The sequence below is a fragment of the Mauremys reevesii genome, linkage group 8 (genome assembly GCF_016161935.1).
Source record: "Mauremys reevesii isolate NIE-2019 linkage group 8, ASM1616193v1, whole genome shotgun sequence".
Classification (NCBI taxonomy): domain Eukaryota; kingdom Metazoa; phylum Chordata; order Testudines; family Geoemydidae; genus Mauremys; species Mauremys reevesii.
This window is the reverse complement of record NC_052630.1, coordinates 34350639-34638307: the sequence shown is the minus strand read 5'-3', so window position 1 is coordinate 34638307 and position 287669 is coordinate 34350639. Positions and strand designations below refer to the sequence as shown.

At 48.3% G+C, this 287669-nt stretch overlaps 3 protein-coding genes and 2 long non-coding RNA genes across 19 annotated transcripts in view; 3 read left to right on the top strand and 2 right to left on the bottom strand.

Moving 5' to 3' along the window:
* The window catches only part of LOC120370784, a 6368-nt gene extending 5642 nt beyond the window's left edge, over positions 1-726 (bottom strand). The window contains exon 1 of one of the 3 annotated variants that reach the window (XR_005583934.1): positions 644-726. This is a non-coding gene — a long non-coding RNA (uncharacterized LOC120370784). Of the gene's footprint in view, positions 1-601 lie in introns of all 3 variants that reach the window. The other 2 variants (XR_005583935.1, XR_005583936.1) reach the window with 2 other exon arrangements.
* A 65142-nt stretch (positions 727-65868) lies between these two features.
* Positions 65869-127634, bottom strand: UBE2D2 (ubiquitin conjugating enzyme E2 D2). Of its 6 annotated transcripts, none has more exons than XR_005583690.1 (8): positions 127247-127601; positions 111539-111602; positions 103557-103588; positions 103398-103475; positions 102904-103009; positions 71790-71883; positions 70929-71075; positions 65869-69667 (listed from the first exon to the last, which is right to left on the bottom strand). XR_005583690.1 is itself a non-coding variant. In XM_039484749.1 (8 exons), exons 1-7 carry the CDS (start codon positions 127268-127270, stop codon positions 70957-70959), a joined length of 447 nt encoding a protein of 148 aa, XP_039340683.1. In that variant the 5' UTR covers positions 127271-127595; the 3' UTR covers positions 65869-69667; positions 70929-70956. The 6 variants fall into 6 exon arrangements, 5 of the variants coding, with proteins under 5 accessions (XP_039340683.1, XP_039340685.1, XP_039340684.1 ...); XM_039484749.1 differs by having other exon boundaries at positions 70929-71005; positions 127247-127595; XM_039484751.1 differs by having other exon boundaries at positions 70929-70990; positions 127247-127595.
* A 10117-nt stretch (positions 127635-137751) lies between these two features.
* LOC120371174 lies at positions 137752-155666 on the top strand. 2 transcript variants are annotated; one of them, XR_005584182.1, is made up of 6 exons: positions 137752-138220; positions 149190-149541; positions 150199-150248; positions 151641-151885; positions 153517-153752; positions 154600-155666. It is a non-coding gene; the product is annotated as an uncharacterized LOC120371174 (long non-coding RNA). The 2 variants fall into 2 exon arrangements; XR_005584181.1 differs by lacking the exon at positions 137752-138220 and adding an exon at positions 145341-145920.
* Positions 155667-172373: 16707 nt separating this feature from the next.
* On the top strand, positions 172374-195387 carry STING1 (stimulator of interferon response cGAMP interactor 1). 2 transcript variants are annotated; one of them, XM_039483250.1, is made up of 7 exons: positions 172374-172802; positions 185138-185382; positions 187450-187636; positions 190890-190998; positions 191149-191387; positions 192626-192812; positions 194051-195387. In XM_039483250.1, exons 2-7 carry the CDS (start codon positions 185138-185140, stop codon positions 194233-194235), a joined length of 1152 nt encoding a protein of 383 aa, XP_039339184.1. In that variant the 5' UTR covers positions 172374-172802; the 3' UTR covers positions 194236-195387. The 2 variants fall into 2 exon arrangements, with proteins under 2 accessions (XP_039339184.1, XP_039339185.1); XM_039483251.1 differs by lacking the exon at positions 172374-172802 and adding an exon at positions 177155-177425.
* Positions 195388-208583: 13196 nt separating this feature from the next.
* On the top strand, positions 208584-280128 carry ECSCR (endothelial cell surface expressed chemotaxis and apoptosis regulator). 6 transcript variants are annotated; one of them, XM_039483457.1, is made up of 11 exons: positions 208587-208849; positions 232683-232842; positions 266548-266592; positions 269891-269932; positions 270648-270698; positions 271465-271584; positions 275718-275831; positions 276219-276317; positions 277157-277193; positions 278514-278607; positions 279255-280128. In XM_039483457.1, exons 1-11 carry the CDS (start codon positions 208763-208765, stop codon positions 279261-279263), a joined length of 858 nt encoding a protein of 285 aa, XP_039339391.1. In that variant the 5' UTR covers positions 208587-208762; the 3' UTR covers positions 279264-280128. The 6 variants fall into 6 exon arrangements, with proteins under 6 accessions (XP_039339394.1, XP_039339391.1, XP_039339389.1 ...); XM_039483455.1 differs by having other exon boundaries at positions 208589-208849; positions 278511-278607; XM_039483459.1 differs by lacking the exon at positions 208587-208849 and adding an exon at positions 213694-213988 and having other exon boundaries at positions 278511-278607.
* The last annotated feature ends 7541 nt before the right edge of the window (positions 280129-287669 follow it).

Below are 287669 nucleotides of genomic sequence, written 5' to 3'. Positions count from 1 at the left end.
CGAGCTGCCCAGCCCCCACGAGGGGGGAACCATCCTCGGTTGCATCCGCCCCTGGAATTGCGCCCCCGGCCGAGCTCCGCGCGTGGACAGACGCGCCCCACGGGAGATCAGCCCGAGCCCACCGGCTGGCTCGCAAGGCTGAGCGAGCTCGGGGGCGGGCCCGGCGGGGCACCGTGGTTCTCCATCCCGAGGGGCTCGGCGGGGTGGGCACCTCCCAGCAGTCACTCGTTACGCACCAGACGAATTGGCTGCAGCACACTGGGAGGGGGGCGCCGCTGCTTAGCTCGGGGTTTTAATTCCTCTTCCTTGCAAGGGGGACCCGCTGGCTCCCCGGCCTTTGCCATTGCTCGCAGCCCCTGGCCCTCTGCACCGATCTCCCTCGCTGCAGCCGGGGAATGGGGGGAGACTAATGCAGAGACCAGGCCACTAACACCCCCACCCTCCCGCCGCCCCATGTGCCGCTCTCGGGTTGGGGGCCGCAGGGTCAAAGTGGTTCCAGCGTAGCTAGCCCTGGGGAACAGAAGCACAAGCCTCCCCCCCGGGAATGCATTTTCCTGCAGCTTAATGGTCCGGGGTAACCGAGCCCCGTCTAATCATTAACCTTGGGCCTGAGATCTGAAGGGTAACCAACTCCACGGGCTACCTTTCCTGCTCCGAGCCGCCTCTCCCCTGGGAGCTGCTGGGGGTGGAGGGTCAGGGAGAGGAAGCTGGGGCGTTTTTGGCAGCACGAACTCGTTTGCAGCCTGATCTGCCGCGTGGGCTGGGGAAGGACAAGCTGCTACAGGTTTGCGAGGGGATTGCAACCAGGCGGGGTCTGATTGACATTCACGTTTGTTGTGGAAGGGCCGGTTTACTTTAATAGGGGGTCTGCCTCGTCCCAGGCTGGTGCGAAACTCTCTGGTTGCAGAGGCTGGCTGCTTGGTTTGGGGTTGGTTGTCAGCTTGCTAAGAATAAATCAGATAAAAGAATGGGTCCTAGCAAAGGTCACAGGCTACAAAACTCCAGGCACAATTCTAACAACCCCTCACCTCCATTTATACCTGATTGACTAGTTGTTCCCCTTTGCTACGCATGCTTAAGAAACTGTTTTCAGCTCAAGCACTTTAAGATCCTCCTAGGGAAGATGCTAAGCAGAAAGTAATTAGTATTTTATTATTAACTCTCCTTTTAAAAAAAAACATTGGAATCTGTTCTTTTCAACTGATCTCTTTTGCATCAACATGATTCTTTTTAAAAGGGGTTCTGGCACGGCTTAGATCTCAGGGGCCAGCGCTGGTCCACAGACCACTTGTTGAGAAACACTGACTTAGACAGGGCTTTGCAACAGACAAAGCCCAGACACAGCTAAAATAATTGCAAGACCCCGATCCTGCAGTTGAAGCCGTGTTGCCATGCACTAAACTTACGCATACCAGACTTGCCAGCTCTTGCAATTGGAGCATACGTCTTGCAATACTGAGTGATTTTATTTCAGGCCCAGTCCTTGGAAACGTGATTATGGATGATTATAATTTCAGTCCTGGTTGCAGAGAAAAACTTGAAATCATGACCCCCTCAAGGCCCAGAACCCAGATGGCCAATAAAAAGGAACCCAGCATTTTCTCGTTTTTAAAATCTCATGATTTTTAAGCCCTCCACCACATGGTTTTGTGAGTACTTCATCACGCTCTTGGAGGTGTCGGTGATGGCACAACAGTCGCTGGTTATTAAAGTGACAGTGTCACACATGCAAAAAGCAATTGCTCCTGAACTACGCTGACTGCCGGAAAGCCACTTGGAGATGGATCTCTTGAGGCAGTTCTGCAGCACGGTTTGCCCATGAAATGGTTAATCTGGGCACCAAGCCCACAACTCTTAAGTAAATAAAGATAGTTACTTTTTCACAGAGCAGCCTTAATTAATGGCAGAATTTCCTGACATGCTTTTCCTTGGTGGCCGTTGTGTTTGCTGGGAACGGCTGCAGGGGTTTTAGCCTTCCAGCTCCCAAGCCCTATTGTGTTTCAGTTCCTGCTGTAGACCCATTTCCCCTGGGGGAGTCTCCCTCCCCCTTCCTGCCCCCACAAACTCATCAGTTCTGGATGCTTCCTAATCTTATGCCAATAGGTCACAGTAGGTCACAGGTTTCACTGTATTCCACTATTGTCTGATGTTGATCTTAATAACAATACTGTAGGATCCTCTTAATTGGGACCCCTCCCTGCCCCGGACAGTTTATCATCCAGATTAACAGAGGTGGCCATTTAAAATAAATGGGGCTGAAAAGACATGAAAGGAATAAAAATACTGTGCTGAATAAAGGTGCTATATACTGCATTTCAGAATTGATTCTTCTATACCCATGCCATCTCTACACTGCAGTGCCTCCAGTTGGTTCAGAGGAATTATTCCTCATCTACACCATCATAAGTGAGAAGAGAAGTGGTCCCTGTCTCTTCTTTTTAAAAACCTTTATTTGACAACTCTGGCATGAATCAAGTTAGAATTCCGCAGCTATTTAACACCTGGTTACAGCCACTCACCACTAACAATAATGGATGCATGGCGCTTATGCAGTTGCTTTTCATTTGAAGATCTCAAATAGCTTTACAAATGTGGATGGGTGGTATTCATTTCTACTGTACAGATGGGGAACGAAGGCACAGAAGCCTAGATCCTTAAAGGTATGGAATCAGACCCAAATCAAGGGGAGTTAGGTGCCTACATACAGTGGTGGCTCCAGGCACTAGCTCTCCAAGTGCATGCCTGGGGCTGCAAGCCGCGGGGGGTGGCCTGCCGGTCCCTGGGAGGGTGGCAGTCAGTCAGCCTTCGGCGGCATGCCTGCGGGAGGTCCGCTGGTCCCACGGATTCGGCAGCAATTCGGCGGTGGGTACACCGAAGCTGCGGGACCGGCAGACCTCCCACAGGCAAGCTGCCGAAGGCAGCCTGCCTGCCGTGCTTGGGGCGGCAAAAAAACTAGAGCCGCCCCTGCCTACATACCTTTGAGGGTCTTAGCCAGAGGGGTTATGTGACTTGACCAAGCTCGTATGGCAAAGCAGTGGCGGGGTGAGGGTTCCAATCTAGGGCTACTAATCTGTAGACCTGAGAGAGGATAAAAATCCGCCCAGTGACAGGGCCAGCACAAGGCCTAGATATCACGTAAGTCCCAGTCTGGCCCAGCCCAGCTCCCTTTATTTGTCAATAAGAGTCTTTGCATGGAATTCAGAGGGGACAAGATTAGGCCCTGAAATCCTAAGAGTTCACGAAAGTGCTTTGAGTATGGAAAGTACTATAAAAATGAAAAGTATTACATATTTTTGCCTAGCACTCATACAGCACTTGACATTCTGGTCAGAAGGGAGCTAAAGAATAGTCACCGAGAAGGTAACTAACCCCATTTTACAAGGAGGTAATGGATGCAAAGAAGTGACTTCCCCAAAGGCATAGCGTAATCCAGGGGCAGCTCCAGGCACCAGCACGCCAAGCGCGTGCCTGGGGCAGCAAGCCACCGGGGGCGCTCTGCCGGTCGCCGCGAGGGCAGCAGGCAGGTTGCCTTCGGCGGTATGCCTGCGGGAGGTCAGCCGGTCCTGCAGCTTCGGCGGACCTCCCGCAGGCGCGCCGCCGAATCCGTGGGACCGGGGACCTCCCGCAGGCAAGCCGCCGAAGGCAGCCTGCCTGCCGTGCTTGGGGCGGCAAAATACCTAGAGCCGCCCCTGGCGTAATCAGTGGCACAGCCAGGATTAGAAGTCAGGACTTCTGAGTCTGGACCAAATCCTCAGCTGGCGTAAATTGATGTCAAACCACTGCTGTCAATAGAGCTATGCTGATTTACTCCACCTGGGGTTCTGGTCCCTTGTGTTTATTCCTCTATGCGCCATGCTAATTAATTTGAACACTACCATCACTGCTGTTTAATGTTCTTTAAATATACATTCAGACACTGTCAAGATAAATCTGTCTAGGCCGAATGCAATTTTCCATGAGGAACTTCTGTGACTGCTGCAGCGACAGCCACTCTATAAATTAATAAAATACATGATTGAACAGGAACGTATATTGTAAGCATGATTCAAAATGAGTGAGGGCAAACCTATGTAACTGCGTACTCCATGTGGAATGAGTGTGGGTAGGTAAGTAATTGGCTGAGCAGGTGAATCACAGAATGAAAGCAGCTGGAGATGGAAAAGGCCTAATAGTTCATCTCGTCCAATCCCTTTGCCAGAGCAGGCTTGTTTTCTGCAGTATATTTTCTGGTGCTTTGGCCAGCAGTTTTAGAGGTCCCAAGCAATAAGGCTTCCTTTGCTTCTATATGCCATAGTCTATAGATCTCACTATCAGGAAGATATTCCTGGTAGTCAGGATAAGTTTTCCTTTTCTTAATTACACCCAGCGCTAAGTGTGCATGGTATCTGGGCACTGAGATGGCATGATCCTGGAGAGCCTTTTATCCCTTCTCCAAAGCCCTGATCCTGCACTGAGCTTCACAGCACCTGCATGGAACCCCATGGGTATCAGTGGTTCCCTACGTGGGCACAGGGGTCTGACTGCACAGAGCTCATGGCAGGACTGGAGCCTCGGCCTGTCTGGTCTCACATTACAATGCCGCTCTTGCTCGAGCTGAAGTCAGTGAAAAGACTCCCACTGATTTCAAGGAGGGCTGGCTTGGTTTCTCTGTTTGGTGTTGGGGGGGGCGGGAGGGGCATGTGGGGTCATGAGCCCCCCCAGATTTTCTGCTTGGCTTGTACTGTGCATGCTCAGTAACACTACTGAAGCCACCTTCATTCTGCTCCCCACTCCCATCAGCAGGCACGGGTCATCACTGAAAGCATGGCTAATAGGGTGCTTTGCTCCTATTTGAATTCCACAGCTGTTGCTTTTAGTGCCGTGCAAGTGGTACACAATTCCAGCAGATGTATTTCACGGCTGGCTGTTATTAATCCAGCCCGAAGAGCTCAACATTAGTCTTGAGGTTTTTAGCAGGATCAAATGGCCTTGCAGGAGGACTTCTGATACCTCTGCCACAGGGCTTCAGGTTAGACATCAAGAAGGTTCCAATGCTGGTCTCAGACTCATTCCCCATGCACAGGTGTCCTCCATCGCCATGGGCACTAATCGACACCTTGGAGACAAATTAGTGAGGGACTGATGGTGTCCTGTGGTCTGAGCTCCCCTCTCATGCCTACACCGGTGCTATCCAGATCTCAATGGGGTCAGAGTAGTAGTTTCGCCCCACTCAGATCTTGAATCTCCAGAGCTTACACCAGAACTAAATTCACTCATATTAAAAATAATGAAAATAGCTCATAATTACGGCAAGACTTGGGGGATCTCTATGCACAAATGGTCATCCAGATCCTGTATGCAGCTCTGAAATCTCAGACACAATCTTTAATGTTAAAATGCAGGACTTTTCCCTCAAAATGTGTATATACCTGTGTGTGATTTGCTCCATTCACTTCCAGCTTTGTTATGTTCCATTATTCCTTTTGGACGCATGGTTCAAGGATCTTAGTAAACCATTGATGGACTTAGAAAAGCTCAAAGTTGGACCCTTGGAAGCATTTGTGTTTACAGCTTAGCTAGCCTACCCCAGCATCTTCCAAGGATGATGGCTCTATTCTTTGGGGAAACAGTAGATGATTATATGAAAAAATTCCATACAGACCTCTTCCAGCAGTACTTATACAGCACCCACTCCTGGAGTAATGACGCAATCTGGGTCACAAAATATATGCCCTTCCCCTTACACCTACTGGACTTTTATCCCCTAGGCTCTTCTCCTAATGCATGTTATCTAATCTCTGTTAAACACATCCCTCCATGGTGCCTCGACAGACCTCTCCTGGTAACTTCCTTTGCCTAATTGCTCTCACGCATTGAACGTTTTTCTTTATACTTAATTGAAAACTTCACATTCCTTCGTTTGAACCCAGATTGTCTTACAATACGTCCTTGGTTCAGCCCCAGATAAGTGTCACCCTCCTTTAGATGCCTGTCTGCCAAGTATTTGCACATAACTGTCATAACCCCTCTCTCTGCACTTCAAACGCTCTCCAAGATAATCACAAGAGGCTATGGAGCGGCCTATTGATGACTGGACTCACTCCATGGGGAAAGCATTTCCTCTGCCTATGCAGATGGGAAACAACAGGATAAAGAAAGGCTCCCAGCCTCTGTGACGTGCCTTCTCCAGTATGGATGAAGGAGAAATGAGGTTCAAAAACAAGATGACATCACGGAAAACAGCCGGTGCCTGAGGAACCTCAAAGTGCTTGATGTTGACTCTCAGGATTTGGACATATTGATTTAGAGGGTTCTTCTGACTGTGGGATGTTTTCTAGATCCCAAGCCCTGGATGTTCTATCACCATTGGCATATACCACCAGTTTACACCAGTACGACCCTTTGAAGCCCAAGATCTCAACCACCATCTATTTTGCCTAGGAGAACTGACAAGAATGTCCTCTGGGGCCTGCCCTTGCTTCTGAGGATGCCAGGAAGGCTGATCCTGAGCAAAATCGAGCTCTGTCTTTCACCTAAAGGCTAAGTGTACTCTCTCACCACCGCTGCTGGCCCCTGCCAATGCAGGGACATGGGCATCACCATTACCAACAGCAGAGGTGTGTGTGCGAGGAATAGGGAGTGTCAAGAGTTATTGGGCAAGGCAGATTCCATTTCTTAGCCCACTGACTTCAACCAGAGAACCTGACTGCAGAGACAAGGCTGGTTGGTTGGCTGGCTGGCTAAGGTCCAGTGAAAGAGGAATATAACTAACACAAGTTAGTAGCACTCCCCTTTCACTAGTCATCCCTCTACCCCTCTAGTCATTTCGACCACACTCGTCACTGTTCTGTTGGAGCACCCGTTAGACGACCCAGATAAAATCATCCCATTGTTTCCGCCAGAGCTGCGCAAGCTCAGCAGTTCCGATGAGTTTGCACGTTTTCTGTGGCTGAACTGGTTCACAGGCCCTGAGGCTAGAAAGCAGTGGAGTGGAAAAAGCCAGTTTTCCAATGGTCTGATCTGGCTGCAAACTCCCAGGCGAGGTTACGGTGCACCAGGGCTGCATGGGTTTGTACTGATTCACCAGCACGGCCTCACTAGAAAATCCCACGTGGCTTTGTCCAGCGCAGGTGGTATGATATTGGGGTTCACGCCTGGAGAGCAGCCTCAGGACGCTGGGGAATAATCCTACAGAGAGAGCAACAAAAACCCAGCAGAACTCTGACTGCAGGTTCGCAGACACAGGAGCCAGCCCAGTGGGCTCCTGCTGGGCAGTGCCCATGTCTCCTATTAGCCCCTACCCCGGACTACCCTCCCAGAGCCTGCATGGTACAAGCTCACCTCGCCGCAGAACTCCCTTCCCACCTCACACCCCTCCCTCTGGCTCCCCCACCAGCCCTTGCAACACTGCCCCTTACCCCTCCTTCCCATTGCTGCCCCCTCCTTCCTGCCCCCATGCTCTCCTTGCCTCCCATTACCCCCACCCCACTCCTGCTCTTATCCAGGATGTGTTTTCCATGCCTGAATCACAAAAGAGGACGGTGGCATAGCAAGGGCCTTGTCTAGCCTGTAGCTGCTGGAACCCTGCTCCTGCCGGGCCCCATCCCTCAGGGGGCCGGGCCCTGTTTGGGGATGGGGGGAGTCTCCTCTTGCACCAGTAGCTACATGCTGTGACCCCACTGGGGCCGCTGGGGTAAGTGAGAGGAGACCCAGCCCCTCCCTTCTGTTGCAAGCTCCGTGGGGCAGGGACACGGCCGTTTGCCCGCACACCCCTGGCGCGGTGCAAACGCGCTCACATTGAGCTCTTCCTATGGGCCAGAGGGCGGGCGGCCAGCGGATCCCGGCTCCAGGCACTGCATCCGTCGCTCCCGCTGGTCCCAGCCCCGTTGGGGGAGTCTGCCCTTGGAGCTTTGGTCTGCCCTTCCGCAGTAGCTGCTCCTGGCATGGCTCCCAGCCTGCGTCTCCCGGCTGCCCTGGCTGGACTCAGATTCCCCACTTCTCTTCTGTGGGCTCCTTTGTCTCGGGGCTTTCCCTGCTGCCGCTCCTGTCCCTTGGTGCCATCTCTCTTCTCTGGGGATGGGTAACTATTCTCAGGCTTTTCCCTTTGCCCCCCCACCTCCTGCTCATAGCGACAGGAGCCCAGGGCTTTTTCAAAGCCATTTTCCCTTGTCTTCTTCCTCAGTGCAGCCTCTGTACAGGCCCACGCACCAGCTGGGCCCCCCACCGTGCTACTCCCACTGCCCCTGCTGTGCTGCTGCCGGCACAGCCTCGCTGACTGGCTGCCGCCTGCCTCCCATCACCTGGGCTCTCCAACGCGCGAGCTGATGCCTTAAAAAAGAAACGACACCCCCCACCACCACCACCTCGTCTCCCTTTTGATCCTCGTGTGGCTTTAGAGCTGGTCCCCGCCTGCCAGGACCACCCACCCCGGTGCTCGCAGGGGCCGCGTCCCAGACTCCCAACGCAAACAGATCCTTCCAGCCAAGGCCCAGGCACTTTCAATGCAGAGTTAAAGGAGCTCAGTGTTTAACAAGGGGCAGGACAGAACTGGTCGCTGCAGGAGCTGAGGGCACGGACCCTGGGGAACAGTCACCTAAATGCCCTTCCCTGTTCAGATCTGCCCTGCAGTGTCACAGGGCTCCCCATCCCGCCACCCCAGCCCCCGGGCTCTGCACAACCTTCTCTGCAGCAGCAGGCCCTTCTTACCCAGCCACCTGGCTCCAACCTGCCCTACCCCATGACAGGGGCTCTGCTCCCCCAGCCCCCTGGCTCCGACCCTGCCCTGCCCCACGACAGGGGCTCTGCTCCCCCAGCCCCCTGGCTCCGACCCTGCCCTGCCCCACGACAGGGGCTCTGCTCCCCCAGCCCCCTGACTCTGCCCCTGCCCTGCCCCACGACAAGGGCTCTGCTCCCCCAGCCCCCTGGCTCCGACCCTGCCCTGCCCCACGACAAGGGCTCTCCTGCTCCCCCAGCTCAGACCCTGCCCTGTCCCATGACAAGGGCTCTGCTCCCCCAGCTCAGACCCTGCCCTGCCCCACGACAGGGGCTCTGCTCCTCCAGCTCAGACCCTGCCCTGCCCCATGACAGGGGCTCTGATCCCTCGGCTCAGACCCTGCTCAGCAGTGTTACAGTAGCTCCCCACTTTCCTTCCCATCCCCCTCAAGCCTTGCTCCCCCACCAAAGTCATGCTGTAGCAGGGGAAGCAAGGGAGCTCCCCAATCTCCTCCATGTGCACGTCCCCCCCCCCCCCGCACCCCCCCTCCCCTACACTCATCCTTGCCCTGTAGTATCACAGGAGCTCCTGTTTGCTTGTCTACCTCCCCTCCACACTCGGCTAAGATGTGCACTGCAGCCCATAAGAGTTCAGGAATGTAACCTGGTCTCTCACGGTGCAGACCAGCGAGGCCAGGGGTTCACCTTCCATGTCTCCAGCAAATATCGCCTGCCAGTGCCAGTGTGTGCAAACATTCCTGAGACTGAGCCCTGCAAGATCCTGCTCACGGGATCCCCCCAGCCTCTCTATTCCGGCCTCATGGACGTCGGCCCAGCTTGACCAAAGCTTTGCTCCCAGGAAGGGCCAGCACTGTGCATACCCCTGTGACGACACATCCACCTTGGAATTGGCCATGCAGCCATCTTGAGAATGCTTTGAAAGGTTGGAATCATCCAATCAGAGCACACAAACAATACCACCTGACTTTAGTGACTAATCACGCAGCAGATATGCAAAGCAACTGTCCAGATGAGACTAGTTTGCAAGCACCCCATAGGCTGAAGCATGGTCACTCATTTGTCCGGTCTTTTAACATAATAATGAAATTCACAAATATCTCAGGCCTTGCCCAGAGTAACCTAATATCCTAGTAAAAATCAACCCAGTTAAACCCCTAGCAGAGATGGATTTAAATCAATGGCAGTTTAACCCTGGCTTATATTGATCTAGTTTAAGCTGGTGTCTTAAGACATCTCTGCTGACTCAACTCCATTAGATTTGGTGGGGAATCTGGCCTTGAGGTTGTTTGTAGATAATTTGCAAACAGAAAAAAAAAAAAAAGGTGGGGTGGGGGGGAACCTCCTCTGAGACTATATTGTTTTCTCTGAGTAGTTCACAAAGCTCAAGTTTTCCTCTAAGTCTCAAAATGAGATCTGTGGATCATCAAACTGGTTCCACTAAAAGCAACTGTGTGTTCTCATCTTCGCTTTTCTTGCTAAAAAGAAAAGTAAAGAAAAGAACATAGAAGGCTGTTGTCCTGTGACAGAATGTCAAAGGCTCTGAAATTGCGCTGCTTTTTTGTCCAGTGTTCTCGTGTGATTGTGCTGATTGCCTGGGTCTGAGTGGCTTTAAAAGAAAATGAAAAGCCCCCAACAAAAGCCTCTGATTGTGCGTCTAGGTATATGTTTAGGACGAATTTTATTATTGGGAATTGACATCAACTCCCTTGTTAAAACTGGCAGCAGTTTAGTTAGTTAATAGGCAGCTAGACGGAACATGGAGCCAAGAGTCTAGGATCGATTCCTAACTGCGCACCAGGCACCAGCGTGTTCCTGGAGGAGAAGATGGTTCTGACCAGGCAGTCTTTGAGACCCAGCTCTCATAGCACAAAGTCACATGCCATTGGAAGACCTTGTACTCACAGCGAACCCTGTTCAGCACCTGGAGCTGAATAAATCCTTACACATCTGTCTACACTGCAATCAGATGTGTGACTGCAGCAGCATGGGCAGAGGCCACTCGTAAGTACCCAGGGTCCCTGGCTAGCTCACACTACTGCCCTTGCCACTGTGGCATCACTGATATTGGTACTAGCTCTAGCTGGAGCCAAGCTAGCTCAGTTGTGTCCAGACGTGCTGCAATCACACCTCCCAACTGCAGTATAGACATACTGGAACTGCTAGCATAGGGTACAAGGTAAGGAGAGGAGGGATGCTTTGAAACAGATGGTGAGATGTCAGAGGGAGGAGGCTCTCCTCCCTACTGCCTAGATAGTGTAGGTTGGTTTCCTGGCCCTTGCCAGAGCAGCAGTAGGCAGTGGTGCTGGGCCCAATGGTGTACAGATCTCTGAAGCCCCGGAGTGCATAAAAATTAGGTTCTTCCTGTGGCATATTGAACACTGTGTTAAAATTACAAGCTATCCCTTGAAATATAATGGATTTCCTGATCCTGCTTGCAGGCTAAGGGCTCTGTAGGCAGGCGCGCAATTTGGGTTTTCAGCAGTCAGTCTGCAAAGAGCCACCCTAGAGCAAAACGGGGTGAGCTGTGCCTCTCTGACTAAGGGAGCAGCCTGCTTTGTCTCTCTGTGGTTTAGGTTCCAATGTGTCAGGGTCCTAGAGTCTTGAGAAATAAAGTCATGTTACGTTGCAAGCTTGCCACTTCCTCCCTTATTATGGTGGCCACAAACAGGCAGCAACAGGACATACCAGTCCCAAATAACCAAACCCCCCCCCCCCAAAGATTCTGGTTCAGTTCAAAGAGTGAGCAAAGGTTTCTGCTGCTCTTGGGTTTGACTGGAGCCTCTGGGTCCCTCGGTGTGGTGTGTACATGCATGGGGCGACTATGGAGATCCGTGTCACCACATAGACGGAGAGATGAGAGAGGGGGTTGGTGCAGTGGGACCCTTAATTGGAAGTGTCTGTCATTATTGTGTTTTAATACTCATCCTTAACTTTGCATGGCTATATTGGAGAGAGTCCCAGGGGGTCACTCATTAAGCCTGCATAGCAGGGTAATTATTGTATATAATTATCACCCGCATCTTGCTACCTCGCTTAAGATCGCTGCTGTCTCTGGTGTTTTAATCATTCGGCAGTAATTTTTCCCTCCCAATTTTTTTCCCCATGTCTGAGGCATTCCCCCACAGCTGCTCCCTCGGACAGCGCCCTCCTGGTCTCCCGCCGCAGGCATAGATGGGAGAGGCAATGCCAGCGAGAGGCTCCAGTTCTCAGGCTGCAGCATGAGCGGGGCATGCCATGGTTTCTGAGATTTCACGCCAGCGGAAGAGGCTAGACGGACAGTGGCGGAGAAGGACTCTACAGACCCCAGCCAGCATTTGCCCGCAGCGCTTTAGCTGAGGATCTCAAAGCACTGCATAAAGAAGGGTAACGCCCAGGGCTACTTTCAGCCACTGATGTCCCCGTGCGGTAGAGGGGGGTGTTAGGACCAGCCTGCCTCCCTTTCCCACTTTTCAGCCAATCTCTGTTTATTCCCATATCTGGTAGTTCCTTCCTATGACTTCAGCCAGATCATTAAGTCTCTCCCCTCAGGGCAGTAAAGAATCTAGTGAGTCAGGAGGCCAATAACCCTGGCAAAAGGTCAACAGTGTCTGGCCTCTTGGGGTTACTAATCCCTCTGCTAGGCTTGGGAGGGGAATCCAGGCCCACCCACTCCCCTGGATGCCAGCCCAGGGACCCTGTATGAAGCTGTTGGAACCAGTTTCTCCCGCCCCCTTACTGCTTTAAACTCACGCTCTGTGACTCTCTTCCTCTGGGGGTGGGATTACTGTTCTAGGCAGCTTCCTGCTAGACTGGTGCTTGAGGGACCTGCTCTCAGTGGTGCCTAGCAGCCACCCCACCCTCTCCCCTGCAGCATTTCTATCTGCCCTGCTCTTGCAGGCCTCCCAATCAGCCCAGCTGGGGAGGCAGCGCATCTCCTTGTTAACCCTTTAGCGCCTGGGACAGCATCAGGTCTGCGCACCCCATGGCAGGTAAGTATCACCATCCCCCTTTTATGATGGGGAAACTAAGATGCAGCGAGATAAAGGACTTGCCCAAGGTCACCCAGTAAGTCGCTGGCAGAGCATGGCTACAAACCCTGTCTCCTGCCCCGGCAAGCCCACTGCTCTAACCCCTGGGCCTTGTTGCCAGTCTAATATCTGCTTGTGGTCGAGGCACAAGTGGCTCAACCTGCTGCTTCCAGAGGAGAGAGCTGAGCCTGGCTGTGGAGGGAACTGCCAGACGATGTGAAGACAACCGATAAAAGAGTGCACAAATATAGGCAGGGCAAGGAGCCGAGAGCAGCTGAGGCTGCGTGGGGGCGGAAGGGCTGGCTCCTGAAGGACACACTGCTAAGGGCAGTCAGGGGAGCCCCGGTGGAGTCGCAGCGAGCTGGGGCGGAGGTTTTATCCTCGGCCTCCATGCCAGCGCTGGCAGGGGGTTAGGAATGCTAAGAAGGCAGTACACAGCCCCTGGGAGCGAGAGGAGAGAGAATGTTTTCTGTTACCCTGCAACCTCGCTGAGCTTGGCCAGGGGGACACAGCCGGCCCCACTGCGGCTGACAGAGGCGAAAGGCGGGGGAGGAAAAGCCAAGGAAAATAAGAGACCTGGAGCCTGATCCTGGGAAGTGCTGAGCACCCCACCCTCTGAAGCCAATGGGAGTTGAGGGCGCGCAGCAGCTCACAGGCCTGGGCCCCAGGAGAAGAATGTGGAAATCCAGGCCTGTGGGCCAGAGCAAGCCCCCAGAGTCACTGAAGATGGACAAAGTGGGGGACATCCGGGCTGGGCAGACACTTGGCAGCAGCAGAAGGGGGTGAGCCCAAGGGGGCAGCAGTGGGACCATGCTTTCCTCAGCAGCTGTGAAAGGCTGTGACAGGGTGGGCACTGCCCTTGAGACACAGGCAGACCCCTATGCCTCTCGCAGACCTTCATGCAAACCTGGGCAGAGGCGCGGCAGTGTGGAGAACGTTTCCATATTGACTCTTGTTCAGTGGCTCGTGGCCTCTGCAATTCTGGGCTCCAGCCAGGGCGAAGGCTGAAAATGGGCCCAAAGTGCTGGGAAAAGGCCGCAGCACCCCAGAACAGGATCTTCTTCATGTACATCCAACCTGGTCCACAGCAGGAACGCTGGGGTTCTGGCGGGGGAGATTTGAAGCCCAGCTCTGTGTCCCCAGGTCTGTGAGAGGAGGCTCTGCTGAGTGTCTGAGCGCCTGATCCCAAACAGCCCTCTGAAAATGAGGGGGTTCAGAACGTAAAAAATGTCCAACTGCCCTAACTTCAGCGCCCAGGTTATCACCTCTGAGCTGGGGCAGGTGTGTCTGCCACACCTCATCTCAATGGGCTATATTCCAGTCCCAGGGATGTCTACAGGCTTCTTGACACTGAATTCAACTGGAGTAGAATTGGGCTTGAGCCCTGCTTCCATTCATATGGGATCCAATTTAACCTATCCGTGATACTCAGGAGCATTTCACTTGCTCCAGGAGTGACTCATTTTTTAAACCAATCACTAAAACACTCCTGAAGTGGGCATTTAGGTTACCAACAGAAAAAAAAATGACAACACATTCTTTCAACCACCCCATTGTTTATGTGTAGGACCTACACTAACTGCCACATTGTTTTGTTTGACTTTTGGGGTGGGCGGGGGAGGAAAGCCTGGAAGGATCCATTAAAAATAAAAGGCTAAACTGGAATTTGAAATATGTTTCTGGCTAGGAACGTCAAGGGTTCCAGTTAGGGGCACAATGTTTGCACGAGTTGTGATTGTTTTTGTGGAATACAATTCAAAGGTTGAAGGCAGCGGCCCGGTTTCCTGGGCAGAGGCAGGCTGTTCTGCCAGTTTAACCAGGATCCAAACCATGTCTCGTTGGTTTGCATTTAGTTAGAAACATCACATTTTAATGTAACTCATTCAATCAGGCAGAGGTTTGGGGGTGGGGGGGTTGTGCTGGAGAGATCTTGTTTTCCCATTAAAAACACCTTCTGCTCTGCCAGTGCTGAATGTAAGCTGGGCATGTCTGACACTGAAATCTGCCCCATCAGATGTAGGCATGTGGCCAAGAGTTTCCCTTTAGAAGAAACAGTAGATGCCTCCAAGATGTGGTTTTATTACCCTCTTTCTCTGGTGCTTTTTGGGTTACTTTCATCTCCATGTTGCAAGCTGTGCAGAGAGAGATTTAAAAAAACCCAAAAGGTGAAGGGTGTGTGCAGTGGTCATCTCCAAAGAGCCGGGCCTTAGCTTAGCGTCTGCTGGTTTTAATTAAAAACCATTCACCGGCAAAGTCAGAGGCACTTTCCACTACCGTGTTCTGACATTCACACTACAGAATACTGCCACTTAAATTCCCTGTGAAACGTCAGTATTAATAATGACATTATAGTGGGTAGAGGCCCCATCAGCAATCAAAGCCCCAATGTGCTAGGCGCTGCACATAATCAGACGAACCCAAAACTGGGTCATGACTCAAGGTGGCAGTACAGCCAGGAAGCCAGCTGGCCTCCTTGCTATCACCCCTTTGCAAAGTTATTAGCGTCGCTATCGCAGATCCTCCCTCAGTTGGTGTTTTCAGTTGACTTTGTTTTCTTTTCCTTCTACCGTCGAGCCAGACTACAGCCCCGGCTAACGGAGACACCAGAATGCTTCTGTAAGCATTCCCAGCCCAGAACCTTGTCAGTGCCAATGACGGAGCAGCAGTCTGCCAGCCAAGATCTGCAGACTGACTTTGAATTCGCTCCCACTCCTCCCCCCACCCCTCTCCAAGGAAAACTTTTCCCATAGCCCCAGCAAACTGTCACAGCATTTCCTGATGCAGCGTCCTGGAGCACTAGAATTTAGAGACATCTGAACGCAGTGGATTTGCTTGGCTTCCCACTCAAATGCAAAGCCACAGGGGGACTTTATTTCACACGCAGGGCTTTTCCCTGCCGGTGACTTGCATGCACGGCTACCCCAGTTTATGACCATCTGCTTTTATGGCTCCTGAAAGAAAGGGGTAACCCCGATGTATTAAATAGAGGGGCTGGATTCTCCCCTCCCACCTTCCCCTCTGTTGTCCACACACGCACACAAACACTTGCAAAGCTGCACTAAATTCTCAGTGGCAGAGATTTTTGTTCTCTCAGCTTCAAAGCTCTCTGGGGACAGGCTCAGGGACCCATTTTAATAGCTGAGTATAATAAACTGTATTATATTTGCCCCAATTACTCGCACGCCCTTTGCTTTCATTCAATCTTATTTCCCGTTTTGCTAATCAGGGCTCCTGGATTATATATTCCCTTCCACCCCGCAGTGGCTGGCTTCGGTTTTTTTACACTCTCCAGCCTGACCACATTCTGCCTGTCCCTTCACAGCTTGTCTGCATTCTCGGTTTTTTCACGCGTTGACCCCAACAACCTCTCTTCTCGGAGAGCCACTGCATTCTTCCTGTTTTACACACATTCCATCTGCAGTCTCCCCCTAGAATTCCTAAATCTGATAACCAGGGGGTGTGGTTTTGCTTTGAACAGAGAAAGGTTGACCTTTGCTGGTGGAATGAAGGCTGCATGAAAAAAAAATTGGCTGAAGAGAACTCCCACTGTTGTTTTACAATCCCTAAATAACACAGAGAGGTTTGCTGCAAACACGCAGTGATTTCCCCGAACCCCCAAAGCCCCCCAAAATAAAGGAGTCCAGAAAACACCACAAACCAAAGGAAAAAAAGGCTTGTGCACAAAAACAAAAGCTCCTGAATTATTTAGCAAACAGTTACAATACAACGGCTAATACTGTTAGCAGACGCCGGCTCCCACCAGCCGCGTGTGTTATGAGACGGCTAGCTGCAAGGGCCAGCAATGCCGTGCTTGGCAGCAGTAACTCTGCCAAGCCGCCCAGTTGCAATACTATGCTGTTATAAGGCAGTGATTTTCAACCTGTGGTCCATGGACACTTGGGGATCCGCAGACTCTGGCTAAGATTTCCAAAGAGGTCCGCATCTCCGTGCGAAAAAACGTTAGTGGCCCGCACACACAAAAGAGGTTGAAACCCCCTGTGTTAAGTCATCCTCTCTGCCACCCCAGTGTGTAAATAGTTAATTCAAGGAGGGGAATCAGTGCTTGAGTGAAAGTGGCAGGTTTATAGCAAGTTTATTTGGAATCACTTTCCCCCTCACCTGAGGGGAATACACAGTACAAAGGGTTTGAAGATGAAACGTTTCTCCCTTTAAACAACAAAACTAGCCTCCTGTGCTATAAAGTTTTAACTGATTGTCACACGGACCAGTAAAAAGTAACAGTCGAAGCATTTCCTTCTCTACCTGCACATGCACAGAGAAGGACGGATGAAAAGGAGACATTTTTTCCCCAACATAAAACCATTCAGGAACAGAAATGCGCGCTGCGCAGCGCTGCAGGGCATGGGAACTCTTGGCTAAACTACATTTTTGCCGCACCTGTTTTACAAATTTTCAGAAGCGACTAACATTTTTCTCCGTGTAGCAACAGATGAGACATCCTTACAGTGCATTTATTATGCTAAATTTATTGTCTGATTTGAAATCTCCATTAGGATAATGAACGTTACTGCTGCCTTAATGTATTTCAAGCACTGGAGATTAAAAGCACTAAAAAAAACACCCTCTAGTCTGACACTATTTTGCAGGAGCATGAACTCCAGCCCATTTCCGGGTTCTTACACTAAGTTTTGCCAAATGGATAATACATTTGATATTTCCATACCAACTTTATTTTCTTGCTTCTGTCAGGGGAGGCCCTCTGCTGGCATGAGCAGAGCCAAACCAGGCAAGGAAAGCCAAGTAACTGCAAGAATGCCTGTTAGTTCGAACTTCTGAAGTCCTGCCTTTAGCAAGGAAAATACCTTCTGTGTCTAATTGCATTATTATTTGTGTCCCTGTAGCACGTTCAGGGCTCCACTGAGATCAGGGCCCCACTGTGCTGGACACATTGCAAGAGACAGTCCCTGCCCCAAAGAGGTTACAGTCTAAAGCGATGAGACACTAGAACGAAGCCTTCTCAGCCCTGCTTTACGGATGGAACACTGAGGGCAGCGGAGAAGAAATGACTTGCCCACAGTCTCACAAGGAGCCTACAGCAGAGCCGGGTTTTGAACGCAGCTCTTCTGACTCTCAGGGCTTTAATGCCGAACTCATCCTTCCTCTCTTTCTCAGAGCAAACGCAGGGTTGTTTTGAAGATAACATTCCAAAAGTGCAGGCATGTGACCAAGTGAACCTCTGGGAGCTAAGCTGGCCCAGCCCTCGGGTGGGAGACCTCCTGCATGCCCCAGGAGTTAGTGATTTAGCAGCTTGACTGCAGCTTAGTACTAAATCAAAGCCCTAGCTTGGGGGCGCTGTGCTGCTGCAGGAGCTGTTGATCAAAGGAGCCCTAAAAACTGCTGTCCCAGTCATGTGAGTTGATTAAAGAGCACATGACAATGGGGGGTTAACCCCTAAATGATGTCCCCCCCTTCAGTAAATTCTGCCTGCAAAAACTCCCCAGTCAGCGTCAGCTGGATACAGTGCTCCTTTGTGCTCTCTGCTGAGCACCAATAAACAGCTGCTGCATTTCACCCAGGAGGTAGCTGCACTTCACTGTAGCAATCCCTGCATATTACAGGGCAGGACTGGGCCATTTACCTCCTGAGCTGGGGGTGGTGAGGCACCTTCCCACCCTCATGGGAGCTCCAGGAGCCAAGATGCCTCTGGAAGATACAATGCTCTGCATGTCAAGTATCAGAGGGGTAGCCGTGTTAGTCTGGATCTGTAAAAGCAGCAAAGAGTCCTGTGGCACCTTATAGACTAACAGATGTATTGGGGCACGAGCTTTCGTGGGTGAATACCCACTTCGTCGGATGCATGTCATGCCCTTCATGGTACACAGAGAACACAGGGGACGCGACACCTCCTAAAGCTGTGCACTGTGAGTGCCTCTCTGCAGCCAGCCAGTTCTCCTAGCAGCACCTGTGCTTCACCCCGGCATGGGGCATTATGGTGGGAGGGGAGATGGCAGCTTTTCAGGGCCTCCTTGCCATACACGTTCATGCAGGACCTGAAAACACCACTTTCTGTACAGGGTTTGTCACTGCTTGCAAAGCCCTTGTGGAAGAAAGGGGCTATGAGAGACACGGCACTGGGCCCGCTCTCAGCTGGTGCAAGGCAGGGTGTCTCCACTGCAATCTGCAGAGCCAGGTCACTGGACACCAATGGGGGATCTGGCCCCAATAAGTGTCGACGAGTCTCATCATCAGCCTGTAACACCCAGGAGACGCGCCGGGCGTTGCTTGCTGGCCCCGAGCAAAGATGAAGAACGTTATGGCAGCATTGTCACAGGGCTAGGAGCAGCAAATACACGAAACTGCCACAAGTCCATGAATGATAAGCAAAGCCACACAATGAGATGAGATGCTGAGGGGGCATTGGAGGCTGAGTCTGCTCTAACTGGGACCGAATTCCTCCTAGCACAGTGCTTCTTTACTGAAGAAGGGTATGGAAATCTCCTCAGAGACTCCCTGATCTCATGAGTCACGAGTCTTGTCACGTGACTTTTAGCAAGAGCCCCTCCACTCTCAGTTTCCCCATCTGTACAGCGGGGCGGGGCACAAACCTGGTCTACACACAAAAGTTGTACCAGTTTAACAATTTTTTAAACTGCTTTATTTAAACCAGTGCCCATCCCTTTATGGGCACCTTTAAACCAGTTAAAAGGTGTCCACATTTCGGTTGGCACTAGTTTAACTAAATGAATTTAAAAAACTAGTTCAGTTAAAGCAGTGCAATGTTTGTGTGTAGACAAGGCCTGCCCTGCCCACTACACCCCTTTGTGCAGGTGGGAAAACTGAGGCACAGAGCAAGGCCATGCCCTGCTCAAAGCCATATAGCGAGAATCATGACTCCCGGGCGGGTGTAGACAAGGCCTAAGTTAGTTAATGTTTGCAATGTCCTGTAAGTGCTGAGGCTTGCAGTCAGTGGCTGTAGCCAGCTCCATTTGGGTGAGGGACCGAGGAGCAGTTTGCAGAAGGTTTGGGTAGCGCAGCAGCCATCTTGAAAGCTGAGAGCTGCCGGTCTGGGCTGAGTTACGCTAGGTTTGCTTTCCTCCATGTGCCTGAAACAACAGCTTGGTGCTGGGGGCAGCACAAATTCCCCCAGCTTTGGGCTCACGCTTCCATCCACTGTCGTCTGACCCCTCAGTGCCCTGAGAGGTGTCACCTGGCAACTCCCCGTCTGTACATGTGGTTGACACTCCACTACATTTCCTCTCGCCCAGCCTCACCCTTCCTCTGCCTGTGCACTCCCACCTGATCAGTCACCTCTGTGCTGGGCAGCACGGCCCAATGTGTGCTCCCCAGGCACGGGAGGCAGAGGATGGCAGGAAGTGGCCTCTGACCCAGAAGGCTTTGCCATAGTGCAGGTGTCTGGGCTACAGGACATACAGGAGCGGAAGCGGGCCTCTTCCCTGGAAGCAATGGCAGGACGCACACTTCCAGGACGCAGGACGTGGGGGATAGAAAGGAACCACACGCCATCTTTACAGGACATGGGCTCATCACCACCTCTGCATGCTGGCGCCACTCCCAATGTAGAGGGGCCCTTGTAGGGAGCCCCCACCGTCATCCAGTGGAGAAAGTTGATGCATCCCCAGAGTGCTCATATGTGCACCCCGGGCCAGGCTCTGCTCCCCACACTGTGTAGCAGCCCTCCAGGAAACCACAGTTCCATGGATCTTCATCCTTGTGGGATGCCAACATTCAGAGCCACTCCCCCTATTTGCTCCCTGGCTCCTTGTCCTGTCAGATCAAGGGATTCTATGTAGCTCTCAAGGTACTTACGTGGCCTTCAGCATAGGGATGTCTGAGCACCTCCAGGTGTTTTCTACCTCATCCAGGTGGCACTCAGCTGTGCTGTCTCTGGTCTGTCCTTCATGACTGGGCCTTCCACACAGCCCTCTTTCTGCTCAAGGCTTTACTTCTCCTGCTGCCATAGTCACACCTTGCACCACTTCCCCACTGCCATTCTAACCTCCCGTGTCTAGGCTTTCCATGGAGACCCCAAGAACTGATCAGCTTGGCATAGAAGAGAAATTGTTCTGCTCTTCACTGACATGTTCTGAATACAGATGTCCATGCATGGGCACAGCCTAGGGCTCTCCCCTCCTGAAATGACCTTGTCCCAGGACTGCAGAGGTCCCCTGGAACACAGCCATTGTGGGAACAGACACCTTGCAGGCTCTCCAGCCTCCTGAACTGTGCAAAGCAATCAGCTGGAAAGCCAACTCCAGCCGTGGCTCCACAAACTGGGGTGCCGGCTGTGGATCTGTGCGTTCTCCTGGATGCTGTGTTACAGGGCCCCTTGAGACATGCCGCTGAGCCAGTTCAGGGACTGGCCTTGCTGCAGACATGGCCGCTGCAGCCAAGAACTCAAGTGGAATTGGAGATGCTGCTGTCTCAGTGATGAACATGTATAGTGGGGAGGGATAGCTCAGTGGTGTGAGCATTGGCCCACTAAACCCAGGGTTGTGAGTTCAATCCTTAAGAGGGCTACTTAGGGATCTGGGGCAAAAATTGGTCCTGCTAGTGAAAGCAGGGGGCTGGACTTGATGACCTTTCAAGGTCCCTTCCAGTTCTAGGAGATTGGTATATCTCCAATTTTTTTTTTTTGAACACGGCTATTATGCCAGACAAACAGTTGTGTCTGCCTCCATCTCTCAGAACTGGGCCTCATGCATTTGTTGCCTGCAAATTCTGCTGGCTAGAGCTAAAACATCCTGCTGTGATAGGTCACAAGGGATGCCATTCAGACAGCTTCGCTCTTTACAGCTCCCAGAAGATCACCCTTGCCTTGGTCAGCTGCTGTTCCAGGCGTCTTAGCTTGTTTGGGCAACATCCCCATTGTCAGATTGCCAGCTCTTTGGGGCAGGGACCATATCTGTGTGGTGTTTGTACAGTGCCTAACGCAACGGGGCCCATAACGGGGGCTCCCAGGTGCTTCCACACCACATGTAAGAAATAAAACGACACTAACGTCCAAGATCCGGACTCCTGGCACGTGGCTAGGGCGTGATGCTGGCCCAGCTCAGATGACTGGGACCCAGATCGGTCCCACAGTGGCATCCCCACGGCTCCCACCCATACGGCAATCAGCCTCCATTGGGTACCCAGCACTGCGTGACTGAAGATGGTGCTGACGTGACACGTCCATAGCTACCCTCGTGGGTTCCCAGGTCTCCACAGCTGGGCGCCAGCCTGGACACCTTGCTTTCCAGGGGCTTCCCACTGGGCCTGCAAGCCTTCCACATTGAACCCCCAAACCAGGCCGCTGCAGTGCAAACCCAGAGCTCCCGAAGGTCTGGTGACCCTCACGGAGATTAGGTCCTTCCTCTCCCCCATCAGCCCCACCCCACCTTAGGGTATTTGGGCCAGCGCGGCCTGCAAAGCCCCTTCCCATCTCTGAGTGGCCATTGGTGGCAGGCAGCTGTCCCCGTGCCAGCTCAGCAGGGCATCTCCTGCACCACAACCCCTGTGTTTCAAGGTTGGGCACTGAGCTCAGAGCCCCCCAAATCCACAGCAGTGTTTTCAGAGAGCTCCGTCCCAGCCCCTCAGCAGCAGCATAACCAGGAGCTGGTCCTCTGGCTTACTGAGGGCACTTAACCCATTGTGCCCCGCAATGCCACATGCAGGGAGGGAATAGCCCCAGGGCGGGGGGCTGAGGTGTGGAGCCAGAACGTTACAGCCCATTGACAACCTGTGCCCAACACTCCCCTGCAAGGGACACTACGTGATAGATGGCAGGCCTGGGAGCCTGCTATTTTGCCTTCCTGTCTGTCCAGGGTGGTACAGTACCTGTAGGCATCACCATGCACCCAGCCACCCAGTTCTGCCTGCTGACATGCCCCCAGCTGCGCCATGCAGGGTGTGCATGGGTAACGCCCCCCCCCAGCATTGTGGGTGTGTTTGGAGTGGACAGTGCAGTACCCCTCACACAGGCAGCCACAGGGAACAGGGCTGAGACCAGGACATCAGATCATCCTGTGTTTGGGCCCCACACAGCTGCTGACAGCAGACCTTATCCCCCATCTATGGGGAATTGCTGCAGCCCCCACGGGCCCTTCCCCACCCCTTGTCAGTACACACACTCCTGGCCAGTGCTCACGAGTGATGCTCCATGCGGCGTGATGCCACAGCACCTGTAGACATGGAGGGGCCCCGGGGTGGTGTATGATCTGCTCCCCACAGTGTTCTCCACGACAGACTCCTTCCAGCCCACCTGTATGGCTGTATCACACTCCCAAACTTCCCAACGCTCTAGCCTGCTTCTCCACCACCACCAGGGGAGCAGGGGAGGGGAGCAGTTCAGGGCTGGGTGCTCAAGCAACCCTCAGTTCAGCTTCCATTCCCCACGCAAGCTTCCACCCCCCGTTCCTCAGCCTCCAGCACCTTCCTCTTCATCCGCTGAGGCTGGCTCGTCATCGGGCCGGTGCTCTCGCACTGTGCATTCAACACACCTCCCTGCTCTCCCCTCCCCACGCTCAGCCCTGTGCACCTCACAGCCCCCGACAAAGCCACGGTCAAAACAGCAGACGCCTCTCCTGGCCTTCGCAAATGGGGCCCAGCAACTTTCTAAGCGGTGGTGCCAAGTGCCACAGCAAGCAAACAGCTCCACGCCCAGCCCCTCAAAGGCTTCCCAGTCCTCCTGTTCCTGGGTTGAGTGAATGCCGGCCAGACCATTGGCTGCGAGAGAGCGACTGGAGCTCCCTGACACCACTTCATGCCTGGCCACAGGGCCCGGGGTGACCCGACAGGATCCAAGCGAGACCATCTTGGCTTGGGGACCAGGAAGCCACTTTTGACACTCGACTCCTGGAACAATTTGAGCTGCAGAGGGAGGGAAATGTTCTGTTTATAGTTCCCGTCAGCCGGCTCCTGTTTCAGGGCTAGCCAGTGTGGGGCCAGGGGTCACAGAACAGCTCCTGTTTCAATGCCGAACATGTGGTGGCGGGTCAGAGTTCACAGTGCTTTCTGGGAAGGGTGGGTAGCAGAGCCAGGGATCTGGCAGCTTCCACAGAGTAGTCGATTGTGCTGGTTTTACCTCCTACACCACAATGGGGAGCAGAGAGGCAAAGCTGCTATGCAAACGTGTGTGTGTGAACGAAGAGACAGCACACTGTGACGCTGACCACAAACAGCAGGACAAACTACACCCCACAGACACAATCATTGACACTACAATGTGCACACATCACAGACACAACCCCCCGCCCACCACGGAGACAGACACACACCACAAACAACACACCAGACCTCACACACATGGATACCACACACACACACCCCAGACACCCACTGCAGACACTAGAACTCACATACACATATCACACACACACACACAGATCCCACAGACACAAGAACTCACACACACACAGACACAACAATGCACATGCTCCCCAGACTCTAGAATTCACACACAGACATCACACACACAAACAACACTCAGGCAGACACTAGAACTCACACATCGCACACACACCTCAGACACACACACACACCACAGACACTGAAACTCACACACAGACACAACACACACACACTGCAGATGCACACTGCTGACACTAGCATTCATCCCCCTCCAGACCCTTCCATTCAGCAAGTGCCAACACCAAGCACAAAGGCACCTGCCCAGCAGCTCGGCTACGCCCACACACCACAAACCCACCCTCCACAGACACTCACGAGAGCACTCACAGCTCTGAACAGGATCCTCGCTCGCCCACTTGTGGCAGGGACGGGGTGAGAGAAGCCAGGCTCCGTGGCTCAGTGCTCAGATGCACCACAGCCCACTCGGTGTGCCAGAGGGGGACCCTTTGGTGCCCAGTGTAACTTAGAGCAGCCTTGGGCCTGCTGTACACTTTACCAGCCTGTAATGGTCCCTAAGGCATCATTACATTGATGGGGGATTGCACTGTGCTCTGGTCATTGTCTCTCTCTGCCCCACTCTCAGCACACTCCTTGCCCCAGTGGTATGAGGAACGCAGGGGTACCACTCAGGACAGCATCAAGGCCCCATGACACCTGCAGAGCAATACAAAGGGACTTTAACATGGGCAGGATCCGGCCCTGTGTGTTCACTTTGGAGGTGCCCAGATACTACGGTGATGGGCATCAGATTAGCTATCTAGCTAGAGAAACAGACAATATAAACACAAATGTGCACAGACAATATAATTGTGCACACAAATGTGCACAAATTCTATGGATGCAAAAGGGACACACACACACCCCTGAATCATACAGGCTCTCCAGGAGTTCTGTAAGCCGGGGTAGCAGCACAAGGACTTACAGAGTTCTCTGCTGATAAAGAATCTCTGCACTCATTAACTTCTCTTGTGAACTTTTTGTTCTCTAGAAACCCTGTAATTTTTCCCTATCCTACGTAGCTGGCTGTACCGCACTCACACACAATCCTTGTATGACAGGGTGATCGCATTCTCTCTCACACACCCATGTGTGACAGGCTGCATTGCATTCAGATACACTCTGCCCACCATGTGGCAGGCTGTATTGCGCGCGCGCACACACACACACACACACACGCGCGCACACACACACACACACACACACGGTTCCTTGGAGACAATTCACTGATGATGGTGATCTGAGGAGACATGGAAGCTGATAACCAACCAGCTGGGGCCCTGGGACCCCCCGACTCTGCTTAGGGGTGGCAGGCTGTGCCTGTGCAGTTCCAGGAGGTGGGCATGTTCCCTCTGCAGGCTCCTGTGGGCTGCCCCCTGAGTACCCAGGGCTGGACTGTGAGAGGTCCCCTGTGTGCCCTGCCTCTGCATCCCCATCACCCTCACAAGGTGCAGTCACCACTCGGCCGGGGGCCCAACATGCATTGCAGAGAAGCAACACAAAGCCTGGCTGTGCTGGGCGAATTCCACTGCCACAGACTCGTCAGGGTTGGGTTTTATCCTCACGCCACTTCGCCGACACACTTCAGACTGGAACATCTGTGCTTTCTCCAGTCCTGGCCTCGCCCGGAGCAGCGCCTGCTGCAGCCGCCGCCTAATTGCGCTGCAGTTAAGTGAAGAGGAAAAATGTCAGATAAGGGCTAGGCTGAGAGCACCAGCTCCTGTCGTTTGTAGCCTGCGCCAAATTCAAAGCAAGGCCTGGTAGAGATGAAAGGCTATTGTGCGAGCCGCCCAGCCCCTGTGGCAAGTAGGCTCCTAAAATATTAACCAGGCCCCAAGCCTGCAAGGTGCTGAGCTCTCCTGAGAGTGTTCGAGCCAGTCAGCGCAGACAGCCCCGGAATCCCACTCTGGGAGACTGAATCTCCGTGAGCTTTTTTTGCTGTTTGCTAATTTTATTCTCTAGTTTGTACCAGGAAACGCTTCCCCCCATTAATCGGTTGCAGCTTCTCACGTGGAGAGCAAAAGGTTGGGGAATTACAGCTTTGACACTAGGTTAGCATTTTAGAAAGCGCGAATCACTTCTCCTGGTGCCAGCTGGGCGAGTGGAGCCACACAACGGGGAGAAGTTGTGCGTGAGCGCTGAAAGTTAGCAGGTTTTATAGCCGGTTGCTTGGGGCTTGTCCATGAGGCAGGGCATGGGGCCAACTATTAAGATAAAATACCCCTAGCTCTGGCCTCACGTATCTGTGCACCTCACCCTCATTAATGTATTTATCTCCCTGCCCCGGGAGATGGGGTAGCGCTGTTACCCCATTTGTAAAACTACAGCACAGAGGGTCTGGCTACACTGCGGCTGAATGGATCCTTCCAGCCCCAGCACACAGATGCATGCTAGCTATGCTTGAGCTAGTGCACTGAAAACAGCAGTGGTGGCTCGGGCTAGCCCACAGAACTTGGACCCAGAGGGTCAGGCAGGTTTGGACTCAGGCATCTCCAGTCCAGGTCTAGCACCATAAGAATGGCCATGCTGGATCAGACCAGAGGTCCATCTAGCCCAATATCCTGTCTTCCGACAGTGGCTAATGCCAGGTGCTTCAGAGGGAATGAACAGAACAGGGTAATTATTGAGTGATCCCCTGTCATCCAGTCCCAGCATCTGGCTGTCAGAGATTTTGGGACACCCAGAGCATGGGATTGCCTCCCTGACCAGTTTGGCTAAGAGCCACTGATGGACCTGTCCTCCAGGAACTTATACAATTCTTTTTTGAACTCAGTTATACTTTTGGCCTTCACATCATCCCCAGGCAAGGAGTTCCACAGGTTGTCTGTGCGTTGTGGGAAGAAGTCCTTCCTTTTGTTTGTTTTTACACCAAGATCTTGGGGGCAACTGGCCCCCTTGCCCTTCAGCACATGATGGCCCTCCTGCCCCTCATCCTTTGAGAAGCACATGGGAGGGAAAGATCCTTGGCATCTGCAGACGAGCGAGCATGAGCACTCTGCTACACAGGGGCTAGGCCTGCAGGAGGTCACCCCTCGGGGCTCTGGCTCCCAGCCTGCCAGGCAAACATGCCAGATTAAGCTGGTGGCTGGATTGCCCTATGCTCGTCACCACCCATTCACTTCAGCATGAGCAGATCTGACTGGCCAAACCCCGGTCTGGTAACAAAGGCCCATCGGCAGGGAGCCTGAGCTTGCACAGTGCAGCACCTATGGCCTGGAGCCCCCCACCAGCTGGTCCCGGTTCAGGTGCCGGTGATTGGGTGCTGTGACTCTGCCAAGCCTCATGCTTCATCTCCCTGAACAGTGGCATGACAGTGGGCTCTATCCCCGAGCCACCCCGGCCATTATTAGGAGGCACAAAGATATGGTGGGGTGTATGGACTAACACAGGAGAGGGCAGGGACCCTGGGAGGTGTCTACCTCCTCTTGCCTTGTTCTCCCTGCCACCCGTGGGAGCTGCCCCCGAGGACACATTCGCAACAGGAGCTTTGTGCAAAGAAGGATTTCATGCTGCGGAAAGGTGCCGGCTTGCCAGCCCTGCAGATCATTGTCCCTGCTCTACCACCCTGCCTCCCTTCGGACCCTGAGACACCACTTCTGGGTCAGCCCTTGGGCTCTGCGCCAAGGCTACTGGCAGAGTGAGGGGTCTTGGGCTGCCAGGATGTGTGCTGAGATCCCCCAACTCGCTGCACATGGGCCACTCCACAGCTCAGCGCTAACTGCAGCAGGACCAGAAGCAGGACGTTCTGCTCCAGAGTTCAAGGGGGTGCAGACCCCACATTTGGAGCCTAGCAGCTGCTCTTAGACCAGCAGCCTGGAGGTGCAAGTCCCCTGCCCTGTCCCCACCCCCGCACCAGCCAGTCCCCTGGCCTCAGCATCTGTGCGACCCAGGCAGCCTCACTTCTCCGCGGCCTCAAGAGAGGTTTATATTTTAATGCCGCTTGGCACTTTAAATTGCCTCCCACCCCGCCCGGCGCTGCAAGAGAAAGAGCAAGATAATAACAGCTCCTGTCGCCGGGTCCGGAAGCAGGTCCACACGCAGCCGTCAAATTGGGGCATTTGCATAACCCAGATGGCAGCCCAGGAATTTCAAAGAATTCCCTCGTGATGAAACAGCTGAGCCTCTCCCCAGCTCCGCCGCGCAGCTGCTGAAGGCGAGAGAGACACGCCGCACTCGCAGCTGCAGCGGGGAAGCCCGGGAGAAGGGCGCGGAGGGGCACGGCTCTGCAGACGGCTCCATGCTGCGGGAGAGGGGGTGGGGGGAGAGGGCAAGGAAAGGGACGCGCTGCCTTTGACGGCTGGCTCCGGCGCCGGGGAGAAAACTAGAGCTGCCCTGCCCGAGGCACTGGATTCACTGCACGTGCCTCCCAATGGACCCCTCCGGGCCTGCTCCCACGGGAGGGAATCAGGCCGTGGGACGGGGCAGATCACACGGCGGGGTGGGGGGAGATGACCCCTGAGTGACTCTGCCCTCTAGCACCACTGTGGGGAGGAGAGAGATGGGGCCAGGGCACCACTTTGCCCCATCTAGAGCAAGTAGGGGTGGATGGGGGGTCACTGAATGTGGGGGTCAGGCTGCATGGTGCCTCCCCGTCTGGGCCCCCTGCAAGGGAGCAAGAGGCCAGGCCCCTGAGCAGCTGCTCGCCCGGCCAGCCCTGGTCCTGCACGTCCTGTTTGTCAGTGCAGTGTGAGGGGGCAGAGTTGCGGGGGGAGGCAGCAGCTGAGGGGTGGGGGTGGACATTCCTGCTTGGCATCACAGGCCTTTGTGTCCCATTCCCCTGCCGGGCTCTGGGGTGCTGACGACAGTGGCTGCCCCCTCCCCACGTGCCCCTGCGTGGCTGAGAGCAGGCTGGCTGCCCAGCCGACGGGAGGGCTACCGACTTGGGAGAGGGGGTGCTGCACGCTGGGCCACTCACCCAGGGAGGGGGGCTCCATACACCAGAGCTTTGGTGGCAGGCTAAGGAGAGGCACCCCCCAGCCAGCCCACCTGCTGTGCACCCCATGGCGGGCTGTGCTAGGACCCTGCAGCCTGCCCCAGGTTTGTGTGATGGGTGGGAGGGAGGACAGGCTGGCTCAGGCCCTGTCCAGCCCTGCCTAGAGCAGCAGCATAGGTCCACTGGCAGGGAAGCAGGAATGGCACCCCTGGCACACGGCTTTCTGCACAGAGGGGCGTCCCTCCCTCTTCCCGCGAGCCCTGGTCACAGCAGTGACTCCCCCGGTGGAGCAAGGCACAGCCAGGGATCCCGGGGGAGAGGAGGCCGCTCCGGGCCAGGCCTAGGCCCATGACTGCCAGCTTGGGGGGCTCAGACCGGGGCTCCAGCCGAGGGGCTAGCCCAGCGCGGGAGCGCAGCTAAGGGCCTGTCTCTGCAGTGGACCAGAGCCCTCCTGGAACCAGGCCCCCGGCTGCGGTGCAGATGGGTCTGCACAACGGCTCGCCCCCCGGGGACTGCAGGCACAGAGCTGTGTCACGCACCGGGGAGTGCGTAGGGCTCAGGGCTGATGAGGGTAAATGGCCCTGGTGTGTGAAACCTGAACCCCATCCCAGCCCCTGAGGGGCCCCTTGGGATCTGAGCCCCCCAGCTAGGGGCTCCACACACCCAGCGACACCTAGTCCCCATGCCAAAAGCTTACAGTGCAAAGAGACATGCCAGCCAAAGCGGGGAGGGGAAGCGACTCACCCCAGGTCACCAGCCGGGCCAGGAGCAGAGCCCAGCTCTCCCGCTGCCCCTCTGCAGGGGGGCTGGAATAATGTGCATAGTGGGGGTGCTGAGAGCCATTGAACCAAACTGTAAATGCTGCGTATGATGGAAACCACTTCAAATCAGGGGGTGCTGCAGCACCCCTTGTCCCAGCACCTGTGCGCCTCTGGGGAATACCCACCTCTCTGCAGAGCCGTGCCCTTCCCAGGCCTGCCCTTCTGCCACACGAGATCGGGCTCTGCCCTTCTGCACTCCCTCACTACAACCAGTCTGACGGTGAGGGGAGCAGGGCAACTCTGCCCTCCCCTGCTCCAGGCAGGGAAACTACAACAACGGATCTGAAGCCAAACCTAAGCTGCCACCCCCAGTGCATTCCCAGGTTCACCACATTTCACCAGATGCATCCCGGAGGCACCTCGGGGCTAATCACAGGGCTAGATTAATTATGTTAATCAACCTTCCCAGCCTGACACTATTAAGACTAATTAGCTGATATCTTCCTCTCCAACCCTCCCTCTCCCCTCCCCCCAGGGAGCCGTTACCTTTGGGATTTTAGACAAGTTAAAGCAGCCAAGGCCTGTTGCAGCCTTCACAGGTTAGGGGGCCCAGGCCAGTTTCCCCAGCTATCCCTGCAGCCAGCAGGATCACAGCACCGGCAACTCAGAGCCCCTCTTGCCTTCCGGGGGAGGCGCCACCCACCCAGCCTGCCAAGACCTAGTGTGCAGGGCAGGCAGCCGATCCCCTCTCTAGTGTGGCAATGCAGCCTGCAGTCTCCTTCCCACGGGCCCTGCTGTGCCATGCTCCGTGCTGTGCCCTGCAGAGGAAAGGCTGTGTCTCTGGCGGCAGGGCAGGCCACCCCACACTGAGCCTGGGGAGCCCAGGGGCTGTGTCCTAGGAGTTTGTAGGCCCCTCTTTAGCCGACCCCACAAAAGGCCCAGCCCCACTGCTATCCCCAGCCCAGCCCCCGTGGCATTCAGAGGGCAAAGGTCACCTTATGGACTTCACAGGGAGCTTCTGCCATGGCTGGGGCTGCCCCCAGGCAGCTGGAGCCGGGGAGGGGAGCCCAGTGCAGGAGGCCACAAAGACATTTACCCATGAGAAGTGGCCACTGGCTTTTGTACAGCACTGCCTATAGTCTGGCTTGACAGGACTCCCACTCCATGCCCATTGCCCTCACCCCAGCAGGCATCTCTGGGCTCCTGGTACCCAGATGTACCCAGCATGGAGGATAATATTGGGGGTGCCCGTGGTGCTGCCCAGTCCCAGGGTCTGCATGCACAACCCTGCCAGCAATGCCACGCAGCCTGGGGAACACGCATGCCCCGACACAGGGCATTGATTTCTTGCACCGGTTTTTAAAGGTACAGCTGGAGAGGGAGGATGGGCACACTGCTGGGCACCAGCCCAAGACCCATGTTTAGTGCCTGGCTCTGCCCCACACTCCCACCTGACCTGGGGCCCAGCCACAAAGGGGCTGAGATCCCTGCCCAGCCTCCCAGGGACACAGGGAGGAGAAATACCTCAGACACCGCCCCTATGGAAATGGGGCTGGGCACATAGCTAGCATAGGCGCCCAACCAGTGCACTGGGTACCTATTCTATAAGAACGGCCATACTGGGTCGGACCAAAGGTCCATTGTGATGGGTTGGATCACAGAAACCCCCTTGGGAATTGCCAACTGATGTGCCAAGACTACTTCTGCCCCTGCTTTCCCTGCCAGCCTGGGACTCCAGCATCCAGTCTTGTTGAGCCAGACATACCAGTCTGCTCCAACACAGACCCAGGGTCTGAACCACGCGTCCCAAAGCTGCAGACTTAATTGAAAGCAACTTAAGAAGTGTTCCTGTCTTTGACACTCAGATGCCCAGCTCCCAATGGGGTCCAAACCCCAAATAAATCCGGTTTACCCTGTATAAAGCTTCACCCTCTAGAACACTTATAGAGAGATATGCACAGCTGTTTGCCCCTCCCCCAGGTATTAATACATACTCTGGGTTAATTAATAAGTAAAAAGTGATTTTATTAAATACAGAAAGTAGGATTTAAGTGGTTCCAAGTAGTAACAGACACAACAAAGTGAATTAACAAGCAAAATAAAATGAAACATGCAAGTCTAAGCCTAGTACAGTAATAAAACTGAATACAGATAAAATCTCACCCTCAGAGATGTTTCAATAAGTCTCTTTCACAGACTGGACGCCTTCCTAATCTGGGCACAATCCTTTCCCTTGGTACAGCCCTTGTTCCAGCCCATTGATGGACCTATCCTCCATGAATTTATCTATTCTTTTTTGAACCCTGTTATAGTCTTGGCCTTCACAACATCCTCCGGCCAAGAGTTCCACAGGTTGACTGTGCATTGTGTGAAGAAATATTTCCTTTTGTTTGTTTTAAACCTGCTGCCTATTAATTTCATTTGGTGACCCCTAATGCTTGTGTTATGAGAAGGAGTAAATAACACTTCTTTATTTACTTTCTCCACACCAGTCATGATTTTATAGACCTCAATCATATCCCCCCTTAGTCATCTCTTTTCCAAGTTGAAAAATCCCAGTCTTATTAATCTCTCCTCATACGGAAGCTGTTCCATACCCCTAATCATTTTTGTTGCCCCAAGGGCTTCGTCTGGGCATGAGAGCTCCCTGAATACAAACCTGGGGCTCTTATTACAGTCACATCTAGAAGCACTAGCCAACCAATGGCCTCACTGCGCTGGGTGCTGGCCAAGAGATCCCCGCTGGGTGCTGGCAGCCTGAGCAGACAGAGGAAAGGTTCTTGTCCCATTTCACAGATGGAGAATGGAGGCACAGATCCACCAGCGTATTTAGGCTCCTAACTCCCCCTGACATAAATGGTTTGAGGGTCTTGGTCTCACAGGGCATCTGACGCCAAGCGGCATTGCACCCAACTCTCCTAAACCCCACGCCAGGGCCGTAACCCCAAGGCCATGCTGCCTGTACTGTTGTCATCCCACAGAGTCACAGGCTCCAGAAAGGAGTTGTGACCCCTTCACGGCAGGGTACGGTTTGAATGGTGAGTATTGGGCACTACAGCTGAGCTCTCGGCCCCGGTCCTGCTCCTCTCTTCGAGCAGTGTCCAGCCCATTCCACACAGCACACACAGCCCGCAACTCCCCTGGTGCTGAGCGTGGCACGGCAAGCTGGATCGATGCCGCATGGTCCCCTCAGCTCCGGGGCTAGGGTGAGCGGATACCGCATCTTTGGGCAGCTCCTTCCATTTCTGTGGCTCAAGGTCCCGATCCTGTTGGCCTGCACAGAGCCCTGCTAGCGGCTGCTCGTCAGCCAGCCTGTGAGGCAATGTTCTCAGTCACCCTCTTGACACGCCATAAAAACCAACTCCCCCAGTAGCAGCATCCAGAGGCCAAAAACCCATCGGACTTTGAGCGGGAGCCGGTCTGCTGAGCTCTAGAGCCATGGTACCTCTAAGGCTCAGCTCCTCCAAGGTTTTGAGGTACCTAACTCCCATTGACATCAGTGGGAGTTGGCACCTACATCCCCCTTTGAGGATCTGGGCCTGAGTGAATTGATAGAGTAAGGATACGCCTGTGCCTGTGCTGGGCACTGTACATTAGTCTGGTCAGTCAGCCAGAGCCTGCCAGCATTCGGCTCTCAATCCGGCACCTTTCACTTGTACTAAACTCACCTACGTTTTTCTCCAACATGTTTGCGTTACAGCTGGGAAGCAGCTGCCAAGTGTTTCCAGTTTTTCCCCCTCTCAATTCAGGCCATAATGCCAAAATCTCAAACATCGTCACGACCCCAGATGTTTTTGTTTGGCTTTTTTGGTTTGCGAATATTTTCAAGAGCTCAGCTCTTCATCCTAATTCGAGAAGTTCCATTTCAACGAAAAAATGATTGGTCGAAAAAGTCCCACCCAGCGCTCGTTACCCCAAACGTGCTGTGCAGAGAGGGCTTTCCACCCACAGAGCCCAGAACATGTCTGAAAGGGGAGGGACAGCTTTATTAACCCATCTTATGGTGGGGAAACTGAGGCACGGTGCAGGGCAGCTCCCATCCCAAGTCTGTGGCAGCTGTGGAACGGAAGGCAGCTGTTGTAATACCCAGGCTGGTCACACTGCCCCCTGCAAACCAGGCTTGAGCCCTGCTGGTAATGATAGCTTTTGGATGGGACACCCCCTCAAGGGCCTGCGCACTGGGCTCATTAACAATCACTTGGCACTTTTCTCACAAGAGGGATTTCAATTTGAGTAGCTACATTCGCCCAGCTAGCTTTCTACATTAATTTAATTGGGTCACTTCCTGTCCCGCACTGTCCTGGGAATGTTAAACAGCTGCTTTGTTCCACCCCAGAAGTGGCTGCATTTCAGTTAGAACTGGGAAAATATGTTTATTTTTCCAATTGCCTCCCCCCTTTCTGTTGGTGAATTGTCTGTGAACAGATTGTGAATTTCTCAGATTCGTTCAAAGTTCTCTGGCGACTTTCTTCAGCGAATCATTCTTGTTCCACACCTTGTTAGCCAGCAGCTCATGGCAAATATTCACAACTGCCACCCGGTCGGCCAGGTACGTTGGTCACTGGTATTATTTATGTTCCTGGATAGGGAGATGTATAGGACTGGCTGATGCAGGGCCGGCTCTAACATTTTTCCTGCCCCAAGCAGAAAAAAAAAAAAAAAAAGTGGCTCGGACTGCCGCGCCTGAACGTCCAAAGCACAAAAAAAAAAAAAAAAAAAAGCTGCCCAGACTCTGCCGCCCCAAGAATGGACAGAATGCCGCCCCTTAGTATGTGCTCCCCCAGGCACATGCTTGCTCCGCTGGTGCCTGGAGCAGGCCCTGGGCCAATGAGATCAGAAATGACTTAGCGGAGTGTGAAATTCTCAATTTGTGGGACATTCACACTGAAAAGGAGCTTTTTGTGAATATTCGCACTAGTAACGTTTGCCCACTAGAATATGCACGGGAAGGGAACGCACGACTGGTGTGAACAAAGGCTGGGCTGTGACTGCACTGCCGATCTGACGCATTACTCAGTGCTAGAGCCCCAGACTCAATGCTGTCCTTGCCCTCCGGCCCTACTGCCTGGGAAGGCCACAGTGAAGCCAAAGGCAAATACAAAGAAGGACAAAAAACCCCGCTGCAAGAACTAGAGAGTAAGGCATGCGAGAGACTGCGGGAGCTAAATTTACACCACCTAAGAGAGCGCCGCAGAGGAGACATGATCACAGGCTATAAATACCTGCAAGGAAACAGCCTGGCCAGAGGGAGTGAATTATTCACAGCCTCGGAAGATGACAGGCCACAGAGCTAGCCAGGCCAGCGGGAGAGAGTTTAGGAAGAGGGCAGCAAGTGGGCGGTGGGACAGACTCCCAAGGACAGGGTTCGGGAGAGGCAGCCGTCACTGCTCTCCAGGATCAGGCTTTCTGGGGCAGAGGGAATGTGGGCGTGGGCAGCGCCATGCCAGGCTCAGAGACGAGCTATAGAGGGCTTCCCAGACCCAGTCGCTCATGCTACTTCTCCCTAGAGGATGCTTTTGTGTCCTCAGCTCCATGGAGCTGCAATGAGATGCTCTGGTCAGTAGATGAGGCTGAGCCAAAAACAGGAAATCCAGTCTCACCCCCTACCTGCCGCCCTGCAGCCATCTTATAGGAGAGGCCCTAACACAGCTCAGTTTCATTGCCCTTGCTTGCAGGCCCCCCACTCTCCTTCCAGGAAGTGAGCTCTTGCCTCTTCCTTTTCCCCTCCTAAAAGGAAACAGCTAAACTGACAGAGCATGGAGGGAGGAAAGCCACAGCCCACGTACGCAATTGCCCTGCTGCAAAGGCCTGTGAGGGCGGTGGGAGAGGAACTGTCTGCCCGGAACGTCCCTGCACCAAGAGATAGACCCGCTGCACAGACTGGGAAAGAGCCAGTGATGAGCCTGGAGGGAGGACCAAGGGGCACAGAAATGAATGGCAACCTCCCCCTACTACTATCACCACTCTAGGGCAAACCACCCCCTGCCCCAGAGCCACGCCCACCCACCTCAAGTTCACACCCTTTCCGGAGCCACACCCATAAGAGGAGGAGCCAGGGAAAGCAGCATGCCAGCCAAACCTTTCGCTAGCTGGCCAGTTGTAGGCAGCCTGGTCGCATCAGTCATCATTAAAGCAGGCAGCACCATGAGCCACATAGAGAGAGGCACGTCATGAGACAACAGAGTCAGTAGTGCCAACAGGAGAGGGAGATGCGTGCACACCCCCAGGGATGGCCTGGTGGAAAATGGTTTTTGGCCCCCACCAACCGAGCAGGCCGGCCAAGCAAAAACCAACCAACCAATGAACAGCAGCTGAGGCATGCGACTCCCACCCCACCCCCAGATTCTGATCTGGTGCCCCTGGAAGCTGGTGCCCTGGTGACCCCCCTGATGGCCCACCCCGAGCCTGGCTCTGGACACACACAAAAGGCACAATGGGCCTTTGCCCTTAGCCCAAGGGTGAGGCCTGCTACTATTATGGAACATGAGTGTGAGCTTCACCCATAGGGTTGGCAGGTGTCCGGTTTTCAACCAGAACACCTGGACAAAAAGGCACCGCTGCTTCCTGTGGCACCGTGAAGCTCCTGGAAGCAGCCAGCACATCCGGCTCCTAGGTGGAGGGGCCATCAGGGAAGCTCTGCTCGCCGCCCCTGCAGCTCCCATTGGCTGGGAACTGCAGCCACTGGGAGCTGCGGGGGCAGCGGATTCGGGGGCAGTGCCTGTGGGTGTGAGCAGCACATACTGCGCAGAACCAGCTGGCCATCCTGCCGCCTAAGGTCTGGATATACCAGCCGCTTCTGGGAGCCATGCGGAGCCAGGGCAGGCAGGGAGCCTGCCTTAGCCCTGCTGCGCTGCTGACCGGGAGCCGCCTGAGGTAAGCGCCGCCTGGCCAGAGCCCACACCCCGAACGCCCTGTCCCAGGTCAGAAGCCCCTTCCGCACCCAAACACCCTCCCAGAGCCTGCACAGCAAAACCCCCTTCTGCACCCCAACCCCCTGCTCCAGCCCTGAGCCCCCTCCCAGAGCCCGCACTCCACACCCCCTCCCGCACCAACCCTCTGCTCCAGCCCAGAGCCCCCTCCTTCACTCTGAACCCCTCATTTCTAGCCCCACCCTGGAGCCCACAACCCCAGCTGGAGCCCTCGCCCCTCCTACATCCCAATCCCCTGCCCCAGCCCAGTGAAAGTGAGTGAGGGTGGGGGAGAGCAAGCAACAGAGGGAGGGGGGCTGGAGTGAGTGTGGGCGGGGCCTCAGGGAAGGGGCAGAGCAGGGCATGGGTGCTCAGTTTTGTGCAATTAGGAAGTTGGCAGCCCTACGGCAGGGAATCAATAGCACTGCCCCAACCTTCCCCAAGGCTGGCTCTGGCTTGCTGCCCTTCTGGGCAAGGGTGGCGTGAAATCAGGCCTGCTGTAACCCAGGGGAGGACAGTGTAGGGTGTCCCCTTCTCCAGTGGCCAGGCCAGCGAGGGGTCGTTGTCCATAGTGTGAGTGGTAGCGGCTCATGCCTTTGACTTCCCAGGGTGCCAGCATTCAAACCCCAGGGCTGGCCCTAGCTGGGTTGGTTTTACCTGTACCTGCCCTCAAACCAGTCTGTTCCTGCGGCTCAGGAATCTCCACTTACCATTTCCCCAGCCCATTACTTTTCATTTTCCTGCATCTCTGGCCCTTGGGTTCCCTCCCCTCTGACTCCGGGGAGAACAGCAGCATTGTTGCCCTGCTTGATGACGCCAAGTCATGCCACATTTCCTAGCAGGAGAGCTGAGTTATTATTATTCCCTGCTTCGATGCTGCATGTGCAGCTACAAATACGCCCAGAAGCCAGGCTGGGAGGCAGGCAACTCAGACAGCACAGAACCACACTGCCACTGCCCGAGCCCCCCTTTGCCCTCCTGCTGGACCGTGGGGTCAGCCAGTCCCACTACATGTCAAAGGGACCTGCCAGCTGCGCAGCAGGAATGCCAGCGGGCTGGTCCATCAGGGCCTGGAGGTGTGAGCTGGCCAGGGGCACCCACCCACTCCAGCAGGGAACCTAGTGGGTTTCAAACCCCAAAGAGGAGTCTGTTGTAAACTGCAGTGAGAGCCCTGCCCTGCCCATGGGGAATATTTCCCAGATCCCAGCCAAATGGCTCAGAAGCTGCACCCAGCCCTGTCAGCCCCATTCCTGGCTCTCTCAGGACACCAGCTAGTGCCCAGGTGTTTGGGGATTGGCCAGTTCTCAAGGACTGCAGTGGCCAGAGGAGGGCGCTGTTCTGGGAAGGAGGGAGTGTTTCTGGCCCAGGAAGGTGGGATTAGATGAGAGCTGGGTTTGGAGGACGTCCCAGCATACCCAGCGTGTCTTCCCTGTTGGAGCTACCTGGATGGGGGTGATCTTGCCCTTGAGTGGCAGGTAAGGGCCCTGGGGCTGCTAACAGGCTGTGGTTTGGGGAGTGAAGGCCCAGGGCTGCAATGCACATCCCAAATGCAATTTACAGAGGGCCCGTGTGCTGTGGCTTGGCTGCACGTGATCCATTCTATGCCATCTGTCACAAGCTTCCTCCTCCGCCAGCCTCTCTTCCTGCCTTGCCTCCTGCCACCCCCTCGAGGCAGGAGCCAGACCAGCACTGATGTCAATGGGAGCCGGCCCATTATTGGCACTAAGATGCCCCATGCAGGTGGCATTCAGGAACACTGGGTGCCTGGAACTGCTGCTTCCAAATGGGACCAAAACAGAGACCCTGCCCATCTGTGGGTATTAAACAGCTCCTGGTCATTACTGCATATGCAGGGGATTTGCTCCACTGTTCTGGGTAATGAGATTCAGCCTGACTAAATGTGCACTGCAGTCCAGGCACAACACAGTGTCCTGAATGGAGCATTGCTGGGAGCTGTTAAACAGCTGCCAGGTTCCACTGCTGAGGAGGCTGCATTTCAGTGGAAGGTCAATTGTGCATGCCACCATTTTTAAGCTGTATAGGGAGAACTGGAGCACCCCCAAGTCAGGACCGTACATGGCACCTTACCTCCTCCCCCTGGCATCTGAGTGTTATCCACCAGCGCTCGATTCCAGCATACATGCTGCACCTCATTTAACAGGAACTCACCAGTTTTAAGGCTGCGACTGAGGTGCCCCAGAGTTGGACTCCACCTGCACAATGCACAGAGCTTGCAGCTGCCTCTCTTCTGCCCTCCCAAGCCCTATAGGGTCTATGGGAGACCTTTCTGCAGGCCCGTGTCCCTGGCTGCCCTGGATGTTTCAATGCACAGCTAAGTCAGTTAGGGCTGCACAGGCAGCGGATCCAAGGGTGCAAGCTTCATAAGCCAAGGCCCACTGACCTCAGAAGAAATCTTGACCTGGACTTCAGTGGGCATTGGATCTGGCCTTTGGGAACCTCTAGCATGCAGGCTAAGCCCACAAGTTGCCAAGGTTCATCCCTCAGTCAAACAAAACCAGTTTCCTCTGGAGCGAAGCTGCAGCCTGCTCCTCACTCAGGACTAATTCAACTCCAAGTGGTACCTTTCAAACCCAGCCTGCTCAGGCAGGGCGCTGGTCACCATGGCAGGCTGCAAGCATTTCATTTGTGTAATAGGGTTAGGGTTGGGGTTTGTTTGTTGGGGTTGGTCCTGCTTTGAGCCAGGGCCGCCCAGAGGATTCAGGGAGGCTGGGGAATTCGGTGCACTTCGGCGGCAGGTCCCAAAGTGGAAGGAGCCCTGCTGCTGAATTGCCGCTGAAGACCTGGAGCAGAAGAAGCTCCTGGTCTTTGGTAGCGGGTCCTTCACCCTCATGGGGGCCCCTGAAAAATCTCATGGGGGCCTCTGCGGGGCCTGGGGCAAATTGCCCCACTTGCCCCCACACACACCTCTGGGTGGCCCTGCTTTGAGCAGGGGGTTGGGCTAGAGGACCTCCTGAGGTCTCTTCCAACCCTAATCTATGATTCTATGACTAGGCAGAATGTATTCTCCCCCCTCCCCCGTTCTTCTCCTTTGCAAAAAGAGAAAAGGCAGAGCCTGGGCCACGTCGCCCCCCAATGTGAGTGGAGCGGGGCAGGAGGAGAGCTCTAGTGTGGGAGCTCCCATGCAGTGTGTGATCAGAGGAGCGGTGCCCATGCTGGCTGGACCCTGATCCTGCCATTGGACTGCTGCTGTGGTGGGTGGCCCTGCATCCCCTGAGACACCAGGCCTAGTTGAATCATCATTGCATTTACCCCATGGGCTGGTGAACAAAGTCACACCCATCACACCGCAGCCCAGCTCCAGCGCCCACAGTGGAATCGCTCTGAATCGCCGCTGGGATAGCAGAGCCACTAACAGCCCAGCGGGCTCATAGCGCTGCATAAACATTGCTCCCAGCTATTTCGCCAGTGGACTCCTCCTGAGCAGTCTGTCAGCTGACCTTTCCAGTTCTGGCAACGTCAGCTCAGCTCTCAACCCCCCCTTGCCTTGTTTTCTGTGACTCCCTTGGCCTTTGCATCCCTCTGCTGGGAGTAAAACAAGCAGCTTTTCCCTGTGAAGCTATCAGTCCTGCAGTTGCATGTGCTGGGTAAGGGGACCGAATAAGAGGCGGATTGTACCTTCATTGTCCTATTGTCCTGATCCACTGGAGGATGTTGGAGTACAGCTCATGCGCCCACTCTCCTAGACCTCGCCTTACAGCTGGTGGATCCCACAGTCATGGGCCACATTGTCAAACAGCTGGGAGCAAAGTGTAGCCCCATGGCCAATGGAAACACTCAGCCCCACCTGAGTGCACAATTCAGGGGACACGTGCACGCCTAGCTTGAAGGCTGCCATGCAGCCACCTCTGAGCTGGCACGCAGGGGAGCTATAACAGCCGACAGGAACACAGGAAGTGAGAGGAGGTAAAAGGAAAATGCAGGTGTAGCTGAAAGTGCAGGGAGGTGGAATGTGACAACAGCTGGGCTGCCTGCGTGTGACTGACACCACGGGCTGGAAAAGGGAATCTTCAGCAAACAGGCAACATGAACATGGGAGGACTTTTCCCAGCCTTAAATAAAGAGACGCTTTTTATTTGGGGCTCTGCTGCCACCATGTGGGGCCCGTTGGAATGACACATGGGCTGAGGCCTGTCGTTTGCCATGGCTGGCTGGGCAGTCAAAGTGGTCTCAGACTCCAGGAAACTGAGACTAGCAGCATACTGGCCTCCCTGCACGCCCACTGATCCAAACTGACAGGCAGGACTGGGCTGAGGCTGAGGCCCGGGCACCTGGAAGAGCCAGCAGCCAAGTGTTTGCAGAACCCCCGTGCTCTAGCATATCCGTGCTCTGACGCTGCCAGAGCTCACCCTGCAGGCCCAGTCTGGGCCCACCCTGCATTCCAGCCCATTAGAGCCAGTCCTGGCTCCCAGAGAACAGCTGAGGCCAGCAACGCCTGTCAGCCTGAGCTCGGAGGCAAGGCCTCTCGTCGCTACCCCCATCACTCGCATGGCTTGTGAGCCGGTCCCCTCCACCCGCCCTTTGAGCCCCCTCCCTTCGGCTAGGAGCTATCAGCGCTCTCCCCCATTCCCACACAGATCTGGAGTCCCCCCCTGCATCACTGCTCCCCATCCTGCCAAAGAGGGAAAAGGCTCCTCTGCATTCATAGCTAGGTGGGTGCTTCTTTCCCCAGGGGGCCCAATCCTAGACATGGGCAAAACCAGGGCAAAACTGTCCTTGCTGGAACTGGTGCAGGAGCAGAGCCCCTACGCAAAAGGGCTGAAACACACCCTGGCAGCATGAGGCCCTCCAGGTACTCGGTGGTGTTATGGCTGCTGATGGCAGGGGAATAAAGAAGGGATGCCAACTTTCTCATTGCAGAAAACCCACTGCCACACCCCTTCCCTGAAGCCCCACCCCTTCTGCGGCCCCACCTCCACTCACTTCATCCCCCTCCCTCCATCGCTTACTCTCCTCTACCCTCGCTCACTCACTCATTTGCACCAAATTGGGGTGGAGGGGTGGGGGTGCAGGACGGGGTGAGGGCTCTGGCTGGGGATCGGGGACTGTGACTCCTAGGCACAGGGGCAGCCAGGGAGGCTCCGTGTGCAACCGTTGCTCACAGGCACCACCCCTGCAGCTCCCCTTGGTTGCTGTTCCCAGGCAATGGAAGCTATGGAGCCAGCACTCAGGATGAGGGTAGCACACAGAGTCCCCGTGGCCGCCCTTGTGCCTAGGAGCCTGACATGCCAGCTGCTTCCAGGAGCCACAGGGAGCCTGCTTTAGCCCCACTGACTGGAATTTTAGCAGTCTGGTCAGCGGTCCTGACTGGAGCCTCCAGGGTCCCTTTTCAACCTGGCATTCTGGTTGAAAACAGGACGCCTGGCAACCCTAGGACAGAGGCTAATCGGAGCATGCCACTAACCCAGCAGGGGGAGGCGGAGGGAGCACATGGAGCAGCCCAGCTCGCTGGCAGGGGCAGGGAGATTGGGCCCACTTTCAATAAGTGGTTGAATCAGAGACCCAAGGTGGGTGAGGTAATTAGTGGACCAGCTTCTGGTGTTGAGAGAGACAAGTCTTCAAGCTTATACAGAGCTCTACCGTTTCCTCAGAGTGTCCCAGCTAAATACAAGGTGGAACCAGATGGTTAGCATTAGTATGCATCCAGGTGTAGGGAAGAAAGGGGTGGGGAGGGGAAGCAGCTAGGGGGCTGTTAGTGTTAGACAGTGTTGTAGGAAGCCGTAGAGCCATTGCCTCTATTATTTATTAGTGTATGAAGCTGTGACACTGAGGAAGTTTCTCAAGCCTGGAGAAGAGCCTTGTGTGGCTTCACAGCTCCTCACAACAGAAATTGCTCCCATAAAAGCTATTACCTCACCCACCCAATTTCTCTAAGAGCCTGGGACAGCTACACCACCAGATACAATTTTTGAATCATGTCTTTTTTTAGTGCAAGTCAGCCTGCCTGCACTCGGGGAGATGGGCTGGCTTCCACTGCCTGGAGGGGAGAGCAGGGTATGAATCAAGAGAGCCAAGGAGTCAGCCGATGCGTGGCGGTGAGTACAAAACTGATTCCAAGTTATTGGCTCCTGTAGGGCCAGCCCACAATATTTTGGCACCTGAGGTGGGCAGCTCAAATGATGCCCTCAGGCCCCATCGCTTAGGCCAAAACTCTGAAAGGTCTCAATTCTGCCTTCTTCCTGTTCTACTCCTCTCATGGTACTGCTCTGCTACCTACCCCAATAAAGGAGAACTAACAACTTAAAATTTTTGAACAAGGCATTTTAAGTAACACTTAACTTTCAAACACCTGAACAGCAAATGAAACTTTTGTCTGCATAGTAAACACTGGCATTTTTATCTGTTTGAATAATCAAAGTGGTGCTTTCCGTGCCTTCTTGGTTGCAGAGATTTGAACTGCTTCCTGAAGGTCCAGAGTCTGGGCCAGCTCATGCTCTATTGAGATGGTTGCAAGGCCGACCAGCCTCTCCTGTGTCATTGTGGAGTGTAGATGTGTTTTTATTAACTTCAGCTTGGAGAAGCTGCATTCTCCACTGGCAACTGTTACAAGAAGTGTTAGAAGTATGCGCAGAGCAACAAAAGCATTTGGAAAGAGGGTGGTCATCTTATTTGTGCACATATATTCCAGAACAGCCTTTGGAGTTGATCCTGCTGAAATGTAACTTGAAAGGGCTTTCAGTTCATCTCCTAAATCACTCGCATCAATATCGCGCATGTCATCATGTGTCAACACTGTCTCTAGTGCCATGCATTGCTGGTGTAGGTCTTCTTCAGGTATAGTGAGGAGTTTTGGAATACCATACAACATGTCAAATATACTTCTGTGTTCCTTGAGCTGCATGAAATGTTCTTCAACTGACTGTATTGCACAATCTAGCACCTGGTTAAAGAATTCAACTTTGAATTGTTGTTTGGGGTCTCTTATGGGATTATCCCATGCCTCGTAATCAAAATGTCGTCTTCTTCAGTGACTCTTGTATTCTTGAATGGGTGGGAAAATAGCTTCAGTGTGAAGTTCCTCTGTCAACTTCCGTGCACTCTTCCGAACGTTTTGAAATCCCTCATCTGACTGGTAAGACTGTAGGTATGACTTTGCTTTGTCCAGTTGTTCCATTGCTCCAGATATATCAAGGTCAACACCTTGGAGTCTCTTGATTGCAACATTTATTTCAAACAGTATGTAATGCCACAAACACTAAGCCACACAGAAATTTGAAGTTATGGATATTCCATTTCCCTCTTCCACTGTTCTCCCACAAACAGTTCCTGTCATAGCATTATCCTCCATAATGGCAACTATGGCATCATCTATCTTCCCAATTTGGTGTTTGATAGGCTTTACTGCCTCCACTCGACTTTCCCATCATGTGGCACTCAGTGGTTCAGTGTCAGAGGGGATGTTCCCAGACGTTGCTTCAAAATTTGCCATCGATGACTTGATGCAGAGAAAAATACGTAGATGCTTTGAATTACATTAAAAAATTCAGCAGCCTCACTAGAAGCTGATGCTGCATCACTGACCACCAAGTTCAGTGAATGAGAACTGCATGGGACAAAAAAAGCTCAAGGGTTTAACTCCCGGATCCGTGTCTGCACTCCTCTGTTCTTTCCTCTCATGTTGGCACCATTATCGTAGCCCTGACCTCTCATGTTAGCTATCGCAATTCCCATATCTTCCAGCTTTTTTTAAGAAGCACATTTATCATGCCAGCTCCTGTAGTATCATCAGTGTCAATAAATTCTAGAAAATGTTCTCCGACAGTCACCATTGCAGGGACATTTTCACTAGGTTCTGTTGTTGTTACAAAATGCACCATTAAAGTCATTTGTTCCATATGGCTGATGTCAGGTGTGCAGTCCAGAATAACAGAGCAATATCTTTCTGACTTCAGATATGCCACAATCTTCTGTTTGACTTTTGTTGCCAGTAACTGTATGATCTCATTTTGAATTGTTTTTCCAAGGTAGTGTTGTGTGTACATTTCTTGAGTGGTGACTCTTCTTAGATGCTCCTGGAGTACAGCATCAAAGTCAGCCATCAGCTCCACAATTTTAAGGAAGTTTCCATTGTTTGGCGCATACAGCTGATCTGAAGTGCCATGCAGTGCTAGGTTTTGGGTAGCAAGCATTCTCACAATGGCAATGAGCCTTTTCAGAACATTTTGCCAGTAAAGAGACTCTGATGCAATCTTGATGCTGATCATCTATGGTGGCCTTTAACCTTAGTCTCATCTCAAGCTCTTTCCATCTATGGAATGCTCTGTGGTGATTTGCTGCCTTCTCATGGCATGCCAGATTTCTAGCCAGATTTTTCCAGTCCCCTGTTCCTGTAGAGCCCAATGTGGCTGGAACATTAGACTGGAACAAAAACAGTATGCAGCATTCTGGGTTTTTGAATACACATAAGCCATGGCCTCTCCACTTTGTCACCATTGGGGATTTCACGCCAGTAATGTGTTGGATGGAAACTTCTATTTTCATTGTCTTTGGGGAACATGAAGTTTTTCACTTGCTGTGGCCCATGCAGTACAAGGAAGTCCCTCAGGCTACTGCTCAAGTGGGTCCACAGTCCTGGATGATCTAGACTTAAGGAACTAAACTCAGCAGCAGCTGTTTCTTGCCCCTCCACCACACTCTTCTCTGATCTACACTTTTCTTCAGGAATGTGCATGGTTACATCCATTTGAGATGGAGATACGGATGCTGCAGTAGCTGCCAGGTCACCTGCACTCTGACTAACTGGAAGATCAGGCATCTCCTCACCACTCACATCCTCACTGGGGCCGGAAGGCTCACTGTGAACATGTGTGTCTATGTATCTCAGGAGAGCTCCTTCCTGCTTAGATAGAAAAGCTTCCTTTGCTTTCTTTCTTTTTCTGAATGCTGCCCTAGAGGGAAGTTTTCTTCTTTCACTCATGACTGCTGTTCTGTGCCAGTTAGAGTGGCTCTCAACACTAAGTTGAAGGGGACAAATAAGCAGGCTGGTAGCAGGGCCTGAGTGAGGGAAGATATCCATGTCTTAAGGGCCTAACTGGCCCCTACTACTTCAGTTGAACTGCCTGTTCTCCTCAATTGGGTTCAGGGAAGCAGCAGGAAACAGGAAGCTCCCTGAGAAGCTGGTGTTAATCAGTCCAGGCTCTTGGGTTGCTAGAGAGGTACATAAGAGGCTCCTCCTCTTCTCTCTCCCTGCAGCTCCTGCTGCTTTCTGTTATTCCCTCTCCCCTTTTCTCCTGCCTGCCTGTTATGTCTCTTGTGTGCTGCTTCCTCCAGCACAGCACTCCACCATCTCTGTGCATCTAGAGCAGAGAGAATACATATGCACCAGCAGCAGACATAGTTTTCTACACTCTGGGTCCTAGTGGCACCCCCCCCCCCCATCTGGCACCCGAGGCGGCCGCCTCAGTTCATCTCATGGTAAGGCCAGCCCCGGGCTCCTGTTCTCCCTCCCTATCTCCGGGGCAGATTCCTGAGCCTAAACCACAAGGACCCCAATAGCTGGAGTTCTCTCTCTCTCTCTCTTTGGATAACTATCCAAAGCAGTGCAAACCAATGAATGTTCATTTTCATCATCTGAGTCATGCTACCAGCAGATTGATTTCCTTTTTTGGTGGTTCGGGTTCTGTAGTTTGCACAGCAGAGTGTTGCTCTTTTAACTCTTCTAAAAGCATGTTCCACACCTCATCCCTCTCAGATTTTGGACAGCATTTCAGATTCTTAAACCTTCGGTCGAGTGCTGTAGCTATCTTTAGAAATCTCACATTGGTACCTTCTTTGTGTTTTGTCAGATCTACAGGGAAAGTATTCTTAAAACGAATAACGTGCTGGGTCATCATCCAAAACTGCTATAACAGGAAGTATATGGCAGAATGCGGGTAAAACTGCAGGAGAAATACAATTCTCCCCCCAAGGAGTTCAGTCACAAATTTAATTAACGCTTTTTTTTTTTTTTAAACAAGCATTATCAGCATGGATGCATGTCCCCTGGAACGGTGGCCAAAGCATGAAAGGGCATATGAACGTTCAGCACATCTGGCATGTAAATACCTTGCAAGGCCAGCTACAAAAGTGCCATGCAAATGCCTGTTCTCACTATCAGGTGACATTGTAAATAAACGGGCAGTATTGTCTCCCCTAAATGTAAACAAACTTGAAGCAGGACTGAATGAACTTGTAGGCTCTAAAGTTTTACACTGTATTGTTTTTGAATGCAGTTATGTAATTAAAAAAATCTACATTTGTAAATTACACTTTCATGATTGCACTACAGTACTTGTATGAAGTGAGTTGAAAATTATTATTTCTTTTATTTTTACAGTGCAAATATTTGTAATAAAAATATAAGGCAAGCAGTATACACTTCGTATGTAATTGAAATCAATATATTTGAAAATGTAGAAAAGCATCCAAAAATATTTAATAAATTTCAATTGGTATTCTATTGTTTAGCAGTGTGATTAATCACAATTAATTTTTTTAATTGAGATTAATTTGAGAATTAATCACGAGTTAACTGCAAGATTAATCTACAGCCCTATTTATGAGCATTAAAAATACCATCATGCAACCGTGTGGATGATATGATTGTTATTTGCATCACTACAGCACCCAGGTAGCACCAGTCTCCTGGTCACAGCCCAGTTGGATAGCTATGGGTGATCACCTTCCATCTACTTTAATGCCCCAACAGCATCAGCTGCCTGTAGTGTTCACTGGGGACGAGCCAACTTGACCAGGGAGCATGGAATGCACTTGGCCTAGTGCGTGCAGTCAAATCTCGCTTTCGTGGCTGGTCTCTGCAAGTAACTGGTTTACAAATATCGCACTGAGCCCAAGTTTGCAGCTGTTCACTGCTGTGCCTTTAGGTGCCCAGCTGAAGACCCCAACACTCAAAAACTGGGAGGCAGGCCCTCTTAAAAATCACAAGATTTAAATAATATAGCATGAGTTCACCTTCAGGTGGTTGAGTTTTTAGGGCACACACTGGCTGCAGTTTCAAGCTTTTCTCCACAATCAATTTCCTTTAATAGCGAAAGTCATGATTCCCACCTAAGCACAGCACCCTGGGAGCTGGGACTTTAAGAAAAACATCAAATATCACAAGACTTGCAATAAAAATCACAAACGTTAGCAACACTGCCCCTTGGCCTATTCATTCAGAGCTGCTGAGCGCTCCCAGGCCCCACTGACTTCCTCTAGAGCTACTGCTCTGCACCTCTAGAAACCAGCTGCTGGGTGGTATAAGGTGGGCACCCAGGCTGTGTGGGCACTTTTGAAAACATGTCTTCTGTGTCTCCCCTTTCCCCTCTATAACGTGTGGATAACATGGATTACATGAGGTTCTTCTGAGCTTTAACTGTAAATCACTTGGGGGACCTTAGATGTGAAATGTTATATACATATCCAATAGTATTTACTTGTGCGGCAGTGACCTCTTGCTTGTTGTGCTTATGAGTCCCAGTAGTTGAAGTCCACAGATGGTTGAGGCCAAGCCACGTGAAAGTAGAGACTTAGTTACCCAGCAATGCCTTATGTCTGGGTACACCCTTAGACAATGGAATGGCCAGGTGTTTGGCGATCATACGGTCTGGAGAGCCCCGGAGCTGCCAGGGGCTCTAACTCCCACTCACACCAGCAACCAATGAGAGCAATAGAGTGGTACATGTACAGCAAAAACGTTGAGCTGTCTGCCACTCCTGCTTGTCTGCGAACTCTGGGCGTTAGCCCACCTGCGGGGTAAACTCCTTCTCCTTCCTAGCAATGACTCATCCTAGCAGAAAAACTCCATGAGATCCAGACCCTAAAAAGCATTCCTTGCCTGCTGCTCATTGATCATACTACCACAGCCAAGAGGGTGTGCAGGTGTTTCAGCTCCCCCTGCTGGTGGTTACAAATCCCATTGCTTTAAAGTGACCTGAAAGGGCAGGAAAGTGTCTGTGCTGTGTACACACACACACTCTTGGTTTTGATGTATGAAGGAGGACTGCAAGTTTGGCATTCCCCTTCCTTCTTTACACCCTCCCATCCCCCCGGTTTCATTCTTTTACTGCTTGGTTTTTAATGTTTGAAAAATCAAGTCAATTTCCCAGTCTTTGCTGGAGGCTGTGGGAGACCAAGTGTGAGATTATGACATCACAAGAGATTGAAAATTTAAGAGAAGGGATTTTTAGTCATACTGCTTAAAACTCATTGAAAGTGGTTAATGAAAACAAAGAAAACAATCAGATACACACAGAGAGGAGAAAAGCTCTCTGTGAAAGACTCAGCAAGGGCTAAGGGAGCTCCCACTCCAATTCCTTTAAAAGGAGGCTTCCAGCAAGAACAGGAAAGAACAGACATAGTATTCCTGAGTTTAGGAATAAATACCAAAATAAAATTTCAGATATTCATGAAAGGGGGGGGGGGAGAGGAGAAGGTGAGGAAGGCACAAACAGATTTTGCTCTGTAGCAGGTCACCTGCTGGACAACTGATGGCTTAATTCTAGAGCTGTATTTCTCTTTGCCTGTAGCTGGATGCATCATTTTTTGCTTTGGAATGTAAGGTTCAAAATTTTGAACCCGAATCTCAAAGCACAAAAAACTGCAGAATTTCCTTTTGCTTTCCACTGAAAACCACAAGCCAGCAAAGCACATGAATGTGTGAGTATACACATGCACTCCCTCTCTGGGTTCCATTACAGAAAGGTCCTCACTTCTCTACTTGAAATAGCCTGGGAACAGCGGAAGACAGAGCTTTAGGCTTCAATTCAGCATGAAAGGGTTGAGGGGTGACTTGATCACAGTCTAGAAGCACCTGCATGTGGAAGAGAAAATTGATAAGGGGCTTTTTAAAGGTCCGGTAGGATCCAATGACTGGAAGTTGAAGCTAGACAAATACAGACCAAAAAAATTTATGTTATTTCTAAACAGTGCTGGTAATTAACCACTGGAACAGTTTACCACAGGTCTTTGCGGATTCTCCATCACTGGCAATTTTTAAATGAAGATGGGATACTTTTCTTAAATATCTGCTCTAGTTCAAACAGGAATCAATTCACGGAAGGCCTATATTATGCAGGTCAGATTAGACAATCACAATGGTCCCTTCTGGCCTTACCTGTGAATAAGATACTTAAATATGTGCCTAAATTTAAGCATGTGAGTAGTTTTCAATGGGACTTGTGCTTGGAGTTCAGCAGATTATTAAGTTTATTTGCTGAATTGGGGCCTTATTTAACAATAGATGATGGTGTGAATCCCAGGGCTGTGCTCTTAATAGCCCTGTCTTTCAAAGCTGTTTGAGATCTTGTCAGTTTCTCCTTGGGCCCATTCCTGAGCCAGTACAACTCCAGTGAGGCTAGTTGCTGCTCTTCTATTTAAGGTTCAGCTGAAATGAGCATTAATCAAATCTCTTTCACGTCCCCCTCTTGGTATTTCCCAGGGAAGATGTGAGGATTTGAGACACTTACCCTCCTAAATGTAAGATACTTCTCTCCCCTGCCAGCTGAGGGATTTGTTCCTCCCCTTCCACACAGTTTAAGTTTAGACTTTTACAGCAGGGAGAGCTGGCCCTAAACTGCTCAGGGAAACAAATGGCCCCATGCTGGCTTCTGCTCCTACCTAACCCTACCACAGCAATTCATCTGCCGAGCCTGAGCTCTCCATGCTGGTGTTGCTCCCGCTGAACCCTAAATCAGGACAGGAAGCAGCACTCCTCAGCCCCGGAAGAAATTGGGGGCACTCATGTAGAAAGAACAGTCTCCCCATTTAAATTTAAAGACATGTCCTGTACATTTATACTTAGCAGATAGGAGGGTGTCTTTTGCCCTAGCACCTGGGCAACTCCCATTCAAACACAGAGTGAACACAGGCCAGTGCTAGCTGTGATACTGAAGACGGAGTGAGTAGGAGAGCCTGAGGCTGCATCCTGAATGTAGCCATGAGGGCACAGGTGGACTGTCCAAGCACTGGGCAGTGCAACTCCAGGCATGAACAGGGCCCTCCAGCAAGCATCCATTCTTGGGATGGAGGGAGGAAGAGAAGTGCTGTCTGTTACCAGGGCTCAGAGTAGGTAGGGGCTCACAGGCTCTGGCCAATACCTTGCATCACACCCTGACATGCAGTGCCTGGAGCCCTGGCATTATGTGCTGCTTCTAGCTCACTCTGTCCCAAAGGCAAGCAGATATAGTTTGCCCATCTGCATTCCTGACACTTCAGTGGTAGCCAGAGGCGGAGCACAGTGCAGTGACCCAGCTGCAGGGGTAACAGGCATGGGTAACTGCAGCAGAGAGGAAGGAGCACTGCCTCCTTGCTACCCCTAGAGAGAAAGTAGGCACCTTGACACTGTCACTACAGAGTCCTATGGCTGAGAGCTATACCAAAAAGGGAAGCTATACAACCCACAAAGCTAGTGCAGATCCAGCTCTTGCTCATCCCTCTAGCTACTCCCCCAAACAAGTAGCATCACTTCCATCTCCTCTACGCTGGGCACCTATCATGATGCTGTGCTCCCAGTGCCCAGTCATGTCACTAGGAAAGCATAGAGACCACAGCCTATGGGTTTGGTGAAACATTTTCCCATTACAATGCCTCATACATCCCCATAACCTTACCTATATATTGGGCAGGAAGGGGTGGCAAGATCAGACCCAGTGAATATTGCACACCAAAGTCTAGGGGAACCAGCCTTCTAGGATCTCCCTGAGATGAAAGCAGGTACTGTGTTCTCCCTGAAGAGCAGCGGTGTAAGCTCAAGAGCTTGTCTCTTTTCACCAACAGCAGTTGGTCCAATAAGAGATATTACCTCACCCACCTTGTGTCTCTCTGATATCCAGGGACTAACACAGCTACAACACTGCAAACTCCTCAGCAACCTCAGGTGAGTTAACTCCCAGCTAGTCACATGACAATGGGTGGCTACTTAAACAGTGTCTCAATTGAAGCAAGACAAGCCCTGAACTTGGGTCTTGGTAGGTAGGTAAAGGAAGAAGTGACTTTTCCCCTTCTGTTGTGAAGATTCATGTATTTAGAAGCAATGCCCAATTCTATCACGCTACCTATGTACATGTTATGCTTGGGATATTAAATAGTCAATGCTGATTATTACAAGAGAGCATTGGGATAGTAACTGACCTTAGCAGTTCCAATCTTCTATCTACATGACCGGTGTGCAGCTCTCAACCCCTGGGACACTCATCTTCACATATTTCAGAGTGGTAGCCGTGTTAGTCTATATCAGCAAAAACAACAAGGAGTCCTCATGGCACCTTAGGGACTAACAAATCTATTTGGGCATAAGCTTTCGTGGGCTAAAACCCACTTCATCAGATGCATGGAGTGAAAAATACAGAAAGCAATGTTTATATATATATATCACATCACACACACGAAAAGATGGGAGTTGCCTTACCAAGTGTGAAGGGGGGTGTTAGTGCTAATGAGGCCAATTCAATTAAGGTGGAAGTGGCCTAATCTCAACAGTTGACAAGAAGGTGAGAGTAGCGGCAGAGAGAAAATTACTCTTTGTAGTGACACATCCACTCCCAGGCTTTATTCAGACCTAATTTGATAGTGTCCAGTTTGCAAATTAATTCTAGTTCCACAGTTTCTCATTGAAGTCTGTTTTTGAAGGTTTTTTTTTGTTGAAGAACTGCCACTTTTAAGTCTGTTATTGAGTGTCCAAGGAGATTGAAGTACTCTCCTACTGATTTTTTAATCTTACAATTCTTGATGTCTGATTTGTGTCCATTTATTCTTTTGCATACAGACCGTCCAGTTTGGCCAATGTACATGGCAGAGGAGCATTGCTGGCACATGATGGCATATATCACATTGGTAGATGTGCAGATGAACGAGCCCCTGATGGTGTGGCTGATGTGGTAGGTCCTATGATGCTGTCCCTTGAATAGATATGTGGACAGAGTTGGCAACACGGTTTGTTGCAGGGATTGGTTCCTGGGTTAGTGTTTTTGTTGTGTGGTGTGTAGTTGCTGATGAGTACTTGCTTCAGGTTGAGGGGCTGTCTGTAAGCGAGGACTGGCTTGTCTCCCAAGGTCTGAGAGAGTGAGGGATCGTCCTTCAGGATAGGTTGTAGATCCTTGATGATGCACTGGAGAGGTTTTAGTTGGGGGCTGAAGGTGATGGCTAGTGGTGTTCTGTTACTTTCTTTGTTGGGCCTGTCCTGTAGTAGGTGACTTCTGGGTACCCTTCTGGCTCTGTCAATCTGTTTCTTCACTTCACCAGGAGGGTCATGTAGTTTTAAGAATGCTCGATAGAGATCCTGTAGGTGTTTGTCTCTACAACAAATGTGGTTGTATCTTAGATCTTGGCTGTAGACAATTGATTGTGTGATGTGGTCTGGATGGAAGCTAGAGGCATGTAGGTAGCGGTCAGTAGATTTCCTGTATAGAGTGGTGTTTATGTGACCATCGCTTATTTGCACTGTAGTGTCCAGGAGGTGGATCTCTTGTGTGGACTTGTCCAGGCTGAGGTTGATGGTGGGGTGGAAATTGTTGAAATCCTGGTGGAATTCCTCAAAGCCCTCCTTCCTGTGGATCCAGATGATGAAGATGTCATCAATGTAGTGCAAGTAGAGTAGAGGTCCTAGGGGACAAGAGTTGAGGAAGCATTATTCTAAGTCAGTCATAAAAATGTTGTCATATTGTGGGGCCATGCGGGTACCCATAGCAGTGTCGCTGACTTGAAGAAACTGCAGAACTATAATTAATTTGCAAACTGGACACCATCAAATTAGGCCTGAATAAAGACTGGGAATAGATGGGTCACTACAAAAAGTAATTTTCCTTCTGCTGATATTCACACCTTCTTGTCAACTGTTAGAAAAGGCTGACATCCACCTTGACTGCACTGGCCTCGTTAGCACTGGCCCCCCACTTGGTAAGGCAACTCCCATCTTTCCATGTGCTGTAATATGTGTGTGTGTGTGTGTGTGTATATATATACATACATATATATATATATACATACATATATATATATATATATACATACATACATATATATATATATACATACATACATACATATATATACATACATACATATATATACATACATACATACATATATATACATACATACATACATACATATACATACATACATACATACATATACATACATACACACACACACCCCTTACCTTGTATTTTTCACTCCATGCATCTGATGAAGTGGGTTTTAGCCCACGAACGCTTATGCCCAAATAAATTTGTTAGTCTCTAAGATGCCATAAGGACTCATCGGTGTTTTATCTTCACATAGTGATTCATCCTTCCTGTACAAGTCAGAGAAGCCCCCACTGGTGCAGGGAATTCCCTAGCGACCAGATCCCCTGGCTTTATGGCTTCTTTATGCTGCCAGAGCCAGAATGAAAGTCACAGTCCAGGGATGAATTGGATCAAAAATCTTTATGTACAGAATTAAATGTTTCCCAAAAAAAGTTGTACACTGCTTCCAGCCAGGAGTCACGTCTGCTACCTTGCTGGTGACGAGGTCTGATGAGGGGATGTGGTGGATGCATGCAGATGACTTCCTCCTCTGGAATTTTTGGCACTTTGTAGAGATGGTTCATAGTGCCTATATTGTGTACAGAATGATGGCCTCTGCTGGGGTCGAGGCTTGCAGTGCTTCTGCTTTGATGCAGGAGAATAGACTCCCAGGGACCTCAGTGTCAGCTACAGTCCCCACCCTCAGAGTATAAAGCTTCATGTTTTCTCATTGAGAAAGTTCACAGCCCTCAAATGGAAGATCCCCCATTGTACCTTGTACTTCCTTACAGATCCCTTGTGACTGAAGCCAAGAGGGTCCCCTCATGGCAATTGAGGCAGCCATAGATCTGGAAGCTATGGCCACAGAATCAAGGACTGCCCTGGAGGAATGTACACCCTCCCCTTGAGAGATTAAGGGTTTAAGTTAATTTCTGCTTTCTTGAGGAAGCCTATCTATTCAACAGGTCGTTGGCCATTCTTGTTTGGAGACTCGATGTAGAATACTTTTTCTAGACAGAACCTAATTTCTTGGACCCCTTGTCTTGAGGTGTTCCTTTCTGCTGACTGTCTCTGGGTCTCTCATTAGCCACAGTGACAATGAACGATTTCAGTGAAAGGTGCATATAGAATTGCTCAAAGCGCTGGGAAGGCACTTGGTACTGCCTGCAATTCCTCCTGTGAGCCTTGACCAATCTGCTCAGCAGGCAGTGCAGCAGATTGGGCTGGTTGTAAAGCCCCCTCGTGAGGTTGTGGAGCAGGGGATCTAGCTGTAGATTGGGGTGCAGACACTGGCCTTCTAGCCTGATGCAGCCCTGTAAGGCCAAGGGTGTTGTAAGCATAAGGGGCAGGTGGATAAGGGGGACGATAATAGGGAGCAGCCTCCCTGTTCGGGCTCCTGTATCTGAGGTAAGAGAGATTAGCCCTCAGCTCCCCTCTGTACATTGGCTCCGAGTATCCTGGCCCCAGGGAATCAGTGATACCTCCCTACTATCAGAGCTGCAGGATGGGAATGACTACTCCTCTTGGAGAGGGGGAGCCGATTTAGTTGGAGTGCCACAGAGTGTGCTCGGATTGGTATCACTGATGTGGTCAGTACTGACGTAGGAGCAGTGAAGGCTGGTTCTGGAGACAGTACCTTTACTATTGCCAACAGCAGGGAGTCTGATAACAAAAGAGACAGATCTTTAGATGGCATGTAGGCTTCCGGCACAGTGTAAGTTGATGCTGTAGTCAGGCGGTTAGATGACACTGGTACCAGGATTGTCAGTACCGGGGGCCTCGGTGCTGAGAGGTGTGTGCCAGGCAAGTTTTGTAGCACCTAGGACAACAGTTTAGTAGCACAGCAACTGGTCCCTGAATGGGAACTAGAGGGACCCTTTGGGGGCCTTGTGCTACCCTTTTCAGATGAGATTGGATAGGATTTGTGGCTCCTAGAGCAAGAACCTGATGAAGGAGACCTGTTTCTCTTCCCTTTGTGGGCTCAGGGCTCTTTTCTCCCTGTCCCCTTAAGTTTCCTAAAGGAGGACGGGTCTTTAGGAGCCACAATCACAACCCCAAGACCTGAGGAGCCAGCAGGAGCACTTTCTGATACATGCTCAGGAGTTTCTGCCCCAGGCATCTCTGGGTCTGAAGAGAGATGCATTAACATCTCCAGCAGGAACATCTGTAGGAGATTCCCTAAGAGAATGCAGAGAGCTAGGGAAAGGATTTACACATGGCACAGCTATCTACAGTAACCATCTGGCATGCCCATCGTTGGGAGGCATTACTGCCTCGCACAAAAGGCAATTTTTAAAACCTGGAGATTTGAGCTCAGTTGTAGTGTTTGGTCTCAGTACTGGGGCAAACTTGCAGGCAAAACAAACAAGTTTCCTTTTAAAAGGAAGAAAAGAAAGGCTATCAGAAAAATCTAACACTACGGACAGTCTCAAGGATAAGTATCTACAGAACAACGGGTAAAACACACGGTGAGCCAAGAGACTCAGACACTGCAAGTTCCAACTCAACCATGGGTGGCAAGAAGGAACTGAGGGGCAGTTGGGGTTGCCCCACCATTTATGGCCTTGGCTAGGGGCACACGAACAGTTGGGGTGCAGGCACAGGCCCAATGGACAGCACTGGCCAAAAGAATCTGAACTCAGACAGCAATGGAATCTGGATAAGCACACAGAGGGGAAAACTTCTAAATGTAACAAATATAAACCACTATAACGCTATCTGCCTGCGGCTATAGACAGCTTGAAACAATAGTTCTGAAAGATATGAACTGCCCTTCCACCTCCCAGCAAATCTAATCAGAGTATGGCTAGGGGTGCTGATTATCTAAAGCTACATTCTGATTTGACTGGCTGGGCCTTTTGAACGATGTCACGTCATGCACCAACTCACAGCAGTGTAAAGGTAGGACCTTGTGACTCAAAACATACAAGGGCTAGTCTACACTGGTAACACAAAAGCGCTACCATAGCAGTACTTTAACGTGGCTTGGTGGTCATAGCAGAGTGTTGGGAGAGAGCTCTCCCAGCGCTCTTAAAAAAAAACCCACCTCCACAAGGGGCGTAGCTACCAGCACTGGTGCACTGTCTACATTGGCATTTTACAGCGCTGAAACTTGCTGCGCTCAGGGTTTTTTTTCCCACCCCTTGAGTGAGAAAGTTGCAGCGCCGTAAACTGCCAGTGCAGACAAGCCCTCATATTCCTACACTTATTCCCAACAATTCAGGATAGCACTTTCGCATGTGTTTAAAAGCTACCCTGAATAGGGTTTCTTGAGTCTGAGGCATTATATTTAATGAGGGAGGGAGGAATAAGGCCACAGATTTTTAAAAAGGAAAAATACTTCCCTCTGCATTAATGAATTAAACAATTAACCATTTAGCTGCTTCTGGTTTCCATGAGGGCACTTCTCATTTGGTCATTAGCATCCACTCATTTTCTCCTCTTGCAATACTGGAGACACAAAGTAACACTGAAGGAACAGACTAAACTGTTCAGTTTTTAAGCAAATGTGTGTTAACAGGGTAGATGAATTTCCCACAAATGGCATTTGGAATTTCCATTGGCAAGAGCATGAAGTCAGTGACAGGGCACAGCTGGAAAAAACAAATATTCTCACTTGTAATATCTCAGGCAGCACCCAGTGAGGATGGGGCTGAAGCGACAGGTGACAGGGCTGGAATAGTGAGCAGCTGGAAGAGGAAGATAGAGCTTTAAAATGCTCCCAAATGCCAAGTTGCAACGGCATGATCCTTGAGCCATTTCAAACTCCTTTGCTAGAGTTAAAGCCAAAACCTGAGAGATGTTCGCTGTTCTAAATTCAGGCTGAGATTTAGAAAGCAACTCAAAGGCGGTAGATTTCCAATTGGATACAGAGTGGTGGGATGGAAGGGGGTCCAAATAATACAAGAAATCCTAACAACAAAAACAAGAAGATTATAAAACAGAAAAGGACCGATATCTCCAAATTAGGAGGAAAATTATAAACAGATTTTTTCTGCAATGACTCTTCAGCATTTGATTAAGAACTACTTTTCAGAGTGGAAGTATATTGCATATGTTGCATAAAAACCATGCAAATATATACAATTAATGAACCACCTAATGACGGTATTGCAGGCTGTGCATAAATAGGCTCCTTCCGCCTTCTCTCCCTCAGCACACCAATGGCATACAACCCTATCCCACTACTTCCACACTCAGAAGGGCCTTATGGTTCTATTTAAATAGCTCACCATTGTTAACTATTGCATGGCTGTTCGTTTTAGTACCACTGGCCAGGGACCGTCCTTACTCATTGCTGCTGAATACTGTGACCTACTGGGATGGGAAACAACTGGTTGCTGGAGTGGGGAAGAGTACTCCTACACTCTTGTCTGAAAAGAGGAACCTTAAAGTCACCTCTGCCCTGGACTACAAGGTAGAGTGAACAAGGAGATGCATCCCCTCCTTAGAGCCAAAAGCTTCAATTGATTCCTGGGTACCAAAAACCAGACCACCTTCCCAGGTGCCTTCTGCCACTGCAGGTGCCTCAGGCTCTGGTGCACCTTTTGTCCTCCCTGTTCTCGGTCTAAAATACACAATAGTTTACTCTCTAGAGGACTGAAATACTTTAGTCTAATTCTGGCTTTGGGGCTTGGTGTGGGGGGTGGCCAGTTGGGGTTTGGTGGCCTGTGATCTACAGGAGGTCAGATTAGATGATCTGGTGGTCCCTTCCACCTTAAATTCTACATACAACTTTACTGTTCCCCACCCAGCTTCCACCATTCCCAAACTTCCACAATACAGTTGTACACTGTCAATATAAAATTCTGCTACACTTACAAATGTTATGTACCAATGGCACCGTCCAGTTTTCATGCTGGAGTCAACTATTACCTTGAGTTTGTTTTCCTAAATCTGTCACAATTTTTAATCTGCTGCCCCCAAGTGCAATGGGAGCCCGGGGCTCTGCGGTAGGAGCTGGGTTTATTTTGCCAAAGAGAACATGGGACTTTGAGCATAGCTTGTAAGCTAGCTGAATGACGTCTACCAAAGTATGTTACTACTGACAAGGAACAACAAAAAGCCAGTTTAAAAGAAAAAGATAGTATCAGAGGGGTAGCCGTGTTAGTCTGGATCTGTAAAAAGCAACAAAAGAGTCCCGTGGCACCTTATAGACTAACAGATGTATTGGAGTATAAGCTTTTGTGGGCGAATACCCACTTCGTCAGATGCTTACACTCCAATACATCTGTTAGTCTATAAGAAAAAGATACTGCAGCAAAAAGGAAGAGTTGGACTAAATGCACTGAAATCTGAAAGTGGATCTTGACTTAATTTTTTTAAGACACTCCTAAAGCAGAGAACTTCACATCACAAAGAGCCCGGTCAAACATGGGTTGGGAACCGTGAATAGGGGTCCAACGACAGCCCACTGAAATCAAAGGAAAGATTCTCATTAAGCACTGGATCAGGTCCATCCAGGGAATTCCACATTACCCAACTTACCCCTGGAATCCTTTCATGACATAATGGGTCAATTGCCATTAGCACTGGTGCTAGAGATGCATCGTAGGCATGGGATGGAGCTGCTCTGCAAGGTGTCAATGCAAGGACTCTGGACTTCACTCATTGCTTGCTCATCAGAGCTCATATTTGTCAGCCTTTCAGACACTGCAAAGCCCCTCTCTTCTCTAGAGGATTTGGAGTGTTTGTACTTGGGAGCAGGGGTTTGTTCCTGACATGCTTACTGTGCAGAGAGAGAGTTCTATTATGGGTGTTCATAAAAGCCAATTGTACACCCATTATATAGAGTGAGATATTTGAATATCACAAGATTAACATAGGTGAAGGCTCCACAGATTCAGAATTTAAGGCCAAAAGGGATCAGATCATGTCTGACGTCACAGGCTATTAAAATTTCACTATTACCTACAGATCCCAGTATCAGTATAGCTGTAGTCCTAACAGCCTTAGTGATGGATCAGGACCTCTCTGGCTAAAGCATATCTTCCAGAAAGGCACTCAGTCTTGGATTTGGCAACCGAACTCAGAGGCTTTACATAATGTTTATAGATCAACAATGCTAGTAACTGATACTATGAAATTAAAGTTACATTTATAGTCAAAAGCTACCAGAACTTATTAGAAAAGTAGAACCATCTATGCTAAAAACCACCTTATCCTCATAACTAGATTGACTCTCGCCTGCCTGTGTACAGTTGAGCTGTGTCCATGCCACAGGTTTAGGTTGCAAAAACCACACACACACACACACACCACAGTACAGTAGTGTCACCTGTGCTTGTGCATCTACACCAGCCACTCTGCTCAACTGTGTGCACGCATCTTGGGAAAATCTAAGCTATCCTACAGTGCCTCAGCCCAGGAAAAAGTGCCTGCAGGCTAGTGGGAGAATGCACACAAAGTAGCACCAGTAGCATATCAGGTCACACATTCTGGATGCCCTTCTTCATAGGCAGCTGGGTGGATGGGGGACCAGCCAATATGGTTACATAGACCCTCACTCCTTGAACGATGCCTATCTACACTGCAAATCAGTGAGACAACCTGTAAGATAACCAAGCTGCCCAGGAGGACAAAACTATGAGCTGCCATGATTACAAAGGCCCCTACAAAGTTATCTACATGCTTTAGTCACTCCATAGTTCTGTTGCACTCAATGGAACTATTCAAATGTATAAAATAAAGCAGGTGCAGAACTCTTTGCAAGTTTGAGGCCTCTGAGTATTATCCACATTGCATGTTGCCACATTTAAAGCTGATCACAACACTAGCTGCTCACAAATGCTGTTAAAAGCTGTAGTGTAGACAGGGTGTTAACAAAGATTCAAATGGGGGAATCCCCAAGCTATAGGAGCGCTTTGATACAATATGATTTTAAGCCACGTTAATGGAAATCTAACACCCTATACTACAGAGCTACTGTGGAATTTTCAAGCCAACCAACCTGTCCGGTTACAGACATCCCAGTTTTATTTATAACAAGCACCTCATACTCATTTCACTCTTGCCCAAGGGAAAGAGCATTAGTACTCTCCACAGCTATGAACAGCATTGCTTCACACTATTTTCTCAAAAATTACTATACTCTAAAGAATCTGAGGCATATTGGATCCCTTTTACATGCTAATTTGCTTTGTGTTTAAGACAGAACAGACCATAGTATTGTCACGTTCCCTGGTTAAGCAGCCAGTCACAAAAGCCTCTATACCACTCTCCCAACCCTAGCTCGCTTCTTTCCTGTTTCTCATCAGCCCAGCTGGATTCTGTACAGCTCAGAGAGCCCACAGCACCACACCCAATCACCCTAACAATGATCAGGCTGCTAACAATCTTTAATTAGTCTTGTGAGTCATCCTTCAGCTGATTTCAGGGGCAGGAGTGCCTGTAACCATCTGGGCTGCACCCAGAGACCAAATATGCAGTTAAGAGGGGAAATTAATTGTACAATATCTTCTCAAATCAAAGAAAGGGGAAGAAAGGTGTATGCTAATACCAGAATATGGAGAATGTATCCTGATTAAGTTTATTGGTGAACCTTTGCATTGCTCTCAGATGCAAAAATAGAGAAGCCACAGGAGATGCCCATTGATGGTCTATTGGGGCTGGAGTCCTCTGCCCGTTGCTTTCAAAAAATCTCTGCTTCTGAAGACTGAACTTTCCAGGACCCAGAGAACCTCAAGGTATTTGAGTTTGGCCTCTGCTAACCTAAACAGCAGAACTGTTTACTTCATTAAATTCCTGCCTCATGCCCCAGTGTCAACTGATAAACAACTATCATGTTGGCCAATCTCACCACAATGTCCAACTTTTAAGCAGAGATCCTTTAGGACAAGCACCAGCAGTACAATAGCATGCAGCTGCAGGTTTGAGTGACAACCCTATACAGTGTGACATGCCCCAACCCTGACAGACCAGCCCCTGAGGCAGTTCAAATCATGGTGAGGGCTTACTGAAGGTCATGGGGTTCAGCACCACATGAATGAAGTCCAAGTTCCTTTCTGGTCTGAACTCTAAGGACTAGATTTTCCTCAATGTCTCAGAGATAGCAACATAAAATGCTTAAACCCATTCATGATATGGGCCCAAAAGAAGCAGGTCTAAAAGGGAAATCAGTATGCTCCCCCACCAAGCAGGGAATGGATAACTAGCCTTGGTCTATCTTTTGGGTTAAACTGTTTCTCCAGACTTCACCTTCAATACAAAGGAGGAAAGCCTTTCAGCTGATGGCTCATAGATTCTAGGACTGGAAGGGATCTCGAGAGGTCATCGAGTCCAGTCCCCTGCCCTCATGGCAGGACCAAATACTGTCTAGACCATCCCTGATAGACATTTATCTAACCTACTCTTAAATATCTCCAGAGATGGAGATTCCATAACCTCCCTAGGCAATTTATTCCAGTGTTTAACCACCCTGACAGTTAGGAACTTTTTCCTAATGTCCAACCTAAACCTCCCTTGCTGCAGTTTAAGCCCATTGCTTCTTGGTCTATCCTTAGAGGCTAAGATGAACAAGTTTTCTCCCACCTCCTTATGACTTATATGGAGAGAGTTCCCTAAGTGTGGCTCTTAATGGCCCAACTACCCAATGGGAAATGCAGAGACCATTTCACCAAGAGCAATGTGACTATTGCCAGCCCTCTGAAGGTTCTTGCAGCTGACACAAGGCCAAATGGGAACAAATGATACAGGAAATTCAAGTGGCCCAGAGAGAACTAAAGACTTAGTTTGAGATTGCAAAATGGGGGTATGAAAGTAAGGATCCTTCTATGTAGATACAAAAAGATCACCTCTCCCAGCCTGATACTTCAGATGGTGGCACAAAGTCTGCATCCAAAGATTCCATTTGGAGAGACCCTGCACATTTCATGGGGAATAAGTAGCACTGGAACACATCCTCAGGAATTTGAGATTCACTCATTGCTCTAGTTTCCAGAAGACTAAATGATAGCTTTTTTCCCCCACCACAGATGAAGGGATTTGGGACACCAGTATTCTAGGGGTGAAGAGATGTGTGCATCATGTAAATGAGTTCTATAAAGCAACCTTGACCCATTAAGAATGCCCACTGGCCCCAAAAGAAACAGATCTCCCCCAGGGGTGGGCATGGACAGTCAAAAAGACACAGTCTAACTTAAGCAAGGGAGAGACATGCTAAATTAACTATCAGGCTATGGAATTATCTATTACGCTCATGCTAAATCTCAGACTGAGGCCAGCAAACTGACAGCAAACTTTTCTTTGAGGAAGAATGGGAACCTTCAGGCAAGAAGTCAAAAAGTGGTTGGGGGCATCATAAGGTCTGCTGCAGGCATCAGCGATGCCACAGATAGCTGTGCTCCTAGGCATGAACTTACTACAGCGAGTGAGCCTGTAAACATTGCCTTAAGCTGCCTTCTCCTTTCAGCAATCAGCTTTGGCTGCCCTGCTGCTCTCTGGAAATGGAGGGGGTGGTACTAGGGGGTGATGCTGCTCTCAACTCCACCCCCTTCCCCGGGGGAAGGAGAGCACAGAACTGGAGGGGATGCCTATAGTAATTCCCCACAGCACTGGGAGCAGGCAGAAACTAGATTTAGAGGCAGCTATCTAGTGCTACTGAATTCAGCCCTGGAAGCGCTGTTTGTCTTTGAAGGACAGCCAAGATTGGGGGAGCAAGTGGAACAAGATTAGGACTGATGGAGAGGGCAACACCACCGATGATGGATGAAAGGAAGGATGGGGTTTGTGATTAGATATAAGTGAATGGATTAGGTAGAACAATCTAGTCAGACAGAAGAAATTAAAGACCCGTTTAAAAAAGGAAAAACACCAAAGTTAAGCAAAAGAAGCAGTCAAGCCACAGTAAATTTAATGGAGAGGCGTTGCAAGACATTACAATCACATGCAGATTTATGAACATACTCTGACTCAGAGGGGCAGTGGCAGTAGGGATTCTCCCCCCCCCCCCCCAAATTCCCTCTGTGGCTGCTATTATTCATGCCCAGTTTGGCATTTGCACCTCCAGAATGCTCAAGATTGTACTAAAAATGCCAGGTTCTCTCTTTAAAATTCCCACAAGAATAACCTTAGATCCTTCAAAAAAAAACATTTCTTGCTCCTTCTTGTAGCTTTGGCAGAAGCTGTCACCTGGAACAACTTCCATCTACAACCCCAACAGTGAAAAGTGCTCAGAATTCACAAAAGGGATGGAGGGGGAGAAGAATCAAATTTGGTTAAAAGTATTAAAGACAGGGGCAATGTATGAGGTAGGGATCTATAGGCTAAGGGAATTTGAGAGCTTCAGAGTAACTAACCCGAGCAGGGGGCAGGGAGAAGACGACAGGCTTATTATCCAGTGTTTAAAAATTATGGAACCAGGATGTTAGTGAAGATAAGTTGCCATCCTTCTGCTAGGATAAGAGTCACCCACAGGCTCCAAGGCCTACATCACAGGCCTCTGCTAGCTGCAGTGTAATTACGTTCACTGTCAGCAGCAGCGAAGCTTGTGTCATGTCCTTCAAACTCTCTACAGCAAAGTGACATTTTGACAGATTCTTAACTGCTCTGAGCAAAGATTCAGACTTTTCCACCGCACCTAGGGCCGGCTCCAAGTTTTTTGCCGCCCCAAGCAAAAAAATTTTCCCATGCCCCCCTGGCCCCGTCCCAACTCTGCCCATTCCAACCCCTTCCCCAAATCCCCGGCCCCACCTCCTCCCCCGGAGCCTGGGAGGGAAGGGGGAAGAAGTGGAGCAGTGGCACACTCGGGAGGAGGCGGAGGTGAGCTGGGGGGGCAGGAGTGGTTCCTCTGCCCCTCCAGGGTTACTTCCTGTGGCCCTCCCCAACCCCCACCACCACCGCAGCTCACCTCTGCTCTGCCTGCTCCCCTGAGCGCGCTGCCGCCACTCCACTTCTCCCCACTCCCTCCCAGGTTGCCGCGTGAATCAGCTGTTTTGCGGCAAGCCTGGGAGGGAGGGGGATAAGCAGAGCAGCGGCATGCTCAGCAGAGCAGGTGGAGGTGAGCTGGGGGGGCAGATCCTCTGCACGCCCCACCCCCCAGGGTTACTTCCTGCGGCCCTCCCTGCCGCAGCTCACCTCTACTCAGGGCCAGCTCCCAGATTCTTGTGCCCCAAACAAAACAAAAAGCTGGAGTCCTGCCCCAGGCACATGCTTGGAGTGCTGGTGCCTAGAGCCGGCCCTGACTGCACCTCCCACATGCCCAGGTGCCAGAGCAGGAAGCTAGTGCTGCTCCCACAAGTGTGTGTCAGGGAATAGCAACTGGACAAAGAGGCCTATGATCCGTTCTCCACGTCATCAAAACGCCAGGTCAGCAGGGCATCACTGGAGCTGCTTAACTTCTCTAAATAGCAGGAAGATGATTCGGATCATCAAGAGAAGGCAAGCAGGGTAGAACACGTGTCTGTGATTGGCTGCTGAAGTAGCAAGGGAGAGACCGCCATTTGCTTAACACCTAGGCTAATACAGTGGTGGATATGAGGAAAGAACCTAGATGGACACTGACAAAGACATTTTATGGTACATTACTGACTAGCGCAGACAATACTTTAACAGAAAGTCTCTAAACACACACTCAAGCATGCAGCTCCTTTTAGAATATCAGCCCAGTTACTGAAGAGTTTCAGTTGTAAGTGCTAGGGCAGATTATCCTTTAGTTACTGCTTGTAAGAAGTGCAGCAGCGTCCCCCAATTCAGGAACACAGAGGATATACCGGACACATTACCTGTGTTAAAGTTTGGAACCTACCCTACAATATCTATCTAGAGACAATTTCATCCTGTTACATTAAAATCCTATCCTCTCAAGTTAAGTAACAAGGAAGATTTGAAGAGATTTAGGCTAAAATTTGTAAGTTATTTAGGCACTGCAACAGCTACACCTGATTTAGATGCCTACATCTTATTTCCAAAAGAATTTAGGACTATATCCCACTGAAGTGCCCAAGCCCCCTTTTTTAAATGATTGTAGGCTCCTAAATCAGCTAAGTGTTGCAATGCTAAATTTAGCAGTGCCTAGATACCTTTAAAAATCTGGGCTTTGGTTATTAAACATAATCCTTTAAAAGCAAATCCCAGTGTGAAGAGGTTTAAGAATCAGGATTGCTTTAAGCTATCCCACCCCCAAAAACCCTAATAAAAACCATCAAGATTCATTTAAAAACAAAGTTTTCCACATTGAAATTCAGACAATTATAGCCATTTAATACAACAGACCAAGTGAGTGGAGTTCTTCCGTAAAGCAAGTTTTCACAGTCCAACATCCAGGAGTGTATGATTTAGGTTTATACAGAAGTGACAGAATAAAGCACCAATTTGACTGAATTCTCAGGAGCTACAATTATAGAACATAACATTGTTAAAAATACAGGTAGAGCATTGGCAGATAATTTCATGAGGCTGCTGGAATTAAGATAGCTGGATGACATTTTAGTGACAGTTCACAATCTGAAACCATTTATCCTTCCATCTGCCTTACTGCAGTATATCCTAGTCTTCATAAAAACATTTAAGCGATTAGCTCTAACATCAGCTATCTTTACAGCCTGAGTTTTCAAGAAGGCTCAGACACCCACAATGCGGCCAATTTATTGATTTTTTTATAAGTAGACATAATTAGCACCCAGGAAAATGGGAACTATTAGATGCAGAGTGCTGATGAAGATACAACCCTGTAAGTCACAGTAGTAACAGTTAAAGTGAACTAGTTAACTGAAATAAACTGTAAAGTTAAGACAAGCTCTCTGTTAGCTGCTTGGTTGGGTAACATTAACACCTGTGCAAAGAACCCAGAAACTAAAGCTTCTTGCAACATGTAATGCTTCAGGATGTGTCTACATTGTAGTCAGGGATGTGAATGCAAGGTCATATAGACAGACATTCTTGGTTATCTGTATTCCAATTGCAGCAAGCTACTTTAAGTGTACATCATGGAATGGGCTTTAGTACAGGCTGCACAAGCCTGCCTGCCTCCACAAGTACATATGTAACTGCTAAGCCCTGTGCCATAGCATCCTCACTGCTATTTTTAATGAGTTAGCTAGAATACAACTAGTATGCACACATCTAGACAAGGTACTATTCACACCTGCTGTTGCATGAACTCCGGTCCCAATAAATTTAAAGCATTCACTTCACCTACAGAGGGTAGAAGTCACTTTACTACAAGTGATGACAGCCATGTGTAAGCTGGAATTATGCAGAAGATGGAACACCCCTGTCATTTTGCATTAGCTTTTAGCCTAGATCTTATCTATTCTTACCTAGAACAGACTTCTGACACCCTTTCTATCACAACTGACCATGCAAGAGCCTGATCCACAGCTTTGAAACAGGCTCCTTTTGTTTCTCCATCTCTTCTTATAACACTCCTCTCTACCCTTGCCTCTCAATCTCTCCCCCACCAAACACACTTTGGGCCTTATGAGTATGGTAATTTACTTCATGACTTCATAAAAAACAGATTAATTTAGATTATATATTCCACTCTCTGGCACTTACAGCAGACTATGGAGACTTTTTACACAATACTCAAAACAGATGTGCAGTTAAAGGCAAGTAATCGTTTAGTTATGCTTATCATTGAAGGTGGCAAGAAAGATCAAACATGGCATAGGAAGTTGCACTGGTGACTTCACAGTACCCTGTACTTTCCCCAAGTGCCACAGTAGGATACCAGCGCATTTAACACTGGAGCTTTTTTAAATTACTATTAAATATAAGGCCTGATCATAACTGTTAGAAGTTCAAATAGACTGCACAGAAGTTCCTACTAAACTACAGCTGCAAATTTAGGTACAAGTTATTAAATTCCTGTACTATGCGGCTATATCTTATTACTGGTAACAGTATGCATGGTAGGTGAATCAAACCAGTCTGTAGGCCCCCATTACGGCTCATTTTTCTATGGCCATAATATTATATGAACATAGGCAAATACAATTATGCTCTTAGAGAATGCTTCAATAATGCAAGCCTTTCCCAAGTTCATTTGTCCTTCCAGTACAAGTTACTTCACATAATTGTACTTTTTCCAAGAAGCATTCTATATTCTTAGCACATCACCTGTTCAATATATGGCCATACATTCTATAGTTCTTTGCAAGTGAAGCTCTGCTCCGTTTCAGAGCCATTTTAATCAGAAAACTTTGCTTTTCCCTCATGCAATAAGTATAAAAACCTCCAAGTGTAAACCATAGCAGTTACCATGTGTCTGCTATCAAGACTCATTTGTATATGCAAGTTTTTCCTATAGCCCGCTGCACAGAAAACTCGAGGTTGCTAACATTTACATGCAGAGATGCATAACCAAGGACATTGAGAGATGAGACAACTGGAACAAATTTAGACCAAAAGCAGTGGACATTTATTCCTCATTTGTGCAAGAGTGTAAAGATGCATTTGAAAATGGATGGGACAGACCCCTGTGGCTGGAGAGCTGGAGGCTATAGCCTCTCCTTCATTTTGATGGCTTGGTTTACAATTATACTGAAGGAGATAAAAATTGCAGACTCGCCTACTTCACATGAATGTTGCTGGCAAATACACTTGTTTACAAAGTAAAATTTCAAACTACATTTTCACTGAATTCAAGTGAAGACTTTGTTCAAATAAAAGACACATACAAGTACAATTGAAAACCATATGAACATTTGCAAATGTTTAGTGCAAAGGAAGCATGTAAAACCTACATTTTATGAACGTTTGTGCTGATGTGTGAGATAATTTTTACCCTTTTACATCCATTACTTTAGTTACATAAGGTTTCACTTACCTACATATGCCTTGTGTTAAGTCCCATGCAAGTGGGAATAATACCACTAGGCTTTGTAAAATTTTGTTGCTCAGATCCTCATTAAGTAAACTGCTTTTTTGGTTTAACAGTCAAGTTGCTGGCACACGACATATCTTGAGTTCATGTAAGTGCTTTAACCTTACGTTTGTCTTGTCCAGGCTCATAGCCTTTTCTGATGCAAACTGAATTGCTTCATGATTCTGAAATGCAACTGTTTGTGAATGCAGACATTTAAGGACAAGCCACCATTAATTTTAGCCTGTAACAAACTGGTTTTAAAATTAAAAGCCTATTCACACAAAGTTATATGTAATGACTGTAGTAATCAGTTTATTACACAGATTAATCATTCTTGAACGTACAAGCCCCAGGGGAGCAGTTGGGTCTTTAAATATACACGAGTTTTCTGTCAAATGAATTTTTACCCTTACATCCAGAAAGACCTAAGCAGTTAAAAAACTTATTTTTCTTAAGAGCTATTAGCTATGTATTAACTGAGAAACCACATACAAACCAAAAAGGTATGAGGGAGGGGAGAGAAGAGTTGAAATAAATCAACGTCACTTGATGCACTAATAGCTCCAATCCATTTAAATGTTGACCATTTAAACTTAGACCTTAAACACAGGATGTGGGTACGGGTTAATCTTGTTGGTTGTAACTTTTACTTAAGATGTAGATCCTTCAGAATAAAATGAATACAGAAACAGCTTTGAGTTCCTCACCTTGGCTTTCCATAACTGTTATGAGTTTAAAAGGATTCCAGTTAAAAAAATCCTCCCACAAGTCAGTGAACTGTCTCCAGAAAACGATGAAACCCACCACTCCTCCCTCCTCATTTTATTACCCAATTTAAATCAATAAGGAATGCTTTTAGGCTCACAACTAAGTTATGACTGAAGAACTGGCTTTTCACACACACACTTCTTTGCTAGGAGTCAATGTTGGTACGGGGAATACAGTATTTCTATTTTGTTGTTCCAAGTATGTACAACACGCAGCACTGCTGTATCAGGTAAACATGTGCACAGGGGAAGATGAGGCGTGGGCTCATAGAAAGCAGTCAAATGGAAATCAAAAGGACTTTCTCTTTCAGAGTTCCCCTATCTTTATTTGTAGAGGTTATCCAATAATTTCTTTAATTACATCGCATACTTCTGAGTCCATTCCCGAGCTATTCTGTTGTACCTGTATGTATAAAAAGAGGATTTGTTTAACATATATCATCCACTCAAATGCAAGAGATATTTTTAACTCCAGTGGAATGTTCTACACATGCCTTTAAGCTAAATTCTCTTCAGCAACATCAGAACTTTCAGTCAGGTAATTTGAAGAGCAAAATAAAGTTTCATGCAAATAAGTGACACAACTTAACCCTTTTATCAGAGCAGGGAGAGTAATCTTTGCTGTGTTTATAATTATTTAAGCAAGCAGCAGCAAAACAAAGTCTTTGGGGCAGAATTACATAAAAGCTAGTGTTTTGACATGAAGACTTAAATTTACATGTTTTCTAACCACTATCTTTGGGCAACAGTGTGTTACCGTTGTAAATTTTATCTTCATAGTAGTCTGAAAGCTCTGTATGATGCAATAACTATTTGGCAAGGTTTTGCTTCTGCTTTCTCTTCAGTCATCATCAGTTGTAAGGAAAAAGTAATAACAGTTTCCCATAGATGCTGAGCTGCAAGATATTGCCAGATTTAGAATAGTGTTACAGCATTTGTTTATTTTGGCTCCAGCTATTATGGTTGACTATTTTGACAGAGCAAAAAAGAGGGATGAAATCTGGGCCATGACAACTTTTCAACTTCTAAGGAGCAACCTGCTCCTTACAGACCCAAGCTACAGTCTTTTTGCACCCAATGGGGTCAGGAATTGTGCACACAGGACATTTTGGCTAGTCTCTCAAGTAAAAACTGCAATACCACCATAATGTTTGATGCAGTACTGATATTTGGGACATCTCCCTTTCACCTGTCACAAAAAAAAGTGAGATACATTTCTTTTGCAAAAACTTCACTCTGGAGAGTACATTCTATTAGCTAGAGGATACTTGGCCACCTTATTATACAGAATTCCAACTGGATCTTTGTTCCAATAAAGCTATCTAGTCAACTTAACCTAAGAATGGTTCTTTGCAACATAACAGCTTTTACTTAGACAACCCATTAACTTCAACATTGTCAAATCCACAGAGTTTATATATTCAGTTCTCATATATTCTGGAAAGGAGTATGCAAATATATTAGTCTTGTGCTATCAACACATTTGAACTTGGCTTTTGAAGAGTTTAAACAATTTTACAGTTGTACCTCGTGCCGAACTGCTGAATACTAATCATGCAGCTCTGATGGCAGACAAGATGTACTGACTTTCCCCAGTATCTGCTTCTGAATTACCAAACATATTATCCAGAAACTTGCTTAATTTCACCTCCCTCCCTACTCACAGGTTGCTGAAGTGCTGTCTTGACTTCATTAGATGGTCGTGTAAGGGAACTGCTGATCAGTTCTGGAGTGGGAACAGCTCAAGGTGGGGAATTAGTTTACAATCATCATCATCAAGCAATTGCTCAGACAAGAAGTTCCCTTTTAAACTGAAGCAGTTTGAGTTACATTAATTCAAAAGTTTTTCTGATTTTTGCAATATGCTCCCTAAAAGCTTACAAGTCTTCCCCACATCTCTACCACTCTTATCCTTCCCTTGCACCTGCGGTCAATGAAGCTGAATCAGAGGTATTGGTTACCTCCATGTTCATGCCCCACCATTTAGAACATTAGCGCTCCCTGTAATAGAGTTTAACTTGTTCTCCTTCTGCTGACTATATAGATTGAAGCACAGACAGTGAAGGGTTTTTAAAGTGAGTAACTCAAACTGATGCTGCAAAATCTGTATAAAATATGGTTCTTAGTACAAATTACATTTGTGAGATTTTCTCAGGTTTATCAGCAACTAAACAGATATAGATTTGCTTATAGGCTGAGAACTTGGTTCATGGATTTGGGGGCGGGGGGAGGAGGGGGAGGTAAGGCTTACTTAATAGTCCCTCGATACAGACTTCCCTATAGCAATGCCATTAGGTACTACTATATGAAGACTAGTGTCAGTGTGCACTGTATCTACAGTGCTTCTTCTAAGCAATGTCTTTAGAAGACCAAGGTTCCCAACTGATGAAGACAAATTTAACAAATTCAAAGATTAGTTTTTTATAAAGTAATCCCATTTTCTTTTTACCTCTGGTTCTGAGTACAGATTTTGCTGTTTTCACATTAACTGAAGCATTTAACAGGTTTTTGGCTTCCATACTCACTTTTCTCTATCTGTTTTGTAGATCCGTGCAATCTCAGGCACTAAGGGATCATCTGGATTGGGATCACACAACAGAGAACAGATGGACAAAAGTACTAGAGAGAAAAAAAACATTGCATTAGAATTTAAGTGCTGCTGAAAACACCTGCAGGAAATAAACCTACTCGTTGCTATTTTAACCCTTGATGTCTGGAGTCAAGCTGTGGTGACCAAAACAAAACAGAAAACATTAACACTAATGAATAGTAAATTCCAGAAATTTAGCCAAATGACTTTATATCCTAAAGTAATTACCATTTCACAGCTGAATTAAGGCTTTACAGGACCATAACACTTATTTTGAGTACACCATGCCAGTATGGAGACAGCAGGACAGAACTGTTCAATTACAAGTTGGAATCACCTTTAAAAAGGTGTCATGCAATTAAAAAAATATCAAGTATTATGTATACAATTGCCTGAAGGGTTTTAAGACCAGATTTTTTTTAAAAAAATGTTTTAATAGAAATTTAGGTCCTGACTTGCCTGGAAGATAACTGGAGAACTAATGTTATGACATAGTCAAAGAGTGAAAGAGCAACTGAGAAGGGGAAGAGATTTTAAGATCAACTGTTCACAGCTTCATTTTAATGCTTTAATATTTTGTCCATATTACTACTCGTTTAAAGTTAAGATTAGACAACTGAGGCCATGTCTAGAACAGGAAGAGAGATCACATTTGCCAACATGTTTTAAACAGTTTTAAAACACTGCTCTGCATCTAGTGTAAACAGGGAAAGTCATATTCAGAAGGTAACACAACCTTCCCTGTTTTAACTAAGTGTAAAGCCGTACTTAAAGCCATGTTAAAACTTTTTCTAAGTATTTTTAAATATGACCAGTCTTCCAAGACTAGACATAGCCTGAGACATTCAATAGGCCCTCCAGCAAAGCCAGGAAAGAACAGAGTTGACATTCCGATATTTCTGAGGTTTAAAAATAAGGGGGAAAAAAAAAAATCTTGATCTTAATACAGAGGAGCAACACTAAGCACATCTTTAAAAATACGCATCTTTACATCTTGCTGTGACCTTGTCCAGCTTATCCTTTGATGCTGCTACGGTAGTATAGACAAGGGCTCTCCCTGCCTCCCAGGTGTCCCATAATTCCTGCCACCAGCTCAGCTCCATTCATGGGAGCAACAGGAGGAGTCTTAGCACACACAAGGCCTGCTCTGGGCAAGTTTATATACATGACATTAGAGTGCTGGGAAATCTTAAATGTATCTACACTAGCAGCTCGGATTCAAAATTAAATTAAATATTTGTCTAATCATACTATTTGATGTTTGCTCTATGATGGTTTTGGAAACTCCTTGTACAAAAGGGTCTTCTACAAGACAGGACGTACTGTTGTCCCATATGCTGAATGCAAGAGTAGGATGGATCTCTCACATTCATCTTTAATTTGTCATGCTAAAAAGAACTTCAGAACTAGAGTGAAAAAAGAAATGATACCAGGTACTTGGGGCCAGGTGCTTTCACTAGCTAAGTTGTATTGGGTGGGGATGAGAGAACAAGAAGTGATCACAGATGCTTGAGTTAATGCAGTTTTCACTGTATTACAGTAGACACTTTATTAGTGGGGTATATTAGTGTCAAACTATAGTTCCAGGTTTCTAGAACTATTTTAGGGAAGAACAAAAATACTGATTGGTGTAAAATTCAGGTTCTGCATTGGATAAATTCCTGCAGATGTGAGGTCTCTGAAAAGGTCAACCCTATTTCTTGTTCTGGGTTAGATTAGTGCCTCTTTTCCTCCAACACCATGTTACTAGTCTACTAAAGGTTATAATTCCTGTGATATTCCAACAGATTAGTTGAATTTTCATTGGACAGACTATGTTCAGGAAACAAAATCCTTAAAATAGTTGTCAGTGAGAAAAAGTATGACAAAACAGTATTCTGCGTTAACAGAATTTCTGCACCCTCCATCAGTATCTGTACACACAATTTTAGAGAACTTTAAAAGTTCAGGAATGGTCACACTGTTTCAAACTAGTAATCCCAGTGGTCCAATATCCTGACAGCCCAGTCAGTACTAGATGTTTGGAGGAAGGTACAAAAAAATTCTGTAGCAGGTAGTTATGGAATAGGAAAAATACTTCCCATACAAGCAGACTAATACTTGTCAGAGGTTAGCTTGATGTGACAGTTTATCCTTTCCAAAAAACAACTTAACATCCCTATTATTGTAAGATTTGGATGTTATGCTTAAAACATCCAGTCCTTTCAGAAATCTGCTAAACTCTTTGGCCTCAATACCTTGTAGTTCCATAGACTAAATGTGCATTATGTGAAAGAATTTCCTTTTATCAATTATTCAATTTCATTCAATGTTCCCTTATTCTGCTATTCTAAGATGGTGAAAAGCAGTGCCAGTCCCATCTTCTCTATGCCATTGTTCTGAATATCAAGCCCTTTAGTCACCTCTTTTCTGAAGTAGTTTGTCTTTTCAATCTCTTCATATGAAGTTTCTGCTTGGCTGTAGTCAGTTCCTGTGTCTCAATATATTCCACTTCCCCAACACCCCCTCCCCCCCCCCTTTTTTTTTTTTAAAGTGTGACCTGAATAGAACAGCATTCCAGGTGAGATCATCTCATTGGATTTATATAGTAGCTTTATTTTCAGTGTTGTCCATCCCTTTCCCCTAAGGATTTTAACATTATCTTTTAATCCACACAACAGCAAAGGTTTGATTTGAGCTGTCCACAATGATGTTCAGATTTCCCCCTAAATACCTAAGTTGTTAGACAATTTAGAACCCAGCAAGGTTCATGAACAGTTTTTCCATTTTGCACCACTGTGCATTTGTTAAGACTTTCATCTGCCATTATGCAGTCCGTTCACATCGGTTGGTTAGGTCTTTCACAAAGATATTTGCAAGTTTTTCTCCCTTATTTCTTTGTCTTGATTTTGTAGATCATTCATTACTACAGACATTTGTCTTTGTATAGAACCTTAGGTCACCCTTGTTAACTTTTTGCTGGTCTCAATCCCAATATCGCCTGTAGACCTTTTAAAGAAAAGGCAAACCTACACATCTGCCATGCTCCAATCCTTCAGCAGAGTAGCTGTTTTAGTGAGGACATCTGGTTTGCTAGCAACTCAGCCACTGCCATTCTTAAGTGCTTTCAGAACTCTTGGATGTAGACAAACCAGTCCTGGTGATTTGTGCTCTACTTTCATAGAATCATAGAACTTAAGATCAGAAGGGACCATTATGATCATCTAGTCTGACCTCCCGCAAGATGCAGGCCACAAAAGCTGACCCACCCACTTCTGAAATAATTCTCTCCCTTGACTCAGCTGTTGAAGTCCCCAAATCCTGATTTAAAGACTTCAAGTAGCAGATAATCCTCCAGCAAGCGACCCCTGCCCCATGCTGCGGAGGAAGGCGAAAAACCTCCAGGGCCACTGCCAATCTACCCTGGAGGAAAATTCCTTCCCGACCCCAAATATGGAGATCAGCTGAACCCCGAGCATGCGGGCAAGACTCTCCAGCCAGACACTCAGGAAAAAGACTTTCAATATCCCAACATTGACCCTCAGTACTAATTACCAGTGGTCGCACGTTATTGACCTATTGACTAAATCACGTTATCCTATCAAACCATTCCCTTCATAAACTTATCCAGCTTAATCTTAAAGTCATGGAGGTCCTTCGCCCCCACTGTTTCCCTCAGTAGGCTGTTCCAGAATTTCACTCCCCTGATGGTTAAAAACCTTCGTCTAATTTCAAGCCTAAACTTCCCGACTGCCAATTTATATCCATTTCTTCTCGTGTCCACATTAGTACTGAGCTGAAATAATTCCTCTCCCTCCCTGGTATTTATCCCTCTGATATATTTAAAGAGAGCAATCATATCTCCTCTCAACCTTCTTTTGGTTAAGGAAAACAAACCGAGCTCCTCAAGTCTCCTTTCATAGGACAGGCTTTCCATTCCTCGGATCATTCTAGTGGCCCTTCTTTGTACCCGTTCCAGTTTGAATTCATCCTTCTTAAACATGGGAGACCAAAACTGCACACAGTACTCCAAATGAGGTCTCACCAACGCCTTGTATAACGGGACTAGCACCTCCTTATCTCTACTAGAAATACCTCGCCTAATGCATCCCAAGACCGCATTAGCTTTTTTAACGGCCACATCACATTGCCGACTCATAGTTATCCTGCGATCAACCAGGACTCCTAGGTCCTTCTCCTCTTACGTTACTTCCAACTGGTGCATCCCCAGCTTATAACTAAAATTCCTGTTAGTCATCCCTAAATGCATAACCTTACACTTCTCACTATTGAATTTCATCCTATTACTAATACTCCAGTTTACAAGGTCATCCAAATCTCCCTGGAGAATATCCCGATCCTTCTCCGAATTGGCAATACCTCCCAACTTCGTGTCATCTGCAAACTTTATCAGCCCACTCCTACTTTTGGTTCCGAGGTCGGTGATAAATAGATTGAATAAGATTGGACCCAAAACCGAACCTTGAGGAACTCCACTGGTAACCTCCCTCCAACCCGACAGATCACCTTTCAATACGACCCGCTGCAGTCTCCCCTTTAACCAGTTCCTTATCCACCTCTGGATTTTCATTTCGATCCCCATCTTTTCCAATTTAACCAGTAATTCTTCATGCGGTACCGTATCAAACGCCTTACTGAAATCAAGATATATTAGATCCACCGCATTTCCCTTGTCTAAAAAATCTGTTACTTTCTCAAAGAAGGAGATCAGGTTGGTTTGGCACGATCTACCTTTCGTAAAACCATGTTGTAATTTGTCCCAATTGCCATTGACCTCAAAGTCCGTAACTACTCTCTCCTTTAATATTTTTTCCATGACTTTACATACTACAGATGTTAAACTAACAGGCCTGTAGTTACCTGGGTCACTTTTTTCCCCTTCTTGAAAATAGGAACTATATTAGCTAATCTCCAGTCAAACGGTACAACCCCCGAGTTTAGAGATTCGTTAAAAAGTATCGCTAACGGGCTTGCAATTTCACTCGCCAATTCCTTTAATATTCTAGGATGAAGATTATCCGGGCCACCTGATTTACTACTGTTAAGCTGTTCAAGTTTGGCTTCTACCTCGGATACTGTAATTTCCAACCCCGCACCTTCATTCCCATCAGTCACTCTGCCACTATTCCTAAGCCCTTCATTAGCCTCATTAAAGACCGAGGCAAAATATTCGTTTAGATATTGTGCCATGCCTAGCTTATCCTTAATCTCCACTCCGTTTACAGTTTTAAGCGGTCCCACTTCTTCTTTCTTGGTTTTCTTCCTATTTATATGGCTAAAAAACCTTTTACTATTGGTTTTAATTCCCTTCGCAAGGTCCATCTCTACCCGGCTTTTGGCCTCTCACTGCATCCCTACACCCTCTGACCTCAATAAGGTAGGTTTCTTTGCTGATCCCTCCCATCTTCCACTCCTTGTACGCTTTCTGTTTTTTTCTTAATCACCCCTCTGAGACGCTTGCTCATCCAGCTCGGTCTAAAACTGCTACCTAAGGACCGTTTTCCCTTTCTCGGGATACAGGCCTCTGACAGCTCCTGCAACTTCAACCTGAAATAATCCCAGGCATCTTCCGCCTTTAGATCCCTAAATATGTTAGTCCAATCCACTTCCCTAACTAGTCGCCTTAATTTAGTAAAGTTAGCCCTTTTGAAATCGTAAACCTTAGTCTCAGATGCAATTTTGTTTATCCTTCCATTTATTTTGAACCGAATTAGCTCATGATCACTCAAGCCAAGGTTGTCCCCTACAACCACTTCCTCAACAAGGTCCTCACTACTCACCAAAACCAAATCTAAAATGGCATCCCCCCTCGTCGGTTCAGCTACTACTTGATGAAGGAATTCATCAGCTATCACGTCTAGGAAAAGCTGAGCCCTATTATTATTACTAGCATTTGTTCCCCAATCTATATCCGGGAAGTTAAAGTCTCCCATGATCATACAGTTCCTATTAGTATTTACCTCCTTAAAAACATTAAAGAGCTCTCTATCCATATCCAGGCTAGATCCCGGCGGTCTATAGCACACCCCAATCACTATCCCAGGGGAGGCTCTAGTAGTTTTCTTCCCTAATGTGACCATTGCCCAAACAGACTCCGTATTATCCATTCCATTACTAGTTATTTCATTACAGTTTACCTCACTGACATACAATGCTACCCCCCCACCTTTACCTTTGTTTCGGTCTTTCCTAAACAGCACATACCCTTCCATACCTGTACGCCAGTCGTGACTACCGTTCCACCATGTTTCGGTTATTCCTATGATATCCGGTTTCAATTCTCGGACCAGGAGCTCCAATTCCTCCATTTTGTTACCTAGGCTTCTCGCATTGGTGAGCAAACATCCAAATTTTTGCTGTTTGGCTTCTCTCACCTTTGTTACCCAATTTGGTAGGGACACAGTACCACCAGTATGACCTATTGGTCTAGTATCCACCCCCCCCCCTTCCTTATGTCCAAACCCCTCCCTCTGGCTATATCCGTTCTTATCCTGTTGTCCTCCCTCTAATCAAGTTGGTGCAGGCACTTCAGTCCTTGATAGCACCTCAATATCTGAGATGAGCAGATATCCCCGAAACCACAGTGGTATGGTTGCCAACCCTCTAGGATTGTCCTGGAGTCTCCAGAAATTAAAGATTATGACGTGATGAAACTTCCAGGAATGCAACCAGCCAAAACTGGCAACCCTACTTGGTGGTGAAGGCTGATGCAAACAAGTCATTTGGCTTCTCTACCATATCCTTATCATTCAATTGTTAAGTTTAATCTCTGGTGATCCAGGCTACCTCCTAGTTCTCTTGTAAACTTCCTGCTGCTAGTACATTCTTGTTAGGAGTTTTTACATTTAGCTATTTGCGCTTCATAGTCCATTTTAGCTTTCTTAACTTCCTTCCTATGTGCTTTGCCTACTGAAGGGAAGTGTTCTCGTCTTCACTAGGCTTGGCTTTCATTTTCTGAAAAAACAGTTTTGCTCAAGTAACCTCTTGAACATAGCTATTTATCCATATTTGTTTACTATGTGGCTTTCCACTTCCCTTCCTTCTTTTTGTTAAGTGTATGCATCTTTTATGACACTTATGGAGATTTCTTAAATGAACCATATCAGTTTCAAGGATAAGGGTTTTCCCTACTTTTTGTTTGGAGGGAATTAAACTTTTTTAATCCCCCTCGCTTCCCCTTCTAACGTTTACCATGCTAGTTTCTGTCATTTTCTTTGCTAAAGAGGAACTTAATTATGCTGCAGTCATTATTACCTAGTGCTCAACTCTAGTTACTTCCTGAACCAATTCTTGTGTATTACTTTGGACTAAGGAGCGCAGCTTCTCCTCATACTCTGGAACTAGCTGTTCTAAAAAATCATTTAAGGTATCATAACATTGCTTCTCTATACCATGTCCCATTTGACCAGCTTATATGCAAGTAGGTGAAGTCCTCCATTACTACCATTTTAGACTACTGCCTATTTAATCTCAGTATTGTGCACTCACTTTTTTCTGATTAGAAGGCCAGCAGTGTAACCTTAAGTAAATTTGTATTCTGACAGCTTTGAATTTCTATCTATAAAAGTCATCTGGTTTTTCCATTCAGAATTTCTCACTAGATTTTATGGACTCTTTAGATATAGTACTACTCCTCACCTTTACAGCCTGATCTGTCCAGTTGAGTTTATGACCAGGTGTTAATGTACCCCCTTCTCCCCTCCCCAAATGTTAGGCAGTGGTGAAATATGGTGGGATACCAATTTCAAGATAGTCTTCCATTGCCAGGCATTCTAGTTCACCTGGACTTTAGCCTTAACTTTCATGGCAACAGTGTAAAGAGGTCAAAGACCTTTCTCCCTCTAAAGTGTAATGGTTAGAAGTTAGAGAACCTTAAGAGATATGCTTCCTGGGAGGGTTTGTGGCCCTGGATACAGGGCAGTACGGCCTAATGGCCAGAGTCTGTATGGTCGCCCCGGGTTGCCAGGCAATAGGGCCTAATGGCTGGGGTCTATCCCACTCCACTGGGCCCCATCCTCCGGCCCTAACCACGGTGTAGGACCTTGCCACTAGCTCAGCGGGGGTGGGAGTGTCCTACCAAAACACGCTGAGGCTTGCTGGGGCAAGGTACCAGTCCATCACACACACCCCCGAGGTTGCTTCCTACCAGCTTGAGTGTGGAGGTCTCCCATGAGTCTCTAGGTTCCCTGCGGGCCTCCGAGTCAGTCGCCTCTCCGGGTTCCTCCCATAGCAGGGCTTCGAGCTGGCCTGGAGAGGCTTCAGTTCCCTGCGCCTCCGCGGGCGGTGGCTGGTCCTCCACAGGAGCTTCCCGGTCAGGTCCTTCCCCTGAGTCCAGCAGCCCAGACTTAGCTGGGCTCCCTGCTTTTATACTCCCAGAGCACTTGGAGCATGCCCAGTACGGACGGGGCGGGACTTCCGCCATCAGTGCTACTGGCCTGACGCTGCTGGGGCTAGTGCGGTACTGCCCCACCACACACCCTCCTCCCCCTTAAGAAGGATCCTCCGGGTTGGTCTGCCTCCTCATCCCCCTCTGTTTAGAGAAGAAATCTGCATTAGCATGGGCCTTACCCAGGCAAAGAAAAACACGGAAGTCATAGGGTTGGAGGGAGAAGTACCATCACATAATCTGGGGGGTTGTGTCCTTCATACTATGCATCCACCGTAAGGGGGCATGGTCTGTGATCAACCTCAAGTTATTCCCCAGCAGATAATAATGTAGGGCGTCAATGGCCCATCTCACCGCTAGGGTTTTTCTCTCTATTGTGGAATAATGTTGTTCTTGGGGGGAACAGTTTATGACTTAGATACAGTATTGGATGCTCTTCCCCGTCTAATTCCTGGGACGGTACGGCCCCCAAGCCTACCTCAGAGGCATCGGTTTGAAGTATAAATTCCTTTGAGAAGTCTGGGTGTTGCAGGACTGGTTCTTGCATGAGTCGTTCTTTCAGGGTTTCGAAGGCTTCCTTGCACTGTTCCAACCACTGCACTTGTCGAGGCTGCAAGTTCTTTGACAGCTCTGATGGGGGGCAGCGATAGATGCAAAATCTGCATGAAGTGGCGATAATATCCAGCTAGGCCCAAAAACTGGTGCACCTGCTTCTTCGTCTTGGGGACAGATACGTCTATGAGGGCTTGCACCTTGCTGATATGAGGCATCAATTCCTCCCCCCGCCCACCATATATCCAAGATAGTGCCACCTCGGGCAAGAAGAGGTAACCTTTGCCGAGTTAGCTGTGAGGCTGGCTGTCCTGAGGGCCTGCAACACCCCAGCCAGGTGGCGTAGGTGGTTCTCCCAGTTGTAGCTGTAGACCACGATGTCATCTATATATGCCGTTGCATACTGTTCGTGGGCTTGTAAGACCTTATTCATCAGCCGCTGGAATGTAGTGGTGGCTCCATGTAGCCCGAATGGCATGGTTATAAACTGGAAGAAGCCGAAAGGCGTTGGGAAGGTCATCTTCTCCCGGGAGTTGGGGGTAAGGGGAATCTGCTAGTATCCCTTGGTTAGGTCTATGGTTGACAAGTACCTCGCTCCCCCGAGCTGTTCTAGCAGTTCGTCCACCCGTGGCATTTTCAAAGCGGGAAATGGCACTGACCTTTCCAAAGTCGATACAAAAGCAAGTACTCCTGTCAGGCTTCGAGACTAGTACGATGGGGCTGCGCCACTCACTCGATTCCTCCACAACCCCCATCTCCAGCATTGTCTCCAGCTCCCGTCAGACCATGTCCCACATTTTCTGGGGCAAGGGTCGGTGACGGTCTCTTACCCTCTGTTTGGGGGTGGTTGTGATGTGATGGTTCATCCAGGCAATCCGCCCTGGGTGGGCGGAAAGGACGTCAGGGAAATCCTTTATCAATTGTTGTAGTTGCTCTCGCTGTACAGGGTTGAGGCCCCTCCCCCCCAGAATGCCACTGGCCTTGGGTCTAGGGGTCCCCCTCACTAGGGGCCCAAGTTCCAATTCCAGACTCAACAGGCCAATGAGCAGGGCTTCCCTGGTCTTCCAGGCCTTCAGAAGGTTCACATCATAGACATGCATCTCTCTCCGTTGCCCCGGTAGTTGGACCTCGTAGTCTACTGGCCCAACCCGCTGGATTACCTCATAGGGTCTCTGCCATCTGGCCAGAAGTTTTGATTCAACCGAAGGCAACAAAAGCAACATCCGATGCCCTGGGGCGAAACTCGGCCCTTTAGCTCCTCGGTTATAGAGGCATTCTTGGTTCGCTTGGGCCTGGGTCAGGCTCTCCTGGAAGAACGCACTTAGTGTCTGGAGCCGTTCCCGGAGCTACAACACATAAGGTGTGGACACGAGGATTCATGTCTTCTGGGCTTCCCACTCCTCCTTCAGGAGGTCCAGGATCCCCCTGGGCTGCCTGCCATACAAGAGCTCAAAGGGTGCGAACTCTGTCAATGCCTGGGGTACCTTCCCTGATGGCGAACAGCAGGGCTGGCAACAAAGTATCCCAATGCGTGGGGTCCTCCTCCATGAACTTCCATAACATAGCCTTTAGGATGCCACTGACATGTTCCACTAGGCCGTCTGTCTGGGGATGGTAAACTGATGTCCGGAGCATTCATATATGGAGGAGGCGGCACAGTTCAGCTATCAATTTAGAGGACCCACTCGTGCCCTGGTCAGTCAGGATTTCTGCCGGTATCCCAACCCTAGCAAAAATCTTCACCAGTTCGGTAGCGATCGCCGGTGCTGTCGCTGTCTGCAGGGGGACGGCTTCAGGGTAACGTGTCACGTAATCAACGACCACTAGAATGAATCAGTTCCCCATCTTGCTTCTTTCAGAGGGGCCAACTAGGTCCATCCCAATCCGTTCAAGGGTACGCCAACGACTGGCATAGGAATCAGGGGTGCCTGGGATACCCCTTTCAGTCCTGCCAGCTGGCATTCCAGGCAAGATGCGCAGTAGTCCCGAACCTCCCAGTATATGCCAGGCCAGAAGAACTGGCGAGTTATCCTGTAGAGGGTCTTTTCCCGTCCCAGGTGCCCAGCCCAGGGGTTTGCATGGGATAGTTGGAGGAGGCTTCGTCGCAGCCTCTAGGGGACCAATAGCTGACAGAACGTCTCCTGCATCTGTAGTTCCTGCACTACCCGATATAGGCAATCCTGCCATATCTCAAAGTGGGGCCCCTATGGAGGCCTCAGGGTCAGGCCTTCATCAAAGCCAGGGCTGGTGGCCTGTTTCCAAGCCCTACTTAGGGTCGGGTCTTCCCTCTGTTCTTGCACAAAGTCCACGTCCTGTTCCAGGCCCGTTTGTGTGTCCTCCACCGAAAGGGACCTTACAAGGGGATGGGGGGGGGGGGGGGTCACAGAGGCCTCCCCCTGCGCCGATCCTCCCTCCCCGGGTCGACCAGCGGTGTGCGTCTGAGCAGCCCTACTCACAGTAGCCTAGTCCCTTCTGTCTGTGAGTCGGCCGGTTGTTACCTCCGGAGGATCTCCCCAAAGCCTGGCCACTCTCATCCTAATACTACCGGGTAGGCTAACCTGGGGGCCACACCCATGCGGAGCCCCCCCTCGATGGCCGACTTCTAGCCTCACTCAGGCCGTGGGGTAGGGGTGGATGTCCCCATATACACATTGTAAGTGGATCCGGGTGCCAAGAGAGTTTAAGGTCTGGGACCAACCCCTCCTGTATGAGGATGACTGCACCCTGAGTCCACAAGGGCATTCACGAGGATCCCCTCGATCCGGACAGGGATCATGAGCTTTCCCAGTCCTCTCTTCCAGGCCTTTCATCTGGGGACCCAGGCTTCTCCGTAACTGCAGTCCATAAATGGGCAATCCCGCCGAAAATGCCCTTCTTGTCCGCACTCCCAGCACCCCTCTAGGGCCTCAGCGGGTCCAGGGCCTCCACCCAGTGGGCTCCCTCTCCCCCCGTGGGTGTTGGTCCTCAGTACCGCGGCCCTGTGTCTGGACTCGGGGCTAGGGGGCTTCAGCGGTACGGGGCGGCTGCCGGACGAGAGCTCCCAAGCCCCTGCCCCCTTGGGATTTCCTTTGCCTGGCCCACCCCTTCAACCGGAACTCCCTGCTGTCCGGGGTGGCGCCTTGGCCCCCTCGGTGGACAAGTAGTCCTCCATCAAGGCCACTGCCGCTGACAAAGTCGCCGGGCGATGTCGGCGTAACCAGGCCCTTCCTCCCGGGGGCAGGATCTGGGTGAACTGCTCCAGCGCCACCATCTCCACTACCTGGGGTCCCGGTCAAGCCCTCTGGGTTCAACCACTTGCAATAGTGGTCCTGTATCAGTTGGGCCACTGCCTGGGGTCGGGACCCCAGGGGATACTATTCTTTGCGGAGGCACTGATGATAGGTCTCCTGGCTAATGCCGGTATGGTCCAGTATGGCCACCTTCACCCGGGGATATTCCAGGGCCTCCCGGGGATTGAGACTATGGTAGGTGGCCTGGGCCTGTCCCGTCAGATAGGAGGCTAGCAGGGTGGCCCAATGCTCCGGGGGCTACCTTGTGGTCGCCACCCATTTGAACATCACTAGAAACTCCTCCGGGTCGTCTTCTAGCCCCATCTTAGTGAAGCATAGCAGTAGTTCCCCCAAGTTCTCACTGGGTCTGGCCCCAACAGGTATGGCGGCTGCGGCTCCCGCCAGGCAGAATAGAGTGGCCATCTGCTGGACCAGGCATTCTTGTTGCACCTCTTGCTGGACCGCAATTCCTGGAGGAGCTGCTGCTGGTGGTCTTGATGCTGGGTTATCAGTAGCTGCTGCTGGCTTGCCATCTGTTGCATCATCTGCACCTGCTGCTGTTGGGCCGCCTGCTCTTGCTGCCGTTCCAGCATCCACTTTAGGAGCTTCTCCATCTCCATCACAGAGGTTGATGGGGTTCCCATGGTTTAACTCCCTTCCCCGAACCTTTCAACAGGCCTGAATCGTTACCCTCACACGTGCTGGAGAATGTGGGCTTGTGCCCCGGGTTACAGGGCAGTACGGCCTAATGGCCAGGGTCTATCCCACTCCACTGGGCCCCATCCTTCGGCCCTATCCATGGCATAGGACCTTGCCACTGGCTCAGCAGGCATGGTGTCCTACTGAAACACACTGAGGTTTGCCAGGGGCAAGGTACCAGTTTGTCCACCCGCCCCCCGCCCCCCACCCCCTTGGTCACCTCCTACCAGCTTGAGCATTGAGGTCTCCCATGAGTGTCTAGGTTCCCTGCGGGCCTCCGGGTCAGTCGCCTCTCCGGGTTCCTCCCGTAGTAGGGCTTCGAGCCAGCCTGGAGAGGCTTCAGTCCCCTGCACCTCTGTGGGAGGTGGCTGGTCCTCCACAGGAGTGTCCCGTCAGGGCCTTGCCCTGCGGCCACTAGCCCAGACTGACCTGGGCTCCCTTCTTTTATACTCCCAGAGCACTTGGAGCATACCCAGTTCTGATGGGGCAGGACTTTCGTGGTCAGTGCTACCGGCCTGACGCTGCTGGGGCTGGTGTGGGGGCGGTGCTTCCCCGTCACACTTCCCTATGTACTTAGTCATTCTAGTTACAATTTCAGAGTTTATTTTACTGTTGAAATAGAATCCAGCTCTCAGATTTATCATCTCCGCAGTGCTGTCTTGAATATCAGCCACAGAATTAAGGGTGACTGCAATTTTACTAATAATGAGAATCCAATTCCTTCTACCTTGCGTATATCTCATTGTGTTTTCAGGAAGGCGCAAATTTGATACGGAAATCCATTATAGAAATATGAACTCCACCGTACTTGTTTAGCACTACTTTAATGAGCATAGAATATCAGGGTCGGAAGGCAACTCAGGAGGTCATCTAGTCCCCTGCTCAAAGCAGGACCAATCCCCCACTAAATCATCCCAGCCAGGGCTTTGTCAAGCCGAGCCTTAAAAACCTCAGGAAAGAGATTCTACCATCTCCCTAGGTAACCCATTCCACTGCTTCACTACCCTCCTAGTGAAAAAGGTTTTCCTAATATCCAACCTAAACCTCCCCCCACTGCAACTTGAGACCATTACTCCTTGTTCTGTCAACTGTCTATATCCATCCTCTTTGGAACCCCCTTTCAGGTAGTTGAAAGCAGCTATTAAATCCCCCCTCATTCTTCTCTTCTGCAGACTAAACAATCCCAGTTCCCTCAGCCTCTCCTCATAAGTCATGTGCTCCAGCCCTCTAATCATTTTTGTTGCCCTCCGCTGGACTCTTTCCAATTTTTCCACATTCTTCTTGTAGTGTGGGGCCCAAAACTGGACACAGTACTCCAGATGAGGCCTCACCAATGCCAAATAGAGGGGAATGATCATGTCCCTCGATCTGTTGGCAATGCTCCTACTTCTACAGCCCAAAATGCCGTTAGCCTTCTTGGCAACGAGGGCACACTGTCGACTCATATACAGCTTCTCATCCACTGTAACCCCTAGGTCCTTTTCTGCAGAACTGCTGCCTAGCCACTCAATCCCTAGTCTGTAGCACTGCATGGGATTCTTCCATCCTAAGTGCAGGACTCTGCACTTGTCCTTGTTGAACCTCATCAGATTTCTTTTGGCCCAATCCTCTAATTTGTCTAGGTCCCTCTGTATCCTATCCCTACCCTCCAGCAAATCTACCATTCTTCCCAGTTTAGTGTCATCTGCAAACTTGCTGAGGATGCAATCCACGCCATCCTCCAGATCATTAATGAAGATATTGAACAAAACCGACCCCAGGATCGACCTTTGGGGCACTCCTCTTGATACCAGCTGCCAACTAGACATAAAGCCATTGATCACTACCCACTGAGTCAGATTATCTAGCCAGTTTTCTAGCCATCTTATAGTCCATTCATCCAGCCCATACTACTATAACTTGCTGGCAAAAATACTGTGGGAGACTGTTTCAAAAGCTTTGCTAAAGTCAAGGAATAACATTCACTGCTTTCCCCTCATCCACAGAGCCAGTTATCTCATCACAGAAGGCAATTAGGTTAGTCAGGCATGACTTGCCCTTGGTGAATCCATGCTGACTGTTCCTGATCACTTTTCTTTCCTCCAAGTGCTTCAAAATTGATTCCTTGAGGACCTGCTCCATGATTTTTCCAGGGACTGAGGTGAGGCTGACCGGCCTGTAGTTCCCCAGATTCACCTCCTCCACTTTTCTTTTTTTATTTTATTTTATTTAAAAGATGGGCACTATATTAGCCTTTTTCCAGTCATCCGGGACCTCCCCCGATCGCCATGAGTTTTCAAAGATAATTGCCAATGTGTCTGCACTCACATCAGCCAACTCCTTTAGAACTGCACCTTCAAGTAGTTGATGAAATTGGGATAAGAGTCTTGGCTCCAGCAAGATCCCACTGCACCATTCTGTATCCTAACTGGTCAGTTGAGGGTCCTTCAGCATGGGGAAGTCCCCAGGAGTAATAAGTGCTTGAAGTGCCCAGCAACCTGGCTAGCAGACTTTACCCTTGGGGCTGTTGGCAGCTTTGAGACAGCACACTCCTGAAGCCAAAATGGCCCCGGGTCTGGGGTAGGCATACATAAAGTTACCTCTTCCCTTCACCCTTCCAGTTCTGCCTCAAGCACAGCTGTACCAGACCTAATAATCAAGCCACGCAGTACCTGAGTTAAAAATACAAAGGTAAAACTTTACATGGATTTTATGTTGGGCCCTAGCTCTCATCTCCCTTCATGAAAAGGCCAATCAACTCTTATCTACATCCCCTGTCCTGTTACAATTTGAGTTTGCCTATACATAGTCAGGATACTCAATATGCTAAAAATAGGCTGCTATTTACTAAGTCATGAATGTATTCTAAGTAGAGCTTTCAGCCTGACATCATGGGCATACCATCTCCATACACCACTGAAGCCATCACAGGTTCTTAAAGACTCTTTGTATTTTCCAGCTTGTCTTCTTACTCTAATGGGCACTGAACTATGACTTGCAAAGTTTTCAAGGCTCATGCACTAAGGAGACTAACTTTCGTAAGAGATAAGCCTATACACTGTATATAGCCTAAGGCTATGGCTACACTTAGCGCTGCACAGCGCTGCCGCGGGAGCGCTCTCACGGCAGCGCTTTGAAGCGCGAGTGTGGTCGGAGCGCCAGCGCTGGGAGAGAGCTCTCCCAGCGCTGTCCGTACTCCACCTCCCTATGGGGATTAACGTACAGCGCTGGGAGTCGTGCTCCCAGCACTGGGGCTCTGATCACACTGGCGCTTTGCAGCGCCGCAACTTGCAGCGCTGGAGGGGGTGTTTTTTCACACCCTTCTGCAGCGCTGCAAATCTGCAAGTGTAGCCATGGCCTAAGGGACAGAACTTTTACTCCTAGAAGATACTACATATCCCAACTGTCATTCCACAAATACAGGACACAGTGCCCAACAATGGGGTGATTAAGTGTCTTTATTTTCCTTTGCTAATGTGCAGAACTCTTGTTTATGCCTCCAATTTTTAGGCTACACTGTAATCAACAGGCTCTTTTTGTTCTAAAAAAGTGAGAATGGGGAATACTGCCTAATTTTCTGAAGTCTAAAACAATGGTTCAGGTTCATTCAGAAAGATAACGGGTTCCTATCAGACCAACTTCACTATATACTGGATGTAGGCTAAGACAATGACAAGTTACCTATACTCCCACCATCAGTTAAAGAGGTATTCTTGATGCACCTGGCACAATTCAGTTCAACATAAATGATTTTTTTTTTTAAACAAGGCCTAGTTGAGCACAGCAAAGAGATTGAGTGTTAAAAGTTGCAGTTTCTTAATTTGAGGGAATCAGCTCAGTTGTGAGGACAACTTAATTTTCTGACTTGAAACTTTCAAGAGTCACATTAAAAACTGGCAGCCTACAAAACTTAATTTAAATTGGAATGTAGTCTACTTTAAATTTGTTTAAAAAAAAAGCTAGGGGAAGAGTATAGTAGGCTCAACCTATAGATGAATCCAGATATTTTAGCTATGCTTACTGAGAGCAAGCTACCATCAATTGAGTTCTCATGTATAGGGATGATACACAAAACAAGTCTAGTATCAGAGGGGTAGCCGTGTTAGTCTGGTTCTGTAGAAGCAGCAAAGAATCCTGTGGCACCTTATAGACTAACAGACGTTTTGCAGCATGAGCTTTCGTGGGTCCGAAGAAGTGGGTATTCACCCACGAAAGCTCATGCTGCAAAACGTCTGTTAGTCTATAAGGTGCCACAGGATTTCTTTGCTGCTTCTACAAAACAAGTCTAATGATATTTTACTATTGTTTTCATAAGGAAAAAGAAGAGGCAAGAGCTTGTATCATCCAGAAGGATTTTGGAGCTGCTATAGTCACCAGGAAAAACCGAGATTCAAAACAACCTTCCACAAACACCAAATTTGAGTCTGAAAATATTCAGGCTTTCAAATTTAGGTTTACAAATTTAACCATTTCAGGAACAATTTCATGAGGAGATTAAAAAGAAGCCCTCTGAAATGGAATATGGCAAGATGAAATCACGGTCAACTAGGGTTGTATTTCTGCACTGTGATGAGGGATAAAATGAAACCCACATGGATATGACTCAAGATAAATTCTTTCAGCTCAAAGTGAAAGTGCTTCCATTTAAAGTACAGGAAATACTTTGTTAAGAAGGTCCTATTTCTTGGCCATGACAACCTGTTCAAGGAAGAGAATCCTTCAGCACCATAGCAATCGATCTATGGTGATGGGGAAGTTCAACTACTCAGACATCTGTTTGGAAAACAACACAGCAGGGCACAGATTATCCAACAAGTTCTTGGGATGTATTGGAGACAATTTTTTATTTCAGAAGGTGGAGAAAGCTACTAAAGGAGAGGCTGTCCAAGACTTGATTTTGACAAACAGGGAGGAACTGTTTGAGAATTTGAAAGTGATCATGAAATGATAGAGTTCATGATTCTAAGGAATGGTTGGAGGGAGAACAGCAAAATAAAGACTAGGTATTTCAAGAAGGCAGACTTTAGCAAACTCAGGGTTTTGGTAGGTAAGATCCCATGGGAAGCAAGTCTAAGGGGAAAAACAAATTGAAGACAGTTTTTCAAAGAGACATTATTAAGGGCACAAGAGCAAACTATCCCAATGCATAGGAAAGATAGGAAGTACGGCAAGAGATCGCCCTGGCTTAACCAGGAGATCTTCAATGATCTAAAAATAAAAAAAAAAGAGTCTTACAAAAAAAGTGGAAACTAGGTCAAATTACAAAGGATGAATATAAACAAATATCACAAGTACATAGGGACAAAATTAGAAAGGCCAAGGCATAAAACAAGATCAAACTAGCTAGAGAGATATAAAGGATAACAAGAAACAATGTACAAATACATTAGAAGCAAGAGGAAAACCAAGGACAGGGTAGGCCCTTTACTCAAGGGGTGTGTGTGTGTGTGTGTGTGTGGAGAGAAAACAAACAGAGAATGTGGAAATGGCAGAAGTGCTTAATAACTTCGTTTTGGTTTTCACAAAGAAGGTTGGTGGCGATTGGACATCTAACAGTGAATGCCAGGGAAAATGAGGTAGGACCAGAGGCTAAAATAGGGAAAGAACAAGTTAAAAAATTACTTAGACAAGTTAGATGTCTTCTAGTCACCAGGGCCTTATTAAATGCCTCCTAGAATACTCAAGCAGCTGACTGAGGAGATATGAGCCATTAACGATCATCTTTGAAAAGTCATGGAAGACGGGAGAGATTCCAGAAGACTAGAAAAGGGCAAATATACTGCCAATCTATAAAGAGAGAAATAAGGACAACCCAGGGAATTACAGACCAGTCAGCTTAACTTCTGTACCCGGAAAGATAATGGAGCAAATAATTAAGAAATCAATTTGCAAACAAACATCTAGAAAATAATAAGGTGATAAGTAACAGTCAGCATGCATTGGTCAAGAACAAATTGTGCCAAACCAACCTGATAACCTTTGACAGGGCAACAAGCCTTGTGGATAGGGGGGACATGGTATATCTTGACTTTAGTAAAGCTTTTGATACTGTCTCACATGACAGTCTCAAACAAACTAGAAAAATGCGACCTAGATGGAGCTACTATAAGGTGGGTGCAAAACTGGTTGAAAAACGGTTCCCAGAGAGTAGTTATCAGTGCTTTACGGTCATGCTGGAAGAGCATAAGGAGTGAGGTCCCACAGGGATCAGTTCTGCATCTGGTTCTGTTCAATAGCTTCATCAATGATTTAGATAATGGCATAGAGAGAGTACACTTATAACATTTACAGATGATACTAAGCTGGAAGGGGTTGCAAGTGCTTTGGATGATAGGATTAAAATTCAAAATGATCTGGACAAACTGGAGAAATGGTCTGAAGTAAACAGGATGAAATTCAATAAGGACAAATGCAAAGTACTCCATTTAGGAAGGAACAATCTGTTGCACACGTACAAAATGGGAAATGACTGCATAGGAAGGAGCACCATGGAAAGAGATCTAGGGGTCATAGTAGATCACAAGCTAAATGAGTGTCAACAGTGTAATGTTGCTGTAAAAAAGTGAACATCATTCTAAGATGTATTAGCAGGAGTGCTGTAAACAAGACACGAGAAGTAATTCTTCCGCTCTACTCCACGCTGAGGAGGCCTCAACTGGAGTACTGTGTCCAGTCCTGGGGGCCACATTTCAGGAACGATGGGGACAAATTAGAGAAAGTCCAGAGAAAAGTGACAAAAATGATTAAAGGTCTATAAAACCATGACCAATGAGGTAAGATTTAAAAAAATGGGTTTGTTTAGTCTGGAGAAGAGAAGACAGAGGGAACATAACAGTTTTCAAGTATATAGAAGGTTGTTACAAGGAGGAGGGAAAAGAATTGTTTTTCTTAACCTCTGAGGACAGGACAAGAAGCAATGGGCTTAAATTGCAGCAAGGGAGGTTTAGGTCGGACATTAGGAAAAACTTCCTGTCAGGGTAGTTAAGCACTGGAATAAATTGCCCAGGGAGATTGTGGAATCTTCATCATTGGAGATTTTTAAGAGCAGGTTAGACAAATACTTCTCAGGAATGGTCTAGATAATGCTTAGTCCTGCCATGAGTGCAGAGGACTGGACTAGATGACCTCTTGAGGTCCCTTCCAGTCCTGTGTGTGTTTATTTCTATTCTGGTGGCACAGAAACCTCAATCAATATTTCCCCCTTAAGTCACACCAGGTACTGTACAAACACATAGAAGTAGCAGTCCTTGCCCCCAAAGAGCTGTTAGGCCAAACAGAAAAAACGAAGGGAGTATTAGCCACATTTTACCAGACAAACTCCAGCAGAGATTAAGTCATGTGACCATAGTAACAAGTCTGACAGAAGTAGGAAATGAACACAGACCTTTCAAGTCCCAATTTAGCACTTCCAACTTGCAACACTGACCTTCCTTTCCGATTGAGGAGACTCCGGGAGAGTTTGAATTCACAGAAGACACCCTCCTGGAATCTGAAGACAACCCTAGTTGTCTAAATTGGCATGGGCTTTAATTTAGACTTTTATTCGGAAGCAGACCAAATAGCAAGTCACCTTGGCTCAAGCCCTATTTTTAGAGTTTCATGCCTTGCTAATAACTGTAGGTGTATTTAGACAAGGAAGGTGGAACAGTCTGCCAATTATATGGTATAGACAAAGTTGCTAGCAACTCCCAATGGTGGTAGTATATGGAGTGATTGTTTCCCACTCTGAGCCAGAGGAATTTCCACAATGTGCTTGCTTATTCTTGGGGCTAGGCCATCAACATTTCATCTGACGAAGTGGGTATTCACCCACGAAAGCTCATGTTCCAAAACGTCTGTTAGTCTATAAGGTGCCACAGGATTCTTTGCTGCTTTTACAGATCCAGATTAACACGGCTACCCCTCTGATACTTAACATTTCAATGAGTGCTCAAACCAATCCCAAGAGTTTAAGGATACAATCTGTCCTCCAGAGAAACTACAGAACTTTTTGGATACTTTTAACTGCTCTGGAAGTTCTGGAATTGGACACTAATTTCTTAACTGGACTAGGAAGGTACAAGGTACTGCCACTCATTCTATAATCCATATCGGAGCACTGACTTCCTGTGTAGAAACTTTTCTGAAGGTTAGCAAAGTGGGGATAATGAGTTTTGGCATAACAAACTGCACGGTGTAACCACATCAAGATCCATCAAACTGGAGATTAAATTTATGCCAGGAAAAAAATGGAGTGATAACCAAATGATCTGAGGTCCTCCAATGAATTTTCCAGGTCACTCTTTTGTAGGAACAGGTGCCAAAGCAGATACCTTTAGCATAGATGAGAACTATTTCCAGCTCCTGAAGAAATTACTCCTCAAAACAGCAGAATAACAACCTAAAATTGAACTGCTGCTTGTCAATCCAGAGTTCCATATCCAAGAATGTTTTACCAATGCTAGTCTAGCCATTCTGGCATCTGTATCATAGGCATCCTAAGAAGTGTCTTGATACCTCTTGGCCTTCCTTCATGATTACTAGGATTAATATCCTGTATTTTTTGGACTATCACCTGTCCAAGACAGTTTGGTCAGGAAAAGAGGCCTGACAGCTTTGACCTTATAAACTGAACTGACTAGCCTTTTCCAAACATTCAGTTTTTTTCGTACTTTTTGTTTCCCGGAGCTAGGAAAGAGGACTTCCCTGAACAGATTGGAAGTTTTAGCCTCCCTGAGGAACCTAAGAAGTTTTCAAGGGGCAAAGTGTTTCTGCAGTACCCCTAAAGGCTCCAAAGCCCCCCTTGGTGAGGAGATCCATGTGCCTTCTCCCTCATTTAACATACAGTAGAACCTCAGAGTTACTAACACTCAGGAATGGAGGCTGGCTGTAACTCTGACAAAACATTATGATTGTTCTTTAAAAAGTTTACAACTGAACATTTACTTAATACAGCTTTGAAAACTTACTATACAGAAGAAAAATGCTGCTTTTAACCATCTAAATTTAAATTAAACAAGCACAGAAAGTTTCCTTACCTTGTCAATTTTTGTTTTAAAAAAACTCCCCCCCTTTTTTTTTTTTAGTAGTTTACATTTAACACAGTACTGTACAGTATTTGCTCCTTGTTGTTGGTCTCTGATGCATGATTGCATACTTCTGGTTCTAAATGAAGTGTGTGGTTGACCGGTCAGTTTGTAACTCTGGTGAACTCTGAGGTTCTGCTGTATCAGTTTAAAAAACAGATGAGTCTCAAATTGTCTAAAGCGGTTTTTAAAGCTGCCATCACCCATCCTATTAAAGCCCTTTTCCTGCTGCTGTCTGCTAGAGAGACTGGAAACAAGTTTCCCCAATACAGAGAAGTATGGTGATAACGTAGCAGAGCACTCTATTACATTCATCAGCTCTTCTCAGGACAAGCTATTTTTATTCTGTCTACACTGAATTACACTTGCCAGCTATTGACAGTGTGTCAGAGCTCTGACCTTGCTCCCGTGGGTCCTGCGCTTCTAGGCAGTTTATGCTAGCCTCAGTGGCTCACTGTGACCCTCCACGTAGCCCTTCTCTCTCTCTAGGGCCAGGGTTACAGTCTACTGAGCCCTTTTCATCATAGGCCAGCAAGGAGGTTGGTGAGAGAACTCCCACAATCTCTGTTTAGCCTCCTGTCCTGACAGGGACCTGACTTCCCCTTCCAGGAGATGTTCCTGTAGTGGTGGGTTGGGGGGAACTCGGGCGCGCCCTCTACTCCGGGTTCCAGCCCAGGACCCTAATGGTAGCAGTTGTTGGCAGCCAACCTTTCACTGCCAGAGTTGCTACATTTCCCTGGGCCACTTCCCTACAGCTCTCCTGCTTCTCTCTTCTTCACCCTTACCTTAGGGCTCCTTTAACGATGGTTTGAGGGTGTCTTCAGTAACCAGCCCTTCAGCCGCACTTCCTCTCCTCTGGCTCTGACTCCCCTGCCTGACTGGAGTGAGCCCTTTTTATAGTATCAGCAGGGCCTTAATTAGAGTCAGATGGTCACATTAACTGAATGGCCTCACCTGACTCTTTACAGGTTAATTAGAGTCAAGTGTTCTCATTAGCCTGGAGCAGCCCCTCCTCTGGTCAGTCAGGGAACAGAAAACTGTTAATCCAGTGGCCAGTATATCCACCTTCTGCTATTCTGCTGTACTCAACTGGCCTGGGTCTATCACAACAGTCACTTAAAAACATCCAAGTCCTCTTGAATTTGGCTATGGTCTCTCAACATTTGTTCCACCTCCAATATCAGTCAAGCTTACAGATTCCATCCCCACATCCCAGCCAAACGGTTGCATGATATGAAGGCTTCCCTTGCAATTAGATTTTTAGCTATATTTCCAAATACTCCTACACCCAGTTAAGATACATTTGTGCCATTCTGGCCATCTCCAAGTTACATTCTGAAAGTGAACAGGTTTACCGACCATGGTATGAATTAAAAGGACTTGCAATCAAAGATAATCCTGGATTCAGGGTCTTGGAATTTAAGGGTAATAGGTTTTTTATGGTTGCTGGCATACTATGCCATTTGTCTAAGGTGAGTATCTAGCCTCTTACGTGTGTGTCCATCAAGCCTCCAGTTAGACTATTGTAATACACTCTGCCTGGGGCTAAAAGACAACATACAAGCTCCAGTTTGTACAATGCAGCAGCTTCTTCCACTTTAGAGGAGAGCTGCTAAGATTATTTTACAAGTGCTCCATACCTCCCACCTCCCCCAGAGGCTTCCCATTAGTTTCTTGATATAATTAAAAAAAACTTGATCCTATTCTTGAGGGCCTCAGTGGGCTCTGAATTTCAATGTCAGACCACCGTTACATTCATTCCCTACTGTGACAGCTGCACCTACTGCAAATGCTGTAGCAATCAGGGTACAAGGGTGAAAGTTTCAGGAGATAGTGAGAGCGTTTTCCTGAAGGCCCTCAACTTCACGGAACTCTAATTGAGAGCCTTAGCTAAATTCGTAACAGAATGATGAAACAAAACAAAACAAACCCTCATGAATTAATGCCCCCGATAACTCAAGCCAAAGAAAAAGTGAATAAAAGCTTAGACCATTACTGAAATTCTGTTATAGGTGGCGCAGATAGTAATGCCTATAGTAAAGGTTGCCCAGCACTTTCAGTATCAGAAATGGAAAACAGGGTCTTAAGTTTGTTAAACCAACTATTTAGGCTGAAGTTTTTCCATGACAGGTATCTGCCTCAAGATCTGAACGTATTTTCAGTGAGAATGTGAGATCTCCAGCTAACAGTTCAGCTATTTATGAGAATGAGATTAGGGGAAGTTTTGCCTGTGCTTAAAAACATTACAGCTACCTCACTGAGAACTGCCAGTGTCTCCATACTGAAATTTGGCAAGGGGTCACTGTAATGTCAGAGAAACACCTTTCACCATTCCTATAAAAATCTTCCCAAATTTGGCTGAATTATAAGCCTCTGAAAAATCTCAGCTCACACATGCTCAGTAGAAACTTGTTATGAGTATGGCAACTAAATTCTTCAAAGATTTATCTTCAGTGAGCATGCACATTCCCTAGATCAGCTTTTTCAAAGTTCGGGTCACGACCCAGTACTGGGTCACAGCATATAAGGCACCGGGTTGCTCTGGTCAGCACCATCGACCGGGACGTTAAAAGTCCCATTGGCAGTGCTGCCCAGCTAAGGCAGGCTAGGTACCTACCTGTTCTGACATCGCGCTGCACCCCGGAAGCGGTCAGCAGCGGGTTCGACTTCTAGGCGGGGGGCCACAGGGCTCTGTGCACTGCACCCAGCCTGAGCACCGCATTCCGGTTCCCGACCAATGGGAACTGTGGGGGGAGGGGGGGAGGGAAGAGTATCTGTGGGTGAGAGCAGAGCTGCTTGCATACCTCCGCCTAGGAGCTGGACCTGCTGCTGGCTGCTTCAGGTGCAGCGTGGGGCCAGGACTAGTGGGAAACCTGTACCCCAGCTGCACTGCCAGAGGTAAGTCTGTACCCCAACCCCGCGCCCCAATCTCCTGCCTCAGCCCTGAGCCCCCCCAATCCCCTTCCTGCACCCCAAACCCATCCCCCCAAAGCCTGCACCCCCAGCCCAGAGCCTTGACCTCCTCCCACACCCCAATGCAGAGCCCCCCCATCCCGGCCCCACCCCAGAGCCTGCACCCCCACCCCCCTTCCAGGCCCCTGCCCCAGCCATGAACACCCTCCCCCAAACCTGGAGCCCCTCCTGCACCCCCAACCCCTCTTCCCCAGCCCCACCCCAGAGCATGCATCCCCAGCCAAGAGCCCTGACCCCCTCCTGCACCCCAACCCCCTGCCCCAGCCATGAGCACCCTCCCACACCCTGAACCCCTCATTACCGGCCCCACCCTGCAGCCCTCACCCCTGCACCACAACCCTCTGCCTCAGCCCTGAGCCCCTCCCACATCCCAAACCCCTCATCCCCAGCTCCACTGGGTCGCAGGCATCAACAATTTTCTTCAACTGGGTCCCCAGAAAAAAAAAGTTTGAAAACCACTGTCCTAGAATAATTGATTATGCTTCAGCCCAGGGATGGGATACTCCCCACAACTGCTCCTCCAAACCACTAGGGGCACTGTGCACAAGAATGTGCAATGCTTTCAATGCTTAACATGCCTGCTGGTACACAGGCAGCACCTGACTCTAATACAGAGGATGATTGGGGCAGAAGGGACTCTACCTCCCACAAGAGCCCACTCCCTTCCAGAATTTGCAACCAAACCCATCACTTCCCAGTTTAAACATTCCTCTGCTGCTATCAAGCAAATAGTTGTGAAACCCACTGGCAAAGCGAGAGCACGCACACGCACAGGCTCAATGCAGAAGATAGCAGGAGAAAACTATCAGTTACTTTAATTAGCTCACATGGTAGAATGCTGTGCTGAAGAAATAAAGATCCCAACACCAATGATTACTCATGTAAAGGAGAGGTCAATAAGATTCTACGCAGTTAAAGATCAATTTTCTTTTCAAGTTAAGTTTCATACTTAGGGAATTACACACAAAAATTACAATGAAACCATTAAGGTTGCTAATCAAGCAACTCAAAAACTAAAATGCCAGAGAGTTAAAGTTGCCCGTGCAATCTTAGTTCAGCCCCCATGCACATATGCATTATGCTAGAGTCTTTATTACATGATCACAAAGTATCTCCCCCCATGACCCCTGCCTAATTCAGTGCACAGGCACTGTCCTCTGGGAATGAATCAGGGTTGTGTAGTGAAGGAGACTGTAGGACCCCCTCATTCTTTTGATGAAGAAACTGGAAGATGTGTAGTGAATTTGGCAGGATATTGAAGGCAGAGAGGATGATCTCCTGGTTAAGGCAGTTGAATGTTACCTTGAGGAATTGGTTTCTATTCCTGAATCTGCCACAGAGGTCTTGTGATGCTGGGAAAGAGAAAGTTTTGGTGCTTTACAGGTGGCCAATAATTGTGTGTTCCTCATTTTTTGGGTGCCCAATCTGAGATTTGAATTGCAAAAGTGCTGAGTGAGCACTCAATTGCAACTCCCATTGGCATCAGTGGAAGCTATGAACATATCTATATATAAAAATTCCAGGATTGGGACCCGAGGGGGGGGGGGGGTCATGAGGTTATTACATGAGAGTTGCAAGCTGTCAGCCTCCACTCCAAGCCCAACTTTGCTTCCAACATTTATAACAGTTCTAAATATATAACAAAAAGTGTTTTTAATTTATTGGGGGCGGGGGATGTCTCACACAGTGGCTTGCTACGTGAAAGGGGTCCCCAGTACAAAACTTTGAGAACCACTGAGCTACAAGCATGGCTGAAAGCTTTGTTTAGAATATCACCAGGTTCAATCAGTGGGATTCACGATCTGTTACCATCCAATTTTTAAATTCTCAGACATTTTAATTTTACAAATTATACCTGTGAGACAGCACAGGCTTTCAACTATTAGTAAAACCATGAAATGTCACGTATTCTGAAAATCCTAGGTTTCTCAAATGGAGCACCCAAAACTAGTGGGCATTAATAATTTTGGCTTTCATCTTCATGCCTCAGTTCCCCATGTTATAAAATGAGGCTGTCTCACTTCACATGGGTTGTGTGAAGATAATTCATTAAGATACTAAGACGCAGAACTTAGTATTCGGTGCAGGTTTTAAATGGTGTGAAGTAATGTGCAGAGCCACACTGAATGAGGTTAAAGAGAAATATTGAATAGCTACCCATTCAGTGGGCATAGTCCACACTGTGCACTGCATTAGGCAAGGGTCCTGTGGGACAGTATGTGATCATGGTAGTTAAAGACTAGCATAATACATACGCACAAGGGGACTGAATTAAGATCGCATGGGCAACCTTCACTGACATTTGCCTTAATAAAAAACCCATACATTAAAAGAATGTAATCTATATGTAATTTTGCAAGTGAAGTCATTGCACATACCACATGCAAGCAAAAGCCACAATCCAGAAGTATGGAAAGAATAAGTTGCATTAAATTTGTCCAAAATAAGAGGTCTTCATTCATCCTTCCCTTATATCATTTCTTATTATCAATTCCTTTCACCATAGGGGTTCACTTATACAGTAGAACCTCACAGTTACGAACTGACAGGTCAACCACACACACACAAAACCAGAAGTATGCGATCAGGCATCAGCAGAGACAAAAAGGCAAATGCAATACAGCACTGTGTTAAATGTAAACTGTGTAAAGGGAAAGTTTAAAAAAAATATATTTGACAAGGAAACTTTCCATGCTTGTTTCACTAAAATTAAGATGGTTAAGAGCAGCATTTTTCTTCTGCATAGTAAAGTTTAAGAGCTGTATTAAGTCAAACTTTTGAAAGAACCATAATGTTTGTTAAGAATCACGAACATTTCAGAGTTACTAACCTCCATTCCCAAGATTCTCGTAACTAAGGTTCTATTGTAATTGAAGTCTACATATTGTAGATGCAACATGCAATTTAAAGAACACTCAGCCTGGGTCTTCAGCTACCATTGTTACTAGACCAAATATTACAAAAATAGCTTACAGAAAGCTTCTCCATTTCAGTTTATGAAAAATTAAAGAAAGCTATACAAACAGGGAAGAGAAATTAAGACAAGCCACTGCCCTGCAAGTTGCCAAGACATCTCCAAGGGTACATCTATACTACCCACTGGATCAGCAAGTAGCATTTGATGTATCGGGGAAAATCGATTTATTGCGTCTCATCTGGACGCAATAAAAATCAATCTGCTAATCGACGCCCGTACTCCACCTCGGCAGGAGAAGTGCAGTCAATGGGGGCGTCGCGGCAGTTGACTCGCCACTGTGACGACGGCCAGGTAAGTTGAACTAAGATACTTCGACTTTAGCTATGCAAATTAGTCAAACTAATGGCTTCAGCCGATTGTTAGAGCCAAACAATCTGATGGAACAGTTCTGTCAAAAAACTGAAGATTGTGGAAGTGTCAATTTTGACAAAGGTTGAGAGAATAAAAGGCCAAACAAATTGTGTAATTATATAGTTAAGATATTTAATATTTTTGTATTCTGTTTTAAAACTTATTTTAAGGAATCAGTTTTTCCAAACAGATTTCCTTTCTTTGGTAAATGTTAACTTTGTTCCAATTTGGAACAAAACAAACTTCAAGAAATAGAAGATGTTCCATGGAAATTCCAACATTTTTGATGAACTCTACGTATTGTGTACTACGAACAAAGTTTCTCTAAGATCCCTAAACTTCTTCCAGGGAACTTAGTTGATTCCCCATTCTGCCTCTACATTGAGAGCTGGCATTCAGAGATGACATGGCAGAGCTAATATTTCCACTGCCTTCTTTTCAGTAGGCATTTGGTGGTTTGTCCTTGTATGACCATTTGGGGAATCTGTGTAAATTTATGAATTCCAGTTTGGGAGGATGAGCTCTTTATCAAACAACTCCATTTTGACTGTGAGGCTGAATGTTTTGTTGTATTGTTACTTCCATGCTAGGCTGAATTTCCAAGGGATAGTGACAGGGCTAACAAGGGAGGGCCACTAAACCTTGATGACCTCTAGTCACATGGAAGGCCTCTTGGACCAAAAAAAAAAGGCTACTACTTAGCAAACCCCAGTTTAAGTCCAGACTCCAGGAGAACATAACTAAACAATGGATTGGGGCAGGGAGAAACAGACTCATGAGACTGATCAGGAATCCTCTGACGAAGGGGACTGGAAATTATCAAAGAAAGGATCTCACTGGCAATATTGTAAGGAGATGGAAAAGAGACCAGAGAAATTCCATGTTCCAGAGAAGAAGCCATCTACAGGAGGGCAGGGGTGTAGACTTCAATTACAATAGAACCTTAGTTACGAGAATCTTGGGAACGGAGGTTAGTAACTCTGAAATGTTCGTGATTCTTAACAAACATTAGATGTTCACCTAATGCTGGTGGTTTTCCACGAAGGCAGCTCCTGCTACCTCCTCTCTTGTGCACTAAAGCTCCTAATGGGGGCAGTTAGGCTGGCTCACATCCAGATACTCTCTAATATTTAGTATGGCCTTCAAGAACCTGTACATTTGCCGAAGCAGTTGGAAACAAAAGAGCTAGACCAGGGATGACTATTCGTTCATGAAGCTGAAAGTGAAATTGTCACTGCTATGAAGTGAAGATCCAGCATCATTAGAGAAAATAAACTAGATCTTAAGTCCTTTGACTGTCATATTAAGATACCAGTTTCCTTACTTATGACCTTTGCCTACAGAAACTTTGATCACCATCTAGTTTTCTTTGTGTACTTTATCACATGGAGCTCAGTCTTCTCCAAAGCAAATACATTTTTCTCTATACAGGGCGGGTTTTAAAAGGAACAGTGAGCAAAGAGTATAAATGCATATATAAATGGCACAGGGACCCTCTGGCAGCAGCCTCTCTGTCCTCCTCTCGCCTTGTCTATCCACTTCCCTGGTCCGCCTCCCCTACGGCCCCTTGCACCCGCTAGGCCCTTCCCTTCAGGGCCTGCAGCCTGGCAGGCTACAGGCTAGAGCTCCCTTCTGCTTCCCGAGCCTGGCCAGCCCTACATTGTCCATGGTGCTAGTCTCCCAGCTCTGGAGACAGACCTTCCCCTGTCGAAGAAAGGGAGCAGTCTGTCTGTCCCAGGTCTGGGCAGCCTTTATATAGGGCCAAGCTGAGCCCTGATTGGCTGTCTCCAATCTTGGCTCCGACTGGCCCCCTGTAAGCCCTTTTCTTATTGGCTATTGGTCTATGCAGGCCCACTGGCCTGCCGCAGCCTACACTCTCAAGGAGTGGGGCAGCCGCCCCACTACACATGGGATATATTGCTTGTCCAATACTTCCCAAATTATGATCCTCTAGTTTGAGAAAAAGTAAAATGTATCCCACACAATGGCATAGAATTAGTCATAAAAACAGGACATACCAAGTTGATTTTTCAGGGCATGTAGTGCAGTAGTTGAGGATATTGCAAGACAATTTGTTTTGGAACAATGTGATCTTAGCAAATCCATGCCTCCATGGTTTTATCATTCAGTCCCACAAAAAGATATGAGTTTATACCTATGATTATTTTCCTCTGAATAAAGGAAGTCTGCTTTAAGATGTTTTACTTGTGTAAATTGACTTAGTCTGATTTTAACAGCTTGTTTTGTTATTATTATTCTAGAATAGCACCTATACACCATGAATTATTCCCTTCCAAGTACAAAACCTACCAAAACAAGACTCTCCAATGCACATGCATCTCCCCATGGAGAAAAGATGAGAAAAATCACATGCCTGATGCATAGTCACACTGCTAAGCACACTACTGGAAAGTGCTTTACTACAGTCATGAGTGTGGTATGAAAATTCATCACTACAGGCACTTTCCTACCCCATGTTCTTAAACTCCTAAAGTTCGTTGTTCAAATGCATTTGAACGAAGGTAGAGACCAGCAAGACTGGGTAATGAGATAGGAGTTACCTCTGCTTATGTCACTGGAATAAAGCAAGGACACATTGGTATAACTGGACCATAGGGACAGTGTTTAAGATTCTAGATGAAAAATATATGCAGCACTCATGGAATTAGACATTGAGCTAGAAGTTTTGACCACTGTACTGAGTAATCAGTAATAGGCAGGCAACAGTTTTTCACATTAATAAATCCAAATCTTTCTTTTGTTAAATTATTGATTACCTCCAATGCTCATTTAGTTACCTTTTGAAATAGTTAGTGCTGGAGACCACTGTGACCGTAGAATATCAAGACAAATGCTGCCATTACTGTTAATATTTGGATGATAGATTCTTGTTGTAAATGCAACCTGCAGAAGAGGGGGAAATTTCAGTTTAGGCTCATCGAGGTAGGCCAGGGGTAGGCAACCTGCGGCACAAAAGCTGATTTTCAGTGGCACTCACACTGCCCAGGTCCTGGCCACCGGTCCAGGGGGCTCTGCATTTTAATTTAATTTTAAATGAAGCTTCTTAAACGTTTTTAAAACCTTTTTTACTTTACATACAACAGTTTAGTTATATATTATAGACTTATAGAAAGAGACCTTCTAAAAAGATTAAAATGTATTACTGGCACGCAAAACCTTAAATCAGAGTGAATAAATGAAGACTTGGCACACCACTTCTGAAAGGTTGCCAACCTCTGATGTAGGTTATACAACACAACACTATGTAGATTTATACAAGCCACTCACTCACCTTAGGTGGTTTGAAGGGGTAATCTGTTGGGAAGTGAATTGTCAGGAAAAATACTCCACCCTGATAGGGACTGTCATTCTGTTAACATAAAGAATCATTATTAGAAGAGAATCAACTTCAAGGGTTCTTTACACAGAGATGTGAAATTCATATACTTACTGGTCCCATTATTGTAGCTTGCCAATGGAACACTGAAAAGAGGAAAACATAAGTTACTTACTATAATTTCCAATCTGAAAAGTCCAAAAGTATTTGCAGTTATCACCAAAGCACTAGTCAGTAAACTGTATACATATGTAAAACAACCCTTTGAAGAAGGGGTAGAGCAGGGGTGGGCAAACTTTTTGGCCCCAGGGCCACATCTGGGAATAGAAGTTGTATGGTGGGCCATGAATGCTCACAAAATTGGGGTTTGGGTGTAGAAGGGGGTATGGGCGCAGGTTCCAGGGAGGGGTCAGAAATGAGGAGTTCAGGATGCGGGAGGGGGCTCGAGAATAGAGTGTAGGGGGAGGACTCCAGCTGGGGGTGCAGGTCCTGGGTGGGGTTGGGGATGAGGCGTTTGGAGTTCAGGAGGGTGCTCAGGGCTGGTACCAAGGGGTTTGGAAGGGGAACATGGCTGGGGTAGGGGAGTTGGGGCACGGGGAGAAGCTCAGGGGTGCAGGCTTCAGGAAGCACTTGGCCGCTGCTTCCAGGGGCTGCTTAAGGCACGTCCCCACTCCGGCTCCTACGTGGAGCCGTGGCCAGGCAGCTCTGCACACTTCCCCGCAGTTCCCGGCAAATGGGAGCTGGGGAGGCAACACTTGCGGCGGGGACAGCGTGCAGAGTGGAGCCCCCTGGCTGCACCTACACATAGGAGCTGGAACAGGGCCATGCCGCTACTTCCGGGAGCGGCGTGGGATGGCCCCAGATCCTGCTCCCTCGCTGAAGCAGCAGAGCGCTGGAGCAGGGCAAGTGCCAGACCCCGCTCCCCAGTGGAAGCTCGAGAGCCGGCTTAAAGTGTCCCATGGGCCGTAGTTTGCCCACCCCGGGGTAGAGTGTAGTAAGCCAGGAAACTCCTACATGAAGGCCCAAGACTCCACACTTACATGATCTGAAATATGTAGGACCACACCAACACCACTATCCCTAGAAGCCTAAATCAAACCATTCACATACCATCTATCCATACTCCCATCCTATAAGACACCATACAGTACATTGTGGCAGTGTAGATTTGTACTGTAGCATAAATACTCAACTACATAGGGACAGTTGACAGATTTTTTTAAACTAGTTTTTAAAAACTTCTTGTAAGCTACAAGAGTTTATAATCTTTAAAAAAAAAAATCTAAGGAAACATTTGAGCAAGAAAAAAGCCTGACCAAGTATACAGGCAAAGAGTGAAACTGACTATACAAGTTATCAACTGCACAAAGTTAAAAGTTAGTGCTTTTTGCTAGCTTTTCAGTTCTAGTGATACTGAGGTATTAATTCTAGTACCACAGCATAAGTACAAGTAACAACTTAGAATACAAGATTTAGACAGATGTAATTGTGATATGAACTACCTCTCTAATTCCTACTTTGACATACTTGGATTTTTAGAAAAATTCTGACTTTCATAAATGTCTGCTTTAAACTAGGAGAGGAGAAACAAAATATATATTTTAATATGAAGCAAATAAGGCCCTAATTGTGAAATTAGACCAATTCTTGATGTGTAGGGAGGAATGTGGGAACACACTACCTGCACAGCAGCCATGGGAGTCCATGCAGGCATAAGGGTCTGCCTGCTTGGGTCTATTTGCAAGATCTAAGTTTATGTTTAGTTTTAAGACAATGGCCACAAACATGAAGAGTACAATGAGTATACAAAAGACTGATATTTCAGAGAAATTGTAAGTTGGCTGTAGATCAAATAATGTATATAGTTAGTTACGGTTATGCACTTGACAAACTGGCTGTACAGTATGTAGTGTCTAGAGCAGGGGTTCTCAGACTTTTGTACTGGTGACCCCTTTTACACAGCAAGCCTCCGAGTGCAACCTCCCCTTATACATTAAAAACACTTTATATATTTAACACCATTATAAATGCTGAAGGCAAAGCGGGGTTTGGGATGGAGGTTGACAAGCTCGTGACCACCTGAGGGGTCCCGACCCCCAGTTTGAGAACCCCTGGTCTAAAGCAAGGGTCGGCAACCTACAGCACACGTGCCAAAGGTGGCATGCGAGCTGATTTTTGATGGCACGCGGGGCGGGCTGAGCCGCTCAGCCCGCTGCCACTCTGGGGTTCCCGCTGCTGGCCCCTTGCCAGCTGGGGTGCCCCCTGCTGCAGCCCCACTCAGCACCCGCTGCTGGCCTGGGGGGAAGGAACCCCAGGCTGGAACGGGGCTGAGACCCCAGCTGGCAGGAGCCAGCGTCTGAAACCCCAGAGTGCGGCAGGCTGAGCTGCTCAGTCGCTGCTCTGGGGTTCCAGCTGCTGGTCCCTTGCCAGCCAAGGTCCCCCTGGCCGCAGCCCCACTCACCTTGTGCAGGCCCCTTGCCAGACAGGGTCCAGGCCTCCAGCCCTGCTCAGCCCTACCATCCGCCACCTCCACTCACCTCCGCTGCCGATCTGGGGTTCCAGCCACTGACCTCCTGCCAGCCGGGGTCTGGATCTCTAGCCTTGCTCAACCTGCTTTCCGGCCTGGAGTCCCAGCAGGCCACCCTGGGCTCTGCTCCTGGCCTTGGATCACTGCTCTGCAGCCTCCCCGCTGTGGCCCACTGTCCCCAGCCTGGGACAGTGAGGGTTGCACACAAGGCAAGAGGGGGTGCAGCTCAGCACCCCCATCTTAAAATTGCTTATATCAGACCACATCACGTTTGACCTTGTGCCTGCCTTCTATTGCCACTTTTTCCCCCACTGAGAGTTGAGGGGAATATTTGACAAAATGGTAGCTCCTAAGAAAGCGAAGCTAGATGTCCAATCATTTCAGCCTGCTTGGACAGACTCATTTGGATTTATTGAAAAGAAGGACTGTGCTATCTGTTATGAAAGTGTTGTTTGTCGCACATCAAGTGTTCGACGACATTTTGAAACGAAGCCTGAGGAAACTTTCCTTGACGAAGCAGACAAGACTGAATCAATCAAAAAAGGCAGTAGCAGCCTATGAGAAGCAAAGCAGTGTTTTTAAAAACTTAAGTGTAAGTAAAAATCAAGCTATAGAAGGAAGTTACAAGACTGCACAGTGCATTGCAAAACACAGAAAGCCATTTACAGATGAGGAATATATAAAAAGTTTTTCTCAGCAGTTCGGAGATTTTGTTCAATGATTTGCCATATAAAGATTCATTCTAGATATGATTGTAAGGACTGCCCATCTCTGCCAGAACAGTTGAGAGACGCATAAGTGAAATGGCAGAAAACATTAAGGAAAAGCAGACGACTGCGCTAAAAGACACAGCAGTGTTTAGTGTTGCAGTTGATGAGAGCGTGGATATAAACGACGTTCCACGTTTGGCAGTTGTCGCAAGATATTGTGCTTCCGATGAAATCCAAGAGGAACTTTGTTGCCTAAAACCCCTGCATGGCACAACAAAAGGGGAAGATATAGTGGAAAGTTTTGTAAACCATTTTGAAGAACGAGGAGTTGACATCAGAAAAATATTTTGTGTGACAACAGATGGTGCTCCTGCCATGGTCGGAAAACAGAAGGGATTTGTAAAGTTATTTGACGATCAAATTGGCCATCCGACAGTCAAATTTCACTGTATCATCCATCGAGAAAACCTGTGTGCTAAAATTTCTAATTCAGAGCTTAATAATGTGATGAATACAGTGGTGCGAATTGTGAATTTCCTTGTTGCTCGATCTGCTTTGACTCACAGACAATTTCAAGCACTGCTAGAGGAGATGGACAGTGCTTATAACGTCATCCCACTTCAAGCAACATTTGGTGGCTAAGTCGTGGCAAGGTTTTAGTGCGCTTTGTAAACTGTTTTGATGCAATCAAGGCCTTTTTGTCGGAAAAAGAACAAAGCTATCCCAAACTGGATGATAGAAACATGAGCTTACACAGCCATGTGTCAACTGATATCACTGCTCACCTAAACCAACTCAACCTCTGTCTCCAGGGTGTAGGGAAAACAGTTCTGGATCTTTATGAAGCCTGGAAAGCATTTGTTGTGAAACTAGCAGTTTTTTCCAGGGATATTCAAACTTCTACCTTCCGCTACTTCCAACTTTTAAAAGAACTATTGACACATTGCACTGTCAATGTCGATGAGATTGGAAAATACATGCAAGAACTGGAATCAGAATTTTCTGGCCGATTTCAAGATTTCCAGCAATTTGGCCCAATGCTTTCTTTTCTAATTAAACCTGAAAAGTTCAACGAAAGTGACTTGGATTTATCTATATTTCAGTGGATGGGTGTTGAAAATTTCAAGATGCAACTCATTCAGTTAAAAAGCTCAGAATTGTGGACATCAAAGTTTGTGGATTTGCGGAGTGCACTTGAGCTACTGAGAGAGATCATGGGGCCTCTATTCTGACCTGCTGGACATCCCTGCCAGTGAAATTTAACTGTTTGGAGAAAACTGCGTTTGCAATGCTTTCAGCATTTGGATCCACATACCTGTGTGAACAGGCATTTTCACACATGAAATCTGTCCTCTGTCCCTCTCGGAGCCAGTTAACAAGTGATCACTCAGAAGCCTGTGTGCAGCTGAAAGTATCCAAATACGTGCCAGACATTGAAAAACTCAGCAAGGAAAAGCAAGGGCAAGGATCACACTAAACTGATAAGATCTGCATTTTAATTTAATTTTAAATAAAGCTTCCGAAACATTTTGAAAGCCTTGTTTACTTTACATATAACAGTAGTTTGGTTATATATTACAGACCTATAGAGAGACCTTCTAAAAAACATTAAAATGTATTACTGGCACGTGAAGCCTTAAATTAGAGTGTATAAATGAAGACTTGGCACTTCACTGCTGAAAGGTTGCCAACCCTTGGTCTAGAATTACCCAGGATAAAAGACTGCTAAAAAGTCAGCAAGTCTCAACCTTTGGGCTCAAAATACATTGGTAAACCTTAATGGCTTGTCACAACCCAGAGATTTCTCCCCTGCCCATGCTTCCCCAGACCTGATTGCCCTACCCCCCTCCACACAGGGGTCCATCAGGGTGCTCAGAGCTAAGATTCCAGATGCTCTGGCCAGATGTGAACAGCTGAGGACCTCATACAGTGGCAACTGGGAGTGGCAAGCTGAGATACCCCCAAAACAGCCTCTCCCCCATAGCCGCAGGAGGCAAATGGCATTATGGGGCAGGTGAGATTTGGGGACCTGGAGGTAAAGTGGGGAGATTGTGGTATAGTGTGGAAGGAGTTGTGGGTTTGAGGAAGGAACTGGGGGCAAAGAGGTGGCAAGTCAATAGCTCCCCAAAAAATACAGCCCCCACATAAGGCCCATGGAGGGAAGAGGGTAAAGGGGTGGTACGACAGAAAGAATCATCCAACTAGGAGGGAGAACCGCCTCAGGGACTTGGGATGGGGGCAGGAAGAAAGTATGGAAGACGGCCTGGGTTGCAGGGCAGGAGTTACATTGGGGGCCACTATTTCCCAACCGCCCTCTCCTTCCTCTTGTCCAATGGGTCTGGGTGGGCTCAGCTCCCTGCTTCAGGTATCACAACCTTTGAGATCACAGCGCCACTCAGGTTTGGCCCAGACCCCCTGACAAGAGCTGGCCAGGCCTGGATTGGTGAGTGGCATTGTGACCTGGCAAAGGGGGTCAGAGCACCACTCACACAAACTTGGCCTGATTGTCATAATGATGCAGAGCCAGAGAGGCAGCTTGGCCAAACCCGAGCACTGCTGCAACTACGTGCAACAGGTCACAATGCTCAGAGTAGGGAGCCCAGCTGGTTCTGAGACCCTTTGATGCATTCTGGTGCCTCAGGTTGAAAAACCCTGCTATATAAGGAATATAAGACCTCATGCTGCAGGACAGGCAAAAAACTTTGTGGGGTTAGGAAGAAGTTTCTCCTACACAGGAGATTTAATAAAATATTCACTTTGGGGTTTCTTGCTTCCTCTGCAAGATCTGATGTTAGTCAGAGTTCAAGACAGGACACTGGACTAGACCACCACTAGTCCGATATCCTACCTTCCTATGAATGTGTACATTTGTGTGGAAAGGAATATGTCCAGGAGTCTGTCCTGCCCCCATTGCTCCTCTGCCAGAGCGGGATGAGAGGAGTCACTATATGGGGAGCTGCTCCCCCATCCACCCAACCCCTGTGCATCTGGACCCACCTCATACCCAGATTGCGCCGCCAAGCCTCACGCCCTGCACCCAGAACCACCACTGACAAACTCTCACCGCAACAAGCCTCATCCTCTGCATCTGGAGCCCCCAATCTCCACCTTCCTGCATCTGGACCTCACTCTGCACTTAAACCCCCACTCCAACAAGTCCCATCCCACATGCACCTGGACCACTATGACTAGCTCCCCACACGCAGACTCCCGCCCCACTGAACCCCACCAAGCCAGCACCCAGAGCAAGCCAGCGCCTGGACCCCCCCAGCTGAGCCCTCCACACCCAGACACCACCCCCCAACGAGCCCCAACCACCTTCACCTGGACCCTCCCGCAGCGCCCCTTTGTGTCTGCACTCAGACCCCTCCCCCCGCAAGCCCCTGTTCATCCAGATCTCCCTCACACCCAGATCCCCACCATCACCAAGCTCCCCACACAGAACCCTATCACCCCACACCTGGATCTCCCTTCACTAACCCCCTCCATACTTGGATCCTGCTGGGCTGAGCCTGCCTGCCTATATCTAGTGTGCTTGGCACAGAGGGGCAGGACCTCGGGGTGTTTCTGGGACAGTCCTGGTCCTTGCACTGTGTCAGAGTCGAGTGCAACTTTACTGTTGAGCCCATGTTGGCGGGGGAGGAGGGCAGTGCCCCAGCACACAGGGTGATCTACCTGTGTGCAGTCAGTGGCCTGTGCTCCCCACTGCCATGCTGGAGCCTCCACATTTATTTACCGACCAATAAAATTTGCTGAATTTTAAAATAGTGTGCAGAATTTTAATTTTTTTGGCGCAGAAGACCCTCAGTATATAGAGCAGTATAAACAAGTCATTGTCTATATGAAATTTTAGTTTGTACTGACTGCTAGTGCTTTTTCTGTAGCCTGTTGTAAAAGTAGGCAAATAACTAGATGAGTTGACCTTGGAGGACCTCTGCATCCCACCAGGGGTACACATACCCCTAGTTGAGAACCACTGCCCTAGAAGAAGTCAGACTCCTAGATGTTAACACCCTGTTTTGATACATATGGTGGATCCCCAATTTTTCTTCCCTACTTTAAAAACAAAGACCCACAAGTATGACCCAGATCTCCCCTTAATACAACCATACTGATGCTGAGATTGAGGATGGAGATTCTTTCGGTGTCTAAATTGTGTAAGCATAGTAAGAATGTGCCCCCATATTCTTCCTCAGAGAGGATGATATGGAGCCCTCTTCAAGGCTAAAGTAGAAATAATTGGATTGTGCAGTTTATATCAGACTACAACAATTAATTTCTGTTATTAATGCTTTAGGGGTTTTTATGTATCTTGTGCAAAGGGTATATTATTTTATGTAAGGGTTATATTTAATGTGACAACCTTATTTCAAACCTGCTCCTGTATACACTGTAGTCCTGATGGCATCCTCTGTATAAAGGCAGATAATGAATCACAAGATATGTTAAGCCTAGGTATCTTGCTGGTTTAGACAGGAACTCTGACAGCTACACCCCAGCATTTTACCTGCTGTTGTAGCAGCAAGCCATGTGTACCACTGTTCATACAAGAGAATATGAATATGTAACAGAAGGTAAAGAGAGTTTAAGGTGTCTGCAATAATTGAGAGTGACTGGAAGATCTCCACTACCAGGAGGAAAATATTAAGGTGTTGGGGTAGCATCTGGAAGTGTACATGGAGTAACATCTAGCACTTATTTAGGATCTTCCATTCAGATAAGACTTTACAAGTATTTCCTGAAGCTGGAGACTCCTGTGAGTTAGGTATTCCCATTTTAGAGATAAGAAAGTGGAGGCCAGTGCCAGTATTGCCTATGAATGTGAATGCTAGATGCCTTATTACTCAGGCAGTACTTACTGTCATCTCCAACAGGCCCTGCTGAACACTGCGCTGGGGGATCACGTGCCAGGTCATTCAACTCCTAAAAGAAAGAATGGACGGACAGTTGATGATTCACTTAATCCAAAAATCAAATCACATTTTGCCTCTCTCACAAAAGACTGACAGTAGTACTTCAGTGGCACTTTTCCCCTCAGTGGTGTATTCCTAAATCTCAAATGGAACTTCATTTATCTGGTGAGGATCATTTCTTACTATGTGAAGTTAGTTTTGAAGTTTAATCAAAACCTGCACTTATGACATCAATCTTTTGCCCCCTGTAAGCAGTGCTGAACTAGCTTCGCTTTCAGCCAACATACCCAGAAAACCCCATGTTCCATCTTAGCCTTAAATTCCTTGCACTTGCATCTTCAGTTACTTCCCTTTAGACTGTTCTCAACCATATTAATAAATTAGGGATAGGATCTCAGACAACAGAGAAACTAATCAGGTCTGAAAAGTCTATTCCCAAGTTATTTCCATTTAGCTATTTGTGCTTTTATAGTAAGGCATTATTAAATGTTCACAAAATTAAGATAGGTGACATTAAATCCCACTTTTTAAGCCTGGGCCATGTAACGAAGATGAAGTTAGGAATATAGCCTTAATCCATACCAGAACTCCCAAAAAAATCAGACCTTTACCCAAAGGTAAAAATGGCCTATGAATAGGGAAATGCAAGTTACCTGCATGCTTCTGCTGTAGTGACCAGCAGCTATTAGTTCAGTGTAGGAAGTAGCATTGGCCTGCTAAACTCAAGGTTGTGAGTTCAATCCTTGAGGGGGCAATTTGGAAACTGGTCCTGCTTTGAGCAGGGGTTGGACTAGACCTCCTGAGGTCCCTTCCAACCTTGAATATTCTATACCACCTTTTTGCTGGCCTATCCTCCTCCACTCCCACAGACTAGGGAAAGAATGTTATCAGAATTTGAACTTGTTATGCATGGAGTTGCTGAGGAGCATGTAGCACTCAAACAAAAAGAAAGTAGAGAGTGTGTACTAAGTGCCCAACCAATGGTCAAGTTAGACTGAAGAATCTCATTTTGGAAGTCTCATACTCCTATGGGCACTGGAGTCAGTGTTTCATGGTTCAGAACATTTCTGAGGAAATTTCAATCCAGTTTTAAGTAGCCACAGAATTTTGAACTTCAGTGCAGAACACACACAAAAATCCTACAAGCTTCATGCTTTATGAAGATTTCCAAAAATGACTATTAGAGATTTATATTTTATGTAAGTAATAGATTATCCCTGATAATCCAAATGTTAACAAATTGGTCCCACTAGTTTTTCCCAGACATCTTACTGTGTTTGAGACACTTTCTCTTACAGTTCAGGGTACTGGGGATTTAAGCAGGAAGCAGTGTTGCCCAGTAGACAGAGCTACTGACGAACTCAGATGTGGGTTCGATTTCTGACTCTGCCACTGACATGCTAGGTGACCTTGGGCCACTCATGCTGCCTCTGTGACTCAGCTTCCCCACCTGTGAAATGGTGATAGATACTGACTGCCTTTGTCAAGCACTCAGATCCACTGAAGAAAGGTGCTATGAGTTAAGTGTTAGGTAGACTGGAGAGGTTTAGTGCCAACAGGAGTTCTTGTTATGAGTTTCCCTGCATTTATTGAACTCCTTACTTTCAAGGTGTTATAAATTAGCTGTTTTGATGAAAGCATTAAGGTGGGTTTGAGAATTTTAGGTTAGGGTATTGGGCTTTAACTAACTTTTGGCAGCACTGATTCATTGCCTAGAATGCTACATGAACATCATGAAGTTATTTTCCATTTGGAACATCTACCACACTTGAAACTTCTGCTCCTTCTTGTACCCAAGTCTGGAAAATTCAGAGCGTCCAAGCCCCTACTCCTGAGAAAAATGCAGCATCTGACTCTCATATTGCTTTCTGGCTGAGCAACAAATTTGGGGAGAGGGACAGCGCTTCCTTTCCTCCTCACATTCAGGTTTTTATGCCTCCCCCACCAGTTCAGTTATACCTCTACTGCTTACAATTTTCCATGAAATTTACAGAATATAAATAATCTTTTGCTGAAGTATTGTTCAGGTTGTAACACCCAAGAATGAGTGGGAAAGAAGCAACGCCCAGGGAGCATTCACATGGAATCTCAGCTCTAAGAGCCTTCTACTGTTTGCAAGTTTCTGGCAAATCTATAAGCATTTTGGGTTTTTAATCTAATCCATATTTTGACACTGGATTAAATGTTTAGCTACAAATGAACTGAAACCAGTCATCTAATAAATTAATAAATATTTGCATTAAACAGTCTCAGATTTAATTACAGTAACCTGTTTATGCACGTTTTCTCTGTAAATGTCATTAGAATAGGTCTCTAAAATAAATCCTTTATGACTTAACTTCTACCTCCCATAGCACAGCATGCTAGGGTTAATACACAAGCCTTAAAAAGAGGCCTTGAATCAAAAGTGAAAGTTTTAGCGGAGCCATTCTGGTTCTTAGTAGGACTAACCCACATTTGAATATCTATAGTTAGATCACTGACAGTGTTTGAGGCTTATGGGGAAACAGTGGTATTGAAGAGCAAGGATCAAGATAGTTAGCTGTTATGGGAGGAAAGTTTGCAATGTACATCTAATTAAGGGTCAAATATACTCCTTAATAAAAGGAAGTGAAGTTTTATTTAGATTTACTTGCTGTTTCATTTCTGTACTGTGACTTTTCACCACAAGGATATCGTCTTGAGCTAGACAAAACGGACAACTAAAGGCTTTTAGATCAGATTTTGTTCTCAAGTATTCCGCAGTTTAAGTGCTTCCAAAATTGAATTAAGACAATCCTAAGCTGTATGTACATCCCTACACAGGAAGCCCCATGGCTCCACTTGTGCTTGGGGCAGAGGTAGCTTGCAAAGACGATCTTTACCATCTGCTGGGGTGCCTACAACCACTCCTCATGCCAGGCTGAGGGGTCTCCAAGATGTGCTGCTCATCAAGTGAACTTGTGCCCATTCAGGAAGAGCAATGCTTCAGCCCCAGTCCACCCCAGCAAAAGGACTTGCACACCTCATGGGGCTGAGGTCCCTTCCCTGCCCCTCTATCTCCTTGACTGGACTGAACAGGGAGCAGCAAGGGCTCCAGCCAGCCTGAAGACAAGTGGTGGAAAACCCACTGCCTGTTGTCGTGTGCAAGAGAGGCCCCCTTTATGCACCACTACAGCAGAAGAATCAATGCTTGAATGGTATAGTGTTGACAGCCCTCAAATCAAGTCCTATAAGCATTAGTGGCTGCATGCCCCTGCCACCCTAACAGCAGCAGTGTCACCCAACTCTGCCCCAGCCACTTTAACTATAACAGCAGCCCTCAGTCCCAAGTGGTTAGCTGAGTGTCTGAGCCACCCAAGCCTCCTGCACTGCAGACTGCTCTGATGCAAGCACTGGGCTCTGTCCACACCACTCAGGCTGTATGTGATGATACCCCATGATCCCAGTCCCAGAGAGGACCCTAGGGGTCAATACAATACTGACTATCTCACTTTGAAATAGATATTAACTCCAAAGACTGAGATACCTTTAAAGTGACAGGGGATCTATATCACGATGGTGTCTCTATTTGAGTGAGGTAACTAAACCAATCTAGGACTGATAGTACTCAAAATTCCAGCCCCCCAGCCTAGACCTCCCTCTTACCACTCTTCAGCCCACCCACTCCATCTTAGCTATATACTTGTATAGTTGGGCCACTACTACACTCGGGATCAAGACTACTACACCCTCCCTCACAAGCTACAATGCTTTGAGTTTTCACATACAGGACAAACTTCCGGTCCACCACCCTACTATAGGCCTAAGAACCCATTGTACAGCCTCCTCACTATAAAGCGGAGGCAATAAGTTCCACATACAAACTGTAGTTTTAGCATAAAGCCGATTCACCCAATGCATTATATATAGAGGTGCCACATTACTTTTCCAAACTATGTTATATCATCTTGCAGTGCTGCTGTCATGAGTTTCACTACAGCATTCATTAGACACCATATATAAGAGAGTCTGCTACTATGGTAGATGAGAATACAGGGTAGAGTAATGGCTGTCATTAGAAACTGAGCTGTTACCACAATGATGCTATTTCCTCTTGCCTCTAATTAATCTCACAATTAATGAAGTTGTGCATAGTAGTTTCCCTAGGAAAGCCACGATTCATCAGATCAAGTCATATGTATGTAGTCATGTTAATGATGCAACTCCTACTCTACGCTGCAAATTCAGGTTTGGTTTTATAAAGATGAACTTGATCTCCATCAGCCCTTCATCTGAGGGTTTATTACACACAGTGCAGGTAAACTGGTAGAGCCAGTAACCCTCAAGAATCATTTGTCAGGAATTAGTTTTAGAATCTGTGTCAACAAGATGGCAGTTGAGTGGAATCTGATGCATAAATTCACTGTAACTGGTAGCTGTAAGTAACCCAAGTCCTTTATTTCAGACATTGTTTCAGCAAGAAGTAGCATCACACTTCTTGACGCTTTAGAATGACAAATATGAGGAATTAACGTCCACAAAACACTCTCTTTAGAGCTCTGGTCATAGTAACTTCAGTAAGCAAATGATTGACTTTGAATCCTGAAGAGACTAAGATTACAAAATCTGCTGGCAAAGCAGAGGCACTAGTAATCTTTATGTGCCCCTGTGTTTGTACTAGCATGCTGGCAGTTTGATTTCCACTAATCATTTCCCCATGCAGTTACAATTGCAGTTACAATTTATTGTAATTGCAGTTACAATTACAATAAAATACAAATGAAACCAGTATTGGGGCAGACTCATTTCTTAAGTGTGTGCCAAAAATATGTGCACCCACCAAGTGGTTGTCTGCCTTTTGAAAACATGGTCTTGAGATGCATAAAGTACTTAGTTGGTACAAAAATTGTCACCATGTGTGCCAGAGACTTCCATGAGATACAAGATCCACTAAAGCCTCCAGCAGTTTCTAAGCTCCTTGATCCAAGATGAATGAATAATTAAGTCTGCCATCTTGCTGACACTGCTTTTAAAACTAATTCCTGAGGGTTACTAGCTCTACCGGAGTGGTAGCTGTGTTAGTCTTTAAGGTGCCACCAGACTCCTTGTTTTTGTGGATACAGACTAACAAGATTTATTTGAGCATAAGCTTTTGTGAAGAAGTGTTTTTTTACCCACGGAAGCTTATGCCCAAATAAATCTGTTAGTCTTTAAGGTGCCACTGGACACCTCGTTGTTTTAGCTCTACCAGTTTACCTGCACTATGTGTAATAAACCGTCAGATGAAGGGCTGATGGAGATCAAGTTCATCTTTATAACACCTTTTAAGAACCCTATAGCCTCCAGGAGGAATGCCAGCTCACCTACAAGAGATTCCATGAATCACTAGTCCTAAATTAAATCCTCATAGCTTCTGCAAAACATCAAGAGCATGATCAAGGTTAATGTCTATATCTAGAATGAATGTAAAAAGACTAGACGTATTCTGCAACTTAACCCACCGTCATACAGTCCTATCCCAAGCCCCAAAAATAGAACAGTGATGTTCCTCCTCAAACTAAGGTGATACGGTCCCTCACCAAAGGCTCTTAAGCAAAGTAAGCAGTCATGGGATACGAGGGAAGGTCCTCTCGTGGATCGGTAACTGGTTAAAGGATAGGAAACAAAGGTTAGGAATAAATGGTTAGTTTTCAGAACAGAGAGAGATAAATAGTGGTGTCTCCCAGGGGTCTGTACGGGGCCCAGTCCTATTCAACATATTCATAAATGATCTGGAAAAAAAAAGAGGTAAACAGTGAGGTGGCAAAATCTGGAGATGATACAAAACTACTCAAGATGGTTAAGTCCCAGGCAGACTGCAAACAGCTACAAAAGGATCTCTCAAAACTAAGTGACTGAATTTCATCTGCCATTTTGTTGCCCAATGTTGATAAATGCAAAGTAATGCGCAGTGGAAAACAATCCCAACTATACATATAAAATGATGAGGTCTAAATTAGCTGTTACTACTCAAGAAAGATCTTGGAGTCATTGTGGCTAGTTTCCCTGAAAACATCCACTCAATGTACAGTGGCAGTCAAGAAAGCGAACAAAATGTTGGGACTCATTAAGAAAGGGATAGATAGTAAGCCAGAAAATAATATATTGCCTCTATAGTAATCCACGATATGCCCACATCTTGAATACTGCATGCAGATGTGGTCACCCTATCTCAAAAGTGATATACTGGAATTGGAAAAGATTCAGAAAAGGGCAACAAAAATTATTAGGGGTATGGAACGGCTTCCATATGAGGAGAGATTAATAAAACTGGGACCTTTCAGCTTGGAAAAGAGATGACTAAGGAGGGATATGATTGAGGTCTATAAAATCATGACTGGTGTGGAGAAACTAAATAAGGAAGTGCTATTTACTCCTTCTCATAATACAAGAACTAGGAGTCACCAAATGTAATTAATAGGCAGCAGGTTTAAAAACAATAGGAAGTATTTCTTCAACACAATACACAGTCAACCTATGGAACTCTTGGCCAGAGGATGTTGTGAAGGCCACAACTATAACAAGGTTCAAAGAAGAACTAGATAGATTCATGGAGGATAGGTCCATCAATGGCTATTAACCAGGATGGGCAGGGATGGTGTCCCTAGCCTCTGTTTGCCAGAAGCTGGGAATGAGCGACAGGGAATGGATCACTTGATACCTGTTTTGTTCATTCCCTCTGGGGCACCTAGCATTGGCCACTGTCAGAAGATAGGATACTGGCCTATATAGACCTTTATTCTGACCCAATATGGCCATTTTTATGCAAGTACCAGGGTCTACCAGTTTTGCTGGTAAAACGACATATGCCATCGGCTGGAGATATGAGCTTCTTGGCTTTGCCAGCATATTATTTGTAAGAGTTATGAACCACATTTATTTCTCACAGCAGTTATAAGCTCTGCATGTGCCTAGCAGTGGTTAATCATATCTACTTCCAGGGTGGAGAAAAATCAATTTAAAAAAAAAATCAGGGTTTTTTTTTTTTTTTAAATGAAATGCTGTTGAGGACAAAAACCTATCTAAAGATGGTTTTAATTAAGATATCTTTGAGCTATAATGTATCTCATCATGGAATAGGGATTATAAATTCTAATTCTATAGTAGGAGACAATATATTCATGTAATGTTTAAGAAAAGTTTTGTAAATGAGTTCCAATAGTTCATAGACTAGGGACCCAACCTTACGGGGTTCCACAGCCTTCTGTATATATTAGGATTAATCTTTTTATTTACCCAATGGGACTCAGTGTTCAGTCTAGAACAGGGATCGGCAACCTTTGGCACGCGGCCCATCAGGGTAAGCCCCTGGTGGGCCGGGACTGCTTGTTTACCTGCAGTGTCCACAGGTTCATCTGATCGCAGCTCCCACTGGCCGCGGTTCACCATTCCAGGCCAATGGGAGCTGCGGGAAGCGGCACAGGCCGAGGTATGTGCTGGCTGCCGCTTTCCACAGCCCTCATTAGCCTGGGACAGCAAACTGCAGCCAGTGGGAGCTGTGATGGGCCAAACCTGCAGACGCTGCAGGCAAACAAACCATCCCGGCCTGCCAGGGGCTTACCCTGACGGGCCACGTGCCAAAGGTCGCCGATCCCTGGTCTAGAAGATACCATCAGAGATGCTTAGTTTTGCAGTTCTCAAACTGTAGATTTGTGTCTCCAGGGGTAACATGCTTGTTAACAGCAAAAATATTAAATAAATATAGAGAGGTGAGAAACAACAGACCTCAACTCTATTGTCCCTCTGCAAATTACAGCACTAGCTCACTACCTGTCCACACTGGCAAGGCTCATAGCGCGTGCTGACTCCGCAGCTACAGCACGGCTGGTACTCCACCTCGGCAAGAGAAATAACGTTTGCTGCGCCTTGGCATCAGTGGGAATGAGGTGTTGCATTACTGTGCTCTGATCAGCCTCCGGAAACGTCCTATAATCACTTTAAGTCAAGTGGCCACTCATCACTGTTTTGAACTCCTGTAGGAACGCAGAAATGCCCTTTCAAAGCTCCGTTTCTGAGTCAGCATGCAAGTCGTTACTGTGGAATGCGGTGTGAGAGAGAGGCAGGGGAAGGGGGAGGTCTGCTGCTGTCTGAATTTACAAGACAGCATGCTGACATGCTCTCAGCCCCCCAAAAACCCACTCTCCCCCCCCCCACATACACAGAATACACTCCCTGTCGCACTCCACCCCTCCCATTTCCAAAGCACACTGCAGTCACTTGCATGCTGGGATAGCTGCCCATAATGCACCACTCCCAATGCAGTTGCAAGTGCCGCAAATGTGGCCATGCCTATGTGCTTGAAGCTGTCTGTGTGGACAGATTGCAGCGCTTTCCCTACTGCACTCTATGAAGGCTGGTTTAACTTAAAGCACTCTACATCTGCAAGTGTAGCCATGCCCTAAAAGTACAAAGTTTCAAGAAGTTCAATGAATAGAAGAGTGCTGGGGGCAGAATAGATCTAGACAAGGAGAAGAAGTCTGGAAGATAAATGTGAGTAGCAAGGGACATATGCGTGTTTTGTTAAAATACTATACGTTTGCCATTGAAGAAAAAAATCCAGAATACTTAACGTTGTTTTAGTTAAATAAAAATGTTAATGTCTGTCTGGTGATGTTCTCCTCCTAATACAGCATGGCAACAAAATCCTCCAAATATTAATGACTGACCTGTTGAATTGGAGATCGTTCACCTCCCAATTTCATAAATATCTGTTTCAATTACCTTTGGTAAATGAAATAACCGATCATTCATTTTCTAATATAGCTGCAAAACTAAATCTGAAAAGTTTTCAAACTAAATCACTGTTTAAAAATGTATAGTGTGTACCATCTAAAAATGAAACCTGCATCTATTGCTGAGTTGTGAAGAATATGTATTAAGGTTATAACAACCAACAAGAATACACTTATCTAGAAAACCATGATTAAATCGAGCCTTCCTGACTAGTTATTTAAATCAAATCCACCCTGTCTACTTCTCAGTGTACTTTCAAATTCTAAAGTTTTGCTGGCAAAGCTAGTAAAGTATTATGTACTATAAACTTCAGGAGATTTACAGTCTAATGTCATAGCTCATAAGCACCATGAAACTTCCCTCATGGGACATAAAGCAAGTTCTCTTTTCACCCTCATCTGTAGTTTTGTCTCACTGAATTTCAGTCCTGCAGATAAACTACTGTTCACTTTAACAGAATTTAAACTAGGTCTATGAAGATAATAGGTGCAGAAGTTTAAAGTTATGCAGCCAAAAGAACTAAGGCTGTGTGGGGAACAATTTAGTAAAGAGTAGCTCTCATTAAGGATTTAATATTAGGCATGTGTGTGAAGTTTAGGCAAAGTTATGCATTAGTTATGGCAAAGTTATGGCAAACAGAATAGTGAATGACACTTGCCTGTACCTTAAAACTGGTCAGAGCAACTTCCAGAAAAACATATTCTCTGGGAAGACCAGCTATATTACTTCTACAGAAACTATATTTCATGTGCCTGACCACAGAACATTGACTATTAATTGACAGTATATGGGCATGTTCAGGACAAGCCCGACATTCTATAGGTTGAGGTTATAACAAATATCCTACCTCCTCCCACTGTCTCAAGTTACTCTACACCTGCAAATGCCTTTGGACCTGGATTCCAGAATGGAGGAGTGGGAAGAACAGATTATTTCCATACAGGCATCCTGTTTTGATGAGTACTGCTGCTTTGGTCAGTTTTTAAATTTTATCACCTGCTTGTAAGGTCTCAATATATGTCAAGAATGCCTAGAACTTTATATAGTCTCCCTTTGGTGTCAAATTTTAATAAAACTGAAGTCTAAATAACCAGTTAATGCTTAACCAGTAAAGACTAAACTGGTGTCAGTGTGGATTCAAATATGATATGGTTCACCTAGTTCTTCCACTATTGTCCCACAATACATCAGTGGCCTTCTCAAGTCTCCCAAAATGCACTGCTTCTGGAGCAGAGCTGGAGTTGTGGGATAAGTACACATAGGATATCGCAAATGAAAGTGTTTGAGTACAGTGTGAACACAGGACAAAATTTAAATTCATTCAGCATAGCTAACTCAAACATAAGCCATTCAGTTACCAGTAATTAAACTCTCTGATTATGACAAGGTCTGATGGTAGCACCTGCCAATTACTGTTGTCCACTTTGAATATGAACTGGTACTTGAGCCTTTACTTGCTTCCACATGTTGATAAGTTATCTCCAAAGCAGAGATGCCCCAAAGCTGTCCTTCAGGTGGGGTGTAGGTATTATACTCTGCAAAGAAGCTACAGATTTTGATTTCTTCAGATGTTTGCAGTGATCCAGAGTCAGGCCACAGACTACTGATCCTCTTAGGGATAAGGAAATACTAGAATAAAAGTCTTTTCCCTTTGTAAGGCTCAGGCATCACTTCTACAGTTTGTTTTCAACAGAACTAAGATCTTTTCTCAACCTTTCCCATAAGGAATCCATGAAAAAGCAGATGAGCTGGAATTTGGCATATAGCTTTGAATAGGACATAGGAGAGGAAGGAGGAGACTCTGGATCTCCTGACCGGTTTGAGGTCGTCCTGCATATCCTCAGATTTGTCTGAAGATCTGCTTCTTCCAACAGGGAAGTGCTTCACAAACTTTCTAGATATGAGAGTCAGCAGACACACAGATAAGGTCTGCTGAGATTGCCCCTTGTGCAACCTGAAGGAAAATTTTCTGCAAGGAACAGACTAACACAACCCAAGAGATCTGACAGTTTAATCTTATAGCCTTTCCATTTATCCAAGACCTCATCAGTTTTAGGACTAAAGTTTCTTCAAAGCACTCTGACTAGAGAATACAGAACTCCAAAGCAAGTCTCTCTCCTGTGGATACCTGCTGAATGAGATGTGGCCACTGTATCAGATTTCATACTTCTTACAAGACCCTCTAGGAGCATCTACAGCTCTTGACAGTCAGACTTCAAACAACTTTGCTTTGCTTCTGAAATGACCTGACTCCCAAGAGGCCATCTCAGACCATAACCCCACCAGGGTACTGTCCCTGTAAATTGATCAGTGGCTTCAACTTTTGGATCACAAACGTAAGTACTTCTGTAACTCCCATCCCCACAGTATCAGAATATATCATTAGTGAGCTAATCACCCAGCCCCCCCGCCCCCAGCCCCCTTCAAGGGGAGGACAAATTGACAAACTGACTTTCCTCAATGTCACACAGAAATTCTGTAGCAGAACTAGGAACTGAACTTTGATATCTCAAATCCCAGTTCACAGTGCCTTACCCACAATGAACATCTTCCTATAGGCCAGAGACTGATACCCCTATTTCCCTAATGTAGCTAGGGAACTTTCATCTTCCCTACCCCATTCTACAAAGTCTATTGGACTGTTGCTACCTTAGCCACTTCTCACAACTTTCTCCTCTAGTAAAGTCTGAGAGAGAGAATTTGCTATTCCAATTTCTGAGGTGTTTTTTAAGGGAGGTCTTCCTCCATGAAGAATTCTGCTGCTTCTCCAGGACTACTTCAGTGCAAAGTACAAACCTTTAAGTTAGTGTCTGCAGCATCAACACAGGAGTTACTGCACAGCACTTTAGCGCACACTGCTATTTACTCCGCATAGTCCAAACTGCAAAGCAGTATAGACGTGGCCTGTCAAAATATTTTAAAGGGCTAGAAACTTTTTCAATTAAAGCTTAAAATCTATAGAAATGTATGTCTTAGGAGCCCTTCCCACACAAAGGGATGTGGTTCTCCACCACCACCACCCTGTTTAAAGTTAGCATTTTAGAATATGACTTTCACTCTACTGGAATGCCTCCTATGTTAGAATAAAAAGGCTATATGTAGTTTTAGTTGCTATAGCACATGCCACAGCCATTTTTCAAATATTGAAATAAATTGTCTACAGCCAACATTTGGATTACGGTGATTTTAAAGTGCCCCATCCTTCTGCAAAATTATCATTATCTTTGAATATGAGACTAGCATTCAAGGGCAGCCACCATACCAACACCCTTGTGAACAGATGAAAGAACAGTTATTCAGTTTCAGTCTTCCATCTGTTACAAGGTCTGAAATTTCTTCCAAGTCTTGCATTGTTAAAACACAAAGAATTAAAGGCTGAGTGATTAAGCCATGTTATGACCTAACCACTTCAGGCTAGACTTGAGCACTGAAACAAGTGCCTAGTACAAATGGTAAAGTCCATGCTAACCATGCCCACTAGTGTTCTGCATGATATTCACACTGGTGCTGTTCTACAGTTGGCTACAACTCCCTCTGGGTACTTCTCAGTTCCTGGCACAAACCTGCAGAGGCAATGGACTCTAGGAGACTTTGAAAAGGCCACTGGGAGAGAACTGTCTGAACCACTTGTCATTTTAATGCTGTCTACAGGGGTGCTAGACTGGTGCAGAGTGAAATGATACCAACTAAACTGGAATTTAACCCAGCTGAAAGCAAAGGTAAGCCAAATGGTATTTGACATGCATATCAATTTGGTGAATGTGTGTAGACCCAGTGCTACCCTTACTATATCTGTAAAAATCACAGATATTTTCACCATGGGAAATTACCAGCTAGCTATAGTGGTTTAATTCCAGAAGAAGAGAGCCTTTTTCAAAGTTAGCTAAAGACACTTAAAAGTTTGCCAAAGTAACATAAGCTACACCAGAAAAAGGCACTCTTACTCCATAAGTACAGGTCCACATGGGGGAATTATATTGCTATAGGTAACCTGGTATAATTATGCCAATAAATTTCCCCGTGTAGACAAATCTCAAGCTTACAAGCTTTTTCAGAGTGGTATTTTTTGGCACTCCATGAGCTACTTTAAGTTGATCAATGGAAAACATTAAAAGAAAGCTTCCTGAACACTTACAAATGCCATGCAATCACAGCAGAAAAACATTAGTCTGCATGTGTGGTGCAAGTCCATTGCTGAGTGCATCAGAACAGAAATGGCCTCAAAGATCCCCACATCAGCCAGAAGCTATACATTTTATTTTATCCAAATTTTGAGTTAGAATCAAAACACGTAATCCACACTTGAAAACACACAGGAAGGTTGCACACATGGGGCTTGTACTTAAAAGTCAAAGTTCAGGGCTGGTTCTTGTTTTGGAGAAGTATGCCATTTGTTTGGCAGACTAAGCAGGGTAGCAAAAGACTCCCCAACAGTTTACTCTTGGACGGCTGTCCTTTTCAGATATGTATTAGATATTACGGGGATGACTACTTTAGAATTTCTTATAATGCTTTCCAGAGTACAAGAGAAACTGACAGTCTCCTACAAAAAGACTAGGAGACAGGAGTCTGGAGACTTTTCTGACCTACAAGAACAAGTTTTTTAGGTGTATTTTCCTTCAGATGTGTTTTAAGTAACTATGTTCTGATGAAGCTACTTGTAAATGAGCAGTAGCATACAATAAATAAAAAAAATAAAATAAAAAAATGTGTAAATGAATTGGAGACTGGCTGGTCACAGAGGTGACATGAGTGATGTGCGCTGAGTGCGGCTAATTAGTGTGTATTGTTTGCTGAGGGCACAAATAGGGGCTCCCTGCAGTTGCAGAGGTGGGCACTGGCAGGGTGGATTCGCTGGCAGATGGGGGGGGATATTGTTTGGGCTCTGACTGGTAGGCATTGGGCTGACCTGGGTGAAGCTGAGACAGGACTAAGTGAGGCACTCCCAAAATTGGAACTAAGGGCTCCCTGAAATACTTCCCACCACAGCTGGCGAGACACACAAAGTTCCCTGGATAAAATCTGCTCTCCCAAAGGATAAGCCATAAACTAGGGTCACTCTGCCTCGCATCCACCTTGAAAAACATCAATTCCACACTGATCCCCCAAGAGATTCATCAGTTCCATACTGTCCTTCCCTCCACCCCATCAGTTCCATACTCATCCACCCCCCAATCACCTGGAGTCCAGTCAACTCCATGCCATTCTGAGCATCCCTTCCTATCTGCATTCGCTCACTTGTAAATGAGCAGTAGCATACAATAAATGGCACTGTACTATTATGTCTCGCTGAATGTATTCAGCTAATCAGTTTGACAACTATGGTCACTTCACCCTCCACTAACAGACAACCAGTAGTAGTAGAGGGGATTAAAAGGGAGGAATAGATTAGGAAAAATTAGTAGGCACTACCACCTACCAAAATACAAGAATATGATACAGTGGAGCTTCCGATTAGCAAATATTAAATCTGAAACTGGGCAGAATAACAATCTATTAGATACAGCAGTTACAAAGGTCAATTAAGGCTTTCACTAGAAGGTTTAAAATGCTTACTGGGTAAATTTTCCAGCTGAGGAAAAAATACAAGCTCATACAGCAAGTACATATGCCTATTAATGTTGCCACACTCAATACTGAAGTTAAACAAAAGCAAACTTGCACCTGGGAAGGACTTTCTGAGTTTCAGGGTCTGGGGTTAGATAGCAACTCCTACAAAAAGAATTACCTCCAGCCTCAAAAGAAAACTCCTGGGCAGCACCTTACTTGTCCTCCATAGCAGAGGGAGACTTTGGAGGGGTTTGCGCAGAAAGCTTGTTAGGATCTGAGGATCTTACTCCCTGTATTAGAGTCTTATTTGTTTAACTTTGATAATCAAAATGAGTTTACCACTTTTGACTCTTGGGGATTATGCAGAGACCATATGACTAAGTGAGCAACCAGGACTCTCTTCTGCCTCAGATTTTGTCACCCAGCTTTAAAAAAAAATAGTTGATGTAGGTTCTTCAATTCATACAAGATCTAGAGGTTTTTCTGCTTGTTTACCATTACAAATTTCAGCTTCTGTGGGTGCATACTGTGAGCACTAACCCCCTAACAGGAGGCAAAGTGTTAAAGATTTAATAATGGTTTTCTTTAGTCGAGAAAAGTTATTGACCTTAAATATGTGTTGATAAAAACCCAGAAGGTTTGAGGAGTCTGGTTACAGTCCCTCACCATCAGTTTTTCAGCTTTCACTTTCTGCTCTTACAATGTCACTAATTTCTCTCTCTAGCCTACATTTCTCTCGCATGAGACTACCTGGGTCTTTGAAAGACACCTGCCAGGCCATTTTCGAGCCTCAGAACAACAAAGAGATGCAATCGCCCCAAACCGCCCCGTGCGAGGTCCCTTCAGGCCAGCTCGGCTCGCCCGGCGATGGCTGAGAAGTGACAGTCCTGGGGCGGCCAGAGCTCGCGGGGCTGACAGCGACAAGGAGCATCTCTACCTCGGCCAAGCGAGTGGGCCGGATTGAGAGCCGCCGGCGCGGAGCCCCGCTCTGGGGCTGCGGGAAGCCCCTGCCCGAGCAGGCTCCCTCTCGGCCGAGCGCACACGGGCCGGCGGGCAGCCGCTCGGGGCTCGCCTCGCAGCGGGGGAGGCCCAGCTCCTGCGCGGGGAGCCCCTGCCAGCGAGGTTACGTAAGGGGGGAGGGGCGGGTTGCCCCCACCACTAAGCCGCCCCCCACCCCCCGCCCAGTACTCGGGACCTGGGGGGCGAGGCCAGGCCCTTCGCGGGGCCTACAGCACAGCCGAGCCCGACCCCTGGCTGCGGCCTGAGCTCGGCCGGGTGCGGACACGGAGGCCGAGGTGGCGGCCAGGAACAGGAGGAAGCCGCCCGGCCGGGCCCTCCCTGCGCGCGACGCCCCGGCCCGCGAGCCCTTACCTTGTGGATTCTCTTCAGCGCCATTGTGTGTGTGAGGGGCTCGGTGCGGGGAGGGGGCGCGCGGCTCGGGCGGCGTGGGGGAGGGAGGGGAGCTCGCTCGCTCGGGATTATTTCGCGGGGGGAGGGGCGCGGCGGTGGCGGCGCTCTTGGGAGGGGGGAGGTGGAGCGGCGGGAGTATCGGTCCGGCGGAAGGGCCTCACTGTTCCCCGGCAGCCGCTGGGCTCTTGCTCGCTGCCGCAGCTGCTACCGCATCACTCCGCGGGGCCTTTATGCGCTGCTGCCGCCGAGGCCGTATCACTCCGCCACCATCCCAATAGTCACCAGCGGGGCAGCCGGGCGGAGGGGCAGCAGCACCTGGTGATGAGGCCCGCTCGGGCACAGGGACTATTTCCTCACTCTCCTTTCACACAGAACTCTCCAGAAAGGGGTTCGGGGAAGCGGAAGGATACGATCGGGGGAGAGAAGACGATGGAGTGAAGTAACTTCTCGCGAGAAGAGAAAGAAAGAGGTTCCGGACGGTGGAGGGGCAGAGTAACAGGGAAACCTGGAGCGGCTGCGCAGTGCGGGGGGGTCCGGGCCTAGAGCAGGAAGGCTCCGGCTGAAGTGCGCATCGGGATCTGGCGCTGTAGGGGAAGGGGGGAGCCTGTTTCCTTCCCACCGGGGACACGTCCCCGCCTCTCTCCGGCCTGGGCCCATGTTCCCCCCCCCGCTGTTCCCCCGCCTCCCTTTCCCCTCCAGGGGGACCGGGGCCCATTTCCCCCCCGCGCTGTTCCCCCGCCTCCCTTTCCCCTCCAGGGGGACCCCCTTCCCGCCTCTCTCTGGCCTGGGCCCATGTTCCCCTGCTGTTCCCCGCCTCCCTTTCCCCTCCAGGGGGACCCCCTTCCCGCCTCTCTCTGGCCTGGGCCCATGTTTCCCCGCTGTTCCCCCGCCTCCCTTCCCCCTTCAGGGGACCGCCTCCCCGCCTCTCTCTGGCCTGGGCCCATGTTTCCCCCCGCTGTTCCCCACCTCCCTTCCCCTCCAGGGGGACCCCCTCCCTGCCTCTCTCTGGCCTGGGCCCATGTCCCCCTGCTGCTCCCCTGCCTCCCCCCTCCAGGGGACCCCCTCCCCACCTCTCTCTCGCCTGGGCCCATGTCCCCCCCTGCTGCTCCCCTGCCTCCCTTTCCCCTCCAGGGGACCCCTCTCCCTGCCTCTCTCTGGCCTGGGCCCATGTCCCCTGCTGCTCCCCTGCCTCCCCCTCCAGGGGACCCCTCCCCACCTCTCTCTGGCCTGGGCCCATGTTCCCCCAGCTGTTCCCCGCCTCCTTTCCCCTCCAGGGGGACCCCCTCCCTGCCTCTCTCTCGCCTGGGCCCATGTCCCCCCCTGCTGCTCCCCTGCCTCCCTTCCCCCTCCAGGGGACCCCCTCCCCACCTCTCTCTCGCCTGGGCCCATGTCCCCCCCTGCCTCCCTTCCCCCTCCAGGGGACCCCCCTCCCCACCTCTCTCTGGCCTGGGCCCATGTCCCCCCCTGCCTCCAGGGGACCCCCTCCCCACCTCTCTCTGGCCTGGGCCCATGTCCCCCCCGGCTGCTCCCCTGCCCCCTCCAGGGGACCCCCTCCCCACCTCTAACCAGCCTGGGCCCATGTCCCCCCCTGCCTCCCTTTCCCCTCCAGGGGACCCCTCTCCCTGCCTCTCTCTGGCCTGGGCCCATGACTCCACCCTGTCTCCCTTTTCCCCTCCAGGGGACACCCTCCCCTGCCTCTCTCTGGGCTATGCCCATGCCCACCCATGCTGCTCCCCTGCCTCTCTTTCCCCTCCAGGGGATCCCCTCCTCTCCAGGCTAAGCCTGTGCCCACCCCACGTTCCGTGCCCTCCCCTGTGCTGCCCCCGCTCTCCTCTTCAGGGGGCCCTGTGCTCCTCATTCTTGGGTTGGAGGCCATGCCCCAGTTCTAGCTCCCTGAGCAAGTGCCTGCACACACTAGGGTTCCTTCCCCAGCTCCTGCCAGGGCTTGTGCTCAGAGGCACCTGTGCGCAAGGTCAGGTGCACTTTGGCCTACCCCTTGAGGCAGAGGTGGGAAAGCTACAGCCTGGGGGCCACATTGGTTCTCTAGATGTTTTATTCCAGGCCTCAAGCTGCCACTGGGAAGCAGAGTCTGGGGAGCGGGGTCAGGGTCTTGTCCCACTCATCCTGGCCCCCTCCTGGATGAGGTATGTTCCGCCTCCTACCTGTAGGAGCAGCCAGGGGGCTCTGTACACTGCCCCCATCCCAACTGCTGCCCCTGCAGCTCCTATTGGCTGGGAACTGCAGCCAGTGGGAGCTGTAGTGACGGTGCCTGTGGACAGGGCAGTGCCCAAGGCAGTCTGACCCTACCTCTGTGTAGGAGCTGGAGGGAGGACATGCCACTGTTTCTTGGAGCTGCTTGAGGTAAGCGTTGCCCGGAGCCTGATCCCTCTCCAACCCTCCAAACTCCTCAGTCCTAGCCCAGAGCACCCTCCTCCACCCCAGCTCCTTCATCCCCAGAGCCCACACTCCCAGCCGGAGTCCCATACCCCAACCCCCAATTTTGTGAGTATTCATGGCCTGCCATATAATTTCCGTACCCAGATGTGGTCCTCAGGCCAAAAATTTTGCCCACCCCTGCCTTAAGGGCTCAGAATGGTAAGCCTTCAGTTCTGCTTTCGTGCTTGGTACCCACAACATGATCTAAGCTTCGACAGTGACAAGGGAAAGAGCTCCTCTCATGGACTTTCTCTGAAAAGAGAAGTTGGAGGTCTCTAGGAGTAATGGGCCTCTCCACAAAGGCTGGTCCTGTGAAACTCTAGACTTTCTGCTCTACAGGCAGTACTGAAAGGACTTGAGGCATAGTTGGGAACAGGGTGGGAGGAGGTTCACTTTTAAATTTCTGTGCCAAAGAATGTAATAATACTTGTTCTTTATTCCCCATGGTTGTAGGTAACCCTGCAGTGGGAGAAGCAGGAATAGGGCATCCTGCAGCCTGTCATCATCCAGACCAGGCTGAGAAGCTACCTTTTCTTTGACATAGCATAATTTCTTGCCACTCAGCTGCAAAAATGTGAAAGTATCTGGAAGAATGCATAAGAACATAAGAAAGGCCGTACCGGGTCAGACCAAAGGTCCATCTAGCCCAGTGTCTGTCTACCGACAGTGGCCAATGCCAGGTGCCCCAGAGGGAGTGAACCTAACAGGCAATGATCAAGGGATCTCTCTCCTGCTATCCATCTCCATCCTCTGACGAACAGAGGCTAGGGACACCATTCCTTACCCATCCTGGCTAATAGCCATTTATGGACTTAGCCACCATGAATTTATCCAGTCCCCTTTTAAACATTGTTATAGTCCTAGCCTTCACAACCTCCTCAGGTAAGGAGTTCCACAAGTTGACTGTGCGCTGCGTGAAGAAGAACTTCCTTTTATTTGTTTTAAACCTGCTGCCTATTAATTTCATTTGGCGACCCCTAGTTCTTGTATTATGGGAATAAGTAAATAACTTTTCCTTATCCACTTTCTCAACATCACTCATGATTTTATATACCTCTATCATGTCCCCCCTTAGTCTTCTCTTTTCCAAGCTGAAGAGTCCTAGCCTCTTTAATCTTTCCTCATATGGGACCCTCTCTAAACCCCTAATCATTTTAGTTGCCCTTTTCTGAACCTCTTCTAGTGCTAGAATATTTATCTTTTTTGAGGTGAGGAGACCACATCTGTACACAGTATTCGAGATGTGGGCGTACCATGGATTTATATAAGGGCAATAATATATTCTCAGTCTTATTCTCTATCCCCTTTTTAATGATTCCTAACATCCTGTTTGCTTTTTTGACCGCCTCTGCACACTGCGTGGACATCTTCAGAGAACTATCCACGATGACGCCAAGATCTTTTTCCTGACTCGTTGTAGCTAAATTACCCCCCATCATGTTGTATGTATAGTTGGGGTTATTTTTTCCAATGTGCATTACTTTACATTTATCCACATTAAATTTCATTTGCCATTTTGTTGCCCAATCACTTAGTTTTGTGAGATCTTTTTGAAGTTCTTCACAGTCTGCTTTGGTCTTAACTATCTTGAGCAGTTTAGTATCATCTGCAAACTTTGCCACCTCACTGTTTACTCCTTTCTCCAGATCATTTATGAATAAATTGAATAGGATTGGTCCGAGGACTGACCCTTGGGGAACACCACTAGTTACCCATCTCCATTCTGAAAATTTACCCTTAATTCCTACCCTTTGTTCCCTGTCCTTTAACCAGTTCTCAATCCATGAAAGGACCTTCCCTTTTATCCCATGACAGCTTAATTTACGTAAGAGCCTTTGGTGAGGGACCTTGTCAAAGGCTTTCTGGAAATCTAAGTACACTATGTCCACCGGATCCCTCTTGTCCACATGTTTGTTGACCCCTTCAAAGAATTCTAATAGATTAGTAAGACACGATTTCCCTTTACAGAAACCATGTTGACTATTGCTCAAGAGTTTGTTTTTCTATGTGTCTGACAATTTTATTCTTTACTATTGTTTCAACTAATTTGCCTGGTACCGACGTTAGACTTACCGGTCTGTAATTGCCGGGATCACCCCTAGAGCCCTTTTTAAATATTGGCGTTACATTAGCTAACTTCCAGTCATTGGGTACCGAAGCCGATTTAAAGGACAGGTTACAAACCTTAGTTAATAGTTCCGCAACTTCACATTTAAGTTCTTTCAGAACTCTTGGGTGAATGCCATCTGGTCCCGGTGACTTGTTAATGTTGAGTTTATCAATTAATTCCAAAACCTCCTCTAGTGACACTTCAATCTGTGACAGTTCCTCAGATTTGCCATCTTTTGGTTGCTCCTGTTTTCTGTGCCTCTCCTTTTCCTGCCTGTCCGTTGCTTGCCCTCTTTGATGTACATTTGGTGCCTTGTTCATAGTGTGCCATGTAACATTGGAAAAATAATGCAAGTGAGTACCTGAAGGGACCAGTTCATAGCAAAGTTTGAACTGTTAAATACACAGACAAAGCCATGTGGCACACAGTCTTCTGGCAAATTGTTTTCAACCATTGTTCTTCTGTATTTCTGAACAGTAATTCATCTTGTTTATTACAGCAGTGCCTTAGGGCTGGTGGTATTGTACAAACACAGTAGTCAATTCCTGCCCCTGCAGAGTTAACAATCTAAATAGAGAAGATACACTGGGAGGGGAGGGGAGGGGTAGGACACACAGGGAGAGTGAACAAGGTGATGGCAGCAAGTGTCATGTTCTATGATTTTTGGAGGGGCATGAGTTTACTTAAGAGGGGATAAGCTAAATGAAAGGGGTATCAGGTGGGGAATGGGATAGGTGAGGGGAGGGTGGAGCTGAGGTGAAGAGTGAGGGATAGGGAGCAAATAGCCAATTAATGCAAGGCAGAGAAAGTTGCGTAGAAAGTGCTGCTATAGTTTAAATTATAGCATGGACAATTTGTCAACAGCAGCTTCAGAGAAGAATAGCTACCACTGGGCATTTTCTCAGCTTTGTCATGTGCTGTGTGGAAATAAAAACAGCAATTCCAGCTATTTAGCCAGCTGCCTAGCTGGAAGTATCTGATTTTTTTTTTTAAACTGATTGTGTAGCAACAGTTATTTTCTGTGATCCCAGCACTTCCACCACTAACAGTGGAATTCATGACTTATTACCCATTTGAAGTATAATACATATGAGTCACTACATTTGCATAAGGAAAAGAAAAAATGCTTTATTGATCTTATCACTTGATTTTGTATGATTTCTGGTTAGGAACATGCAATCCTATCACTACTTACTCTAGTGGTGTGCTTCTGTAAGGGAGCCACCATGGTGCTTCCTGAGGAAGACACTTCCCTTGTAAGGATTCTCCTCCTATGTAACAATTGCAAGCCATCTGGAGACCTAAAGCTGAGGAAATGGCTCATTAGTTCAAGTGAGCTGGTAGATGAATCATTGTCATGTAATCTACTCTTGCTGACACAAAATTGGGAGGGTTGGACAAAACAATGTGGAAACTTCCTTAGTCACATTCTGCCTAATACAATCCAGGTTAAATATTCAGCACCCTTGCAGGATGGGGTATAACAACTACAACCCACCCTAACTGTTAGCCCCCAGCCACACAGGGCCAGCCGGACTGGCCCCAACCCTCCGCCAGCTGGCTAGAGCAACCCCAGCCCCGTGCCTCAGAGTAGTCCTGGCCACGCCTGCCAGCCCCAGCCCTTCTCTTATATTGGTTAACTGATTCAATTTTAATTGCTTAAATGGTTAACTTTTTAAACAATATTTACATCCCTATCTTGAACTCCCTCTTCTGGCCTTCAAACCACCCCCTCCCTCACATCTCCAAGCTCATCAGAAGCAAGCTCCCCACAGACCCTGCCAGAACAGATGCAAAACCTGCAGATATATATATACTCTGCTAGAACAATCAACACCCCCGTCAACACACCTTTCAAAATCCATGGGTCCTACGCATGCCAATCTCAACATGTGGTGTACCTCATCCAATGCATTAAATGCCTCTATAACAACTATGTGGGTGAAACCAATCATTATGCTCTTGAATGAACTCGCACAGGAAAATTATAAAAGACAAAACCCACCATATTACATGTGGGTGAACACTTATCACAAAGTGATCATGCTGTGTCTGACCTATCAGTCCTCATCCTTAAAGGAAACCTGCACAACACTTTTAAAAGATGAGCCTGGGATCTTAAATTCATAACTTTGCTAGACACCTAAAATCATGGTCTTAATAAAGATACTGGGTTTATGGTTTATTACAACAATCTGTACCTACTAACCCCCTTTTTTGTCCTACAACTACAGGAGTGTTAGGCCACTTCACTTTGAATGGTCCCTTAGAATATGTGTATGTAGATGATGTAGGGAGGAGGGGTTTAGATTTATTGGGAACTGGGGAAACTTTTGGAAAAAGGGGGAGCCTATAGAACAAGGATGGGCTCCACCTAAATCAAAATGGATTAAATCAAAATGGATAAGTTGCTGGCACTTAAAAAGGTTATAGAGCAGTTTTTAAATTAAGGGCTGGGGGCGGGTGGAACTGACAGGTGCAGAGGAGCACATGCTTTGGACAGAGATATCCCTTAGGGGAGGATCTATTAATGGAGATTCTCTATGTTCTAGTAAGGAGGAGAGGATGGAAAATGATAAAATAGAGGTAGGATCTGATGAGAAACAGTCAAATGAAAAAAGTCCCCTTCAATTAAATCATGTAATGGCAGACAGCTAAAAAGTGACAAGTTTTTAAAATGCTTACATACCAATGCTAGAAGTCTAAATAAAGATGGGTGAACTAGAGTGTCTTGTATTAAATGAGGATATTGATATAATAGGCATCACAGAAACTTGGTGGAATGAGGATAATCAATGGAACACAGTAATACCAGGATACAACATATATCAGAAGGATAGAACTGGTCGTGCTGGTGGGGGAGTGGCACTATATGTGAAAGGAAGTCTAGAATCAAATGAAGTAAAAATCTTAAATGAACCAAACAGTACCATAGAATCTCTATGGATAGTAATTCCATGCTCTAATAATAAAAATACAGTAGTAGGGATATTTTACTGCCCAGCTGACCAGGATGTTGATAGTGACTATGAAATGCGCAGGGAGATTAGAGAGGCTATTAAAATAAAAAATAATAATGGGGGATTTCAGTATCCCCATATTGACTGGGTACATGTCACCTCAGAACGAGATGTAGTTTCTTTGACACGTGAAATGACTACTTGGAGCAACTAGTCCTGGAACCCAGAAGAGGAGAGGCAATTCTTAATTTAGTCCTAAGTGGAGCACAGGATCAGATCGAAGAGGTGAATATAGCTGGACTGCTTGGTAATAGTGACCACAATATAATTAAATTTAACATCTCTGTGGCAGGGAAAACACAGCAGCCCAACACTAGCATTTAATTTCAAAAAGGGGGACTACACAAAAATGAGGAAGTTAAAAATTAAAAGGTACAGTGAAAAAGTGAAATCCCTACAAGCTGCATGGAAATTTTTTGAAGACCTCATAATAGAGGCTCAACTTAAATGAATACCCCAAATTAAAAAAAAAGAGAACCAAAAAAGTGCCACTGTGGCTAAACAACAAAGTAAAAGAAGCAGTGAGAGGCAAAAAGGCATCCTGTAAAAAGTGGAAGTTAAATCCTTTAATGAGGAAAATAGAAAAGAGCATAAACTCTGGCAAATGAAGTGTAAAAATATAATTAGGAAGGCAAAAAAAAAGAATTTGAATAACACCTAGCCAAAGACTCAAAAAGTAACAGCAAAAAAAAATTTAAGTACATCAGAAGCAGGAACCCTGCTAACCAACCAGTGCGGCCTCTGTATGATTGAGATACTAAAGGAGCACTCAAGGACAATAAGGCCATTGCAGAGAAACTAAATGAATTCTTTGCATTGGTCTTCACAGCTGAGGATGTGAGGGAGATTTCCAAGCCTGAGCCATTCTTTTTAGGTGACAAATCTGTGGAACTGTCCCAGATTGAAGCATAGCGCCAACTTTTCTCAGTGCTGGTGGGTGCTTGACCCCCCTGCCCCTGCCCCGACTCCACCCCTGCCCCACCCCTTCATGCCCCTGCCCTGCCCCCATTCCAACCCCTTCCCCAAAGTACCCACCCCAGCCCCACCTCTTCCCCGAGCGTGCTGCGTTCCCCCTCCGGCTCCCCTCCCTCCCAGTGCTTGCTTCCACAAAACAGCTGTTTCGCAGTGACAAGCACTGGGAGCTAGGGGGAGAAGCAGGGACACAGCATGCTCAGGGGAAGGGGTGGTGAGCTGGGGCGGGGAGCTGCCGGTGGGTTTTTCCCTGTGGGTGCTCCAGCCACGGAGCACCCACAGAGTCAGCACCTATGGATTGAGGTGTCATTAGAAGAGGTTTTGGAACAAATTGATAAACTAAACAGTAATAAGTCACCAGGACCAGATGGTATTCACCCAAGAGTTCTGAAGGAACTCAAATGTTAAATTGCAGAACTACTAACTGTAGCCCATTAGCTATCATTTAAATCAGCTTCTGTACCAAATAACTGGAGGGTAGCTAATGTGATGCTGATTTTTAAAAAGGACTTTAGAGGTGATCCTGTCAATTACAGGCGGGTAAGCCTGACTTCAGTACCAGGCAAACTGGTTGAAACTATAGTAAAGAACAAAATTGTCAGACACATAGATGAACATAATTTGTTAGGGAGAAGTCAACATGTTTTTTGTAAAGGGAAATCATGCCTCACCAATCTATTAGAATTCTTTGAGGGGGTCAACAAGCATGTGGACAAAGGGGATCCAGTGGATATAGTGTACTTAGATTTTCAGAAAGCCTTTGACAAGGTCCCTCACCAAAGACTCTTAAGCAAAGTAAGCTGTTGTGGGATAACAGGGAAGGTCCTTTTATGGACTGTTAACTAGTTAAAAGATAGGAAACAGTGGGTAGGAATAAATGGTCAGTTTTCAGAATGGAGAGAGGTAAATAGTGGTGTCCCCCAGGGGTCTGTATGGGGCCCAGTTCAATATATTCATAAATGATCTGGAAGAAGGGGTAAACAGTGAGGTGGCAAAATTTGCCGATGATACAAAACTACTCAAGATAGTTAAGTCCAAAGCAGACTGCAAAGAGCTACAAAAGGATCTCTCAAAACTGGGTGACTTGGCAACAAAATGGCAGATGAAATTCAATGTTGATAAATGCAAACTAATATACATTGGAAAACATAATCCTAACTATACATATCAAACGATGGGGTCTAACTTAGCTGCTACCACTCAAGAAAGAGATCTTGGAGTCATTGTGGATAGTTCTCTGAAAACATCCAGTCAATGTGTAGCGGCACTCAAAAAAGTGAACAAAATGTTGAGAATCATTAAGAAAGGGATAGATAGTAAGACAGAAAATATCATATTGCCTCTATATAAGTCCATGGTACACCCACATCTTGAATACTACATGCAGATGTATATCTCAAAAAAGATATATAGGAATTGAAAAAGGTTCAGAAAAGGGAAACAAAAATTATTAGCTGTACGGAACGGCTGCCATATGAGGAGAGATTAATAAGAGTGGGATTTTTCAGCTTGGAAAAGGGATGACTAAGGGGAGATATGATAGAGGTCTATAAAATCATGTGGCGAAAGTAAATAAGAAAGTGTTATTTACTCCTCATAACGCAAGAATTAGGGGTCACCAAATGAAATTAATAGGCAGCAGATTTAAAAAAAAAAAGGAAGTATTTTTTCATACAGTGCACAGTCAACCTGTGGAACTCTTTGCCAGAGGATGTTGTGAAGGCCAAGACTATGCCAGGCTTAAAAAAAGAACTAGATAAGTCCATGGAGGAAGGTCTATCAATGGCAATTAGCCAGGATGGACAGGGATGGTGTCTCCTAGCTGCTGTTTGCCAGAAGCTGGGAATGGGCAACAGGGGGGGATGGATCACTTGATGGTTACCTGTTCTGTTCATTTCCTCTGGGGCACTTGGCATTGGCCACTGTCAGAAGACAAGATACTGAGCTAGATGGACCTTTTGTCTGACCCAGTGTGGCCATTCTTATGTGCTAACTACTTGTGCTAAACTGTCCATTTAATCTTCTATTTAGCTGTGATACTGTACCTTTTCCAGACCTGAAGAAGAGCTTTCTGTACATTGTGATGGATCAGTGGGAGAGTGTCCAGGGGAGATATATAAGCCCTAGGTAATTAAGGCATGGTTCCCTGTAGTCTAGGGAAGGTTACTACAGGTTAATTGGAGCACCTGTAGCCAATTAATGCCCTCTCAGGGACCTAATAAAAAACCCTGCTTCAGCTCGACAGGGTAGAGTGAGGAAAGAGAGAGGTTTGGAGGTGTGTTGCTGAGAATTGAAAGACTAGAGAGATGGAGGAAGAGAGACCCTGCCCTTGCACAGCAGGGTGATTCACTCTCAGTCCTTGACACTGGGAGAGGAATCCTACCAAGGGGGAAGAGGGTAAGAAACCCACAGAGGTTGAGAGGGGCTGGGGCTCAGAGTGAGGAGCAAACCCAGACCCTTCCCTCCTCTACCACCTTCCTGGGCTCCTAGTGGGGGTCCTTGGCAGGGCTGGCTTTAAGCCTATTCCACCAATTCCCCCAAATCGGGCCCTGCGCCTAAGAGGGCCCCACGCCCAGTGAGAATCCCTTCCCTGGCTAGAGGTGCCTTTTTAATTTTTACTCACCCAGCGGTGCTCCGGGTCTTCAGCGGCACTTCGGCGGTGGGTCCGTCACTCGCTCTGGGTCTTTGGCTGCACTTTGGCAATAGGTCCTTCAGTGCTGCCGAAGACCCGGAGCGAGTGAAGAACCTGCCGCCGAAGACCCGGAGCGAGTGAAGGACCCACCGCTGAAGTGCCGCCAAAGACTCAGAGCATCACCCGGTGAGTACAAGCCCCATGTGGTTTTTTTTACTTTTTTTTTTTTTTAAAGTTATCCTTGCCAGGGCCCTGTCAAAACTGTTCGAAATTGGGCCCCAGACTTCCTAAAGCCAGCCCTGGCCCTTGGTGCCCCAAAAGCAGAGCAAGGGGTGGTGTTCTCATCCCCCTGCCAAGAAAATCATGGGACTCCTCCCCATACCAACACTGGCCACTTTGTCACATGATCAAAAGCTTGTCCCTCTCACTCCAACAGAAGTTTGTCCAATAAAAGTTGTTAGAACCCCTGTTTCTCTAATATCCCAGGACCAATATGGCTACAACAACACTGCATACAAACACCCTGTGAGTCAAATCAAATTCAGACCACTTGGGTATGACACACCGTACAAATGTTGCCAAACTTCTCAAAAAGGACAGAACTTTAAGATCTCTGTCTGAGTCAGATACAATGCTTCAAGGATTTACCCAGGATAGGGTTTACGTTGGGTCTCTAGGGTTTAATCCCACATGTCCATTTGTGATTAATGCCCATTTCTAATCTAGTGGCAGGTTGCCAGGTAACATGCTGGAATGTTTGCTGTTTCTCCTTCCCCTCAGGCAGTGGTGAGCTGGAGCCAGTTCGCGCCGGTTCATGCAAACTGGTTGTTAAATTTTGAAGCAGTTTTAGAACTGGTTGTTAAACTGTTTCCCTGCGAGGGGGCACTGCGGCTTTGATGGGCTCTGGCTGGGAAGAGATGTAATTCCTCCTCTGGCCGCCAGGGGCGCTGCACTGCAGAATCCATGTGGGTTGCCGCCTGGCCCTGGGCACGGGCCCTGTTGCTGCTGGTGCGACCCCGACCCTGACCCTGAGGCTCCCACTGCTGCCTGGTGGGTCCCCGGCTGCTCTGCTGGGCCTGGGCTGCTGTGTCCTGCTGCTCGGGCTGCTCCAAGCTGCTCTCCCCGTGAGTACCCGCCACCCTGCCTGCAGCCACCCCCTGCCCTGCCTGTAGCCAGCCCCTGCCGCACCCCCTGCCCTGCCCGCACCAGCCCAGCACCCCCTGCCCTGCCTGCAGCCAGCCCCTGCTGCACCCCCTGCCCTGTCTCCAGCCAACCCGACACACACCCCTGCCCGCAGCCAGCCCCTGCTGCACCCCCTGCCTTGCCTACACCAGCCCCTGCCGCACCCCCTGCCCTGTCTCCAGCCAACCCCTGACACACACCCCTGCAGCCCTGCCCAAAGCCAGCCAGCCCCACACACCCGTCTCCAGCCAGCTCCGCACCCCCTGCCCTGCCTGCAGCCAGCCCCTGCCGCACCCCCTGCCCTGTCTCTAGCCAGCCCTTGACACACACCTCTGCCCGAAGCCAGCCAGCCAGCCCCACGCTCCTCTGTCTCCAGTCAACCCCTGACACACACCCCTGCAGCCCTGCCCAAAGCCAGCCAGCCCCACACACCTGTCTCCAGCCAGCCCCTGCCGCACCCCCTGCCCTGCCCAAAGCCAGCCAGCCAGCCCCACACTCCTCTGTCTCCAGTCAACCCCTGACACACACCCCTGCGGCCCTGCCCAAAACCAGCCAGCCCCACACTCCCTGCCCTGCCCTGTCAGCAGCCAGCCCTGAACCCCCTGCCTCCAGCTAGCCCTGCCCCACGCCCCTGTCTGCAGCCGGCCCCACGTCCACTGGTACCCTGCAGTTCCCAGGGCAGTAACCCTGCACACCTGCTTCAATGAAGGGGACAGGGAGCAGCTGGGACCCACACATGTGCGGACCCTACGGTGACCAGACAGCAAGTGTGAAAAATCAGCATGGGGTGGGGGGTAATAGGAGCCTATATAAGACAAAGACCCAGAAATCAGGACTGTCCCTATAAAATCAGGACATCTGGTCACCCTAGCACACCCCCAGGGAATGGCAGGGACCCACACATGTGAAATGGAGCTCATTTCTAGTTCAGGCCCATCTTTTTTAAAAAAAAAACTTTAGGTGGGGTTAACATACATCCATTTTTTCCTGGCCATGTCAGGCTTTTTAGTTCTTAAATCGCCGTCCGGGAGGAAATTTTAAAACTTAAAATTCCTGGGAAAATACGGACATATTTTTTATTGTTAAGTATGGCTCTCAATGACTCAGTGCATTGCCACTTCTTATGGAGAAAGGTACAAAAAATACCTACTGTGGCACATCCCTTAAATCAGAACTTTTTATAGGGAACCTGTTAAGATTTTGGCAGCTCATCACTGCCCTCAGGTTCAGGTTAAACTAGCAGCGGGAGGACTTGCTGATGTCCTCTTAGACTTACCACAATTACTAATTATTTGTATAGCTCTTAAAGACTTCAGTTAGGGTGGGGGGCCATATGCTAGGTGCCATACTCACATATAGAAAAACAGTGTGTCTGCCCCAAAAAGTTTACAACCTTTAACCTGAATTTGCTGCTGGTATAAGCAAGGGCAGCTCTGTCAAAAGAAATTGCTCCCATCTACCCCAGTGTTGTCTTTATCCCTTTGTCTTTGCATCACATCTTACGCATTACCGAAAAAAGAATGAGTCATGGGAAAGGACAATCTTGAGGTGTTATCACTGTTGTATTATAAATGAGCAGGAGGTTAGACTAGATGAGCATGATGTTAAAGTCAGTCTATAAACCCTGGTAGCTTGAAACAAATGCCCTTTGCTGTTTTTAACTCTCTATTATACCTGCACTATAACTTCTTGTTATAAAAAGGGTTGTTCTTGAGTGCTGATTAGTTACTTTTTGTGTGTATATGAACATAGATCCAGAGTTTTTACATTGGGTTCTACCTGCACACCTAAAAATGGGCATCGGAGTAGACAGGTGGATTTTTAAGCTGTGCAAATACACAGCTGCCCTGTCAAGGGATTTAGGGGGCTGATCCTTCACCACTGAACTCATTGGGAGTTCTGCCATTGACTTCAATGAGAGCAGGGTCAAGCCCTTATTCATCAACACTCAGAAATGGTGAGGAGTGGAGATGATACGGAACTTTGCACGAAAGGGGTGAGAGCAGCCCATAACAGAAAATGGAAATACCCCAGAAGTGTGTCAAACGACAGGAAAAATATTTCTGGCCGCTCGTTTTAACTGCTAAAATGGCTCTAACGGGCTAAATTATGCCTTTCAAGGCTCGAGGCAAAATTCTGTGATTCATAGTAGACTTGCATTTTTTAACCACAAAGTGACTAGTTTTAGATGAAAGCATACCCAGCAGATCATTTTACAGCTATTATAAAGATATCAAGCAAGCCATATTTTACCTACAGTATTAAAAAAAATCCTAATGTGTCAAGCCTCGAGCTTATTGAACTTGTCAATAAAGCATTGTTGTAGTAAGGAAAACCAATCATTAAATTATTTAAGCAAATTTAATGCTTGTGAAAAGCACTAGTCTGTTTGAGAGGCCTGGAGAATGAAGTTTTCTATACACAGAGCAGTTACAGCATATATAGCAGTAATGCAAGATTCTCCTAGAGTGTGCCCTGAAGATTACCACTTTTAGCAGTGAAAGGAAAGTTCCATTCACTTGTTGGCCTCTCCATCAAGAGCACCAATAACAGTGAAGATTAGTGGTAGTTTTGTGAGTGATATACACATGACACCTGTGCGTTTGATTTCATGTAGGCTCTCATCAAAGAGTCAGATAGTACCTTTTGATCCCTACCACTCAGGGATGGAGTCAAACCAGTAACCATGAGCTGTGTCTTTCTACCAATCTTTTGAGCCATATAATCTCTTCCTAGTTGCATAGCTACAACATCAAGGTATGAATGGATGATCATCATGAGTGAGATCAGAAACAAAAGAGCAGCCTATGCTGGACTAACTAGAAACAGAGAGAGCCAGGGCTAGAAATAGTGACATGGACACTGACTAGATAGGTATTACATTAAAAACAAAATCCTTAAACAGTTATGTCTATAGTCTCTTCAAAACCTCTAAATCTTACAAATCTCTATGCTTCTCCTTGAATCTCTGAGTTACTAAAATAGACATTTTTAAATCTCTCAGTTATAATAATCTAACATTTTCACTGTTTATAATATTTCTTTCTCCTCGGCCATCTTGGCACTGTGGAATGAGACCGTTCAGTTGCAACTCACTGTTAGATTTTCTTTTGAGTTCTTATGCTGTTGTGGTTGGGCTTCCAGCCCTGCAGGCAGGTTTTTCAATTTTTAGCTATTATTCTTTTGTTTTCTGAATGCTGAAAATGTTTCATATTAATTTTTGTAACTCTTAAGACCTCCAAAGAAGATATCCGTGTCTGTCCCATTACATGTGTGCATGGGAGGTCAAGCATGAGTGGCATTGTAACTATAAACAGTTCTAAAGAAAATAAAAGATCCTGTGAGCAAGGAGTGAAGGTCCCAATTGCATGTGCTTAACTTGAAGTCAGTGGGACTTAACATTAAGCATAGTCATGATTAGAGGGTCTAGCCAACTGAATGGATAGAACATCTCAGTCCTGTTTACTGATGTTCAGCATCACATTCTGCCCATTCATTTTTAATTTATTTTGATTTAAAGCAATATATGTTCAAACAAGCACCTATCGTACACTCTAGGTGCTTCTGCCAATATTTAAGAATGCAATCAACAAAAGCAGAGCCACAGCTGCTGTCTGCTCCCAAGCCAAAAATAACCAACCACAGCAAAATCAAGCCTGACAGTACTGTCCATCCCAAGAGCCTTTATTATGATCTCTTTCCTCCAAAGGCCTGGGCAAAGAGATGTTCCTTGCAGACGGCCATGAAGGCTAGTTTAGACCAGAAGTAGATTCTATGTTGAAGGCCCTTCACAGAGAACTCCTAGACAGCATCATTCTCTCTTATTTAGTCCAAGGGGGCTCTAGCATCTCTGCTTGTAACTGTGGCAGTAGGGCTCGGAGGGAAAGGTGGTCCCTCAAGAAGACCAGTCTCAAGTCAGTAAGGGCTTTATAGGTGAAAACCAACATATTAAATTCCATGCAGACACCAAAAAGCAACCAACACAGCTATCTATCCATCCCTGTCACAGGGCATCTCCATCACCACCTGGTGATCCACAGTGCCTGACTAGTTCAGATGGTTTCAGTCACAAATGTACCGCAGGCTGTTTATCTTTCACCAAGGTGTATATTTATTCCCCTTACATAGGAATACCAGGCAATACAGGCGTACACCAAGGATAGGCTTCATAGGTACTAGAACAATTTTTATAGTGGGGGTGCTGAAAAGCATTGAACAAAACTGTAAACCCTGTATATGATGGAAACCACTTCAGATGACAGGGTGCTGCCACACCCCCTGCACCTCTAGTTCTAGCACCTATGGTAGGCTTCCCTGCAACACTCGCTCCCCAGCCCAGGTTCACCCTGTGAGCCGCCTCCTGAGCTACGCCTTGCTTCCTGTTTCCTCCCCTTATATTCTCCCCAATCCTTGTTAGCCCGGTGGTTGTCACCCAGATACTCACAATCCCCCACCAGAAAGTGTGTAACTGCCCTCAGCTGAGCCTGCAGGCAATGTCAGTGATCAGGGTGCTGCTGGAAGCACCCCATCACAATCCCCATACACATCTCTCTCTCTCTCTCTCCATACACCCCTATCTATCTAATAAGATTCCAGTGTTGTCATTCGGTCTGTGTGTCATTCTGAAGCCTAGAATGTCTGTTGAGTCATTGTGAAGTGATGGAAACAACTACAGGCATGGTTGAGGGCTCTTTTTGTTAAGAATATCATCAGGGATCATCCCTGGGATTCGCAGTCTCTCACTATCCAATTTTTAAGTTCTCAGCCATCTTCTGCTTTTTTACACTTTATAAATTACAGCAGTATGACAGCATGGGCTTTCACTTAGTTTGACTTGGAATTGTGGAGAAGATGGGAAATGTTAAGAGGAATAAAGCATGCTAATTTACTTATATGGCCCCCCATAACCATAGTATCTCAGCACCTCACAACCTTTAATATATTTTTCCTCGCAATGACCCTTGAGGTAGCAAGTGCTATTATCCCCAATTTGCAGATGGAAAAAATTACAGATGGAAAACAGAGACACGAAGGCCCAGATGCTCAAAGGTATTTAGGTGCCTAACTACCATTGAAATCAATTAAAATCACCGAGGAAGTCTGTGACAGCATATGGAATTGAACCCAGATTTCCCAGTTTCTAGGGTAGCTCCCCAACCAGCTTTTGCCCCAGCTATAAGCACCCCAATCACTAACTCACTTTGGAGAAGCCAGGAACCAGAAAAGACCCTCCAAACTGGAGAAGGGAAATTTGAATTTTAAAACAATAAGCACCCACTGTTAACTTTAACCCCCAAACACAGGCTCTGGAATTGCATATAACCTAGGATTTGTGCAATGAGAGTTTGCTAACAATGTAGTTGTAAAATTAATCAGTTTATACCATTAACCTCTGCAACACTTCACCTTTAAAATTCTGTTAATTAACACAACAGACCAGATAAATTCCTGGAATCAATGGAGTTATTTGGGGATGAATTTGGCCCCATCTATTGGAATTGGTAAGGGCAGTAAGCTCCATAATATTGCAGGCATGGTGCCTTCAGAGATAAAATCATGTTTTTCCTTCCCAAAACAATAGATCACTTTTTTCTCACCCAGCCCTTCTGGTTATCAAGTTCAGAATGTGAAGTAATGTTCTAACGGCACTTGTCACCAATGTGACAGAAGGAGCTGCTAGTCCTGGTGGAGGTAGTGGCTAAACTGATACTGGGGCTTGGTAACTGTTACCTGAGCTGAATGCTGAACTGTAGTAGTCAGCTGTTCTCTTGCTGCCTTCAAGTCCCATCCTTCCTACAATAATGTTCTAGAAATTCTTCTCAGATGGTCAAGTTTAGGGTGAATTTCCAATTAATTCCTGTGCTTTTGTTCTGCATTTGGGTTCTCCCTATGGAAACCCTGTTCTCATTCCCTGTTTTGCCTTCCCTTACTTCCCTGATACTTGATTTAAAACAAAAAAACCCACCACCTCATAAAAAAGGTTTTTTTCCCTTTCCTGGGATGTTTCTGCTACTCTGATTCAGTTTATGGCTATTTGCTGCTATCTTTTCACCCCGTTCTCTAGCCTTTTCCTCCTCTTCATGTTGCCATTAAGGAACGGACCCTATTCCCTGCAAAAGAGAAAGATAACAGCCTCACTCAGACTTTTCCGTGTATCACACTCATCCCTAGCTTGCAGCCCCATGGGATGGCATGAGTATCTGCTCTCCTTCCCTGATGCTCCCTGCTCTCCATTGTTCCAAGAAGGAGGAGTTCAGGAGCTGGGAAAGTTCACAAGTGCCAGGTAGGAGTCTCAGATGTCCCCTGAGGGAGGGCATGATGTTCAGAACCAAACCAAAGGCTAATCCCACCCCTGGCACATCAGAGGAAGAACTCTCAAGTCATGGGCAGCAGGTGAAGCTTCCCCTGGGAGAGGCTAGCTTCCTGTCCCGCCTCTTCCACCCGCGGCCCCACCCCTGCTCTACTTCAGCCCTAGCCCCGCTTGCTGCTGCCCACCACATCCCTTCTCTTCTCCATACCCCCTTCCCCCACGAGGCCCACAAGCATGTAGCAAGTGGGGGGCACCTCACAGAGGAGGGACGTGGTGAGCAGCGGGGACCTTCACAGAGGGGGGATCGAATGGAGGAGAGGAGGGACTCAGTCAGGTGCCCGTGGGGGCCTCAAGGAAGAGGCAGAGCAGGGACAGAAAGATGCAGAGTGCAGGCAGAGCCACCATGGCCCAGGCATCTGGTGGTGGCTGCACCAGGGGAGGCCAAGCCTTCCCTAGCCTATTATACCCGCCACCAATGTCTCAAGTGCTCATTTTGTGGAGAGCTCATTCTCATTGGTTGCCCAGCCAGCCCCACAGTGGTGGCTGCAGCCTGATCCTGCCTGGTGGAAAAGTGCTTGTGAACTTCTCCTTACCAGGACCGAAGAATGGGGAGAAGGGAAGGCACAAGCTTGGGGGGAAGTTGCTAGAAGCAGCCAGACAGGAGGAGCCATTAAAGTCCCTGTGGGGAAGGACTGGGGGTAGCAGCTAGGCAGGGGGAGATAATGTTTTGAGGTGCCCAACTGTCTCCTAGAATCTCCTTGATGGACAGAGCCAAAGGCTAATCACAGCTCCAAAATCTCAGGAGGCAGGATTTTTTTGACAACTCCCCTGTCTCTAGATCAGTGGTTCTCAAACTAGGGCTGCCGCTTGTTCAGGAGCTGCGATCAGCCGAACCTGCGGACATGGCAGGTAAACAAACCGGCCCGGTAGGGGCTTTCCCTGAACAAGCGGTGGCCCTAGTTTGAGAACCACTGCTCTAGATCGCCCTCTGTCTCGGTCATCATATGGCCCCCATCTTCATAGTATCTGAGTGACTCTCAGACATTAATAAAAGTATCACCACAACACCGCTGTGGGAAGTGTGATCTACATTTCACAGGTAGGAGAGTGAGGCACAAGAGGTTTAGTGCTTGATTTTCAAAGGTACTGAGCACCCCCGGGGTGCTCAGCAAGTGACTTGATCATTTCACCTCTCACTTCGTTACATTTCACTTGCTTGGCATCTGTTCTATCATAAAACTGCTAGTTGCCCAGTTTGATTAAAGTCTTCTAGAAAAAAAAAGCATTAACAAGATTGATAAGGGATAGCTCAGTGGTTTGAACATTGGCCTGCTTAAACCCAGGGTTGTGAGTTCAATCCTTGAGGGGGCCACTTGGGGATCTGGGGCAAAAATTGGTCCTGCTAGTGAAGGCAAGGGAGCAGGACTCAGTGACCTTTCAAGGTCCCTTCCAGTTCTAGGAGATTGGTATATCTTTAATTATTAAATTTCAATTTCTGATGTAAAAACATGCCAAAAAAAAAATAAAAGCTTCAGAGCTTCTTTCCAAATCAAAATGAAGGAAAAGGGGCATACACTCATTTCTTATTTCTTTTGCAAGTCACCTTAAGCACATCTTCAACTGCGTAATTCACACGTAGTGCACATTTAACACACTGACTTAGTGTGTTTCATATCCCCCTCTAGTGGTTGGTCCACATAAGATGGCAAGATAACTGCTAGAGGAGTTATTCCTGACAGGGCTTTGTTGCAGAGCCTGGAGGCGGAGCAGCTCCGGAGCAGTGGAGATGCAGGTTTTTGCCTGGAGCTGGAGCATAGCCGGAGCATAGCTCCAAAGCCATGATTCCTGTAGCTCAAGTGGTCAAGACCCATGTTTGTAGGTCCTGGTTCAGCAAGGCGCTTAGCATATGTCTAGTTTTAAGCAAGTCCTGGTAACTTCACTGGGAGGGATCAGTCATGTGCTTCAAGTTAGACCCATGCTTAAGTACCTTGTTGAATTGGGGCCCTGGGCCTATATTTTTAAAAGGTATTTAGGCAATGCAGCCCCTAAGTGACTTAGACCATTAAGTCCCATATTCAGAAGTGATTTAGGTGTTTAGGGGGTGTCATTCACAAGAGGGACATAGGCACCTAATTTCCACATACGGCGTCTAAATTCAAATCCTCAAATCCTGTGCTCAGCTACTGCCTAATGCTGTAGGCACCTAAACTCAGTAAGGCCTAAGTTTCCACTGGAAAAGTCCCCTTGGTGCCTACCTTTGTGCTGGTGGGGATGTGCACATCCCCTTGGTCCTGACACCACCCAGCTGCTTGGCACCTATCTCCAGTGGGATTCACAAAGTAGGCATTTCCCTGCCTCTCTCTCCTGCAAGAACTAATCCAGTAGATGTGCGCAGAGGTTGTCTTGGGGCATATCTACCAAATCTGGCTGTGCACAAAACACAGCCAATGGATGATACCCAATAGCCCAGTGATTAGAGGTATCATCAAGGATCTGGAAAACCTGAGTTCAAATCTGTGTGTGTGTGTGTGTAAAAATAAAAAATAAAAAAATAAGAGGATTTGAACTCTGGTCTCCCAGCTGTAGGATGGGTCTCTCTCATTCTCTCCTGTTGAAGCTGTTCCATTTTGTATAGTATACTGTACTTAAATTGTCTGTAGAGTAGGAACTTTGGTCTCCCTCATCCCAGCTTCAGGCCCTAACCACTGGGCTATAAAGTCAGTCAATCTTTCTCTGGCCCAGTAAATATTTAATACCCCCTTTGAAGGGTGGGGCTTAGGCCTCGCCCCTCTCTTTGGTATTTCCTATTGGCTAGCTTCCACACTTAAAACAGGGCTTCACAGAAGCCAGTATATTAGGTGCCTAACTCTCTCAATGCATTGTACACCAATCCTTGTCACCTAAGTTGGAGTTGTGAATTTCATTGGGCAGTAGGGCACCAAAAGTGAGATGCTACAATGCTCAGCCTAAGTCTCTGTTCTGAATCCCACTTGTAGGAGCCTAAGTCCCATTCAAAGTCAATTAAAAGATTAAATACCTTTAAAAATCTGGTTTTTAGTGCTGAATGCTCTGAGTTCAAATGCTGATGATAACCCATGGGAGAAGGAGAGGTCATTACATGCACATGCACTGAAATTCTGTAAGAAATTTCTCTCCTGAGTTATGCATCTTACAACTTAGCAACATTTTTACTGAGCATATTCAATGTACTAATTCAAATACCCCTGCATGTCCAATTTCAGCTGTTTTTACTATAGCACAGTGTGATGGACTGTACCAGACCCTTTGAGGCCCTCCAGAGGGCCTGGCAATCTTACCACACCCCGTCCTAGAAAAAGACAGAGTGGAGTCCTCCAAGTGACCTAGAGTGGCTGCCTCCCCTGCAGCCTATCAGGGCCCAGCAGGCTAGTATAAAAAGAGCTGCAGGGCCAGAACAAGTTTAGTTCCTTGCTGGAGCTGGAGGAACATGGAAGGGGTGCCTGGCTGGCTGAAGGAGCTACAGGACCTCAGACAGAGCAGTGCTGGCAGAGACTGTTAGGAGCGAGAATGCACTCCGGGCTGGCTGCTGGGATTCAACCAGGACAAGGCCCTGAGGTAAGGGTGAAGAATGTGCTGGGGCTGTGGGGAGTGGCCTAGAGATTCATAGCAGTGAAGCAGTGTAAATAAAGAGATATGGTGGACAGATGCTATCTATAGGGTCCCTGGGCTGGGACCCAGAGTAGTGGGTTGGCCTGGGTACCTCCACTGGCCACTGGGGAAGTGACCAGGATTTTAATACACCCCAGAAGGGGAACTGAACTCTTTAGTGGCCCAGTAGGAGAGCTGGGACCAGAAAGGCCTAGAGAGGGTGAGGACATTGCCTCCAGAGAGGGCACCCTGGAGTATGGCTCAATACCAGGGGTGAGACCATATAAAGACTACGGGACTAATTAAGGACCTGAGCCCAAAGGCTACAGGGAGAGAAAGGCCGCATACACACTCCACCAAGGAGAGGTCCCAAGAGGTGAGTGCCACCCCTGTACTGGCATAATCAAAGTTGATTGCATGGCTGACAAGGGACTAGTCTCCACCATCTGGAGATCCCGTCTGTTTTGAGATGCTTCCAAAGCCAGCCCCTCTAGACTGTGAAAGAAAAACCAAATCTCGTGTCCTCATGCTGCAAAAATACTCAAGAGAAATTCTGAGCAACAAGAAAAAAATTTAACTACCTCAGAACTTCAGCCATAAATTGAACAGATCTCCCTGTTTCAGGTAGGGCCAGATCTATGGAATTAACCCTTCAAAGACAAGAAAAAATTCAGGTAAACGATCACAAATTCTCCCATTCTCTCTCAGGGCTAGGTCCACAAATCCTCAGTGTGGATACTGAGTGGTTGGTTCATGCCACACCCGGGAACTAAGTTGGTGTTGGAACTGGTGGTTGGTTGCCTCTGGGCCTGGCAAAGGCCAGACCACATGATGACCTAAGGCTTTCCTCCAGACCTTTGAGCAGGTGGCAAAGGCATCAGGATGGGAAGAGTTGACTTGGGTGGCTCGCATAGTGCCATTCCTGATGGACGAGGCACAGAGAAGGCGAAACCATTGCCTTCAGGGAAAAAGCCTTGGGGGTATGGCCCGATACTGGGACTGTTTAAAGACTGCAGACACACCTGGCTAGAAGGGGCGCTTGTGAGAAGTGGGTGCCACACCATTATATGTACCCAGAGAGAAAGGATTCCCTTAGTTGAAGGCACTACCACAGCATGCAGGACCCGCCTGCCAAAGCTTGCATTAGCCAAAGACTATCTTGTGAAACTTGGTAAATGTACGCAGGGATGACCAAATTGCAGCTTTACAGATATCATAAGGGCCCTGCCCATTCTCAGCCCAGGACGCTGCTGCCACTTGTACTGAGTGAGCTCTGGTGCCCACTGGAGGATTGAGTCCTTTTTGCTCTATACACCTCAGCAATGTGCCAGCATATCCACTGTGAGACTGATGCTGTAGATGCCTTTAGCACCTCTTTTGTCCCTCAGATGAAATAAGATCAGGAAGGCTGTTTTGCTCATGCTCTGTTCCTTTCAGATAAAGCATTCAGGCTTGTCTTGCACCCCACAAATGCCCTGGTTTCTGCTTTGGGTGAGGAGGATGCAGACAAAAAGAAGGCAATGAGCTCTCGTGCTCAGCGAAAAACTGAATTTACTTTTGGGAATAAAGGTGCAATCCATTCTCAAAACGACCTTTTCTTTGTGAAAGATGCAGTAGGATGGATCAACTGACAAAGCTTCCAACTCTGACACCCTTTTTGCCAAAGTAATAGCACTCAAAAAGGTTACTTGGATAGTCAGGTAATACAATGAAACTGATTTCATGGGTTCAAAGGGCATGTGCATGAAGGCATTGAGCACAACGTTCAAATCCCAAAACCAAGCTCTATGTACCTTTAGAATGGCGGAATAGCTGAATTGCTCTAAGGAAGCAACATATGCCCTTTTGGTAGGAAATGGAAGATTTTCTGCATATACTCAAAACTGAAAACAATGCAGAAATGTGAACTTTGAAGGTATTGGCCTGCAACCTGATATCAAACAATCTTGTAAACTCCAGAACATGAGATATTTTGGCTACATGATGCTAAATGTGTCTGTCTGGACACCAGACTTTGAATTTAGACCAGATCCTCGAGTAAGTCCTGTTTTGTTGTTCTTTCCTAGATGCTAACAAAGTTTCAATGAGACCAGAAGAGTAACCCTTTCATTCTAGAAACCTCCTTTCAAATGCCAAGCTGCTAAATTTAACTTGCTTGGATCTTTGTGAAGAACTAGCCACTGGGATAAAAAACCTGGCATTGGATTTGGAACAATAGTGGATCCACTGACATGCTCATGAGTTTGGCAGACCTCCTTTCTGATCTTCTGTATTATCCCGGTGGTGATGAGCATTGGAGGAAAAGCATAAAGTAAGCCTTCTGGCCACTTGAGCAACAGGGCATCTATGCCTAGGGCTCCCGGCTCCCTTTTTCTTGTAAAGTATTCGTGAATCTTCCAGGTTTGCCTTGGATGCAAAAAGATCTAGAATTGGAGCTCCAAAACTTTTGATGATCATTCGGAAGGATGCATCCTGAAGAGTCCATTCCACCTGATTTTTTTTTTTTTACTTTTTTTTTTTTTTGCTCAGACAGTTGGCCTTTGCATTGCCAGTACCCTTGATATGCCAGGCCCTAAATTGTAGTGGGTGGAGACATGTTGCTTCCTTTTTTTTTTTTTTAAGATCCCTTAACCACCACCTCCTCCCTTCCATCCCAAAGGTTTACATATGTCATTGCCAACATATTGTCTGTCATTATCAGAACATAACCATTTTGGCAATGCTGGGGCCAGTTGTTGGCTAGCATACTGTATTGGGTTGGTGGTGGTGGTCCCTGCTGCCCATGGTCCATGGGTGGCCACTCCGCCTTATGTGCCACCCACTGTTGGGGAATTAGCATGGCAACACACAGCCTGGGGCTCGGCCTGCAGTCAGGGCAGAGTAGCAAACACCATTAGGAGTCCAAGCCCTTAGTGGTGCAGGGTAATAAGTCTCTAGCTCGGGGCCTGTATTTAGGGTTGAGCAACAAACAGTTCGGAGTCAAAGCCCTTTGTCAGGGTGGGCAACAAGTCCTCAGGCAGGGGTGGAGCACCCAGATACAGTCAAGGAGGCTCAGGCAGGATTCACAGAGCTTAGTGTCTTAGCTTGGTAGATTGTAGCTTGATGCAGGCCTCCTGGCCTAAGGAGGGAGAGTACTGCCACCCCACAGGTCGGGTGTCTAGTGTTGTCTAGTTTCCCTGGGCTACTTCCTACCTCCCCCTCTGGGTGTAACTAGATCCCTAGAGGGTCGTCAGGGTAGAAGGCCCATGGTAGTCCCAACAACTCCTCTGTGGCTTGGTCAGCGGGTGGCTCCAGCAGATTTGACCATTTTTCAGCTCTGCAGGGGCTGCGGCAGTCTCCCAGCTCAGGAGGAGGCATCTGGCTCCTTCGGCAGCTGCAGCACAACTGAGCTCCCAGACCCGCCTTTTATACTTCCTGTCCCACCCACTGACTTCCAGTGGGAGGGATGAACGTGGCCTGGTTCCGCCTACCAGGGCTCAGTGAGTGGTCTCTCCTCCTCTGGGTCTGTGAGAGGACACTCCTCCTCACTACACATACTTTATTGCCTTCAGCTCTAGGAAAAAAAAGTCATTCTGAGAAGGACCATGTTCCTTGGGCTACCAACTTCTCAGAAAATGCTCCAGATGTTTCCCAACAGACCTCTCTGGCTCCACCATTGCCATCCCTCCCTGGAATTTCTCTGGACCCATCCACCAAACCAGAGATATCAACACAAATGATGTAACATTCACTATCCAGTATGGAAAGAAAAAAAATAATCAGAAAATGGTGGGGAAGAGACAGCAGGAAACTCTGGAAAGTCCCATATGCATTCTTGTCCAAGGCACTATCCCTATGCAGGACATGGTCATCCCTAGAATGCTCATGAAGGTGCTTATCTAATGTCCTCAGGCACCTCCTCAGGGGGGGTAATTGCTGATCTGATCTTGTCCCATTTTTCAGAACTGCTCTTGGAACTGCTCTTGGAACTAGACTGAACAGATTGCCTAGCCTTCTTTTTCATTGGTGATGTCCATGAAGACAAGGATGAACATAAATGTTATGACGAAGCAGAACCAGACACAAACCCTTTTTTAAAATGCTTTTTCTTTCCAAGTATAAAAACCTGGTCAGCAGTGCTTTTAGCTCTGGCACCTGCTGGAGAGAAGACAGAGGAACTACTATTCCCAGAAGAACAGGTCAGTTTTCTCCTAAGTTTCTGAGGTAATTTCCTGAACCCATTTTCCCTTTAATTTTACTCCTTAGGGGACATGGGGATTGGGAACCTGAGTCCTAAGAATCTCTTCTGCTAACAGGCATCTCTTTATCTTTGCTCCTTTGAGAGTGGGTACAAGGCCTTTAAGGGGACACTGCAGCTGCTGCCTGGGGCTCACAAGATGGTGGCCTCTGACATAAAGGCACTCTTCGCACCAAATCTGAGAGCTCCCTAGCCAAGAGAGAATTTCTTCCTCAGGGAAAGAGTCCCTTTTCCCCTCCATGCAGAATTCCTGACTTTCCTTGGAGCTAAGGGCAGGAGACCAACCAAATTGCCCGATGAGGGAAAGGAGAGGCAAACGATCAGACCCGTGCTGCAAAATGGTGTTAGGGGCTGCTCCTTGCTCTGTCTCTGGAGGATTTCTCCACATTGGACCACGGGCCTTTGCTGTAATTGCCTCCAGTGCCCAAAAGGCTCTCAATCTTTCCACCATCCTTCATGACATTTGTGGCCCAGCTGTCAGATCCCCGCTGGTGAGGAACTCCTGGGGAACCGGCTCCTGGGTCAGGGTATGGCAGCCAAAGCAAAACCTTTCTGGCCCAGCGGATGTGGTGGCTGGAGTGCACAAGGCACAAACCACTCCTGCACCCTCTGGAGGGACACAGCCTATGTCTTTCTCCACCATCTTCCTCACTTGTTATCTGAGCAGTGAGTGAGGGGAGAGCAGAGGGGGGATGACATGAAGGTGCTGTAGTAATTTCATGCAGGAGACCAAGAACCCCTTCAAGGTTTTTTGTTTGTTTTGTTACAAATTCTCTCGTTCATGATAGGTGCTGGATTCCACTGCCCTGCCAATAGCTACAGGATGCTGAAAACAGGGAGGGGCTCCAAAATATGGGAACTAGTCTCTCATCAGCAGTCCAATCAACTCTGATTCTGCCCTTACCTCTACAGCCAGGTGACTACCCCACACTGAGGATCTGTGGACCTGGCTCTGCCTTTTTGAATAAGGCCTTTCTCTCGCAAAGGGCAGATGAGTGCAGTAGGTTGTGAAGTTATTCACCAACATGATCTCCACCCCCTCCAGAAGTGGAGGGTACTTGCTATAGTGGGGGAAGAGGCCAGCCGGCTATTGCCTATAACGTGAATGAAGATTGAGCAATTTCTCTGTATGAAATTCTGTTTTATCTCCCCTGTAGAGAGAGAGAAAGCGGAAAAAAAATCAATAGGGTCCTGTGGTGTTTGAATGGTAGAGTGCATGTTACAGAACATTTATACCTCTGTGGAGAGCAGAACTTTGTGAACCTGCTCTGGGCACACAATATGCATGTATATCTCATGTGAACTACGACCACTGACCAAATGTTTTTTCCCGTACTGCTTGTAAAGTTATCTGATTAAAATATGATCATACAGATCATTGTTCCAACCACTGTTATATATTTGCAGCTAATATTGTACAAAGGTTGTCGAGTGAGGGGGTCTATGAAAAGATTATGATTTGCTGATTATGATTATGCTATCTGTATGCATATATCATTTTTGTATTTGAAGTTATAAGTATTGGCTCTATACTTGGATTTCAAATGTTTGCTCCTGGGGTAACGCCCCACGTTAGCTAGCCAGCAAATCTTGGAGGGACTATTCAAATTAAGTGGCTCATGGAGGGAAATTGAGCATGAACATGTGATTTGCCCATGTAAATCCAAACTCCATCTTGTTGCTGTAATTTTTCACAATAAGAACAATGGGATGCCCGCCACATGGCAAAAGCTATAAAAGGCCCTGGGAACACCTCCCCTTTGTCTTCAATCCTGCTTCTTAGCTTTGGAGAAACTTTGCTACACACTGAAGCTCTGAACAATGGACTGAATGGATGTACTCCAGAGATTTGACTTAAGCCAGTAGTTTATTCCATCACTGCTACAAGCCTGAACCAAGAACTTTGCCATTTACTGTATGTAATGGATTCCTTTAACCAATTTTAACTCTCACCTTTCTTTCTATAAACAAACCTTTAGATTTTAGATACTAAAGGATTAGCATCAGTGTGATTTTTGGATAAAATCTAAGTTATAGATTGACCTGGGTGTGTGGCTAGTCATTTGGGATTAGAAGAACCTATTATTTGATTAAACTGGATGTAAAGAACCACTTATCTCTGAATCCAGTATTTTTGGTGGTGATATAAGAACTGGAATGCCTGAGGAAACTGCCTTTGTTTTCTTGTTAGCCAGTGTGGTGAAACATGAGTTTACTTGTGTAGGGTGACCAGATGTCCCGATTTTATAGGGACAGTCCTGATTTTTGGGTCTTTCTCATATATAGGCTCCTATTACCCCGCACCCCTGTCTTGATTTTTCACACTTGCTGTCTGGTCACCCTACCTTTGTGGCTGGTTTTGGTCTATCTTATAAAAGAAAAACCACCAGTTTTGGGTTGTGTTTGCAGGACTGCCCGGGGGGGGAGGGGGGCGGCAAGTGGGGCAATTTGCCCCAGACTGCGGGCCCCACAGGGGCCCCCATGAGAATATAGTATTTTCATTTTTTGGATCTGCCAGGGGAAGGGGTGGTGGCTGCTGGCCCCCATTATATGACAGGGGAGGGCTTTGCCGGGCAGGGCACCTGAGGGAAGGGAACAGGAAAAGGGGTCAATGGGTATGTGCCCTCAATACTGTGGGTCTAACAATGGCTGATGGGCAGGACATTAGCACATAACTGAGGCCGGGATCCTGGATGGAGCAGCTGTCATCTTGGGAATGTGGATGGGGGGACTGAGCATCAGGGGAGGGAGGCTGCTAGCTCACATCTGCATAAAATGACTGCAGGCACGGAGCACCTGTAACACAAGCTAGCACAGTTAATCTTAATAATACATTGTAAAGATAGGTACTTGCCTGCCAAAGATTCCTTCCAGAGGATCTTCCTCTTTGGTCCTGGCCTGGCTTGCTGGCTGGGGCTTGGGCTCAGCGAATGCAGGGCAGGAATCTGGTTGGCTTTTAAGCTGGTCTGAGTCCCAAGCAGATCCTGGCTCTCAGGGGGACAGTTCTCCAGCCTCGTCCCACTGATTTGCCAGTGAGTGTTGCCAGCTGTCCTGGGGGCTGGCGGGGAGGGAGAGCTGGCAGCAGGATCTAAAAACCTGGGATGGGCAGCTGTATAACTGTAAAATCCTGTCCCATTCTTCATAAATCAGACTATTCCTGTGTCCCCTGCCCAATGTTTTCCTTGCATCCCTCATTTTAATTAAGCCCACTTGAGCTGCTTGGTCTCTGTCTGGCACTGGTGGGCATCCCAATCACGCCCCCCACATCTGCTTTACAATGTCCACAAACAAGTCTTTATTACAGTGGCAGGCAGCAAGAGCTTCCTGCACCAGCACTTGTCCTGAGATGGCCATGAGATCCAGGGTGTCAGCATGGCTCCACGCAGCAGCATGAGGCATGTTGTGGGGTAGAATTGCTGTAGTATCACACGAATACTGATACACTCAAATTCAGGAGCAAATGTGCAAAAATATGGCCCCAGGCCAGCTTTTAAACAGGGGAGGGGACATCCTGGGAACTTGACACCAGAGCAGGGGAGGGCACACAGATAAACAGACATCAGTAATAGTCAACCACAAAGCAGTGTGGGATAGCCATTGACGGCATGGAGACTGTTGCCCCCTTACTAAAACTCAGTAGGGCTTTTTGCTTGGCTAGCTCCTAGTACCAAAAGAAAAGGTGAAGAGGGAAATCAGGACCCTGGGACTGACAGTCCCCAGGGGCAATGGAAAGAGGCCAATGCTCCAAGTCAGCCTGATTGACAGGGCGGGCAGGCTAATCAGGGAGTAAGTAGGCCAGGGGGGTCCCGTCCTCCGTGTGAGCTGAAATTGCCTGGAACAGAGTGGGGCTGAGCTAAGGAGCGAGCAGGGGCCCAAGCTGAGCTGGGAGGAGAGCCATGCCGGCCAGAGAGAACAAGAGAAGCAGCCCAGGGAGCAGACCTGTGCTGGGAGCAGAGCCACAGAAGCAGCCCAGAGAGCAGACCTGTGCTGGGAGGGAAGCTGCAACAACCAGGCCAGAGAAGTAGCCCTGGAAGCTGGAAGCAGAGCAGCAGCAACACTGGGTCTGGAGCAGTCCAGATCTGGACGTGGTGAGCAGCTGGGGAGAGTGAGGGGGGACCCTGGGCAGAGGGCCCAGCACAAGGAGACCCCACCAGCCAAGAAGTCTTGCAGGGCAGACTTGAGGGGGATCATAATCATAACCCCGATGTGGGGGCTGACGCTGGGAAGAATGGTCCTGCCATCTAGAGCCTAAAGGCGTGTGGCCACCACTGGAGCAAGTGTCCAACCTGCAGCATCCCTGCAGCACAGCCAGGGCCTGAGCAGGAGGCCTGGGACATGTGAGGAACAGACTGAACTTCCTTTTCATTCCAGCGATGGCTGTTTGTAGTGTCCCCATGCCACAGAGTGGGGTGACGTGTTTTCCTTTAACCTTTTCCATTTTTTCCTTATTTTTTAAAATTCGGTTGTTGTTTAATAAATTGTATTTGCTAAGAACTGTATGAAATGATCAGTGGGTTAGGAAAGCATCCAGTGCTGAGAGAGCACCCCGGAGTGGGGACACCCTAGCCCCCGTCCTAAGTGACCCCGACAAGGTTGGAGTTGAGCCCCCCAGGAATCCTGGGCCCAGCCTTGTTGGGGTTACGAGGACTCAGCCACATCCAGAACCTGTGTTAGCTGGGGCCTACCTTGTGCTCAGGGGAGCCCAGAATCCATATCCTGACCTACTCCTGTACACTCTTCTCCTTCGGCTCACCTGTGCACAACAAATAAGGATTTTGTGCTATATTTGGGGGAAACGGTAACATGCTTATATGCACAGATATAAAAAGGATGAACTTCTCAACCTAGTGGGCAAAAGCCAATCTTTATCGGCCCATGCAACCTGCAGGGCCATTGTTAGAATGCTAAGAAAAGAGACGCAGCGATAAGACACAATTGGAAAAAGTTATCTCCGTTCTGTGCACACATGAGGTGATCAGCTTCAAAGACACTCGCAGAACAATAGGTATGAAATGGTGGTGAAAGTGGAGCCAAGGGTTAGCAAGAAGAAAGCTCTCTCTCAGCCTCAGAGACAGACAGCAAAGCAGTTTGCATTTCCTTCAGAAGCCAGGAATTGATAGGATTTAACTTGTTTCTGTAACTTCTTTAAGTTTTCTGTCTTTAGGGGTATGAGACAAATCAAATATCATGGCTCTCATATCAGCCACTCTTATTTTCTCTATCCTCATCTATGTGCCATCTCTGTGTATTCCAAGTCATATTTGCTGACCAGATTAGCTCTGCGGAGCAGGGACATTCCTTCACTATTTATTTGTACAGTACCTAGAATGATAGGGCCCTGGCCAGGCTCCCCTCTAGGTACTACCCCAATATAAATGTAGACTAATAATAGGAAGATCTTACTACTTTTTAGTCCTGTTACATTCTGGAGCACCAACTCAGCCGTGCAATAGTGAGCTGGAATCTATTCTGGTTCATGCATCATCAATAGAATCGTTAACTACAGAAAGTTCCATTGTAGAATCTTCACCTCGTGGTGATTTGAGTTTGAGATCCCTGATCTAGTCTGACCTGCTCATTGCAGGCCACAAAACCTCACCCACCTACTCCTGTAGTAGATTCAGAACCTCTGGCTGAGATACTGACATTCTCAAATCATGATTTAAAGACTTCAAGTTACAGAAAATCTACCATTTACACTAGTTTAAACCTGCAAGGGACCTGGGCTGCAGAGGAAGGCAAAAAAAACCCCAGGGTCTCTGCCAATCTGACACAGGGGAAATTTCCTTCCCGAACCCACATGTGGCGATCAGTTAGGCCCTGAGCATGTGGGCAAGACCCACCAGTCGAACACCTGGGAAAGAATTCTCTGGCTGTTAGAGGTATTTGCTGCTAGCAGTTGCAGATTGGCTACCTGCCATCGTAGGCAGTCTCATCATATCATCCCTTCCATACATTTAGCAAGGTCAGTATTGAAGCCAGTTAGATTTTTTTTTCCCCCACTGATCCCCTTGGAAGGCTGTTCCAGAACTTCATTCCTCTGATGGCTAGAAAACATCATCTAATTTCAAGCCTAAACTTGTTGATGGCCAGTTTATATCCATTTGTTCTTGTGTCAGCATTGGAACTTAACTTAAATAACTCCCCTCTTTCCCTGTTGTTTATCTCTGTGATATATTTATAGAGAGCAACCATATCTCCTCTCACCTTTCATTTGGTTAGCCAAAGCCAAGCTCTTTGAGTCTCCTTTCAGAAGATAGGTTTTCCATTCCTCTAATCACTCCAGTAGCCCTTCTCTGCACCTGCTCCAGTTTGAATTCATCTTTCTTAAACGTGGGAGACCAGAACTGCACATAGTATTCCAGATGAGGTCTCACTAGTGCCTGCTATAACGGTACTAACACTTCCCTATCTCTGCTGGAAATACCTCACCTGATGCATCCTAGGGTTGCATTCGCCTTTTTCATGGCTACATCACATTTGCACCTTATAGTCCTCCTGTGATCAACCAATAAACCCAGGTCTTTCTCCTCCTTTGTCACTTCAAAATGATACACCTCCAATTTGTTGCAAAAAATTCTTGTTGTTAGTCCCTAAGTATACTGTTAATTTCATCCCTTTTCTATTACTCCAGTTTTCAAAGTCATCCAGATCTTCTTGTATAATATTCCGGTCCTCCTCCATACTGGCAATATCTCCCAACTTTGTGTCATCCACAAATTTTATTAGCACACTTCCACTTTTTTGAGCCAAGATCATTAATAAAAATGTTAAATAAGATTGGTCCCAAGACCAAGCCCTGAGGAACTCCACTAGTAACCTCCCTCCAGCTTGACCGTTCGCCTTTCGTTATGACCCTTGGTAGCCTCCCCTTTAACCAGTTCCTTATCCACCTTTCAATTCTCATATTAATCGCCATCTTCTCCAGTTTAACTAATAATTTCCCATGTGGAACTATATTAAATGCCGTAATGAAATCCAGGTAGAGTAGATCAACTGATTTTTTTAGACAAAGGAAATGCAGTAATCTTCTCAAAGAGATCAGGTTGGTCTGGCACAATCTACCTTTTGTAAAACCATGTTATATTTTATTCAAATTACCATTTACCTCTATGTCCTTAACTACTTTTTCTTTCAAAATTTGTCCCAAGACCTTGCATACAATTGAGGTCAAACTAACAGATTGTTTCCCAGATCTCTTCCCTCCACCCCCCTTCTTAAAAACGCAGACTATATTAGCAATTCTCCAGTCATAAGGTACAACTCCCCAATATATAGACGCATTAAAAGTCCTTGCTATTGGGCTTGCGATTTCATATGCCAGTTCCTTTAATATTTTTGGATGGAGATTAGCCATCCCCCTCAATTTGGTCCCATTAAACTGTTTAAATTTGACTTACACTTCAGATATGGTAATTTCTACTTCCATATCCTCATTTCCATTAGCCACTCTGCCACTACCTCATAGTTCCTCATTACTCTTATTAAAAACTGAGGTAAAGCATTTGTTGAGGTGTTGAGCTATGCTAGATTATGTTTAATCTCAGTGGCATGGGTTTGTGAGATGTGTTCACCAGCAGATGGAGCCAGAGAGTCATCTTCAAAGACACATCATTGTTGTCAGTAACATACTTGCTGAAACAGGACATCAGGTGATAGCTAGAACTTGCAGAGAACTGAGGGACTGTGCTTCTGTGCATTTCCACAGGAGAGATGAAAGTCATCAGTGCCACTCGGACAAGTCACAATGACACCCAGATCCTGTTGGTTAAAGGTGTTTGCCTGTTACTCAGATGCTGGAATCCTGTTCCCATTCTTGCGATGGCTTGTGATCCATTTTCCTTTCCTCTTTCCATGTGTCATGAACACAGATTATACCAAGGACTACCCAGAAAGCTGAGCCAGGTCACTGCATGCCTGTGCATCTGCTCTCTGCTGGAATGCAAACCTACCAAGACCCACTCATTTGGAGAGATTGTCTCCTTTGGGAATCATCGTAAGAGTAAGCAGAGTCAGGATGAGCCTGAAATTCCTTTCCCCACTCCTCATAATTTACCACCTGACATCTGGTGGTAAATTATGAGGAGTGGGGAAAGGAATTTCAGGCATTTGCATTGGAGTGGGGAAAGGAAATTCAGGCATTTGCATTTGCATTGGCAAACCCACTCCACTTAGCATAGCGCACAGCAGCCTGAGATGGTTATTTTCACAGCTGTGGGATCCCCAATTTCTTTGTTATTGGGGCAGGAGGAATAAAGTGTTGTCACCCTGATTATGTGAATGAGGAACTATAAAACTGCCTTATGACAGAGAATCTCACCATCAAGTAAATAGCACTCGCTAGACAAGGAACATGGGTGCCAAAACCCAGTGAATTGAGAGAGGTTGGGGACTGGTGTGTGTACCTGATGGTATGGGCCTCTTTTGAGGGCCTGGAACACCAATTGCGCATCCTCCTCTCTCCACTGTTGAAGAGCAGAACTAATTTTGAATCCTTTAGTAGTCCATCTAGAGGCTGCTGACCTGAATTCACGTTGGGCCATTGGTGCACCAGCACTGGGGCTCCCCTACTACAAGCTGAAATCACTAAAAGAGCTAAGCTTACTGAGCTGAGATCACTGAGTGCTGTGTTAACTAGTGGGGAGCCTGAAAAATCTATCGCTAAGTGGCTGGCAGAGTGGAGCAGTTGCAGCACGTTTGAGCGGAGCGGTTTGCAGGTCGGCTGGAGGAGCGGCACAGCTGGTGGAGTGGAGCCAGTCCACAGCTGGTGGAGTGGAGTGGTGAAGGCTGCAGCAGAACTCCATGGAGAGGCGGAGCAGTTGGCCCCCGGCCCACGTAAGGTGCCCCTTAACACCCTGTGTGCACCCCCTCCCATTTCCACCCAGGCTAGGGGAGTAAAACTCTGCAGATAAACTTTTGAACTCTGGGGTGGCTGACCAGAGACAGAGACTTTTGGGTTGTTGGACTTTGGGGTGATTGGACTTAAGACCCTAAGGGGGAAAGGACATTGCCAAACGTACTTGGAGGTGGGTTTTTTGCTTATGGTTTGTGTATAATCCTGTTTGTGGTGTCTCTCCAACGTGATGCCACATTGTTTCCCTCCTTTATTAAAAGGATTTTGCTACACTCGGACTCTGTGCTTGCGAGTGGGGAAGTATTGCCTCCTAGAGGCACCCAGGGGGGTGGTATGTAATTGTCCCAGGTCACTGGGTGGGGCTCGAGCCGGTTTTGCATTGTGTTATTGAAAAAAAAACCCTGGATACTGACCCCGGCCCTTGTTGCTGCCAACTCAGAGGGGCAGAAGGGTTACATAAGGAAGATTTTAAAACATCTCTTTCTTGGCCTGTGCGTTTTAGGAAGACATTACCTCTCTTGCGACAGGATCTCCACAGCTAAGCTTTGTTGGAGGCTCAGAGAGGCTTACACTGATCTTTTCTCTCATGAGTTTTTCACACCTGTGGGTCAGACTCCCACTAGTGGAAGCCAGAGCCACTTCATAAAGTCCCTTTAGTTGTAGTTCATTCCCTTTGCAATGTGTAGCAGACACCACAGGTAGCTAGCCCGAGCAGCTGTAAGTCGCAAGGCAGCACCGGATTTTTTTCTATAGTCAGTGGCTGGCAGAGGTTAGTGTGTCTTCTCGCTCTCTCTACCAGCTCAGGTAATTGACAAGTAAAGAGACACTGAGCGGTCCCATCCCAGCTTGCTAATTCCTTCTCGTCACCTCTTCTCACTAGAGATGGGCCTAAGCTAGAAAACTCAGATCTAGATCCAGATCCAAAGTTTCCCCAATTTGGGGGGTACTGAGATCCAGGGATTTGGCCTGGCCCATTATAGAGATTGGAGCCAACTGCAAAGTTCAGATCTGTTGTGGAAAATTGACCACACAGCTGATTTTAGATCAGACAGCCTGAGGCACCTTTATTTCATACAAGCATATATGCAGGGAGAGATAGCATGGCCCCATGCAAGAGGCAAAGTGCTCTGCTCTTTACAAATTTTATCAAGCTTATAAAGGCTAAAACCACAAACTACAATTTGATACATTGCCTTATTTGGAATTAAGATTTTGCAAACCAAGCAAGCCACCTCAATATTTTCCATTTTAGGTTTTTCCTGTTATTGTTCTTCGGCAGTCAAATTGGTGGTCTGACTGTTCTAACGACCCCTACTTTGCGGTTACATTATGCAAAGGCTCTTGCCCCATTCTAATTGTCACAAGCTGAGCTGGCACATATGGGCTCTCTTTGTCCCTCTCCCTAGTTCCCCTTTCCCTGGTTTCTTGCTTTCCCAGTGCCCCTTGTACAGATAAACAAGTTTTGCAGAAGTTCAAACCTTTGCTCTTACATAGCAATTGTTTTAACTATAGGCCTTGGGCCTGCAAAGCAAGGGGGGGTTAAGGTACGCTTAAACTCTGAGCCTATAAGCGAGGGGAGGTTTGGGGGGGTATTTCCCTATCAGATCCTAATCCATTCTTTCCCCAAATCCTGGGTGTCTGGAACCAGGCTTCTACTTCCGGATGATGTCTAACTCTCAGCTGTCTGGTTTTGCTCCCAGATGGTTTGTAGGGGTAGTTCAAAGCTGGAACCATTTTTCCACCACCTTCCCCAGGAGTTTTGGGACCACACCCAGCTCTGATTCTGTTGCTCTTTATTTGTGGCCAGTGTAGTTGCTGGTTTATGGTGCAGTTGCTGTTATTTTTGCTGTGGAGCTGTTGGTCATGTCATTGTTCTAAAGCTCATTGCAGTGGTCAGGGTGATGCTAAAACCTGCTGTGTTTCCTGTTGCTGACTTCATGGTACAGGCGAGTCGCATCATACGCGCTGACTTTAGAACCTAATCCCTGCATGAGATGCGACTCCACTGTATATTTCTAGATAGCTGCTGCTGCATTGCTGACCCCAGATATTCAAAAATCATGAGACACACTCCAAACAAATCACAAGATTGGCTTAAAAATCATGATTTTTAAAAAAAAAAATAAAACATTTTGGGTTCTCTTTATTTGCCTTCTGGCTGTTAAGCCTTTAAGATGTGGTCATGTTTTCAACCATCTCTCCACAACAATAAAGATTAGAAACTTATTAAAAAAAATGAATGCTGAGATTCTCATGCCATCACATGATTCCAGGAGCCTGGGACTTTAAGAAAAACACCACTTATCATGAGTTGGCAGTGCCGTTGCTGTGATACTGGTATCACTGATACAAGACAGTGAGACAGAAGGAAGAAGGCAGCATTGTCTAGTGGCTAGACCAGGGCACAAGGAATCATGAGACCTGAGTCCTTTTTCCAGCTTTGTCCCTCGTTCACTGTGGGGAAAGTCACGTCTCAGCTCCGTGCCTCACTTTCCCTATCTGAGAGTAAGTGTAGGCTCCCAACATGGTAGTGCTGTCTGGAAATTTGCTGCGGGTGGGGAAATCACAAACATTTTCAAGATTTATTATTTTTTCATCTACATTTTATTTTCATCCAAATTTTCTGGTGCTGTAGTGGGAGCCATGAGCTGGCCCAGGGAGCTCACTGGAGTCCCTCCTTATTTACAGTTAGGATTTCACTCTCCAGGGCTCTCAGGCAATTTCCTTTTGCCAGCATGACACTCACCTTAAAGAGAAATTCCAATTCCTCCTGCTGACCTATTGCCTGACTTTTAAGTCAGAAATTCTAATGACAAATAAAATATCAAGGTAGAGACTGAAAGTGACACATACCATGATGGAAACAAATGGTACATCCATTTGACTGGAAACCTATGGTACCCTGCAGCAATATGGACATGGCCTCATATGGGGGAGCGGGGGGAGGGATGGTTTAGTGGTTTAAGTATTGGCCTGCTAAACCCAGCAGTGTGAGTTTAATCCTTGAGGGGGCCACTTAGGGATCTGGGGTACACAAGAGAAATAGTTGGTGTTGGCCCTGCTTTGAGCAGGGGGTTGGACTAGATGACCTCCTGAGGTCCCTTCCAACCCTGGTATTCTATGATTCTATGAAAACCTACTGTGACTCCATAAGAATACACTGTGTGCAGGGGTGAAATAGGCTACACAGCTGTGACCCTAACTGCATCCCAATGCTAGAGGACAAGGGGCTTATTAGTATGTGGAAGTGAGTTTCAGATGGCCTGACCAGTTGAGCATACCCCAACTCACTAATGTCAGATCTGTATCTAAAGGGTTCCCACTAAGATATCAATAGGCAGCTAATAACATACTGATCCTTCGTCTTGTTGTGTGGTAAATGTACAGAGGACATAGTCAAAATGACAAGTGGGTCTGCCAGGCTGGACTAAAGTTACCCCATCCTAGACAAAGGACTGTGGTTCAGCCACCTAGAAGACATCTCCAAGGTTCATTGAAAGACAATAGGAATGCAAATTAAACAGAGCCATCAAGACAGTAGGGTGAGGAGATTAAATGGACTTTACATGGGGGGGGGAACCTTCTGAAGAATCCATTTCAGAGGTTCAGTGCACTATAAAGAGAGGGGCAAAGAACCCCAAGACATCTCTTACCAAAGAAGACAAAGGAACTGATCTCATTGGATTTTGTGGGCCCAGAGTGGAGGTAGAGTGGTAAGGAAACTACCTTGAACACAGACTGTAGCTTGTTTTGTTAAATCTTAGCCTCTGGAATGCGCTTTCCACTTTTATTTGCTTGAAACCATTCCTAACTCTATCCTTTGTACCTGAACTCACTTAGAATCCTACCTCCCTTTGTTAATAAACTCGTTTTACTTTGTAATCTAAACCAGCCCAGTGCTCGCTGGAGGTAAAGTGAATGTTAATTCCAGTTAATGTGGCAAGCTGCTGGGTATTGTGTCTTTAAAGGCACAAATGAACCTTAATATCTCTCTGAGTGCTCCAGGAGAGGGATGGATATTGCAGAGCACACAGCTTTGAGAAAATTCAGGGCTGGGAGTGTGTGGGGAGTCACTCCTGCACAAGGTAACTGGACGAGAGAGACTAGAGCAGGGCTGCTGTGCTGTGGGCAGGCTGGTGGGGTCAGAGATGCTGAACCAGGGCTGCACAGCACACAGTGACTCAGGAAACTGGAAGCATCCAGACAAGAGAACCACAGCCAGGGGCGGCTCTAGGCACCAGCGGGCCAAGCGCCCGCTTGGGGCGGCATCCTGGGGAGGGCGTCATTTGGCTCCGGTGGAGCTCCCGCCGGCATGCCTGCGGTAGAGGTCCACGGGGAGCGGGGACGACGGACCTCATGCCTGCGGCCGGTCTCCGCCGCCCCCCACTCCGCTGAGCTCCTCCAGGCCGCAGCGGCAGGCGCGCAGGTCCGCTGCCGGGGGCTCGTGGGGCCTGCACGCGCCGGCGGAGCCGGAGGAGCAGGCGCCTCCCCCCCCCCAGGCCAGGAGGAGGGAGAAGGGGACCCGGGAGGGGGACGCCGGCGCGGCGGCGCTCCGCGCAGCGCGCAGCCTACTTTGTAGAGCCACCCCTGACCACAGCAGCAGCAGAGCATTTTGAGGAACCCAGGGTTACAGGGCAGGCCGTAACACAGTCTCTGACTTGTCTGGACTGTACTCCAGAACGTGACAACAGGTGATGAGAAATGTTTAGGCGCCAAGGAGCCATGGGTGTCGGGAAGATTATGGAATGCAGACAAGCCGTCTTTCAGGCACTGCCTTTTCCAGGAGAGACACTATGCAAGCTAAGGCTTGCAACTACTCCACTTCTGCAAACTACTCCACTGACTCCCACAGAGATTTGCCTGCATAGAATAGTTTGCAGAACTGGAGCCTAAAGTTGCTTTTCCTGGTGTTTGTTAGTTGGATTGTAATCAACAAATGGAATTTCCTTCTGCATTACAACAACGACGGCTGCTCTGGATCCTGTATTCCATCTCCATGTTTCTGCTGATCGCACTTTTCTTCTGCAGTTTGCAGTAGTTAAAATGTTTCTTTCATGCAGATCATTAGTAATAATTATTGCACAGTGAGCTGATTTTTGACTAGTGTTGTCTGAGGCTTTTGGGAGCCAGACCATCCAAAAACAGAAGTGAAATAGATGTAAATAGCTCAGACATTATGCTGTGTTCTGATGACAGACCTGAACCAAATCAATGAGGGGGAGGGATAGCTCAGTGGCTTGAGCAGTAGCCTGCTAAATCCACAATTGTGAGTTCAATCCTTGAGAGGACCATTTAGTGATCTGGGGAAAAATCTGTCAGGGATGGTACTTGGTCCTGCTGTATGGGGATTGGGGGAGGTCCCAGATGACTGGAAAAAGGCTAATATAGTGCTCATCTTTAAAAAAGGGAAGAAGGAGGAATCCAGGGAACTACAGGCCAGTCAGCCTCATCTCAGTCCCTGGAAAAATCATGGAGTAGGTCCTCAAGGAATCAATTCTGAAGCACTTAGAGAAGAGGAAAGTGATCAGGAACAGTCAGCATGGATTCACCAAGGGCAAGTCATGCCTGACTAACCCAATTGCCTTCTATGAGGAGATAACTGGGTCTGTGGATGAAGGGAAAGCAGTGGGTGTGTTATTCCTTGACTTTAGCAAAGCTTTTTATACAGTCTCCCACAGTATTCTTGCCAGCAAGTTAAAGTAGTATGGGATGGATGAATGGACCATAAGGTGGATAGAAAGCTGGCTAGATCGTCAGGCTCAACGGGTAGTGATCAATGGCTCCATGTCTAGATGGCAGCTGGTTTCAAGCGGAGTGCCCCAAGGGTCAATGCTGGGGCTGGTTTTGTTCAATATCTTCATTAATGATCTGGAGGATGGCGTGGATTGCATCCTCAGCAAGTTTGCAGATGACACTAAACTAGGAGGAGTGGTAGATAGGCTGGAGGGTAGGGATAGGATACAGAGGGACCTAGACAAATTAGAGGATTGGGCCAAAAGAAACCTGATGATGTTCAACAAGGACAAGTGTAGAGTCCTGCACTTAGGACGGAAGAATGCCATTCACTGTTACAGACTAGGGGCCGAATGGCTAGGAAGCAGTTCTGCAGAAAAGGACCTAGGGGTTACAGTGGACAAGAAGCTGGATATGAGTCAACAGTGTGCCCTTGTTGCCAAGAAGGCTAATGGCATTTTGGGCTGTATAAGTAGGGGCATTGCCAGCAGATTGAGGGATGTGATCATTCCCCTCTATTCGACATTGGTGAGGCCTCATCTGGAGTACTGTGTCCAGTTTTGGGCCCCACACTACAAGAAGAATATGGAAAAATTGGAAAGAGTCCAGCGGAGAGCAACAAAAATGATTAGGGGGCTGGAGCACATGACTTATGAGGCTGAGAGAACTGGGATTGTTTAGTCTGCAGAAGAGAAGAATGAGGGGGGATTTGATAGCTGCTTTCAACTACCTGAAAAGGGGTTCCAAAGAAGATGGATCTAGACCAGTGGTTCCCAAACAGGAGTTTGCGAACCCCTGGGGGTTTGCAAAATGTTACAGGGGGTTCTCGGGAAAAAATTCCCCAATGGTGGACAGAGCTGCCCCTAGGGACCCAGGGCAGCATGGGGCCAGCAGCCCAAGAGCTAAGCAGATCAAAGCAAGCATATCTAGCACACTGAGGAGATTTAAACTTCAAGACTCCTTCTAAGAAACGGAAAGGGAGGTGAATATTTTTTGCTGTTTTTAAAATTAAATAGGCAGCTAGTGTTGCTTTTAAAATTATTATGAAGAACAAATTTAAGCTTTGTTGTAATGTGCGCTGTTTGCCTGGACTGCTCAAGACCTGCACGCTTGTGTAGGAAGAACTCTTTTGAGTTGGCTTCTTAAATACCTTCATGCTGTTTCACATCTGATAGTCCTTGATGAAACATAGGAGTCTTGTGTTATAACAGGCTTATTCAAAGTGATACAAGCTACGAAAGTGAGATCTTGGAAGAGTGTTGCTGTTTTCATAATGTAATAAAAATACTGTAATGATTTATAATTAATAATAAATAGTGTGTAATAAGCATGTCATAAAACAAATTTTATATTTCCAAGATCACTGCTTTTATTATTTATACTCAGGTAAAGGAGAAAATCCCTGGAAATATTCATTTTTAAGAGGGGGTTCGCGAGACTTGACGTGCTAGTGAAAGGGGTTCACAGGCTGTTAAAGTTTGGGAACCACTGATCTAGCCTGTTCTCAGTGGTAGCAGATGACTGAACAAGGAGTAATGGTCTCAAGTTGCAGCGGGGGAGGTTTAGGTCGGATATTAGGAAAAACTTTTACACTAGGAGGGTGGTGAAGCACTGGAATGGGTTACCCAGGGAGGTGGTGGAATCTCCTTCCTTAGAGGTTTCTAAGGTCAGGCTTGACAAAGCCCTGGCTGGGATGATTTAATTGGGAATTGGTCCGGCTTTGAGCAGGGGGTTGGACTAGATGACCTCCTGAGGTCCCTTCCAAACCTGAAATTCTGTGATTCTATGATTGCAAGGAATCCAACCGCAAGAGGTCTGACGTCAGTGTAGTGACTCACAAACCATGTGAAAAGCTGGATAGGTGTTACAAATGGATCCATGGGATTCTTCTGAGCTGGAGAGTATTGCAAGCAATAGAAGGCATAAAATCCCAGTTTCTGAGTAGGCTTATTTCTTCTCCATCCAGTCATTTTGTAGCCAGTGGTAAATTAGTTCAGTGGGATATATTTAAAATGAGATTGTATCATAGTATAAATGATACTTTCAATTGAGAGAAAGGAGATCCTTCTATGGACACTCACTCCTGCAAAAGATGGATATGAAGGAGGCTGCAGCATCAGAATGCATTGTGAAAAATAAAGGAGTGAGATTTCTCAACAAATAAATGACCAAGCTTATTAGTTGAAATCAACTATGTATTTCACTTTTAATTATTAGACGGACATTGAGCCTCTGTTGAACACGGGATTTTGCAAATGATCAAGGACACCTGAAAACTTCATTCAGCATCTTCCCAGGAGAGCAGTTTTGTTCTGTTCTACAGGGTTCTGTTTTGTACACACTACCTGAAATATACAAGTCCTAGACTTCTCCACCAGGGAGGCCTATTCTTTTGGGCATTGTTAAGTGACCCTATGTCCCCAGTTTCCGAGGACAGTCCTGGTTTTCCATTTGATGGCTCAGTCTCCCTGGAACTTCTTTTGATGACCTGGCCCTCATGGTCACGATAGGAAATGCTGAGTGCTGAGCTCTTTTGAAAACCTGGCCCTTGGCATTTTTCTTCTAAGTGATCAGTTCATTTGCCCCAGTTGCTGCTGCTGTTGGTCATTTGGGAATGTTTGTTATTTGCTAGCCTTAGTTGCCCCAGCATTGCTATTGTATGAGAACCACTCTGCAGATGTCTGTAGAACATCCCTTCCCCCATTCTCTTGGCCCTTACTCATGGTGTTGGTCAGTTACCGCTTCCCTTGACAAGCACCATCAAACTGGTGTTTTCACGTAATCCAGTATTTCCCAGACTTTAGCAAGTTGAAACCCACCCCCCATTTCAACAAAATGTAACCAATTATGACCTCCCCTCGCCGGCAGCCCCATCATGTATTGCTGAAGGCCTACCTGAAATGAGCTCTCAATCAGAATAGATAATGTAGATCTTCATAATATTCTACACCTTTACCCCAATATAACGCGACCCGATATAACACGAATTCGGCTATAACGCGGTAAAGCAGCGCTCCGGGGGCGCGGGAGTGCGCACTCTGGTGGATCAAGGCAAGTTCGATATAACACGGTTTCACCTATAACGCAGTAAGATTTTTTGGCTCCCAAGGACAGCGTTATATCGGGGTAGAGGTGTACTTCTCCTTTCCCTTCTGCTTTGATTGGCAGTGAAATAGTTAACAATGTTGGCACTTAAAATACCATCACTGGCATTTGACGTAGCACCTATTGAAATGAATGGAGCCTTTCATAGCATGAAGCTACTGTTTCAGACTCTCTGCAAACTCAAACAGCTGGTATTGCATTAATTACACTCAGCTCATTAACTGCTAGTGACTTCAAGCCCACATCTTCAAAGCTATCTAGACCCCTAACTGCCATTGATTTCAACGGGAGTTAGGCACTTAAATACCTTTGAGGATCTTGGCCTTACTTTCTTAAAGTGAAAGTTTAGATTTAGAACTATTCAGAGGTCTGCACAGGCCACGTCAGCCAGGCAGTTGTCCTCTCCCTCCCATCCTGGGATGTGGGGATACCACACACTTTGGAATATGCTAATTTATTCCATTAAAAGATTGTGGCACTATATGAACTTTTTAAAACCCCATGGCCTCTGGTGACTTCGTCTCTGGGACTTGCTCTAGTTCTAGTGTTTGTTTGTCTGTGATATGTGATTGACGTCTGTTGTCTGTTGCTAACAGACTAACGTCTGTTAGTCTATAAGGTGCCACAGGATTCTTTGTTGCTTTCACAGCAACACGTGACTGTGTGGGGTGGGGTGGGGTGGCTGGGCACCCATACATGTGACACCATTTTCTTATAAATACTCCTAATTATCGGTGCATTTTCTGCCAGATGTTAAACTCCTCCTACGCAAACTGCTGATCTCGACAAGTTCCAGCCCTGTTTGACTTCCCCTTTTTAAAAAAAAAAAAATATCAGGGTACAGCCTGTGGCTGATGCAAGGGCTGAGATGCAGCCTCTTCTAGGAATGGACAGTATCAGTTTATATCAGAGACACCTGCAGCTTCCCACTCAGCTTTGCAAAGAACCCAGCCCCTGCGCTGCAGATTCCTGTGTGACCACAGAACATGAGAGTGCTCAGCCTCGGTGGGAGGACTGTAAGGGATTAATTGCATGCAGGCTGCTGGTTTCATTTTCATTTTCTGGGCTTCTCTTCTCAATGAATCATCAGACTCTGAATGAGTTTCCACAAACCTCCACCGTGGGTATCTTCACGCAAAGATTTCAGTTGTCGTGTGGCAGAGCGACGGGTTCCAATTTCTACTCTCGACCTGCCTCGGAAAGCACTAGCTGCAAGTGTGTGTGCCGGGGCGTGGAGCAAACCACCAGAACAGGAGACATCAGAGCAGCTTCAAGAACCACGGGCTGTTAATTGCACAGGTGAGCACAGCATTCCCCATTAGGTGCAGAGCAGCTCCCTCCCTCCAGTGCCTGGGTAGCTGGGCCAGACCTAATGCTGACAGACAGCTTGAACCCTGCCCAGGGCCAGCTCCAGGTTTTTTGCCGCCCCAAGCAAAGAAAAAAAGAGTGCCGCTCCTTGAAAAGTGCCGCCCCAAGCACGCTGGTGCGTCGAGACGGCCCTGATGCTGCCTCTGCCTTGTTCTTATTCACTGGCGCTTTGGAAGCTGGAGGTAGCTGGGCCTTTGGAGGCCCATGGCTCTGTGATCCCACTGGCAGTCGTTCTCCGCCTATGGACTGATCAGTCCGTGCTGGCCTGGGAGGCGGAGGTGGGGAATAGGGTTGGGAGGTGTCTGGTGGAGGGAGGTTCTCTCTCTTAAACTGCTCCCCAGAATGTTGTCATGTGAGCCCACTGGAGTGGCAGTCTCCCTTCTGACAGAACCGCATCCCACGCGGCCCGCTTGGCACTGGAAGACCTGAGGAGTTTAGACTCACCCAGAGTCTGACCATCTCCCATTAGCCCTGCTGGACCTTGTAGGTGACACAGGTTTCCTCCCACAGCTGTTGGCCGGTACTCCCCCTCTCTTCCTGCCCCCCAAGCAGAGCTCTCTATACGGTCACTAAGTCCCTGGCCATTGTCAGTCTAACATGAGGGACACTCTGATGCTATGGTGACGGGCACTAGTACCAAACCCAGACAGACAGGACCCAGCCTGGGACATCAGGGCATGGCCAGTGCTGCAAGTACAATTGCCACTCTTTGTGGGGGGGAAGGCTCAGTAGATAGCTAGGGTGAGGAGGTGCACTAGCCTAGCTTCTGGCCATTGTCAGTCTAACATGAGGACACTCTGATGCTATGGTGACGGGCACTAGTACCAAACCCAGACAGACAGGACCCAGCCTGGGACATCAGGGCATGGCCAGTGCTGCAAGTACAATTGCCACTCTTTGTGGGGGGGAAGGCTCAGTAGATAGCTAGGAATTGAGGTCTGCACTAGCCTAGCACTTGGAAGACCTGGGTTTATCTCCTTGCTCCCCAATTTCCTCTGTGACCCTAGGCCAGGGGTGCCGAAATGGGGGGATCCTGGGGGGAAGGGGCGGCATAGGAGCGGGGCCTCGGGGGAAGGGGTAGTGCAAGGGCAGGGGCGGCATGGGGGCAGGGCCATGGCTTGGCCGCCGGTGTCAGGGGTACCATTTAAAGGGGGTGGAGGACTTCTGCCCCCCTCCCCTCAGTTTTGGCATATGTCCTAGCCCCAGGCAGAGCTCTTAACTGAGGGCACATCTACACTGGCAAAGTAACAGCGCTAGCAGTTACAGTGCTGCTTAGAGAGTGCTGAAGGGAAACCGCTGTTGTGTGTTCAGACTGACAGCTGCCTGCACAATAGCGTGTTCACACTTGCAGCACTTTTCACAGACAGCAAATGTGAAAAATCGGGATGGGGTGGGGGGTAATAGGAGCCTATATAAGAAAAAGACCCCAAAATCAGGACTGTCCCTATAAAATCGGGACATCTGGTCACCCTAAGCACTTGCAGAGCGGTGCACTCTGGGCAGCTATCCCACAGAGCTCCTCTTTCTATTCTGACGCATATGTGTAATGTGAGTTCTGCAGGGAGGTGGGGCTTCCAGGTTGTGCCCCTAGGGCAGGGAGTCAGTCTTTCATTTACAAACAGGCAGAGTGATTCAGATAAGAATAAGCATAAGCTTTCGTGGGTGAATACCCACTTGGTCAGATGCATGCTGCAATACATCTGTTAGTCTATAAGGTGCCACAGGACTCTTTGCTGCTTTTTACAGATCCAGACTAACACGGCTACCCCTCTGATACTCAGATAAGAAAGGGCTGTTAATTAAATTAAGGATCTGGAAGTCCTTAGATGAGCCTGTAAAACAGAAATGCCTGGGGGGGGGGGGGGAGGGGAGGTGCTTTAAGACAGAACACAGGGGATTCAGAAGACATACAGCCAAGATTACATTAAGAAAAGAGGGAAATGTGAGGGGGATAGGTGAAAAGAAGGGGCCAAAACCAAGGGAAGGGATAGCATGTGGCACCATCACCACAGTATCTGAGCGCCTCACAATGTCTAACCTAAAAAGCGACAAAGAGTCCTGTGGCACCTTATAGACTAACAGACGTATTGGAGCATAAGTTTTTGTGGGTGAATACCCACTTCATCAGATGCATGAGAATGTCTAACCTATTTCTCCTCACAGTCCCTCAGTGAGGTAGAGCAGTGCTCTTATCCCCATTGTACAGATGGAGTACTGAGGCACAGAGAGTCTAAGGGCCAGATTTTCAAAGGTATTTCGGAACCTAATGGGATTTTCAAAGGCACCTGGAAGGTTAGGTGCTTTGTAAAGCCCACTAGATGCCTAGCTGCATCTTTGGGTGCCTAAAAAGCTTTGAAACTCTGTCCTTAAGGTACTGGCCTGAGGCCATACAGGAAGTCCACGTGGGAAGTAGAATCCAAGTCTCTCAGGGCTAGCTCTCTATCCATTGGACCAGCCTCTCTCTCTGCTGTGTGCTGCAAAAAAGAGGATTCTGATAGATGGGAGCAAAACCAAGAAGGCCAGTTCTCTGAGACCCCAGCAAATGGTCCCAGGTGATTGTGAGAAAGAGATCATGCTTCAACATGTAGATTGCTCTAAGGGGCATATGAATGTTTAACACATCTGGCATGTAAATACCTTGCAACCCAGTCTACTACAGTGCCACGCAAACACCTGTTCTCACTTTCAGGTGACATTGTAAATAAATAGTGGGCAGCATTATCTCCTGTAAATGTAAACAAACTTGTTTGTCTGAGTGATTCTCTGAGCAAGAAGTAGGACTGAGTGGACATGTAGGCTCTAAAGTTTTACATTGTTTTGTTTTTGAATGCAGTTATGTAAAAAAAAATAATTCTACATTTGTAAGTTGCACTTTCACAATGAAGAGATTGCACTACAGTACTTGAATGAGGTGAACTGAAAAATACTATTTCTTTAGGGTTTTTTTACAGTGCAAATATATGTAATAAAAATAATAAAGTGAGCACTATACACTGTATTATGTGTTGTAATAGAAATCAATATACACCTCTACCCCGATATAACGCTGTCCTTGGGAGCCAAAAAATCTTACCACGTTATAGGTGAAACCGCATTATATTGAACTTGCTTTGGCCTTGAGCATTTCCATTATTAATAGTCAGCAAACATGCCTGCCCCGACCCCCACCTACTTCCCACCCCCTGACTGACCCCTCAGAACCCCCGACCCATCCAAGCCCCCCACTCCTTGTCCCCTGACTACCCCCTCCAGAGACCACCCATCCCAACCACCCCTCCCAAGACACCACCCCCTGCCTAAGCCCCCCTACTCCTTGTCCCCTGACTGCCCCCTCCAGAGACCCCTCCCCATCCCTAATCACCCCCAGAACTCCCACGCCCTATCCAACGCTCCCGTTCCCCATCCCCTGACCACTCCGCCCCCAGAACCTCTGAACCATCCAACCCCCCTGCTCCCTGTCCCCTGACCGCCCCGAGATGCCCCCCAGCCCCATATACAACCCCTCAGCCCCAGCCTGGCACCCTTAACATGCCACTGAGAGCAGCGTGTCAGAGCCAGACATGCTGACGCGCTGATCCGCTGGAGCGTGCAGCGCCGCCCCCAAGATCGCTGTTTTACTGCGTTATATCCAAATTTGTGTTATACTGGGTTGCATTATATTGGAGTAGAGGTGTATTTGAAAATGTAAATAAAATCCAAAATATTTATAATAAATTTTAATTAGTATTCTATTATTGTTCAACAGTGAGATTAAAATTGTGATTAATCGTGATTAATTTTTTAATTGAGTTAATTTGTTTTGAGTTAATTGCTTGAATTAACTGTGATTGACAGCTCTGATTCAAACTTTGACTGCCTTTAGTTGTTACAAATAGCTCACAAATACAAACATAATTCCAAAAAACATAATTTTGCTGCTACCTTTTTAAAAGCAACACATTTGGGTAAAAACACCATCAACACTAAAGCTTTTTCTCCAAATAAGCAAATCTAACCACAAGTGCATGAAATATAAATGTGTAGCTTTAAATGTATCAGCATCAAAAAAGAAAAATCTTTTTCCATCTTTATCCATTCTAAGTGCACAGACAAAAAATAATAAAAACTAGTTTGTTATTAAACATCTTACAAACATAACAACAGCCAGGGCTTTGTTTTAGCTACAAATAAAATAAGTTGTAAGTGTAAGCAGGGTGTGAATGAGCTCTCCTTGACATCTAGTGATGAGCTGGGGGAAGACACTTCAGGAACAGCCTGACTTTGCATAGTCATGCCTACTCTGCCTAGGCATGCAGCATGATGATGGATCTGCTTTGCCAAAATGATCCCTTTTGGCTGGTGCTGGGTTACAGATCACTTCAGTATTGAGAGCCGGGGAATGCAATGTTCTTCTTATTGCATGAGTAAAGCAGTGGCAGCAGAGGCAACAGCAAACAGCCAGTTACAGGGCGCACAGTGACTGCATACATTGCTTGGTGCCTCTCCCCACTTTCTGGGGTGAGAGGTGAACCCACCTCTGAACTCTGGGTCTTTGCTAACCAAAGACAGCCAACTGTGAGTAGGGTGCAGGGGGGGGGGGGAAAGGAGGTGATGTGTTAAAGGGACATTTATTTGTAGGACTTTCCCTCCGCAAGGTGGGAAACTGAGGCAGAGGACACTGCCTAATCTGCTGTGAGGTTGGGTTCGTTTAGGGTTGGGTGCTGGTGAATGTGGTGGTTGTATTTTCCCAAACTAATGCTTGGTTCCCTTTTCCTTTTCATGAAAGTTCTCTTTTGTAATACACACACTCAGTGCTCGTGAGAGGGGAAGTATTGGCTCTTAAAGGCACTCTGGGGTGGTGGTAAATTTTCCCAGATTACTAGGTGGGGGCTTCAACCAGTTCTGTGTTGTGTTAAGAGGAACCCCTTGATATTGAACGCAGCCCTTCTTGCTGCCGACTCCACCCAGCAGAAGGGTTAAATAAGATTTTAGCTTTATTAACAGCTAAAAAGTGTAACTATATTTTTATAACAGCTAATCAAATACAATTTGTAAATCCCAATTTTAAAATAAAAAATGTGCAAACCTTAAAGTACAACCAAATACACCTCTACCCCGATATAACTCGACCTGATATAACTCGAATTCGGATATAACACGGTAAAACAGCACTCCAGGGGGGCGGGGCTGCGCACTGCGGCAGATCAAAGCAAGTTCGATAAAACGTGGTAAGATCTTTTTGGCTCCTGAGGACAGCGTTATATTGGGGTAGGCGTGTAGTTTTTCTATGGGCTTAAACTAAAATAAGGTTTTTGTTTATAATTGTGGTGTTATGAACCAAATCAGAGGTCTGATCCTATGGGGAACTGATTAATTAAAAAAGGGGACTATGTTGTAATAATTGGGCCTAGAAATTTAACTTAATTGTGAGCTCAACAGTAAAAACCATATGTAAATTCATACAATGTCACAATACCCTGTAATGAGAAGTGTAAATGGGAGAAGTTGCACAAGGAACACACAAAAACGAAATCAGTCCAAACGAAAAGGCTACTAATATAACTAAGCACAAATATAACTTAAAATTGTGTTTGTTAAACAAAAAAAGTGTAAAACCAGCAAGCAGTGAACCAAAATCAGAAATTAGGGCTACTGTAATTGGCGGACAAAATAATGAGGGGAGGGCAAGGGTGCTGGAAAGGGCATGGGCGGGGAGTTATATACCCACATGGTGCCCGGGCACCAGCAATATTCAGAGCCCAGAGGCCCAGCTCCACCAATGTTTGGAGCCGGGTCTCCCCCCGCCCAGCCCTACCTGCTGCCCCCCTGCACCTCCCCCAAGTGTCCCCCGGCCCCCCTTTGCTGGCCCTGTGCATGTCCCTGGGCCCCGGAGGGAGCAGAGCGTCCCTGCCTCTTCCGTGCAGCTCCATGCTGCCTCCCTGCAGCAACTGCTGCCGCAGGGTCCTAGGGCCGCCCATATCAACTGCCAGGGCAGACTGAGCCTGCCCTTCCCCCTCAGACCCTTCCCTTTTCCAGCAGGACCCTCCAGCAGCACAGGATCCCCTACCCACAGTCACTACTCCTGCCCCATGCTGGGCAAGGAGGCAGCCCCATCCCTCACCCCCAGTGAGGCTACAATCAGGGGCAACAGCAGGGAGGAGGCGCACACAGCACCCCCCCGGCACCCACCACGGGGGAGGTGGGGGAGATTCCTGGACCTGAGAGGGGCCCTAGGAGCACATGCAGTGACAGTGGTGGCGGTGAGTGTGCTGCTGCGGGAGAGGTGTCAAAGTTAGACTCAGGACTCACAGTTTGTCAGACCACTCTGTTCTATTAGCACAGCGCTCTGCTAATAACATCCAGACAATGTGAGCATCATGCAAGACACAAACTATCTTATTTATACAGATAAAAGGGCATGAACTTAACAAGATAACAAAGGAAGCAGAATCTGACAAGTTTACCAGAGGCTAGACATGCAAAGTTAATTTCCTTACTAACTTTTACCAATCTCTGGTTAATGTTTCACCATTAGCTTAAGTGGGCTCATTGTTTATGCCTTAAGGTTTCTTTTCCTGAAACCTGTATTTCAACATTTATTTCTGCTTAAAGGTCCATACAGCATTTCTTTAATCCATTCTTATTTTTACAATATAATTCATTCTACTTTTACAGCAGGAAAGGGGGGCTCCTCCCCCAGAGCTCGCTGCTGCCGGCAGGGAAAGGGCTGGGGGGGAGTCCTTCTCTCTGGTCCCTGTCCCGGAGCAGCCTGTCTGCACCCCAAACTCATCCCCAGCCCTGCCCCACCCGAGAGCCCATACCCCCAGCCAGAGCTTTCACCCCCACCGCACCCTCAACCCTCTACGCTAGCCCTGAGCCCCTCCAACACCCCAAACACCTTATCCCCAGCCCCAGCCAGAGCCCTCATCCCCCTGCACCCTAACTGTCTGCCCCAACCCTGAGCCCCCTCCTGCATCATGAACTCCTCATCCCCAGCCCCACCCCACAGCCCTCACTCCACACCCCAACCCTCTGCCATAGCCCTGAGCCCCCTCCCACACCTTGAACAGGGGAGGGATAGCTCAGTGGTTTGAGCATTGACTTGCTAAACCCAGGGTTGTGAGCTCAATCCTTGAGGGGGCCACTTAGGGATCTGGGGCAAAAATTGGTCCTGCTAGTGAAGGCAGGGGGCTGGACTCAATGACCTTTCAAGGTCCCTTTCAGTTCTAGAAGATTGGTATATCTCCCATTATTTATTTTTATCTAAACCTGTCACCTCCAGCCCCAGCCAGAGCCCTCACACCCTACACCCCTACCCTCGCCCTGAGCCCCTCCCACACCCCAAACCCCTCATCCCCAGCCCCATTCAGAGCCCTTATCCCCCCGCATCATAACCGTCTGCCCCAACCTGCCTCATCAACCCCTCATCCCCACCCCACAGCCCTCACTCCACACCCCCCCCCTCTTCCATAGCCCTGAGCCCCACCCCAAACCCAGCCCCACCCCAAACCCCCTCCCTCCCCCAACCTCCCTCCCAGAGCCTGCACCCCCTCCCTACACACCCCCTCCCATCCCCAAACTCCCTCCCAGGGCCTGCACCCTGCACCCCTCCTGCACCCCAGACCTCCTCCCCCACCCCAAACTCCATCCCAGAGCCTTGGGCAGGTGGGGGGCAGAGTTTGGGCGGGGGTGGGTTCTGGGCACCACCAAAATTTCTATAAACCTGTCGCCCATGGGAATGGGGGAGCCAGGAGGCCATAGCCCTCCCACTTTTTCCCAGCCATAAGGGCAAGTGATGGGACAGGGGGTGGATGGAGAAGAGCAATCGGGGGTGGGGTCTTGGGTGGAAGGATGGGGTGGGGCCTCCCCCCACTGTTAGGGACCTTCTGCCGCTTCTGCGGGAGGAGCTATTCCACTCCTTACTCGCATTTTGGGTTCTTAAAGAACAAGACTTAAAGAAAAAGAAAAACTGACTGCTGGAGGAGTGTAACCCAAACACCTCCGGAGTGTGGTGTTCTGTCCCATCTAGTGGCTGAGAGAAAGAGCTGCTGATGACCGGGGTCTGTCGGTGTTACACGAGCTTCACCTTCATGGCTGTCACCCCTGCCTTGTCCTGGACCCTGGGTCCTTGTCATCCTAAGCTTAAAACATTTCCTGACCAAGCCAAAGAAACCAAGCCAAATGCCATTGTGAGGCTTTTTCCCTGCCCCTCCCCTCCAATGTGTCCTTTTCCTTCCACACTTTTCCTTCTGTCTAACCAGAGTCTGGCTTAGACAGCCAAACGTGTACATTTTACAACACAGCCGTACCCTGTGATCAAACCAAGGCAGCCAAGTGCAATGCCCTAAACAGCCCAACACTGGTACAAGTTTCCTGAGTCCCAAAGTAGCTAATAAAACTGCCTGTGTTTCTCTAGCAGTAAAAGTTGCAAGTAAAAATCAGAGACAGAAGCGCCATTTTTGATCTTTGGTGCTCTGTTCTGTCCCCTTTGTGTATCTTTGTCTTGTCTTCTAGGAAATGGAATTGGATTTCAACAGCTATTGCAATGACAGCTTGAGTCCATTTCAACTAACTTCTTTTCTCCACCCCAAAAAACCCTATTATATTTAACACCATTTAAAAACTGTCAAACAGGGTTTTTTTTCCCATCTAAAAACCTCTCTCCAGCTAAAATACAAAAAAAGAGTTAAAATAAGTCTGTCTTAAAGCATTTGAAATGTAAAGTATTAGCTGTTTTTCCTTCTTTTCTGTATTTTAATAGAAGGTGTCATAAACAGATAGTTAAGGGTTAATGCCTCTTTTACCTGTAAAGGGTTAAGAAGTTCACCTAGCCTAGCTGACACCTGACCAGAGGAACCAATGGGGGAACAAGATATTTCAAAAGGAAGGAGGGAAGTTTCCTTTGTTTAGAGTCAGTTTCAGTTTCAGTTGGAGTAAAAAAGATCAAGGAACCAGCCTCTTATCAGAGTAATAAGTTTTAGAAAAGAATAAATAGGTTTATGTTTATTTTCTTTTGTAACTTGTCTTTGTGCAATTAGGGGAATAATCAAATTTGAGTATTCTTGTGTGTACTAAGGATTTTTCCCAGGGGAACATCCTGTGTTTTAAATCTGTTGTCTGTGAGATCAGCTTGTATGCTATCTCCCAGGGGGGGCTTCTTTCTTTTACCTTTCTTTTCTTTAATTAAAAGCCTTCTTTTTTAAGAACCTGATTGATTTTTTTCCCGTTATTTTTTAGATCCAAGGGGATTGGATCTGGACTCACCAGGGATTGGTGGAGGGGAAAAGGGAGGGGGAAGGAGTAATTCTTCCTTGTTTTAAGATCCAAGGGGTTTGGATCAGTGTTCACCAGGGAATTGGTGGAGGAGTCTCTCAAGGCTACCCAGGGAGGGGAAGGTTTTGGGGGGGAAGACAGAGTTTTCCATATGACTCAAATATTTGGATGGTGGCAGCAAAACCAGATCTAAGCTGGTAATTAAGCTTAGGAGGTTCATATGCAGGTCCTTATATCTGTACTCTAAAGTCCAGAGTGGGGGTGAAACCTATGACAGAAGGTTAAAATGATTTTTAATGGTCTGTTTGCCACAGCACTAAGCAAGCTAAAGTCTCTGTATACCCAACCCAAAACCTTGTTTAACGTTAAACAGTGAGAGTTTTACATTCACTCCTTTGGCCTATACCAGGGGTAGGCAACCTATGGCACGTGTTCTGAAGGCAGCACACAAACTGATTTTCAGTGGCACTCACACTGCCCTGGTCTGGCCACCAGTCCGGGGGGCTCTGCATTTTAATTTAATTTTAAATGAAGCTTCTTAAACATTTTTAAAACCTTATTTATGTTACATACAACAATAGTTTAGTTATATATTATAGATTTATAGAAAGGGACCTTCTAAAAACATTAAGATGTATTACTGGCACGCAAAACCTTAAATTAGAGTGAATAAATGAAGACTCGGCACACCCCTTCTGAAAGGTTGCCCACCCCTGGCCTATACAGTCCATCTAAATTAGTGCAACAGTTTTGGCACCCAAGATGGGGCCTAAAGGGTTAATACATATCCAGTAGCTAATATCTTAGCAAACAAGCAATTGGTTTTTAAAGATGATTTAAAACAAAAATTTGTTTTAAAATTTTACATGTGTTATTCTAGTTTGCAAAGCCAACCATTAATGCTTTTGTTTTTTAAAAGGTTTTTTTTTAAGTTATAAATTCTTTTACATTTTTTTAACAAATGTTTTGTTTTGTTTTGTTTTTTCCCCCCTTTATTTTAGGGTTTGTAGTTTTTATAAATAGTAAAAACTTTAAAGGTTTAATGTAAAAGTATTTTAGAAAAGGAAAAATAGGAAAATAATATTTTAAATTGTTAGATTGCTAAAGCAATCTTTTACTAAAATGCCAACTTAATTAAAAGCTGCTACCGCATTAACTATACATTAAATCTCAAACCACCAAAAGCTATTGCAACACCAAACTTTTTTTTGTAATTTTTGTAAAAAATATCAATCCCAAAGAGCCAGAAGCTGCATTTTCTACCTTTGCTGTTCTTTTCTGACCCCTTTGTGTGTCTTCATCGTGTTTTGTTTTCTAGGAAACAGGACTCGACTTCAACAGGAACAGCAACAATGACGGCTCCAACCCATCTCAACTAACTTTTTCTCTTCCTTCTAAAATCTCTCTCCAGATAAGAAAAAAGAAAACAGTTGCTGAAATAAATTTTACTTACTACTCTGTATTTAAAATGCTTTAACTGTTTTTCCTTCTTTTCTATATTTTTAATAAAAGGTTAGCAAGCTCTTGAATGGTGTTTGCTATGATACTAAGCAAAGTAATGTCTCTGTATACCACTTGCTTAACACTGTTTAATGTTAAACAGTGACGGGGTGATATTAACACCTTTGGGCCATATAGACCATCTAAATTAATACAATAGACCTCACCAAATGCTTTGGCATTTGGTCTTTTCAGAGACCCCTAGCTCAGAGGGGCCCAAACGAGGCTGCTATTTCCCCCATGGGATCCTGAGTGAGTTCATGCAGATCGGAAAGGAACCTAAGGTTCAAGATATTGGTCTAGCCCCTTCAGTGCTGCTTGCCTGGGAACACTGCAAAATTCTGTGGCAGCTGCTTGCTGCCTGCTGGTGTTTGAGGAAGATGATGGAGGTTCTCATTAATTTATTCCTCTGTAAATCTCTCCTTGGGCTGGCATAGAGCCAACTTAGCATCTTCAAGCCACCTCTCCTCCCAGTCTTGGGTGCACATCTGGGGCAATGGGTGTCTCCCTGTCCTGGGACTCCTCAGCTGCAAGAATGGTCCCTTGGGGCCATTGGCAGCCAGCACAATGTAGAGAATCCCCGAGGCTGCTCTAAGTTGTTCCTTGGGACAAGACCAGTCTCAGCAGCCACAGGATCAAGGAGCTGCAAAGGTGGTTTAGAGGCATCTTTGTGCCACCTTATTTCCTCTCCCCTCCCCCCCATGACATCAAGCACCCAAAGGCTAGTCCTGAGGATCTGGCCCAGAGTCTCATGAAATGGCTAGCTGGTCACAAATTCTCTAAAGCCATAACAAGCTCCCTTCAGTCTGATCCTCTCTCACCACGGTAACAGAGGGTCACTTGGCCTTAAAGAGCTCCTGAAGCAGGAAAGAGATGACCCTCAGAAAGCTTTGAGGTTAGATTTTCAAAGGTCACAGCTTGCATTTTAAGGGCCATTTTTGAGCCCTTGTGGGGAAGATGACTGACTAACTACCCCACCGAATCAGTGCACGTAGGCCAAATTCCAGCCCTTTGTGGGAAGTGTGCATGAGAGAGATTTGCACAGGGGATCTACAAGTAGTGTGGGTAGGACACAGTTGGGATGGAGGGCACCTGCCCATCCAGGCTAGGCTGGGTTAGCAGTCACCTCTTGCTGCACCTTCTCCGCCCATCCCCCCACCAGGATTTGGGGCCATTGGATCTGCCCTGTGTTCAGCCTGATTGCCCATGTCCCTGTTGCTTCACCAGCCCCAATGCCACGGTCCCTTGGAAAGAACCATTTCAGAGCAGTGCCCTGTAACATGCAGGGCTAAACCACCCCAGAGGTGGCTTCATGTCAGTGATCAGTGCATAAATTGTATAGGTTTATGAAGTGCTTTGGGATTCTTCACGACACTCTAAAAATCCAAGATCTTATTTATTGTGCCTGTCCCTTTGCCTCATCCCTAGCTGCTTTTTAACAATGTCTGGGACTGTCCTCTGGGCTGTTGTTTTTATCAGTGTTTAAGATGTCTGGGTGTGTCTGTTTGCTGCAGATGTCTCATGAAACGGAAAGACCCAGTGTCCAAACTTCCCCGATCATCCCCAAACCTCGGGAAGGAAGGGCTCACTACGCAACCTGGGGCTTCATCGTTCTCTGCATCTTTGCCTTGTATCACATGGAGCAGTCCTGGCATCATCCCGCAGAGTACATCACCTTCTACTTCGCGGCCCTGCAGATCGGAGCTCTGCTCAGAGGGGTTTGCAACTTCATGGAAGAGATTTGGCACATGCAATCCAGGTGACTGAGTTTACAGCTCTCTGCTCTTGAGAGGCATGCTCAGGCTGGCACTTGTAAATGGTCCAGGAAAGAAAGTAAGAGAACTAATCCCTGTGAGGAAGGCGGGTGAACGTAGGTGCATGGTTCCTACTAGCTATACAGGAGCCGTAAAGGAATACAAAGAAGCATAGGCTTTGCAATCTGCTCAGTGATGGTTTCCCATCTGCCCCACTCTCCTCTCTGTTGATGTCCCTCAGGTTTCTCTGCTCAATCCCTCCCTCTCTCTAGTCTCTTGTGCCTTTACTATTGGGAGCAACTCTGCAGATTGCCCATTACCCATAATGCCCAGGCAAGAAGCTGCATGACTATTAAGTCACAACTTAGGGCTGTCCCATGCCTACGTCCCACACACCTATTAATCTACCCACACTACTTGTAGATCACTATTAAAGCCCATGGGATCTACGTGGGAGGACATCATCTGAGGGGGTTCTCTCATGTTGTCCTATGTGGGGTCAGGGTTTGCTTCGTCTCTGGCGCAGGTTCACGTCCAAACCCACCAGATCTCAGATGTCCCTGGGTGCCATGTCACCCCAATGGAGTCAGGCTGCCTGGGCCTGCCCTGGCTGAGGCAAAACCCAAGGCCTCCAGTGCAGAAGGCTCTACAGCAATGGCACTCCACACTGGGGCTGGATTGCCTTCCCCAGTAAGCTCTACAGTGTTGGTTGGGGAGGCGGCGGGCACTGCCGTAGCTGTTACTTCCCCAGAGTGGGCCCACCTGCTCCCTGCTGGCTGAGTCCCCATCTATGTGGACAGTCTTTTATAGGGACCACCTGGGCTGGGGAGGGAAGAGAATGGAGAGAGGTAAATAGTGATGTCCCCCAGTGGTCTATACTGGGCCTGTCCTATTCAACATACTCGTAAATGATCTGGAACAAGGGGTAAACCGTGAGCTGGCAAAATTTGCAGATGATACAAAATTACTCAAGATAATTAAATCACAGGCAGACTGTGAAGAGCTACAAAAGGATCTCACAAAACTGGGTGACTGGGCAACAAAATGGCAGATGAAATTCAATGTTGAAAAGTGCAGAGTAATGCACGCTGGAAAATATATTCCCAACTATACATACAATATGATGGGATCTAAATTAGCTGTTAGCACTCAAGAAAGAGATCTTGGAGTCATTGTGGATAGTTCTCTGAAAACATCCATTCAGTGTGCAGCAGCAGTCAAAACAGCAAACAGAATGATAGGAATCATTAAGAAAGGAATAGATAATATGACAGAAAATATCATATTGCCTCTATATAAATCCATGGTACGCCCACATCTTGTATACTGTGTGTAGATGTGGTCATCCCATCTCAAAAAAGATATATTGGAATTTGAAAAGGTTAAAAAAAGAGCAACAAAAATGATTAGGGGTATGGAATGGCTTCCATAGGAGGAGTGATTAATAAGATTGGGACTTTTCAGCTTGTAAAAGAGATGACTAAGGGGGATATGATAGAGGTCTATAAAATCATGACTGGTGTGGAGAAAGTGAATAAGGAAGTGTTATTTACTCCTCAGAACACAAGAACTAGGGGTCACCAAATGAAATTAATAGGCAGCAGATTTAAAACAAACAAAAGGAAATATCTTTTCACACAATGCACAGTCAACCTGTGGAACTCGTTGCCAGAGGATGTTGTGAAGGCCAAGACTATAACAGGGTTCAAAAAAAAATGAGATAACTTCATGGAGGATAGGTCCATCAATGGCTATTAGCCAGGATGGACAGGGATGGTGTCCCTAGCCTCTGTTTGCCAGAAGCTGGGAATGGGTGACAGGGGATGGATCACTTGATGATTACCTGTTCTGTTCATTCCCTCTGGGGCACCTGGCATTGGTCACTGTTGGAAGACAGGATACTGGGCTAGATGGACCTTTGATCTGACCCAGTATGGCCATTCTTATGTTCTTTTCAATGCAGTGGGGGCATCTCCTCAGGGCAGGGGTGTGCTGAGTCTGGAAACCCCTCCGCACGCCTATCTGCAGGGTGCAGACTGACAGCCCTGCCTCCTTGTCTCCCTTTTCCTCAGATACCGCAACAGCTGGTGGAGGGTGGTGGTTGCCTGCCTGAGCCCGAGTCTGCGCCGCCATATGCTCCTGCTGCTGATCAGTGTCTGTGCCCACATGGCTCTATTCGGCGAGACTGGGCTGCAGCTCTTCCTCAACCTCATCCTCCTCTGCCTCTGCCAGCTCCTCAGCTTCGCCTTTGGGCTTCAGGTAAGGGCAGGACACCCCAATCTCCAGCAGCCTGGCAATACACCCCTCTGCTCCCCAGAAAATCGCCAGCGATCCTGGCAGGCGTAGGCCAGGCCTGCGTAACCCAGGCTATGTGGCGCTCTGCCCTCCACTAGTGGACAGGCCACATATAACATTTTGAGTCCTCTAGCTACACCCTTTGGCTAAGGAGCCTGGGTTCTCTAGTTCACATCATGGACTCATGCTTTAAGGTCCTGAATTCCCCACAAGTGGTGACCCATCCCGAGGTGTTTCATTGCAGCTGCACATGGGAATTGCAATAACTGAACCTAATCAGTTTCTCAATCAATGTTGTGAACTCATTGGGACCCCCTGCGGTGGCTGATCTGAATGGATTGGAGCATTGTTCATCTCAGTCTAGCTTCATTCATCGCCTTACAGGAAAAACTAGGAGAAGTGGGATGAAGCTGAGCAAGGAAAACTGAGAATGAAGATAGCTCACGTGGCAGGGGGCTGTGCTGGGGCTGTACATCCTGTCTGGGCTGTAAAAATCACCAGCGCTAGTAAGCATTCCCACTAGTAATAATAGGAGATGTTTCTTCAGGAAGAGATATCTGTGGAAGACATTCCTTGGTCCTTTATATCTGGACTGGGGCAAGCACTGAGGATTATGCTTCAGGGAACGATCCTGCATCACAAAGAGGGTGGAGAGCTGAGCTGCTAGGTCAGGCCCATCTCTGATCCCTAGGGACATTTAATCTGTTGCAAGGGAGATTCAGGTTAAATATTAGGAAAAGCTTTCTGACTCTAAAGGTAGTTAAGCCCTGGAACAGGCTTCCGAGGAAGGTTGTGGAATGCCCATCACCGCCGGAGCATGGCAAGCCCCACGGCCCCGCTACCCCGGCTGGAGCCCAGCAACCCCGCAGCCCCGCTACCGCGGCCGGAGCGCTGCAAGCCCCGCGGCCCCAGTCCCCTGGCTGGAACGTGGCAAGCCCCACGGCCCCGCTACCCCCGCCGGAGCGTGACAAGCCCCACGGCCCCGCTACCCCGGCTGGAGCCCAGCAATCCCGCAGCCCTGCTACCGCGGCCGGAGCGCTGCAAGCCCCGCGCCCCAGTCCCGTGGCTGGAGCGTGGCAAGCCCCGGGGCCCAGCTCCCCTGGCTGGAGCGCGGCAAGTCCCATGGCCCTGCTACCCTAGCCGGAGCACGGCAAGCCCCGCAGCCGCTACCCCAGCCGAAGCGCAGCTCTCCGAAGTGCTGCTGAAGACTTGGAGCGCCGCCCAGTGAGTACAAGCCCCACGAATCGGGCCCCACACTTGCTAAAGCCGGCCCTGCCTTCCAGCCCTGCATTTCCATGATTCTAAGATGGAACCTCGCCATGTTTGCTGTGGCTGATGAACCCTGCCTTGTCTGCACATGCTCCTCTTCTTCCAACTGAACGGTTTTAGAAGCCACGATGCAGCAAAATTATTTTCATTAGTGCAACCCCATTAATATTTGATATCATCGTCCTGATGCCACCATCCGTCTCGGTAGGGAAGCTAGCGAACTACTCAATTCAACTAGCTTTTAATGAGAACTACCACCCCAGGGTTCCAGTACCATCTCCAGCACCCGCAGAACTGCTACATTAGAATGTTGGCATTTTTAAACCTGGCACTCAAGTGAATGCTTGGGAAGAGAGGTATATTTAGCTGCTGTCTCCAAAGGGTTAATTAATGGGAGTGCTTCAGGCTTACAAAGCTGCCCTCTGCTCTCGATAACGCCAGTGTAAATCCAGGGTATTTCTAATGACTTCATTAGGGGTACTCTGAATTGACACTCCAGATTCAAAGATTAGAAAACATGCCTTATGATGATAGACTCCAGAAAGCTCAATCTAGTTATTTTAGCAAAGAGAAGATTAAGTGGTGAGTTGTTTACACTCTATAAGTATCTACATGGGGAACAAATATTTAATAATGGGTTCTTCTTTATGGTTTTCTCTGCTAGACTGAAGATTTAATAGCTGGAGGTTGAAGCTAGACAAATTCAGACTGGAAATAAAGCATACATTTATAATGGTGAGAGTGATTAACCACTGGAACAATTTACCAAAGATCATGGTGGATTCTCCATCACTGGCAATTTGTAAACCACGACTGGGTGTCTTTCTAAAAGATCTGCTCTAGGAATTATTTTGGGGAAGTTCTTTGGCCTATGCGATACAGGAGGTCAGATTAGTGATCACAATGGTCCCTTCTGGCCTTGGAATCTACGACACCACTAGAACTGAGAGCAGAGTTTGGCCTATGGTGAGAAATAGAGACCCTTACAGAAATTTTGAACTGAGAGGATTTTGGTGTGAAAGGAGGATCTAGGATGCCTAAGGCGTTTGAACACCTAATCTATATAATACAATTCTGGGATTATCACCAGCCTCTGTGTCACGCTGAAATTTAGACTCTCTGTTGAGTCAGGGTGAAGTGATGAACACAGCTACAAAAATGGTTGAGAGCTCTTTTGTTTAGAATATCACCAGGTTCAATCGTCACTGGGATTCACCGTCAGTTACCATCCAAGTTTTAAATTCTAGGCCATTTTGACTTCTCAGATTTCACCCCTGCTGCAGCAAGACATGTATCTATGCCATGCCAAGAGTCCTAGGCCATGGTGATATCAGAGGTAACTCAGCCAATCACCGCCCTTATTCTACAGCTAATTTGCATGCAGTAATTTCATGGGTTGTAGAGGTAGACTGTGCAGATAATAGATCACGTGGCTCAGCTGCCATACCTGTGTGACAGCACGGGTTTCCAGCCACTGGTCCACACTAAAATTGTCAGACACTTAGGTGGCTTTGAGCATCTGAAGCAGGGCACTTGCAGGCTGGATTTCTGGGCTGTATTCCCAACTGTGCCGCTGAAGCCTTAGGCCTCATAGTGGTGTATAGCAGACCTGGAAGTTACACGTGTGTGTGGTCAGAATCGGGCCTGCTCTTTGAGTTGGGGTAAGACACTTAACCCTGGTGGGCCGCCCTTTCCTCATCTGTTAAGGGAAGATGATGACTGACCTGCCTCGTAGGGCTGCTGTGGGAGTTGAGTAGGGTTGGGTTTATAAACTCTTTGAGGAGTTCTAGACCTGCAGTGTATGGCTCATGCAAGGGAAAGCATGGCTGCTTGGCTTTCAGGTGTATTCAGAGAGACGGCAGGAGACACAGTCACCAGTGGGTGTGGGAGAAATCCTGCTTAGCTTGTGAGATGGTTTAGTTATGGCATTTCTTCCTTCAATCTGTAGAGTCCCTCTGCGGTGGAAATGTCTGAAATCTGTGAAAAGAACAACCGCAACGTAGCACATGGACTAGCCTGGTCTTACTATGTGGGGTATTTAAAGTTAGTTCTGCCACGTAAGTAGTTGTTTCCCTGTTTGTATGGGAATACAAAATCCTTTGTAATAAAACTCCTCCTTTGCACACGTTAAAGGGGAGCCAATGAGCCAGTCAGAAAGCTGCTACCCTGACTTCATTTGTCTCTGCTCCATGTTCTCTTCCTCTAAGGCCTTAAAGACTTGATCAGTGAGTTCAACAGAGCCAATAACAATGTGCTGAAGTGCAAGGAGACCTGGAAATTGCACATCCTTCTCCCGGTGAGCTGTGAGATATACGATGACCTGCAGAAGGCTGACAGCCACATTCAGTACTGGAAGGATCTCCCGGCGCTGCAGCTGGACCGTGCTGGCACTAAATGGAGAAGCTACAAACAAAGCATCTATACAATTTTGGGTGAAGACAATAAGGTACATTTATCATCACGCTTCTCTAGCTGAAGGGCCACGGGAAGGACGGATGTGAGCAGAGACGGGCCTGGGACACAAAGTTAGCTGTGGATCCAAATTCCCCAAAGGGTTGAGAAATTCAGGCGCTGGATTTTGGCTTGGCCCCACCTCTAGCCAGGAGACATGAATAGTGTAAAGATGGCCATGCTCCAAGATAGGGCTGTAGAGCCTCCAAAGGGCCAGTTCAGAACAGCATCCAGCAGTTGGGATGAAGAGAAGCACATGCCTTTGCACAGCCCTGGGATTCACACAAGGCCTTTCCTTGCAGCCATAAACCTCTGCAGGAAAATCCCAGTTTACTTAGCTGTATGCAAACTCTCTACACAGTAAGGCTCCTGTCTGCATTAATCCAGCTACACCCAGGAGCTGCACTGACCCTGTTGTATTGACAGCAAAAACAGCCTTGGACATATACCCCCATGCAGTAGGATAAGGCCTTCCTGTTCCAGCCTCCCTCCATCCCCCAATATACACACTGCCAGCTTGATCACCATCCCTGATTCCCTCTCCCTGTTCCCATTTGTCACTGGCACTATCAGGCCATGGCAGACACTGAAGTGCCTTGTCCCCCTGCCTGCTTGGACAGCAGAGCGCTGACTGCACCAGTCCGGCTGCCCAGCGTAGAGGCAGAGCCACCCCCATGCTCGTGAGCAGGCAGAGAAAGCAGCTGTGAGGAGTCTCTTGGCTGCCCAGGGCCAGGGTCCAGTGGGGAGAGAGCTGGGGTGGTCCTTGCATGGGCACACAGGGCCCCCAAAAGCCTAGGTCTGACCCTGCTTGGCAGAGCTCTGGCAGCTGCTGTGTTGTGCATAGGAGGGGGCACCAAAGGGTTCAGCCAGTAGCGCTGGGATTCCCGGGGGCCAGCCGCCTGGGGAGGGATGCCTTAGCCGTGGTCTCAGGACTGCTGGGGTAATGACCTGGGCTTTGGCTACACTTGCACTTCAAAGCGCTGCCGCTAAGTGTAGTCAAAGTGCCAGCGCTGGGAGAGAGCTCTCCCAGCGCTGTCCGTACTCCACCTCCCTGTGGGGAATAACGTACAGCGCTGGGAGCCGCGCTCCCAGCGCTGGGGCTTTGACCACACTGGCGCTTTGCAGCGCCGCAATTTGCAGCGCTGGAGAGGGTGTGTTTTCACACCCTGCTGCAGCGCTGCAAATTTGCAAGGTTAGCCAAGGCCCAGGTCTCTCCCTCTCTTGTCTCTCTAGCTGAATTACTGCATTGTGGAATACGCCCCCCCGCTGCAGTCCCTCTACGCTATGTCCCAGGATGAAAGCGCCGCCTTCAGCAGGGAGGATCGCCTGGAGCAAGCCCAGCTCTTCTGTAGGACCTTGGGGGAGATCTTACAGCACTCCAAGGAATGTGCGGGCTGCTACCGGCTCATTGTGTATGAGGGTGAGGAGTTGGGGGACTGCACCAGGGGAGGAGAAGTGCTGGGGTCTTATCCACACCCTGATCCTCAGGCACAGGAGCTTACTGTGGCCTCCGGCGCACTCCCAGCACGGCAGTTGGTAGCAGGATTATACCATCATCTCTCTGGTGCTCTCTGGTGTTCACTGTGCTGGGTAAGAGGGGCTCAGGGTCCCCATCATAAGTCACATGGGCTCCTGTGGCATGGGGGGCTGGGTCCTCTCACACCACAGCCCCTTGGGCCATGGGGAGGTTTCTGCAGTGCACTGGGGACCTTTCGTGTGCAAGGCCTCCTGATTAATGGGGTCCCTGATGCCCCTCCCCAGGCTCTAAGACAGGGAGGATCCCAAAACACAGCCACTATCCCTCAGAGGTGACTGATGCTGTGCGGTAGGAAAGCCCCATTTAGCCAGTTTTGCCCTCTGCCTGTTTCTCCTGAGTTTGCTGGAACTGGATGACAAAACCCCAGCAGGGCTTCCTGAAAAAACACTCGGAGAAGAACATTTCTCATTTTGCTCAAATTGTGAGTGAAAATTTTCCGTTTTTTTAGTTTTGTTTTGGTGGGGGGAAAACACACCCACTCACTCTCACTTTTCTCTACTGGAGAAAGGGTGGGAAAAGTTGAAAAAGTGTGAGAATGGGGTTTTTTTCCCTACTTTCTCTTGCTTTTTTGTGTGTATTTCCCTGTTTTCCACAGGGGAAAAAATGTAAAACTGGGGGAGGGGCAGGGGCAGGAGTTCCCACCAAAATGAAAATTCCCAACAAAATTCAAAAATTTCTTTTTGAAATCCATTGATAAATGAAATGTTTCCACCTTTTGGATCGGGGGAGAGAGAAATTTTTCATTTTGGTCAAAAGGTGTTTTCTTTCCCCTCCCTCCAAAATGTTTGGCTGGAAGAGCATCCAAACAGCTTTACATTTCACCCTTTCTGCCAACAATTAGCAAGTCTAATGCCAGACACCTGGCTGCATTGGCAGCTGCAAGGCTTGAACCTGTAAATTTTAGGTTAGCTCATATTGTACTAAACTCCTGGACCTCTAGCTGTGGCCTGGCTGCCACTAGAGGCACCAGAGTGCCCCACCAAGTAGGTGTGAGATGCATGGGCAGCAATGGTACCTCTTCTTGCTGAAGGGTTTGGAGGCTGTGCTTGCTGGAAACTCAGCTTGCCTTGGATTCCAGCCCATTGAAGCCGGTGGGGTTTGTTTTCTATTTTATTTTCCAGAGTCGGGAGACAACGACAGCCATTTCCTGTCAAAGGAGCTCCTAAGGCACATCAGACAGCAGCACCTGGAGGAATACACCATGTGTGAGGGGAATCACGAGTCCACCACCTTCCTCTCAACAGAGCCCAATATCCTGATCAGTGACTCGGAGCTACCCGGGCCTCTGCGGAGCGATGGCTTCTGAAACGTGTGGGTGGGACTGGCAGGTTACTCCCTCTTCAAGCCAGTGGCATAGCCAGGTTCTAAGAGCAGGGGGAGCAAACATAAAAAAGGCACCCCCCCCGCCTTGGCTCTTCCTCTGGCCACACCTCCCTTGGCTCCTCCTCTGGCCACTCTGCACCCCCCTCTTTGGCTCCTCCGGCCACGCTGTGGCCATGATGCGCCCCCCCCCCCACTCCTCCGGCCGCGCCGCCTCCCCCTTGGAGTCTTGGACCCACCTCCCGGAGCAGCGCTCGGCAGCATCCCGGGCCCCCACCCTCCCAAGGGGCTTCCGAACCACTTGTGGTGACTGGCAGCTCCGTCCGCCTCGTCCCCCACCTCATTGCTGGCTTGAAAAGACTTCTGTGCACACCGCCCTCCGCCGCCTCCCCCTGGTCTCTGGGGAGATTGACTTGAGGAGAAAGGGCAGCCCCTAAGGAAGCATGGAGGGGGAACTCTCACCTGGCCAACGCCAGCCTGAGTGCGGGAGACACCGGGCAGGCTTCAGCAGCGCTTCTAAGCGAGAGAGGCGGACTGTGTCCTGAAATAACCCTGCAACTAGGGCAGCAGGGGGCAGGGGGAGTAATGAGCTGAAAGAGGAGAGCGGGAACGAGCCCGGGCTCTGTTTCTCTTTCTGTTCCCTGGGCCATCCTGGTTGGCTCCTCCGGCCGTGCCGTGCCGCCCCCGCGGCCCCGGCCCCTCGCATGGCTCCTCCGGCCACACTGCACCCCCCATGGCTCCTCTGGCCATGCTGCACCCCCCCCACATGGCTCCTCTGGTCGTGCTGCGGCCATGCTGCGCCCCCCCTACTCCTCCGGCCGTGCCCCCCCCCCATGGCTGGTGCTATGGTAACCCCTAACTAAGGCGCCGCTTTTGGAAAATGTGCTGAGGGGAAGCTGCTGCTTCACCTGCCCCCCCCCCCCCCCAGCTATGCTACTGCTTCAAGCATACAAAGAGAGAGGACCAAGACAGTTAGGGCCGTCCTTAGGCATATGCAGCATACACGGCTATGTAGGGCACCCGAAAATTTTGGGCACCCCTGGGTCTTAGTGTCCACCCTTCCACCTTTTCCTATCCCTGTTCTGACCCTTCCTGCAGGCTCCCACCACAGCTGGCTGCTGCAGCCTGGTGAGTCTTCCTCCTGAGGGGATCTAGTACTTAAAAGTGAAAAAGCCTGCCAGACATATTAGCACAACATTGAAACTGTTAAAGAGCCATTCAAGTGGTAATGAAGCCATTTAACAGGCATTTGCCAACCCCCAGGTATATACTGTCAGTTTCTGAATTTACTGACAAAAACAGTTCTGCATTACTGTAATATTTACTCAGAACATGTTAGTCTACAAGACCTTAGTTTAAAATTTTCTTTAAAAATATTTCATTAGTGAGTTGGTGAAGATTATAAAATCAGATCTCTAAAAAATCCTTGCATAGATTTTTAAATGCAAAATTTGAGTATTCATCTTTAGCCTTAAATGCTTGGATCTTCAGACATATAGTTTTTTAAATAAATCCTTCAAAAGACCACCCTTCTCTAAAATACACATTTTAATTTTAATTGCTATAGTACAAAAAACGTGCATCCAAAGTTTTCCTGTCCATCCCTTTCTCCCTTTACCCCCCTGTTGAAGAGAGCCCTTAAAAGGACAACACCCCTTTCCTTTCAGATAGCTGGACAAATGAGTTTCCCTTTCTTTACTTCTATTTGATTAATTAGTTTTAAGAGAATTCATTCATTCATTCATGCCCGTCACCCCAACCGGGTATGGCCGCCAACACAGCTGGTTCCAGGTATAGCCCATTTTTGCTATCAACCTGAAAGGTCGCGCCGCCAGGTTTTTCTTGGCCCTCTTTTCCGCTTTTTGGGGTTCCACTGCAGTGCCTGTCTGGTGATGTTGGTTGGCTGCTTGCGTAGTGTATGTCCTATCCAGCCCACCTTCTCCTTCTTCTTCTTTCCTCTCTGGGAGTTGACGGGTCCTCTCCAAGAGGTGGATGTTACTGATGGTGTCTGGCCAGCGGATCTGGAGAATCCTTCTGAGGCAGCTATTAATGAAGGTCTGGATCTTCCTGGTGGTTGTTTTGGTTGTCCTCCAGGTTTCAAGACAGCTCTCTGGAGCTCAGATGTCTTGAGCTGTAAGAAGGCTGCTCTGCCCTTACCAATCCTTACTTGATGTCTGCGTCTGTGCCCACCCTGATGTGATGATGATGCTACCAGGTGAAGGACTGCACTTCTTCCAGGGGCTTCCATTCAGTGTGACTGGGTCGTTTGCTGATGGATTGATCCTGCCAACCTGTGATGACGTGGCTGCCACTACGTTGGGTCTTCTTGCATCTGCTGTTTACTGTGCGAAAGGAGTGCAAGGTCGTCGGCAAAGTCCAGGTCATCAAGCTGGGTCACAAATGACCATTGATTCATTCCCCGCTTGTTGTGGGTGTCATCCTTGTCTGACTCGGGTTCGCACCCTGGCTGTTTGTGAGCTGCCTCCATGGATCACTCTCTCTACAGTGTATGCCGTCGTGAAATTTTGATCAGTTGACACCCCCTTGCTGGATGCCCATGTGCCAAGGAGCAGAGAGAGGTCTCGAGCTTTCTCATAGTCAACAAAGTTCGTTGCTATCTGGTCCGCGCATGATCTGTTCTGCCGGAAACCTGCCTGTTCATCTCGTAGTGGATCGATCGCATCCTTCATTGAAGACCTTCCTGGCACCGACAGGAGTGTGATTCCTCTATAGTTGGCACACAGTTGCTGTCTCCCTTTCTTGGGGATTTTGATGAGATATCCCTCTTCCAGTCGGGCGAATCACTTTCTTCTTCCCATATTTTCTCAAAGAGGGGTACAGCATTTCCACTGAAGCATCCAGGTCTGCTTTCAGGGCCTCTGCTGGGATATCGTCAGGTCAGCCGCCCCTTCCTGTCTTCATCATGGTGATGGCTTTTTCTGATCTCGTCTCTGGTTGGTTTATCGCAATTGATTGGGAGGTCCTCATTGGCTGGGTCGATGTCTGGTGGATTTGGTGGTGCTGGTCTGTTCAGGAGTTCCTCAAAGTGCTCCGCCCATCTGTTCATCTGTAGTTCTATTCCTGTTATAGACTTTCCCTGCTTGTCTTTAACGGACGGTTCTGGGCTGCTGAACTTTCCAGACAGTCGCTTGGTAGTATCGTACAGCTGTTCATGTTACCGCTGTATGCTGCCTGCTCTGCTTCTGCTGCCAGTCCATCCACATAATCTCTCTTATATCCTAATATTCCTCTTCACTGCTCTGTGGGCTTCAGCATACTCTTTTGAGCTTTGGCCTGCTGCTCTAGTCCTGCTGTTGTTGACTGCTGCCTTCTTCTTCTTTCTGTCTTCTATCTTTGTCAAGGACTCTGCTGTGATCTGTCTTCCTCTTCTTCAGACTGATCCTGTAGTACTGAAAACTTATTCTTCAGCGTCAATCCAAAATCTTCCTTGGTCTTATGGTCCTTCAGAAGGTTGACGTTGTACTTCGCTTCTGTCTGTCTGCGCGTCTATCCAGTTCTTCTTCAGCTTCAGCTTCAATCTGGCCACCACTAAGTGATGGTCGGACGCCACGCCTGCTCCTCTTCTACTCTAAACGCCTGCAAGGATCTTCTGAACTTTTTTGCTTAATGACAGACATGTCGATCTGGTTTTCATCATGCCTGCTGGCGATACCCGGTACTCTTGTGGATCCGCTTGTGAGGAAAGATGCTGCCTCCTATGACCAGGTTGTTAAGTGCACACAGATCCACAAATCTCTCTCACTCATCTCTCCCAGAGCGTGGTCCCCATGACTTGTTCGTATCCTGTGTTATCAGGGTCCAATTTTGCATTAAAGTCTCCCATAAGGATGGTAATGTCTTTGTCTGGGAGAGTCTCTAATATTTTCTGAGTTGTAATATTTTCTGGAATGTAAAAGTAGTCTTTGTCCTCCTCTTCACTGTCATTGGTTGGCGCGTAGCACTGAACAACATTCATCTTAATCCTCTTCATTTTAGTTCTGAAGTTTTAAGAGAACCCTCCAGCAAAATCCGTACCTTAGAAAAATATAAAATCCTTTGTTATGCCTAAAATCTTTGGAAACATATTTTTTAAAGTTGGTGAAATTTCATAAACATGACTATTGTTATGGAGATCACACAAAGTAAATCAGTGTTCCCTTTTTCTGAAAGCAATGAACATTGTTATGAACACACTAAACCTCTGTGACTGATTAAAATAATGTCTTTGTTTCAGTGAGTTAAATATGTAGTAATCTGGAATGATTACTTTATGAAGGCTTAAGAGTACATTTAAAATATAAAATCATCTTAGAAATACTGATTAAGAAAATGTAAAACAGAAGAGCTGCATCATGTTTTCCATAATATTTAATGTGGTATTCAGCAGGACAGCTGACTTGCCCTTACTACAAAGTTTTTGCAAATAAATATTTGACAAACTTCAGGGTATATCACAAAACCTGTGACTGACATTTTTTATTCCCAAATTTAGTGGTTTTTATTAGGTACCTTCTGCATGTCCAGTCTTCTGGCATGCAGTGGAAAACATGCTCCATTTTGGTTTTTTTCAAATGTCATTTGCTTCATTTGGGTTCAGGGATTTGGCTGGAAGGGGGTTAGCAGGGAGAGGGAGGGAAGAGAGGCAGAAGACAGTGGGAAGAGGGCGGGGCCTGGGCAGAGTGGGGCGGGGCCTGGGACAGAGCAGGGTGAAGTATGGCTGGGGCCACATGCAGAAGAGGTGGGCTAGGGAGCTAGCCTTCTCAAGCAGCAGTTTCAACCACCGCCCATGAGAGCAGGTAAAAGTGGGTCGGCTCCCGCACACCCAGCACACACTGCAGTGTCCTTAGGCAGGAGCCGTATTCACAGAGCCGAATGTCCCAGTGCCACACATTCCGCATGAAGGAGAGGGTACGGGGGTCTCTGCAGGGAACTGTGACTCTCTGCCACCATGAGGTGGGCCAGGCAGCTCGGTATCCTTTGCTGCCATGTCCCTTCCCACCCCAGGCTGTGAGCCCTGGCTGCCGTTGGGCATGGGGCACCCGTTTAATAATACTGCGTGGGGCCCCATAAATCCGAAGGACGGCCCTGCAGACAGTGCAACATTCAGGCTTCCTTCTTTCCTTCCCATGTACGATTCTCTCTCGTCAAGCATGTCTTGAAAGTCGAGTTCTCTCCATTCCTAGATATAATCATGCTATAGCGCCCCCTATTGGGAAGCTATTGATAGTAACATCCCATTGGTCACATTTATCTGAGATAGTAAAATTAACCATGATTTCCATAAGCTGCTACATGTTTAACATTCTATCATATGCCCATAACGTATGTATTATCATAGATCTAATGTCAGCTTGTTGTTTGTTTTTACATAAACTAACTCTTAACTTGCTTGGCAACTAAGGTATTTTCCCCTGGGTTTGGGAAGGTCGTTCTTTTACGCCTTAGTATTGTTGGGTGTATACCTTGCGTGCGGTTTGATGTTGGCATATGTGCTGGTTCGGTTGTGTTTTGAGAGTCTGTTCTGATATCTATCAGTCACGCATCCATCTGTGTTCCTTCCCTGTCCTGCTGATCGAGTCTCAGCATAGTGTGTATTTCATTCATGTCCACATTCTTCTCTTGGATACCTAGTGGGAAACTATTTAACGTTTCGGTGAAATAGCTGTTCATCTGCTGCTTTATTATTTAATTGTTCGACACACCTGGCTTGCTTCCAAGTGCAGGATTTGTCCTGAGGAAGTAGTTTGATCTCAACAGGGTCTCCTGGTGGTAGTTATGGGAGGTCTTTAGCTTATCAGTCACAGCAGGCTTTGGCTTTTTCTCATCTCTCTTCCTTTTTGTCTGTCACTCCTTTCACCTCTGCTGGCTGCAATAATGCTAGCGTTATAGGCACCAAGGTACGTGTTCATCTTGATAGCAAGTGTTGCACCAGGCAGCTAGTAAGGCCTTCTGTGGGCATGTTTCTCCACTGAGGAATGGCTTGCCATATATTTTCTCCGCTGTTTTCAGTTTTCTTTAATAGATCTAAATAATTTTAACTGCCAAATTCCGCATTGCCTTTGACTGGTTGTGGTTAAAGTGGTGATGTGATTTGACTGAATTCCCAGTCCCAGGTAAACTGCTCATTGCAAGTGAACTAGAGTCCCGTTGTCTGAAACAACACCGTTTGGGATACTGCACCTTGCTCAGGCTGTCATGGTCGCTGCAGGAGTGTCTGATAGTTTTTCTACTTCCCAGGAGCCTGAATAGTGGTCTACAGCAATGAGGTCATTTGTGGTGAAAAGGTCCGTTCCTACGTTGTTCCAAGATACGTTGGGGAGGCTGTGGATTTTCACTGCCTCTCTGCTGCATGGTGTTCCCCAGGTGTATCCCAGCTGCTCGCCAGGTCTCAGAGATCCTTGGCACATCTGCCCAGTATACAGCATTTCTGGCTACCGGAGACAGGCTTCTCTTCTGGAATAGCTCCGATGTGTTCCTGAAAGAGTTTCAGTCCTCAGTGATCTGGCTATTCTGATTCGTCCATCTGTACGTATGATGCTATCTTGTATGTTCAGCTCGTCTCAATAGTTCAACTATTCCTGAAAGGCAAGTGGGACCTCTCCCCTGCTGTCAGGCCATCCTGACAGAAATGAAGGACATGAGTGCTTGAAAATCTTTGTCTTGTTTCGTTTCCAGATTCTTTCTGGACCCGAGGTCCCCAATCTATGGGCAACCCCCCTAGCAGGGCACCAAGGAATGTTCGGGGGGCCGGGGCCGGCTTTAGGTCGATTCTCCCGATTCCGCCAAATCAGACCCCATGCCTAAGAGGGCCTCGCGCACAGCCAGAGCATGGCAAACCCATGTCCCCACTCCCCGGGTGGAGCGCTGAAAGCCCCACGGCCCCACAACCCTGGCCGTAGCACGGCAAGCCCCGCGGCCTGGCTACACCAGCCGGAGCGCAGCAATCCGAAGTGCCGCGGAAGACTCAGAGCACTGCCTGGTGAGTACAAGCCCCACGAATCGGGCCCCACACTTGCTAAAGCCGGCCCTGCGGGGGGCACAGCTGGAGGGATGGGGAGAGAGCACCACCCAGCTCTGCTCTTGGCCCCGTCTGCCAGCACCGCGCCAGGGCTCCACTCCTGGCCCCATACATGGTGGCCTGGCTCCCGGCCCCGCACCTGAAACTCCTCTCCTGGCCCATGACTGGGGCTCTGCTCCTGGCCCCATGCTCAGGGTCTTGGCTGCCAGTCCCACACCCAGGGCTCCGCTCCCAGCCCCAAGCCCAGGGTTCCGGCTGCTGGCCCCGCACCTGCAGCTCCGCGCCTGGCCCTGCGCCGGGGTCCTGGCTGCCGGCCTCATGCCTGGGGCTCTGTGCCCGACCCCAGCTGCGGCCCCAGTCTCGGACCCCTTTTATCTGTCTGCGGCCCCTGCTCCAGGAGCTGCGGCCCCACTCCCGGCCCTGGCTCTGGGAGGGGGTGTCACGGACAGGGGTAAGTGGTGGCTCGAGGTAAAAAGTGGGGACCACTGTTCTAGACTCTGCCTTGAAACTGGCACATAACTGGCTTGGTTGATCTTTTCTATCAGGGCGAGAGTCTCTTATTTTTGTTCAGTTGCAATATTTTCCTGTGGCCAGGCTGCTGTGGGTAAGAAGTTAGCTGTGTCCACCCCAGTCTCTGTCTTGTATCGTACATCTAAGTTGTAGCATTGCTATTTGAAAGCATACACTAGAGATGTTTGAGGTCACTAGCAGTGGCTTTTAAAAAATGCTCTGTAGTGGTTTATAGGCACGTTCTATGCAGATGGTTTCCCATACTTGGCCATAGTGGTTGAACTCTTCCCACACGAACTCTAGTGCAAGGCATTCCTTTTCTGTTTGGGTGTATCTTTGTTCCATTGGTGATAGTGACCTTGATGCAAATCCTACTGGCTATGCCTGGTACAGGAGTGATACCCCAAGCCCATCTCACTGGCATCACATTGTAAGGGTGCATCTTTGTTCACATTATAGAATGTCAGGTTCGGATAACTGGACACCAGCCACTGGATCATGCGTAATCATCTTCACGCTCTTTGTCCAGTAGTTGCCTCAGGGGGTTGCACACATCTGAGAGGCTTGGAAAAAAATTTGTTAGCCAGTTGAGAAATCCTAATAGTCTCTGGACTGATTTAATGTCTTTTGGTGAGGGCATCTGCTGAATTGGGTTATTAGGTCGTAGTCCTGGCGAGGTCAGCAAGTGTCCCATGCATGACGCTGCAGTCACCTGTAGTCTCCTCTTGTTTTTATTCAACTTAAGATTTTCTTCCCTGGCTCTTTCTTGCAGACAGATGAGGTGGTGGTCAGCATCTGCCACAGTGAGGGATGGATTTAGGGGCAGGTGACTCTGGGGTGCTGGGCTTAGGGGGTACCAGACTTGGGGTGCAGTTTTTGTTGTTAGCGACAAAAGGGAAAATAGAATGTTTGAAGTAAAATGTTTCAGATATTCCATAGGAGTTGAGCCTGTCTTCAAGGAAACTCGTATTCATCAGAAAAAGAGACAGTTTGGTTATGAGGGCAGAGATGAGGTGATGGGAAGTTGGGAATTAAAATTCAAGAGGGAGTTGCTCACTCGTTGATACTGCTTGAAGAAAGATTTAGATAAATGAAGCACCAAGAAAAGACCGGGGGCGGGAAGGTGGGAGGAGCGTTTCTATTACCTTAGTAAGCTGCCAGCAGACAGGGAAACACTCTTGAACAATTGTACGGATCTTCACCGGATGCTACCACATGGGGAACATTCAGATCTCAGTGACATTGACCTCTATGTCGATTTGGACAACATCCATCACATTTTCAGTGCCACCCAGAGGATTCGGGGGCCTAGGGCAAAGCAATTTCAGGGGCCCCTTCCATAAAAAAAAGTTGCAATACTATAGAATAGTATCAGAGGGGTAGCCGTGTTAGTCTGGATCTGTAAAAGCAGCAAAGAATCCTGTGGCACCTTATAGACTAACAGACATTTTGCAGCATGAGCTTTCGTGGGTGAATACCCACTTCGTCGGATGCAATACCCACTTCTTCGGATTCACCCACGAAAGCTCATGCTGCAAAACGTCTGTTAGTCTATAAGGTGCCACAGGATTCTTTGCTGCTTTTATAGAATAGTATATTCTCGTGGGGGCCTCACTTGTCCCCCAACCCCCCGCCGGGCAGCCCTGGGAAAAATAAACATTTTAAAACCTTCCGCATCTCGGGACAAACCCAGTTTTGAGAAAACTTCTTTTCAAGTCACCTTTACAAGGTATCACTGGTTCTCAGCATCAGCTAGTGCTAAAAGGCACTAAAGCTCATTAAAAGCATTGGACAAATATTTTCCATCAAAACTTTTTTCAGATCGAAAACTAGGGGTTTTTAAAAAGCAGAAGAAAATCACGGACAACGTCTGCTTTCCTTCAAAATTTATTGTGGTTTTTTTTTTAATTGAAAAGCTGAAATTAGTCTGCCAAAACCTGAACATGGTTTGGGGTTTCAGAAGTGTGTGGCCAAATATTTGCTGCTTGCTGTGTTTGTTTAAAGAAACAATAAAAAAAATTCTGCTTAAAAAAAAATCCAAAACTTTTGAACCACCTCAGCTTATGACCAAACGCCTGAGCCCATCCAGTCAGAGATTTTTCCAGGTTTCTGATACTCTGCTGGCTTCCTTGACTCATATCTGTCTCCATAACTTTGGGTTCATTTAGGTTAGAACATAAGAAGATAAGAATGGTCCATCCAGCCCAGTATCCTGTCTACCGACAGTGGCCAATGCCAAGTGCCCCAGAGGGAGTGAACCTAACATGTAATGATCAAGTGATCTCTCTCCTGCCATCCATTGCCACCCTCTGACAGAGGCTAGGGACACCATTCCTTACCAATCCTGGCAAATAGCCATTAATGGACTTAACCTCCATGAATGTATCTGTTTCCTAGAGACTGGCTCCACGGGGTCCCTCACAAACTGGAGATGGTTACTGTGGGTTTGTCTATAGTATAGCTTATGTACATACTCCACGAACTGAGCATTTGAGCTTGTTCCAGAATCTGGGATGAGCCTATGTTGTGAAAACTGAAATGCTCAAAATAGCACATGCATGTGAATGGACACAGGGTGCTAAAATTAAATCAACACAGGGGTTCTCAAACTGGGGGTCGGGACCCCTCAGGGGGTCACGAGGTTATTACTGGGGGTCGTGAGCTGTCAGCCTCCACCTCACACCCTGCTTTGCCTCCAGCATTTATAATAGTGTTAAATATATTTTAAAAGTGTTTTTAATTTATAAGGGGAGGCCACACTCAGAGGTTTGCTATGTGAAAGGGGTCACCAGTACAAAAGTTTGAGAACCACTGAATTTACCCCTTCTGGAGCCTTGGGGAATGCCGGCCGGAGCAGCAAAGGGGGGGCGGGAAACCTGCTGGCCAGTCAGAGCGACAAAGGGGGTGGGGAGGTCGGGAAACAAACCTGCCGGCCGGAGCAGCGAAGGGGGGGGGCAGTGAAACAAACCTGCCGGCCGGAGCAGCAAAGGGCGGGGGGCGGGAAACAAACCTGCCGGAGCAGCAAGGGGGCAGGGTGCGAAACAAACCGCCCAGACGGCCACAGTGGCGAAGGAAAGAAAAAACAAACAAAAAAACCCAAAAAAATACCTGCAGGGCGGCGGGAGCGCGGGTGCAGGGGGACTCCCAGCCCAGCAGACCCCGGGCAGTGGAGTCCACACCCCAGCTAGCGGAGGGGAAGAGAGAAGGGAGGCGGCCGGGCTTCCTTAAGCGGGGCACTCGCCATGCGGCCCCTCCCGCCGCGCCGCCTGCTGGGAGGGCTCCGTGCGGCTCCGGTGGGCGGGCTGCTGTGCTGGGCTTGCTGCAGACCTGGCACCGCTCCCAGCAGCTCCCCTCCTCTGCACCGCCGCCCCCTACAGGGCGGCAGGAGCAGCAAACCAAAAAGAAAAAAACCTGCAGGGGCGGCAGAAGCGGCGAAGCACAAAAAAAAAAAAAAGGATTGGGCAGAATGCCACCCCTTGGAATCTGCCGTCCCAGGCACCAGCTTGCTCGGCTGGTGCGTGGAGCCGGCCCTGCCTGGATCCAAAATCTGCATCAGTTCCATTGGGATTTCATCTTTTCCTGACTGATCATGCTGGGGGCTCTGCCTGTCTCCAGCACTCTGGACCCTCAGCTACCACCACCACCTGGGACCCCCGATTGATTCAAGCTTCACAGAGTGATGAGTATACATCTCTCTCTCTCTCTCTCTCTCTCTCTCTCTCTCTGGGGTATAGCCTTCTAACCCTGACTTGTGTGATCAGTTATAGTTTTCGAAACCTGACTGTTATAATGAAATTTAAGTTAGATTTAATATTATAATTGTTTTGTTTGTTTGGCTCCCCTATGGTTATTACCTGGCAATAAATAACTTTCATGATTAAGCTGGTTGCTTCTCTCTCGCTCCCACTCATGGGTGTTTTTTTGGTTTCCTCATTCACTCTGCAACAATGTTCCTCGTTCCTAAGCTAAAAGATCCCTGCAACACCCAAAAAGCCTGTGGGGTTTGCTCAGCGAGTGGGTTACTACCAGAACAATTGTAACATGAAAGTGGGGATAGGGATGTGCTGAACCTGGGACATATGAGGGTGGCAGATTGAAAGTGCTGCTCAACCCAGCCTGCTCAGGCATACTCTATTCCGATGTGATGCCCAGGGCATATGAGGGTTACATCTTGGAAGTGCTGTTCGACCCAGCCTGCTGAGTCCAGGGACATGTAAGGGGTCAGCTTGGGAGTGCACCTACCCACAGGCAGAAACCTAATATTCTAGGAAACTTTTACAGCAGAAATTAAATTACCAAGCGAGTTAAGGCGCCCACAGGTTTAGGTGGCAGCTGAACAGGTGTTTTGTGGAGCATAAAATTGGGACTTAGGCACTGACATTCCTTTGTGGATCCAGGCCTCTGTGACTTTAGCAGTGATGCCTTCTTTTACAATTTACTTTATGGTTCCCATTATTTTTTCTGTTGATAAATGGGTCCTGGGTGAGGCAGATGCTGTACTAGCTGAATTGTTTTATCTGTTTCCAGGTGTAACCTACCTGGAAGACATCCTCATCCTTCAAAAACATGCTGCAGGGATGCCACCATGCGTGTCTGCTCTGGGTATGTTTTGTTTTGCTTGTGTATCTATAGTACAAATCATTTGTCCCAGGCTGAGAGTCACTAGGTTAATTAATTCACTTGTTTTAGCTGCAAACAGTGGCCTCTGTGTTCCCTGACATTTCAGCCTGGATACATTTCCATGTAATTTACATTGTCTCAGTGGTATTACAATCATGTTGTCATATAATTAATTTGACTTTTATAGATTTCAAAGGACCATTGTGATCATCTAGTCAGACCTGCTACCCTAGGCAGGACATTCATCCGGTTTTAAGCCGGACCACCCTGCTTTTCTAAGGGTTGTCCCTGGTCCGACACTAAGATAAAACTGGACATGTTTTTGTCCAGTATCAGACAGCGGACACCATTTTGAAGAGCACACATCATCCTGCTCCCGCTGGTGTGACCTTGCACGCATGGTGCATTTGAGGTCACACCAGTGGGGTAGGGTGGTGCACTCTTCAACATAGCATCCCCAATGCGGCATGACCTTGCACGCACCATGCGTGTGAGGTCACACCAACCGAGGCAGAGTCATGCCAGCAAGAGTGGGCCAATGCTGTTCCCAGAAGTACCAGAATGTCCGGTATTCTAGGAATGCGTCAGTGGCCACAGAACTTCTCCAAAATAATTTCTGTTTGAATTAGTTGCTTGGCTGCACTTTTGCTTTCCTCTCATACATAATGCTGAGGAAGTCTTTGTAGCACATTCATTGATCCCTCGCCGTCTATTTTGCATTTAATTTCCTGCTTGTTTGTGTGATGCTGCCTTGTCTTTGCATCTGGTATTAGTCTGAGTTTTACGATTCAGTGTTGTTTTGTATTACATTAATGTCTCATCTGGGCAAAATCTTGGTCACGTGAGGGCATAAACACAAGGAACCATGCTTTGAGCAGCTACAGAACTCCTTCACCAGGAAGCTCCTATGTTTATTCAGCTCCCTGCTATAACACAACCTAGTCCACCTGGATAACTGTGAAGAACCAGGAACTCTATAATTTCCTCTGATTCTCTTGGTGAATTATCTCTGAGTCTGCACCACTCATTGTTCTGCATTTGGATGTGAGTTTGTTCACTAGCTTTGCACATCTATAGCTCACAATAGAGTTAGTGGGGCTCTGAGCCTTCTCGTTCAAGGTGCTGTGTCTTTCATCCCTATGTGACATTACCCAGGGCACAATCTGGACTGTTGTACAGCTGTGTCCCCTCAATTCTCCAGCCTGGGGTGCCTTTTACACTGCGAGAGCAACCACTCCTGGGCTGCTCACACCCAGCCTCCAGTATGTAAATCACCCCCACCTATGCTGTACAAATGCTATAGCCAGCCAGCCACCCATGAATTACATTACAGAGAGACAAATTCCCAGTCCCAGACTTGTCCCTAGAAATGTGCGTCTTGGACTGCCCAGCACCCTCCCAGGCCATACAAGTTCCTAGAAAGTCCATCATTTCATTAATAGAAAATGATATGCACAAATCTTGTTATTCCAAATGAAGCTCCCAAACACTTCAATCCAAACACATTGGTTTAGATAAAACAATGAAACAAATTTATTAACTACAGAAAGATAGATGGAAAGTGATGACAAGTAATGAGGCATGGAAGTCAGAATTAGTTTGTTTTACCTTTTATTTCTTTGTAACCAATACCTAGCTTAACCAGCTAAGTGAATTCAAAGCAAAAGTCTCTCTCACCACATGTTCTAACAGTCTTACTGGCTGAATCTTCCAGCCAGTTTCTCCCCCAGTACAATGATGCTTCCTTTGTCTTTCAAGTGTTGTCAGTGCCATGAATAGAGATGAAGGGAGAGGTTATTTGTGTCCTCTTGCAGCGAGGTGGTTACCCACTCCTGCCCTTGGCTGGGACAAGAAGCCTGGGCTGACTGGGGGAAAGTAGGCTCAGCTGTGGCCGTGTCCCAATCAGGCCCAGCTGACCCCTATAAGAGGCAGTGAGCCAGGAGCCCAGGCAGTCTCCCTCTGACTTGATAGGCTGGCTGGCTGGGGAACTCACCCAGGGGACCTAGAGGGAGACAGGGCTGGGGAAAGGCCTTAGGAACTGGGAAGCCCTAGGCCAGCAACTCCTCAGGCTGCAGGGCCTAGTTCTAGGCCTCCTAGGTATTGGGCTTGCAGAGGGGCAGCCAGAGGGTGGGTAAAGGCAGCCAGTCCAAGCCCCTTGTTGCCTGTGATGATTGGCTGATACACTGCAGTCTGCCCCAGGGTGTGGGGGCTAAACAGAGACTGGCAGTAGCCATGACTGAGGTGATGTGGGGATAGGGAGTGGGGGTTCCCCTGGGGTGGGGAACCCCAGTAAGACTGTGGGGTACTACAGGAGGCAGAACTCTGGGATAAGGGCACCAGGGTCCTGGGAGGGACACGGGGGCCAATGGCAAGCGGATCACTGGCCTGCAGAGGGTGCTCCTGGGTCAAAGCGCTAATTCCCGAGGACACCCAGCAGGAGGCCCCGCAGGGGGTAAGTCTGTATGTTTACACCTCTGTTCTCACTTACAGTTATTTTCTTCTTTGAAAATCATCTCAGGCTGAGGTTCAGAAGGCAGAAAGTCTGCCCGGGAACCTCCAGCTGTGCCACTGCTAAGATGAAAATTTCTCACTCACACCCTTCTTCCTGCTAAAGAATGGTCACTTAATCAGGTGATAGACCATTTGATTATAATGACAACTGGCTGAGGTGTTGGCTAGCCTTTTGTTTCTAGCAGACTGGTTTGAAGCTGTTTCCCCAGACTTGGAACATGTCTTATACAGTAGAATTTAACAACTTTTACTTATAATTTTGCCACACATATTTTACCAGGACAATTATGATCAGCAAATTATGGGTTTTCAAATGATGACTCACAAGGCATACTTTGTACACGATGTATCATAGTCTTGTAAAAAGGGTGAATATAAGGGTACAGTCCATCACACTTTATTACTGATCTATCACAAATTAGTTACTCTCAATATTTGACACTCATGTGAGTCAGCTATTTTGCACAGTTTGGCAATATACTAATCTATTGTTTTGCCAGATTCTTGACAACACTTATTAACAAGATATAAAAGGTACCTGACACTTTTTGTGGGTTGAAAATGTTTTTGCACCACTTCTAGCATCTCACTTGGGTCCTCCCATTCTCCTGCCAGAGCCTTTGTTGGAGTTAGGGATGATCTCTGGTAAACTTATTAGCATGCATGTACATTCTTATTGTTTTTAATGTTTTCTCTGTAACGCTTTTACATTAAGAATAAATGTGATTGCTTAGAAAGAGCTGAGTGGTACCTTAACTGGAGCAATTACACTGTTTCCAGTCTCTGAGAAGCAAAGCAGTCCTGCTGAGGCACCTGCCTTTTGAGGGATTCACAGTGTAGGCAGGGAACTGTGCAACCTGGAAATACCCCAGTGAGGAGGGAAAGAGTTATGGGTCTCTGCCCAAGAGAGGTGACAGCTGGGAAGCTAGAGAGCTAAGAGTGGGTGCCCTTGCTGGACCATAGACAGGGAATATGGGTGCAGTTGACCTGAACTGTGACAGGTGTCAACTGGAGAGTGAATCCATGGGTGCTGCCACTCCTCCTCCCTGTCAAGGACTGAGCATGCGGTCTCCACAGACCCCTACACCCTGCAGGCTCAAGGAGAAAAGGATGGATCTGGGGCACAGGCCTGGCACCATGGAGAGGCATAAGTGGCTCCACTTTCCTGCTCACAACTGGTCGTCTCAGCTCCCCGCCCCAAATTGGACACTGGCTATTCCAGAGTCTGTGAGGCTGATGAGTCCCCACATCTGTACCTGCCACTGCTGGCTGCCTTTTCTCACTGTTCTCGGGCTGTTTGGGCAGAGATGGCTCCCTCCAAGCAGGGTGTAGGTCAGGAAGGCTCCTCCTGGAGGCACATAGGGGACTCAGCCATGGAGGCAGGGGGCAGCAGCAGGCTGTCACTGAGCTCCCAGCAGCTTAGCAAGCCGGTTCTGCATGGTGCAGCGATAAAAGAGAAGTGGCTAACCTAACCTAATGGGCCCCAATGGAGAAATGAGTGAACTCTGTTTACCCTCAACTGCGCTTTGGCTCGCACTTGGAAAATAGATTAGAAATCCGCCTCTAGACCTTCACAGGGAGAAGAAGAAAACTCCCGAAAGAGGACCTGAGTGGAACTGCTGCAGTGTGGGACTGCTGCAGTCTGCCTGAGTTTGAAGGCAGCCTGGCAGGATGGCTCGGAGACAGGGAACAGTCCCACATTCATCTCAACTCTGTAGCCTAATGAGGCCGATGTCCGTGTCATCATCGTTAACCATTTCACTGCCGATCCCCGTATGTCAGAAAGGAACGGGATGGGGCTGTACCAGAGATTGGCACCCTTTGCTGGGAGCAGCAGCTCGCTCTGGTGCTACAGCTGGGCTGTGTGGGGGAGATGTCGCTGCTTAGTTCCTTTCCCCCTTCAGACCCAGGGGGCACCTCAGCCCTAAGAAGGGGGTGCCAGTCCTGTAGCGCCCAACCGTGCACTGAGGTCGAGCAGAACCCAGCAAGCATCAGAGCCCACGGAGGGGGACCCAACCAGCATGGAGCCCCCAAGCAGGAGGAGGGGGAAGCAGCCAGCTGCCTCCAGGCCTTGCCAGGAGTGAGGGGAGGGGAAAAGGCCAGGGAGGCCTGGGGCTCTCCCCTTAATCCCTCCGCCCCATTCTCTTCCCCCCCTTGAGCCCCAGTTACCTGGGTTTGATTTGTAGATCCCCTCTGACTCCAGTTTGGGTTGATCTTTCCCCATCGGGGTAAGTGCTGGGCCCAGAGATCAGTGCCTCCAGCTCACTGCCATGTGTCACAGCAAAGGCTGCTATCACAGCATGTGCGTCAGTAGCCTGGCAGTGCATCTCTGTGAATATCCTCTCCAGTGCAGGGAAGGGGAGGGCTGCGTTCCTCTGCTTTGATGGAAGCGAGGCCTGATGGTAAAAGATTTGAGAAACGCTGGCTGATTGGATCCTGCAGCACTGAACTCAGGCATGGCAGAGCACAACCAGTGTCCAGTCCTAGCTGCCCTCAGGCATTATCTTTCGGAAGGAAAAGGGATTGCTTCTGGTTACTTCCGGAGCATATTCTCCTGCTTGTTTGTTGTGTTTGCTCGGTTACCTGCTGGCTCACCTCTTCTCTCCCCGGATAAGACGTGTGGTTGGCTGGTATCTGCACCGCCCAGCACTGTGAACATCACAATGTCTCATCTTACAAACACAGTTAATCAGACTTTTTATGTTTCTCCTCTGCCTTTCACCCCCATTTCTTCTCCCTGTGCCTTGTTATGAGCTTTCCAAGGAGACTGGCGCTTAGGAATAATGTACAGTGAGGGCCGATCACTTGGGTTCAGCAGTGCTGGTGATTGTCAGAGAGCTGTCTGCAATGCTTCCTGTGCTAGTCCCCTGGTGGTAGTTCTGGACGTCCTTACTCAGGTTTTACTCATTCCACACCCAGGCAAAAAGCCCCTCGAAATCAATGAGAACTTTGAGAAGGGCAAGTAATGAGCACTTCTTGGCTTCGCCCAGTCACTTGAGCATCAGGGGGTTCTGCCTGAGTAAGGAAAGAGTAAAACCTGAGTAAGATCTGCAGGATTTGGTGGATTATACACTAGTCAGTATTGCCTCTCTTGCTGTATTCATAATAATAATAAAATGGAGGTAATGACAAGTTTCCATAGGGAACAGGGCGGCTCAGGGAAGTGTCGATAGCAGAGCTGGGTGGAAAAGTTCCTACAAAACAATTTTGCTTTGGAATTTGTTGATTGGTGAAAATGTTTGTGGCAATGGTTGGATTTAGGACAGAACAGGGGCAGGTTTCCTGCCGACTGCCTGACTCCTCGGCACTCACCTGGTGTGCTGTTGGGGAGCCCCGGGATTAACAAGTCTGTGGTGCTGTGCAGATTCCTTCTGAGTTGGGGACCCCATGGCTTCCAGACTCCTGGGCCAGCTAGTTCCCCAGGCTGATGACTGGGACTCAGCTGGCCTGGGAGCCATGGGAGTCCCAGTGCCTCAGCAGCCCCCCAGCTGGGCTGAAGAGAAGGCAGGAGGCTGGGATTCCTGGTCTCAGAACCATGGCTGAGCCAGGAGCCAGTGTGTCCTGGCTCCTCTACAACCAGCCAGGCAGGCTACTGAGGACGCAGGGCTCTTCTCCAACAACCTTGTGAGGTGGTTGTTCAGCCAGTGACTCAATTGCTCCCTTCATGCTTGTTCAGTGGCTGTTGTGAACTGACCTGGTGATTCAATTTGGTTTCTAGTGGCCACATCTCAACAGCATAACGTCACCAGTCCTGGAGATCAGCCAAGGCCCAAACAGGCCCTGGAGCCTGCCCTCCATTGCTGCTGACCAGGTTATGTAGCTGGATAGGACTTTCCGGGATGTCAATCCAGCCCCTTTCAGCTGCTCTGGGCATGGCAGGGGCGCACACCTTAGCGTGAGAGACCAACAGCAAAGGCACTTTTGTGTTTGCTGGGTTAGGAGCATGGAGCCAGATTGCTGAGGGGACGGTGGCAGGGTTATGGGTGCAGAGGAGAAAGCAGTTTGTGATCTGGGGCCTTTGACCTGGTGGTGGGTGATTTCCAGCAGGAGTCCTGCACCTAGTGAGTGTAACCATGGCCGGGCTGGAGCCATCCAACCCCGTGTATGAAATGGATGAGGACAGTGTCTCTTGGCATGGCGTTCCCTGCTGTCTCCCCTGTGAGCAACCAACCCACTCCAGAAATCCAGCCTCAGCCTCCAGGATGACAGTGTCCTGGCTGAGATGGAGAAGCCTGGTCATTGCCTTGTCATGCCCCCACCCCCAACTTTGCCTTCGGGAGGCTCCCACAGAGGTCACCATGTTGTGTGACTGCGGCAAAGGAATACAGAGAGTCACCTTCTAACACTGACCAAGGAACTTTATTGGGAAAAGGCCAATAGTGTTATCCATAGAGCTACCCTCTGTGCCTGCTTCACCACTGAGGTTCTGCCTCAAACCATTCCCAGTCGTTTGGTTTCCTGCTATACACATCCTCCCACCCACTTCTCCCTCACAACCCCCCCTCCATCACTGGGCCTAGCGCCCTGGGCCTACGGCTCCAGAAGCACAGGCCTCTACCATTTGAGCCAAGGGAGATCTTGTCAAGCTACTTCCAATCTTCTGTCCAGTGCCCATCTCGAGTAGCCAGGATTGGCACACACAGGGGAGTGAAGGGCTATGAATTCACACACTCCTAAGGGCCCAGAGCAGCCCTCTGGAGGTGACTAGCCCTGTGCAGTACAAGAGGCTGCAGTAGTGGACTTCCCAGACCCCCATGCCCTGCCCCCCTGCAGAGCTGTCTGCCCTTGCACAGTAGGGCATGTCACAGGACAACTGGCCCCTGTAAGTGAAGTGAGTCCAGCCCAGGTGTGTCTCAGGTTGATCTGATTGAGAGGGCAGGGTGGCATGAGAGGTGCCTGGCTGTGATTGGAGGGGTCAGTGCTGGGAGGATGACGCAGACTCAGACTGGCAGAGGGGCTAGCCTGCTGGTCTTCCCTAGCCAGAGGCTGAGATGCCTGGAAGGCCTCCAGCTGGAATGGCTGGGCTGGTTGTTCAATGACAGGCTGGGTGAGGCAGAAGATGCCAGAGGTGAGGTCTGAGGTAAGTTGCTGGGCTGTGTCTGGGGATGGTCTAAGGGCACGGCATTGGGGATAAACGGACTTTCCAGGACTCCTTGCACTAGGTGCGTGGCCTCGAGGAGCGGGTAAAATCAGACCCAAGGGAACTTGGGGTGGAGCCTTTAAGACGCCTGAGAGGGGAAACTGAAGCAGAAACCCCAGCATTATTGCACCCAACCACAAGGGGGCAGTAGGAGGCAAAGTGAAAGAGTAGGATCTGCCCTGAGAGCACACTTTTGTGCACCACTGTCCCTCACTTTCCCTCTTGTGCAAAGGGGCAGAGGGTCAGCAGGCCCCACTGACTTCAGTGAGAATTAATCCCCGTGAAGAGCTAAGACCAGGGCCCTCTCCCTCATCTCTTCCTCACTCTGTGCTTCTGCTTTAGAGATGGGCCTCGGCCTCTGGACCAAAACACCCCTAACGTGCAGGGCGGCCTAATCTGGGGATCAGGTTCCGATCCATCTCACACCTGCATGAGTCCCTTCTTTTGTGCTTCTTTACCGCCCTTGAAACCTTCAACTCTTCCATCTTGGAGTCCGTGTTCCCATTTCCACCACTGAGCAGTGGTGTAGCCAGGACGGGACACTTGGGTGGGCCCTGACTTCAGGTGGGTGAGTAATGACAGGTGGCAGGGGATGGGGGGCAGGAGGAATCAGGGCCACTTCCCCACCACCCTCTCCAGCTGGCCTTGCGGGGGTTGATGGACCCGCTGGTCAGGGGCCCCCTGGGGCCCAGGCGTGCACCTGGTGAGCGGGGTTGGGGTGTGGGGCTTTGCTCACCTGGCGCTCCAGCCAGGTAGCAGGGTCTGGGTGCGGGGACTTCCGGGCGCAGCGGGGTAAGCCCCCACTCCCCAGCTGGAGCGCCGGGCAGAGTGGGGTAAGCCCCCGCACCTCAACCCCACTCCCCAGCAGGAGTGCTGGGCAAGCAGGCATAGTGGGGCAAGTGCAGGGGCCGGAGCCAAGCTGGGGGGGGGGGGGGGAGGGAGAGTGAACCTGGATGCTAAGTGCGTGACCGTGCACTCACTGTCTCTCACAGTTCCCTAACACACACACTGTCACTCTCACACCCACATACTCTGCCTCTCATGAGTTGCAGTCCCCCAACACAGATTGTCTCACACACACACACAATCTCACATTCCCCAACACACAGTCACACAGTCCCCCAACCCACCATCTTTCTCTCTCTCTCACACACAACGCACATATGCACGCACACACACACTTGCGTTGTTGTTGTTGTTGTTGCTTGGTACTTCCTGTCAAAATGCTCATGGTGAGCCAGGAGTGGCTAGGGGCTGCAGGAGGGCTGAGGGCTCTGGCAAGATGCAGCCTCCATGGGGCAGCACGAAGCCTGCCTTGAGCCACTGCTGCAGTGTCTGCTGTGTAAAGCTCAGTGTGTCAGCAATGGGGGGTGGTTCTGGGGGTCTGTGGGCAGGGGTGGTAGCTGTGCCCACTCGACACACTGGGGTCAGCAGCACCGGCTGGGGACCGCCTTCAGTGGAGCATAGGGGCACCAGTTTAATAATACTGCATAGGGTCCCATAAACCCTAAGGACGGCCTTGGGGCTGGGCTAGGAGGAGCAGAGGGTCATGCACATGTTTCCTTGGAGCTCTTAGTGTTTCTGCTGAGTTTTGCCCTGACCATGTAGCAGATGCCCCCATGGTGGCAGTTCCAATGCAGTTCCCAGGCTTTCCACTCAGACCCTTCAGTCCCAGCTGGCATTTCTCTGCCGTCTGTCATGTGGCAGCTTCTGAAAACAACAGCCGATCAATTGCAGACTTTCAGGGGCCATTCTAGGAATCAGTGGGCAGAGCTCTATGGATTTGGGTGACAATCGGAAAACCAGAAAAGCTTGATTTCCACAAAAATCCCTGTTTGTTCACTCTGGATAGAGGGATGAGGCAGTGAGCTCCCCGTGAGGGGTTAGCGTGAGAGCAGGGCTTTCTCTGCCTGCAGCACCAATGGGCACTCTGTCATTAATTCCTGAGTCGTCCTTGTCCTGCCACTGCGGCTGATGGCCTAGGAAAGGGACAGCAGTTACCTACCCGACAGGGCTGCTATAAAGTGCTTCATGAATGCTGAGTGTCATTAAGGTGTATCACAGAGACAGATGCAGGGATCAGCTACCTTCTTGGCTCTGCCCTTCTCAAGTCCCCGTCAGCTCTTGGGCATGGACATTCTGAAATATCTGAAAGAACTGAAGTGTGTTTCAAACGCACATTGTGACAGCCACCCAAATCTATCTCTTTGAAGCTGCTTTTCGCCCGGGACACACAACTGACTACTGGGTGCGTCTGATCTGCTGGGGATCATGAGGCAATAAAACCAGTGTTCAAATACTGGTGGGTCTTTGGCAAATCCTCAACTCCAAACATTGCTGTTCTCCAACAGAGCCATTGTCCCCTTGGCGACTGTCTGACCAGGGCTGGCCTCCGGCCCCACCACGAGCCATTCACAGGTAGGTGATCTCTATGACATTAGGCTCCGCGTTGCTGCAGGGCAGTTGGTGCTTACAGGAGCACTGGACACTCAGTACAGCAGTGTCATTGCTGCCCGGTTCTCCCTGGTAGTTCTGAGCAGGCTGCGTGCTGCTTTTCCTTTTGGAGCCCAGTTTCTTCCAATCTGTTAGGTGCACCCCGTTCTCCAGATCCTGCGGCATGGGCTCATGGTACAGGGTGATCTGCAGTGTGCACAGCTGCGGGCCGTAGCGCACCAGAACAATGATGACAACAGCCAAGAGGACGAAAATGACCACGATGACCGTGATCATGGGAAGGGCATCGGCCTTCTTGGTCACACCCCGGATGACAGAGCCTGTAGTGAATCCAGCCAAGTCCAGAGGCTCATGTTGCCTTGGCTGGCTGCTTGGGGTGGAGATATTCATTGCTGAAGGATGGACCCTCACCTGTGGAGAAGTAAAACAGATTGGACATATGTAGCATGTCATTTGAACAGTTCTAGTCTGTTACTGCCCGGATATCACTTGGCTAAGTGAAGTGAGAACCCATCTGCAACTCAACAGCATTTCTCTGTTCGGAGGTAACCCAGGAAATTTTGAATGCTGCAGCTGATCAATTGCAAAATTTCAGGGATAGTCTAGGCATCAGCAAGCAGAACCCTATTGGTTTGGGTGAACATTGGAAAAGTCCGAATTCCACTAAAATCACAGTTTGATCACTCTGGATACAAGAGAGAGGCAGGGGAGGGTCAGGGTTAGAGTTCACTTCACTTGACTGTGTCATTCAATACAATTTCAGTGTGATGAGTCCTCCGTTTCGGTCCTGAACTGTAGTGTGGCACTCAACACTTGCCCTCCTGTTCCCCTGGCACTTGTGGATCCTGGCCCATAGTGATCCTTCCATGGTATCCTCCAGAGCAGGGAGATCGTGCCGGAGGTCCCAGGAGGAGGGAGATCCAGTCATGGAGGGTCTCCTATATACATGGCTCTAAGGGGGATGACTGGGCCTGGTGTAAGGAGTTTAGGATATGCATGTTTTGACTGAGCCGATAATCCCAAATTATCTGCACTGTGCAGCACCTGGGCAACACCGAAATGCTGCTCTGAAACATGCTGCATCCTGGATCCTCTGTGATAGGGGTGGGATTCATCCAGGATTATCAAGAAGGAAGAGCCCTGTAGCCCTCACTGTGGGGGAAGGGCAGAGGCGCTCTAAGACCTGTACAGTTTGCTCTCTCCGACCCTGCAGAAGCTATCTTGGATAAATCACATTGACAGTAAAACTAGAGCAGCATAGCAGATGTGCGATTATTATCCGCAGGCAACTTGGCACCAATTGCGAGCAGATTATCTGAAGAAATGGATTATTTAAATGCCTGGTACAATGGCTGCCAGTTTGCCGTTCTGTGGGGGGGCAGAGGGGGGCGGCTGTTTGTTGAGTGAGGTGTTTAAACATACAAGGACGCTCAAGCTAGCAGATCACTTTTTCATTCCATTTGCCCAAATTCTGTCCGTGGGGTAGTGCCTGCCACTGGTGCGCTGCAGCGTTCTGTCTGCACGGGGCACAGGCAGGTAGCTTCCCTCAGGGTCTACAAAGGCAGTATAGCCACACCTTTCCCTACCACATCTTTATAAAGGAGCAGCATGCAGAGGCAGATTAAAGTTTTGTGGGGGGGCCCTCTCCACCCCTTCTGCCTGTGGTCCTGCCCCTGTTCTACCCCTGCAGCCCTGCCCCCAGCTACACCTCCTTTTGCCCCTTTTCCCCACAGCGCAGCCCTTGTCTACCCATGGTCCCATCCCATTCTGCCCCCCCACACACACTGCCCCCCGCAACCCGTTTTCTCCTTTGCTCCCCACTGTTGGCCCAGCAGCTAATCCGTCACTGGCAGCAAGCACTGCCCTCGGGCCTGTTGCACAACTGGGACTGGAGCCATGGCCAGGTCCCAGTCCATCCAGTGTGCTGGCAGCCCAAAGTCTAGCACTGCAGGCAGTGCTGGGTGTAGAGCCCAGGGGCGAGTGATTAGTGGCTCATCAGCGGTAGGGTGACCATACATCCCATTTTGGCTGGGACAGTTCCTTTTTCGGCCCTGTCCTGGCAGTCCTGACTCTTTTGGTGAAACTGGGCATTTGTCCCATTTGCTCTTGCCAGCTGATCATCATTTGGCAAGAGCAAACTGGACAAAGGCAGAGTCTTGCCAAAAAAGTGGGGTGGAACCCTAGTGGGGCGCAGAGGAATGTGGGGGAGGGTGCAGAAATGCCAGCCCCCATGCCAGTGGGAGGGCTAGGGAGAGTGACTCTGGCAGGGGGCTGGCCCCATGTGCAGGGGGCTTCAGGTTGGGCTCAGACCAGCCTTGCATGCCAGGGGAAGAGTGGGGCCTCAGGCAGCCCCCATGCAAGAGTGGCGGGGGACTCAGGTAGGGCCAGGCGCAGAGTGGGAAGGAAGACCTCAGGCCAGCCCCACGCAGGCAGGAGGCAAGGAGGGTTCGGGCTGGCCCTGGGTGGGAGGGGGACCTCAGGCCAACCCTGCATGGGGGAGGGAGAGGGAGGCCTTGGGCTGGCCTGTGCGGTGTTTTGTTCTCCCTTTGGGAAAATATGATCACTCTACTCAGGGGAAACCAGAAGCTAGCCCAGTAGTTGGTCACTAATTTCATAGATTCCAAGAGAAGAAGACCCCCAGGGTTCCATCTGGTCTGACCTCCTGTGTAACACAGGCCAGAGAACTTGCCCAAAGTATTTCCTAGAGCAGAACTGTTAGAAAAACATCTTGATTTAAAACATTGTCAGTATTGGAGAATCTGCCACGACTCTTGGAAAGTTTTTCCAATGGCTAATTACCTCCCTGTTAACAATGTTTGCCTTATTTCCAGTCTGAATGTGTCTAGTGTGTCAACTCCCCATGTAAATAGAGTAAACACAATACCCAGCAGCCACCCCTAGAGGGAGTTGGGGAAGGAGTCAGGAGGGGGAAGGGAAACTGAAGAATGAGCCCTGACTCAGCACCTCACTTAAGCACACCTTTAATGTCAACCATGTGTAGTGCAGCTGAAGTTAGTGTGAAGTGAGTGGGGCTGCTCATGTGCTTAAAGTTATGTGTGCGCTTACATGTGTTACTGAACTGAGACCCTGCGGAGCGTGTGTGAGTTGCTCTAAAGAATCCACTCGAGGGCCCCTCCCCCCGCAATCCTCCTGCCACTTGTGTATCTCACTCAAAGTCCAAATCACTGAAGCACTGTTAGGGAATCAAATGCTTCACAGCAAAGTCATCCTGAACTGGGCAGCTGGCCTGTCTTTATCAAGTGGGGAATGAGGACTGTAGCTCTTCTGATCTGCCTGGGTCTGTCTATCAATGCTACCATATCCCATCTCCTGCCAGGGCCAGGGGCGGCTCCAGGCACCAGCGCAGCAAGCGCATGCCTGGGGCGGCAAGCCATGAGGGGTGACGCGCCGGTCACTTTGAGGGCGGCAGTCAGGCAGCCTTCGGCAGCATGCCTGCGGGAGGTCCGCCGGTCCCACCGCTTTGGTGGCAATTTGGTGGCGGGTGCCGAAGGCGCGGGACCAGCAGATCACCCGCAGAAACGCCGCCGAATCCACATGACCAGCAGACTATCCACAGGCGAACTGCCGAAAGCAGCCTGATTGCCGTGCTTGGGGCCTCAAAAAACATAAAGCTGCCCCGGCCAGGGCATTCTGCGTTAATTTCAGGTGGTGTAAATTACATTTGCGCAAATAACTTACTCTGCAACCAGAGTAGAAACTGCAAAATTCTCAGCTCCCTTCCTCTAAACCAGTGGCTCTCAACCATTCCAGACTATTGTACCACTTTCAGGAGTCTGATGTGTCTTGCGTACCCCAAGTTTCACCACACTGAAAAACTACTTGCTTACAAAAGCAGACATAAAAATACAAAAGTGTCACAGCTCACTATTACAGAAACATTACTGACTTTCTCATTCTTCCATATCATTATGAAATAAATCGATTGGAATATAAATATTGCGCTCACATTTCAATGTACGGTATATGCAGCAGTATAAACAAGTCATTGTATGAAATTTTAGTTTGTACTAACTTCACTTGTATTTTTTATGTAGCCTGTTGTAAAACTAGGCAAATATTTAGATGAGTTGATGTACCCCCTGGAAGCCCTCTGCGTACCCCCAGGGGTGCACGTACCTCTGGTTGAGAACCACTGCTCTATACCCTGCCCCTGCTCTGTCGAATTCCCCAGTCAGGGCAGCTCTTGGGCAGCCCAGTCTCTTCACAATGCACCAGGATTTGTGTGCAGTTTGTGCCCAGGACACAGAGTATCACTGAGGGAGGTTGTGAGCTGAGGCGGGAGGAAGTGACTCAGTGACAGGGAAGGGGAGGGGGTTTGAAGAGAAAAGGAAGCAAAATGAAAGAGTACCCTGCAGCTCAGGTAATACCTTAGCTTCCCAGTCCCCGTGGGAGTCCAATTCTGGGGAGGAGCTCTGAGCCTCAGGGTAGAACTCGGTAGAAATGGCTCCCGGCAGGTCAAATTGGGACTGAAAGTGCTTTATTGGAACTGGACTCACCCAAGAAACTGCCACATCATTACACACACACACCCACTCACCGGGGAAAGAGGAAATGTCTCTTCACATGCGCTAATGCTGGACTCGTGCCATGCCACATCACACTTATGTACACACATGAGGTAGAGAGAGGAACTGCATCACACAGGGAAATGCCACATTATTACTCTGTCACATACACCCCCACCCCCACACAAAGCATTCCTCTCGCCAAGCTACTCTCACTCACGTGCAAGAGTTATATCCCTTTACCCAGGAAAATACCCCCTCACTACAGCTATGTGTGCACATACACAGACCCAAAAGTTTGTCTCCTGCACCCAATCTCCACTTTTCCCTGGAAAAAAAAATCCTTCCCCCTCCCCATTTGGATACTTTTCCTTAAACATTATTGGGTTTTTAAAGAAACAAAGTACAAAACAAACCCAGTCTCTCTCTCTGTGCACCATGATCCTGGCCAGTCTGTCCAAGCAAACTCATCAGAGTCACCTGAGACAATGTAAAAAGTGCACCACCAGGTAAGCTTTTGGTGAGCACCAGGGGTGTATTGCTGATCTCATGCCCTGACTGGGTCAGTTTTCTTGGATGGGTGTTCCCCTGGTCAGTATCCTTGTGTGTACCCTTTGCTCAATTTCTCAGTACCTTGCTGTGGGAAGCCATTAGGAGACAGCGAAGTGTCACTGCCTGTTTCCAGCAGTTCCCACAAGGCGCCTGGCTCCAGACAAACACAAAAGGAGGCTCAACCCCTGCCATGCAGCGGTTATGCTCCAGATGCAGGCTACTGAATTCCCTTGCAGTTTTATCAATGAAAAACACCTGTCTGTATGTAAAGAGAGCAACAGTAGCCTTGATATTCTGTGTGAAATGCCACCCTCTCGTACAAGAGCTCAGAATAGTTTTATGCTAGAGGCAATTAGTCTTGTCGAGTGAAACCCACCCAGAATGCACGTGATCTGTACTGCACAATCCACCCGCCCCCTTCTCTTCACATGCTTCTGCATGTGCTCATGAATCTAATCCCCACTGGGTCCAGTGAATGGTCACTGGACCCAGTCTCACTCCCACTGAAACTGAGGAAAGGATGGCAGGACACAGCCAGCGTGATGGCAGAAATAACTACAGCAGGCGTCGTGCAGTGCAGACTGAACAATTTATTAGCACACTGCAGGTCCTCTAACTGGCTCTATAACACAGCCCTGTTCTGAACTGTTTGTACTAATATCTCACCTGTGTTATTCCACACAAAGTAGGATGACTGCCTCTCTCAGGTATTTAGATACTCCAGTCGAGGGGCCAGATGAGTGCTACAACTCCTCTGTGAGGCAGGACAGAGCTGTTATACCGATCACAGATGGGAAACTGAGGCACAGAGCAGCTACGCGACTGGCCCAAGGTCATACAGGAAGTCCGGCAGAGCAGGGACTTGAACCTAGGTCTTCAAAGTCCCATATTAGTGCCCCAACCACTGGCTCAGTCTTCTCTTTTCACACTAACCAGCAACTGTGATTCCAATGACACCTGCCTTTTCCAGAGGGAGTCATAAGGGCCACACAACAGGTACTTAACAACCAGTCAATAACAGCCACTCCAGGGAACACGGGTCCTCTGACTCCAGTTCCACTGATCTGGATACACCTTCCACATCCTGACATCCCATCCCAGAGTGATGGGAAAGCTGGCGTTTCCCCTTCACTGGAAAGCAATCTGCTAACTAGTCTGCGAATCGTCCGCTCCCCACTTTTACAGAAATGATCAGAGTCCAACTGCTCTTACCTTGAGGGTGGCTTTCAAAGGAGTGAGCTCAGGCAAACATCGACTAGGGACTTCATATGTATGGAGAGGAAGGGGCTGGATATGTCTCTGTCCCTTCCCAGCCCAAGAGGCTTAATGCAGAGATTTAGCTGGGTTGCGGGCTGCTGTGACCTGGAATCTGTTCTCATTTCAGAATGAAGTAAAACCTTAATCTAGAGATTAATCTCCGAGTACCACATCTGTGCAGAAAGGGCTGTAGTGGATAATTTGTAAGGCTACGTTTTAGTCATGGGTATTTTTAGTGAAAGTCATGGACAGGTGATGGGCAATAAACAAAAAGTCACGGCCCCATGACCTGTCCATGACTTTTACTAAAAATACCTATGACTAAATCTTACCTGCTGAGGGGTGGGGGGGAGCACAGGGCCCCACTGCCACTGGGAGCGGCCCAGGGCCCCCTGCTGCTGTGGAGGGGAGGATCAGCCCAGGCCCCATTGCTGCTGCTGGAGGGGGTGTGGCCCAGGGCCCCGCGGCTTCTGGGGGGGAGGAGCAGCCCATTGCCCCGCTGCCACTCCCAGATGGGGACAACCTGGGGTTCCCCACTGCCGTTGGTCCAGGCCGGGGAGGCAGCCCGAGGCCCCACCACTGCCGCCACTGGTCCCGAACCGCTGCTCCAGGGCAGGGCTGCCAGAGCCCCAGCCAGTGCGGCTGGCCCCAGGGCTTCTCCAGCTGCTGGGGTGGTTCTGAGGTCAGCCGCACCAGCACTGCAAAATTCACAGAGGTCATAGTGTGATGTTATTGACATGAACTGTGACCGTATACATCATTGTTGCAACCAAGGTTCTATAGTTGCACCAAATCTTGTACAAAGGAGGTCGAGTAAGGTGTCTATGGAAAGGTTGCAAAGGGTCCTGTGGCACCTTATAGACTAAGGGCTGGTCCACACTAACTAAATTCAGCCACGTGAATAACGTAGCTGAATACCCTAGTTCAGACACGGTGGGGTGAACTCCACCACCGCCGCTTGCAGTGGTGGAGTAGGAGTTCGAACTATCGCGTCTAGATCAGACGCGATAGTTCGAACTCCGTGAAGTCGAACTCACCGCGTCGATGGGGAAGGTAAGTGTAAACCTACCCTAACAGAAGTTTTGGAGCATGAGCTTTCATGAGTGAATACCCACTTCGTCGGATGCATGTAGTGGAAATTTCCAGGGGCAGGTATATATATGCAAGCAAGAAGCAGGCTGGAGATAACGAGGTTAGTTCAATCAGGGAGGATGAGGCCCTCTTCTAGCAGTTGAGGTGTGAAAACCAAGGGAGGAGAAACTGGTTTTGTAGTTGGCAAGCCATTCACAGTCTTTGTTTAATCCTGAGCTGATGGTGTCAAATTTGCAGATGAACTGAAGCTCAGCAGTTTCTCTTTGAAGTCTGGTCCTGAAGCTCTTTTGCTGCAGGATGGCCACCTTAAGATCTGCTATTGTGTGGCCAGGGAGGTTGAAGTGTTCTCCTACAGGTTTTTGTATATTGCCATTCCTAATATCTGATTTGTGTCCATTTATCCTTTTCCGTAGAGACTGTCCAGGGAGCTGATGTACATAGCAGAGGGGCATTGCTGGCATATGATGGCGTATATTACATTGGTGGACGTGCAGGTGAATGAACCGGTGATGGTGTGGCAGATCTGGTTAGGTCCTGTGATGGTGTCGCTGGTGTAGATATGTGGGCAGGGTTGGCATCGAGGTTTGTTGCATGGATTGGTTCCTGAGTTAGAGTTACTATGGTGCGGTATGCAGTTATTGGTGAGAATATGCTTCAGGTTGTCTGTAGGTGAGGACTGGCCTGCCACCCAAGGCCTGTGAAAGTGTGGGATCATTGTCCAGGATGGGTTGTAGATCCCTGATGATGCGTTGGAGGGGTTTTAGCTGGGGACTGTATGTGATGGCCAGTGGAGTCCTGTTGGTTTCTTTCTTGGGTTTGTCTTGCAGTAGGAGGCTTCTGGGTACACGTCTGGCTCTGTTGATCTGTTTCCTTATTTCCTCGTGTGGGTATTGTAGATTTGAGAATGCTTGGTGGAGATTTTGTAGGTGTTGCTCTCTGTCTGAGGGGTTAGAGCAGATGCGGTTGTACCTCAGTGCTTGGCTGTGGACAATGGATCATGTGGTGTGCCCAGGATGGAAGCTGGAGGCATGAAGGTAGGCATAGCGGTCGGTAGGTTTTCGGTATAGGGTGGTGTTAATGTTACCATCACTTATTTGCACCATGGTGTCAAGGAAGTGGACCTCCCATGTAGATTGGTCCAGGCTGAGGTTGATGGTGGGGTGGAAGCTGTTGAAATCGTGGTGGAATTTTTCCAGAGTCTCCTTCCCATGGGTCCAAATGATGAAGATGTCATCAATGTAGCGTAGGTAGAGAAGGGGCGTGAGTGGACGAGAGCTGAGGAAGCGTTGTTCCAGGTCAGCCATAAAAATGTTGGCATATTGTGGGACCATGCGGGTGCCCAAAGCGGTGCCACTGATCTGGAGATATATATTGTCATCAAATTTGAAATAGTTGTGTGTGAGGATAAAGGCACAGAGCTCAGCAACCAGTTGTGCTGTGGCATCATCAGGGATACTGTTCCTGACAGCTTGTATTCCATCTGTGTGTGGGATGTTGGTGTAGAGAGCCTCTACATCCATGGTGGCTAGGATGGTGTTTTCTGGAAGGTTACCAATGCATTGTAGTTTCCTCAGGAAATCAGTGGTGTCACGGAGATAGCTGGGAGTGCTGGTAGCATAGGGTCTGAGTAGAGAGTCCACATATCCAGACAGTCCTTCAGTGAGAGTGCCAATGCCCGAGATGATGGGGCATCCAGGATTTCCGTGTTTGTGGATCTTGGGTAGTAGATAGAATAACCCTGGTCGGGGCTCTAAGGGTATGTTGATTTGTTCCGGTGTTGGTGTAGGGAGTGTCCTGAGTAGATGGTGCAGTTTTTTAATGTATTCCTCGTTGGGATCTGAGGGAAGTGGCCTGTAGAATTTGGTATTGGAGAGTTGTCTGGCGGCCTCCTTTTGGTAGTTAGACCTGTTCATGATGACAACAGCACCTCCTTTATCAGCCTCTTTGATTATAATGTCAGGGTGGTTTCTGAGGCTGTGGATGGCATTGCGTTCTGCACGAGTTAGGTTATGAGGCAAGCGATGTTGTTTTTCCACAATTTCTGCCTGTGCACGTCGGCGGAAGCATTCTGTGTATAGGTCCAGACTGTCATTTCGACCCTCAGGAGGAGTCCATGTGGAGTTCATCTTTTTGTGCTGTTAGTGGGAGGGTAACTGTGTATCAGTGGGCTGTTCAGTGTTATCCTGAAAGTATTCTTTGAGTCAGAGACGGCGAAAGTAGGCTTCCAGATTGCCGCAGAACTGTATCATGTTTGTGGGGGTGGCAGGGCAGAAAGAGAGTCCCCGAGATAGGACAGACTTTTCTTCTGGGCTGAGTGTGTGGTTGGATAGATTAAAGATATTGCTGAGTGGGTTAGGGGTACCACGGTTGTGGCCCCATGTGGCAGGTAGGAGTTTAGACAGTTTACAGTCCTTTTTCCTTTGTAGAGTGGTGAAGTGAGTAATGTAGATCTCCTGTCTTATTTTAGTGAAGTCCGTTTGTATGGAAGTTTGGTTATTTATGAGAGTCTCCAGGTTGGAGAGCTCTTTTTTGATGTTTTCCTGTTTGCTGTATAGGATGCTGATCAGGTGGTTCCTCAGTTTCTTTGATAGAGTATGGCATAATCTCTCACTGTGGTCTGTGTAGTATGTAGATAGCAGTGGATTTTTTACCTTTAGTCCATTTGGTATGATGTCCATCTGTTTGCATTTGGAAAGGAAGATGATATCTGTCTGTATTTGTGCAAGTTTCTTCATGAGGTTGATGGATTTCCACTCCATATGGCTAAATGCAGTGCCTTGCATGGTGTCAAGTATCAGAGGGGTAGCCGTGTTAGTCTGGATCTGTTAAAGCAGCAAAGAGTCCTGTGGCACCTTATAGACTAACAGAAGTTTTGGAGCATGAGCTTTCGTGGGTGAATGGAAAGGTTGTAATTTGCTGGTTATGATTATGCTGTCTGTATGCATGTATCATTTTTGTATTTGAAATTATGAATATTGGCTATGTGACTTGTATCTCAATGTGTTTGATTCTAAGTAGCACCAGTGAAGCATTTGGTCAGCTTCTTGAGAAAGGACTATTCTCTGTAAGTGCCCAATCAAGTGGGCCATTGAAATGTAATGAACTAGAAAGCACACGCCAGCCACACCAAAAGCACAATGCAGCCCCTGTGTGGCATGCTCCTGCTGCAGCCTTGCCAAGGGCACAGAGACCGGGGCCTTGCACGTGCCAACAGTTCTTAAAGTGATGGTGGAGAACAGCTCACTGGGATCTGGGGGTGCCCCAGGTGTGGAGACTCCCAGGCACTTTAGCAAACTCAGCTGGAAACAAGGCACTGGGCCAAACTGGACCATGGAGTCAGCAGGGGCGACGCCATTGACTTCACTCAGAGCTTCGCCTGTTTTCACCAGGGTTCAGATTGGCCCATCACACCTATAAACTTAAAGAAGGACCATTTGGATCCCAAGCCAGAGAGCAGAACCCTCAAAGTCTGGGGTGGTGGGATGCAGGGGTTTGACACAGCGGTGGTCCAGGTGTGCATGGCAAATCTGGTTTCAGATTCCGGCCTCTGTCCCAACTCCACTGCAAGCCTTAGAGAGAGTTTGTAACCCGGGGGTTGGTTCTAGCCCCTCCCTAATATGAACCCCAGGAGCTGGTGGAGTGAAAGAAACCCACCTCCCCAAAACAAGCCATCTCCTAAGGAAACGACTGGCCTTCAGCCTTGCCCTGAAAGATACCATGATGTGTGTGTTGAGATGGGGAAGACCCTGACTCCCATCCACTACGTACAATTTTGGGAGGCCAGGCCCAGAGGTGAATTAAGGTTTCGTGGAGCCTTGGGCCAGAGCAAGTGCGGGGGCCCCCTTCCCAGCCCTTCCACCTGTGGTTCCGCCCCCATTCCACCCCTTCCACCTGCGGACCTGCCCGAAGCCCCACACCATTCTTCCCCTTCCCTGGCCCACCCCTTTTCCACCCAGAGTCCCGCCCCATTCTGCCTCCCCAACACACTACTCCCGTCTTTGCTGTTTTCTGCCCCCCCCCCTCCGTGGCCCCAAGACTGGAGAAGCTCTGTCACCCCGCCAAGGCCCCGGAGCCTCAGAGGGGTTTGAGAGCTCCCCAGCCCTGAGGTCATGGCAGGGAGCCAGCCAGAGCTCCTCCAGGCCTGGGGCCGCAGCCAGGGTCCAGGTGCTGGGGCTTCCCACACCACCCAGCTCTTCTGCTGGGGATGGAGTCGGGGCACTGGGGCTTCACCCGCCCACCTGCCTGGTGCTGCTGCCAGGAAGTGGGGTCAGGGTGCAGTGATTTCCTCCGCCTCAGCACTTGTCTCCAGAGGGTGGGGCGCCAATTTTTTCAGGGGGCCCCACAATTGGCCGGGGCCCCTGGACATGGGCTCCGTGGGCCCACTGGCTAATCCACCACTGCAGCCAGCCACGCCCATTTCACTCACTGCAATGGGGCAGAGGGCAGCAGAGCTGCCCGGCTAGATGCTGCTGGAATGCTGCCAACCTCGATAGAAGCTTCCGGCTTCAACTCCATCCCCGCTCCCCAGCTGCTGCCATAAACCAGCTTTGGGCTCTGTAATGCAGGGGCCTTGCCACCAGCCAGCATAACTGTAGCAGATACCCCAAGAGGCACCAGAGTGTTCCCCACCCCATGGCTGGGGAAAACACCCCCCCGCGCTGGTCCTGAGCTCTGTCAAAACACGAACGGTACTTCCGGGCAGGGAGGAGAGCCGGGGAAGTCTTGGAGACTGAGATGCTGGTAGGAGGCAGACAGTGCCAAAGGGCCACCAGGGAGCAGTGGGGAGAGCCCTGTGGGAGAAGGCACCTGCTTAGATGAGCACTAAGCCATGCTGGGGCAAGCTTCCGCTCTGGCAGAGCACACGGGGGGATGACACCTTCCCTCGCAGCAGAGCCTACTGAGGGGCACAGGAGCGGAGCTCAGCTGTCAGCCGGAGGGGAGCTGGGCCGCATGGCCTGCAAAGCAGTGAGAGCTGCAGGGAGTAGCTCCCCTGCATGCTGCAGTCCTGGAGTCCATGTGATCTCCGTGGCGATCTCCTGCCCAGACCATGAACTCCCAAGGTCCAGGAGCTTTGCATCTGGGCATGCCCCAGTCCTGCAGAGATCCTCAGCCTAGGCCAGGGGTGGGCAAGTTTTTGGCCTGAGGGCCACATTTGGGTGGGGAAATTGCATGCAGGGCTATGAATGTAGGGCTGGGGCAGGGGGTTGCGGTGTGGGAGGGAGTGTGGGCTGTGGGAGCAGGTGTGGTGTGCAGGAAGGGGATCAGGGCAAGAGGTTGGGGTGCAGGAGGGGGTGCGGAGTGCAGGAAGGGGCTCAGGGCAGAGGGTTGGGGGCTCAGGGCAGGGGGTAGGAGTGCAGGAGGGGTGTGGGGTGCAGCAGGGGGCTCAGGGAAGAGGGTTGGGGTGTGGGGTGCAGGATGGGTTCGGGGTGCAGGCTCCGGCCCGGCAGTGCTTACCTTGAGTGGCTCCGGGGTGGCAGCGGCGTTCTGTGGGGCTAAGGCAGGCTCCCTGCCTACCCTGGCCCCATGGCGCTCCTGGAAGTGGACAGCACCAAGTCCCTGCCACCCCTGGGGAAGGCACCCGCAGGCATCGCCCCCCGCAGCTCCCATTGGCTGTGGTTCCCTGTTCCCGGCCAATGGGAACTGGGGGGGTGCCTGCAGGCGAGGACAGCACACAGAGCCCTCTGCCCCCCACCCCCCAGAGACCGCAGGGACATGGTGCTGGCTGCTTCTGGGCGCGGTACGGGTCCAGAGCTGGCAGGGACCCTGCCTTAGCCCCGTGGCGCCACGGGGGTGGCAATCCCGCGGGCCAGATCCAAAGCCCTGACAGGCTGGATCTGGCCCGCGGGCCATAGTTTGCCCACCCCTGGCCTAGGCTCTCGAAAGAGATATCTCAGGCCACAGCCAGGCTGGGAAATACGGTGAGTGAGAGCTGCATTTCCCAGGGTGTTTTGGCAGGAAGCGCAGGGATACAGGACCATTATAGACAAAAGGCCCCAGGCCTGCCATCACCTGCTTGCAGGATCAGGGCCAAGGAACCAACCAACCAAACTAACCCCATTTCCCCCACACCTCAGAAATGCCCAGTCTGGGCTGGTTCTTACTGAATCCAAACCTGTTCAGACACCTGTAAGTTCCATGGGGGCTTCTTGACAGTCTGGATAGAATTCAGAGCAGTCAGAGCTCTCTTTGTACCTCCTGGACAGGGCCCAGTGCTCCCCAGTCCTGCAGCTGCACAGTCCACTCCTCATCACAGAACTCGGCTCCAGAATTCATTATTTCATTTTTTTAAAATTATGTTTCTAGCTCTTCTGGTTATGAAGTAACCCTTCCAAATGTGACCTGCGCATCAAGCATTGCAGTATGAGCTGCCTGAGCATGCAACAATAGCTCTGAGAGGCACAAACTCCTCCCATTTGTCTCAGAATGTTAACTCTGGAACATAATGATGATACTACAATGTCAACATTATTAATGATTTCACTGTTCTTTGTCACTTTTTAATGATTTCACTGTTCATTATGACAGCAGGAACTTCCAGCTGATATTCTTAGCCGGGAAACAGCCTCCCAAAACTACTTGGTACCAAAATCTCCAACTGCTTCTTACCCAGCAGCTAAAACCTTCTGCTTCCCCATTGACAACTTCTAGCGTGTAGTTGGCTGTTATCAATACAAAAATCTACGGCACATTGAAAATGTTGGGGCACAACAAAATAAACACAGCAACACCGGACTGGATCCAAGCCCTGGTCCACCTACCCAGAGTCCTGTTTCTGACAATGGCTAATGTTACCTAGCATAGGTGCTGACTTCTGCTCCCACCGGTGAGAGCTTGAACCCCCCGCTGCCTCCAGCCCTGCCCCAATTCCACCCCTTCCACGAGGCCCCACCCATCCCATCCCTGCTCCGCCCTCATTCCAACCCCTTCCCGCAGATCAGCGCCTACCACCTGCCGCGGATCAGCTGTTTCACGGTGTCAGGAGACGTTGGGCGGGCAGGGGAGAAGCGAGGGTGCAGGAGGGCAGGGTGGGAAGAGGTGGGGCACAGCGGGGGTGGGAAGAAGCAGGGTGGGGGCGGGGCCTTGGGGGGAAGGGGTGGAGTGGGGGCAGGGCCTGGGTGGAGCCAGGGGGGAGCCACCCTCAGTAGATTAGAAACTCAGCACCTATGCTGTAGCTTCCAAATGCTTCCCAGATATGAACCAACTGAAGGGATAGCTCAGTGGTTTGAGCATTGGCCTGCTAAACCCAGGGTTGTGAGTTCAGTCCTTGAGGGGGCTATTTACGGAGTTGGGGATTGGTCCTGTTTTGAGCAGGGGGTTGGACTAGATGACCTCCTGAGGTCTCTTCCAACCCTGATATTCTGCTAACCATGAGCTAGTGCAGTACTGAGCCAGATCTGCTGCTGCCAGGGCCCTGAGTCAGCAAAGCACTTCCCTTGAAAAGCGGGTACTCAAATGCCAATGAAGTCAAAGAGGCTTAACCCCATGCATAAGTGCTTTGCAGAACAGGGACCTAAATCTGTGCATGGTGGGGTGGTCCTTTCCATGCAGAAGGGGTGCTCAGACCCACCCTCCCAAGGATCCTCTCCATGCAGCGTGGGGACAGGGATAGCTAGGCTGGGGTTAGGAGAATGCAACCCCTCCCCATCTTATCCAACTTCAGGACGTGTAGCTCTTTCCCTCCCCCTGGCTCTGCTCCATTCAGAGGGAATCCATCCCCGTTAGCACACTCCACTGGGCCCACCCTGACAAGGGGTGGGAGTAGAGGCACAGGTCCTCTTCAGGGATACAGAGCTTGGTAAACTGGGCATAAGCAAACAGTGTGTGTTTTAATATGGCTAAATGTCAATGTATACATCTAGGACCAAAGAATGCAGGCCATGCTAACAGGCCGGGGGACTCTATCCTGGGAAGCAGGGACTCTGAAAAGCATTGGGCTTCCTGGTGGATAATCAGGTGAACATGAGCTCCCAGCACTACGCTGTGATCAAAAGGGCTAATGTGATGCTGGATGCATAAACAAGGGAATCTCGAGTGGAAGCAGAGAGGTCATTTTACCTCGGTATTTGGCACTGCTGGAAGCCCGTGTCCAGTTCTGGTGCCCACAGTTCAAGTAGGATGTTGATAAATTGTACAGGGTTCAGAGAAGAGCCATGAGAATGATTGTGGATTAGACAACATGCCTTATAGTGACGGACTCAAGAAGCTCAATCTATTTAGCTTGACAAAGAGAAGGTGAAGGAGTGACTTAATTACAGTTTATAACCCTCAGGTGCGGGGATCATTGTGGAGACTTTCGCCTCAAAACCTCTCCTACAATAACCTTTACCCCAGCAGGGGGTGCTCACACCCATTATGGGCACTTTTCCCATACACAGTCACCCTCTGAGATAGGCAGCAGAAGTAAATTACTCAAGGCTAGCGTCAGAGGCAGGATTAGAACACAGGATCTCTAGGCTGTTAGCTTTGTGCTTAGCCCACTAGGTCACACCACCAAAGCACTGATGTTGTTGTTACACAAATAAATACCATAAAGAAGCTATGTAAGCGCACAACAAAGTGGGCCCGCTGTGTACATTTTATTGCTGTTCACCTCCAGTCGGAGAAGAGAGCTCCCTGACCAAAATGCTGCCAAGGTTTCCTTTGCATTCAGTAAACTATGTCTCATATCCTTTTAAACCATAATGGGCGAAAACAGAGTTCCATGGCGTGGGCTCTCCTGTGGATTCAGGCTGTTTCCTTCTATTATTTAACAGGAAGTTCCGAAAGAATCAATCCAGGCCAGAAAATTTCTCCTCACCCTTCTTTCGCTCACAGTATGGATAGAGCAGGCTGTGCAGGCACAAGTTACCGAGAAGATGCTGGCCCTGAACGTCTATGTGCTCTTGTGGGTATTTGGCTGCATTCATTTTATAGGTAAGGCAATTAAATCACACTGCAGTGGGGAGGGGCAGATTTTAGAAAGAGTTTGGCTCCCATTTAGGCACCTACAAGAAGTATCCGGTTTTTCAAATGTTCCCAGCCCCCAGCAGGGCCAATTGAAAATCTCAGAATCTGTTTAAGTGCTTATATTGGGAGATCAGCTCTTTAGAAAATCTGGCCATGTTAGCACTTCTAAAGTTTACTTCAGAGGGATCACACTGACATAAAAGAACGCCTATCTTGTGATAACATAGGGACATTGAGGTGGTATTTAGTATTTAATACACCACTTTGGTATAGAAATAGAATTGCTAGAACTACTGCATTTTGAAATGTGCAAGATATTATTGTCCTGTAAAGTATTTTGCTTCTTTCTCTTGATTGATTGATTTATTGTTCATTTCTTGTAGCTGTAAATACAAATAATGTAGTGCTCTGGACAAGACACTGAAATAAGAACATGAATCACCATCCTTATCCAACTGAAGTTCTGGCAGCAGACAGAGATTATTTAATAATCCGGCTTTTAACTGTTCGTTAACACATGATGTTTGGATGTGGGGCAGAGCAAGTGTTAATCCAGAGCCAGCTATTAATGTTTTGAAGTATGGCCTGCTGCTTTTCCCTTTGTTGTAGGCAAGCGGGGTGTGCATTGTACTATTGACAGAGTGCGGAGTAGCTGTGCTTGTTTCTGTATTTAACTGGAGGCAGTGGAAGGGACTGCAAAGTTACTTACTGCTGTTCCCATAATAGATAGCTGCTAAAAAAAAACAACAACTTCTTCCTGCATTTTTGGGATGAGAGGTTTTTATTTTATAACTAAACTATATGAAAAGTTGTCCATGCGGTAGAGGCATTGTGCTGTGATAATAATAGGATTTACAGCATGCAGATCAGAAAGTAGAGAATAAACCTATGCATGTCACCAGGGGCGGCTCTAGCCATTTCGCCGCCCCAAGCACGGTGGCACGCCACGGGGGGCGCTCTGCCGGTTGCCGGTCCCGCGGCTCCGGTGGACCTCCCGCAGACGTGCCTGTGGAGGGTCCGCTGGTCCCACGGCTTCGGTGGAGCATCCGCAGGGAACGCCTGCGGGAGGTCCACCAGAGCTGCGGGACCAGCGGACCCTCCACAGGTACGCCTGCGGGAGGTTCACCGGAGCTGCCTGCCGCCCTCCCAGCGACCGGCAGAGCGCCCCCCGCGGCATGCCGCCCCAAGCATGCGTTTGGCGTGCTGGGGCCTGGAGCCCCCCCTGCATGTCACACAGAATAATGCTATTGACTCTTCAGTTGCCAACTGTTCATTGATCATGTAATTCTCAGGAGCAAGAGCATATGTCTTTGAAATTATATCCAAATGATGACTGGACCAAATTCATCCCAGATGTAACACCCCTGGCTTCAGGGGAAGAAGGGATTTTGCCCAGTAATTAGATAAATGATTTTAACAGAATTAGAGAGGTTCCTTAGTATGCTATTAAGCTTTCTAGCAGTTTTGGACAGTTGGTCTCTCAGCAACAATGCTGGTTATTCCACAGAAACCTCTCCTGTGGCTTGACAGACCTGCTATGTCACCCAGCTTTCCAGCTAACTTTTGGATCAGTATTTAAATATTGAATATTTAAACTCAAAATCCACCTACCTGTTTACCAGGGCCGGCCCACAACATTTTGGCACCATGTCCCCTCGCTTGGGCCAAAACTCTGAAAGGTCTCAATTCTGCCTTCTTCCTGTTCTACTCCTCCATGGTACTGCTCTGCTACCTACCCCAATGAAGGAGAACTAACAACTTAAAATGCCTTGTTCAAAAAATTTAAGTAACACTTAACTTTCAAACACCTGAACAACAAATGTTACTTTTCTTGTCTGCATAGTAAACCCTGGCATTTTTATCTGTTTGAATAATCAAAGTGGTGCTTTCCGTGCCTTCTTAGTTGCAAAGATTTGAACTGCTTCCTGAAGGTCCACAGTCTGGGCCAGCTCATGCTCTATTGAGATGGTTGCAAGGCCGACCAGCCTCTCCTGTGTCATTGTGGAGCGTAGATGTGTTTTTATTAACTTCAGCTTGGAGAAGCTGCGTTCTCCACTGGCAACTGTTACAGGAAGTGTTAGAAGTATGTGCAGAGCAACAAAAGCATTTGGAAAGAGGGTGGTCATCTTATTTCTGCACATATATTCCAGAACAGCCTTTGGATTTGATCCTGCTGAAATGTGTCTTGAAAGGGCTTTCGGTTCATCACCTAAATCACTCACATCAATATCGCGCATGTCATCATGTGTCAACACTGTCTCTAGTGCCCTGCGTTGCTGGTGTAGGTCTTCTTCAGGTATAGTGAGGAGTTTTGGAATGTCATACAACATCCCAAATTTACTGCTATGTTCCTTGAGCTGCATGAAACGTTCTTCAACTGACTATATTGCACAATCTAGCACCTGGTTAAAGAATTCAACTCTGAATTGTTGTTTGGGGTCTCTTATGGGATTATCCCATGCCTCGTAATCAAAATGTCTTCTTCTTTGGTTTCAGAGTAGCAGCCATGTTAGTCTGTATCCACAAAAAGAACAGGAGTACTTGTGGCACCTTAGAGACTAACAAATTTATTTGAGCATAAGCTTTCGTGCCAGCAATGCCCCTCTGCCATGTACATTGGCCAAACCAGACAGTCTCTTCGCAAAAGAATAAATGGACACAAATCTGACATCAGGAATCATAACACTCAAAAACCAGTAGGAGAACACTTTAACCTGTCTGGTCATTCAATGACAGACCTGCGGGTGGCAATTTTGCAACAGAAAAGCGTCAAAACCAGACTCCAACGAGAAACTGCTGAGCTGGAATTGATATGCAAACTAAATACAATAGGGACTGGGAATGGCTGAGCCATTACAAACATAGAATCTATCTCCCCTTGTAAGTATTCTCACACTTCTTATCAAACTGTCTGTACTGGGCTATCTTGATTATCACTTCAAAAGTTTTTTTCTCTTACTTAATTGGCCTCTCAGAGGTGGTAAGACAACTCCCACCTTTTCATGCTCTCTGTATATGTATATATATATCCTCAATATATGTTCCATTCTATGCATCTGAAGAAGTGGGCTGTAGCCCACGAAAGCTTATGCTCAAATAAATTTGTTAGTCTCTAAGGGCTAGTCTACACTTACCAGCCGGTCGCGTGTGGAGTTCGATTTTTCGTTCTCGAACTCGCGTCTAATCTAAACGCGGATAGTTCTAGTTCGAACTCCCGCTGTCGACTCTCACTGCACCACTGCAAATGGCAGTGGGGGCAGTGTGGCGGAGTCGACATCTTCAATTCGCGCGATTGGACGGCGAGTGGAGGTTCTTCTCGTACTAGCTATGCCATTCACTTAGCTATTCACATACATGAATTTATACCCCTCTTTTAGTGTTCTTAGTGTGCCTAAGATGCCACAAGTACTCCTGTTCTTTCTTCTTTGGTGACTCTTGTATTCTTGTATGGGTAGGAAAATAGCTTCAGTCTGAAGTTACTCTACCAACTTCTGTGCACTCTTCCGAATGTTTTGAAATCCCTCATCTGACCGGTAAGATTGTAGGTATGACTTTGCTTTGTCCAGTTGTTCCATTGCTCCAGATATATCAAGGTCAACACCTTGGAGTCTCTTGCTTACAACATTTATTTCAAACAGTATGTCATGCCACAACATTAATCCATACAGAAATTTGAAGTTATGTATGGGTTTGGCTACACTTGCAGTTGTACAGTGCTGGGAGTTAAAGCTGTCTTCGTACAGCCGTGTAGGGAAAGCGCTGCAGTGTGGCCACACTGACAGCTACCAGCACTGCAGTGTGGCCACATTTGCAGTATTTGCAGTGGTGTTGGGAGTGGTGCATTATGGGCAGCTATCCCAGCATTCAAGTGGCTGCAACGTGCTTTTCAAAAGAGGGGGGTGGGGTGGAGTGTGGCAGGGAGTGTGGGGGAGAGAGTGGATTTTTGGAGCTGACACTGTGTCAGCTCCCTGCCTTGCAAATTCCGACCACTTCCCCCACCCCTCATTCACTCTTAAATGCAAATAGCCTTCAGACCAGATAAGCAGCTGCTCCAACGGACTCCCTTCCCCCCCCCCCCCGCCCCGTGCTGTTTCTCTCCTCAAGCAAACACTAGCTGTGGACATTCATCCCCCTGCCTGCCTCATTCACAGCACACAGTAGCTGTGTTTGTTTTTTAGATAAGCAGCTCCAGGATCCCTGAGTTCACAACAAAACAAAGAGAGGCATCAGAACAAAACAAAGAGAGTTCTTTAGTTAAAAGCATTATGGGAAAATTCCGGAGGTCAGTTACAGCGTAGTAAGATTAATCACTGTTTACACTGTCACTCCAGCGCTGCAGCACCAGCGCTGCAGTTGTTATTCCCCAGGCCGAGGTGGAGTACAGCCAGCGCTGTAGCCAGGGAGATACAGCACTGTATGTGCCTTGCAAGTGTGGATGGGGAGTAAGTTGCAGCACTGTAAAGCCACTACCAGCACTGCAACTCTCCAGTGTAGCCAAGCCCTATGTTTCTGGTGATTCCATTTCCCTCTGCCACTGTTCTCCCATGAACAGTTCCTGTCATAGCATTATCCTCCATAATGGCAACTATGGCATCATCTATCCTCCCAATTTGGTGTTCGATAGGCTTTATCACCTCCACTCGACTTTCCCATCGTGTGGCACTCAGTGGTTTCAGTGTCAGAGAGGATGTTCCCAGATGTTGCTTCAAACTTTGCCATCGATGAGTTGATGCAGGGAAAAATACATAGATGCTTTGAATTACATTTAAAAATTAAGCAGCCTCACTAGAAGCTGATGCTGCATCACTGACCACCAAGTTCAATGAATGAGAACTACATGGGACAAAAAAAGCTCAAGGGTTTAACTCCTGGATCCGTGTCTGCACTCCTCTGTTCTTTCCTCTCATGTTGGCACCATTATCGTAGCTCTGACCTCTCATGTTAGCTATCGCAATTCCCGTATCCTCCAGCTTTTTAAGAAGCACATTTGTCATACCAGCTCCTGTAGTATCATCAATGTCAATACATTCTAGAAAATGCTCTCTGACGGTCACCATTGCAGGGACAATTTCACTAGGTTCTGTTGTTGTTACAAAACGCACCATTAAAGTCATTTATTCCATATGGCTGATGTCAGGTGTGGAGTCCAGAATAACGGTAATATCTTGCTGACTTCAGATCTGCCACAATCTTCTGTTTAACTTTTTTGCCAGTAACTGTATGATCTCATTTTGAATTGTTTTTCCAATTTAGTGGTGTGTTTCCCTTTGTCTATTTAACTAGTACTCTCATTTTAAGTTTGTAGGGTTTACTGTTAGATTCAGTTATGGCCTCTGGTCAGCAGCTGGCCATTTAATATGTTGGCATATTTTGTCTCACGGTGTTATTCTTCCATTGATATGGCAGTTCAGGACATAGCTCTTCCAGTTTGTCAGTTTTAATTTCAGAGCAAATTCATACTGATGTGTATGTTGCACGTTATTTCAGTTCCCTCACAGCTGGTGAAAGGGTCTCTGTGTGATGGCTGCATGAGGCTTAGCGCAAATGGCAGAGGTCAGAACATGTAGGAATAAAGTTAGAAAGGCCAAAAGCCAGTAGAGTTTTCCCTTGCAAAGGGAATTAAAACCAATAGTAAAAGGTTCCATAGCCATATAAATAAGAAGAAAACAAAGAAAGAAGAAGTGGGACCACTAAACACTGAGGATGGAATGTAGGTTAAGGATAATCTAGGCATGGCCCAATATCTAAACAAATACTTTGCCTCAGTCTTTGATGAGACTAATGAGGAGCTTAGGGATAATGGTAGGATGACAAATAGGAATGAGGATATGGAGGTAGATATTACCACATACGAGTGTCAAAGTTAGAATCAAGACTCACAATTTGTCAGACCACTCTGTTTTTATTAGCGCAGCGCTCCGCCAATAACATTCAGATAATGTGAGTAGCCATGCAAGACCCAAACAGTCTTATTTATACAGATAAAAGAGCGGGAATCAAACAAAGGGACAAAGGAGAAAAACAGCAAACTTCACCTGGGGCATAGCATGCATATCCTACTTCCTTACTAACTTCTATCGATCTAAGGCTAATGCTTCACCAATTGCCCTTAAACGGTGCAATTGTTCTATGTTAATGTCTGTTTTCCTGACACCTGGACTCCAGCATTCCAGCGATTTTCCTTAAAGGTACAGACAGCATTTCTTTAATCCTATCTATTTTTGTAATATAATTCATTCTACTTTTACAATCCCTCCTTTTGGTCACGCTTCGCCATGACCAACGATGGACTGGGTTCCACATATTAACCGTTCTTTATCTTTTTGTTCATCAGCAATATTTAAAATCATTATATTAGCACTCTGTTTTGGGGCAGTCACCTGGGTGGCATATTTTACACAATTTTGGATACAACAGGAGATTAACTGAAAACATACAAAAATCACTAGGATTCCAAACAGGATAGTCAAGGCTCCCTGAAACAACCAGTTTCCTAGGCCAGAGAAATTGAACAGGTTGCTTAGCCACTTCCATAAAGAACTCGGCTCTTCATGGGGAAGATATGCGATTTGTTCTAAGTGGCTAGCACGATCTATTACCTCATTGGTATTGTCAGGTATATACACACAACATTCTTTTCCAATGAGTGCACAGGTCCCTCCTTTGGCCGCCAGCACTATGTTCAATGCCTGACGGTTTTGAAGGGCCACCTGTCGGATCGCCTCTGTTTCTTTGGCCAGAGTTTTTAAACTCTCTCCGGTTTCATTTGCCATTATTTCAACTACTGCTTGTAACCTCAGGAGCCTTTTTGCATGGTGTATTACTCCCCCAAGTGGGATAAGGGAACCGCCAATGGCATCTTCCCAGGTTAAGGGGCTTATGTTATTTATATACCATTGGGCATCTGGTAAGTCCCTTCTTTTTCGCCTGAAATTACGGAGGCGTTCTCGTGGGAAGGAACCTAGCACTCGGAATTGTGGGAAGAGTTGGGCGGGATAACAGATACCTGACCAGTTAGCTGGTAATGCAGTATAAGCTTTGGTTCCACAAACCCAATGATGGCCTATTAAGGCCGGGAAGGGTCGATTGCATCCATTTATTACATAGGTGTCTGTAAATGAGGAGTAATATCCTCCAAAGGGAACAGGGTAATCCTCCTTACGAGGAGTGGTAGTGTTTGTATGGCATTGAAAGATTGTATTATTTTTACTAAGATTACTGTAAGGGAAACATGAGATTGATTTTTCTGTTTGATCCCAGGTTGAGAAAAAATTCATATTCCCATACCCGGCCCGCCACTCTTTAGTTTTGTTTGAATAATCCCATACACCATTGGCCACGATATGCTGAAGGCAACGGCTTTTTCCCAGATCCAGCCCTGTCCCATTACACACCCAACACCAGTGACCCTTTCCCTCCACCACACTTATCCAGTTAGATACATTTATTCCCACTGCTTCCCAAGTGTCATTGCTGTTCCATGTTTTGTTAAACGGACGAGGTCCTCCAGTGAGATCTGGGGAATTGAGTGGGATAGCCAGGACAGGAATACCAGCTTGAGAATGGGCTGGGATGTGGCTGCAGACCCAGCATTTAGAAATATTAAGGGTCTGAGCTATCCACTCTTGCTGCTGGATAAAAGAATTGTCATTGTGGGCTCCCCAGACCTTAAGACACCAGCAGCCGAGGAATAGGCACCACCAGAGGTGCATGTTGGAGGCAAGGCCCTTCTGGTTCTGACAACCTCAACTGAGGGAACCGCAGTCACGGTTTTACATCCACCAGGCAGCAGGCGCTAGGCTCACTACTGCTTCTTTTGGTGGGCCTTGTTTTAGGTTGTTGTCTGCTTCTGGCAACCCTTACAAGAGCGTAGATTGTAAGGTATTGCAGGCTGTTCCTCTGCGTCTTCTTCTGGAGTCAAAATTGACTCTGCGCAGTCCTGAGGTGATGATTGGTTCGCCGGGGAGGGTGTCTTCTTACACTGCGAAGCATGTATCCACGCTGCGATGCCAGATAGTTTAACAGCCGTCTGGGTAGTAAGCAGTACCTGATGAGGACCCTTCCACCGGGGTTCCAAGGCGTGTTTTCGATGATGGTGCCGTACGTAGACCCAGTCACCTGGCTCGAGGTTGTGGCAAGCGTCGGAGGTGGGTTCCGTCGGCCAGGCGGCTCGAACCTGTGAATGGAAGTGACTTACAGCTTGCATTAATCCCTTGCAGTATTGAAGGAGCGTACTGTGAGTCAAGTTCAAGTCTGGGACTGGAGTAATGGTAGCCACAGCTCGCATAGGGCGTCCCATAACAATTTCAAAGGGACTCAGTTTATGTCTTTGGGATGGAGTGGATCGCATTTCCATAAGGGCTAGTGGTAAAGCTGCTGGCCAGCTTAACCCTGTGGAGTCACAAATCTTAGCAAGCTTATTCTTAAGTACACCATTTCGCCTTTCCACAGCACCTGCACTTTGTGGGTGGTAGGGACAGTGCAGCAGGTGTGTGATATGTAATATACGATCCAAGTGTTGAACAATTTGTCCAGTAAAATGTGTACCCCGGTCACTGGACAGAGTGGCAGGAATTCCCTTGGCAGGCATAATATGATTTAACAAACATTTAGCAACAGACAGTGAATCAGCTTTGTGACAAGGAAAGGCTTCAATCCAACCAGAAAATAAACATTCCATAACCAAAATGAATTCATATCGTTGGCACTTGGGCATTTGTACAAAATCAAGTTGCCAATGCAAGAAGGGTGCTTGGGGCAGGCCCCGGAATCCCTGAGCCACTTTTACACGTTTACCAATATTGTGGCTTTGACAAGTGGTACAGGCGGCACAGTGGCGGGCTGCAAAAGAGCTGAAATGGGGGGCCCACCATCCCACCTTAGTTACAGCAGAGACCATCCCCTCCTTTCCGACATGCGAAACACCGTGAAGCAGGGCGGCCAGAGACGGGTAGAGTGAAAAGGGAGCCACAAAGGCACCAGTAGGCGAACGCCAAAGAGAATCAGGATGCAGAGAGCAACCCTGGGCAACCCAGGAGTCTTTTTTGGCTTCTGGGGCAGAATCCTGGAGTAGGGTGAGGTCAGTGAGGGACGGCGGTGCTATAGAAACAGAAAGGGAACCTAGAAATGCATCTGGGGAAGGTTCTATGGCAGCAGCATGTTTAGCAGAGGCATCAGCAAATGCGTTACCCTTAGCAACATCAGTATCTGCCGTCCAGTGGCCAGGGCACTTAACAATAGCTAGGGCAGAGGGAAGTAAAACTGCATACAGGAGAGCAGCAATGTAGGGGCCATTTTTAATGGGGGTACCGGCAGAGGTAAGGAAACCCCGAGCTTGCCACAGGGTGCCAAAGTCATGTACAACCCCAAAAGCATAGCGGGAGTCAGTGTAAATGGTGGCGGAGCGTCCCTCCGCCAAAAAGCAGGCACGGGTGAGGGCGACTAATTCAGCAACTTGTGCTGAGGTTACAGAAGGTAAAGGCGCAGCTTCAAGGGTTTCAGAGAGTGACACAACAGCGTATCCTGCAAGGAGATGACTTTGGCTGTCTCGAAAACAGGAACCATCAGTAAACAAAACAAGGTCAGAGTTAGGGAGAGGGACATCGGAAAGGTCAGGGCGCGGGACAGTGACAGCAGACACAGTTGCAAGACAGTCATGGGGATCACCATCATTAGACAAGGGAAGGAGAGTGGCAGGATTTAACTGAGAACAACGCTTTATGGTGATATACGAAGCCGACAGCAGTAGAAGTTCGTACCTGGTAAGGCGAGCGGAGGAGAGGTGGCTTGTGTTACGCTGTAACAGCAGAGTTTCCACAGAGTGAGGGACCATGAGAGTAAGGGGAGAGCGAAGGACAAGGGATTCAGACATTTCGACTAGGCGCGCTGCGGCAGCCACAGCACGCAGGCAGGGGGGTAGGCCTTGGGCCACAGGGTCCAAAGTGGCAGAGAAATAAGCTACTGGGCGGTTCTTTTCTCCGTGCACCTGAGTAAGAACTCCAAGTGCACATCCAGATTGTTCATGGCAGAAAAGGGTAAAAGGCTTAGAATAGTCTGGCAGCCCTAAAGCGGGGGCAGAAGCTAAACCTTGTTTGAGGGAAACAAAGGCAGAGTCTGCTTCAGGGGGCCATGGCATGGGATTAGGCACAGAGAGTCGAGTGAGTTCCTGGAGAGGTTTTGCAAGGGAGGCATATTGGGGAATCCATTGCCTGCAAAATCCAGCCATGCCCAAAAATTTTCGGACCTGGCATGGGGAGCAGGGTCGGGGAAAGCTAAGGATAGCCTGGACACGGGTGGGAGAGAGCATACGGGAACCCTGGGAGAGAAGAAAACCAAGGTATGTGACAGAGGCTTGACAGAGCTGTAGTTTAGAGCGAGAAGCCTTGTGACCTTTGTTTGCTAAGGCAGTAAGGAGCACTAAAGAATCAGTTTTTGAGGCAGATAACGAGGGGGAACAGAGGAGTAGATCATCCACATATTGGACTAGAGTGGACCCGGATGGGAAAACAAGGTCAGCTAGGTCTCGGACTAATGCCTGGGAAAAGTAAGATGGGCTTTCCGTATACCCCTGGGGAAGCGTGGTCCATGTATATTGCTGTCCCTTGTAAGAAAAGGCAAAGAGGTACTGGGAGTCAGGGTGAACCGGAACAGAAAAGAAAGCAGAGCACAAATCAACAACAGTAAAATGAGTTGCAGCTGGTGGGATAGAAGCCAGAATCGTTGCTGGGTTTGGGACAACAGGAAAGGCGGGTATGACAATACGATTAATGGCTCGGAGGTCCTGAACAAATCGCCATGATTTGCCATCAGCTTTTCGAACTGGGAGGATAGGGGTGTTACAGGGACTGGAGCAGGGAACAATAATGCCTTGCTCCCGCAGGGCAGTTATGACTGGAGCAATGCCAGCCTCTGCCTCAGGGTTTAAAGGGTATTGAGAAAGGCGAGGCAGGGGTTTGGAGGAGTCCACAGTAATGCAGACGGGGTCAGTGTTTAAGCGGCCCACCTCAGAGGGATGGGTTGGCCACAGAGAGGATGGGACCTGCGAAATTAGGTGTTCAAGGGATGGGACCAGTGGGCAACAAGGGACTGGAGTGGAAAGGGAAGTTTCAGACAGCAGGGAGGCTACAGAATCACTCAGAGAGGACTGGGGAATTTGTAAATAGACCCCATCCGGGGAACAGTATATGGTGCAGCCAAGCTTACATAACAGATCCCGACCCAAAAGGTTTACCGGAGTGGAATCAGAGAGAAGGAAGGCATGATCCGCAGAAAGGGGACCAACCTGGACTGGTAGAGGTTTTGAAAGGGGATAAGAGGTTGGGACTCCCGTAATGCCCACAGCGGACACAGTTTTTCCGGAGCGGGGAACCGCAGGCAGATCAGAAGTACGAACTGCAGAGAGTGAAGCTCCCATATCAACAAGGAAAGGGAGAGAAAGATCATTGATAGTTAACACACACTCACCCGTAGGAGTGAGTGGTAGTAAAGGAGTTAAAATTTCCTGAGGTTCCCCGGCATCCCATCATTGCTGTGAGACAAAGTAAGGCTGGGGACTGACTGGCTGTGCTGGCAGGGGGTCTAGCTGGTTATTTACAGAATTACCAGGCCGGCTGGGACATTCGTTCTTCCAATGTCCGGGCTGTTTACAGTAATTACAAACATCCCCATAACCCGAAAAACCAGTTCCTTTGCCCCTCCCTCGACCACGTCCCCGTCCCTGGTATTTTCCCCTTCCCCGGAACTGTTTGCCCTGCCCTGAATAATGCTGTATTTGCAGGGCCATTAACTGTTGAGCTGATTGTTCCTCCTTTCCCTTTAAAGTACGTTGGCAATGCTCTGCCACTGTTTGCAATTTGTCCATGGTTTCAGTCTCCCACCCAACACTTATTCGTTTTAGCATATTGCCAATAGCAGGTAGGAGGCCATTAACAAACGCACTAGCCAGGGCGCCCTGTCCATTTCTGTCTGGCTGTTGTATACCAGAATGTTGCAGAAAAATGTCAGTTAGCCGAGTGCGATAGTCGCCCGGGTTTTCTCCCTGTCGTTGCTTACAGCCATTTATGACCATCCAGTTGGTTTTAGGAGTCCATACCTGAGGGATGGCTTCAAATAGATTTTTAGCTCGCTCTTTACACTTTTTCCGGTAATCAGTATCAGGACCAGTGTCTGGTAAAGTAGAGTGGCGGTCAGCAGTGAGCCAATTTGCTGCTGTGAGCCATTTTTCATGCTCACTTGGAGCTGCTACAAGTAGCTTGCACAGCTGCAGGAGGTCTGCCTCAGAGGGTTCATAGGTGTCACATACTAACAAAAATTCCTCTGCAAATTTGGTAGGATTTTCCCGGGGCTTTGGAAAGCCTTTTACAATTGAAAGGAGCTCTGTGCGAGTCCAGGGTTTATAGCTCCAAGTGGGACCCCCTTCTCGGCCCCCAGTATGCAGGATTCGGAGGGGAGCCTGGACATTTTTAAGGCCCAAGCGCGAGCTTTTACGGGGCAGAGTGGGTTCAGAGGAATGGGCCTCAGCCGTACTGGATGATCCAGACAGGTCTGAACTGGAGATCTCTGGGAATTGTTCATGAGCTGAGAAATCTGGTGACGGTTGTTCCTGAGCTGGGGCCATGGGTGGCTGTCTATTGATCCGACGCAAGGCTGCCAGGCCAATTAATGCGTCTTCCTCATCATCGTCCCCGGAATCTAGCAAGGGGTTTTCTTCGTCTTTTCCCACCCGGAGACAGGAGTATGAAGGGGGGTCTGCTCGGAGAACAGGATAAAGGGGAGCGCTCGGTCTAGTGGTGGGAGAGGAGGTTTCCAATAAAGCTTTTAACTTATCATTTGAATCTTTGAGAGAGGCGAGTTTCGATTCTGTCCATCTACGATTTGCCTCTTCCCACCATTGCATGAAACAGTCAACCTCTCCTTTTGCCAATTTAGTTTTAGATTGGCCGAGTTTGTCTTTTAAGACGTCTACTCGGTCCTTGTCCCAAGATCCTAACAGTGGCCACTGAGTTTTGGGATCTCCCTGAGTTAGCCTAGACCATTTTTCCAGAAATTTACAGGAGTCCGGACCCTTCCTAAAATGCATAAAATGAGCCGGGGTTCCTTTAGGGAACTGTCCCGACTTAGACGTCTGGTTACCCATACAGGAGGACAATCACACAAGAAGGAAATTCGGGTTCGTCAGAGCGATGCCCGGTGCCACACACAAAAGGAGCCCACAGGCTACTGCCTCAATCGCCCTTGCTTTCACACCAGGGGCTTTACCCAAGGTGCGGCTGCGATTGTGCAGATTTCACTCACTCAGACCGCGGGGACAGGAACCCCTTGGTCGGCCAATCCCCGGACGGAGACGGCACCCAGACTCAAACACTCCACAGAGAGGACGGATAGACACAGAGACAGGACAGTCCTCAGTCCGGACAAAACACAGATATAATTACCTGACCAGATTCCTGATGCCAGATCCTGGGATCCCTACCAGAACAGAGTGGGAACCAACAGGTTCGATGGCGTAGACTTTACTGTGGTTGTGCACCCTTCCGTTCAGAAGGAGGACCGCTTGGGCCAAATGCCCAGGTGCCGGCTGCCACGGTCGTCCCACAAAACGGTCAGGGATCACACAGCCCCAGTGAAGACGGTTGCCATCTTGGTGGAACCTCCAAATTGTCAAAGTTAGAATCAAGACTCACAATTTGTCAGACCACTCTGTTTTTATTAGCGCAGCGCTCCACCAATAACATTCAGATAATGTGAGTAGCCATGCAAGACCCAAACAGTCTTATTTATACAGATAAAAGAGCGGGAATCAAACAAAGGGACAAAGGAGAAAAACAGCAAACTTCACCTGGGGCATAGCATGCATATCCTACTTCCTTACTAACTTCTATCGATCTAAGGCTAATGCTTCACCAATTGCCCTTAAACGGTGCAATTGTTCTATGTTAATGTCTGTTTTCCTGACACCTGGACTCCAGCATTCCAGCGATTTTCCTTAAAGGTACAGACAGCATTTCTTTAATCCTATCTATTTTTGTAATATAATTCATTCTACTTTTACACGAGGTAGAAGCCAAACTCGAACAGCTTAATGGGATGAAATCAGGAGGCCCAAATAATCTTCATCCAAGAATATTAAAGGAACTGGTACATGAAATTGCAAGCCCGTTAGCAAGAATTTGTAATGAATCTGTAAACTCATGGATTGTACCGTATGACTAGAGAATTGCTAACATAGTTCCTATCTTTAAGAAAGGGGAAAAAGTGATCCGGGCAACTACAGGCCTGTCAGTTTGACATCTGTAGTATGCAAGGTCTTGGAAAAAAATGTTGAAAGAAAAAGTAGTCAAAGACATTGAGGTCAATGGTAATTGGGACAAATACAATATGGTTTTACAAAAGCTAGATCGTGTCAAGCCAACCTGATCATCTTCTTTGAGAAGGTAACAGATTTTTTAGACAAAGGAAACGCAGTGGATCTAATTTACCTTGATTTCAGTAAGGCATTTGATACAGTTCCACATGGGGAATTATTAGCTAAATTGGAAAATATGTAGATCAATATGAAAATTGAAAGTTGGATAAGGAACTGGTTAAAGGAGAGACTACAACGGGTCATACTGAAAGGTGAATTGTCAGGCTGGAGGGAGGTTACTAGTGGAGTTCCTCAGGGATCAGTTTTGGGACCAATCTTATTTAATCTTTTTATTACTGACCTTGGCACAAAAAGTGGGAATGTGCTAATAAAGTTTGCGGATGACACAAAGCTGGGAGGTATTGCCAATACAGAGAAGGACCAGGATATCATACAGGAAGTTTGGATGACCTTATAAACTGGAGTAATAGTAATAGGATGAAATTTAATAGTGAAAAGTGCAAGGCCATGCATTTAGGGATTAATAACAAGAACTATTATTATAAGCTGGGGAGGTATCAGTTGGAAGTAACAGAGGAGGAGAAGGACCTTGGAGTATTGGTTGATCACAGGATGACTATGAGCCACCAATGTGATATGGCTGTGAAAAAAGCTAATGCGGTCTTGGGATGCATCAGGTGAGGTATTTCCAGTAGAGATAAGGAGGTGTTAGTACCGTTATACAAGGCACGGGTGAGACCTGGAATATTGTGTGCAGTTCTGGTCTCCCATGTTTAAGAAGGATGAATTCAAATTGGAACAGGTTCAGAGAAGGGCTACTAGGATGATCCGAGGAATGGAAAACCTGTCATATGAAAGGAGACTCAAAGAGCTTGGCTTGTTTAGCCTAACCAAAAGAAGGCTGAAGGGAGATATGATTGCTCTCTATAAATATATCAGAGGAATAAATACCAGGGAGGGAGAGGAATTATTTAAGGTCAGTACCAATGTGGACACAAGAACAAATGGATATAAACTGGCTATCAGGAAGTTTAGACTTGAAATTAGACAAAGGTTTCTAACCATCAGAGGAGTGAAGTTCTGGAACAGCCTTCCAAGGGGAGTAGTGGGGGCAAAAGACATATCTGGCTTCAAGACTAAGCTTGATAAGTTTATGGAGGGGATGGTATAATGGGATAGCCTAATTTTGGCAATGAATTAGTCTTTGACTACTAGCAGTAAATATGCCCAATGGCTTGTGATGGGATGTTAAGTGGGGTGGGATCTGAGTTACTACAGAGAATTCTTTCCTGGGTGTCTGGCTGGTGAGTCTTGCCCACATGCTCAGAGTTTAGCTGATTGCCATATTTGGGGTCAGGAAGGAATTTTCCTCCAGGGCAGATTGGCAGAAGCCCTGGGCGTTTTTCGCCTTCCTCTGCAGCATGGGGCATGGGGCATGGGTCACTTGCTGGACTTGCTGGAAGGTTCTCTGCACCTTGAAGTCTTTAAACCATGATTTGAGGACTTCAGTGGCTCAGACACAGGTTTGATACAGGAGTGGGTGGGTGAGATTCTGTGGCCTGCGTTGTGCAGGAGGTCAGACTAGATGATCATAATGGTCCCGTCTGACCTTAAAATCTATGATTCTATGATTCTATGACTGAGAGAAGTGCTCTTTGTCATCAGATACGCATCAGCTTACAGGGGGCAGCTCAGGTCTGCTTTTGAAATAAAGATATCACAGAAGAGCTGTATGGATGGGAATACCACGGAGAGAGAGACTGTGCTTAGCATGTTGCAAGAGTATATAGCTAAAAAATCCTGGGAGGATGTGAAAGAAGATCAGGAAAATATTCCTAGCAGTGAAATGTATTAGATGGTGGCCTATGCTCCCGAGGAGAAATAGTGGCAACTCCATTGCATGGGCCATTGCAAATTGGGCTGGACAGTCTGGGGAAGAATACATTGCTGGCCAAAGGAGTAGTGTGGGGGGACAGAAGGAGTTAAAGCTAGTATTAAGCTATCACGGAGTTACCAGGCAATGCTCTGGAACTACTCCATACGAAACAAGTCAGGACTCTGGGGGAGCATGCCTCCTCTCTGTGAGCATACTGTCTCCAGGGCAAGAAGCTTACACAGCTTCTACCTTCCTGGGTCTGACCTCGGAGCATTCAGCATCCCCTTCTCACACCATGCGCTTCCCACGGTGAGTCCACACAGGCGGGGCTCCTGGGGAAGCTAGTGGGCCCTGCACTCCAATTCCACAGTCAGACGTGACTCTCAGCCAGCCAGGAAAACAGAAGGTTTATTAGACGACTTGTAGGTAAAGAGAACAGGACTCCTCAGTCAGGTCCATCTTGGGGCCAGGGAGGCCAGACCCCTGTCTGGGCACCCCTCCATTTCCCCAGTCAGCTCCAAACTGAAACTCTCCAGCCCCTCCTCTGGCCCTTGTCTCTTTCCCGGGCGAGGAGGTCACCTGATCTCTTTGTTCTCCAACACCTTCAGTTGGCACCTTTGCAGGGGAAGGGCCCAGGCCATCAGTTGCCAGGAGATAGGGCGTCGGCCATTTTCTGTGCAGATAGCCTCACACTGGCCCTCTAGGGCTCTGCAACAATCACACACCCTTAGCCCACCACCTAGATACTTAAGAACTGCATAGGGGAAACTGAGGCAGCCACACAGTATTCAGAGAAAACATTAAGAACATTCCCACTTCATCACATAGGCTATGTCTGCACTGCACGCTAGGGGTGTGGTTCCCCGTTTCCTGTATATAGACATATTCGTGCTAGTTCTCATCGAGCTAGCATGGGTATAAATAGCAGTGTAGCCTTGGTAGCATGGGTAGCGGCAGTGGAGGCACAACTGAGCCATGCCAAGTAGGTACCCACCGGTTTTACCACATTTGTACCTGGCGTGGCTCAGTCATGCCTCCGCTCCTGTCACCCTAGCTACCGCAGCAAGTACGGTTACCACGTGGCTGGTAGGTATTTGAACAGCCTGGCAGGTTTTTTTATGGATTTACCAGTTACCAGAAAAATAATTTTATCTGCCAGGTTTTCCTTTATGTGGGTCTAGAGATTTGCATTATTATCACAATGCACTGGGGTATCGAATGTTCAAAGTGTCTATGTCCAGCTAAAGGTGCTGCAGTGTTCCCACTTCCACAGTTTAAGTGATAACTTAACTGTTGAAAATACAGCAGCTGGCTGCCCACCAACACACAAGCACATGGCGTGGGTGTGCGTGAGAGGGTTTGAGTCACATGAGAGTGAGGAGACGTGCAATGTTAGCAGTCTTGTCTATATCTGTGATCTCGCTAGATTCTATAAGTGGCTGTTGAAGGGCCAGGGGTCACAGAGTTGCCTTGTGGTTAGGGTTATGGCGGACCTGACTTGTGGGTGGGTGCATTTCGAAGGTGGTAAATCTAGCAGCTACACTGGCTGGCACACTGAGAGCTCGTGCGAATATGTCTGTGTATGCACCAGGGGAATCACAGTCTAGCTCATAGTATAGTCTCCCAGTGGCAGGTGCCTTAGCTCACTGCACTGCCAAGGGGGACCACATTCAGATCCTAGCTCTTGCTCTCCAAAGCTGCTGCAGAGGCCTTCTCTGCCTCCCTGGGTGGGAGCTCCCGGGGTTATTCCCTGGCCACCATCATGACCCACAGCCTCGAACGCTGGTCCACAGGAGCAGCCTGACAACTGCTGACCCAGGACCCACGAAGCCCAGCCCCAGTTTGAGGCTCCACCCCGATGCCCCCTCGGCAGAGTCCCAGAGCAGTCGATTGACCGCTGGCCCTACTTAAGCCAGCAACAGGAATGGAAAGCTGTTGGAACAACTGGATCCACCCTGCTCTGGACTGTGTACCTTGTGCCTCCTGCTCCCCTGGCTTAACTTCCTGGCATCCTGACCTGGCATGGCTCCGAACCTCTGACTTGTGGGTCTGATCTCTGGTTTGTCTCCTGCCTCTGACTCCCTGGTATCCCAACTCAGTTTGACTCTGGTTACCAGCTTGTAGTTCTGTCTCCAGTCTCTCTTTGGCTTCTGACCTCCCAGTATCCTGACCCAGCTGACTCCTGACTGTGGACGCCAGCTCCAACCACTATGTCTGGCTGTCCACAACCCAGCCCTTACAGCCACCCTCTTTGACCAACCCAGCAAGATCCTCCTTCTCCACTCCTTGACCAAAAAAGCCAAGCCAGTCTGACATGTAAGAGGAATGGGGAGGGTGAAAAACAGGAGGATCCCAAGAGAATCACCTTCCAAAAAGATTGCTCACTAAGCAAATTTTCCTGAAGTAGTGTAGCTCCCGCCCACGCATCATTACAATACATGCTTCAAGTTCCCCAGAGGACTTTCCAGGGAGCTTCTCAAAACTGTTAGCAATGTCCTGTAGGCTGTGCATCCGGGAACCATGTTGTATCACAGTAGCTGAGTCAGCAGCAGGTGTCCTTACGGGAAATCGTTCCAGTAACCGAACACCAGCATGTCTCTGCTTTGAAAGTGGATTTTTGCTGCAACCCCAAGCCCGGAGCTGGCAGAAGGACCAAGGCCTGTACACACCATAAGCAAGAGGCATCACTGCTGAGGCTTATCCTCAGGGCCAGGTGGTCCAACCTCTAAGATTTGATGGCTATAAACCGCGCAAGAGACTGGCTGGGACAAGCTTAGCTCGGCTGCTGCTGTCTTGGTGAGATGAACTCCCCCTCTTTGGCTCGCGTGGTAGAGCCGCTGCTTATGAGGTAGGAAGGTCCTGGCTGTAGCCTTGCTGGTAATAACCTGTTGGGTGTGCACTAAGGGCACACGACATATGGCTTGACAGAGGGGTTAAATCCAGCCTAGTGTCTGAGCACCACATGCCTGTGGGAGGGTTCAAGGTCAAGGACAACATGGTGACATTCAGGGATCGGAGCTGAGAACACAAGAGTGGCAGGGATCTCTTAGATCTCATCTCCAGTGCAGGATTGTTCCCTCTAGCTAGACAGTGCTTTGACCGAGGGAGAGCACATGGCCTTTCCAGGTCCATCTGCATCTCTGTCTATGTCTCTAGCCTAGAAAGGTTGTGGGTGTTTGGTACACCAGACTGCATCTTTGGTAGTTGTGAGATGACCACACTTTTCAAGCACTTGGGCACCTGGCCTCCAGCCCTATAACTCGCCGGGCAGCCACGTGGCTAGTTGTAAGGTTTGATGCACTGCTCAGCTTCTGCGTTTAGGGGGGTGCTTCTGTCTTTACACTGATGATCTGGTGAATAGTTTATTTTTGGATTAGACCCAGCAGCTGTGTGGGGCAGTCGAGTGACTGGGACACCCTGACCCAGTAGCAGTGAAGGAAGAGGCATGGAATGTCACAGCAAGAATTCCCATCCAAGATTTCCCAGAGTCTGGGGGTTTGCAGACTGGGGGACTGGTCCAGGCCCATCTTGACAAGAAACAAGCGTGGCCAGCAGAGCCCTGGGACTCTACCATTGCACATGTGCTAGAGATGTGGACTGGGGCACAGAACTGGCTGCTACCAGAGTGATGTCCACAGGAGCAAAGGTCCTCAAGCAACAGGAGAAATCGTAGATCACTTTCTCAAGGTTGTGTGGCCCTAAATCTAATGGCTATGAATTACATGCCCAGTAACTGGAATGTTTAGCCCAAGCATCTGTCAGGGGTTTACAGATCCATCCTACCACAGGGACTAAGGGGTTAACAGGCAGGTTAGCCATCTCCTCAGCTGGGACTAATTGCTGGGCCAGCAACAGCTGGGGGATAAGAGGCTGCAGCTCAGAGGAGAGGGGAGGCTGCCAGAGACTCAGGGGTACTGAGAGGAGCTGTCCTTGGCAACAGCCTGGCAGGAAGTCAAACCCCCGCCCCAAGGAAGAATCAGAGAATGTGAGTCTGCAACGGGCCTACGCTAGAGGGGAGGTGAGTGGCAGCAATGGATTGTGAGGAGCTGGTCCCAGCTGCTTAGTGTAGGGTCCTGGGGCTGGAAACTGAGAGGGGGCCTCCCTTGCCAGCCCCCTTGCCAACCACCCCACCCTCCAGCAAAGGGGATAATAAAATCCAGAGGAGCAAAGGGGTCAGGACTCTGCAGGGGCCTGAGATTATTGGGCTCCTATTGTATCAGACTCATTATTGCCTCGGAAGGGGAGACACTATAAACAACCTGGCTGCAGTCATAAGAGGAATCTCCTCCAGCATAGAGACAAATGATTGTTGGTGGGCTGGGGGAAACTGAGGCAGAGTCACTGTGATGATGTTCACTGTGGTGAGAGGGTGCTGGCTGGCAAAGGCACCTCTGGACAGTACCTGAAAGGCCTGGATTGAACTTTGGGGTTAGAGAGCTGGGTGCAGGGCCGGCTTTAGGAAGTGCGGGACCCAATTCAAACAGTTTCGACGGGGCCCCGGCAGGGATGACTATAAAAAAAAATGTAAAAAAACACATGGGGCTTGTACTCACCGGGTGGTGCTCCGAGTCTTCGGCAGCACATTGGCGGCGGGTCCTTCTCTCACTCCAGGTCTTCGGTGGCACTGAAGGACCTGACGCCGAAGTGCTGCCGAAGACCCAGAGCAAGCGAAGGACCCGCCGCCAAAATGCCACTGAAGACCCGGAGCGCCGCCGGGTGAGTAAAAATTAAAAAGGCGCCTCTAGCCAGGGAAGGGATTCTCACTGGGCGCAGGGCCCTCTTAGGCGCGGGGCCCGATTCGGGGGAATTGGTGGAATTGGCCTAAAGCCGGCCCTGGCTGGGTGAGACTCTGTATGAGCCACCCGTGCGCTGAGTAGGTTAGATAAATGTCTATCAGGGATGGTCTAGACAGTATTTGGTCCTGCCATGAGGGCAGGGGACTGGACTCGATGACCTCTCGAGGTCCCTTCCAGTCCTAGAATCTATGAATCTATGACACTTGGCTTCTCATGGGCAGACCATTCACAGTACTCCCCGGGCAGGCCAAGCACCAGGAAGCCTTGCAGACCAGCCAGCCTGAACAGTAGGAGCGCTGTGTCTTGTGCCCCGACTCAGTGATGAGCTGCCAAAATCTTAACAACCGGTTCCCTACCAGGTCTTCGGCGGCACTTTGGCGGCAGGTCGCTCAGTGCCGCCGAAGACCTGGAGCGAGTGAAGGACCCGCCACCGAAGACTCGGCACATCACCCGGTGACTACAAGACCCACATGTTTTTGTACGTGTTTTTTTTAAGTCATCCCTGCTGGGGCCCCGTCTAAACTGTTTGAATCAGGCCCCGCACTCCTGAAAGCTGGCCCTGCACATCGGGGTTGCAAAATTGTATCAGGGGCCAGGTAGGGAAGGCTGTGCCTCCCAAAACAGCCTGTCCCCCCCCATCCCACTCCCACACACGTCCTGCTCCTGGCTGCCCCCCTCAGAACCCTCAACCCATCAACCCCCCCGCTCCTTGTCCCCTGACCACCCCCTCCCGAGACCCCCCACCATAACTGCCCCCCAGGAACCCACCCCCTACCCAACTCGCCCTGCTCCCTGTCCCCTGACTGCCTCGACCCCATCCACCACCACCCCGATAGACTCCCGGAACTCATGCCTACCTGAACCCCCCCATCCCCCGACCGCCCCCCCCAGAACCTCTGCCTCCTCCAACCACTCCCTGCCCGGCTTCTGCCTTATCCAACCCCTCCTCCCAGCCCTGGCCTGGCCCCCTTACCATGCTGCTCAGGGCAGCATGTAAGGATGCCGCGCGGCCCGCTGGAGCTCTCAGCCCCCCATCTTACCATGCCGCTCAAAGCGGCAGGAGCTGCGCAGAGCGCTGGCGCCGGCGGCTCGATGTGCTGTGGCTCTGTGAGGTGGGGAAGGAAGCGAGGGAGGGGCTGGGGGAGCCTCCCCAGCTGGGAGCTCAGGCAGGCCGGAGACAGGACAGTCCTGCGGGCCAGATGTGGCCTGCGGACCGGAGTTGTTTGTCCGCCTGCCCCTTTAACAGCCGGTTCTGCACCGGCTTCTAAATTTAACAACCGGTTCTTGTGAACCGGTGGAAACCGACTCCAGCTCACCACTGCCCCCACCCCAGCAGCAGCTGTAAGGTGAGGCTGGGGAAGGTGACAGTGAATCCTTTGTCTCAGTGATGTGGAACAGGAACCTGGATGACTGAATTTGTCCTCTGCCTTCTCCCCCTTCCCCCCGCCTTGCCTAATCCCTTTGTGAGGGACCACAACACAGCTACGTCCAGGCACATTCCTTAGTGCAGGCAGAGGAGACTGCTCTCAGATGGAAGCTGGTGAAGGTGTTTACACAACTCCCCAGGGAGTGAAATGGATGAGTTCAGATAGGCCTGCTTCATCAGGTACTTTCCCTTCCTCCCTCAGCTTTGGCCAGGAAGAACAGGATGCTCAAGAAACGAAGGGGAAAGGAATTGGAATTAGAAAAATCCACCCCCCCCACCATCTCTCTGCCCAAATCCAAGCCCTAAAGGTGGGTGTTAATGCTGAGCCAGCCAGAATAAAATGAGAAAAAAACAAAGGCAAGTCTCCGAGAGAGCACAGTGTATGTTTCCTCTGTAACATGCTGCAGCAGCTCTGAGAACAAAATGGCAGCCAGCCCTGATGCCAGCAAACTCCTTTGAAATGTAAAAGTGCAGTACAAAGAGAAAGTTTCGTACAAAATAACTAATAGCTGGAAGCCTGTATTGTTGCACTGGTGTAGCAGCTGAGCCAAGTAATCCACCATGTGTACAGTCTCCCTCATACAGCCAATGAAACTGTTGCATGAAAATTAGTTGTAGAGTAAGGCGGGTGATTGGTTGAGAACCTCTAATATCACAAGGATCTAGGACTCTTGGCACAGCCTAGATACATGCATTGCTGCAACTGTACACCGCACAGGTGTAATTCATAAAGTCAAAATGGCTGAGAACTTAAAAACTGGACCATACCAGACTGTGAAATCCCAGTGATTGACCCTGGGATATTCTGAACAAAGAGTGCTCTCTGCCGTGCTTGTAGCTGTTCCATGGCTTCACCCTGAATCAACAGACAGTCCAGATTTCAGAGTGACACACAGACAGGTGACAATCCTGTAATTTTATTAGCTAGAAATGCACCATTTTTGGAGTGAAGAGTGTCAGAACCCGCACAATAGCTCTGTTCGTGGACAATGCTTGGATTAGACAATAGCCATCAGCTAGCTGGGCTGGGAGCCTGCAGTGGGTTTCTGGTCCCAGCCTGAACAGAAGGTTTTTCTCAGCCTGTTTCACTCAAGCATGGCAAGCAGCAGATCCTTCCCCAGGCCAAGCCAGACAGACCCAAGCAGCCACACAGCAGAGAGGCCGAGAGCACCGCTGCCATGGGTACCCAGAGCAAACACACCACTGTTTTCCAAACAGAGGTGTGCTTAGGAAACTGGAAGCGCCAGCTGGGTGGGGGATCTCCTGGCAGCAGCCAGGGACCTATTCTGAGGACACGGCTTCACAGAACAGATCTGTTTCACTTGGACAGCTGACGATGATGAGGAATGTTGGCGTGGAGGCAGACAAATGCAGGAGGCAGCTCTCCTAGGCCCAGCCTTCAGGAGGGCGCTGGAGGGAAGCACAAGCCCCTCATGCATTGCTAGCAGCTGGACTCAATGGAATTAGTAAACAGGATTCGACAAATACCGTAACGTGGCCGTCCCGTCCCACACACGCCGCTTCCTCGCATTGTTTGGCTTTCGGCTTGCTGCCTTTTTTTATTATTTTTAAAGAGTCAAATGGTTTTTAATTGACTTCCCATAGAACACTGATCCGTCTCCAGCACAAGCAGCTAGAAAGCAAATCCAGTGAGTAGTGAACAAATGAGAACCAGCCCTCTGCTAGGAGCATGGAGTTGTGATTAAAGCTCTTGATTGGAACCTTTACTCATTTTTTGTTGTTGTCCTGTGGACTTTCCCCAATTTGTCCACATCTTTCCACAGTATGGTGCCCAGAACTGGACATAGTACTCCAGCTGAGGACTTAAGAGTGCTGAGTAGAGGGAAGAATTACTTCTCGTGTCTTATTTGCAACATTCCTGCTAATGCATCCCAGAAGGATGCTTGCTTTTTTTTTTTTTTTTTTTTTTTGGACAACACTATTACATTGTTGACTCCTATTTAGTTTGTGATCCACTAGAACCCCCAGATCTTTCTGCAGTACTCCTTCCTAGGCAGTCATTGCCAATGTTTCCTCTAATTTTTCCCATCCATGTGCAGAATAAATTTTATTATGTGCACCAATATGGAGAGGATGTGTGGCAGGGATGGGGCCAAGGGGTTCGGCGTGTGGGAGGGGTTTCAGGGCTGGGGCAGAGGGTTAACGTGGGGGGGGGGTGAGGGTTCCAGCTGGGGGTGCAGGCTCTGGGGTGGGGCTGGGGGGTTGGGGTTCAGGCTGCCCTGGAGCTGCAGTGGGGAGAGAGGACTCCCCTCAGCCCTCTCTCCCCACAGCAGCACCTGGACTGGGGGAGAGGCGCCTCTTCCTGCCACAGCAGCTCTGGCGCTGAGGGAGTCCTCCTCTCTCCCTGCCGCAGCAGCTCTGGGATTGGGAGGGAGAGGTGCCTCTCCCTGCCGCAGCAGCTCTGAGACTGGGGGTCCTCCTCTCTCCCTGCCATGCCGCAGCCCCGGAGCTGGCGGGAGGTAAGTGCACGGCCCTTGATGGCCTCCTGTGCAGCCGCCCAGGTGTGCACCTTAGCAGGAACTTACAAAATGGGCAATGACCTATTTGTGCAATTGATCATTCCTTCCTAAGCCTAGTACTTTGTTTTTGCCCTTATTTAATTACATCCTATTATTTCAGACCATTTCTCCAGTTTGTCAAGATCATTTTGAATTCTACTCCTGTCTTCCAAAGCGCTAGTGACCCCTCCCAGCTTGGTGTCATCCACAAATTTTATAAATGTGCTCTCCATGCCATTAGCCAAATCACTGATGAAGATATTTAATAGAACTGCACTCAGGACAGATCCCTGCAGGATCCTATGCGATATGCCCTTCCAGCTTGAATGTGAACCACGGATAACTACTCTCTGAGTACAGTTGTCCAACCAATTGTGCACCCATCTTATGGACACCTAAGTAGCACAATGGGGCCCGGATCTTCACAGAGGCCTATAGTTACTAGTGTAATATAAATAATCAAGGATAATAAACACAAGGGCCATGGTCATGATGCTGAATGATAAGACATGTCTATGTACATTAAGTAGAGATGGATAAATAGTGTCACACTTTCAGGGTTAACTGCACCTTTGAAACCCTCAGCCCCACCCCAGTTTTTCTCGCGGTCACCCACTTAAAGTTTCAGGCTTCCTAATCGTCACTTCTCGGCCAGAGACCTGTGGGTCTCTGTCTCCAGCCTGGGGGTTTAGACTAGCAGTCCCTCTGCATGTCACTGTGATTTTCCCCATTAGGTCTGAGCGGGATCCAGCATCTGTGGGTAACATTTCTCCAGGGGCTACAACGGTGTATACCAGTTACCTGCCAGCCTTCACAAAGCCTAAGAATAGTCATATTTGGGTGAAAGCATTACAAAGAACACCCATAAAAACAACCAAGGTTCCTATACGCATACTCAAATCTTACCAGAGGTCACCCAGCCTTTTCTTCAAGGGTTGGGTTAATCCTTGGCCAGGCGGGTGTGTCCGTTTGCTGGATCAAAAAGAAGTCCCTGGATCAGTTTAAACTCAGGCTGTTTAAAGAAAAGATTCTTTGTCTGCTGGTCTCTGAACGCCCCCCCATGAACTAGTCTCTGCAAGTCCCCCAGCTGACTGTACTTCTCTGGAGTTGTTTGCAGCCTGAGTGATTCCCGCAGTCGGCTCCCATTGTGTTTAATGCCTGGAGGAGCTGTGGTAGCGCTCCTCCCCATAGAATCATAGGACTAGAAGGGACCTTGAGAGGTCATGTAGTCCAGTTCTCTGCACTCATGGCAGGACTAAGTATTAGCTAGACCGGAGGTTCTCAAACTGTGGTCCATGGACCACCAGTGGTCCGCGAGCTCCATTCAGGTGGTCCACGGATGGTTCTCTCTAAGGTGCGTGCCTGGGCAGCTGCACACAAGAAAATGAAGGGCCACCCACCTAATTAATGGAGCCGTTCAGGCGTGGCTCCACTAATTAGGTGCCTAGACCCTGGAGAAGATGCACATGTAAGGTGAGGTGGTGGCCTTGGGGGAATAAGGGGTAGGTGGGAGGGGGCAATGGGGTGTGAAGAGGGGTTGAGGGGGAATTTGGGACATGCTGGGCTGCGGCGGCCAGAGAAAGAGGTGACTTTCCCCAGCTCCAGGGCTGTGGCTGCCAGGGAGAGACCTCCCTCCTTCCCAGCCCCAGCTCAGGGGTTGTTGTGTGGGGGAGAGACCCCCCCGCTTCTTATTTGTAGAACAAAAAGTTAATTTATCATTTTTTTATATAGTGCTTTTATCCAAAGCGTGTTAAAATAGTTAGCTAACGGTACAAGCAACATTTGGTCTGCCGAGACCCTCAGCAATTTTCAAGTGGTCCACGGGAAAAAAAAGTGAGAACCACTGATCTAGACTGACAAGTGTTTGTCTAACCTGCTCTTAAAAATCTCCAGTGATGGAGATTCCACAACCTCCCTAGGCAATTTATTCCAGTGTTCAACCACCCTGGAGTTGCATACAATCTGTGGCCCTTAATGATATATAAACTTAAAACAATATGGTCCCCAAAGTTTAAGATCCTGCATGTGGTTTCAATATCTGTCACAGCTAGTAACTACAAAAATTATATACAGGATTCCACCCATCAGATTAAATTCTACCTAGCAGAATCTCCACCTGCAGCTTCAATGAGATATAGGATTTTCCTTCATTGCCATCATAAACTGTTCTTTACTGTTGCTGTGGGCTGTTTAGCAGCTGCCGTGTTTCACCCACGAGTGCATATCAGCATTTTTGAAAATTGGGTCACTTAAGTGGCTAAATAATTAATTTAGAAGCCTAAATGTAGGCTCGTCATTAGGAAAATCTTGGCTAAAGTGCTTTGAAAGTCTGAGATGAGAGGTCAAAGTATTATGATGATGATGATGATGATGATAATGATTCCACTCTCTTTTCTGGAAGCATGTATTGTGTACCTCATAAAAAACAAAGGGGGCATGGATCTCGGGGCAGAGGGCTGCTAGAAGGTCACAGAGGTCCTGTACTTACCATTTACAGAGCAGAGTAGCAGGGGAATGTGGGAGCTCTCTGCATGTTCAGAAAGGAAGGATTTCACTCCACTCCCAAACAGGCAAGAGTCAGGCTAGGAGGGGGCTACTTATGTGACTCCAGTGGCATAACACCCTCAACGTGTGATTCCAAGGCACAGGGTGTTACACAGCCCTCCTGCGTTGGTGGGATGGAGTTCTCTCCCTCCAACCCCATGCACTTTGCCCTCATAAAGCCCAAATCTGAGTCTTTTTATGGATGACATGAATTTCCCCCCCATGAGGAATCCAGCAATCTGCTAGCACGTGTCACTGAGCAGAGTCCTTCTGGGGCCTGATTCAAAGCCCAGTGAAGTCAAGGGAAAGATCAGGCCCCTGGTGCCAAAGAAGACGAACCACAGCTGTTGATTAAGTTCCTGCCACTGACTGTAACCTTCTTAAAGAAATCAAGTGCCTCTCTTTATGCTGCATCAGAGCAGCTGGGAAACACGCCTGCGAGTAAAAACTCTTGAAACATCTGAAGTTCCAAAAATAAAAACTGACCAGGAATCTCTAAAACCCATCACATTATTGTTTTAATGTACGTGTGGCTCTCTCTATATAAAATAAGGTTAAAGAAGAAATACCACAAATAGAATCCCAAATTCTCCTTCCTCTGGGGAAAAAAAGTTCTCCATGAATGAGGGAGGTGACATGTCCCTGTAGCCCTATGGGGAGCCTGAATCAGTGTTATCAGGACTTTCCTGTTCCAGCAGGGCCAGAAACTGCAGTATTTCCCATCATGAATCACTCAGCAGCCTCCCACCCCGCACCTAAAACTGCAGGATCTAACTGTAAATCACTCCAGCCTCAAGAAAACGGTAATTGGGCAGCATTTAAATTCAGTGGCAAGTCATTTGAGTTGCTCTGATGTTTATTGTAATTGCAGCCCTGCTGGAGGCAACCTGTCTGTTATTGTTACTTATTTGTATTTCAGCCGTGCCTGAGGGCTGTTTTCGGGGATTGGGACCTGTGGTGTGATTGATGGGCACTCTCCAGACACATACAACATATTCTTCTATGACCCGAGTCACTCCGCCCCGCCCCCCGCAGCATACAACACGCACATTCTTTGTCAGCATCATTCCCCTCCCCGCACAAGGATTCACCACTTGGAAGCCTGTCAGCAGTGAGCCTGGACGCTTGGCATTTCCTTTAAACACACCCTTTGCGTCTCCACTCCCGCGCCGTCGTTTGGGCTGCCTTTCATTGCTTCCCTGGCTCTGGGTTTAGTTGTCTGTCTTGGGGTACGTCCACTCGAGATGGAAATTAAACCTTCGCTCCAGTGTAGACATAGCTGTAGGTGTGACTTGATTAGTGTGTAAATACCTTCCCCAGGAGAGAATACTGGGTACTAAAGGGCTCTTTAATCCAGGGGAGAAAGGCAGAACAAGCGAAGTTGGACATAAAAAGCAAATTCAAATTAGAAATAAAGCACACATTTTCTGTGCCAGGCTTACAATGGTGCCCTGGCACCCGGCTCGTGTCCCTGCTACGCCTGCACACTGCCCCGAGGCCCTGCCCCCACTCAGCCTCTTCCCCCGAGGCCCCGCCCACTGCTTGCTCCTTTCCTTCCCCTCTCACCTGCGTGAGTGGTGGGCGGGGCCTCGAGATGAAGAGGCGGAGCATGGGCGGGGCCTTGGGGAAGACACCAAGCAGGGGCAGGGCCTCAGGGCACAGCATGGGCGTGGCTTCGGGGGGAAGAAGCTGAGCAAAAGTGGGGCATCTGAGCGGAGCGTGGGTGGGGCCTTTGGGGGCAAGGCCACGATTCAGGCACCAGAGCCCACAAAAGATTAATCAGGCCCTGCACATTTTTAATGTGAAGTTGATTTAACCACTGGAACAAACTACCAAGGGAAGGGGCAGATTCTCCATCTCAAAGACTTCTCAACAAGACAGGCTGCCTTACTGCAGGAGATGCTTTACTCAAACACAAGTTATTGGGCTCAGTGCAGGAGTAGCTGGATGGACGTCTCTGGCCTGTGTTATACAGGAGTTCCAACTAGATCCAATGGTACCTTCTCTGGATCTCTGCCCTCCCCCTGGCAGACCACAGCCTCATCATGACTGCCTGTCTGAGCGCATGGTATTTCCATCAGGTATCATAGAATCTCATGAATCATAGAATCTCAGGGTTGGAAGGGACCTCAGGAGGTCATCTAGTCCAACCCCCGTAGTAGAGCTGATCAGCCTACTGCTCAACAGGTCAGCTGACTGGATGAAAAATCCCATTCTGTCTTTCCTGCTTTAAAGGGCCAGCTCCTAAGTGAGGCCAGGAGCCTGGCTAGCTCAGTCTCACTGGTGTTCTGCAAGCTCAAGTTTACAAAGATCTCCAGAAACCCTCAAGGCTTTTGTTGACCTTCCTTTAACTGGAGCTAGCACATTGATGGTGCACTGTACTGAAGAACTAGCTCCCTCTAGCTGTACTGAGCAGCAACACAACACGACCCTCACTAGGATCTAGTGGGTTGGGGTGGCCAAAGCAGCTGCAGTCACCTTCCCCTTTCCTTTATTTGCCAGGAGGCAGCTTCCTCCTCTCCCCCTTCCCTCCCTCATTCCCACATGTCCAATTTCCGGGCTTAGCTGCTTTAGGGCTTCTATTCAACTGGCTGAAAACTGTATACATCAATTGCTGACCCAGATGCCAATTCTCTTAAAAGTGCATTAAGCCCCAGCTAAGCTGTCTGGAAGTTACCAAGCATAAACAATAGCTATTGTAGAAATTTCAGGTGCTTAGAGTGATACGCGTGCTCTAAAATATATGGCTTAATCTAAAAAAGAAAATGTGATGTTACGGGCAGTTAGTCGTCTAGGCAGGGTCACAGGATGGTGCCTTCGGTTTGGAAAAGTGATAGTTTGGGGAAAGAAGAGCTATTTGCTTTTGGGGAAATTTCTGTGGTACAGTTGCAGCAGAGTATTGTTCAGGTAGGATATTTACAAACCCTGATGTTTAGGGCATTAATATCGCATCAATGCCTGTTAAGAGGTGTGGGAGGGATTGTGGCCCAGCAGCTGTTGTCAGTGCAGACTAACTTCCATTGAGATTTGATGCAAATTGTTTCAATTGTTTTGCCACCATGGAACAGAAAAGCAGGGGAGCATTTTCCAGGTAAGGGTGTTTGTTGGGAGAAACTTTAGCTGGAAAGAAACCTATGGCTTAATATTTATTCATAGAATTGTATGTGCTGTTAATCTCCTCATCTGGCTGGGATACTTTTAAAATGGCTTTGGAAAAAACCTTCTAGCTGAGGGTCTTCCATCCGAAAAATATGCACCCGAGGCCACACAAGCACAATCCAATGGCTGGAAGTTGAAGCTAGAGAAATTCAGACTGGAAATACAGTGTAAATTTTGAACAGTGAGGGTAATTAACCATTGGAACAACTTACCAAGGGTCATGGTGGATGTTTTTCTAAAAGATCTGCTCTGGGTCAACCAGGAACCCATTCAGGGAAGTTCTTGGGCCTGTGCTATATATGAGGTCAGACAGATGGTCCCTTCTGGCCTTGGAAACTATGAAAGCCCCAGAACCTTGGGTTCAGCAGGGCCAGGGTGTGAGTGCCCAAAGTCAATGGCATTTAGGCCCTAGGGGCAGACCTAAATACCTTTAAAATCTGGTCCTATGTGCCTACATTCTATTTAAAAATGGGATTTAGGCCCTTCTGAAAATTTGACCCATTGTCATCACTGAATAATTAAGACCACCCAATCCCTTTCAGACAGGCCAGCGAAATCGTTTTGGAGGCTTGGACCTCACTGTCTGGTTCTCCCCTTGCCCGCAGAGAGAAGTGATCTAAATCAGCCCTATACCCAGGGCTGGATTAACCCATCACTGGGCCCTAGGCGGACATACACACCCGGGCCCCTATCTGGTTGGAGGAGGAAGTGGTTTCTTTACCCAGCCCCCTCCTCTCTTCCTGGCGGGGTTGGGAAAGGCAAAGCGAGTCTCAGCTGTGAGTAAGAATTATCTGCCCACTGTGAACTGAAAGGCCCACATTTGAGCAGCGTTACAAGGTCACAATGCCATTCATGCAGGGGAGTGAGGGTCTTTCAATTTGCCTTCAAATCTGCATCAGTTAAATAAAATAAATACATTTTAAAAATATAGGCACCCCCTCTGAATTTGGGCCATAGCCATGTGCCTAGTTTGCTTACCCATTATTCTGGCCCTGCCTATGCCAGCCGCAGATTAATATCCCCTCCACAGCAGCACAACTTTCTGGCCAGCCACTGGGGGTAGGAGTGGAGTCAAAGTTCTGGTCAGCCCCCTTCCCCACCAGCATACCCCTCGCCCACCTGCATGGGAAGGGAGCAGTAGCCCAGCAGACGCTGATCTCCCACGAGTAGCTCATGAAAGGGAGCAATGGAAGTGATATCCATACAGGCCAGTCCGCTGGCGGGCCACTAGACAGTTTGTTTACATTTGCATGGCCGCCCACAGCTCCCAGTGGCTCTCTGCATTGGCCGAGATTACCCTGTGGATTACCCTGACAGGCTGTGTTTGGCCCGTGGGCGGCAGGTTGCCCACCACTGCTCTGGGGTACATTCAGGTCTCATTTTCTAGCGTCTCTCCACAACTAGGAGAGCTAGAATTTTTTTATTTTTTTGTCAAATAAAAGCAGAGATTCTCATGTAAGCACAAGTGTCCAAAAGCTGGAGTGTGAATGGAACAGCAAACACCTAACGGACAATACAGAGAGGCCAGGCACCCTGGGGAATCCAGGGAAGGAAATCATGGTAAAATTGTTCGTTAATTATTATTAGTTCTGACCTCACATCTTAGGGGCACTGTGGAAGGTCAGTTCGTAGTGAACAGGCGTGCACATCGCTGAATCCTGCACTCAGTCCATGCTCTCAGAACTGTTACAATTCACCTGGCTGCAACCAGTGGAACAATGTCAGTAATGTGGTTTGCAGAGAGACCATACAAGAACAATGTGTCAGCCGCCCATTTGTCGGGCTGCTCTCTGGCTTTCAGCCATGTGAGCTGCGTGGGAGGAGAGGCCCAACATTCTCATTCTGTAACCACGCTTTGGCAGAGTAATTACGTCCACTGATTTGGCTGGAAGCCTGAAAAATGTTAGTGTTGTAAGGGATCATTGTCATTCCTTCTGTATCATGTGTGTGTGTGCGCACGAGTGCTTAATAATAATCCTGGGATATGCTCTGTCTGTGCATGATAGCAACCACGCTGGGATACGTTCTGTATGAGCACACGCACGCGTACGTGCATGAGAACAGCAACACTAGGGTACCTTCTGGGCTTGCACTGTAAGTAAGGACGGAGCCTGTGTCGTGATGGGGCTGATTCAACCTCTGGGTGCTGTCTCTCAGCACCTGCAAAGCAGTTTTCACCCCAGTATTGAAGCACTGACCTGGAACAATGGATGCAGTCTCTGTGGCCTGTGCCTGTTTCAGTTTCTATTACGTGCAATGACACTGCTGTGCCTGGGATTGATTGGAGCTGTAGAATCCTAAGGATCACTTCCCCTGCAGGAGTCACTGCTTTTAAAGCTGTGTGACTACTCCCTCCATCCTCTACTTCTCTGGTCTGGTGGGAGGCCAGGTTGTGCCTAGAGAACAGGGAAGGGGAGGTAGGACTCCTGAGTTCTAGTCCTGCCTCTGCCACTGAGCTGCTGGGGGTTTTGAACATGAGCAAGACATTCCAGCTGTAGACAGTTCCCTGGCTATGGTGGTGCAAAGCAGCTGTAACCTCACTTACACCCAAGGAGACAGTGCTTGTGTGAGGAAGGGGGCATTGGCTAGGGTGAGTAGGGGATGTGCGGCTCCACTGCCTCCCGTCTACAGAGCCTCACTGGGAACTAGATTCACTCCCCTAGCAGAAACCCAGAGGGTGGGGATGAGAATGAGGGATGAAGCCCTCCTTTGGGACTAGGGAGGGGTGAGGTATTCCCAGCTGCACCCGCTTCCCCAAACCTGATCCACAGAATGCCCTGCAGGCTCTGAGGCTGCTCTCTGTCTAGACAAACCGGGGACTTTCCCACATACACAGAGCCAGGTGCCTAGGGGTGGATTTATAGAAACCTGTCACAAATGGAGCCAGAATGGCCCGAGGGGCTCTGCCAAAAGAAACCCCTCCCTGCCAGCCTCAAGGAAAATACCAGCCCATTGTTTCATTGACAAGCTGCCTTTTTCTCTTTCAGATGCTGAGACCATAACTGCATCTCTCACTAGAGGAGGCCCAGCAGGTAAAAAACAAATCATCCCAGGATCTCAGCCCCTCCCTCTTCATATGTGTCTCTTAGAACAGCCACTGTTTAGAGAACAGCTGGGATTATGCTTTAGGATGAAATTCACCCCTGCCTGTAGGGGCAATGTAAGGACCCCAGCATAGTGTGGAGCTTCTGCTATGCAAGGGGCAGGCACATGGAGGTGGACTGGCTCCCCCTCCATCCCGCCTCCCACCCCCTGCCCGTGGTGGAGCTGAGCTCTGCACCAACTCCACCAAGCTCATCATGTAGAGTGTGGGGAGGAATGGGGGCATAGCCATTGGGATCCCAACTGGAGCGTCTGTGAAAGAGCTACATTACTTGAGCTGCCCCCACACACCCAGGTTGGGATGGGATCCATCCCCCTGCCCCCACGTAGGTTCCTAGATACCACCTACTTACGCTGCCTTTGTGCTGGGGCACGGAAGGCATCACAGTGAAGACTCTGGCCCTCAGTTTGCAGACCGAGGGCCTGGCTTTCAAGGGAGTACAGTGCCCAGCAGCTCCCATTACGACAGTCAGGGTGCTGAGCATGTCAGAAACCCTGGCCCTGGCTGTAAGTGATGGGCTCACCTGAAAATCCAGCACTGAGACCCACATCCTCAGAGGGATTTAGGTGCCTAACTTTCATGGAAACCAATGGGAGTTAGGCACCTAAATCCTTCTAAGGGTCTAGGCCTAAGAGCCAAGTTTGTATAAGTATTTAGACACTGAGAAGTGCAGACAGGCACCCGTAGAACAAAACGGATTGTTTTCCCCCATTAATGCGGACGCTTTTGAAACTATGGACCTTTAAAAACTCCACGCATGAAAACCTGACCTTTTAGCCAATTAATCTCATAGAATCATAGAATACCAGGGTTGGAAGGGACCTCAGGAGGTCATCTAGTCCAACCCCCTGCTCAAAGCAAGACCAATTCCCAACTAAATCATCCCAGCCAGGGCTTTGTCAAGCCTGACCTTAAAAACCTCTAAGGAAGGAGATTCCACCACCTCCCTAGGTAACCCATTCCAGTGCTTCACCACCTTCTGCAAGGGCGAGGGAAACCGGAGCTCTAAGGAGAGCAAGTCAGGTCCAGAAGTGGGACAAACTAAAATGAGCTTTGTGCAATGCAGGAGGAATTGGGGACGCAGTGCTGGTGGGTGTTGGCTGTGCTGTGCATAAGGAAGTTTGCAAGGCCATTGGCTCTCTCTCAACAGCGGTGCAATCAGTTTTCCCACTACCTCACTCCAAATTCCCCTCCCCAGTTGTTATCTCCCTGTTTACCATCAGAAATGTTGTATCTGGAAACCGGTGCTCTGGGGAACAATATCTGTAAAAAAATATATAAAAAAAAAATGGTGCCCCTGAGCTGCCTGGCTGGGGACTAATTCCTGTTGTTTCCCTTGTTTTGAACTTCTGCTGCACATCTGAAAGCTGCTGTCACTTGTATAGACACCATCGAGTTAGGAGCAGTGGCTGCAAATTTGGACTCAGTATTGCCAACTCCATGTATTCAAAAATCATGGGTTAGGCTCCCAGAATTATGAGATTGGCTTTAAAATCATGAGATTTGAAACAATAATAATAATAATTAATAATAATTAACTTCTGGATTTATTCTTCTGGCCTTTGATTTCTGAGCTTTTAGGGGGCACTCAGCTTTTCTCTGTAACTGTGATGACTAGAAAGTTACTTTTAAAAAAGAAATGGAAGCTGAGACCCTGCCCTAATCACAGGATTCCAGGAGCTGGGAGTTGAAGGCAAACACCAAATAACACAAGATTCATGGTGAAATCATGAGAGTTGGCAGGACTGCCTAGATGTGGAAGCGGGAATTTTGATGTTACTCTTTTTTGCTTGTGTTGACTACTGTTGATTTCCACTGAAGGACATCCTTCCTGGAGGACAAGCTCTTGCTTGACTGCTGTCCCTGTGTTTTCTTTCTAATGGTTGCTCCACCATCATAGAGGTGGGCAATGTGATTGTGACAGCACAAAAGAGAGGCTTGGGAATTAGATTTCAGTAGTGTTAATGGCACCCGTCCTTGCCAGAACTGGTCAAGGACACGCAAGCTCTTCCCCGAATACTGGAAATATTTTCCTTCCCCTGCCTCCAAGGGGCTTTACTATGAAATGGTGCTGGTTTTCATATGCTTATTCCTGTCCCCTGAGGTTTATATTTTAATGAATTACTGGAAAGAAAGGATCTGAGAAGTTGCGATTGGAAAACCGCTGTTGTCATTTCATGTAAACTAGGGACCAAGGTAATTCTGGCATCTGCAGTCCAGTCCGGAGATGAAAACTTTGAGGAGACGGGCAGATTTTTAAAGCGCCACATGGGATGCCTAGCTGCTTTTGAAAACCCCATTAAGCATCAATCTGCATCTTTAGGCCCCTAAATATCTGACCCGTGGTGGTGCTCAACAGCATTAAGATCCCAATTTAACAAAGCACTTGAACATGTGCTTTAAGTGTTGTCTCGGCTCCAGAAAACAGCTCAAATGCCTTTCTCCGCCAAGATAGAGCAACGTGCACTAGCTTATTATTGCACAATGCCAAGCATTGGAAACACGCGAAGGAGCAGCACAAGAACAATAAGAGACCCACAGAAAACAAAGTTACCCTAAAATGAAGCACTATTATACCCTTGTCTTGCAGCCCTGACCATTAGGAACCTGACTGATTATATTGTTATGTTATACGTACCTGTGGGCTTTGTTCTTGGGGGATGAATTCACCCCAGGGCAAAGGTGTGGCACAAGACCTAGGCACCACTGAAATGAATTTCAGCCTGAGTGAAATCATATCCACACTTTTTGATTAAATAAAGATTAAAAATAATATAGATTCCAAGGGCAAAACATTGTGACCATCTAGTCTGACCTCCTGTAGCACACAGGCCAGAGACCTGCCCCCAAATAATTCCCAGAGAAGATCTTTTAGAAAAACTTCTAATCTTGATTTAAAAATTGTCCATGATGGAGAATCCACCTCGACTCTGGATAAATTGTTCCAACGGTTAATTACTCTCTCTGTTACAAATTTACACCTTACTACATGTACATATAGCTCCTTAAACAATAAGATCAACAGGTGTCACACTCTAAACAGCTCATCACCTCTGACTATTTGCTGCCTCTGGGAAATGGGTTTAGGTGTCTTCAGAAGCCTGGCCAGACAGAAGATGGGACAGGGGACACAATCCAAATGATTAGCAGAGAAAAACATGGGAAGTGGGGTAGCTTGACTCTCCAGTCATGACTCTATACAAAATACCTCGGTCACGTCATTTCAGATACTACAGCCACGCCACGAATCACAGCCGGCGTCACAGCAGGTACAGTCAGCATCTCGATCCAGTTACAACATCCAGTGCTATCCGGTGGTGGTTTGAGAATGAATAGGGCCCAGATCCAACACAACCCGAGGGCCCCCTGCCTGCTGACGTGTCTCTGTCTTTCCTATGGGACTGCATTTCCTCTCCAATTCTGACTGCTGTGCAATGCAACCTCTCCTCCCTCAGGTCTCTGGGGACAGTGGAAAGAGCAGACCCCTAATGGGGACATGAAGCATGGCCCCAGTCTGGCTCCTCCTCTCCAGGGTCTGTCTGCCCAGGAGCAATGGGTGGGAGGCTTGGCTTGGCTGCCTGTGGAGGGGAAGACTGCTAGCTGGGAGCTGAGTCAGCCAGGAGAAGAAGTTGTGAGGCAGGGACGGGGCCTACAAGTGGCTCTGTGGTGGCCGTCCTGGCTCTCTGCCTTGCCAATGCTCCCCATTCCCCTCACTCCCTGGGGCAGACCTCTGCGCTCTCTGGCATTGGGCCCCCTCCCAGTCTAGAGTATGGACCTGCCCCTAGCCACATCAGCCTGTCTCGGGTCTGGTGATGGATGAAGTCCTCTTCAGTGCTGCTTCCTCCTCACCACATCAATCTCTGAACCCTATGCTACGTGGAAGGCCCCTTCCCATCCACCCATCTGTCTGCCTCGGGCCCAGCAGGATGACACCTGCTGCTGGGGTGTGAGGGATCTAACTCCATCACTTTGCTTCTGTGTCAGGTATCATTTCCTCACCATCGCCAGTCCCTGCAGGCCAGCACCACAGCTCAGGTAAAGTTGGGCAAAGGGGAAGAGCTTGAGGGATACTATGGACATGTAGCCCGTGTGGCACTGGATGCCAGCAGAACCCACAGAGCAGTGGTGAAGGGAGCATCCTGGCTGGCATGTCCAGTAACTGGCCTGTGTTGTAGCCTGCTGGGCAGCTTTTGTGTTCAGCCAAGTGAAAACAGAAGCCATTTAGCAGGCAGGTGAACAGACCAGTTGTGGGCCTGCATTTGGGAGGCCTGCTGAGTGCCTAACTTTGGTGCAGGTCTTGCTTTCAATGCTTACCTTCTCCTTCTAAGTTTTGCTTAGAGTGTCACGTTCAAGTGGACCCCCCCAAAAAGCAAATGGCAAAGGTGAATTTCTGTAGCTGCTCTTGAGCCATCCAAGCATAAAGGAAGTGAAACACATAAGCCAGAATGTGTCGGAAAGCAAACAATTGTGTGTGGGGGTGATGGGTATTTCTAGGCCAGTAAAAACCTCTTTATTTTAAAAATTCAGAAAAAGGAAAAGGTGCAATACGAGATGGAACTCCTGCCATCTAGCCCAAGAGTTGTGTTCGCCTCAACACACATGAGCAATAAGATTTCTGGCTACTGCTAAAGTCACAGTACTGCAGGCACTCTGTTCCCTCAAGCAGAACTAGAAGCAGTTTCCTTGGCTGTTCAATGCTATGCTCTTTTTAACAGATTATCCATAACTCTCAGGAGGCCTGAGGACTTCCTGGGAAGGGCACTGCCTTTAGCTGAGCTGTTTCTAAACATTTATTCCACAGCTTCAAATGTGTTGACTTTAATTACACCAACTCCCAGGCCCTCAAAGCAGACAACAACAGGCCATCTGTCTGGCCCACCTGATGGAAAATCAAAATCGGCATCAACATCAGCTGCAGTTGGTAAGTGCCTGCCGTGTTCCTAGCACAGTACGGTACACTTCATTGTAGTGACACTAAGACTTTGCACACACCGGCTATCTACACTGCAAGTGAAGGGTGATTGTAGCACAGGTTGGCATATCGGTGCTAGCTTTAATCTAGCTAGCAGGGTAACACCAGAAAGATGCACTCTGGTTGCTACACTGACATATCTACACTATGCTACATGCCAAGTGTGCTACAATCTCACCTTCACTTGCAGTGTAGACATACACAGAGGGTTAGATTGTGCAACCCATCCTCCTGATTGTCAGTGAGTACTTCCTTATACAAGTGATGCCAGGAAGACTATGTAGGTAAAGGCCAAATTGTTGCATGCCCAGTGCACTGAGCCCTTTGGAATAGCAGGCTCTAAGCGCTCACCAACAGGAGTATGAGCCGTCCAGTCTGGCTCATACGCTGTGTAGGAACTTCTCAAGCTCTTCATGAAGTTTCACACAACTTTCCCCTGTATGGCTATTGGGTTAGACAGAAGAGTTATAGAATCAAAGAGCCATAGGATTAGAAGGGACCGCAAGGGTCATCTAGATTAACCCCCTGCCAAGATGCAGGATTTGTTGTGTCTAAACCATCCATGACAGATGGCTATCCAGCCTCCTTTTGAAAACTTCCAGTGAAGGAGCTCCCATGACCTCCCGAGGCAGTCTGTTCCATTGTCCCGCTGTTTTTACAGTTAGGAAGTTTTTCCTGAAATTTAATCTAAATCTGCTGTGCTGTAGTTTGAAACCCTTGCCTCTTGTCCTGCGCTCTGTGGTAAGAGAGCTATGACTTTTCTCCATCTTTTATATGGCAGCCTTTCAAGTATTTGAAGACCACTATCATGTCCCCCCTTAGTCTCCTCTTTTCCTTCAGCCTTTGCTTATATGGCTTGCATTCCATCCCTCTGATCATCTCCCTTGCCTCTGGATCCTTTCCAGTTTGGCTATATCCTTTTTATACATTACTGACCAAAATTGGACATAGTCCTCCAGCCAGGGCCTAACCAGCGCCGAGTAGAGCACTGAGTCTTTAGTTTAACATCTCAGCCGGTATCTCTGATGATTGCACAGGTAAGCTAATCCGTGCCATAGATGGTTTATTGGCAAGCAATTTTTTTACTTTCATAAAAGAAGCAGGAAAGCCCAGAGTGCCGGGGCTATGAACTGCCAAGCTAGAGGTGCCAGGACTATGAACTGCCAAGCTAGACGTGCCAAGGCTCAGCCCGAGCAAGCCCTGGCAAAAATTAAGCACTGGGAAGAGAGTTTGCGGTTAAATTCAGGTTGAAAAAAAATCGTCTGAGAGAATGCAGTAACAACTGCAGGGTTTTTTCCAGCTTGCAATGTTATCCTGTGAGCTGAATTTTGGGGGTTCAGTGAAAGCGACAGTTTCCCCAAGGAACTTTAAAAAACAAAGGGCAGCCCTATAGTTGACTCCACTGCGCTGACATGCATTGTCTGGTGCATCTTCAGACCACATTCTCCCACACTGCTGTGTTCAGGGTCTGCACTAATTTGTTCACAACCTTGGCATTCAGCGCGGCGGGGTGGGGTTGTGGCACTGCAGACGCTCAGGAAGCTCTTTGGGGTGGAGGGTGTTGGCTGCTGGCCAGCTGAAGGGGTGGAATTTTCAAAAGCACCTCAATTGACTTATGATCCCCAGGCTCCTGGAAGATCAATGGGACTTGTGCTCTTAGTCACATACACTTATGAAAATACCCCCCGCCCCCACATGCCTCCCCAAGGCCTTTTGTTGGTGAGTTGGCAAACAGTCAGCATTAAAATCAAGCCTTCTGATCAGTCAGTGGCACAAATATCTTTGGCAAACGGTTTAGGTGAGTTTCTGATCAGTCACAGGGGAATTTTTAATTCCCTGTTTCCCCATGGTTTCGATCTAACTTCAAAGCATGGAATAGGGGGTGGGGATGGGGTACAACCACAGTAGGGGTTTGGTTTTATTTGGTGGGGAAGGTGTTAAGCCTAAAAACAAAGCCCTTTTTCACTGGGTGCCACTGTGGTTAGGGAAAACCAACGTTTCCCTCCAGCTTGGTCTATAATTCTTTTAATTCCTACAAACTGTCCATTGACAAGTCTCGTGTCTTGTGTTTTCCTCATCCAAATCCAGGGGAATTGGGAGCACAGGCTGTGTCCCTTTATATAGCAGCTTTTAATTTAAACAAGAATTCACTGCAATTGAACTAGCTGGTTTACAGGGTCCAGGTGCTCTAAATGAAGTCCAACCTTGGAGTTCTGCTGTCCGTAACACCTGGAATACACGGGGGTGTCATCCCAGCAGTCAGTATAGACCAGATGACAAAATCCAACCAATGCTCCCTGACTGGACTGTGTCTGAGTGTGAAAGGAGTGACCTCACTTTGAGAGTAAAATGCCCCCTGTAATGTCTTGGAAAGATCCTTGCCATGCTTCTGACATAGGCCCTAATCCTGTAGTCTCTTCCGAGCAAGATTCCTATAGACTTCAGGGACAGTTCTCCCAGAGCAAAGGCTCAATCCAGCACTGAAGTCAGTGGAAAGACTCCAATTAAGTTCAGCGGGAGTTGGACTGAGCTCTAAATCCTGAGTTCAGGCTTTAAACCCAAGACTGTGGAACAACCAAAGTCCACCCCTGCCCCCTCAACAGTCCATTCCAGATTTTACACAAGTCCAAGTGCATGTAGTGTAAGTTAGTTTTATCTATGTAGATGTTTATGCTCAGTGAAGCTAATAGTTCTTCAGGGGATCACAGAGCCTGGTATTTAATTTGAATCCTGCTTTATGTAAAAGCTCAGTGCAGCTTTAATTATGGAGTTGCTACTGATATTTCCATCATTCCAGGCTTTTCGTGTGGGATCTAACATTTCCCAAATACAAAGTACCCAAGCCAGGCTCAGCAAGCAGAGTAGCAAAGAAAGTCCTATAAGACAGTTGTCAAGTGACCATGGATAAATTAGAAGATGCAGTATTTTAGCACAAGGCAAACAACTTGATGACTAATAGAACCATTGTACAGCAACATCTGCAAGCTGGATAATCCCACTACCAGTTATGTTCCTCCGGCACAGTTCTACTCTGGGAGGCAGCTGTTGAAGGCTGCTTGAAAAATTTCAGTCAAAAAGAAGGTGTGGGGTTTTTGTGGGTTTTTTTTGGGGGGGGGAGAGGGGCAGGGGTGTTGAGAAATGTGTTTTGTCTACATTGAAATTTTCCATGGATAAGTGTCAGTTGGCATTAAAAATTTCACTTTTCCAAAGTGACATTTTGAACCAAAATGTTTCCATTCAAATTAACATTTTATTTCAATTGAAAATATCAACATTTTTCATTTCAACACTTCCAAATGGAAGTTTTTCAGAAATTTTCATTCTGTGAACATTTTGATACTTCACTTTTTTTGTCCTGATTTGGACGAAAACAAATGTTGAAATATTGGAATGTTCCACAGGACAAAAATTCCATTTTCTGACCAGCTCCTTTGGTTTCCACTTGGAAAATCTGTTTGTGCTCCAGTGTAGGAGCCTAAAGACGGTGTTACAACCCTTTGCACAGCATATCCTGGATTGGTGCCATTACATCACTGTCTCTCAAAGCCATTGCCATAAGCAGAGGCAGAGAGCTGTGCCAGGAGCTAACCAGTGTGTCTGATAGTTCCCATACACTCTCTGGAAAACCTGAAAACACCACAGAAGTTTCCCTTCCTTGGGATGAACTGTTCAGGGATAAAGGGCGGTTGGTTGAGCTAGGCAGAAAAGCTGGTTCTTGTGGCTAAAGCACACAAATGGAAGTCGGGAAGTGTGGGCTCTATACTTGGCTTTTGCTGAAGACGTGTCATGCCGCAAATCCCTCGGCCTCTCTGTGCCGGCTGTAAAATGGTAGGTCGTGAACATTCATTCATTCATGCGGATCTTTTGATGAAAAGGGGCACAGACATGCAAAATACGGTCCTGCTCTCATTGAGGCCAGTGGGAATTTTGCATTGATTTCACTGGGAGCAGCTCAGTCTCTCTCTGCAGTAAGGCTAAACGCTCTTTGGGGGAATGGAGGCACCTTGCCAATGTGGCCTTGGAATTACATTCTCCCCAGATTCTGAGTAAAAAGTCTTTAGGTGAAACTACCTTTTCCACAGGTGCTTCGAAACAAGTGACCTCTACAACCATCGCCTCTGACTGGAGCACCGGACCTTCCCTCCCCGACCCTGCCCCAACGGAGGAGAAATCAGCTCTGACGATGGCAGCGTTTGGTAAGGGCCTGTATTTTGGTGATGCGGAGGCGAAGCTTGGTGATGCAGTTGGTTTCAACCCTGGTAGGATTAGACCAGGAGTAAACTCAGCCTTTTGTGTTAAAGGTTTATTGGAAGTCAAGATGTATTGTCATTTGAGGAAAATACCACCTAAGACAAAAGAGCAAGAGGTTTCTCATTCTAGTGAATATCACCTCTCTGGTCAATACATTTTGATGTTCATTACAACAGAAATAAAAATCTGCTTAATGTTTTTCCTTAAGGATGCAATCCAAGTCCCATAGAAGTCAACAGGGCTAACTCATTGACTTCAGTAGGAGTTAGACTGGGCCCCAAACAGACCCGTTACATTATCATTGACTAATTATTCTTTTCTCCATTGCTCAGGTGTCATCAGCTTCATAGTCATCCTGGTAGTTGTTGTTATCGTCCTGGCCAGCGTGGTCAGTCTGAGATTCAAGTGTAACCGTTCCAAAGATGCAGAAGGTATTTGTATATGCTTGTGTGGTTACAGTCATTCCAGAAGTGCTATAAGGGGTTGTATCCAGAGCTAAATGGCATTTCTGGTCCAGATCCCTGTTTTCAGTCACAGATGGGCTTCAGAACTGGGCCCATGTAATTTTGGTATAAAAATCCTTTGTAGGCCGAAACTCTCCATGTTTGGTCTCATCCTGAAATTATTCCTTTCTCTCTTCCCCTTTACCCCCACTAATTAGCAAAAAAACTTGATCTGGCCACTTTGAGTAGAGGGGGAGGGGAATGAGCTTAAGATGCTTTTATTAAAAATGGCTTTGTCTTTTAAAACCAAACGTAGTGCAGTGGAGAATAGTCATTTTTGCCTATGTAAATAAAACAATCCAGTGTGAACGTATATTGAAAGACCAAGTCCTACCCTACACATACAAGGGACAGAGGTAAGTCTGGAGCTGCCTCAATGCAATCTGCAGATTTTACTGGCTTTAAACCTCTTGCTCCACGTTGTATTAGCACAGATTTTTGCATTGAATGTGTAGTAAGATTTCCTGGTAAAGCCTGTATTCCAGCTCAAGGACTGTCCACTAGGGGGCAAAGCAGCTCAACTGACAGGACACTGGATGCTTAGCCAAAAGGCTTAAAAGAAACAAGTAAGGCAAACATCAGCACTATATTCAGCTCATTCAGCTTTATACAGTTTTCTCTAATCAGGGCTGAAATACCTGGCAGAGGCTTTACATTCCATTGATTGCCATTTACAACACTACCAGGGTCATTCTGAATACATCTTGCTTTGCTCATTGATAGATATTTTTTTTCACCCAGCACCAACTGTTTTTTCCCCCCAACAGATAAACAGAAGCCGGGGAGCTCCGTGGTATCTGAAAGGTAAGGCTGCTCGGCAATCACGGCTTTCTTCACGGCCCACTATCAAGGATCAGGGATTAGTATCATTTATTCGTATTGCCATAGCACCTGTGAGCTCCAGGCATGGACTAGGACCGATCTCTGAATTTCTGAGATGCATTGAAGCCAGTGGAGGGCACAGCATCTTCAGGAAATCAGCCTACTTATATTTAGGTACCTAACTATGTACTTAGGTGCGTAAGTTTAGGCCCCCAGATCTGAAAATGCCTTCACTGAGACAGGAGTGGTCCCAAAGACCAAGTTTATATGACACGCCCCATTACCACAGTATCTGAGCACCTCACACTCTTTAAGGTATTTACTCCCAATTTACAAATGAGGGACTGAGAGGCTAAGGGTCTTGCCCAGGGTCACTCAGAAAGTCTGTGGCAGGGAATTAACTCAGATCTCCCCAGTCATAGGCTAGTGCCGCAGTCACTAGATCACCCTTCTCTAAACTGTCTGACAATCCAATCTGATTCAACGGAGTAAAGGGAAAGGATGCCTCTTCCTGACTCACTTTTTTCACACACCTCCACAACACAAATGGTAGTAATACCCCTGAATGCTGCTGCTACTTTAAAACAATATGTTCCTGGGGCTTCTTTGTATAACACAATCAGTAACCTAGTGATTGCCAGAGCCCTGAAGGCTGAACTCCGCTGTGTAGCCCCAGAAGGGACACAGCATGAGCAACAGTCAGTGAAAGACTCCCCATGCCTAGCAATGTGTTCAACCATGATGCTGAAGGACCACGTAGTGAAAGGGTAATTCAGGTGCTCTATCCTTTGTGTCCTTGGCCGCTTCATGGAGTCTGCCAACAACTGTACTAATTGTGCTGATAGATTTGTTACATGAACATTTACCTACTTAAGAATTGGTCTGAAACCACAACTTGTTTCCCAGAGACCACTGAGGAGACATCGGATGAGAAGAACTTTCATTTATACCAGTAGAGATGGGTCAAAACCAGAACAATGATTCCAAGTTCAGATGCAAATTTCACAGGACTGTGGTGTATCTCACTGATCCAGTTTGGATCCATTAATCCAGAAGCCTCCTACCCATAACTATGGGGAGTGCCAGATCCAGATTTGAATTCTATAGCTTGGGCTCATCTCTCTTCATGGATTGGAAATGAACCAGCAACCAAGAGGGGGAAAGCTCTAGCAGCTACTCCTGGTCCACTGAGCCATCCTTTTCCCTAACCTTGTCTGATTGTGATGAGAAACCTCTCCTCTTATGACAGTGCTTTAATTTTCCAAAGACAGTAATTGGCCTGCACCTTCTCTTGTTTAGCAGTTGCTCTCCTGCTACAGCCAAGGACAGCATCACTCTGATTTCCATGAAGAACTTAAGCATGAACAACAGTACAAGTTACCCCTCTTCGGAAAAGGTTTCTCTTTCTAGCCTCAAATTTTAGAGAATTGCTTAGGATATTGTTTCTCTCCTTGGGGAGAATATCCCTTTGCTTTCTTAATCCATCGGAAAGGTGGTAATAAACAGGTCCATGCAAACTTCCAGAGGTCTGAGTTGGTTCAGAAGAGCATGGAAGAATTTGGGTGCTTATCCAAAGCTTACCTGAACTATCTGAGTCCTTTGAAGCATCATTGGCATGTACTGTCTGTCTTTGTAGGTATAAGTGAGGGTTATGTTGCCATCTAGTGGCTAGCTGACAACACACTGGGAAGGTACTACCACTATGGGTGAAAAAAGTTCTTTAGCTGGAGGTAGAGACCTATGTTTGAGAGATCAGGGACCACTGTCCTCCTCCCAACTCCCACTGTGGGTATGATGTGTTGTGATTGGTGTTTGCAGTACATGGTTTAATTAACATCATATGCCCCCCCACCCCACAGCTGGACCATCACTTCCCTAGAGGTTACTATTTGACACCTAGTCTAGCATTTGGGATTGTTGGAGGGATGGCCAAGAGTTCCCAAGTGGCTCTCCAAAGGTTAGTCCCTGGGTGGATACTTTGCTTGTTTTCTTTTGCCTGCCAAGAAAACCTGCTGATGCATCATTGTTTTGGTTCTTTTGTAGGTGTTATGAAGACAGTGACATGACAGGAGCCACGAGGAAACACTACTAGCTAATCAGCGCTGACTTTCTATTTTGGCAGGGGGAGGCATTCCCTTTATAAGTTATTACATCCTTTCCAATCAATATATTTACTCTAAAATCAAGCTCAATATCCCGATGTGGGTCATAAGAGTTTTCTCCAGCTGGAGCCAGCCTCTCACCAATAGGCATACCAATTTCAGTGTATTTTAGCAGCTCCTAGGGGGAGGAGAGCCAAACCTACAACTTCACCAATGACACAGGCCGCTCCTTTAATGACCCTTTGGCATCTGTGGCAGACAATCATTGGCTTGCCCCACAGCTGATCACAAACATCCCAGTTCAGCTTTGCACTGAAAGGCATGATCCAAAGCCCATTGAAACAAACAGAAAGATTCCCATTAACTTCAGTAGGTGTGGATCAGGTCTGAAGTCAATGCTTAAGTGCTTTGCTGAATTGAGGCATAACTGCTGATAGCCCTTCTCCGTGCCTCAATTTTCCTATCTAAAGCAGGGATGATATTTACCTACCTCACTAGGGTGTTGTGAGGCTACATTCATTAATGCCTGGAAAGCAGTTGGAGATCCATGAATGAAAGCTGCTGGAGAAGTGCAAAGTATTTTAATTATCGTTTTTATGAATTAAACTTCAGCCCATCAGACACGTTCCTATGACTATAGTAAGCTCCCTGCAGGGAATATCCATAACCCTTCCTTGATGGCAAATGTGGTCTCCGAGTATATGATGCTTCCAACAGGTCTGTGCTCTGATCCCTTCTGAATGGGGACAGCAACATCTGTTAGATGAAATGATTCAGTTACTTGGAATAACAGAAGTAAAGTCACTTTAACAGAATGCAGCCCTTTCTTTTCTGCCAGTCTTTGGTTCCTAACTATCAGTGTCCAAAGAGCCACCGGGCTTAAGACTATGTCTACATTAAAAATGCTACATGCTACAGCTGTGGATGCTCCACTGTAGTGGAGACAATACCTACAACAACTGGAGGGGTTCTCCTGTTGCTATATTTAATCCACCTCCCCGAGAGGTGATAGCAAGGTCAACAGAAGAATCCTGTCAACCTAGTACAGGCTACAGCTCAACTAGTTTCCTGGGTCAACCTAACTTTTCAGTGTAAACCCAGCCCTCAAGCAGAGAGACCATGGCACATAATCCCTGTACACTGGTGGACCTGAACACCAGCCTGGGACAAACAAACAATCAGCCACATGTAATTACATTTCAGCCCTTTCTTGAGGGCTCTGTTTATTCTTCAGCACACAAAAAGAAACATGAAATAATGACACACGCAACAGTCCTGTTTCTGAGACTGTTCTCTAGTAGCAAAAGGTCTACTCTCCCCCAACTTGGGGGTCTTCTTGCTCCTCAGAGCCTTCTGCTGCAGCCACCAAAGAGAGTACAATGAACTCTCTCCTGGGCCCTCATTGATATCCTCCACCTGGGAATCAGACCCAATCATTAGCTACTGTCCAGCTGGGTCAGCTGATCCCCAGCACCTGCCTCCCTGGCCCAAAAAGGAACAAACCACACCCTTGTTACACTCCCTATGCAACACATAACAGGAAATGTCAATGAGAGTCTCTGCCTAGGCATTTATACTGTGCTCATCACTGTGATGTTTGAGCAGTGGTACCTCAGGTTTAACACAGATGTTTCTTTGTAACATGTTTGTGGCCAGACCATCTCCAAAGCTCTGAGCTTTCAAAAGCTAAGCAATGCTGGGCCAGAGTACTCTGTAGATTGGAGTCCTCCAAGGAAGATGCAAAGGGCTGCAGGAAATGATACTGATGGGTGCTCCTTCCACCTGCAGTCAGTACTGAATACTGAGCTAGCATGCTGGAGGTGGTGTCCTTTGGGCAAGACACAGAACAGAGATCCTAGGACACTTTTGGTAATAGCACAGCTGACCTGTTCAACTTCCCAGCCTCCTGGTATGGCAGAATTACATTGTGCCTACCTCCGACATTTTCCTAACTTTCAAATGGATCTGGGGATGTTCTACAACAGGGGTCGGCAACCTTTCAGATGTGGTGTGCCGAGTCTTCATTTATTCACTCTAATTTAGGGTTTCGTGTGCCAGTAATACATTTTAACATTTTTAGATGGTCTCTTTCTATAAGTCTGTGATATATAACTAAACTATTGTTGTTTGTAAAGTAAATAAGGTTTTTTAAATGTTTAAGAAGCTTCATTTAAAATTAAATTAAAATGCAGAGCCCCCCAGACAGGTGGCCAGGACCCAGGCAGCGTGAGTGCCACTGAAAATCAGCTTGTGTGATGCCTTCAGCACACGTGCCATAGGTTGCCTACCCCTGTTCTACAACCTAATCCACTGAACACTGTTAAAGGTGATACACAAAGAAGTTTGCAAATCAGACTTTTGCTGCCTTTTTTTTTTTTTTTTTTTTGGCTCCTGTGTGATGTGTATATGGAGTCGGGTAGGGTTATTTTAAAAAATTCTGCTAGTTCACCTTTAATAACAGGAATTACTATTATTTACTAGGGGGGTCACACCCTGTGTTGCTTATGTTGGCTAAGGCTGAGCTGTAAATCCAGTGTCCTTGCAGTCTTCAGTGTGATTTCAGGAATGTAGAAGAGAGACAATAACAAAAGCACACTGTCTCCTGGTGGGTGTGTGGGTGTGTTGCCTTCCTGCTTATTGCTTCCTTCTCCCTCCCTGGTCTCATTTCTGTTTGTTTCCTGGTTCCTGAACTCAGTGTTCCAGTTCCTGTAAGTACTTAGCTTTGGGGGGGTGCAGTTACATAGGGCGTGCCGCTACATACCTTGCCAGTTGGACTGCATTTAAGTTTTGTTCAAACTGTTTTGACCTAATTGGTTCATCGTTGTTACGTTTTGATTGACTATCTACCTGAGGGTCCTGCTTCCGTTTCCTTGTGTTTAGGGACTGCTGTTCTGGGGTGCATCAGAGTGTAACACCTGGCTCCCTAAAGCAGCCTGGCCTGTCTAAGGAATTCTCCAGCCAGGTAACACATGATAATCCTCGAGGATAGCCCAGACTCCTGTGCCTGGCTCCCTGGGTAGCACACCAGCCTAGCCAGATAAGGTTCCTGCAGCTGTGACATCGGAAAGGTTCATGGATGAGCACCACAGAACCCCTGAGGACCCAGATGACTAATGCAACCCTGTCTCAGACTAAGGTGCCTGAGGTAACCCCAGCAGAAATCCCGTTGAGGCCAGAGAGCACCTCAACTCGACGTAGCCAGAAGAGATCTCACAAAGCCCCTAGCTCAGCAAGGTGGCACTGTGTGGTTATGGATTATAAATAGCTAGGTAATAAGACAACACCCATCTACCCCAGTGGGGTTGGGGCACCCCAAAGTTGGTTAAATGGATCTTGAACCCCCCCAGCCCTGCACTTGCCTCTGATTGGGCCTAAACACATTGGTTCCCTTCCGCAACCTCTGAAGAAGCAGGAACTAACCCCAGAAACAAGCACTGCACTCAGCAATGAAACAACAAGCCCTCCAACAGCATCAGAGACAATTTGGGGGTTTTCTGGAGGGCACGCACACAACTTCCCCAATCCCTGCAATAGTACAACCAGGAGCCAGGCACAGGCCTCGGGCAAGTGTGCTCTTTCTAGCCCCACCCTGTGGCAGACAATCAGCCCAGAGTCTGTCTGATGTCCTGCAGTCAATGCCCTGCCCCTGCACTAGAGGGGCATTCCTCCCCTCCAGTGGGGCAGCTGGTGGGCAGCAGGCAGTCGGAGTGGGATTTCCGCACCATCCTCCAGGTCTAGCTCCCTTTTCAGCCTACCTGCTCCTGGGGACAGAGCTGACCCTTCCATGCTGCAGCCACTCTGCACCAGCACTAGGTCGTCAGAAAGGTGTCCTAGGTCAGTACAGGCCCCCCTGGGTTACAGCACCCAAGACTCACTGCCTCTGTGCCGAGCTCCCTACACATCTCCCTCGTTCCATCCCCCTCAGAGCTGCTCTTGTCAGCAGAAAAGCATTGTGCCGGTTTCCCATATCCAGGTATGGTGCTGCTTTCACCCTGGGCTAGCTGACTTGGCTGGGCTATAGACTAAAGCCTGAGTGAGGCTTTCACTTGGGCTGATCACACACCCACTTTGAGTGAGGACACAGGCTAAACCACTCCAGTCATGGACGGCAGGTATAATAGGCCAGGGAAGGCTAAGCCCTCCCTGGCGCAGCTGCTGCCGACCTGCTGCCAGACACCTGGGCCACAGTGGCCCTGCCCCTTCCCCAAGGTCCACACTGCCTCTTGCTGCTGCCTGATGGTTAGACCTCCACTACACCACCACCCTCCCTCTAAAAGTCCCTGCTGCTCGTCGCGTCCCTCTTCCTCTTGGGAGGGGGAGTGAGGAGGGACACAGCAAGCCAGCGGCGGGTGGGGGCATCTGATTGGGGAGTAAGCGGCTCGAACAAGCGCTTGGGCCAGCCCGGTGCTGGGAGGGGGTGATTCAGTGGGGAAGACCGGCGGCTTGGCCTGGTGCTCAGGGGGTCCAGCGGCTCGGCCGGGAGAGCTTTCAGAAGAAGGGAGTCCAGCGGCTTGGCCTTGCGCTCGGCTCAGCCCAGACCAATGGCCCCCGTGCTCAGTACTGATAGTCCTCCAATGCCTTCTCACAATTCTCCCCATGTGCTCAGGACAGGCAAGTTCTCCCACAATTCACTGGGATAGAATCATAGAGCAGCTCATCTTCCTGCAGCACAAAGAACCAAGTGCTGTGCCCTGGCCCCAGCAATTCCAACTATACACGCAGTGAGTGCAGCACGAGTGAGGATGCAGTGCAGTAGCTTGGGTATGGCTTGGCATACCCGGGTTGCTCACACAGGTGGCGAGATCCAGATGCCAATCACTTAAGTCTGCAGTGAAAACACACCTACACTGACTGAGTTTCCCAAGGCCACCTAGGATCTGGATCCCCAGTTTCCATTTGATTGTAATGGGAATTTATCATCCAAATCCTTAGGTAGCTTTGAAAATCGCAGCCACTATATTTTGCAATTTAACATTCTAAAGCCCAAATTCCATGACTGATAACTGTACATTCTTCTCCGCCCAGCCTACACTCATGACTCGCTCTAACAAACTTAACTTGCTCCATAGCCTGAAGGAACAGACTTTTCAAAATACCTTATTTAACATGCTGCACAACATGCAGATATTGACTTCCCTTGAGGTGAACATCAAGATGTATTGATCCTCAAGATAAACATTGATGGCAGTGAAAGAAAAATAAATCTCACTATCACTGACAGAGTTAATATATGTATTGTTACATATACTCCATTGCACCAGTCAATCGGGCACAATCATTTAGCTTGATTTAATTTCATAGGGTGATTTAAGGATGTATTGTGGAGAATGCAGGATTGAAATATGCTGATGGCAATTATTGACCTGCAGCTGGGTTTTACAGAACATAATAAAGTTTATGGAATAATAAATGCAATGTTTTCACAAGTAACTATTGATTGAGTTTCTAAATATATCCTTTAGTTTAATAATTTAAATGTGTGTGAAAGGTGGACTACAAAGGATGTTTTTTAAATAACCTGCCAAACTCTTCTGTAAAATTACGGAAGGGAAAAACATATAGTTTGGAGCTGATTGGAAAATAGAACTTCTGTCCCACTGAAAATTCTGTCTGTCACAGTCTGATCCAGTCCCCCTCTCTGGAGAGACACCAGTCTGTTGTGAGTGAACCCCAATGGCTGGATTCTACATGCTCTTAAACTTACTGGGTCTGGGCAGAACAGGGTCATTATTCCTAGCTCTGAGTCTCTCCAGCACACTCCTGCGTGCAGACCCTGTGTGGCCACCCTTTGTTGGGATGCAGACTCTGCTGCCCAGCTGCCTTAGACCCCCACCTCTGTAGGTCACCTTGAAAATGAATTGTACAAAAATAGAGTAAAAATGTTTGCAATATTGAATAATACGAGGGTCAAATTCCAAGAATTCTCCTTCTAGTCCCTAAACCGGGGGTGGGCAAACTATGGCCCACGGGCCGGATCCAGCCGTTTAAAGCTGGCCCATGAGCTCCTGCTGGGGAACAGGGTCTGGAGCTTGCCCCGCTCCAGCGTTCCAGTTGGGGCTCTGGCTTGGGGGCCCCGCCACACAGCTTGGCCCCCACTCCAGCACTCCAGCTGAGGTGCTGGATTGGGGACCGCTCTGGCGCTCCAGCCGGGGCGCAGGGTTGAGGGCTGCACCACGCGTCTCCCGGAAGCCATGGCATGGGCCCACTCTGGCCCCTATGCGCTCCAATGGCCCCCTCTGGAGCTCCAATGGGAGCTGTTGGGGTGGTGCCTGCGGATGGAGCAGCATGCAGAACCGCCTGTCCGTGCCTCCGCATAGGAGCCGGAGAAGGGACATGCCACTGCTTCTGGGAGACTCTTGAGGAAAGCGCCGCTCGGAGCCTGCACCCTTGAGCCTCTCCCCACGCCCCAATCCCCTACCCCAGCCCTGATTCCCCTCCTGCTCTCCAAACCCCTTAATCCCTGGAGCACCCTCCTGCACCCCAAAACTCTCATCCCCAGTCCCATCCCAGAGCCTGCACCCACAGCAGGAACCTTCACCCCTTCCTGCACCTCAGCCCCAGCCCTGATTCCCCTCCTGCTCTTGGTCCCAGCCCAGAGCACCCTCCTATACCCCAAACTCCTCATCCCCAGCCCTACCCCAGAGCCCACATCCCCAACCAGAGCCCTCACCCCCTCCTGTACCCCAACCCCAATTTTGTGAGCATTCATGGCCCGCCACACAATTTCTATTCCCTGATGTGGCCCTCAGGCCAAAAAGTTTGCCCACCCCTGCCTAAACCATGTGCACATGTACCTCTGAAAACCTGTCCTTTCGTGCTAATTGTTCCTAGGGTCCTATTGCCCCTTCTCTAAACTCATGGAAGACACAGTCTACAACCAATGAACCACTTCCTGTTCTCCAGCTCTGCCTTGGATCCCTTCCAATCTGTCTCCTGATAGCTCCACTTTACAGAAATTACTCTCAGTAGGGTCTCTAATGACCTCTTTCTGGCCAAACCTCAGGCCCTCTACTCTGTTTTCACCCTCCCATCCCTCTGCTGCTTTTGACACTGTTGTTTATTCCCTCCTTGGCATCCTACCCTCACTGGGCTTTCAAGATACTATCTTCTCCACCTACCTCTTTGACTTCTCTTTCAGCATCTTTTCAGCCTCCTACATACTGCCCTAATACAATTTGGTCATGTAACTAAGCAGTACAGTTATTCCAAATACAAGTGTGGAATGAGGCCACGCAGCTTATGAGGGAAGATGGTCCCTGAGGGAGTCTGTCTGAGGAAGTGGTCGACAATAGGAACAAGTTTGAGAACCACAATATTGAATCATCCAGCCTGCAGGAACTGATGAGGCCATCTGACTGCAACCTGGGCTATTACTGAAACCTCATCTCTGGGCTCACTGACACTCACTTAGCTCCCTTCAGGCTGTACAAAATGCAGCTGCCAAAATGATCTTCCTAACATGTCACCCTCCTCTTTGGATCTCACCATTTGTTCCCACCTTTTCCACTACATCAAAATCAAGCTAATTGCGACTTGCTCATCTCTACTTATGGGACCTTGTTTCTTACTGTGATGCTCCCCACCTCCTCCACTCTCAGGGTATGTCTACACTACCAGATTAGTTCGATTTAACTTAATTCGAATTTGTGGAATCGACCTTACAAAGTTGGATTTGTGTGTCCACACTAAGGACACTAATTCGACTTTGTGAGTCCACACTAATGGGGCAAGCGTCGACATTGGAAGCGGTGCACTGTGGGAAGCTATCCTACAGTTCCCGCAGTCCCCGCTGCCCATTTGAATTCTGGGATTTCCCCACAATGCATGCTGGGGGGAAAAATGTGTCAAGGGTGGTCTTGGGTAACTGTCATCATTCAACGTGCTTTCGGACGTCTCAAGGGGAGATGGAGGAGCTTACTGACTCGCTCGGATCTCAGCGAAACCAATATCCCCATTGTTATTGCAGCTTGCTGTGTGCTCCACAATCTCTGTGAGAGCAAGGGGAAAACCTTTATGGCGGGATGGGAGGTTGAGGCAAATCGCCTGGCTGCTGATTACGCTCAGCCAGACAGCCGTGCAATTAGAAGAGCCCAGCGGGAAGCGCTGTGCATCCGGGAGGCTTTGAAAGCTAGGTTCCTCAGGGAGCAGGGTAACCTGTGACTGTTCAGTTTCTTTACAGAGAAGCTGAACCTGCCCCTGCTTCAGTTACTGTTGACTTTCTTCTGCGGTTACATACCCCGTTCACCACGTTTCCCCCCTTCCAACACACGTTTAAAAATAAAGTTAATGGAACATGTTAATTAACAACGTTTTCTTTATTAATGAATTTGCGTTAAAGGGTTGAAACAGGGATGCA

Bases quoted from the DNA above. Each gene is read 5' to 3' on its own strand.
- ECSCR (XM_039483455.1), top strand. From the start codon at position 208,763: ATGGCAAGCGGATCACTGGCCTGCAGAGGGTGCTCCTGGGTCAAAGCG. The intron at 266,593-269,890 runs GTAAAAAACAAA...ACGTCATTTCAG, and splicing joins CACTAGAGGAGGCCCAGCAG to ATACTACAGCCACGCCACGA. The intron at 269,933-270,647 runs GTACAGTCAGCA...CTTCTGTGTCAG, and splicing joins CACAGCCGGCGTCACAGCAG to GTATCATTTCCTCACCATCG.
- STING1 (XM_039483250.1), top strand. From the start codon at position 185,138: ATGTCTCATGAAACGGAAAGACCCAGTGTCCAAACTTCCCCGATCATC. The intron at 185,383-187,449 runs GTGACTGAGTTT...CCTTTTCCTCAG, and splicing joins ATTTGGCACATGCAATCCAG to ATACCGCAACAGCTGGTGGA. The intron at 190,999-191,148 runs GTAAGTAGTTGT...TCTTCCTCTAAG, and splicing joins TTTAAAGTTAGTTCTGCCAC to GCCTTAAAGACTTGATCAGT.
- UBE2D2 (XM_039484747.1), bottom strand. From the start codon at position 127,270: ATGGCGCTGAAGAGAATCCACAAG. The intron at 111,603-127,246 runs GTAAGGGCTCGC...TCTTTCTTTTAG, and splicing joins CGCTGAAGAGAATCCACAAG to GAGTTGAATGACCTGGCACG. The intron at 103,476-103,556 runs GTAAGTATATGA...TTATGTTAACAG, and splicing joins AAGCTACAATAATGGGACCA to AATGACAGTCCCTATCAGGG.